Here is a 283,795-nt window from a genome sequence, read left to right on the forward strand (position 1 = left end):
GGGGGCAATAGGATATGCAGGCAGGCTGTGCCCAACCTGGAGTGACTGTTTCTATATGTTAGTGTCTTATCAGAAGACAGAGATGAGGCCAGGTGCGGTGGCTCACACCTGTAATCCCAGCACTTTGGAAGGCCACAGCGGGTGGATCACTTGAGGTCAGGAGTTCGAGACCAGTCTGGTCAATATGGTGAAACCCCGTCTCTACTAAAAATACACACACACACACACACACACACACACACACACACACACACACACACAAATTAGCCGGGCATGGCGCCATGCACCTGTAATCCCAGCTACTCCGCGGGCTGAGGCAGGAAAATCACTTGAACCTGGGAGACGGAGGTTGCAGTGAGCCGAGATTGCGCCACTGCATTCCAGCCTGGGCGACAGAATGAGACTCCGTCTCAAAAAAAAAAAAAAAAAAAAAAAAAAAGGAAGGAGAAAGAAGAAGACGCCTACGACGACAGAGATGAGGACAGGTGACTCCAACAATCCTCCGGCATCTGGAGGCAGTGTTTTACCCATAGCCAACTGTCTCCAAGCTTATTCCTTGGCAGTAACTATTTTGATCTCCATTATTTCCATGGAGGGTGTAAATTAGTTCCTTAGAATACTGAAGGATCTGGTTGTAAATGACTGTGTAGAAAGAGTATTAGGAGGGATCAGGAGCTGGGGAATCAGGGTGGAGACTGAAGGCTCGAACTTATCCTGGAGCAAGGTCAAAGGGCCCTTTAGGGGATCGCAGAGACAGAAACCAAATGTCCAGGCTCCCAACTTCCTGCCAACCCAGTTTTCCAAACCCAAGAATTTGGGGTCTCCTCCCTCTTGCCCTCTCCTACACTGATGTCTCCAGCCCCAGGCACTCAGCCAGGAATTCCTGAATTTACTCCTATGTGGATAACCCTGAAGAGCTCTCAGTGTAGGTCAGGAAGTGAAGAGCGGAAGAAAGGAAGGGGTGTAACCCCTCCCGCAACCCCACCGTGCTCAGATCTCCTAGCACCATTTGGGCAGGACCCCCTGCTCCCACACTTCAGGGGCAGGAGGAGCCGCAGAAGGAAGCTGAGGCACTACGTTTGTGTCCAGCCTCTCACCCCCGATCTGCGTCCCAGGAAGGGTGAGGATTGGGCGTGAAGGGCAGAGCGACGTGGGGACGCGGATCTCTGGCCCCCATCTCCCCCCACCCCAGCCCCAACTCAGGCTGCAGTCTCTCCTCGTTGTAGCAGCGCGAGAGCAAAGGGACGGGCAGTAAAGATGAGTGATGGCGCGGAGACAAGCAGAAATACACCATCATGAAAATGCTAATGACTCCTTGCTCTCTTTCTTTATGGTTGGAGTAATACAGACTTCAATCATAAAAACAATCTCCCAACATTTTAATGGGCTCCATCATGCCCGCACTTGTCGGTATATTTGAAGAATAAATCACCCTCCCCGCTCGGAATGAATTCGCTGTCAAACTCGGCTCCCTCGGAGAAAACGGATGGGGAGAGAGGATGGAGGGGTTTTTTTTGGGGGGGGGCGGGGGTCCTCTCCCCCTCTAACTCCCTCCTAGACTGGATTGTTGTGCGAGATGCCTGGATCTTGAAATGGAGGAGGGGGCGGTCGGGAATTGAGGAAGCTGAGCCGGAAGGGAGGGTTTTGGCAAACCCGGGGCAGGGACGCAGGAACTTCACACGGAGAGAAGCCGCCCCTTAAATGGACGTGGAAGAAAGGGGCATTGGCGGCATTGGAAGGAAGGGGCAAAATCTTGACCTTGAACCTAGAGAATGCAAATAAGATGTAGAAAGCGTGCAAATCTACATTATTTCTGACTATTTGGTCAGATTTCTTTCAGACTAGGCCTTAGGCAGGGGCGCAGAGGGAAAAGGGAATGTTCAAGAGATCTCCTTTGAGGAAGAGAAGACAGGACAAGCAAACCCAGGAGTTTCGGCTCCGACCTTGCAGGTTTCAGCGCACCAAGCCACAGGTTCGCACGGCTGAGAAGGGCCTGAGAGTGCGGGGTATTCTCATTTCCATACAGGTGGCCGTCAGCCAATGAAAACTTGGGATACGCATACAGCGAGTAGCCAATGCCAGTTAAGGATGAGCCGAACTGACAGGTTTAATTGCATCTTGATTGGTTGTGATGTTGCTAGGCAGAAATCGGTTCCTGGAGATTGATGCTGACAAGAAGGAACAGACAGGTGAATAGGAAAATATCTGGAAACCTGGAGTCCTGGATTGACATGTTTCCTCCTGAGCTCCTTCATTCTCAAAGGATTGATGGGGTCAGGGGAATGATTCTCCCTTTTCTCCTTCTCTTGAGTGGCACAGAGCCCAATAGTTATATATGTCCCCCCAAAAGCCTTCCAAAAAATCTGGCTATTTCGAGGGCCTTCTAGTCTGAAAGTCCCCCGGGGGCCGGAGCGGGGGGGGGGGGGGTATTTCATCCTCACCCCAGGTCTTCCAGAAGACTATCTTCAAGCCTTCTGGCTGTGGTTTAAGACCAATTTTCACTAATATTCTCAGGAAATGGAGAAATCTTGCTCCACACTCTTCCTTCACAATCGCATGACTCAAGGAGCAAGAGATTTCCCTACCTCCTGGCCTCTCCACCCAAGGGTGCCCTCCAGATCCAGCGAGGGGTCAAAATCCCAAACCCAAAGGTCTGTGTAGTGGCATTCCCAAACTCGCTCATTCTGAGCCTTCATTTGCACCTAATTTGCAGAGAGCGGGTCCTCCCCTCCTAATCCCCAACCCCGACCAAATCCACCTGTCTCTCTGCAGCCCCAGCCCCTCTCCTGCCATCCGGCATCTGCGGTTCCTCTCCCTCTGCCCAACTCGCCCCACACTCGACCCCTCTCTGCAGCCCGCCCGCCCCCGCCCCAGCGCGCCCTCGCCTGCAGCCCCCTGCTGGAGACAGGGCCTGGAGCCTCCTGCGGCTCCTGAGTCACAGCCTCCCGGGAGGCCGCAGGGTCCTGTGGGGGCAGAGGCGGGGCCCGCCGCGGGAGCTGCGAGCGCGCGGGTCTGAACTAGACCGTCCGCTAACAATATGCCACCATTTAAATCTGAACGCGCGCCAGCCGCCGATTGTGATGTTAATTCGGAGATGATTTAGGGGGGCGGGACGAAGTGGGGGGCTGGCCGCCTCTCTGTCAAAGTGCTGTCCGGGGCCTTAATATTTGTAATTGAAGCTGATGAGGACTCCGTCTCTGTTTCCACTGATAAAAAAAAGGCAGGGAGGGAAAAAGAGCAACTAAATTATGGGGCCGGCACAAAAACATGATTAATCAAAGGTTTGAACTGTCGCCGTGTTCGAGGCCCAGTAAATCTCGTCTGGCCGGGCCCTGCGGAGGCCGGAGGATAAATCTGAGCCGCCCGGTGTTTGCCGCCCCTTTCTGTTTGCCTCTGGGTTCGCACGTCAATTAATTCAATAATTGGATTTGAAGAGATGTCAGGAGATTATAGAGGGAGAACCGGGAGGAGTGGGTGTGGAGAAAGGAGTCTGCGAGAGCCGGCGGGGTCAGGTGATGGAGGGACACGGAGAGCCCGGCCTGCCCAGGGAGCGCTTCATCCAGCTCGCCTCGGCTTGGGGTTTGCGAGGAGAAGACGCCGGGAAAGGCGGCTGACCTGTGCCTTGTTCTCAGCGACGGTTCCCAACCCACCTCTCCAGGCATCGCTCTCATCGAGAAGCTTGACCAAACTCTCCTCTCTCACTTCTGCCTACTCCTTTCCCAATTCCGCTCTCCTTTTGAAGCTGATGAATGTCCCTGCGTGAATTCATTTGCAAGTGTTTATATGTTGGTTTGTGAAGAAGTGCATTGTTCCCTCTGTTTCACCCCATCTGACCCGGAATTTTCCCCCATAAAGACTGAGGTTTCCCCGAAAAGCAAGGACCAAGACTTCTCTTGGAATCCCCATCCGCAAAGGTCAGAACAGGCCTTTTTTTCCTCACCCCGCAACTTCCCCTCCCACTCGCGCTTAGAATTCTAACCTACAATCAAAGCTACCTTCTGCTTAAGGAAAATACCTTTACAAAAACATGACATACACATGCACACTGACGCCAAACATTTGGTCCCCAGGCCCTCAGCTGCAGCCTAACATGGAAGTAGATGCTTCAGAATTTCTGCCCTTCAGCAACCTGGGGTGAATCCACCAAAAGGATGGACCCCTCTCCTAAAAGGGGAGTGATCTTGATTTGCTATTTGGGAGCATGGCAAGGTTAGGGGAGAGATGAAGTCTGCCTGCTACTGTGTGTGCGTGTGACAGAGAGAAAGGGGTTAGTGGGGAGAGAGAGAAAGATAGTGGATTTCCCTCCCTGGTCTCTATAGAATTTTATGCAGGAATGGAGAAGGTTAAAAAAAAAAAAAAAAAAAAAGCATACAGGAGAACCTTGTAAATGATTCTGAAAAATGACAAGATGAAATTGGAAGCCAGGGAAGGTGATGAGGGCAGAGAAACAAAGGACGTCCTGCCAGGCTGCCTGGTGGTAAAGAAGCCCTACAGAAGGACACCGGCAGGCACCTCAGTGGAGGCTGCAGCCAGTCTGCCCTAGGCCAAAATTCTGAAGCACCTACTTCTATGTCAGGCTGCAGCTGAGGGCCTGGGGACCAGCGGTTTGGGATCAGTGTGCATGAGTATGTAATATATTTGTAAAGGTATTTTCCTTAAATACATGGCGAGAACAAAACACACAGCTACCCTTGACACACAGGCAAGGGAAACCAAGGAGGGAGACCTAAGTCAAATAACAACATGAGTAGTATAGCAAACCCGTTTTTATTTGAGCACAATTTTTTTTTTTTTTTTTTTTGAGACTGAGTCTCGCTGTCGCCCAGGCTGGAGTGCAGTGGCGCAATCTCGGCTCACTGCAAGCTCTGCCTCCCGGGTTCAAGTGATTCTCCTGCCTCAGCCTCCCGAGTAGCTGGGATTACAGGCGCCTGCCACCACATCCGGCTAATTTTTCTATTTTTAGTAGAGACGGGGTTTCGCCATTTTGGCCAGGCTGGTCTCAAATTCCTGACTTCAAGTGATCCACCTGCCTTGGCCTCCCAAAGTGCTGGGACTACAGGCATGAGCCACCGCGCCTGGCCTAAGCACAACAATTTAAAACACTGGCTGAAGCCAGTCAAACATGCTCACTTGTTCAGATAATTATCATCCTGGCCAGGCACGGTAGCTCACGCCTATAATCCCAGCACTTTGGGAGGCTGAGACAGGCAGATCAAAAGGTCAGGAGTTAAAGACCAAACTGGCCAACATGTTGAAACCATGTCTCTACTAAAAATACAAAAAGTAACTGGGCATGGTGGTGCGTGCCTGTAGTCCCAGCTACTTGGGAGGCTAAGGCAGGAGAATCGCTTGAACCCAGGAGGCAGAGGTTGCAGTGAGTCGAGATCACGCCTTTGTACTCCAGCCTGAGTGACAGGGTGAGACTCTGTCTAAAAAATAAATAAATAAATAAAATTATCATGCTTTGTCTTCATATGTGGAAGGCAAAATCCCATCTATGAAAGGACAAAATGGAATATTTAAGCAGCTTTGGTTTCTATGTGGAGGCTCCTCAAAGAAGTCAGCCTTTGCATGTTCTTTCTTGTTACTTGGTCTCAGTCTGTTAATGGCATTGATCCAACTATCCATTCAAAAAGGAATTGGGGACTGGGCATGGTGGCTCACACCTGTAATCCCAGTACTTTGGGAAAACAAGGCAGGAGGATCACTTGAGGCCAGGAGTTCAAGACCAGCCTGGGCAACATAGCAAGATCCTGTCTCTATAAAATAAAACAATTAGCTGGGCATGATGGCACACACCTGTAGTCCCTGCTGCTTGGAAGGCTAAGGTGGAAGGATCACTTGAGCCCAGTAGGTCAAGGCTACAATGAGTCATGATTGTGCCACTGTACTCCAGCCTGGGTAACAGAAGGAGACCTATAGAGGAGATGATAGAGGGAGAGCTGGGAAGAGTGCCTGTGGAGGAAGGGGTCTGTGGATAGCAGACACCTCACAATAAAAATAAAAATAATAAAAAATAAAAGCCAGGCACAGTGGCTCACACTTATAATCCCCGCACTTTGGGAGACCAAATCCAGAAGATGGTTTGAGGCCATGAGTTTGAGACCAGCCTGGGCAACACAGTTAGACCCCCATCTCTAGTAGTTCTAGCTACTAGGGAGCTGAGGTAGGAAGATAGCTTGAGCCCAGGAATTCAAGGTTGCAGTGATCTTTGATTGTGCTACTACACTCCAGTCTGGGCAACAGAGTGAAACCAAGTCTCTGGAAAAAAAAAAAAAATGGACCCACCCCCTACCTTTTAGTCATAGCCTGGTTTTGGTTATATGCTCTGTGAATGAACTCTTGATAGCAAGCATTCTGTATACTGGGAAATGGTCTCATTTAAACCTAGAAATTGTGCTGACATACCTTTAGAACCATGAAAGTATATATACAAACCTAGAAATGGGACAGGTACAGTGGCTCCCGCCTATAATTCCAGCAGTTTGGGAAGCTAAGGCAGGAGGATCATTTGAGCCTAGGAATTTGAGACAAGCCTGGACAATATAGCAAGACCCTTTACTAAAATAAAAAATTAACCATGCATGGTTGTTGTATTAGTCCATTTTCACACTGATGTAAAGAAGTACCTGAGACTGGGTAATTTATAAACAGAAGAGGTTTGACTCACAGTTCTGCATTGCTGGGGAGGCCTCAGGAAACTTATAATCATGGTGGAAGGTGAAGAGGAAGCAAGGCATGTCTTACACAGCAGCAGGAGATAGAGAGAGTGAAGAAAGCCACACATTTTAAATCATCACATCTTGTGAGAACTCACTATCACAAGAACGACATGGGGGAAACTGCCCCCACCATAATCCAATCACCTTCCACCAGGTCCCTCCATGGGGATTACAATGAAATTTGAGTGGAGACACAGAGCCAAACCATATCAGTGGTGCATGCCTGTGTTCCTAGCTATTTGGGAAGCTGAGGTGGGAGGATGGCTTGAGCTCAGGAGGTAGAGGCTGCAGTAAGTTATGATGGCACCACTGCACTTCAGCCTAGGCAACAGAACGAGAGCCTGTCTCTATAATAATAATAATAATAATAATTAATAAACCTAGGAATTGAGGAATGGTGTCATAGGAAGAAATTAGCATCAGGGGTCCTTCTTCTGTAGCTCTCTCTATACTCCCCATCAGCCAAGCCTTTCATGAAGCCATAGAAGTCTTCATACTTAATCTCTCAAAACAAGGACATCTGGCCAGGTGCGGTGGCTCACGCCTGTAATCCCAATACTTTGAGAGGCTGAAGTGGGCAGATCACTTGAGGTCAGAAGTTCAAGACCAGCCTGGCCAACATGATGAAACCCCTTCTCCACTAAATATATAAAAATTAGCCAGGCATGGTGGCATATCCCTGTAGTCCCAGCTACTCAGCAGGCTGACACAGAAGAACCACTTGAACCTGGGAGGTGAAGGTTGCAGTGAGCTGAGATCGCACCACTGCACTCCAGCCTGGGCAACAGAGCAAGACTCCATCTCAAAGAAAAACGATATCCATCTTGTAAATGGCAATGCTACAGACTGCCCCTGATACCACAGAGAGATGAAAGATGAGATTTTTCTGCAGTATAATTGTTCATGTAAAAAAAAAAAAAAAGAAAGAAAAGAGAAAAGAAAGACGACATTTAAACGATCATCACCACCAGATTAAGGCAGCTGGGACTGGTGGAAAGAGCACTGGCCTTGAATCCAGAAGAATTAACTTTAGGTCTGGGGCTGTCCCTATGTGATCAGAAGGGGCTGAAGACCTGAGAGCTGAAATGACTTCTGCAGCTCACACAGTGAGTGAATGGCAGGGCCACCTCAAAAACTCACTTCTCCACTCTCCCAGTTTCTTGTATAGACAGCATAGTATGGAATCACACTTCCTGGGTTCAAATACAGCTTCTCCTACTTACTAGCTGTGTCTTAGTTCCCGCTTCTGTAAAGTAGGGATGGTAATCGTTTCCACTTCACAGGGTTATGATTAGGATTTAGATAATTAATGCAAATAAATCAGGCCAGGCTCAGTGGCTCACACCTGTAATCCCAGCACTTTGAGAGGCCAAGGCAGGAAGATCACCTGAGGTCAGGAGTCTAAGACCAGCCTGGCCAACATGATAAAACCCTGTCTCTACTAAAAATACAAAAATTAGCCAAGTGTGGTAGCGCACACCTGTAATCCCAGCTTCTCAGGAGGCTGAGGTAGGAGAATCACTTGAACCCGGAGGCAGAGGTTGCAGTGAGCTGAGATGGCACCACTGCACTCCAGCCTGGGTGACAGAGCGAGACTCCATCAAAAAGAAAGAGAGAGAGAGAGAGAAGAGGAGAAGAGAGAGAGAGAGACAAGAAAGACAGATGAAAGAAAGAAAGAAAGGAAAACAGAAAAAGAGAGAAAGAAAGAAAGAAAGAAAGAAAGAAAGAAAGAAGAAAGAAAGAAAGAAAAAGGAAAGAAAGAAAGAAGAAAAGAAAAAGAAAGAGAAAGAAAAAGAAAAGAAGACAAGAAAGAAAAAAGAAGATGGAGGGAGGGAGGGAGGAGGGAGGGAGGGAGGGAGGGAGGGAGGGAAGGAAGGAAGGAAGGAAGGAAGGAAGGAAGGAAGGAAGGAAGGAAGGAAGGAAGGAAGGAAGGAAGGAAAGAAAAAAGAAAAGAAAAGAAAGAAAGTGAGAAAGAAAGAGAAAAGGGAGGGAGGGGAGGGAGGGAAAAGAAATCAGCACAATGTCTAACAATGTCTACTATTAAGCTATAAGTATTCAATCATAGCTGTTTTTATTATGATGATGAACATAGTTCTCATAATCGACCAACCTGAATGACACAATTGGCAAAAGGTATTCACCATGCCTGTAAAATGCTTCTGATTTAATCACGAGGCCCTAAAGAAAGGAGTTAGCACTGCCTTGAAAAGACAGTAGACTCTCTGCTTTGGTGACTCTAAAGACCACTTCTCCTCTCAAATCATTCTTACACCGTTAAGACAGCTACGTCTAGGTTCATACAGGAGAGGTACACCTGGAACAGCCATATTAGTAGCTTGTAATTCAGTTGTCTCATTAATTAATTTCCATTCATTGAATGCCTATTGGAAAAGCAGCATGAGTTGTCAATCCATCAAACCTGTAGTGAAATACCATTATGTGCTCAATACTTTTATAGGCAGTTATCAAACCATGAGTCCATTACATTATTAGCTACTCCAGTGACATATATATATATATATATTTTAACTTTTAATTTAAATTATTTTAAAAATAGAGACAGGGTCTTACTATGTTGTCCAGGTTGGTCTCAAACTCTTGGGCTCAAGTAATCCTCCCACCTTGGCCTCCCAAAGTGCTGGGATTACAGGCATGAGCCACCATGCCCTGCCCCATTAAAACCTTCATATCCCTAGCACCTAGCACAGTTCAAGCACACAATTTTTTTTTTAATATAATAGAGACAGGATCCTGCTATGTTGTGCGGGCTGGTCTCAAACTCCTGGCCTCAAGTGATCCTCTTGCCTCAGCCTCCCAAAGTGCTAGGATTACATGCATGAGCCACTATGCCTGGCTGCACATGAGAACTTAATACACGTATGTTGAACGAATACACAGAAACCATGGGAAATTTTAGAGAATAAGAATTATAGTTCCTGCCCTTCATAAGCTAAAATTCTAGCTGGGGAGGCAAGACTTGCACACATGTAAGAGAAACAGAACAATACAAGAGAGTGAACATACTAACACATAAGTAAGTTCTAGGTGACATAGATTAGGAAGAGCTCAAGGTAAGGGTGGAGGGCAGGCAGAATGCTAACATGGAAGGAGTGGGCCTCAAATAAAGAGTAGAATTTGGGGTTGGGTGGCCGGGTGCAGTGGCTCACACCTGTAATCCCAGCACTTTGGGAGGCCGAGGCAGGTGGATCACCTAAGGTCAGGAGTTAGAGACCAGCCTGACCAACATGGAGAAACCCCATCTCTACTAAAAATACAAAAATTAGCCAGGCATGGTGGCCTGTGCCTGTAATCCCAGCTACTCAGGAGGCTGAGGCAGGAGAACCTCTTGAACCTGCGAGACGGAGGTTGCAGTGAGCCGAGAACACGCCATTGCACTCCAGCTTGGGAAACAAGAGCGAAACTCCATCTCAAAGAAAAAGAAAAAAAAAAAGAATTTGGGGTTGGGTACGGTGGCTCATGCCTGTAATCCCAGCACTTTGGAAGGCTAAGGCAGGTGGATCACCTGAGGTCAGGAGTTCAAGACCAGCCTGGCCAATATGGCGAAACCCCATCTCTATTAAAAATACAAAAATTAGCCGGGCATTGTGGCATGCGCCTGTAATCCCAGCTACTAGGGAGGCTGAGGCAGGATAATTGCTTGAACCCAGAAGTGGAGGTTGCAGTGAGCAGAGATTGCACCACTGCACTCCAGCCTGGGCAACACAGCAAGACTTCATCTCAAAACAACAACAAGAAGAAGAAGAATAGAATTTGGAGTGACTGAGAAGAAGGGAGAAGACATCCAGCTGCAAGCTGAGCAAGAGTGACAGCATGTGGTAAGAATCTATACATGTTCAGGGGCAGTGATTAAACCAACTTAATCAGAGGTTCAGTGCCTGTGTTTAAAAGACAGAATACAGGCTGGACACAGTGGCTCATGCCTGTAATCCCAACACTTTGGGAGGCCAAGGCAGGCCGATCGTTTGAGTCCAGGAGTTCAAAACCAGCCTGGGCAACATGGTGAAACCCTGTCTCTACAAAAAACTCTAAAAATTAGTCAGGCATGGTGATGCAGCTACTTGGGAGGCTGAGGTGGGAGGATCGCTTGAGCCCAGATGGCGAAGGTTACAGTGAGCTGAGATCGTGTCACTACACTCCAGCCAGGATGACAGAGTGAGACCCTGTCTTTAAATAAATAAGGGCCGGGCATGGTGGCTCACACGTGTAATTCCAGCACTTTGGGAGGCCGGGGCAGGTGGATCACCTGAGGTCAGGAGTTCAAGACAAGCCTGACCAATACAGTGAAACTCTACTAAAAATACAAAAATTAGCCAGGCATGGTGCCATGCTTCTGTAGTCCCAAATACTTGGGAGACTAAGACAGGAGAATTGCGTGAACCCAGGAGACAGAGGTTGCAGTGAGCCAAGATCGCGCCACTGCACTCCAGCCTGGGTGACAGAGTGAGACTCCATCTCAAAAATAAATAAATAAAATAAAAGACAGAATACATATGTGTTTGCAACCATGTGTTTCTCTGATTGTGTTCCTAGTCACCAAGGAACGGTGTTTGGATTTTCTTTTATTTTGGATTATTCACATCTTTTCTCCCTCTGTCTTAACATGAAAACCAAGAATCAAAACAGTAACCAGCTGCTACCCTCAGCAAAACAAACAGATTGTAAAAGCAATTACACCATTACCACTTCTCATTTATCTGCATGCAAAATAACTTACTCTCCCTCTTTCTCCCACATGATTCCAGGCTGGGCTGGGATTATTACTGCCTAGATTATTACTGTCTTCTTTATAAATTCCTTTTTCTTAGACTCATTTCTGTCAGATAGCCTTACCAAAAAAAAAAAAAAATCATAATTTTTTTCCCCAGCCTCCATGGTTACTTTAATGGAAGCATGGCAGTGAGTGGGAAGAAAAACAATGTGAACTGAGTAGTGGTTATTAAATATCAAGTGCTTTGCATACTATTGGCTTAATTCTCACAATAAGCCTGTAAGGTAGTTATTATTATCCCCATTTTACAAGTAAGAAAACGGAGCCTCAAAGAGCCTCCTCAGGTTCAAAGAAGAATAAAGAAATATTACAATAGGGATTTGAACTAGCTGTATATGATTTCGGAGTCCATGCCTTTAGACTTGGCCTGAGGGATTTTATCTTTGGTGCCTGTATTTTTAAAGACGGCCTCATCCTCCTCCAGAAGGAGGATAACTTAAGGTCAAGTGGATGTGTCTACCCAGAGCTCATTTCTCCCCATTCCTAGACCATGCTTCAGTTACCAGAATCCCCTGTTGAGCAGAGCAGCCCCTTGGAAGGCCACAGCCCACAACCTCTTCCTGGGGGCTGATCTCTTGAGAGCACAGACTGAGCTACTGGGGACACATTCTTAGTCCTGTTGGCCTGTAGTGCAGATGGAGTTTAGATGTATGGCCTTACTGAGCACACAGTTTTGTGTGAGGCCCCTTCGGCAGTGGGACAAAGCCATGAATGGAAAGAGAACATGAAGCAGACAGGGGCTTGAAGGAATTCCAGAATTCTAAATATAAACCTTCCAGTTGATATTGATACATTTGTCAAGATAAGAGGGTAGGACATGTTTACTTAATGGTTTCTTAGCTTTGATTTATAACTTTTACATATTTAGATATTCAGTATTGGGGCCTAAATTTTTCTCTTGCCATGAGCCCCACAAATACTAGAGGTGGGTTCACTCATCTCACTACAGCACTCTGATTCTTCCTTCTGCCCTTCCCATTCTGTTCTTCATGGCTAGAAAGCCCCCAGACTTGCCCACCAGCAATTCCCCTCTTCATTCTCACAGCTTGCCAAATTCACCTTTTCATCGGAAACTTTTCAGCTTATTATAAAAGGGGGTGCTGATTTCTCACCCTTGCCCTTCCATGGTTGCTGTGACTTCTCCTGCTATTCCCCACCTAAAGAGGATGTAACTAACTTACAGTGCATACTTGTAGTCATTTTTTCTTTTTTCTTCTTGAGACAGGGTCTCATCTGTCACCCAGACTGGAGTGCAATGGCGCAATCTCAGCTCACTGCAACCTCCACCTCCCGGGTTCAAGTAATTCTCCTGCCTCATCCTCCTGAGTAGCTGGGCCACCAGCTACTCCAGGCACGCGCCACCACGCCCAGCTCATTTTTGTACTTTTAGTAGAGACAGAATTTCATCACGTTGGCCAGGCTGGTCTCGAACTCCCGGCCTCAAGTGATCCACCCATCTTGGCCTTCCAAAGTGATGGGATTACAGGCGTGAGCCACTGTACCCGGCCACCTGTAGTCATTTTACTGTCTGTCCTGCCACTCTTCTGTCCTGTATGTCTAGGAGTCTTCAGGCTGCTTATGGTACTCAACAGTGGCTCCCTTGAGCTACAACCCTGTTTTAGCCTCTATGGAGAGATATTGTGGAAGATTCTTGCTCTTTCATGAGCTTTAATCAAATACATGAGGGCCTAGTGATTCAGGTAAGGTTGGAAAAATAAGAACAGAACCAAAGGTATCTAGAGAGAAGTTTCTATTTCATTTAGTGGGAAGAAAATAGAGGGAATAGAGCCCAAAGAAAAGGTTAAACGAATGCAGGGTAATTGGGTACAAGACCAAGTTTAGAGGAAGGTTAGCCTTAGGGGTAGGCTCCTAGGTTGTGAAGCCTGGGGAGGTGGTTCCTCGAATGTGAAGATGGATTAGGCTTGGAAGAGAGTCACAGAATGGCACCACTCGGTGACCCAGGCCAGAAAACTGAGCGCCATCTTCACCTCTCCCTTCTCCTTTATCTCCTATACCAGTCAATCACTGAGGCCTGTCAGGTCTTCCTTTGAAAGCTCCGGAGCTACGCCTACTTCTCACCATTCCCACTATCACCCCCAAGCTCAAGCCATCCCCATCTCCCACCTGGATTTTGACAACAGTCTCCTTTTTCTCTCTGTGCTGCCAGCCCTGCCCTTTCTCATCAGTCCTCCACACTAGAGCTAGAATGATCTTTTTAAAATGCAAACCTGAGCCTCTCACTCTCCTGCTTAAATGACTCCTTGTTGCTTTCTGGATAAAATCCAAATGGCTTAGCTTGATGCTCAAGATCCTTCAGGATCTACCCACCAACAACTAGTCTCATCTGTCTGCATCCTGCCACACCACAACTGTTCATTCTGGCCACACTGAATTACTTGCCCTCTGTTGAAGAGACACTTAATCCCTCACTTCCAAGCCTCTGTACTTATTGCCGCTACTCCATGGAACATCCTTCCATTTCCTCCCTATACAGTTTTTTTAGGCATCTCAGAAATGTCACCTCCTTCTGGAAGGCTTCCTTGACTACTCCTTCTCACCACTGTGATGCATATCCATCCTATGTATTTCCATGGCACCCACTGCTTACCCTTTTTATAATACTATTGTTCTGTGTTGAAATTATTTGCCTTTTATTTAATAATCCTATGTATCACCTGTTAGACTATAAAGTTGTTAAGGGCAAGGACTCTATCTTATTCACTGTTCAATCATTCACAAAATTTCTGTTGGGGCCGGGCGCGGTGGCTCAAGCCTGTAATCCCAGCACTTTGGGAGGCCGAGACGGGCGGATCATGAGGTCAGGAGATCGAGACCATCCTGGCTAACACGGTGAAACCCCGTCTCTACTAAAAAATACAAAAAACTAGCTGGGCGAGGTGGCGGGCGCCTGTAGTTCCAGCTACTCGGGAGGCTGAGTCAGGAGAATGGCGGGAACCCGGGAGGCGGAGCTTGCAGTGAGCTGAGATCCGGCCATTGCACTCCAGCCTGGGCCACAGAGCCAGACTCCGTCTCAAAAAAAAAAAAAAAAAAAAAAAATTTCTGTTGAGAGCCTAGTATGTGCCAGGTACTATTCTAAATGCTGGGGATACAGCTGGGGATACAATGTCCCTGCCTTAGGGAAGCTTATCTTCTAGTGGGGTAAAAGCGATAAAAAGTAAAAATAGGCCAGTGGAGTGGCTCAAGCCTGTAATCCCAGCACTTTGGGAGGCCAAGGCGGGCAGATCACCTAAGGTCAGGAGTTTGAGACCCGCCTGGCTAACATGGTGAAACCCCATCTCTACTAAAAACACAAAATTAGCCGGGCATGGTGGTGCATGCCTGTAATCCCAGCTTCTCGGCTGAGGCTTGAGAATTGTTTGACCCTGGGAGGCGGAAGTTGCAGTGAGCCGAGATCATGCCATTGCACTCGAGCCTGGGCAACAAGAGCAAAACTCCATCTCAAAACTAACTAACTAACTAACTAACTAACTAAATAAATAAATAAATAAATAAATAAACAAATAAATAAAATTTTTAAAAAATAAAAATAAAACTACATATGATAAGTGCTAAAAAGAAAAATAAGGAAGTATAAAGGGATAAAGAAGACAGGGTGATGGCTATTTAGAGAGTGTGGTCAGGTAATTCCTCTCTGAGGAGAAGATATCAGAGATGAGGCCTAAATGAAATGAGAGAGTCAGCCAAGGCATAATCTGGGGGAAGAAGGTTCCGGGCAGAGGTAATAGCAAGGGTCCTGAGTGAGAAAATCTTTGCTGTATCTGAAGTTCAGTAACAGCCTATTGTAGCTGGACCCTTGAATTTTTTCTACAAGTACTATAAAACTATTAGAAGGTTTTAAGTAGCAAGATCCAATCTATATTTTCCTCTAATTTTTATTTTTTAGAAGCAGAGTCTTGCTTTGTTACCCAGGCTGTAGTGCAGTAGTGCAATCATAGCTCACCACAGCCTCAAACTCATGGGCTCGAGCTGATCCATCTTTTAAAAGACCAGTTTAGCTACTCACTCTGTGGAGTGTAGACTGTGGCCAGGCCAAATCGGAATCAAGGAGATCAGCTAGGAAGTATTGTAGTGGCCCAGCAAGAGATGTCAGTGGTTTGGACCAAATTAGATTTTGGAAGTGGTAAGGAATACGCAAATGTGGGAGATATTTGTATTCTCAGTATTTAGCATGATGTCTGCCTAGACATTCAATAAATATTTGATGAATGAATTAAGAATTAATTAATCCAACTCAATAAAGACTGAGCTAGAACTGAAATCATCCATCCTTAGATCTTCTACTAAAATCCCAACCCCTCCACAAACTGCCACTAACAAAGGATCAGTACCAGGACATATATTTGTTAATTCCTAAAAATCAATAGGAAGATAACAAATAACCCAATAGGCAAATGGGCAAAAGACATACATGACTAGGCATTTTGCAGAAGTCAGAACACGAATGGCCAGTAAATATGTGAAAAGATTCTCAACCACTTAATCTCATCAACAATGGGGGAAATATAAATTCAAATCGCCACGAAATTCCTTTTTTTTTTGATATGGAGTCTCGATCTGTCACCAGGCTGCAGTGCAGTGGCGTGTTCTTACAGGTGTGTGCCACCACATCCAGCTAATTAGTGTATTTGTAGTAGAGACGGGGTTTCACCATATTGGCCAGGATGGTCTTGATCTCCTGACCTCGTGATCCTCCTGCCTCAGCCTCCCAAAGTGCTGGGATGACAGGCATGAGACACCGCGCCCGGCCATAAAATTCCATTTTATACCCAACAAACTGACTAAATACAGTGTTGGCAAGGATAGGGTAGCAATTGAAACTCTTATATACTTTGGTGCACTTAAGTATTAGAAAACAAATTGAGCCAGGCACAGTGGCTCACGCCTGTAATCCCAACACTTTGGGAGGCCAAGGTGGGCAGATCACAAGGTCAGGAGATTGAGACCATCCTGACTAACACAGTGAAACCCTGTCTCTACTAAAAACACACACACAAAAAAAAAATTAGCCATGCGTGGTGGCGGGCGCCTATAGTCCCAGCTACTCCGGAGGCTGAGGCAGGAGAATGGCATGAACCCAGGAGGCGGAGATTGCAGTGAGCCAAGATTGCACCACAGCACTCTAGCCTGGGTGACAGAGCGAGACTCCAGCTCAAAAAAAAAAGAAAACCAACTGAGATCTGAGATTTTCTAGAAAAGTTGAAGATATTCATATCTTAAAACCCAGAAATTTCCTTTTTTGAATTTTTCTTTTTTTATTTCCTGTCTTACCAGAAATAATTCCCTTTTATACATATACCCTGAAGAAATTCTTCCCCACATGTACAGAGACATGTTCATAAATGTTCCAGGCAGCATTGTCTGTAATAGCAAAAAGATGAAAACAAGCCCAAATATTCATTAAGAGGAGAATTAGTCAATAAATTGGTGGGTTACTATACATCAATGAAAATGAATAAACTACAACTATATACATCAACATAGATGAAACATAATGTTGAATAATGTCGAACAAAACATAATGTTGAATGAAAAGGGCAAGTCAAAGATATCTACAAACAGTATTATATCACTCTTAGAATGTTTTTTTAAAAAGAAGGAAAGACAAAATAAATAATACAAGTTAAAAAAAGAAAAAGAAAAAACAGGAAATGGTAAATACAAGATTCAGGGATTAGCACAGAAGAGAAGCCACATGGGGCCCTTCAGTAGTATTGGGAATTTTTTTTTTTTTTTGAGATGGAGTCTTGCTCTGTCACCTAGGCTGGAATGCAATGACACAGTCTGTGCTCACTGTAACCTCCGCTTCCCAGGCTCAAACAATCCTCCTGCCTCAGCCTCCTGAGTAGCTGGAATTACAGGTGCCCACCACCACGCCCGGCTAATTTTTGTATATTTAATAGAGATGGGGTTTCACTACGTGGGCCAGGCTGATTTTGAACTCCTGACTTCAAATGATACGGCTGTCTTGGCCTGCCAAAGTGCTGGGATTACAGACATGAGCTACCGTGCCTGGCCTTTTTTCTTTTTCTTTTCTTAAATTAGGGCATGCTGCTGCATACAGTGGCTCATGCCTGTAATCCCAGCACTTTGGGAGGCCAAGACTGGTGGATCACCTAAGGTCAGGAATTTGAGACCAGCCTGACAAACATGGTGAAACTCCGTCTCTTCTAAAAATAGAAAATTAGCCAGCTGTGGTGGTGCACACCTGTAATCCCAGCTACTTGGGAGGCTGAGGCAGGAGAATTGCTTGAACCCAGAAGGTGGAGGTTGCAGTGAGCCAAGATCATGCCACTGCACTCCAGCATGGGCAACATGAGCAAAACTCCATCCCCCCTCAAAAAAAAATTAGGGTGTGGTCTAATGGGTGTTCCTTTTATTACTAAGCTTCATAGTTTATATAAAATGTCAGTTCTGGAAAAGTTGTCTTGCTTTGTTCACGCCTGTGTCCCCAACACCAAAAACAGTGCCTAGCACATAGTAGATACTCAAAATACATGTGTTGAATAAGTGGATATACATTACTTGCATTATTTTGTATGAATCAAATATTTCATAATTTTCTTTTTTCAAACGTTTTGTTTTTATTTTTTGTAGCAATTGGGTCTCGCTATGTTGCCCAGGCTGGTCTCAAACTCCTGGGCTCATGCAATCTCCCTGCCTCGGCTTCCCAAAGTGCTGGGATTGCAGGCATGAGCCACCACGCCCAGCTAATTTTCTTAAAAGGAAAAAACCTACTTTAATTATGTTGCCCTCTTGATTATTCTAGCTGGAAGTTATACTGCTTCCACAACTCCTATTACTCATATAGCCTATTAAATCCTGCTGCATATTATAGTTATATGTGTACATGTCTCTCTTACTGATTTTAAATTTATGAAGACAAAGGAGTATGTTTTCTCCTTTTTAATACCCATTCACAATACGTAGCACAATACTTTGCACATAGTAGATGCTCAATAAATATTGGTTGTGGCCGGGCATGGTGGCTCACGCCTGTAATCCCAGAACTTTGGGAGGTTGAGGTAGGCAGATCACTTGAGCTCAGGAGTTCAAGGCCAGCCTGGGCAACATAGTGAAACCCCATCTCTACAAAAAATACAGAAATTAGCTGGCATGGTGGCGCATGCCTGTAGTCCCAGCTACTTGCGAGGCTGAGGCAGGCGGATCAATTGAGCCCAGGAGGTCGAGGCTACAGTGAACCACGATCGTGTCACTGTACCCCAGCCTGGGCAACAGAACAAGACCCTGTCTCCAAAAAATAAAATAAAATAAAAATAAATTAAAAATAAACAAATTCAAAGGAAGCTGAAGTTCTTCCCCAGCAAAAACTTTTTGGCCATCCCTCTGCCACCATCTCTCCCACTGATTCCTCCCTCAGAAGCCTGGATACCAGTGATCCTTTCCCTTCCTTTATCTACTGTTTTCTTTCTCTAGAAGTAGGGAGGTTTGCCGGTGTCTCACAGTCCTGATGTCTTAGGGAACTGATTTAGCAAGGAAAAGTAGAAAATCTGTCAGTCAGTTCCCACCAGCCCATCGCAGCCCAGGAGCTTGAAATTAACAATCACAAATAAATAGAGAAGCTGAATATGTAAGAAGTATTGGCAGTGCAAAGGCTCCACTTTAACTTGCAAGAAAGTGCCTGTTTAGCAGAAAGAAAGAGAATCCTGGGAAGTTAACACCGGATGGAATCTTAGAGATCATCTACTTCTCTCCCTGATCCTTCCAAATGAGGAAACTGAAGCTTCGAGAGATGAAGTAACTTGCACAGCTATTCAACTATTTAGTAGCAGGGCTGGGACTAGACTCCCAGTCTCCTGCCTGGAAGACAGCTGTTCTATCCATGCCACTTGGTGGCAACATGTACATCTAGCAAAACACATCATAAAGTATCCTCATCTTAAGCCATCAGGAATGGAAATCAAACCATTTAAACCCTTCCTCTTCTCTCTAGCAATATCTTTCTTTTCTTTGCATTTCTCTGTGCCCTGGTGTCTGTCTCTCTCCCTCTCTCTCTCCCGTTTTTAAAATCACTACTGTTTCTTTCTGTGGCTCTTTCTCATTGTGGCATGACTGCACGATTATCTTGATTTTTCTGCTCTAAGCTATGGCTTCTTGTCCAAAGAAACATATATAAACCAATCAAAACCCTTCCTTGGTGACCTTTGTAGAAAAGGACACTTGGACTTTCGATAAGAGAGAAGCTGAACCTCTCTCCTAGCCTATCCAGTCAATTAAAATGAGTCTCTGGCCTCCCCTGAGGGTTGTTAACCAATCCTAAGAAAGAAAAGATCAATCTCATTTCTTCGTCACCACTGTGCAGGGAGGCTGCCAACCAGTCAGAATCTGCCACTCACAGTCATTAAAAAAAACTGGCCAATCAGGCCAACCTTGTTATATGGTCTGGTGCGAAAAGAAAGGGACTGATTGGAAAGGATAGTTCTCTCTCCACACCCTTTCCTTCCTGGACCCCAGTTTTCCCTTTGTGAAGTGAAAGAGGGACCCTTCCCCAAGCCCATAGTTAAGAAGATCACCCGACCTTCAGCTAAGCTTCTCTTGGATCTTTTGTTGTCTTCAAATTCACCCCTCCCCTTACAAACCTCCTTTTTGTAGCCTCACTGCTCCCTTGCGGATTTGATTTCTTGCTTCAAGTCTCGTAGTAATAGTCCCAGGATTCTCAGCCTCCCCTCAGATCTCCACTCACCAGCAAGTAAAATAACTTGTTTTGTATGATTTATGCAGGTGAAACCGTTTTTAAAGTGTAGTTGAGTCTCTTTCAGGAGATATTATCTCAAGGACCTTGCAATAAACAGTTATATAGGTAGCAGTGCAGAATTGAGTTGCAATACCCTTAACTATAGAAGCAGTGATGATGGTGGTGGTGATGGTAATGGTGGTGGTGGTGATGGTGGTGCTGACGATGATGATTTTGATTCTAGCAATTACTGAACTCTTACTGGGTACCAAGTACCTTGCTAAAAGCTTTGTATGTATTATCCCAATATTGACTGTGTGGTAAGTACTATTATTCTTCCCAATTTACACAGGAGGAAATAGATTTAAACGGGGTTAAACAGCTAGCTCAAGGTCACACAGCGATTTGGGAACCCAGATTTGTCTGAACGCAGAACCCATTATTCTATGAGGGTAAGGGAGTGTTAAACATCGCAGGCTGTAACTTTTGGAAAGAGCCAGCTTTAGCTTTCTCTCAGGCCCCTTCTCTGATCCTCCTCTGGGATTGTTAGCCATATCTGAGTGTCCAAATTGTCGCAACAGCTGCAACAGCCGTTTGGGGGTGGTGGCCCCTAAGAACGGTGGACTTTCTCTGCCACTGAGGATGTGAAGCCGACAGCTTAAAAGAATTCCGTTTTGGTGGGAGTGGAGATGTCTGGAGACCTCAGGGGATAAACTTGTGTCTTTGCTAGCCTGTCTTTCTCCTAACAGCATCTCCACAGTGCCTGGCACCACTTGGTACTTGATAAATACCTGTTGATTGATTCCCAAGGATCCCAGTTCCATTTCCCACCTACCTACCCGCTCGGGGCGCAATCAACAACTAGAACTGGAGATTTGGGGATTTCAGAAGAACCTGTGAGAATCCTAATAGAGCTGGAAACGTGAATTTAGGAAAGATGGGCAGCCCACAACCCTCCTCTTCTCGCCTGCTTCTCCTATTTCTCCCCACTCTTTACCCTCCCTTTCAGGAGCTCAGGGCCATAAAAATGCAGATGGAGGATCGGTGTGAAATAACGGGCCCATATAAATCCCTCTGCCGCCCGCCTGCAAGATGGATTGGCCGCATTGAAATTCCTCCGCGAGGATAATTAAACTCGGGGCCTCATCCGGGCAAAATTACATTCCTGTAATGGCGTCGCTCGGGGTCCCGGGAAATTGCTCCGTGGGCTTTCAGCGGCGGTTTTTATCGCCGACCGGGGTGTGCCTGGCTGCGGCTCGCCTCTCCTCCGGGACCGTAAAGCTGCTGCCGTGATTTATCCTCCCCTTCTCCCAAATCCGATTAAATGGAGGAGCTCGGGGCCGGGGCGCCGCGGGGCCCGGGAGCCGGGAGGGGGCGGCGGGAAGGACGGGGCCAAGGAGGGGAGGACAAACGGCCCCTCAGAGGGTGGCGGATTTGCCTTTATTTACGACCGCGGCTTTCTTTTTATTTTTTATTTTTTATGGGGTTTGGTGAGTTTTTCCCGTCTTTCTCGTGCTGCGTTCAAGCACGACGCAGGGACGGCAGGAGTTTGGAACTGGATAGGCCTTGTCGCCCTGTTCCAAAGGGCAAGGCAGGTCCTGTCTGGGAGACAAGGAGGCTTAGGAAAGATGAGGGCCAGGAAGCCCCCCACCTCCTTCCATCAGGGGAAGGGCGAGCGAAAGGGTAGAGAAGACGGGCGTTCAGGAGAGCATGGGGGCGGGGGAGTGGGGCGCTGCTTATCCCAACTCGCGTAGTTGAAACCTGGGCAGAGGTTCGGGTAAGCCTGGAGTGACCTCGCAACATTACAGCGGGTCGCGGGTGCCCGTTATTCCTAGACTGTCCCAGGAGCCAGGAAAGAGAGATTCGGATCATATTTAGCCCTATCTTCTGGCTCGCTGTTGCTGCTTTTCTCATGGTTTATCACCGGAGTGGAAACGAGGAAACGGGAAGCGGGGGGGAAAGGGCGAAGTCACCAGAAGCAGCTGCGGCATTTTGCTGACTATTCGCCCATTGAGCCAGTTTGCCATCCAGTGATGCCAGGGCCCCGGCGCGACAGAAAGCAGGACTCCCAAGATCTTCCTCCTGCTGCATTTTAGGCACTGAACCCCATTCCTGACTGTATGTTAACACTGAATTGTGAGTAGGAGTTTTGTTTTGGCAGTGTGACTGCGCATGCTCGGAAAGGGGACGCAAGTCCGCGATCCCAAACGTGGTACCGACCGAACCGCCGGCCACGTTACGGATCCGCTTACTCTGAGGAGTTGGCCTCATTTCTGCACTGTCGGCACTCGCTGTAGTTTCTCCTCTCGAACGCCAGGTGGAGCAACTGGCCGGATACCGCCACAGCCCTGGCAGGCGGCGCTGTGATGCCTGAGCTGATCCTCTGTGTTGCAATCACTCTATCCGTGGTGGAGCGACTCTTTGGGCCAGGTCACGCATGCGCTGAGCCTTCCTTTCGCTATTCCCGCTGCTCCGCCCCTCTCTGTCTTCTCTGCGCTGGGAGAAGGTAAGGCCTTGGGACCTAGTGCCCTCTGTGCGCCGCGCACGCGCGCGGGACACCCCACCTCGCACGGATGCTTTGAGGCTTTTACCTTGCTTGCTCCCACCCTTGTCCTCGCTTCCTCCCTGGCTCCCGCTACCCCTGCGCCTTAGAACTGCGTCTTCCGCGTGCTGGTGACCTCCAACCGCGCGGGCCTGGCGCCATCTTGGATGTCTTGTTGGGGGAGGGTGCCTTGGAGCTGGCCAAAGTTAGATCCTGGAGTGCTGCTTTTCACCTGTTCCACCCAGCCCCTACAGACACGCTTTTCTCGGCCTCTGGCCGTTTCAGATTGTCACAGCCCCCAGGCCCTCCCCTCTTATCTCTGCTTTCTCTTCTCATCCTGACTTGTGCCTTCTTTATTCTGAAGTCTCCAGACTTTCGGCCCCAGGACCTCAGGTGCTCCGAGCAATGGAGATAGTGGATCGTCTAAAGTCACCAATCCCTCTAGTCAGCACCCCTCAATTTAAAAAGTAAACCTTGAACATGTTAGAAGTGGGGGTGAAAAAAAAAAGCCAAAACATCGCCTCCCGTCAGGTTGTGGCTTGGAATAGCTAAGGCCGAAGAGAGAGGCTGGTTGCTTTGGAATCACTAGTTATTTACCAGTACGTTTCTCGCATCCTAGTACGCTGGTGAAGTTGGAAAAGTCACAAGTGGTGGGCTAGAGATGAGGGTTTCTGTTGAGGCAGCAGGCCCGGAAAGGTGGGGTAAGGCCAAGCTAGTGGGGCCAGCATGAGTCCCTGCCTGCCAGCCTTCCTGTCAAGGATTAATTAACCTCCGCAGATTCTGCTGTTAAAGGGAAAAGATGGTTTAAGGAAAGGAATAGTTAAGTCACCACCCCTGTGACTCATCTACACTGAGCAAAAAGCCCGTGATGATTTAGGAGTTCTGATTCCGGATAGTACCTTTGCCCAAGTTGTAGGCTAACAATTGCAGACTTGCCATGATTAGATAGCCAATGGTGGGATCACTTAATTGCCACCCTTTGTTGTGGGTTTGTTACATGCTAGCACCACATTAAACTCTGTGTATGTTAATTTGTAAATGAACATACTTAATCTCCCTAAGAGTTGCATTTTACAAAGATGATAATATGGTATAATTCCCTTAGAAAAAACCACCCCTTCTTTTTCTAAAAGCCTTAAAGAACTATTGGATTTTTACCCAAGAAAACGTGAATAGTACAGCAGCAAAATTGGGTTAGAGTTACCTATAGGCAAAAATCAGAGTTCTAGATAGGACAAGAGTTGAAGACATCCATTAACCTAAAAGTAATTAAGGCTGGGTGTGGTGGCTCATACCTGTAATCCCAACATTGGGAGGCCAAGGTGGGAAGATCGTTTGATCCCGGGAGTTCCACACCAGCCTGGGCAACAAAATTTTTTATATAATGACACTGTCACTACAAAAGCAATTAAGATCTTGGATTCAGAAGTGTTTTAACCTGGGACAATCTGAGTTCAGTTCATTTAAGGAAGTGGCATTTGATAGGCCTAAGCATTCACTGAGTATTTCAGCCTGTGACATTAGAAAGCATGTAACTTAAAAGATCCAAGTTCAAGTCTATCCTCTACCAGTACTGCAGTTTCAAGACTGGGTTTAAGGTCACGCTCTTGCATTAAGTATATATAATAATCATCTGGGAAACTTGTTTGGAATACAGGCACTTGAGCCTTATTCCAAGAGATCATTTTTGTTTGTTTATAGACGGAGTTTCACGTTGTTGCCCATACTGAAGTACAGTGGCATGATCATAGCTCACTGAACCCTCCAACTCCTGGGCTGAAGCAGTCCTCCTGCCTCAGCTTCTGGAGTAGCTGGAACTACAGGTGCACTTCCACCTCACCTGACTACTTTTATTTTTTGTAGAGCCGAGGTCTTGCTATTTGCTCAGGCTGGTCTTAAACTCCTGACTTCAAGTTACCTTTCCGCCCCAGCTTCTTCAAAGTGTTGGGATTACAGGATTGAGCCACTGAACCTAGCTCCCCCAGATCTTGACCAGGAAGGTCCAAGTTGGACCCAAGAATATGCATTTTTTAATACATACACCACCCAGATAATTCTGGTTCAGATGGGCTTCTCACTTCTCTTGGAGAAACCCTGCCTTTAGGTTTTTAACGCACCTTCTGTTTCAGGTAAGTTCACTTCTACCAACTTAGTTACCTATAGGGTGTCAGGACTTCTTTAGATCTTGGGGAGACACAATTTAATACTTTTTTTTTTTTTTTTTTTTTTGAGACGGAGTTTCCCTCTTGTTGCCCAGGCTGGAGTGCAATGGCGCAATTTTGGCTCTCCGCAGCCTCTGCCACCCGGATTCAAGCGATTCGCCTGCCTCAGCCTCCTGAGTAGCTGGGATTACAGGCATGCACCACCACACCCGACTAATTTTGTATTTTTAGTAGAGACGGGGTTTCTCCATGTTGGTCAGGCTGGTCTCCAACTCCTGACCTCGTGATCTGCCGGCCTTAGCCTCCCAAAGTGCTGGGATTACAGGTGTGAACCACCACACCTGGCCACTAATACCCTTTAGATAGACTAATAGCAGAGTTCCTCCTTGATCTTCCTCATCTTATTAATACAGGAAATTGAAGTATTTTGAGGAATCTGATAATTCCAGGGATCAGCAAAGAGATTGTTGGAGACCTTCCAGTGTCTTGGCCTTCAACTAATATCTCCCAAAACTACAAAGACGAAAGGGCAACTTTTTTGTTTGTCTTTTTGAGACTCATGCTCTGTCACCCAGGCTGGAGTGCAGTGGTGTGGTCTCTGCTCACTGCGGCCTCCGCCTCCTGGATTCAAGCAATTCTCCTGCTTCAGCCTCCTGAGTAGCTGGGATTATAGGCAGGCACCACCACACCTGGCTAATTTTTGTATTTTTAGTAGAGATGGGGTTTCACTGTGTTGGTCAGGCTGGTCTTGAACTCCTGACCTCATGATCCGCCCACCTTGGCCTCCCAAAGTGCTAGGATTACAGGCGTGAACCACGTGCCTACCCTAAAGGGCCACTTTTAAAGATCCAGATGATGAAGTCTTGAGAAGGGTTCGTTTTGCATAAAAACTAAGGAAAACTTAGGCAAAAGACACTCTGGGAAAATTCGTGTAGCAACTGCAAATCCCAAGTGATCACTTGTTGAGACCAGGGGAAGTCACTTGCTTATAAGAAAATCTTGGGAGCTGTGTGGGGTTTCTGGAAGAAGTCATGACTTCAGGGTTTTAATTCTATTTCTCCCGATGACTTAAGGTCAGTCACTGTTTTCTGGGCCAGTTAAGCTTTCTAGGGCCCCTTTTCTGCTAATAAGGATATAGTTTAGTGAATGAGGAGAGTGTTTACAATACTGCTTCTATAATTCCAGCTCTCCTGCCACAGCCCCTCACCCCCTGAAAATGTTCGCCTGCTCCAAGTTCGTCTCCACTCCCTCTTTGGTGAGTACCTGTTTTTCTGGGAGAGTTTTAAAGGAGAGACATCTTGTCTCACTTGCCATTAGATCTTGTTCTTCACAGCAAGGCTGGGGGAGAGGAGGTCCAGGCGGGCATATCACTTGAGGCCAGGAGTTCAAAACCAGCCTGGCCAACATGGTGAAACCCCATCTCTACTAAAAATACGAAAACCAGTTGGGCGTGGTGGCGGGTGCCTGTAATCCCAGCTACTCAGGAGGCTGAGGCAAGAGAATAGCTTGAACCCAGGAAGTGGAGGTTGCAATGAGCCAAGATTGCACCACTGCACTCCAGCCTGGGCGACAGAGCAAGACTCTGTCTCAAAAAATAAATAAGTAAATAAGTAAGAAAGATTCTTGGTGAGGGAAGGCCCTTTGCTATGATTGCCTAACAGGAGAGAGTGAATGCTTGCTAGATACTCTCCTGCCCCATATCCCTTGGTGGCCAGTTAATTCTTTTTTCTTTCTTTTTTTTTTTTTTTTTTTTTTTTTTTTTTTTTTTTTTTTTTTTTTTTGAGACGGAGTTTCGTTCTTGTTGCCCAGGTTGCAATGGTGCGATCCACCACAACCTCCACCTCCCAGGTTCAAGCGATTCTCCTGCCTCTGACTTCCAAGTAGCTGGGATTACAGGCACCTGCCACCACACCCAGCTAATTTTTGTATTTTTAGTAGAGATGGGGTTTCGCCATGTTGGCCAGGCTGGTCTCAAACTCCTGACCTCGTGATTTGAGTAGAGACGGTCTCTCCATGTTGGTCAGGCTGGTCCTGAACTCCCAACCTCAGGTGATCCGCCCTCCTCAGCCTCCTAAATTGCTGGTATTACAGGCATGAACCACCGTGCCTGGCTGTGGCCAGTTAATTATTACCCAGCCATCTTAGGAGAAGAATAGAGATGAGAATCTAGACCAAGATCAAGTTATTCCTACTCCTGAAACTATATGTCATGTAAACTGGCCATCCAGATTGGTAAACATAAGTAGATTACATAACTTGGACTGAGTATGCGCTGTGTGGAGGATCTTGTCCTGAGTGAGCCAGAGCTAAAGAGTTCATTCTGGGACTTAAATTTGGATAGGAAGCTAAAATTTACATAAATACACATTGGAAAAGTATTTGACTGAGAAACAACAGTATGGAAGAAATATTTTAAATAGTAGTTAGAGGAGGCGGTTGGTTCATTCACAAATAAAAAGGAGTACCATTTATTTAGCATTTATCATGTGCCTTCGCACTGAGTTAGTTTACTGATTGGTATACATAATCTCATTTACTCTTCAAATCAACCCTTAGAGATGATATTTTGATTTCATAAATGAGAATACAGGCTTAGAAAGGTTTAAGCGACTTATCCTGAGAGTACACTGCTGATAATAGAGTTAAGATTTGAATCTCACTTTATCTGATGCCTAAAGCCCTGGCCGTTAATCACCATGTGTCTGTTTTGGTGTCACTGGGTTGGGGTTAGTCAGAAAAGGCTACCAGAAGGAGATAAATTTTGAGCATGAATCTTTGTTCCTATTTTCCAAAAGGATGTGTTCAGGGAAAGTTACTGGCTTCTTTCTTGTGAGCTGACCATTACCCATACAGATGGCCCCCAACTTTAGATGATTTGACTTAAGTTTTTTTTTTTAACTTTATGATGATGCAAAAATGATATGTATTCATTAGAAACCATACTTTAGGGTGGGTGTGGTGGCTCATGCCTATAATCCCAGCACCTTGGGAGGCCGAGGTGGGTGGATCACCTGAGGTCAGGAATTCAAAACCAGCCTGGCCAATATGGTGAAAACCTGTCTCTACTAAAAATACAAAAATTAGCTGGGTGTGGTTGGGGGGTGCCTGTAGTCCCAGCTACTCAGGAGGCTGAGGTGGGAGAATTGCTTGAACCTGGGAGGTGGAGGTTGCAGTGAGCCAAGCTGAGATCATGCCACTGCATTCCAGCCTGGTGATAGAACAAGACTCTGTCTCAAAACAAAACAAAAAAACCATACTTAGAATTATTCATCTTTATCTTTTCCCAAGCTCGCAATGTGTGGTACAACACTCTGTTGCAATACTCAGCAGCAAGCCACAGCTCCCAGTCACCTGCCCAATCACAAGGGTAAACAACCAGCACTCTACAGTGTACTGTGTTGCTAGGTGATTTCACCTAACTATAAGCTAATGTAAGCTTTTTGAGCACATTGAAGGCTAGGCTAGGCCAGACTATGGTGTTTGGTAGGTTAGCAGTATTAAATGGTTTTTCAATGTGTGATGGATTTATTGGCACATAAACCTATGGTAAGTTGAGGAGCATCTGTGTATATCTCCCTTGTTGAGTGAGGCAAATGCTTCTGAGGCTTAAATTTCTTCTCATTCTCAAGAGCTATAAAAGGATACAGCAAGGGTGGATGTTCCCTTGTAGCCCAAAAGGAAGTAGACTTTCTTTCCTTAAAGCGAAGTCTGAGAAGCAAGAGAAATGGTGTGGTTCTTTAATTTAGACTTTGCTAAAAGGAAGAATGATCCAGAATTCTAACGTATGTATGAAGATGGGAAGGCCATCAGAGGAAAGAAAATCCTATCTGATGATATAACAACGTGGCATAGTTCTGAAACTCCTCTCCAGTCTTCCTTGACCTTCTTGCCCCTGTATATCATTCCTGCTAGGTCAAGAGCACCTCACAGCTGCTGAGCCGTCCGCTATCTGCAGTGGTGCTGAAACGACCGGAGATACTGACTGATGAGGTACCTTACTGGTGGAGTTGGGACTGTGGTTTGGGGGGTGATGGGTGGGGAAGGTTACCTGCCAGAACCAGGAGGTAGAATGCTGAGGATAGTCATCACAGGCTAAAATTCATGAATGGCCAAGGCCATGGGCTTTAGTTGGAGATGGAGAATGTTAATACGCTGTATGCTATAGTGCTCCAGCTGTTGCCACTGGTAGCACATGCCCTTGTGCACTGCTGCTAACTGCTATTACTTGGCCTAGTCAACTGACTTCAGTTGGAAGCATTTAGTCCTGGGAAGATGATCTCCTTGGGGCAGCAAGAATAGACTAGGGCCTCAGTCTTACACTTCTTGACCACACCTGAATCTTAAAGGCATTTGAAGTCTATATCCTACATTATAAGGTTCTGCTTGCCAGCATTTTAGGGGGTTAAACAGTTTTCCGTTTGGGGAAGAAACAATGGGATTTGGCAGCATAAAGGTTTTAAATGGTAAAAAACTTACTAGAGCAAAAAACTTTACCTTCTATCTGCCTCTTTTTCACAGAGCCTCAGCAGCTTGGCAGTCTCACGTCCCCTTACCTCACTTCTCTCTAGCCGCAGCTTCCAAACCAGCACCATTTCAAGGGACATCGACACAGCAGCCAAGTTCATTGGAGCTGGGGCTGCCACAGTTGGGGTGGCTGGCTCTGGGGCTGGGATTGGGACTGTGTTTGGGAGCCTCATCATTGGTTATGCCAGGTAAGATAAATTGGGCCCTCCACTGGTTGTCTGATATGCTTTCCAAAGGTCAGAAAATATTTGGGGGTCTAGAACTATACTATCCCACTCTGTAGCCACTAGCTACATGTTGTTTGTTTTGAGACAGTCACACTCTGTCACCCAGGCTGGAGTGCAGTGGCGTAATCTCAACTCACTGCCACCTCTGCCTCTGGGTTCAAGCGATTCTTATGCCTCAGGCTCCCAAGTAGCTGGGATTATAGGCGCGCACAATGATGCCCAGCTAATTTTTGTGTTTTTAGTAGAGATAGGGTTTCACCATGCTGTTCTCGAACTCCTGACCTCAAGTGATCCACCCACCTCAGCCTCCCAAACTTGCCAGGTTTACAGGCGTGAGCCACTGTGCTTGGCCTGAATTTTAGTTTTAATTAATTAAAAATACATAGTTTAGGTTTTCAGTTCTTCAGTCACAGTAACCATATTTCAAGTGCTCAATAGCCAGATGTGGCTAGAGGCTACCATATTCAACAATGCAAATATAGAATGTTTGACTGGGCACAGTGGCTCACTAATCCCAGCACTTTGGGAAGCTGGGGCAGGCGGATCACTTGAGGTCTGGAGTTCAAGACCAGCCTGGCCAACATGACGAAACCCCATCTCTACTAAAAATACAAAAATTACCTGGGCATGGAGGCATGCACCTGTAATCCCAGCTATTCCGGAGGCTGCGGCAGGAGAATCGTTTGAACCCTGGGAGGTGGAGGTTGCAGTGAGCTGTGAGCCAAGATCATGCCACTATACTCCAGCCTAGGTGACAGAGTGAGACTTTGGGGGGGAAGAAAAAAAGCAGAAAGAAAAACAAATATAGGCTGGGCGAGGTGGTTCATGCCTGTAATCCTGCACTTTGGGAGATCAAGGTGAGTGGATCACCTGACATCAGGAGTTTGAGACCAACCTGGTCAATATGGTGAAACCCTGTCTCTACTAAAAATACAAAAATTATCCAGGCGTTGTGATGGGCACCTGTAGTCCCAGCTACTTGGGGGGCTGGACAGGAGAATTGCTTGAACCCAGGAGGTGGAGGTTGCCGTGAGCCAAGATGTTGCCACTGCATTCCAGTCTGGGCAACAGAGTGAGACTGTATCTCAAAAAAACAAACAAAAAAATGCATATATATATATATAAAAGAATATTTATATCATTGTGTCATTGAAGAAAGTTTTATGAACAGCTTTGTTCTAGAGCATGTGTTGGCAAACTAAGGCCTAAGGGCCAAATCTGGGCCTTATCCTGTTTTTGTATGATTGAGCTAAAAATAATTTCATGGCCGGGTGTGGTGCCTTACGCCTGTAATCCCAGCACTTTGGGAGGCTGAGGCGGGCAGATTATGAGGTCAGGAGTTCGAGACCAGCCTGGCCAACATGGTGAAACCCCTTCTCTACTAAAAATACAAAAATTAGCCGGGCGTGGTGGCAGATGCCTGTGTTCCCAGCTACTCAGGAGGCTGAGGCAGGAAAATCACTTGAACCCAGGAGGCAGAGGTTGCAGTGAGTAGCAATCACGCCACTGCATTCCAGCCTGGGCGAAAGAGTGAAACTCTTTTTTTTTTTTTTCTCAAAAAAAAATAGTTTCACATTTTTAAAAGGTTTCATTTTTTTTTTTAAAGGAAAAGAGACTATGTGGCCTGCAAAACCTAAAATTATTTACAATGTGGCCCTTTACAGAAAACGTTTACCTTCTCTGTTCTGGAGACTCAGTGAACATAGTGACTTTACTGCTGTTTTTCCCCATCTCTGGGAATTTCCCTGTGCCACTCCTGGGAAAACTGGCACTGCAGCCAGCCCCTGGTTTCTGACGCCTGGGACTGTTTAGTACTCCCAGCTCTGGATAACTCAAAGTTAAAACCAAATTAGTCCTCTAGAGACCAGCAAGTTATCTTAATGTGTTTGGGAAATAGAGTTCTTTTTACGAATTTGTATTAAGAAGTCTGACTGCTGCTTTATTCACTATTCTGTTAAATGTTGGTGTTGATTTACCTTACCCATTAAGACTTCTGGAGGTATCAGAGTAAGGGAAATACAGGTTATATATGGGCCTTCAACATTGAGAGTCCTTTATCCATACTACTTCAATTTATAAACCCCATAAACCATTTGTAACTTTTTTTTTTTTTTTTTTTTTGAGATGGAGTCTCACTGTTTCTCAGACTGAAGTGCAGTGGCACAATCCCAGCCCACTGCAATCTCTGCTTCCCGGGTTCAAATGATTCTCCTGTCTCAACCTCCCAAGTAGCTGGGATTACAGGTGCCCACCACCAGCCTGACTAATTATTATTATTATTATTATTTTTGAGACAGAATCTGGCTCTGTCACCCAGGCTGGAGTGCAACTGTGCAGTCTTGGCTCACTACAACCTCCGCCTCCCGGGTTCAGGCGATTCTTCTGCCTCAGCCTCCCAAGTAACTGGGATTACAGGCATGCACCGCTACTCCCAGCTAATCTTTGGTTTCTGTGTGTGTGTGTGTGTGTGTGTTTTGAGACGGGTCTCACTCTGTCACCCAGGCTGGAGTACAACTGTGCAGTCTTGGCTCACTGCATCCTCCGCCTCCCGGGTTCACGCCATTCTCCTGCCTCAGCCTCCTGAGTAGCTGGGACTACAAGTACCTGCCACCATGCCCGACTAATTTTTTGTATTTTTAGTAGAGACGGGGTTTCACCGTGTTAGCTAGGATGGTCTCGATCTCCTGACCTTGTGATCCACCCATCTCGGCCTCCCAAAGTGCTGGGATTACAGGCGTGAGCCACTGCGCCCGGCAAGTTTTGTATTTTTATTTTTATTTTTATTATTTTTTTTGAGACAGAGTCTCGCTCTGTCGCCCAGGCTGGAGTGCAGTGGCCGGATCTCAGCTCACTGCAAGCTCTGCCTCCCAGGTTCACGCCATTCTCCTGCCTCAGCCTCCCGAGTAGCTGGGACTACAGGCGCCCGCCACCACGCCTGGCTAATTTTTTGTATTTTTAGTAGAGACGGGGTTTCACCGTGCCAGCCAGGATGGTCTCGATCTCCTGACGTGATCCGCCCGTCTCGGCCTCCCAAAGTGCTGGGATTACAGGCTTGAGCCACCGCGCCCGGCCTAAGTTTTGTATTTTTAGTAGAGACAGGGTTTCACCGTGTTGGCCAGGCTGATCTCGAACTCCTGATCTCAAGCGATCTACTTGTCTTGGCCTCCCAAAGTGCTGGGATTACAGGCGTGAGCCACCGCACCCAGCCTAATTTTTGTACTTTTAGTAGAGACGGGGTTTCACCATGTTGGCCAGGCTGGTCTCCAACTTCTGGCTTCAGGTGATCTGCCTGCCTTGGCCTCCCAAAGTGGTGGGATTACAGGGGTGAGCCACTGCACCCAGCCCATTTGTGGCTTCTTAAAGCCCCAAATGTTTTGACTATTTGAAATGAGAGAACATAATCTGTCTTTCTTACTCTCTTGTCTTCTAGAAGAGTGGTGTTCTAATTGTGTTCCATAAATCCCTAGGATTCTGAGGATGTGCCCCAGAGACTGAATGTCTTAGTGAATAAAGGGGAGACCAAGCCGTTAAAATTTCCCCTACTTTTGTACCATTGCAGTTTGACTTTTGGATGTTTACTATATTGGAGTTCTGCTTTAAGTTTGAAAACACTGCTCTAGATAGACCCTTCTACTCTGGATGCCTCTTCCATCCTATTTGGACCCTGGATATTAAGTGTCTAGGCCAAGAGGTCTTAATTTGTGGTAATGAGATGGGTGAACCATTAGAGAAGGTCATGATTATACCTGGGCCATGTTACAGGATTTTAGATTGTCTGCTCCCCCTTCATTCAGTTCTTATAGAGCCTTTGGGGAATCAGGGCAAGAATTTGGGCTTGATGGTGTTACCCTAAAAGCTTCCTTATGTAAGATAAAGAGGAGAATTCTCCCTGAGCCCATCTTAGATATTTGTCGTTTTCTTTGTGTGAACTAGAATTTCAGTCTTTTCTCCTCTCCTTCTCCAGGAACCCTTCTCTGAAGCAACAGCTCTTCTCCTACGCCATTCTGGGCTTTGCCCTCTCAGAGGCCATGGGGCTCTTTTGCCTGATGGTGGCCTTTCTCATCCTTTTCGCCATGTGAAGGAGCCATCTCCACCTCCCATAGTTCTTTCTCCAGTGTCTGGTCAGCCCTGTGTGTTCCTTTTCCTATACCTCCCAGGCAGCCTGGGGAACGTGGTTGGCTCAGGGTTTGACAGAGAAAAGACAAATAAATACTGTATTAATAATATGTTTCTTGAGTCTCCTGTGTATATTTCTTTTCCACAGTTGGCTGAGTGCCTTGGTGAGAGCACAAGGCCCGAAGGGTAGTGATGGTGCTAAATTCAACATGGATTTGGCTGAGCTTGCTTTTTCTTAATTCTGTTTCAGGAAAGCTTTATTTGAAATACCATAACATTTTAAATGATTTTCACCTGGCATGGCTTGCTACTTGCCTGGGAAGATTGGGGTCGTTGGCAACTTCAAGTTTTAACTTAAAATGTTGGCTAATAGTCTTTCTGTTTCTACTGTCACTCTCCTGGCTCAGGCCCTCATTGTCATCCTCCTTGTCTATTGCAAGAACCTCTTAACTGACCTTCTGCCTCCAGTCTCCTACCTACAGCATTTACTTCTGCCTACCATTGCCAGGTGAATCATCCTGAAGCATAAGACTGGTTTTATCAGTTACTGGTTCAAAAAGTCACCTCAGCTTTCTCTGCTTTATCTGTTATTAGTCCCATACACTACCTAAAGTGACTTGTCATTTTTCAGATGTTTTCCTGTCTTTACCGTATCTTCCTGCCTTTTACTTTCTCAGCTTATTTCTGCTTTCTTTCCCTGAATCTTTGCTCACTTTCCTCTTTTTCGAACTCTGTTATCCCTAAAGACTTAAATTTAACCTCCATGAAGCTATTTTCTCGTTTCCATCCACCCTCAGCCAAAAGAGATCGCACCACTGCACTCCAGCCTGGGCAACAGAGCAAGACTGTCTCAAAAAATGTATTCCAAATCCTTCACTGAAATCTATTTATTTGTTTTTGAGATAGGCTCACTCTGCTGTGGTACAATCTCAGATCACTGCAACCTCTGCCTCCCAGGTTCAAGCAATTCTCCTGCCTTAGCCTCCTGAGTAGCTGGGATTACAGGCGTGCACCACCATTCCCAGCTAGGTTTTTGTTTTTTTTTTTTTAATTTATTTATTTTTATTTTTAGTAAAGAGGTTTACCCATGTTGGCCAGGCTGGTCTCAAACTCCTGGTCTCAAGTAATGCACCTGCCTCCCCTCCCAAAGTGCTGGGATCGCAGGCATGAGTTACCACGCCTGGCCTGGAATCAAAATTTTTAAAAGTCTGGGCCAGGGGCGGTGACACACCTGTAATCCCAGCACCGTGGGAGCCCGAGGCAGGCAGAGCACCTGAGGTCGGGAGTTTGAGACCAGCCTGACCAACATAGAGAAACCCCATCTCTGCTAAAAATACAAAAGTAGCCAGGTGTGGTGACACATGCCTGTAATCCCAGCTACTTGGGAGGCTGAAGCAGGAGAATTGCTTGAACCCGGGAGGTTGAGGTTGTGGGAAACTGAGATCACGCCATTGGACTTCAGCCTGGGTAACGAGAGAAACTCCATCTCAAAAATAAAAAAAAGGCCGGGCGCGGTGGCTCAAGCCTGTAATCCCAGCACTTTGGGAGGCCGAGACGGGCGGATCACGAGGTCAGGAGATAGAGACCATCCTGGCTAATACGGTGAAACCCCGTCTCTACTAAAAAAAAATACGAAAACATAGCCGGGCGACGAGGCGGGCGCCTGTAGTCCCAGCTACTCGGGAGGCTGAGACAGGAGAATGGCGTGAACCCGGGAGGCGGAGCTTGCAGTGAGCTGAGAGCCGGCCACTGCACTCCAGCCCGGGCGGCAGAGCAAGACTCCGTCTCAAAAAATAAAATAAAATAAAATAAAATAAAAATAAAAAAAAGTCTGGCCAGAAGACATCTAGAGAGAAAACTCAAGGATGCTGAAGGCAGCAAGACCTGCTTCCCTCTTCTCAGTTTCTTTTTTTTTTTTTTTTTTTTTTGAGACGGAGTCTTGCTCTGTCGCCCAGGCTGGAGTGCAGTGGCCGGATCTCAGCTCACTGCAAGCTCCGCCTCCCAGGTTTACGCCATTCTCCTGCCTCAGCCTCCCGAGTTGCTGGGACTACAGGCGCCCGCCACCTCGCCCGGCTAGTTTTTTGTATTTTTTAGTAGAGACGGGGTTTCACCGTGTTAGCCAGGATGGTCTCGATCTCCTGACCTCGTGATCCGCCCGTCTCGGCCTCCCAAAGTGCTGGGATTACAGGCGTGAGCCACCGCGCCCGGCCTCTTCTCAGTTTCTTACAAGAGTCAGTTGTGTTTCTTCAGCACCACAGGAGGAACATCAGTAAGTTTGCGCCATCCTAAAATTAGAAGCAAATGGTGCCCTTTGAAAATCACCTCAATGCTAAAAAACAGTAATGAAGAACCATGCTCCAGCCTCCTTTTCAAGATGGATTTAATAGTTTGAGGCCTTCTAAGAGCATCAGGATGAGAAAGCTGACCAGGGACAACACTGGTAATTTGGCTTGAGTTGGTGTCTGGGAACCTAGGGCAGCTCTGTGTCTCCTCACAGATGAGATGAAGGAGTATTCATGTATAATTCAGGAATAGAAAAAGTAAGCAGTAGTATCACAGTAGTGAGTAGAGAATATTGTCCTAGTCCCTCAAGTTCTGAGCAATTAAACTTTTTTTTTTTTTTTTTGAGACAGAGTTGCATTCTGTTGCCCAGGCTGGAGTGTACTGGCACAATCTTGGCTCACTGCAACCTCCACCACCTGGGTTCAAGCGATCCTCCTGCCTCAGCCTCCCCAGTAGCTGGGATTACAGGCATGTGCCACCATGCTCAGCTAATTTTTTGTATTTTTAGAGAGAGGGTTTTGCCATGTTGGCCAGGCTAGTCTTGAACTCCTGGCCTCAGGTGATCTACCTGCCTTGGCCTCCCAAGGTGCTGGGATTACAGGCGTGAGCCACTGTGCCCAGCCAAAACTTTGTCTTTATTGGGCCATATCAAAATAGCATGCATTTTCCAACATGTATTCTTAGGAGACATTCTTGGATATCTTGGTGTTCTCACCATTTAATGAGGAAAAAGTAAAACACAGGAAGATCTTTTTGTCCTCAGCCATCCTTAAAATTTATTTTTGGCTGGGCATAGTGGCTCATGCCTGTAATCAGCACTTTGGAAGGCTGAGGCAGATGGATCACGAGGTCAGGAGACGGAGACCATCCTGGCCAACATGGTGAAACCCCATCTCTACTGAAAATGTAAAAATTAACTTGGTATGGTGGTGCGCGCCTGTAGTCCCAGCTACTCGGGAGGCTGAGGCAGGAGAAACGCTTGAACCCAGGAGAGAGAGGTTGCCGTGAGCCAAGATCACACCACAGCACTCCAGCCTGAGCAACAGAGCAAGACTCTGTCTCAAAAAATACATATATATTTTTAAGCATTTATCTCAAGGCACTGTGAATATTAGCATATTGTAATCAAAGTAGCCACTTTAGAAATGGCAGAAGACAAGGATAGAATACCAGGCATGAGGTTAGTCCTCTCATCCCAAATGCTTGGCTTCTCTTATTAGTGTAAATGGTTAGTTAGAGATAATTTATTCCTGCTTCTTCCCCCAACCACCAAAGATAATTTCTTCTCATCTTTTGAATAAGTGCTACGGTGGGCAGAATTTTTTAAGCGACCCCTTAAGAATGTCCTACCCAAAACCAAAACAAAACAAAACAAAAAACAAAAAGAATGTCCTACCCTGGCCGGATGCAGTGGCTCATGCCTGTAATCCCAGCACTTTGGGAGGCCGAGTTGGGTGGATCACTTGATGTCAAGAGTTTGAGAGCAGCCTGGCTAGCATGGCAAAACCCTATCTCTACTAAAAGTACAAAAACGAGCTTGGTGTGGTGGTATGTGCCTGTAATCCTGGCTACTCAGGAGGCTAAGGTGGGAGAATCGCTCAAACCCAGGAGGCAGAGGTTGCAGTGAGCCAAGACCATGCCACTGCACTCCAGCCTGGGCGACAGAGTGAAACTGTCTCAAAAAAAAAGTATTTTTTTTTAAGTTTATGCCATACTGTTACTATATGTTTTGTTTATGTGAAATAGATGTGTGGTTTTTTGTTTTTTGTTGTTTTGTTTTGTTTTCTTGGTGTTTTAAAAGATGAGAAAACTGAGACTCAGGTTCAAGAATCATGATTGGGCCTGACAGAGTGACATGTACCTATAATCTCAGCTACTTGGGAGGCTGAGGCAGAAGGATCTCTTGAGTACAAGATTTCAAGACCAGCCTGGGCAACATCACAAGACCTTGTCTGTTTTTTTAAAAAAATGAATGAGGCCAGGCGTGGTAGCTCACACCTGTAATCCCAGCACTTTGGGAGGCCAGGGCAGGTGGATCACAAGATAAGGAGTTTGAGAGCAGCCTGACCAACATGGTGAAACCCCATCTCTATTAAAAATACAAAAATTAGCTGGGCATGGTGGCACACGCCTGTAATTCCAGCTACTCAGGAGGCTGAGGCAGGAGAATCGCTTTAACCCTGGACTCAGAGGTTGCAGTGAGCTGAGATTGCACCACTGCACTCCAACCTGGGCGACAGAGCAATTCTCTGTCTCAAAAAAAAATAAAAGAATGAAAGAGGGCTGGGCGCGGTGCCTCATGCCTGTAATCCCACCACTTCTCAAGGCCGAGACGAGTGGATCACCTGAGGTCAGGAGTTCAAGACCAGACTGGCCAACACAGTGATAACCCATCTCTACTAAAAATACAAAAACTAGCTGGGTGTAGTGGCGTGCACCTATAATCCCAGCTACTCAGGGGGCTGAGACAGGAGAATCGCTTGAACCTAGGAGGGAGAGGTTGCAGTGAGCCAAGATTACGCCACTGCAGTCCAGTCTGGGTGACAGAGTAGGACTCCGTCTCAGAAAAAAACAAGAATGAAAGAGAAAAGAATCATGACTTAATTTTCTAGGTTATCTAGGTAGGAAGTGATAGAACAGTATAAGAACCCTTGTCCAAAGCTCCTTCCATTATACTATACTGCTTCCTGGGGTCAGGATACCATTGGAGGAGAGGGAAAGACAAAATCTGGACAATTTCTGAAATTTCTCAGTGAAAGTGATTGATCTGGTTTTTGTTTTTGGGGGGTTTTTTTTGTTGTTTTTTGTTTTTGTTTTTGTTTTGAGATGGAGTCTCACTCTGTTGCCCAGGCTGGAGTGCAGTGGTGCGAACTCAGCTCACTATAACCTCCGCCTCCTGGGTTCAAGCGATTCTCCTGTCTCAGCCTCCCGAGTAGCTGGGATTATAGCCACACATCATGCCACCACGCCCAGCTAATTTTTGTATTTTTAGTAGAGACAGGGTTTCACCATATTGGTCAGGCTGGTCTCGAACTCCTGACCTCAGGTGATCCACCCGCCTCGGCCTCCCAAAGTGGTGGGATTACAGGTGTGAGCCATCGCACCCAGCCTTGATCTGTTTTTCTTATTATTACTATCTCTGCTCTTATCTTGTAGATAGGTAGCATTTTGCCTACCACTGGGTTCATTTTACCCCACTGCTTATTTTCCGAGTTTATGGGAAGGCTGTTTGGTTGGCTCGACTCTGTCCCCAAGATAGATATTTTTAACCATAGTGGATTACAGCCTTCCAGGAACTGTGTGGCTGCTTTTACAGAAATGAACTATGCATATCTTGCTGGGAGATGGTTGGGGTGTGTGTGTGTGTGTGTGTGTGTGTGTGTGTGTGTGTGTGTGTGTGTCAGGATGGTATCTGAGCCTAAACAGACTTGCAACCCCTCTGTATCCCTGTGACTTTTCCACTCCCATCTCCCAACATCTGGAGTAGGGACTTCAAGTTTCCAAAACATAGCTGCAAAGGGTAACAAACAGCTAGCCCATAGCTCGCTTAGCAACAGAATAGTCAGTAGGGATTTAAGATAGGGAGAACATGTAGCTCAGGGAAAATGTGTGCAGTACAAAAGACCCATAAATTTTTCAGAAAACAGCTTGGCCCTGTGAAGTTGACCAGATTGAAAGTCCCAGAATCCTGGGTTCCAGTCACTCAGGAATGGCTTTTGGTTAATTCTTCCTGTGCTTCAATTCCTTCTCTTGTGTGAAATGGGTGACACCTTATCTGCCTCCCTGAGATGTCATGGAAATAAGCAAAATTAGGTCTTAAAACTACTTGGAAACCTACATTGTGAAAATTATCTTTATCTCTGTTGTTTCTTAGTTACCAGTTTACCAGAAGTAACTTAACACTAGGATTCTCTGCCAGTACTAAAATTAGACCCTACCACTCTGGGCTTTTCTTTTCTCCCTCTTGCTTTTGTTTTCGCGGCATGGGGGAGACATCTGTGCTGCTGGAGTTAATAATAAACTAAAGACTAAAGAACAACTTCTCCCACTAGAAAATACTATTTTCATCCTACCCACCTGATCAGACTTTAAAAGAAGAAGCCCAAATCTGCCCTGGATTTTGATTATTTGATTCACTTTTGGAAATGTGAGAAAGCCTAGGGAATGAGAGAGTGGAATACATGGAATTGGAATGTAGAGAAACCAAGCTCCTGATATTTCCAGCCTCCCTTTCCCGGCCAGATAGACTTTCTGCCACTAAAATCAAGGTTCTGTGTCACATCACAAAAGGGCATGAAGTTACTGTTAAGTATGCTGACATCTCTGGAGGTGGGAGGTTTGGGTATTGGACACTTTTCCTGCCCAGGGACATGGGAAAAACGAATAGGCAAGGAGGGAATCAATCTTTTCCAGCTGCAACCTAGAGAGAAAAGGAACAAATTCTTCACCAGGGAAGATTGTGTAAACAGCGCCTTTGGCTGGAGCCATAGGGTTGGGGAAGCAAAGAAAGGGATCTTTGTTCTCTCCTACTCCAGCCAGAGCACAATCGTAGAGCTGGGATTGTTTGCTTTGGCAAAAGCCTCCCTGCCTGAAAGGGCTAGGCGTTCCAGAGACTGGTGAGGCCTCTGTTGGGTTTCCCTTATGGAGCTGAAGAGAGGACAACTCCCAGCCTAAATCCTTTACCTAAGGAAGTGAGCTGGGGACTCAGGAGGCCTGAGGCATCTGGGTTATACTTCTGGACCTTGGTTTGCCTCCTTCTCTTCCTACATTCACTTCATTACAGTTGTTAGTTTAATTGAACTCAGTCCTCCTGCCTTTAAGGGTGCTTTCTGTTCTTGTACCAGTGTTCTATCAAAAAAAAAAAAAAAAACATTTTCACACATAGCAAGACAATGCCAGAGCTCCTGTCTAAGGAACCCAACAGGAAAAGGGGATTCTGAGATCATCTTATCCAGCCTGTGACTTTAGGTGGCATTGCACACGACCCTGACAATTGCAGTCAATCTTTTCAAAAATCTCCGGAAATGTACTACTTTTCTTGGATAACATTAGTGTCTCACAAAGGCAAGGTAATCTTTATGTGGTCCGCTTATGCCAGGTGCTTTACAAATGCCATTTTATTTAATCCTCAAAGCCACCCTATGACGTAGATAGAATGACCCCTGCTTTACAGATTAGGACACTAGGGATTTGGCCAAGGTCACATAGATGATATAGTAGTTTGCAAGGACTGCTATAATAAAGTACCACAAACTGAGTGCCTTTAACAATAGAAAGTTGCCGGCCGCAGTGGGTCATCCCTGTAATCCCAGCACTTTGGGTGGCTGAGACGGGCAGATCACCTGAGGTCAGGAGTTCGAGACCAGCCTGACCAACATGGTGAAACCTCGTCTCTACTAAAAATACAAAATTAGCTGGGTGTGGTGGCACATGCCTGTAATAGCTGCTCAGGAGGCTGAAGCAGGAGAATTGCTTGAACCCGGGGGACGCAGGTTGCAGTGATCCAAGATCACACCATTGCACTCCAGCTTGGGCAACAAGAGGGAAACTCCATCTCAAAAAAATATTTTTTTTTTTTTTTTTTTTGAGACGGAGTCTCGCTCTGTCACCCAGGCTGGAGTGCTGTGGCCGGATCTCAGCTCACTGCAAGCTCCGCCTCCCGGGTTCACGCCATTCTCCTGCCTCAGCCTCCCGGGTAGCTGGGACTACAGGCGCTGCCACCTCGCCCGGCTAGTTTTTGTAGTTTTTAGTAGAGACGGGGTTTCACAGTGTTAGCCAGGATGGTCTTGATCTCCTGACCTCGTGATCCGCCCGTCTCGGCCTCCCAAAGTACTGGGATTACAGGCTTGAGCCACCGCGCCCGGCCTTCAAAAAAATATTTAAAAAAAAATAGAAAGTTACTAAAATTAGCTGGTATGGTCGTGTGCACCTGTAGTCCCAGCTACTTGAGAGACTGAGACAGAAAGATCTCCTGAGCTAGTTTTATGCTGTAGTAGCGATGATTGTGCCACTACACTCCAGCCTGGGTAGCAGAGTCAGATCTTGCCTCTGTAAATAAATAAATAAATAAATAAATAAATAAATAAATAAATAAATAAATAAAACCATAGAAAGTTACTATCTCACAGTTCTGGAGGCTAGAAGTTCAAGACAAAGGTGTTGGCAGGGTTGGTTTCTTCTGAGGGCTGTGAGGAAAAATATGTTCCATGTTTCTCCCCTAGCTTTCTAGTGGTTTGCTGCCAATCTTTAGCATTTTTTAGCTTGTAAGTCTAGGCTTTCATCTTCGCATGGCATTGTCCCTGTGTCCAAATTTCCACTTTTTTTTTTTTTTTTTGAGACAAGGTTTTGCTCTGTCACCCAGGCTAGAGTGCAGTGGCGTGATCTCAGCTCACTGCAAACTCTGCCTCCGGTTCAAGCAATTCTCATGCCTCAGCCTTCCGAGTAGCTGGGACTACAGGCACGCACCACCACCATGCCCAGCTAATTTTTGTATTTTTAGTAGAAATGAGGTTTCACGACGTTGGCCAGGCTGATCTCAAATGCCTGACCTCAAGTGATCCGCCCCCCTCAGCCTCCCAAAGTGCTGGGATTACAGGCGTGAACCACCACGCCAGACCCTCTGTTTTTGTTTTTGTTTTTGTTTTGTTTTGAGAAGGAGTCTCGCTCTGTCACCCAGGCTGGAGTGCAGTGGCCAGATCTCAGCTCACTGCAAACTCCGCCTCCCGGGTTTACGCCATTCTCCTGCCTCAGCCTCCCCAGTAGCTGGGACTACAGGCGCCCGCCACCTCGCCCGGCTAGTTTTTTGTATTTTTTTAGTAGAGACGGGGTTTCACCGTGTTAGCCAGGATGGTCTCGATCTCCTGACCTCGTGATCCGCCCGCCTCGGCCTCCCAAAGTGCTGGGATTACAGGCTTGAGCCACCGCGCCCGGCCTTGTTTTTGTTGTTATTGTTGTTGTTTTCTTTCAGACCTCCACTTTTTATAAAGACACCAGTCATATTGAATTAGGGGCCACCCCTACTGAGTATGACCTCTTCTTAACTAATGACATCTGTAATGATCCTATTTCCAAATAAGGTCACATTCCAAAATACAAGAGGTTAGGACTTCAACATATGTATTTGAGGGGGACACAATTCAACCCCATAACAGGTAGTTGAATCCATCTTGGGTCCATCTGACTCCAAAGCCATTTCATGCTCTTTCCACTACACTGTGCTGCCTCCTAAAAACTCAGGAAATTATTCAAAATGCCTTCTGGTTTCCGGTATCTTCCTTCTTCAATCCAAACTCTATATTGCTGCTAGAGTTATCTTTCCAACATGTGGGTTTCATCAATCACCCTCTTTCTTAATATCTTTTAGTGACTTCCAGTGGCTAAATAGACTTTGAATAAAATCCAGACATCTTGTGGTGGTAAACAGAGCCTTTCTTTCTTTTTTTTTTCTTTTTCTTGAGACGGAGTCTTGCTCTGTTGCCCAGGCTGGAGTGCGATGGCATGGTCTCAGCTTACTGCAACCTCCGCCTCCCAGGTTCAAGCAATTCTCCTGCCACAGCCTCCCGAGTAACTGGGATTACAGGCATACGCCACCATGCCTGGCTAATTTTTTTTTGTATTTTTAGTAGAGACGGTGTTTCACCATACCGACGAGGCTGATCTCGAACTCCTGACCTTGTGATCCGCCTGCCTCGGCCTCCCAAAGTGCTGGGATTACAGGAGTGAGTCGCCGCGCCCGGCCAACAAGGCCTGTCTTTCATGCCTATATTTTCAGTCCACTTGCACTCTTTCCTCCCATCCAGTCACCATAAACTCCAACCATACTGGCCTATTTGCAGTTTCTCAAACACATTATGGTTACATACTCCTTTGGGCCTTGCTTTCCTCCAACACTTCTCTCAATCTCTTCCTTTTACAGTTATCCTAATTTTAACTACTCATAACAACCTAAGGCTGAGCTGGGTGAGGTGGCCTGTGTCTATAGTCCCAACTACTCAAGAGACTGAGGCAGGGGGAGCACTTGAGCCCAGGGTTCAAGACCAGCCTGGGCAACAAAGTGAGACCCTGTCTCTATTAAAAAATGGAAATATTAGCCAAGAGTGGTGGCATGTACCTGTGGTCCCAACTACCTGAGAGGCTGAGGCACGAGGATGGCTTGAGCCCGGCAGTTTGAGGCTGCAGTGACCACTGGTCACACCACTACACTCCAACCTTTATTTTAAAGACCCTGTCTCTAAAAATAAATAAAAACCCGAGGCTCATCCTGGATTCCTCTACTTCCTTGACTCCATACATCTACCTCCACTGTCACCACCCTAATCTCAGCCACCATAATATCTCACTTGTACTGCTATAACAACCTCCTAACTGGTCTCCCTGCTTTCATTCTTGTTCACTTCCTAGTAAAGTAATAAAGCAAAATTATAATTGTTTTTTTTTTTTTTTTTTTGAGACGGAGTCTTGCTCTGCCGCCCAGGCTGGAGTGCAGTGGCCGGCTCTCAGCTCACTGCAAGCTCCGCCTCCTGGGTTCACGCCATTCTCCTGTCTCAGCCTCCCGAGTAGCTGGGACTACAGGCGCCCGCCTCGTCGCCCGGCTAGTTTTTTGTATTTTTTAGTAGAGACGGGGTTTCACCGTATTAGCCAGGATGGTCTCGATCTCCTGACCTCGTGATCCGCCCGTCTCGGCCTCCCAAAGTGCTGGGATTACAGGCTTGAGCCACCGCGCCCGGCGCAAAATTATAATTGTTATTCTTCTGAATAAAACCATCAATGGCTTCCCATTGGACTTAGAATAAAATCTGAAGTCTTCACAACATCTATATGTATACATATAATTGCATTATCTATCACTATATAACATTACCCCAGACTTAGTGGCTTAAAACAACAAATATTTATGTCACAGTTTCTGTGGGTCAGGAACTCAGAAATGACTTAGGTAGTTGGTTTTGGCTCAAGATTTCTCAAGAGGTTGCAGGTAAGATGTCAGCCAGAGCAGCAGCCCCAGATGACTCAAGGAATGGGGCTCAAGAATCCAGTTCCAAGATGTCTCATTCATCACTGTGGGCAAAAGGACTGTACTTTACCACATAGGCTTCTCCATAAGGCTAGGTGAGTGACTTCACAGTGTGGTACCTGGCTTCCCCGAAGTGTGTGATGCCAGAAAGGAAACGGAGAAAGCTGCAATGTCTATTATGGCCTAGTCTCAGAAATCAAACACCAATTCTGCTGAATTCTGTTTGTTAGAAGCGTGTCACTACATAAGAACACCCCACGCTCAACTGGAGTGGAATTAGGCTCCACCTGTTGAAGAGAGGAGCGTTAAAGAATTTGTGGACTGGGCCAGGCATGGTGGCTCACACCTGTAGTCCCAGCACTTTGGGAGGCCGAGTTTGGTGGATGGCTTCAGCCCAGGAGTTTGAAATCAGCCTAGGCAACATGGTGAAACCCAGTCTCTACCAAAAACACAAAAATTAGCCAGGCATGGTGGCCTGCACCTGTGATCCCAATGAATCAGGAGGCTGAGGCATGAGAATCACTTGAATCTGGGAGGTGGAGTTTACAGTGAGACAAGATTGAGCCACTGCACTCCAGCCTGAGTGACAGAGTGAGACCCTGTCTTGGCGGGGGAAAAAAGGATTTGAGTACACATTTTAAAACCATACTCTGGCCAGGTGAGGTGGTTCACACCTGTAATCCCAGCACTTTGGGAGGGCAAGGTGGGTGGATCACCTGAGGTCAGGAATTCGAAACCAGCCTGGCCAACATGGTGAAACCCTGTCTCTACTAAAAATACAAAAATTAGCCGGGTGTGGTGGCTCGTGCCAGCGCGTGCCTGTAGTCCTAGCTACTTGGGAGGCTGAGGAAGGAGAATTGCTTCAACCCAGGAGGCGGAGGCTGCAGTGAGCTGAGATCGCACCACTGCACTCCAGTCTGGGCGACAGAGTGAGACTCTCAAAAATAAAATAAAATGAATAAAAAATAGAAACCACACTCTTGGCTGGGCAGGGTGGCGCACACCTGTAATCCCAGCTACTCCAGAGGCTGAGGCAGGAGAATCGCTTAAACCCAGGAGGCAGAGGTTGCAGTTAAGCCTAGATTGCGCTACTGTACTTCATCCTGGGTGCAGTACAGTACTGGGTGACAGAGTGAGACTCCATCTCAAAAAAAAAAAAAAAAAATACTCTTCAAGCTCATTCTTGTTGGTTAAAAAAACAAAAACAAGGCCGGGCGCGGTGGCTCAAGCCTGTAATCCCAGCACTTTGGGAGGCCGAGACGGGCGGTTCACGAGGTCAGGAGATCGAGACCATCCTGGCTAACACGGTGAAACCCCGTCTCTACTAAAAATACAAAAACTAGCCGGGCGAGGTGGCGGGCGCCTGTAGTCCCAGCTACTCCGGAGGCTGAGGCAGGAGAATGGCGTGAGCCCGGGAGGCGGAGCTTGCAGTGAGCTGAGATCCGGCCACTGCACTCCAGTCTGGGCGACAGAGCGAGACTCCGCCTCAAAAAACAAAAACAAAAACAAAAACAAGGCCAGGTGTGGTGACTCACACCTGTAATCCCAGCACTTTGAGAGGCCAAGGCGGGTGGATCATAAGGTCAGGAGATGAAGACCATCCTGGCTAACATGGTGAAACCCCTTCTCTACTAAAAAATATACAAAAAAATTAGCCAGGTGTGGTGGTGGGCGCCTGTAGTCCCAGCTACTCCAGAGGCTGAGGCAGGAGAATGGCGTGAACCCAGGAGGCAGAGCTTGCCGTGAGCAGAGATCCGGCCACTGCACTCCAGCCCAGGAAACAGAGCTAGACTCCGTCTCAAAATAAATAAATAAATAAACAAGCAAACCTCATACTGGGTGGTGGTTCCTTTAAAATTCAGGTTTATTGGGGAATAATTTACATAAAGTAAAATTCACTTGTTAAATAATGCGCTACCCACAGACGGGGGAAAGGCAACAGGCCCAGAGGCAGCATGAGAAGAGTGGTCCCAGTCGCCATGAATGTCCTTCCCTTGCATGGTTTAGGCCTGGCCCTGCAGAGCATGATATCACATATTGATCAAAATTCACTATTTTTTAAAAATCAGATTCATGTGGGCTAGGCATGGTGGCTCACGCCCCTAATCCCAGCATTTTGGGAGGCCTAGGTGGGTAGATCACTTGAGGTCAGGAGCTCGAGACCAGCCTGACCAATACGGTGAAATCTCCTCTCTACTAAAAATACAAAAATTAGGTCCAGGCGCGGTGGCTCACGCCTGTAATCCCAACACTTTGGGAGGCTGAGGTGGGCAGATCACAAGGTCAGGAGATCAAGACCATCCTGGCTAACACAGTGGAACTCGTCTCTACTAAAAATACAAAAAAAATTAGCCGGGCGTGGTGGGCACCTGTAGTCCCAGCTACTCAGGAGGCTGAGGGCAGGAGAATGGCATGAACCCAGGAGGTAGAACTTGCAGTGAGCGGAGATCGCGCCACTGCACTCCAGCCTGGGCGACAGAGCGAGACTCTGTCAAAAAATAAATAAATAAATAAATAAATAAATAAATAAATAAATAAAATGTCTTTTTAAATTTTTTTATATATAAAAACAGAAAACATGGGAAGTGGTCTCCCTATGTTGCCCAGGCTGGTCTCCAACTCATAGGCTCAAGTGATCCTCCCACCTCAGTCTCCCAAAGTGTTGGGATTACAGGTGTGAGCCTCTACACCCAGCCTGTATATATATATATATATACACACATATATATATATACACATATATATATATACACACATATATATATATACACATATATATATACACACACATATATATATATATACACATATATATATATACACACACATATATATATATATACACATATATATATTTTGAAGCCGAGCATGGTGGCTCATGCCTGTAATCCCAGCAGTTTGGGAGGCCGAGGCAGGCAGATCAGCTGAGGTCAGGAGTTCAAGACCAGCCTGGGCAACATAGTGAAAACCCATCTCTACTAAAAATACAAAAATTAGCCAGGCATGGTGGTGGGCGCCTGTAATCCCAGCTACTTGAGAGGCTTAGGCAGGAGAATCGCTTGAACCCAGGAAGCGGAGGTTGCAGTGAACCGAGATAACGTCACCGGACTCCAGCCTGGGCAACAGAACAAGACTCCGTTTCAAAATAAAAAATAAAAATAATAATTATGAGCCTGTCTGCCAGTCTTCCTCTGTTTCTTCCTTCCTTTCTTCCTAAAAAATTCCGTCTAAAAGCTATTAGGTGGGGAACATAGGAGTCCAATGAGATGATGAGCAACAGTGGCCCATGTCAGGGTGTTGGAGCTTAAGGAGGACAAAGAAGGTTCTGATTCTAGGTGGGGCAGCTTCAGTGGGAGAGGCTTTGTGGGTAGAGCTCAAGTAGGGTAAGGAAAGGCATCCATGACAGCAGGGAGGGGCAGGCATTAATAGCAACAGAGATTGTTTACATATTAGGGGGGATTGATTACATCAATAAATATATTGAGGATAAAGGAACCCAGATTTCTTGCTGCCAGACAAGGGTCTCAACTGTAGAACAGGAAAAAATTAGAATTAACTCTGTAACATTAGGTTAGAATTGGAAATAACCAAAGTGAAATACATATGAATTATATATTATATATATTTATATATAAATTATATATTACCCCCAGTTCTGTTCACTGAGAATCGTGACACCACAATAACGTTGATTAGATATATGTATATATATATATATACATATACATTTCCACAAATTCTGTTCACTGAAGGAATCACAGTACCCCAGTAGCACTGATCACACCTGGTATTGGTTTCCAAATACCATTCTCCTTTTAAAAGAACCATTGCTCCTTGGAGAAAGGGCTGATTCTAGGGCTGGGGAGGGAAAGTACAAGATGAACCTGAAATATATGGTTGTGCCAGAAGGTATGGAAGAGCTCAAAGAATGATGGAGACATATCAAAGGCTTTAGGAGCCCCCTTGAAGGGACTCCCGTTGGCCAAATCTGGAACAATTTGAACATCAAACTAAATCCTGACAGTAAAATATTAAAATCCATTGAATAAAATAGTAATCCATGAGTCACTCCAAAAGAAATAAATATTAAATGAGAAGAAAATAACTTTTCTGTCTAAAATGACAGTAAATATAGCAGGAATGATGGAATTAGAATACCTGCATATTATTTAGTAACCATCATAGTAATAACTAAGCTGGCCAGGCACGGTGGCTCATGCCTGTAATCCCAGCACTTTGGGAAGTCAAAGCGGGCAAATCACCTGAGGTCGGGAGTTGGAGACCAGCCTGACCAACATGGAGAAACTGTCTCTACTAAAAGTACAAAAAATTAGCTGGGCGTGGTGGCACATGCCTATAATCCCAGCTCCTTGGGAGGCTGAGGCAGGAGAATCACTTGAACCTGCGAGGTGGAGGTTGCAGTGAGCCAAGACTGAGCCACTGCACTCCAGCCTGGGCAACAAGAGTGAAACTCTGTCTCAAAAATAAATAAATAAATTAGTAAATAAGCCACAAAACATCAACAAATCCTAAACCTAGTGGGTGATTTGATGAGGAATATGGTATTTCCGTAGTCTCAAAGTACTTTCTCATAAAATACTCATTAATTACAAAGGGAAAAAGAATAATTTTTGTAGTGGAGACATAGCAAACATTGCCATAATCCAGAAATCAATGTTAACATTACCGGAAATGAGACAAATCAAAGTTATGTGTAGCCTTAGAGTATGCAACTAGAACACCATTTTTGTTGTAATTTTTGACAAAAATGCATAACCTGAAACTAAACATGAGGAAATATTGGACACACCCAATTGCGGAACATTCTACAAAATAACTGGCCTGTAATCTTTAAAAGTGTCAAGGTCATAAAAGTCAAGGAAAGATCAAGGAACTGTTCCATATTGAAGGAAGCTAAAGTGACATGACCACTAAATTCAACATGTGATTCGGGGCTGGGTCTTTTTGCTCTGAAGGATACTTTGGAGGCAACTGGCAAAACTTAAATGAGGTCCATGGATTACATGGTAGTAATGTATCAAATATTAATTTTCTGATTATGGTGGCTCTAGTGTAGCTTTCTAAGAGAATGACCTACTTGGTAAGAATCATGCGTAAAAGTAGAGTTGATGAGGCACCATATCATCACCTCACCGGCAAATGGTTCAGGGGAAAAGAGTTACTTGGTACTATCCTTGCATCTTTTCCTTAAGTTTGACATGAATTAAAAATTTAAAAAAATACATGAAGGCCGGGCGCGGTGGCTCCAGCCTGTAATCCCAGCACTTTGGGAGGCCGAGGCGGGCGGATCACAAGGTCAGGAGATCGAGACCATCCTGGCTAACACGGTGAAACCCCGTCTCTACTAAAAAATACAAAAAACTAGCCGGGCGAGGTGGCGGGCGCCTGTAGTCCCAGCTACTCGGGAGGCTGAGGCAGGAGAATGGCGTGAACCCGGGAGGCGGAGCTTGCAGTGAGCTGAGATCTGGCCAGTGCACTCCAGCTTGGGTGACAGAGCGAGACTCCGTCTCAAAAAAAATAAATAAATAAAAATAAATAAATAAATAAATAAATAAAAAATAAAAATAAAAAAATACATGAATGATTTGAAACATTTAAAAAGCACTAAAACTAAGGTGATAGATACCTAGGCATCTGCCCCAAGATTAAAAGATACTAACATTTTGACCTTATTTGCCTCAGATCAACTGCCTGTGCACATTTGCCCTCTCTTTCTGTTTGCTTCAAGAAATAGAACACTAACTGGGCTCAGTGGTTCACGCCTGTAATCCCAACACTTTGGGAAGCCGAGGCAGGTGGATCACTTGAGCCCAGGAGTTCAAGACCAGCCTGGGCAACATGGTGAAATGCCGTCCCGGCAAAAAACACAAAAATTAGCTGAGTGTGGTGGCATAAGCCTGTAGTCTCATCTACTCAGGAGGCTGAGGTGGAAGGATGGCTTGAGCCTCGAAGGCAGAGGTTGCAGTGAGTCAAGATAATGCCACTGTACTCTAGCCTGGACAATACAGCAAGACTCTGTCTCAAATAAATAAATAAATAAAATGCTACAGAAATGTCTGCTCTGCCGGGCGCGGTGGCTCATGCCTATAATCCCAGCACTTTGGGAGGCCGAGGCGGGCAGATCACAAGGTCAGGAGATCGAGACCACAGTGAAACCCCGTCTTTACTAAAAATGCAAAAAATTAGCCGGGCGTGGTGGTGGACGCCTATAGTCCCAGCTACTCAGGAGGCTGAGGCAGGAGAATGGCGTGAACCCAGGAGGCAGAGCTTGCAGTGAGCCGAGATCGCGTCACTGCACTCCAGCCTGGGGAACAGAGCAAGACTCCGTCTCAAAAAAAAAAAAAGAAATGTCTGCTCTTATCACTTATATTCAGCATTATAGTTGAGATTAGTTGGTGCAATAAGGAAAGAAAATGAAATTAAAAGTACAAAGCCAGGCATGGTAGCTCATGCCTATAATCCCAACATTTTGAGATGTTGAGGCGGGAGGATCACTTGAGCCCAGGAGTTTGAGACCAGCCTACACACCATAGCAAGACCCAATCTCTACAAAAAAAAATTTCTGTTTTAATTAGTCAGGTATGGTGATGTGTGCCTGCAGTCCCAGCTGCTTGGCAGCTGAGGTAGGAGGATTGCTTGAACCCAGGAGGTCAAGGCTGCAGTGAGCTGTGATTATGCCACTGCACCCTAGCCTGGGTGACAGAATGAGACCCTGTCTCAAAAACAAACAAACAAACAAAAAAAAAAAACAGAAAAAGTATACATTTTAGGAAGAAATTAAAGTGTTTTTTCATAGATAACATGATCATTTATGTAGAAAATCCTATGAAGTCCACATACAAAAAAAATACTAGAATTAATAAGTGAATTTAGCAAGGTTGCAGGATACAAGATCAACATACAAAAATCAATTATAAGCTAGGCATGGTGGTGCATACCTGTGGTCTCAGCTACCCAAGAGGCTGAGGCAGGAGGAGCCCAGGAGGTCAAGGCTCTGATTGCACCACTGCACTCTAGCCTGCATGGCAGAATGAGATCGTGTCTCCAAAAACAACAACAACAAAACCAATTATATGTTTATATACTAGCAAAAAAAAAAAAAATCAGAAATTGAAGTTTTATAAAACAATATTTACAATAACATCAAAACTATTAAGTACATAGGGGTGAATTTGACAAAAGATATGAAAAACCTGTACACAGAAAACTAAAGAGAGAAATTAAAGGCCTTAAATACATGGAGAGACATACCACGTTAATGGATCAGAAGACTCAATAATGTTAACAGTCATGTCTCCCCAAATTGTTTTTGATTTTTGTTTTGTTTTTCTTTTGAGACAGGGTCTCACCTGTTACCCAGGCTGGAGTGCTGTGGCACAAAAATGGCTCACTGCAGCCTCGACCTCCCAGGATCAAGCAATCCTCCCACCTCAAACCCCCAAGTAGCTGGACCTATAGGCATGTGTCACCATGCCTGGCAATTTTTTCTATTTTTTTCTAGATATGGGTCTCACTACATTGTCCAGAACGGATTTCTCCCCATATTGATGTGTAGATTTAACACAGTCCCAGTCAATGAGTCAAAATCCATACAGGCTATTTTCTTTTTTTAGAATATGACAAGGCTGGGCACAGTGGCTCACACCTGTGCCAGCACTTTGGGAGGCAGAGGCAGGAGGATAGCTTAAGCCCTGGGGTTTGAGTCCAGCCTGGGCAACATAGCAAGACCTCATTTCTCAGAAAAAAAGAAAAGAAAATGACAAGCTGATTATAAAATGTCCTTGGAAATGCAAAGAACCCAGGATAACCAGAACAGCTTTGAAAAAGAACAAAGTAGGCTGGGCGCAGTGGCTCATGCCTGTAATCCCAGCACTTTGGGAGGCCAAGGCGAGTGGATCACCTGAGGTCAGGCATTCGAGACCAGCCTGGCCAACAGGGTGAAACCCCGTCTCTACTAAAAATACAAAAATTAGCTGGGTATGGTGACAGGTGCCTGTAATCCCAACTACTTGGGAGGCTGAGGCAGGAGAATCGCTCAAATCAGGGTTTCACCATGTTGGCCAGGCTGGTCTCGGCCTCCTGACCTCAAATGATCCACCCACTTCAGCCTCCCAAAGTGCTGGGATTATAGGTGTGAGCCACCATGCCTGGCCTCTTGCTGAGTCTTCTGGCTGTCTCTCTCTTCCCATGTTGGACACTTGCTTCCCCTCCTCCTGCCCTTGGACATCAGACTCCAGGTTATTTGGCCTTTGAACCCTGGGACTTGCACCAGCGGCCTCCCAGGGGCTCTTGGGCCTTTGGCCTCAGACTGAGGGCTGCACTGTTGGCTTCCCTGGTTTTGAGGCTTTCAGACTTGGACTGAGCCACACTACTGCCTTCTCTTTCCCCAGCTGGCAAATGGCCCATTGTGGGACTTCGCCTTGTAATCATGTGAGCCAATTCTCCCTAATAAACTTCTTTTTTTTTTTTGAGACAAAGTGTCACTCTGTTGCCCAGGCTGGAGTGCAGTGGCACGATCTCAGCTCACTGCAACCTGTGCCTCCCAGATCTCAGCTCACTGCAACCTCCACTCCCAGGTTCAAGCAACTCTCCTGCCTCAGCCTCCCAGGTAGCTGGGATTACAGGCGCCCACCATCACACCTGTCTAATTTTTTGTATTTTTAGTAGAGACAGGGTTTCACAATGTTGTCCAGGCTGGTTTCAAACTCCTCACCTCAAGTGATCCTCCCACTTCGGCCTCCCAAAGTGCTAGGATTACAGGTGTGAGCCACCGTGCCCAGCCAATAAACTTCTTTTATATATACATATGGCTTATTGGTTCTATCCCTCTGGAGAACCCTAATATAATACATATACATATATATTGGAGATGTGTGTTTGTGTGTGTGTGTGTGTATACATATACAAGCATATGTATAACAAAATAAAGAGGAATACACATAACATTATTACAGTCCTCATTTCTGTAACTGGTTACGTGGTTGTAGCTGTTATTTATAACTACCTTCTTCAACTACCCATTCCTTTTGACTTCAGCAAGCACCTCAGCTGGTCATGTTTCTTTACCTGATAGAAGGACCTCAGCCTTCATACCTGAATGGTCTGGACCATTAGTAGTCCTTCCTGGACTGGGTTGTTGTAGTTTGCCATTGACCTTAATTACAAGGCATGATAATACTAAGAGACACTTTGAGGGATCTCTTGTATTCTAAATATACTATTCCTTAACTCCAAGGTTCAGTAACAGTCCAGTGGCCCCTCGGTAGTTGGGATCAATCACCCCAACCAGCACAGTGATTTCGTTCTTTGGCTGTTGATGCAGAGGCATGAGGAGTCCATGTGGCAGGTGTCCTGTGAACAGGTAGCAGTCTTAACTTTTATTTCAGTAGAATCATTGTTGTGTCTCCTAGCAAAAGCATTCTTTCCTTTGGAAATAAGACCTCTAGGCCAGCAAACCATAAGGTTGCAGGAACTGGAAGCAAAAATTTTGCTAGGGTGGCCGGGTTTGGTGGCTTACATCTGTAATCCCAGCACTTTGAGAGGCTGAGACGGGTAGATCACCTGAGGTCAGGAGTTCAAAATTAGCCTGGCCAACATGGTGAAAATACAAAAATTAGTCAGGCATGGTGTCATCCACCTGTAATCCCAGCTCCTCAGGAGGCTGAGACAGAAGAATCACTTCTTCTGAGAATCACTTGAACCCAGGAGGCAGAGGTTTCAGTGAGCCGAGATCATGCCACTGCACTCCAGCCTGGGCAACAGAGAAAGACTCTGTCAAAAAAAAAAAAAATTTTTTTTTTTTGCTAAGGGGTTACTAGAGGTAACAATGAGTGGTGTCACTCCCATTTCTACCCCTTGACTCCTGGACCTGTGAATCTTGTCTATGGAAAAAATAACATCATATATTGGACGCTGATTCAACTCATATCTCCTCCTAGAGAACCTTGCCCCAGCTCTTAATTATATATTACCATCTAGCTGGAGCTGTAACTGAGTTTCCAAAAGGTCATTCCACCATTCTATCAAACCAGCTATTGCAGGATGGTGGGGAATATGGTAAAACTAGTGAATTCCATGAGCACAGATCCATTGGTGTGCTTATTTTGCTGTGAGGTGAGTTCCTTGATCAAAAGCAAAGCTGTGTGAAATACCACGATGGTGGATAAGGCATTCTATAAGCCTACTGACGGTAGTTTTGTCAGAAGCATTGCATTCAGGGTAGGCAAATCTGTATCTATAGTGTCTGTTCCAGTAAGAATAAACGCCACTCCTTCCATGATGGAAGCTGTCCAGTGTAATCAGTCTGCCTCCAGGGAGCTGGCTTATCACCCTAGGAAACTGGCCACAGTGGGGACTTAGTGTTGGTCTCTGCTGCTGGCAGATTGGGCACTCAGCAGCGGTGGTAACCAGGTTGTCCCTGCTGAGTGGAAGTCTATGTTAAAGAGCCCATGCATAGGTTCCATTCCTGCCACCATGGCCATTTTGTTTATTAGCCCATTGGACAATGACAGGGGTGGCTGGGAAAGAGGGCTGACTGGCATCCATAAAATGGGTCACCATATCCACCTTTTTTTCTTTTTTTTTGTTTATTATATTTGTATTATACTTTAAGTTCTAGGGTACATGTGCACAACGGGCAGGTTTGTTACATAGGTATACATGTGCCATGTTGGTTTGCTGCACCTATCAACTCGTCATTTACATTAGGTATTTCTCCTATTGTAATCCCTCCCCCAGCCCCTCAGCCCCCCACCCCCCGACAGGCCCCTGTGTGTGATGTTCCCCCCACTGTGTCCAAGTGATCTCATTGTTCAATTCCCACCTATGAGTGAGAATATGCAGTGTTTGGTCCTCTGTCTTTGTGGTAGTTTGCTGAGAATGATGGTTTCCAGCTTCATCCGTGTCCCTGCAAAGGACATGAACTCATCCTTTTTTATGGCTGCATAGTATTCCATGGTGTATATGTGTCACATTTTCTTAATCCAGTCTATCATTGATGGACATTTGGATTGGTTCCAAGCCCTTGCTACTGTGAATAGGCTGCAACAAACATACGTGTGCATGTGTCTTTATAGTAGCAAGATTTATAATCCTTTGGGTGTATACCCAGTAATGGGTCAAATGGTATTTCTAGTTCTAGATCCTTGAGGAATTGCCACATTGTCTTCCACAATGGTTGAACTAATTTACACTCCCACCAACAGTGTAAAAGCGTTCCTGTTTCTCCACATCCTCTCCAGCATCTGTTGTTTCCTGACTTTTTAATGATCGCCATTCTAACTGGCGTGAGATGGTATCTCATTGTGGTTTTGATTTGCATTTCTCTGATGACCAGTGATAATGAGCATTTTTTCATGTGTCTGTTGGCTGCATAAATGTCTTCTTTTGAGAAATGTCTGTTCATATACTTTGCCCACTTTTTGATGGGGTTGTTTTTTTCTTGTAAATCTGCTTGAGTTCTTTGTAGATTCTGGATATTAGCCCCTTTGTCAGATAGGTAGATTGCAAAATTTTTCACCCATTCTGTAGGTTACCTGTTCACTCTGATGGTAGTTTCCTTTGCCGTGCAGAAGCTCCTTAGTTTAATTAGATCCCATTTGTCTATTTTGGCTTTTGTTGCCATTGCTTTTGGTGTTTCAGTTATGAAGTCCTTGCCCATGCCTATGTCCTGAATGGTATTGCCTAGGTTTTCTTCTAGGGTGTTTATGGTCTCAGGTCCAACATTCAAGTCTTCAATCCACCTTGAATCAATCCTTGTATAAGGTGTAAGGAAGGGATCCAGTTTCAGCTTTCTACATATGGCTAGCCAATCTTCCCAGCACCATTCATTAAATAGGGAATCCTTTCCCCGTTTCTTTTTTTTTTTGTCAGGTTTGTCAAAGATCAGATGGTTGTAGATGTGTGGTGTTATTTCTGAGACCTCTGTTCTGCTCCACTAGTAGTTCTAATTTTAGTTCTTTGGGTAATCTCCATACTGTTTCCCATAAAGGTTGTACTGAAATTCCCACCAATAGTATGTAAGCATTCCCTTTTCTGCTGCACCTTTGCCAACATCTGTTGTTTTTAGCCCTTTTTTTTTTTTTTTTTTTTTTTTTGTGAGACAAGATCTCTCTCAGGCTGGAGCGTGGTGGAGTGATCTCAGCTCACTGCAACCTCCACCTCTCAGGTTGAAGCAATTCTTGTGCCTCAGCCACCTGAACAGCCAGGATTACAGTGTTTTTAGACTTTGTAATAGTGATTCTGACTGGCGTGAGACAGTATCTCATTGTGGGTTTGATTTGCATTTCTTTGATGAGTAGCGATGTTGAGCATTTTTTTTGTGTGTTTGTTGGCTGCTTGCATGACTTTCGGAAAACGTTTATTCCTTTGGTCACTTTTTAATGGGGTTATGATTTTTTTTCTTGTAGAGTTGAGTTCCTTAGAGATTCTGGATATTAGTCGTTTGTCAAATGCATAGTTTGCAAATATTTTTCCCATTCTATAGACTGTCTATTTACTCTGTTGATTGTTCCACTTAACTACTAAAATCCTGTGCTACCGAGGTCATGCTTTGGTGAGCTTTCATATGGGACACAAATATCTTTTCATTTTTTTTGCCCAAAGAAGTCTATCCATATACCTCTTTTTTGATTTGTCACCAATTTTCTTTTTTTTTTTAAATGATCCAATTTTTTTTTTTTTTTTTTTTTATTATACTTTAAGTTCTAGGGTACATGTTCATAACGTGCAGGTTTGTTACATATGTATACTTATGCCATGTTGGTGTGCTGCACCCATCAACTCGTCAGCACCCATCAATTCATCATTTATATCATGTATAACTCCCCAATGCAATCCCTCCCTCCTCCCCACTCCCCCCTCCCCATGATAGACCCCAGTGTGTGATGTTCCCCTTCCCGAGTCCAAGTGATCTCATTGTTCAGTTCCCACCTATGAGTGAGAACATGCGGTGTTTGGTTTTCTCTTCTTGTGATAGTTTGCTAAGAATGATGGTTTCCAGCTGCATCCATGTCCCTACAAAGGACGCAAACTCATCCTTTTTTATGGCTGCATAGTATTCCATGGTGTATATGTGCCACATTTTCTTAATCCAGTCTGTCACAGATGGACATTTGGGTTGATTCCAAGTCTTTGCTATTGTGAATAGTGCCGCAATAAACATACGTGTACATGTGTCTTTGTAGTAGACTAATTTATAATCCTTTGGGTATATACCCAGTAGTGGGATGGCTGGGTCATATGGTACATCTAGTTCTAGATCCTTGAGGAATTGCCATACTCTTTTCCATAATGTCACCAATTTTCTAATCATGTTCATTCCAAGTCCATGACTAGCCAGCCAAACTATTGGCCACAGACCATGAATCAATATATAATAGAATGTTTGACCATTTCTCCTTCCAAGCAAAGTGAACTACCTGGTGTAATGCTTGAAGTTCTGCCCCACTGGGAGGATTTCCCTTCACCACTGTCCTTTGGGGTGTCCCAGAAAGGGACTCTTGTGTGCAGCTGTCCACTTTTGGGTGGTGCCTGTGTAATGTACAGAACCATCTGTAAATCCAGCCTGAGTCTTTTTTTCTCTGTCAACGGATCATAGGCAACATTCCATGAGGCCATAGGTGCAGGCTGGGAGAGAGAATGCAAAGTAACAGCAATGGGGGCTAGAGGTATTTGGATCACTTCTTCATGTAACTTACCTGTGCCTTCAGGGGCTATTCAAGCCCAATCATGTACACACCACTTCCATTTGATGATGGAATGCTGCTGTGCACGCCCAATGTTGTGACTTGGTGGGGCAGATAACACCAAGTTCATGATAAGCAGCTCAGGTTTCATGGTAATTAGGTGACCTGAGGTTAAGTATTGAGTCTCTATTAACACCCAGTAGCAGGCCAAAGAGTTACTTCTCAAAAGGAGAGTATTTCTGGCCGGGCACGGTGGCTCATGCATATAATCCCACACTTTGGGAGGCCAAGGCGGGCGGATCACCTGAGGTCAGGAGTTCAAGACCACCCTGGCCAAAATGGCAAGACCCTGTCTCTATTAAAAATACAAAAATTAGCCAGGTATGGTGGCAGGCGCCTGTAATCCCAGCTACTTGGGAGGCTGAGACAGGCAGAATCGCTTGAACCCAGGAGGTGGAGGTTGCAGTGGGCCGAGATCGCACCATTGCCCCCCTCCAACCTGGGTGATAAGAGCAAGGCTCTGTCTAAAAAAAAAAAAAAAAGAAAAGAAAAAAAAAAGAGTACTTCTTTGCAGAGGATTGAAGACCTTTGAGAGTGTCCGTATCTGCCCCTGATACTTCAAGCACCACTAGATCTGCTGGATCACATGGCTCAAGCAGCAGAGCTGCTTGCACAGCACCCTGGACCTGTTACAGAGACTTCTGTTCTGGGCTCCACTCAAAACTGGAAACTTTTCAGGTCATTTGGTAAATGGGCTGGAGTAACATACCCAAATGGAGAATATATTGATCCTAGAAGTTTGAGGTTATAGTGAGCTATGATCGCACCCCTGCACTCCAACCTGGGTAACAGAGTGAGATCCTGTTTCTAAAATAATACAATAATAATAATAATATCAATGTAATGGGCCAGCATAATATCTCATGGAAGAAAAAAGCAATCAAGATCTTTGTGAACTAAATTATGACAGTGGACTGGAGAGTTGATATAGCTCTGAGATAGCATAGTGAAAGTGTATTGCTGGCCTTGCCAGCTAAAAGCAAACTGCTTCTGGTGGTCCTTATTAGATACCCCTGTGATTTCATCTCCAGCCAGTCAATTGTTTCAGTTCCCCAGGCCTCTGACTGTCAGAGTACCCTTAAAAACCCTACCCTAACCTCTGAATTCTTGGAGAGGTGAATTTGAGAAATTTCTCCCATCCATCCTCTTGGCTGGATCTGCAATAATTAAACTCTTTATTTGTGGCAATTCTCAGTGCATTGGTATTTTTTGTTTGTTTTTGTTTTCTTTTTTTAGACAGGGTCTCACTCTGTTGCCCAGTCTAGTGTTCAGTGGTGCGATCATGGCAAACTGCAGCCTAGACCTCCTGGGGTCAGATGATCCTCCCACCTCAGCCTCCTGGGTAACTGGGACTGCAGGTGAGTGCCACCATACCCAGCTAATTTTTTTGTATTTTTTGTAGACATGAGGTTTTGTGATGTCGCCCAGGCTGGTCTCAAACTCCTGGGCTCAAGCGAGCTACACACCTTGGCCTCTCAAACTGCTAGGATTACAGGTGTCAGCCACCACACCCAGTCTAGTGCATTGGATTTTTTCAGGGCAGTGGGCAAAAAGAACCAGTCAGGCTATAACTTGACCTACAGAGGAGAGGGATCACAGAGCTCTTTGAGGATGCTGGGGCCCTCTCACAAATTTATTTCTCACAGAACGGTAAGTCATCTGGACCCTCCCAGTGTAGGTAAGTAGGTCTTAAATGACAAATGCACTCTAACATTCCAATTCCCTAAGCCTTTGAATCCCTTCCTCTGCATTAAACCAAGACAGGTCGAGCAATTTCAATTCACTCAACTATGGGACATCTTTGGAATATGTTTTAGCCAACCACTCAAACTGTTAGAGCACTTTCTAACTCCTCAAGCAGCAACATTCAATGCAGTAAGCCCATATCAATAAACTGGGCCAAATCCAATTTTGTGTTGCTTACACTATTATCCCAACCCTTAGTATCTATTCCCATACATGTTCCCCAAATTTTAATTTGTATAAATTGGAAAACTCAAGCAGTCTTTTGGAGTGTAGCCCACCTCCTCCTGGGTCACACTTTATACCTCACCTTTAGACACCTACTAGGACTCTTTTATTTATTTTGAGGCAGAGTCTTACTCTGTTTCCCAGGCTGTAGTGCAGTGGCACCATCTCAGTTCATTGCAACCTCCACCTCCTGGGTTCAAGCAATTTTACTGCCTCAGTCTCCCAAGTAGCTGGGATTACAGGTGTGCACCACCGTGCTCGGCTAATTTTGATATTTTTAGTAGAGATGGGGTTTTACCATGTTGGCCAGACTGGTGTCCAACTTCTGGCCTCAAGTAATCTACCCTCCTCGGCCTCCCTAAGTGCTGGGATTACAGGTGTGAGCAACTATGCCCGGCCAATATATGATTTTAATCGTCCAGTTTTCAACAAAAAATTATGACACATGCAGAGAAAATCTGAATCACACAGAAAAAAAAGCAGTCAATATCAATTATCCTTGAGAAAACCCAGATGTTGCACATACTAGATAAATACTTTCATTTGTTTATGTTTGAAAGAGGGTCACGCTGCTCTGTTGCTCAGGCTGGAGTGTGGTGGCACAATCATAGTTCCCTGCAGCCTCGACCTCCTGGGCCCTTGCAATCCTCCTACCTCAGCCTCCCAAGTTAGACAGGACCCCACAGGTGTGCACCACCATGCGTAGATAATTTTTCAAATTTTTTGTAGAGACAGCGTCTCTCTATGTTGCCCAGGCTGGACTCGAACTCCTGAGCTGAAGTGATCCTCCCACCTCGGTCTCCCAAAGTGCTGGGATTACAGGCATAAGCACTGCCTGTTCAAACAATTAAGGAAACCATGTCTAAAGAATGAAAAAGAAGTGGCTTTGTTTTCTGTTTCTTATAATGGAATACCTGAAACTGGGTTATCTATTTATTTACTTACTTGTTTATTTATTTTGGAGATGAAGTCTCACTCTGTTGCCCAGGCTGGAGAGCAGTGGTGTGACCTTGACTCACTGCAACCTCCGCCACCCAGGTTCCAGTGATTCTCCTGTCTCAGCCTCCCCAGCAGCTGGGATTACAGGCGCACGCCCCCATGCCCAGCTAATTTTTTGTATTTTAGTAGAGACGGAGTTTTACCGTGTTGCCCAGGCTGGTCTCCAACTGCTGAGCTCAGGCAATCTGCCCACCTTGGCCTCCCAAAGTGCTGGGATTACAGGCGTGAGCCACCATGCCCGGCCAGCAATTTATTTTTAAAAAGAAATTTATTTATTTGTATTCCTTCTTATTTAATTCAAACAGTCATTGAAGGAATTTGTTTCTTATAGTTATGGAGGCTGAAAAGTCCAAGGTCAGGGAGCTGCTTCTGGTGAGAGCCTTCTTGTTGGCAGGCACTACAGAATTTTGAGGTGATACAGGGCATCACATGGTGAGGGGGCTGAGCATGTTAACTCAGGTCTGTCTCCCTCTTGTTACACTGTTTCCACTCTCACAATAACCTGTTAATCCTTTAACCCATTTTTCCATGAATGGATTAACCCATCCATCACGTCAGAACTCTCATGACCCAGTCGCCTCTTAAAGGTCCCACCTCTCAATACTGCCACATTCAGGGTTAAATTTCCACATGAGGCTGGGCGCGGTGGCTCACGCCTCTAATCCCAGCATTTTGGGAGGCTGAGGCAGGTGGATCACTTGAGATCAGGAGTTCCAGACCAGCCTGTCCAACATGGTGAAACCCCACCTCTATTAATATACAAAAATTAGCCAGGCATGGTAGTGCATGCCTGTAATCCCAGCTACTCAGGAGGCTGAGGCAGAAGAATCGCTTGAACTCGGGAGGTGGAGGTTGCAGTGAGCAGAGATCGCGCCACTGCATTTCAGCCTGGGCGACAGAGCAAGCCTCCGTTTCAAAAAAAAAAAATTTCCACAAGTTCTGGAGGGGATAAATATTCAAACCATAGCAGAAAGTGTGAGAAATGTGTCACCAAATAGAGAATATCAATAAAGAGATAGAAATTATGACTGGGTGTGGTGGTTCACATCTATAATCCCAACACTTTAGGAGGCCAAAGGGGGAGGATTACTTGAGGCCAGGAATTTGAGACCAGCCTGGTCAACACCCCACCTCAATTAAAAGAAACAAAAAGAAAAAAGATGAAAACAAATTATTTTGAAAGAACCAGTCCAGACGTGGTGGCTCACGTCTGTAATCCCAACACTTTGGGAGGCCAAGGCAGGCGGATCACCTGAAGTTGGGAGTTTGAGACCAGCCTGATCAACATGGAGAAACCCTGTCTCTACTAAAAATACAAGATTAGCTCGGCATGGTGGCATATGCCTGTAATCCTGGCTACTCCAGAGGCTGAGGCTAGAGAATTGCTTGAACCTGGGAGGTGGAGGTTGCGGTGAGCTGAGATCACGACATTGCACTCCAGCCTGGGCAACAAGAGCAAAACTCCGTCTCAGAAAAAAAAAAAAAAAAAAGAACCAAATAGGCCAGGTGTGGTGACTCATACCTGCAATCCCAGCACTTTGGGAGGCCAAGGCAGTCAGATTGCTTGAGTCTCTGCCTACCCTGTCTGTACGAAAAATACAAAAAATTAACTGGGCATAGTGATGTGTGCCTGTAGTCCTAGCTACTTGGAGGGCTGAGGCAGGAGGATTGTATGAGCCCAGGAGGTCAGGGATGCAGTGAGCCAAGATTGCACCACTACACTACAGCCTGGGTAATACAGTGAGACCCTGTCTCAAAGGAAAAAAAAAAAGAAAGAAAGAAACCTTGGTGTTGAAGAGTACAATAACAGATGAAAACTTCACTACAAGGTCTTAACAGCAGATTCAAGCAGACATAATGAGAAAGACTGAACTGGAGGCAGGTCAATTGAGATTATCCAATCTGAGAGAAAACAATCAAAAGGAATGACGAAAAACGAACAGAGCCTCAGAGACTTGTCATATGTCATCAAATAAACTAAGGTGAGGAGAGAAGAGAAAGGGACAGAAAGAATATTTGAAGAAATGGCTGAAAACTTCCCAATTTGATGAAAAGCATTAATTTACAAATCCAAGAAGTCCAACCAACTCCAAGTAGGAAAAATTCAAACAGATCCACCACTACACACTACACACATCATAACCACACCATCAAAAGACAAAGATTAAGAAAGAATGTTGAAAGCAGCAAGAGAAAAGTTACTCATGTGTACAAGGAATCCTCAATATGATTTATCAACAGAAACCTTGGAAGCCAGAGGCAGTGGAATGACATCCAAGAACTAAAAGAAAAAGACTGTCAGCCAGGTGCCATGGCTCATACCTGTAATCCCAACACTTTGGGAGGCCGAGACAGGCAGATCACTTGAGGTCAGGAGTTCGAGACCAGCCTGGCCAACATGATGAAACCCTGTCTCTACTAAAAACACAAAAATTAGCCTGGTGTGGTGGCACATCCCTGTAATCCCAGCTACTCAGGTGGCTGAGGCAGGAGAATGACTTGAACCTTGGAGGCGGAGGTTACAGTGAGGCAAGATTGCACCACTGCACTCCAGCCTGGGTGACACAGCAAGACTCCATCTCAAAAAAAAAAATAAAAATAGAAAAAGACTGTCGACCAAGACACTACATCCAGCAAAGGTATCCCTCAAAAACTAAGAAGGCAGGTGCAAAGGGTCATGCCTGCAATCCTAACTACTCAGGAGACTGAGGCAGGATGATCACTTGAGGCCAGGAGTTTGACACTAGCTAGAACAACATAGCAAGACCCCATCTCTAAAACAAAAATGAAGAAGAAATTAAGACATTCTCAGATGAACAAAAACTGAAAGAATTTGTCACTAACAAATCTGTCCTCTAAGAAATACTAAAGGAAGTCCTTCAGGCTTAAATGAAAGCATACTAGATAGCAACTCTAATCCATATGAGAAAATAAAGAGCTTTAGTGAAGATAATTGTATAAGGTAAATATAAAGACAATATGAATATAATTTTTGCTTGTAAATTTCCTTTTCTCTTGTCATATTTAAAAGACAATTATATTTTAAAATTATAAATCTATGTTGATGGGGCTGGGCATGGTGGCTCACACCTGTAATCTCAGCCCTTTTGGGAGGTAGAGGCGGGTGGATCACTTGAAGTCAGGAGTTCGAGACCAACCTGGCTAATATAGTGAAACCCTGTCTCTACTAAAAATACAAAAATTAGCCGGGTGTAGTGACTTACATCTGTAATCTCAGTTATGCAGGAAGCTGAGGCACGAGAATTGCTTGAACCCCAGAAGCAGAGGTTGTAGTGAGCTGAGATTGCCCCACTGCACTCCAGCCTGAGTGTCAGAGTGAGACTCTGTCTCAAAAAAAAAAAAAAATCTATGTTGATGGGCATACAATGTAGAAACATGTAATTTGTATGACAATAACTGCACAAAGGAGTAAGGTGAAAATAAAGCTATACAGAAACAAAGCTTTTATTTACTGTTAAAATTAAGTTGATATTAATTCAGATTAGATTGTTATAAATAAAGATACTAATTGTAATCCCCAGGGCAACCACTAAGAAAATATTTCAAAAGATTATTAAAGGAAATAACAAAGGAATTAAAATGGGACACTATTTAATACAAAAGATAGCAGGAATGCTGGAATGGGAGGGGAAACACAAGACATATAGAAACAAATAGCAAAATGGCGGATATAAGTTCTGTCTTATAGGAATTACACTAAATGTAAAAGGCAGAAATTTGCATAATGAGCAAAAAAATGTGATTCAACTATAAGCTGTCTACAAAAAACACATTATAGATTCAAAGACACTTATAGGTTGATACCTGATGTGGTCACTCATGCCTGTAATCCCAGAACTTTGGAAGGCTGAGGTGGGAGGACTGCTCGAGGCCAGAACGTTCAGGCCAGCCTAGACAACACAGTAAGACCCTGTCTTGCTAATTAAATAATAACCTCACTTTTTTTTTTAACAGCAAAAAAAAAAAAAAAGAAAGAAAGAAAGAAAAAAAGACATTTATAGGCTGAAAGTAAAAGGAAGAAAAAAGATACATGATGCAAACAATAACCAAGTAATCTCAATTGGCTTGTATGAATACAAGACAAAAAAGCACTGAAAGTCAAAAATTGTTACTAGAAGCAAAGAAGGACATTTAAAAATTATTAAATAGTCTTTTTTTTTCTTTCTTTTTTTTTTTTTTTTTTTTTTTTTTTTTTATCCTGAATCTTGCTCTGTCCCCAGGCTGGAGTGCAGTTGTGCAATCTCAGCTCACGGCAACCTTCGCCTCCCAGGTTCAAGCGATTCCCCTGCCTCAGCCTCCTGAGTGGCTGGGACTACAGCACATGCAACCACGCCCAGCTAATTTTTTGTATTTTAGTAGAGACAAGGTTTCCCCATGTTGGCCAGGATGGTCTCGATCTCCTGACCTCGTGATCTGCCTGCCTCGTCCTCCCAAAGAGCTGGGATTACAGCCATGAGCCACCATGCCCAGCCCTTTTTCTCCTTTTTTGAGACAAGGTCTCACTTTGTCACCCAGGCTGGAAAGTAGTGGTGTGACCATGGATCACTATAGCCTCAAACTCCAGGGCTCAAGCAATCCTCCCACCTCAGCCCCCCAAGTAGCTGGGACTATGGGCACACACTATCATGTCCCACTAATTTTTAATTTTTTTTGTCAAGATGGGGTCTCACTATGTTGCCCAGGCTGGTCTCAAACTCCTGGGCTCAAGTGATCTTCCCACCTTGGCCTCCCAAAGTCCTGGGATAACAGGTGTGAGTCACTGCACCCAGGCAAAAGGTCAATTTTATCAATCAAGAAGATGGACAAGAAAAGAGAAAAGAAAAAGATGTAGCAATTATCAACATAAATGCACCTAACAACAGAGCTTCCCAAAACATGAAGCAATAATTGACAGACTTGAAAGAAGAAACAGGCAATTCAGGCTGGGCATGGTGACTCATGCCTGTAATCCCAGCACTTCTGGGAGGCCAAGGTGGGTGGATCACTTGAGGTCAGGAGTTTGAGACCAGCTTGGCCAACATTGTGAAACCCCATCTCTACTAAAAATATAAAAATTAGCCAGGCGTGGTGGCACGTGCCTGTAATCCCAGCTACTTGGGAGACTAAGGCAGGAGAATTGCTTGAATCCAAGAGGCAGAGGTTGCAGTGAGCAGAGATTGTGCCACTGCACTCCAGCCTGGGCAACAGAGTGAGACTCCACCTCAAAAACAAAAACAAAAACAAAATGGAATAAGCAATTCAATGATAATCATTGAGGACTTCAATACCTCCACTTTCAATAATGGATACAACATCTAGACAAAAGATCAACAAGGAAAGGGATGATTTGAACAATACTATTAACCTACTAGACTTAACAGATATCTATAAAACACTCCACCTAACAATAGCAGAATATATCCTTCTTAGGTTCACATGAGGGCCAGGGGCAGTGGCTCACACCTGTAATCCCAGCACTTTGGGAGGCTGAGCTTGGTGGATCTTTTGAAGCCAGGAGATCGAGACCAGCCTGGCCAACATGGCTAAACCCCATCTCTACTAAAACTATAAGCATTAGCCAGGTGTGGTGGTGCACGCCTGTAATCCCAGCTACTGGGGTGGCTGAGGCATGAGAATCACTTGAACCTGGGAGGCAGCGGTTGCAGTGAGCCAAGATTGCACCCTGTACTACAGCCTGAGTGACAGAGTGAGACTCTGTCTAAAAAAACAAAGGAAAATAAAGTGCACATGAAAAAATTTTCAGTATAAAACATATTTTAGGCCAAAAAATAACTCATAAATTTTAAAGTATTATAATAATGCAAAGTATGTTTTGTAATCATAATGGAATAAAATTAGAAATTAATCACAGAAGAAAATGAGAAATTCCCAAATATGCAGAAAATAAAAAACATATTCCTAAATAAACAATGAGTCAAAGAAGAAATTACAGGGATGTTAGATGACCCTTTGAAATAAATAAAAATAAAAACAAAACCTATTAAAATTTTATCGAATGCAGCTAAACCAGTGCTTAGAAGGAATTTTATAGCTGTAAATGAATGAATTTAAAAAAGAAAAAAGACCTCAAATTCAATAGCCTAAACCAAAGGAAAAAAACATCTAGGTGCTATGGCTCATGCCTATTATCACAACATTTTGGAAGGCTAAGGTAGGAAGATCACTTGAGGCCAGGTATTTGAGACCCACCTGGTCAACATAGTAAGACCCATCTCTACAAAAAAAAAAAAAAAAAAAAAAATTAGCCAGGCATGGTGACACTTGCCTATAGTCCTAACTACTTGGAAGCCTGAGATGGGAACATCACTTGAGGCCAGGAATTTGAGGCCAACCTGGTTAACAAAAGTAAGACCCATCTCTACACCACCCCCCCAAAAAAATTAGCCAGGCATAGTGACACTTTCCTGTAGTCCCAGTTACTTGGAAGGCTGAGATGGGAGCATCACTTGAGCCCAGGAGCTTGAGGCTGCAGTGAGCTATGATAGGGGTACTGCACTCCAGCATGGGTGACAGAGTGAAACCTTGTGTCTTTAAAAAAAAAAAAAATTGTAATTAAAAAAAAGAAAACTAAACCCAAAGCAAGTAGGAGGAAAGAAATAATAGAGATATAGGGATTAGACTGGAAATAAATGAACTAAGGAATGAAAAAATAATAGATAAAATCAATGAAACCAAAAATTGATTCTTTGAAAAGACGAACAAAATTGACAAAACTTTAGCTAGAGTGACTAAGATAAAAAGAGAGAAGACTCAGCTGGGCCTGCTGGCTCATGCCTGTAATCCCAACACTTTGGGAGGCTGAGGCAGGAGGATCATTTGAAGTCAGGACTTTTTGGGGGGATTTTTTGGCTTTTCTTTGAGACAGTGTCTCACTCTGTTGCCCAGGCTGGAGTGCAGTGACACGCCATTCACTACAATCTCGAACTCCTGGGCTTAAGCGGTCCTCCCAACTCAGCCTCCCTAGTAGCTGGGACTACAGGTGTGAGCCACCATGCCTGGCTAATTTTTGTATTTTTTGTAGACAGGGATTTCGCCCTGTTACTCAGGCTGGTCTTGTACTCCTGGACTCAAGCAATCCACCTGCCTCAGCCTTCCAAAGTGCTAGGATTACAGGTGTGAGCCACCACGCCTGGCCAAAGTTAGGAGTTTGAGACCAGGCTGGGCAACAAAAGTGAGATCGTGTCTACACAAAACAAAATTCAAAAAATTAGCTGGGCTGGCATGGTGGCATGTACCTGTAGTCCTAGCTACTCAGTAGGCTGAGGCAGAAGGATCGCTTGAGCCTGGGAGCTCAAGGCTGCAGTGAGCTATGCACATACTTCACTTCAGGCTGGGCAACAGAGCAAGACCCTGTCTGAAAGAAAGAAAGAGAAAAAGCGGAAAGAAAGAAAGAAAGAAAGAGAGAGAGAGAGAGAGAGAGAGAGAGAGAGAGAGAGAGGGAGGGAGGGAGGGAGGGAGGGAGGGGAAGGAGGAAGGAAGGAAGGAAAGAAGGAAGAAAAGAAGGAGGGAAGGAAGGAAGGAAGGAAGGAAGGAAGGAAGGAAGGAAGGAAGGAAGGAAAAGAAAAAGAAAGCTTTCCAACTTGGGCCCAGAATGGCCTGCAAAGAAGGGTGGTGAGAAGAAAAAGGGCTGTTCTGCCATCAATGAGGTGGTGACCGAGAATACACCATCAACCTTCACAAGTGCATCCATGGAGTGGGCTTCAAGAAGTGTTCCCCTTGGGCACTCAAAGAGATCTGGAAATTTGCCACGAAGGAGATGGGAACTCCACATGTGCGCATTGATACCAGACTCAACAAGGCTGTCTGGGCCAAAGGAATAAGGAATGTCCCAGATCACATCCGTGTGCAGTTGTCCAGAAAACATAATGAGGACGAAGATTTACCAAATAAGCTCTATACTTTGGTTAACAATGTACCTGTTACTGCTTTCAAAAATCTGTAGGCAATGTGGATAAGAACTGCTGATCATCATATACATCAAATAGTTATAAAATTGCTTTCAAAAATAAAAATAAAACGAGAGAGAGAGAGAAGACTTAAATTGCTAAAATCAGGAATAAAATAAAGAATGTTATCATCAGCCTCACAGAAATAAAAATTATTCTAAGGGAATATTATGAAAATTGCATGCCAATAATTAGATAATCTAGATGAAATGTAAGAATTCCTAGAACGACACAAGCTACCGAAACTGACTCAAGAGGAAATTTTAAAAAATTAAATAGGCCGGGCGCGGTGGCTCAAGCCTGTAATCCCAGCACTTTGGGAGGCCGAGACGGGCGGATCACGAGGTCAGGAGATCGAGACCATCCTGCCTAACACGGTGAAACCCCGTCTCTACTAAAAAATACAAAAAACTAGCCAGGCAAGGTGGCGGCGCCTGTAGTCCCAGCTACTCGGGAGGCTGAGGCGGGAGAATGGCTTAAACCCGGGAGGCGGAGCTTGCAGTGAGCTGAGATCCGGCCACTGCACTCCAGCCTGGGCCACAGAGTGAGACTCCGTCTCAAAAAAAAAAAAAAAAAAAAAAATTAAATAAACGCATAACAAGAAAAGAGACTGAATTACTCATTAAAAATAAAAAATTTCCACAAAGAAAATCCCAGGACCATATTGTTTCACTGGTGAATTCAGTCAAATGTTTAAAGAAGACTTAACACCCTTCCTTCCTTCCTTCCTTCCTTCCTTCCTTCCTTCCTTCCTTCCTTCCTTCCTTCCTTCCTTCCTTCCCCCTCCCTCCCTCCCTCTTTTCTCTCCCTCCCTCCCTCCCTTCCTTCCTTCCTTCTTTCTTTCGCCAGGGTCTTGCCTTGCCTTGCCTTGCCTTGCCTTGCCTTGCCCTGCCTTGCCCTGCCCTGCCCTCCCCTGCCCTGCCTTGCCCTGCCCTGCCTTGCCCTGCCCTGCCCTGCCCTGCCTTGCCTTGCCTTTTTTCTTTTATTTCTTTCGACACAGTCTTGCTCTATTGCCCAGTGCAGTAGCATGATCATAGCTCACTGCAACTTCCAACTCTTGGGCTCAAGCAATCCTCCTGCCTCAGCCTCCTGAGGTAGCTAAGACTACAAGCATGTGCCACCATGATGCCTGGTTATATATATATGTATTTTTGTAATTTTTGTTGAGATGGGATCTCACTATGTTGTCCAGGTTGAACTAACCTCAAGCAATCCTCCTACCTCTGCCTCTCAAAGTGCTGGGATTACAGACATGAGCCACTGCACCTGGCCATACCACCATTTTTTCACAAACTCTTCCAAAAAAATGGAAGAGGAGTTTGGCTGTGGTGGCTCATACTTGTAATCCCAGCACTTTGGGAGGCCGAGGTGTGGGGATCACTTGAGCCCAGGAATTAGAGACCAGCCTGGGCAATGTGGCAAGACCCTGTCTCTACTAAAAATACAAAATATTAGCCGGGCATGGTGGCACGCACCTGTAGTCCCAGTTATTTGGGAGGCTGAGGTGGAAGAATTGTCTGAGGCCAGGAAGTGAAGGCTGCTGCAGTAAGCTGAGATCGCACCACTGCACTCCAGCCTGGGTGATGGGAGTGAGACCCTGTCTCCAAAAGAAAAAAAAGAAGAGGAGGCAACATATCTCAATTCATTCTATGAGGTCAGTATTACCCTGATTTGTAATCAAACCAGATAAAGACATCACAAGAAGAAAATTACAGACTAATATATCTTATAAACATAGACACAAAAATCTTCAATAAAGTACTAGCAAACTTAAATCCAGCAACATGTAAAAAATTATGCCCTATGACCAACTGAGATTTATCCCAGAAATGCAAGGTTGGTTTAACAAATGAAAATCAATGTTATACACTATATTAACAGAATAGGAGACAAAAACCACGTGATCATCTAAATAGACAAAATATTTGATAAAAATCAAACACTCTTTCATGATAAAAACACTCAACAATCTAGGAATAGAAGGTAACTTCCTCACTTTGATTAAAGTACAGCTACCAAAAAAACAACAGCTAACAACACACTTAATAATGAAAGACTTGCCAGGTATAGTGGCTTATACATGCAAACCCAGCACTTTGGGAGGCTAGGTAGGAGGATCCCTTGAGGCCAGGAGTTTCAGACCAGCCTGGTCAACATAGCAAGACCCCATCTCTAACTGAAAAAAGAAAGAGGCCAGGCATGGTGGCTTATACCTGTAATCCTAGCACCTTGGGAGGCCAAGGCAAGAGAGAAAAAAAAAAAAATTAGCCAGGCATGGTGGCACCCACCTGTAGTCCTAGCTACTCAGGAGGCTGAGGTGGGGGGATCATTTGAGCCTAGAAGTTGGAGGTTATAGTGAGCTATGATTGCACCACTCCAGCCTAAGTGACAAAGGGAGACCCTGTCTCAAAAAAGAAAATAAAAAGTATGAGTAAGTTTAATAAGAGAAATGCAAGATTTGTACAATGAAAACCACAAAACACAGCTTGGCACAGTGGCTCATGCCTGTAATCCTATCACTTTGGGAGGCCAAGGTGGGAGGACTGCTTGAGACCAAGAGTTTGACACCAGCCTGGGCAACATAGTGGGACCCTGTCTCTAACTTAAAAAACAAAATAAGGCCAGGCGAGGTGGCTCACACCTGTAATCCCAGCACTTTGGCAGGCCAGGGTGGGTGGATCTAACCCCATTAGAGACGGGGTTTCACCTTGTTGCCCAGGAGTTTGAGACCAGCCTGGGCAACATGGTGAAATCCTGTGTCTAAAAAAGTAAAATAATAAAATAAAAATACAAAATAAAAAACAAAGTAAACCTACAAAAAATACAGTTGAAAGACATTAAGAAGCTCTAAATAAATGTTAAGACGTTCGATGTCCATAGATTGGAATACGATATTGTTAAGATGGCAATACTCCCTAACCTACAGATTCAAGGGAATTCCTATGAAAATCCTAGATGGAAATTGACAAGCTGACCCTAAAATTCAGGTGGCAATGCAAGGGACCCAGTATATCCAAAGCAATCTTGAAAAAAGAGAACGAAATTGGAGGATTCATACTTCCCAGTTTCAAAACTTACTACAAAGCTAAAATTATCAAGCCTTTTGATACTGGCATAAGGACAGACATATAGAAGAATGAAATAACATTGAAAGTCCAGAAATAAACCAATATATTTAAGGTCCAATGAGTTCTGGCAAGGGTGCCAAGAGGACTGAATGAGGGAAATAATATTTTTTCCAACAAATGGTGCTGTGACAACTGTGCGTGAAAAAGAACGAAATTGGACCTCTACCTCATACCATATACAAAAGTATCTCATAATGAATCAAATTGCTAAAAACAACAAAATTCTTAGAAGAAAGCACAGGTGTAAATCTTTATGATGCTGTATTAGGCAATGGTTTGTTAGATATGACACCAACAGCACAAACAAGATAAATTGGACTTTATCAAAATTTAAAACTTTTGAGCTTCAGGCTGGGCGTGGTGGCTCACGCCTGTAATCCCAGCTCTTTGGGAGGCTGAGGCAGGTGGATCACGTGGTCAGGAGATCGAGACCATCCCGGCTAACACGGTGAAACCCTGTCTCTACTGAAAATACAAAAATTAGCCAGGCGTGGTGGCGTGTGCCCGTAGTCCCAGCAACTCAGGAGGCTGAGGCAGGAGAATGGCGTGAACTCGGGAGGCGGAGCTTGCAGTGAACCGAGATTGCACCACTGCACTCTAGCCTGGGTGACAGAGCAAGACTCTGTCTCAAAAAAAAAAAAAAAAAAAAAAACACACTTTTGAGCTTCAAAGGACACTATTAGAAAGTGAAAAGACAACTAACCTGCAGAATGAGATAAAATATTTGCAAATCATATATCTGATAAGCATCTAGAATCCAGAATATATAAAGAATTCTTACAACTCAACAATAAAAAGACCGGGCACAGTGGCTCAAGCCTGTAATCCCAACACTTTGGGAGGCCTAGGTGGGAGGATCATTTGAGTCCAGGAGTTCAAGGCCAGCCTGACCTAGTCTCTACAGAATTTTTTTTTTTTTTTTTTGAGTCAGCGTCTTGCTCTTGCTCTGTCACCCAGGCTGGAGTACAATAGCGTGATCTCAGCTCACTGCAACCTCCGCCTCCTGGGTTCAAGCAATTCTCCTGCCTCAGCCTCCCGAGTAGCTGGGATTACAGGTGCCCACCATCACGCCCAGCTAATTTTTGTATTTTTAGTAGAGACAGATTTCGCCATGTTGGCCAGGCTGGTCTTGAACTCCTGACCTCATGGTCCTCCCGCCTCGACCTCCCAAAGTGCTGGGATTACAGGCATGAGCCACCGCACCTGACGCGGAAAAATTTAAAAAATCATCTGGACATGGTGGCATGTACCTGTAGTCCTGGCTACTTGGGATGCTGAGTTGGAAGGATTGCTTGAATCTGGGAGGTCGAGGATGCAGTAAGCAATGATCATGCCACTGCACTCCAACCTGGGCAACAGAGGGAGACCCTGTCAAAAAAAAAAAAAAAAAGGCCGGGGGTGGTGGCTCATGCCTGTCATCCCAGCACTTTGGGAGGCCAAGGCGGGCAGATCACAAGGTCAAGAGATTGAGACTATCCTGGCCAACATGGTGAAACCCAGTCTCTACTAAAAATAAAAAAATTTGCTGGGCGTGGTGGCGTGCGCCTGTAGTTCCAGCTACTTGGGAGACTGAGGCAGGGGAATCGCTTGAACCCAGGAGGTGGAGGTTGCAGTGAGCTGAGATCGTGCCACTGCACTCCAGCTGGTGACAGATCAAGACTCCGCCTCAAAAAACGAAAACAAACCAACAAAAACCCCCACCAATTTAGAATAGTACCTGGAACATAGTAAAATCTATAAATATTAGCTATTGCATGTATACAGTTAGAGCCAATTGTTCCAGCATGATTTGTAGAATCCTTTTTCCTCTGATTTTTAAAAATTTATTCGTTTTATTTATTTATTTATTTATTTATTTTTTGAGACGGAGTTTCGCTCTTGTCGCCCAGGCTGGAGTGCAATGGGGCAATCTTGGCTCACTGCAATCTCCGCTTTCGGAGTTCAAATGATTCTTTTGCCTCAGCCTCCTGAGTAGCTGGGATTACAGGCGTGAGCCACTGCGCCTGGCCAATATACAAATTTTTCTTTTTTCTTTTTTTTTTTTTTGAGACGGAGTCTCGCTCTGTCGCCCAGGCTGGAGTGCAGGGGCCGGATCTCAGCTCACTGCAAGCTCCGCCCCCCGGGTTTACGCCATTCTCCTGCCACAGCCTCCCCAGTAGCTGGGACTACAGGCGCCCGCCACCTCGCCCGGCTAGTTTTTTGTGTATTTTAGTAGAGGCGGGGTTTCACCGTGTTAGCCAGGATGGTCTCGATCTCCTGACCTCGTGATCTGCCCTTCTCGGCCTCCCAAAGTGCTGGGATTACAGGCTTGAGCCACCGCGCCCGGCCATCATTGTATTCTTTTAGGTAGGAATTGTTTTAGGGGAGAGTAGTTTGGAAGCCAAGACACCTCCCAACTTTTCTCAATTCACTACATACGAAAGAAAGTGATTCTACACCTGTTTCACCTTAGATATCTAGGGAGAAATCACCTAGATTCTTCCTACCTCTCAGAGGGTGCTGTGAGGATAGATGAGATGTTAGACAGAAAGTTCAGAAAGCTGAGTAACATAAAGCTGCAAAAGGAGAGAACAGAGATTCCATAGATAATATTTTAAGTCAACTACAATTTGTTAAATTTTAAGATGATTATTTAATTAATTAATTTATTTATTTATAGAGACAGGATCTCCCTCTGTTGCCCAGGCTGGAGTGCAGTGGCCTGATCTGGGCTCACTGTAACCTCAACCTCCTGGGCTCAAGTGATCTTCCCACTTAGTCCCCTGAATAGCTACTACAAGTGCAGGCCACCATGCCCGGCTAATTTTGTATTTTTTGTAGAGCTGAGTTTTCGCCATGTTGCCCAGGGTGGTCTCAAATTCCTGGATTCAGGCAATCCTCTTGCCTCGGCTTAGCAACGTTGGGATTACAGGCGTGAGTCACTGCAACCAGCCTGTTTTTGTTTTTCTTTTTTCTTTTCCTGGTTTGTCTTGAACAAGACCTATAAATTTTTGAATATAGACTTTGCATTTGATAATTCCCCTGAAATCTTCCCAAGTCATAATTCAACTCCTGGTGTGTTACTTCCTCAAAGAGGTCTTCTTTCAAACACTAGGAGTAAAGCTTCTTCCCCACTCCTGGTCACTTTGTCTCACTATCCTGAAGCACTTTTCACTATTTGAAATATTTGTGTTTATTGGCATTTTAACTGTCTCCCCTTCCTCACTCAAATATAAATCCTACCTGGGTTGATAACTCCTTAACCCCATGTTTAGAACAATGCTTTGCATGTAGTATGCCCTACGTTTTGTGAAAATATTTGCTGAATAATATAGTGATTTTAAAAAATCCTCAATTTCATGTACCTCATTTGATCATTACAACAATTTGAATAAAATGAGATTGTTAGTCCCATTGTACAGAGACTCAGAGAAGATTTTCACCCAAGGCAATAGGACTAGTAAAATGGTAGTGTTAGAATTGCTGTGCAGGTGGATTGCTTTGTCCACACATGGACTTAATTTCTAGGGCTAAGGGTATTTTACTTTGCAGTTAAGGAAGCGATGACTCTGAAAGATAGTAGTAACCACCACTACAGGCATCTGTAAAGATCTTCTCTCCTTTTTCCTTTCTCCCGCTAGATTCTGCAGCCGAACACGTGTGACTTATGTGGACAGTACTCGCTCAGTCTCCCTCCCCAGTCCTGCCCACAGTAAGCCCGACACCTTCTTTTCCCGGAGGCCCGCCTCTCGGCCGCTTTCCAACTCAGCCCCCACGGATCTCGCCCTTCCCCCGCGGCCTCACGACTTCTCGCGAGAGTTGAGCGCGCCTGGCCGGACGGGAGGAAAGTATCCGTTCCGCCGAGGGGGGAAAGGAGGAGCTGGAGAGAGATTGTAGGACCGAGCGCGGGCAGGCGGAAAGCAACGGAGCTACCAGCCGGTAAGTCCTTTTAACATTAGCTAGCCCATGATCTGACGGAACTCTCCCTTTCAACTCTGGCCAGTCCCAGCGTTCCGGGCTGGGGTCTCCCCTCCCAGTCTGTATTGGACGGGGGCGCTGAGGCGGTGGCCGGGCCCTGTCTGAGGAAGAGGGTGGGGGCATAGGCCAAAGCCGGCCAATAGGAGAGAAGGAAGCCTCGATTGGCGGCGATGAGCGCTAATGGGAGATCGCTTTTTCCTTGCCGAGTGCCGCCCCTCTTCTCTCCGTACTCCCGCCTCCTTCCTTTGGGGGGAAGGCGGGGCCAGAGGCTTGAAGTGTGGGGAGAACTTGGGGTAAGTAGCCCCAGGGGGCACAGGGCGTGGCAAGGAGAGGGGAATTGAATCCTGAGGGAAGGGTAGTCTAGTGGAGCCTAATGGAAGGATCATGGGATGGGGTGGAATGGGAGAAAGAGGAGGGATACTAAACTAGGTTAGAAACCCAGGGCTTCCCAAAGAGTGGGATTAGGAGCTTGGAATTGGAAAAGGGTAGTAGGCAGGAGGTAGGATGAGTAGATGAGAACAAAGATCTTGATCTGGTGACACAACACCCCGCTGGGTTTGTCAGGAAAGATAGATAGGGGTGGATTATAGGAAATGAGGGTCGTGGCATTTCGATTGAATTAATAAAAATAACATCAGGGACATGATATCAGAGAGAAAGTATGGATTTGGAGAAAATTAAGTGAATGAATTTAAGAGGACAGTATGGGTGAGCTGAGTCGCCATAAGGCATGGCTTCTGGAAGGATATGAGCCTTGACAGCGATAAGAGAAGTGTTTGGGAAGGAGATGGCTGATATACACGTCTTTTGCCTAGGTATCAGGTGGTTGGGATATTGATTTAGGGCTTCTCGTGGTTATGGCACCCAGACTGGTGACCAGCCTCCAAGATGCTAGGATGGGAGTTGAGAAGGAGAAAAATAGAACACTTTCATCGCTTCTCTGATTTTCCTTCTCCCTCTCTTCTATTTCCCAAACTCTTCCGAAACACCGAGATGTGGGCTTTGGACTTAAAGCAGTCCAAGTTGGAGCCCCATAGGGACTTATATGTTGCTCTGAATTGCTTGTTATGTTCTCTGACTGGGGTGTTTATAAGCCAGGGCACCTCCTACCCAGATTCCCGCGTTGCTGCTTTCCTAACTTTAAAAGTTGGTTTTCTACTTAACAGAGGGTGTTTTAGTATCTCTGAGGGTCATGTCATATTAAGTACAGGTGTGTGGGGGGTGTGCAGAGTTTTCTCAGCAAGCTCACATGAGTCCTGTGTTTAAAAATTTTGCAGTAGTGTAATTCTTGTAGAGATACCAGTCTTTATGGGCATTCTAAGCAGAAATACTAAAATGAAGTTTGTTTTGTTAAATGTGGCTTCCCAGTCACTCTCAAAGAGTTGTCGAATGGGTGGTTACAGTTTTAGTTAACTTATATGTTTTTAAATGGTGTAAATGAAATAGACATGTTATTTCAGGAAAGTGAAAAATGTTCAGTTTTTTCCTTTGTGTCCAGACTCAGAAACTAAAGCTATGTCATAATGTCTTAGGCCAAGGGCTGGGGAAATCAAACACAATTTGTACCTACACATGGAAGTTGTAAGGTAAGTGGAGGCTCTTGCGAAATTTATCATGTCTGTAAGAAAAGAAGCTAAAGAAAAGTTTGGCAGCTCTACTAAGTAGTCTTACCAGTTCTTAATTCTGTACAGAAAAGGGTCAGGGCTTTGCCCTTTGTTTGATAGTTGTGTATCATTTAATAACGAATTGGACTAATATAGCCAATTAATAACTTCTTTGCTCTTGCGTAGATTTTGCTTTTACATTCCTTCTCTTCTCCTTTTATTTTTGAGAAGTGAAATAATGTCTGAAATATCAGTAAAGTTATTATATGAAGAGAAACCAGAGTATGTAGTTGTATTAACCTTTGGTTTTCTGCAATCAGTTGAAACTTTTCTCACTGGCCAAGAAGTTGCCCCTATAGCACATTGAGACCAATTCATTGCTGACCCTTTAGCATTAACTACTGAGTTGGGTTCTAGTATTTCACTAGAGCATTGCTATTGGACATTCAGAAAATTTCCAGTTTGCCTGGCAGCAGCACAAAAAAATACCCAGTGAGAGAAGCAGAGTCCCTTGTTTTGGTCTTCTGTCCTAGAATTGGTGATTGGCTTTGACTAGGGCACTATTAAACCCAAGATTATTTTTTCTCACTAGTGTTACCACCTAGCAGAAAGCTAGAGTGATAACACTGCTCATCTTTCAACTTGTGGATCAAAGTTTACACCCTGTGGTAGTTGCAGTGTTGTAATTTTTAAACACGTTTGTTTACCACGGTTTTAAAATGTTAATAGCTCCACTTACTGTATCTTGTTCTCTTTCCTTTCCTCATTTTCAACCCTCAATGAAAATTGTTTTTTCAGCCAACTCTTAAACTACTTCTTTGCCTGGAGTAAAGTTGCTGGCTCTGTCTGAACACAGCTGCTCTGAAGCTCTCAGAAGTTATTGTTTTGTGCATGTCAAGACTGAGTTTTTCCTAGGCTACAGTGGGAGGGAGTTAGTATTACCGTAGCCTCCTATCCACGTCTGATAAGGAGGAGCCTTCTCCTTGCAAGGAAGTTTTAGGTGGAACAGATAGAACTCCATGTAAATATCTGACAAAACTAGCTCTCTTCTTGAGACTAGTTGGCATACTGGTATGTAATTGTCCTTTATCCCTTGATAAAAGTACTAAAGTTAAGGTACAGATGTTTCTTTGAGAAAGACAAATGCAGCATTCGTTTAAAAGGAAAAAGCATTCATTTCTTTTGTTGTTGGTTTCTCAGAAAATGGTCCTATGGTTTTGGAGTTCATGAAAAAGTCTGCTGTCTCTTTAAAAATATGTCAAAGAAAATAATTTTTAAGCTTCTCTGACATTTACTCATTTTGACATGTTGCCTTCCTCTAAGAGGTTTTTTTTTAGGGGAGATCAAATAAATTCATGATATGTGAAAACACATCATAGCTGTTATCGCTGACGGTTGGTCTTTTAACCTCTGAATGCTCTAAGGAGAAAGTGTCCACTTCACAGATACCCTGTTCCATTACTGAAGCTTTACTTTTAGAACATTTTTTACGTTGTGCTGAAGCTCTTTAGTTCTGTTATCTGACGCCACAATAAATAAATCTAGTTCCTTGTTAACATGGTAGTCTTCAAGTAGTTCATGACACTTATGGCTTTCATTCTTTTAGAGATAGGGTCTTGCTATGTTGCCCAGGTTGGAGTGCAAGTGACGTGATCACAGATCATTGTAACCTCAAACTCCTGAACTAAAGATCTTCTAGTCCTAGCTTCCTGAGTAGCTAGGACTCTCGGCCTCAAGCAGTCCTCCCAGCCTCCAAGTGGCTGGGACCGCAGGTGCACGCCACCATGCCTGGCTAATTTTTAAATATTTTGTAGAGATGGGGTCTCCCGACATTGCCCATTCTCTTCTTGAATTCCTGGGCTTGAGCCATCTCCCCACCTTGGCCTCTAAAAGTGCTGGGATTACAGGAGGCATCTCTTTGGGGGTAAATACCCCAAGTTCTTTAAGCTTTTTTTTTTTTTTTGAGACGGAGTCTCGTACTTTTGCCCTGGCTGGAGTGCAGTGGCACGATCTTGGCTTAATGCAAACTCTGCCTCCTGGGTTCACACCATTCTCCTGCCTCAGCCTCCCGAGTAACTGGGACTAGCAGGTGCCCGCTACCATGCCTGACTAATTTTTTGTATTTTTAGTAGAGATGGAGTTGCACCCTGTTAGTCAGGATGGTGTCGATATCCTGACCTCGTGATCTGCCCACCTCAGCCTCCCAAAGTGCTGGGATTACAGGCGTGAGCCACTGCTCGCGGCCAGCTATTTCTATTATTATTATTATTATTATTATTATTATTTATGAGACGGAGTCTTGCTGTGTTTCCCAGGCCAGAGTGCAGTGGTGCGATCTCAGCTCACTGCAACCTCCACCTTCCTGGTTCATACGATTCTTGTCCCTCAGCCTCCCGAGTAGCTGGGAGTACAGGTGTCCACCATCCTTGCCCAGCTAATTTCTGTATTTTTAGTAGAGATGGAATTTCACCATTTTGGTCAGGCTGGTTTTGAACTCTTGACCTCAAGTGATCTGCCTACCTCAGCCTCCCAAAGTGCTGGAATTACAGGCATGAGCCGCTGAGTCCAGCCCGTACAATTTCTTAAGTGACATTTTTAATGAAAGTTCAGGCTCTTCATCAAGTAGTTATCTGAGTGGTTTATGGTTCCTTATGTAGGTCTGAACATCTCAGATATAATCTAATAAATACAAACTACGGGGGGAAGCACAACTTCTATTTTATTGCACTCTATGCCTCTGTTCTTAAAGCCTAAGATCACGTTAGTTTGTGTAGTTGATTTTTTTTTTTTTTTTTTTTTTTTTTTTTTTTGAGACAGAGTCTTGCTCTGTCACCCAGGCTGGAGTACTGTGGCTCGATCTTGTCTCACTGCAACCTCTACCCCCCGGGTTCAGGCGATTCTCCTGCCTCAGCCACCCGAGTAGTTAGGATTACAGGCCTACACCACCACACCCAGCTAATTTTTTAAAAATATTTTTAGAAGAGACGGGGTTTCACCAGGCTGGTCCCGAACTCCTGACCTCAAGTGATCCACCCACCTTGGCCTCCCAAAGTGCTGGGATGATAGGCGTGAGCCACCGCGCCCAGCCATGTAGTTGATTTTTTAATGTAATTGACAATTTTACATAAGTTTATCCCTGTAATTATCATCTTGTTAATTTGGTTTGTTGTTTTAGCTTGATAATGTCATTTCACCTCTTGATCATTTCTCATGTTTGTATTATTGATAAATTTGATAAACATGATATGTGTGTTTTTGTTTTCGGTCACTGGTAAACATGTATAAGGATAGAGCAATGCTATACAACATGAATAGACTATCATTATGTTAACTTTTTTTTTTTTTTTTTTTGAGGCGGAGTCTCGCTCTGTGGCCCAGGCTGGAGTGCAGTGGCCGGATCTCAGCTCACTGCAAGCTCTGCCTCCCGGGTTTACACCATTCTCCTGCCTCAGCCTCCTGAGTAGCTGGGACTACAGGCGCCCGCCACCTCGCCTGGCTAGTTTTTTTTGTATTTTTTCAGTAGAGACGGGGTTTCACAGGGTTAGCCAGGATGGTCTCAATCTCCTGACCTCGTGATCCACCCGTCTCGGCCTCCCAAAGTGCTGGGATTATAGGCTTGAGCCACCGTGCCCGGCCATTATGTTAACATTAATCTGTTAGCCTTTTGGATAAAATTCAGTTGTGAATCCCACCTGCTGTTTTATATCATCTAACCTTTATTTTCTATGAAATAGCAAGAGATATTCTGTTGAAATCCAAATACAGTATATTCTGCCTCTGACATCTCTGAACTCCTAGGCTAGTGACCCTATCAAAAAAGAAAACGAAGTTGCATATTAGTTGCTGTTTGGGTATCTTATGCTACTGTTTATAGATCACTGTATAACTTACCAGTGGTTCATAAGTGATCTGTTTAATAATTCATTTAGAAAGCCTGTAATCCCAGCACTTTGGGAGGCCAAGACAGGCGGATCACGAGGTCAGGAGATCGAGACCATCCTGGCTAACACGGTGAAATCCCGTCTCTACTAAAAAATACAAAAAAAACTAGCCGGGCGAGGTGGCGGGCGCCTGTAGTCCCAGCTACTCGGGAGGCTGAGGCAGGAGAATGGCGTAAACCCGGGAGGCGAAGCTTGCAGTGAGCTGAGATCCGGCCACTGCACTCCAGCCCGGGTGACAGAGCGAGACTCCATCTCAAAATAAATAAATAAATAAATAATAATAATAATAATAATAATAATAATAATAATTCATTTAGAATCTTTCTGAGAAATAATAATTCACCAGTCTACAGTTTCTGTACTCGACCTCTCTTGCCTCACATTTTAAAAAATTAGAATTTTCCCATTTCCAAGACTTCTAGTCCTGTTTTTTTTTTTCATTTTCAAATAATTATAGAAAATTAACCATATTTCTTCATAGTTGCAGGGATTTTTTTGTTGTTATTTCGTTATTGTCTTTTGGTTGTGGTTTCTTTCTTTGTTTGGTTTTTTTTTTTTTTTTTTTTTGAGATGAAGTCTCGCTCTGTTGCCCAGGCTGGAGTGCAGTGGCACGCTCACTGCAACCTCTGCCACCCGGGTTTAAGCGATTCTCTGGCCTTAGCTTCCCAAGTAGCTGGGATTACAGGCATGTGTCACCACACCTGGCTAATTTTTGTATTTTTTTAGTAGATAGGGAGTTTTCTCCATGTTGGCCAGGCTGGTCTTGAACTCCTGACCTCAAGTGATCCGCCCACCTTGGCCTCCCAAAGTGCTGGGATTACAGACATGAGCCACTGCACTCGACCATGGTTGTTTTTTTGAAACAGGGTCTCACTCTATTGTCCAGACGGGAGCACAGTGGCACAATCATGGCTCACACTGCAGCCTCAGTCTTCCAGGCTCAAGCAATCCTCCTACCTCAGCCTCCTGAGTAGCTGAGACTAAAGGCTCATGACACTATGCCTGGCTAATTTTATTTTTTGTAGAGGTCTCATCATGTTTCCTGGGCTGGTCTCGAACTCCTGGGCTCAAGCAATCCTCCTGCCTTAGCCTCCCAAAGTGCTGAGATTACACGTGTACCTGGCCAGATTTTTTGACATTAAATGAAATTCTGTTTTGGAAACTTTTTTTTTTTCTCTAGACAGGGTCTCCCTTTGTCTCCCAGGCTGGAGTGCAATGGCGCCATCTTGGCTCACTGCAGTCTCTGCTCCTGGGCTCAAGCGATTCTCCTGCCTCAGCCTCCTGAGTAGCTAGGACTACAGGTGTGTACCACCGTGCCCATCTAATTTTTATATTTTTTGTAGAGATGGGGTTTCCCATGTTGCCTAGGCTGGTCTTGAATTCCTAAGCTCAGGTGATCTGCCTGCTTTGGCCTCCCAAAGTGCTGGAATTACAGGCGTGGGCCACCACGCCCAGCTTGTTTTGGAAACAACTTCTTTTTTTTTTTTTTTTTTTTGACACAGAGTCTCGCTCTGTCTCCCAGGATGCAGTGCAGTGGCGTAATCTCAGCTCACTGCAACCTCTGCCTCCTGGGTTCAAGCAGTTCTCCCTCTCAGCCTCCCAAGTAGCTGGGACTACAGGCACATGCCACCACGCATGGCTAATGTTTGTATTTTCAGTAGAGAGCTGGTTTCACCATATTGCAGGCTGGTCTCAAACTCCTGGCCTGAGGTGATGCGCCTGCCTGGGCCTCCTGAAGTGCTGGGATTACAGCGTGAGCCACTGCACCCGTCCTGGAAACTCTTTTAGAAAAAAACTTTATTCCCTGGACATTTTAACTTAGAAATAAAAGAATTAAACTACTCTCTGAAGAACAGTTGTATGTAGCTTCCCCATAATATTGACATCTCCAATTTAGACCTAACTTCTCATTTTCTGTTTTTTTTTCTTTTGGAGACAGAGTCTTGCTGTGTCACCCAGGCTGGAGTGCAGTGGTGCAATCTTGGCTCACTGCAACCTCTGCCTCCCAGGTTCAAGCAATTCTCGTGCCTCAGCCTTCCAAGTAGCTGGGACTACAGGTGCCCACCACTGTGCCCAGCTAACTTTTTGTGTTTTAGTAGAGATGGGGTTTCACCATGTTGCTCAGGGTGGTCTCGAATGCCTGAGCTCAGGCAATCCGCCTCCTTTGGCATCCCAAAGTGCTGAGATTACGGGCGAGAACCATCGCGGCCCTAACTTTTCATTTTCTGTTTGGAATGAAATCCTATACCAACTATAAACACACAGACACACACACACACACACACACACACACACACACACACACTTGCCATTTATAATTGTAGTTGATTAGCGAGGATGGTCTAAGTTTACCAGGCTATGTGTTGTAGGTGAAGGGTGCTACAAACGAGATAGAACTTCAGAAGACATCTCTAGGGACTAAAGACTTTACATTGGCAGCCAGCAACTTTTCCTGCTTGTTAATTTTAGACCTGACAGTTGAATTTATGTTTGAGCAATTTTAGCAGATAAATGCATTTTTAAAGTACCTTCCTCTTTTGGCATTTTAATTTTTACTTTCATTTTTAAAAAATTGCAAATTGTGAATGAATGTGCATATTAAATTAGCATGCTACTAGTCAGGGAAGCAATGCATTTTCTTTTGATACTTTCTCATTCATCTGATAGTATTAGTTATGAATTCTCCTGGAAAGCAGAAGGATGGATTTGATAACCCCTCAAGGTCCTTTTCGGGCCAGACATTCATAAATAGAAGTTAAGATTGGCCGGGCGCGGTGGCTCAAGCCTGTAATCCCAGCACTTTGGGAGGCCAAGACGGGCGGATCACGAGGTCAGGAGATCGAGACCATCCTGGCTAATGCGGTGAAACCCCACCTCTACTAAAAATACGAAGAAAAACTAGCCGGGCGAGGTGGCAGGCGCCTGTTGTCCCAGCTACACGGGAGGCTGAGGCAGGAGAATGGCATAAACCCGGGAGGCGGAGCTTGCAGTGAGCTGAGATCCGGTCACTGCACTCCAGCCTGGGCGACAGAGCGAGACTCCGTCTCAAAAAAAAAAAAAAAAAGAAGTTAAGATCAAGGAATTTACTCTTGAAGAATCAGGAAGAAAAATAGACTGTAAAGAAAATGAAATTGAAATGTTTCTATTGACTTGGTGGGAATGGATAAACACAAGTAAGGAACATAAATGACGAGAAATAATAACTCCTTTGAGCTAAAAAAAAACAAAAACCAACAACAACAAATATTTTGCACTGGGGTCATTTTATATCTTAAAAATATTTTATCATGACATTTTCTCTTCGACATTTCCCTTGTGGACACTTTGTGTTGAAAGAATGTTGGGTTTTGTTCCTGTTAAATCATAGTATTTTGTTTCCTTCCTTTCTCTTGTTTGTCCTTTTGTTTAAAAACTTTTTTTTTTTTTTTTGGTCTTCTGTATAATGTACTGACTGCCTGTATACAATGAGGCAAGATTCAATTCCATTTTGAAAGTATTTGCTATATCACTTCCTCAGAAATGAAGGATGAGTGTTCCAATTCAGGAAAGGTTGTATGAAAAGATAAACTTGTGTAAAAAGATAAGCTTTTAAATTTTTGTAGGCCAACATTTAAGAAAGGTTCCCAACCAAAGCAAAGGTGAGTTAGTATATTAGTCTTTTTTTTTTCTTTTTAATTTTTTTTTTGAGACGTAGTCTTGCTCTGTCACCCAGGCTGGAGTGCAGTGGCACGATCTTGGCTCACTGCAGCCTCCGGCTCCTGATTACAAGCAATTCTTCTGCCTCAGCCTCCCGAGTAGCTGGGATTACAGGTGCCTACCACCATGCCTGGCTAATTTTTGTATTTTTAGTAGAGACGGGGTTTCAACCATGTTGGCCTGACTGGTCTCGCACCCCTGACCTCAAGTGATCCACCCACCTTGATCTCCCAAAGTGCTGGAATTACAGGTGTGAGCTGCTGTGCCTGGCCTAGTATAGTAGTTTTAAGAAGAACATAATATGTAAGCATTGGCTGGGCACAGTGGTTCACACCTATAATCCTAGCACTTTGGGAGGCTTGGGTCCAGGAGTTTGAGACCAGCCTGGGCAACATGACGAAACCTTGTCTCTACAAAAAATACAAAAATTAGCCGAGTGTGGTGACGTGCGTCTGTAGCCCCAGCTACTTGGGAGGCTGAAGTGGGAGGATTGCTTCAACCCAGGAAGCAGAGGTTGCAGCCAGCCGAGGTTGCAGCACTGCACTCCAGCCTGGGCAACAAAGTGATACCCTGTCTCAAAGAAAGAAAGAATACATAAGTTTACAGTAAAACTCATTACAAACTCTTGACGTCAGGTTGTTAGCTTTTTCTCATCTCTTTTTTTTTTTTTTTGGAGACGGTGTCTCGTTCTGTTGCCCAGGCTGGAGTGCAGTGGCACAGGCTCGGCTCACTGCAGTCTGCCTCCCAGGTTCAAGCAGTTCTCCTGGCTTAGCATCCTGAGTAGCTGGGATTACAGGCACACACTGCTACTCCTGGCCAATTTATTTTTTTTGTATTTTATTTTATTTATTTATTTATTTATTTTTTGAGACGGAGCTCGCTCTGTCGCCCAGGCTGGAGTGCAGTGGCTGGATCTCAGCTCACTGCAAGCTCCGCCTCCCAGGTTTACACCATTCTCCTGCCTCAGCCTCCCAAGTAGCTGGGACTATAGGCGCTCGCCACCTTGCCCGGCTAGTTTTTTGTATTTTTTTTTTTTTTTTTTTTTTTTTTTGGTAGAGACGGGGTTTCACTGTGTTAGCCAGGATGGTCTCGATCTCCTGACCTCGTGATCCACCCGCCTCGGCCTCCCAGAGTGCTGGGATTACAGGCGTGAGCCACCGCGCCCGGCCTTTTTTTTTGTATTTTAGTAGAGATGGGGTCTCACTGTGTTTCCCAGGCTGGTCTCAAACTCCTGAACTCAGGCAGTCCGCCCACCTCAGCCTTCCAAAGTGCTGGGATTACAGGCATGAGCCACCGCGCGCGGCCACACTTTTTCTCATCTGTTGGCAATTTTAATCCTCAGTGTTCCCATACATTTGAAACCAGAATGTGCATAAAGTTTCTTTTTTTCTGTTCAATACTGCATCTCTTCTTTTTTTTTTTTTTTTTGCATCTCTTCTTAATAAATATCGTGAAAGTCTATGAAAGTGTAGGTTGGGTGAGGTGGCCCACACATGTAATCCCAACACTTTGGGAGGCTGAGGCAGGTAGATTGCTTGGGCTTGGAGTTTGAGACCAGCCTAAGCAACACAGGGAGACCCCATCTCTACAAAAAATTTAAAAATTAGCTGGGCTTGGTGGTGCACGCCTTTAGTCCTAGCTACTTGGGAGGCCAAGGAGGGAGGATTACTTGAGCCTGGGAGGCGGAGGTTTCAGTGGGCTGAGATCACACCACTGCACTCTAGCCTGGGTGACAGAGTGAGACCCTGGCTCAAAAAAACCAAAAACTAAACTAATGGGAGCCAAGATTTAGCTAAAAAAGTCATTTCATGAGCTTGTGGCATGGACATCTGCGGTAACATGTTTTGCCACAGCCCCACCTTCTCACAAAACCCAACTTGCTTCCTTCTAATGGAATTACTTACTGTTTTCTCCTGATCTGATAGATTGCTTCTTTTTGCTGTAGTAGACAGGGAATGTTTGTGTGCTAAACCGGTCAATTTTTGGGGGGCCTTAAAAATTACCATGCAGTAAGAAAAAAACATTGTCAGATTGAAAAATAGGGCACAACCATTCTTTTTGAAACAAGAGTATGGTCGACTCATTATTATTATTATTATTTTTAGAGATGGCTCTGGGCCTGTCACCCAGGCTGCAGTGCAGTGGCGTGATCATAGCTCACTGGCAGCCTTGAACTCCTGTGCTCAAGTGATCCTCCACTCCTCCTGCCTCAGCCTCCCAAGTAGCTGGGACTGCAGACACACACCGCCTCGCTTCCGATCCAGCCAATCTTTAATTATTTTGCAGAGAAAGGATTTCACTTTCTTGCCGAGGGGTCTAAAACTCCTGGCCTCAAGCGATCCTTCTGCCTCAGCTTCCCAAAATATTGGGATTACTGGTGTGAGCCACTGCTTCCAGCCCCTAACTGTATTATAAAATCAGGATGATTTGTTGAATGTGACATAATTAATTACTGTAAATGATTCATGTTGGTACCAAGTTTCTTGCCAGTAATAGTTATTTAAGTTGTATCAAACTTGAATGACACCTTATTGGTTTTATTTAACATCATGTTTGTGGTACCAACATGACTCCTGTAGCACCATTTTCTTTTTCTTTTTTTTTTTTCTTTTTCTTTTCTTTTGAGATGGAGTCTTGCCCTGTTGCTTAGGCTGGAGTGCAATGGCACGATTTCTGCGTACTACAACCTCTGCCTCCTGGGTTCAAGCGATTCTCCTGCCTCAGCTTCCCAAGTAGCTGAGATTATAGGCGCCTGCCACCACGCCCAGCTAATTTTGTATTTTTAGTAGAGGCAGGGTTTCACCATGCTGGCCAGGCTGGTCTTGAACTCCCTACCTCAGGCAATCTGCCTGCCTCGGCCTCCCAAAGTACTAGGATTATGGCATGAGCCACCGCGCCCAGCCAGCACCATTTTCTTCAACTTATTTTTAAAAGTTTTGGTTAACAGTAGTTTGCTAATACTTTACACATACATGTTTGGGACTGGTGAGAGTGAACTGGTGAGCATTGGAATAACCCCAAATAGATCACTGTTGAAAATGTGTGGACAGACTTAGGAAATAAATATTTTTTCCTGAGAACTTCTAAGTGTCTCAGTGATTGTCGTTGTGGGATAGTGCAGCTGTTTCCTACCCAGAACCAATCTTATACTTTAATATTAAAGCCTGTCAGGTTTTTTTTTTTTTTTTTTTTTTGAGACGGAGTCTCGCTCTGCCCCCAGACTGGAGTGCAGTGGCGCGATCTCGGCTCACTGCAAACTCCGCCTCCCGGGTTCACGCCATTCTCCTGCCTCAGCCTCCCAAGTAGCTGGGACTACAGGCGCCCGCCGCTACGCCCGGCTAATTTTTTTGTATTTTTAGTAGAGATGGGGTTTCACTGTGTTAGCCAGGATGGTCTGGATCTCCTGACCTCGTGATCCACCCACCTCGGCCTCCCAAAGTGCTGGGATTACAGGCGTGAGCCACCGCGCCCGGCCGCCTGTCAGGTTTTTTGTTCTTTGCAGCCTGTTTAAGATTTTAAATTGGTCCTTTAAATTAAAAGATAATTTTAAAAGATCAGTGTTTTGGGGTTGATTACTTTTGGCTTATTGTTTTGAGGATCATACTTTATCTGAAAATGAGCAGGAAAAAAACAGAATTTTTTGTTTAGTTTTTGTTCAGCATCCTATCAGTTTCCAGGAGTTTTTTAACTTCTAAAATGCACAGTGAGGCCAAACATAGATAAATATAATGTTCTCCAGTTATTTCTAACTTTGCTTCCTTTGCTTCCTGCTGTCACTTTAGCAAGTTGTTGCTTCTTTGTTTTTGCTTTATTAACCTTTCTGGGGATAGCTCAAAATAGTCCTGGAATCCTCTGAAAGCCTAGAGAGCCTTAAAAAAAACTTCAAGTAGTTGCCTGTATAAAGCTGCTTCCAGATAGGTTCTAAGCTTTGGCTATGTGTTGCCTAACATGATTCAGCCTAATTCTCACTCTCATCTGTCTTCAGTCATTTGCTGCAAAACTATTTGGTCTATTTAAGCTGGCTCCTTTCTTTGAAGCCAGTTTCTGCATGTCTGAGCTTGAAATCCAGAAATTAATTTCAGCCTTCTGATTGATCAATCTAGGGCCCTCTACTGCTTGTGTATTTCTTGAAGAAGTGGATCTCAAACTTTTTGGTCTCAGAATTCACCCCATAATACTCTTAAAAATTACTGACGGGCAGGCCTAGTGGCTCACACCTGTAATTCCAGCACTTTGGGGGGTTGAGGTGGGCGTGGAGGGATTGCTTGAGTCCAGGAGTTTGAGACTAGCCTAGGTAATATAGTGAGACCTCGTCTCTACAAAAATTTAAAAAATTACCCGAGTTTGTTGGTGCACTCCTGTAGTCCCAGCTACTTAGGAGGCTTAGGTAGGAGGATCACTTGAGCCAAGGAGACAGAGGTTGTAGTGAGCTGAGATTGTGCCACTGCACTCCAGCTTGGGCAACAGAGTGAGACCCTGTCTCAAAAAAAAATAAAATAGGCTGGGCGCGGTGGCTCAAGCCTGTAATCCTGGCACTTTGGGAGGCCGAGACGGACGGGCGGATCACGAGGTCAGGAGATCGAGACCATCCTGGCTAACATGGTGAAACCCCGTCTCTACTAAAAAATACAGAAAAACAAAACAAAACAAAACAAAAACTAGCCGGGTCCGGTGGTGGGCGCCTGTAGTCCTAGCTACTTGGGAGGCTGAGGCAGGAGAATGGCGTAAACCTGGGAGGCGGAGCTTGCAGTGAGCTGAGATCTGGCCACTGCACTCCAGCCTGGGCGACAGAGCTAGACTCCGTCTCAAAAAAATAAAATAAGGCCGGGCACGGTGGCTCAAGCCTGTAATCCCAGCACTTTGGGAGGCCGAGATGGGCGGATCACGAGGTCAGGAGATCGAGACCATCCTGGCTAACACGGTGAAACCCCGTCTCTACCAAAAAATACAAAAATCTAGCCGGGCGAGGTGGCGGGCGCCTGTAGTCCCAGCTACTCGGGAGGCTGAGGCAGGAGAATGGCGGGAACCCGGGAGGCGGAGCTTGCAGTGAGCTGAGATCCGGCCACTGCACTCCAGCCTGGGTGACAGAGCGAGACTCCGTCTCAAAAAATAAAATAAAATAAAATAAAATAAAATAAAATAAAATAAATAAAGTAAAATTATTGAGGACTCCAAAGAGTATTTGTTTATCTGGGTTATATCTGTCGATACTTAACATATTAGCAATTATGAGATAAGTTTTTAAAATATTTATTAATTTACTTTAAAATAAGAGCAAACCCATTACATGTTAACATAAATATATAGTTTAAAAAGAATTTGGGGGAAGAACTTCAGATCTCTTTAATGTCTGGCTAAATAGAACACAGCTGGATTCTCATATCTGCTTCTGCATTCAATCTGTTAAGATATGTCGTTTTGGTTTAAGTATATGAAGAAAACGATGTAATGGGAAAAGAAAGGATTATTTTCAGGTAATTGTATATAGGCTTTGATACTACAGCAAAATCTGAAAAGTGATAGTTTCATAAAGGTTAGCTGTGGTATAGAATTTGAAACCACATCTGTGAACTTTTTAGTACTGCTATGTTAAAATGCATTGGCTCAGGATAAACAGCTATCATTGGGAAATTTTTAAAAAATGCATTGGCCTCACTTGCCTTTTTTTTTTTTTTTTTTTTTTTGAGACAGAGTCTCGCTGTGTCGCCCAGGCTGGAATGCAGTGCCGTGATATTGGCTCAGTGCAACATCTGCCTCCCAGGTTCAAGCAATTTTTGTGCCTCAGCCTCCCGAGTAGCAGGGACTACAGGCGCACACCACCATGCCCTACTAATTTTTGTGTTTTTAGTAGAGACAGGGTTTCACAATGATGGCTAAGCTGGTCTCGAACTCCTGGCTGCAGGTGATCTGCCCACCTCAGCCTCCCAAAGTGCTGGGATTACAGGCGAGAGCTACTGCACCTGGCCAGCCACCTCGCCCAGTCTAGCTTGCTCTTTAAATAGATCTTTTACTCACAAATGATTTTAACCTTCATGAACCCCCTGCAAGAACTGTAGGGATCCCTGGAGCCCACTTTGAGAACAGTGGTCTTACAGCACCAACCTCGAAAAATTCAGCTGTTGGGCACGGTGGCTCACTCCTGTAATCCCAGCACTTTGGGAGGCTGAGGTGGGTGGATCACAAGGTCAGGAGATCAAAGCCATTCTGGCCAATATGGTGAAACCCTGTCTCTACCAAAAATACAAAAATTAGCCAGGTGTGATGACACGTGCCTGTAGTCCCAGCTACTCAGAAGGCTGAGGCAGGAGAATCGCTTGAACCCAGGAGGCAGAAGTTGCAGTGAGACGAGATCAAGCCACTACACTCCAGCTTGGTGACAGCAAAAGACTCCCTCTAAAAAAAAAAAGAAAAAGAAAAATGCAGCTGCCGGGCACAGTGGCTCACGCCTGTAATTCCAGCACTTTAGGAGGCCAAGGCAGGAGGATCACTTGAGGTCAGGAGTTCGAGACCAGCCTGGCCACTATGGTGAAACCCCGTCTCTACTAAAAATACAAAAATTAACTGGGTGTGGTGGTGCGTGCCTGTAGCCCCAGGTCCTTGGGAGGCTGAGGTGGGAGAGTTGCTGGAACCCAGGAGGTGGAGTTTGCAGTGAGCTGAGATGGTGCCACCTCACTCCAGCCTGGGTGACAGAGCAAGACTCCTTCTCAGAAAAAAAGAAAAGAAAAAGAAGTGCAGCTGTTTTCCTATAATTTTCACATGTCACAACATATTTTTTCCAATTTTTATCAACCATTGAAAAATGTAAAAACCGGCTGGACGTGGTGGCTCATGTCTGTAATACCAGCACTTTAGGAGGCTGAGGCGGGCAGATCACTTGAGGCCAGGAGTTTGAGACCAGTCTGGCTAACACAGTGAAAACCTGTCTACTAAAAACTGAAAAAATTAGCTGGATGTGGTGGCACATGCCTGTAATCCCAGCTACTCGGGAGGCTGAGGAATGAGAATTGCTTGAACCCGGGAGGCAGAGGTTGCAGTGAACCAAGATCACGTTACTGCACTCTAGCATGGGCAACACAGTAAGACTCTGTCTCAAAAAGAAAAGAAAAGAAAAATTTTAAAACTATTCTTAGTTTGTGGGCCATATAAAAATAGGTAATAGGCTAGATTTGGCCCATGAGTTGAAGTTTGCTAACCCTTCATGTATGCTATTACGGGATTAATAATTTTTTTGTTTGTTTGGAGATGGAATCTTGCTCTGTCACCAGGCTGGAGTGCAGTGGCGTGATCTCGGCTCACTGCAACTTCCAACTCCCTGGTTTGAGCGATTCTCCTGCCTCAGCCTCCCGAGCACATGCCACCATGTGCCTCCCGAGCACATGCCACCATGCCCAGCTAATTTTTGTATTTTTAGTAGAGACAGGGTTTCACCATGTTGGCCAGGAGGGTCTCAATCTCCTGACCTCGTAATCCACCCTCCTTGGCCTCCCAAAGTGCTGGGATTACAGATGTGAGCCAGCACATCCAGCCTGGATTATGAATTTTAAAATAATTATAATAAAACATGCTTAATGTTAAAAATGTGAATATTAGCTGAGCACAATGGCCCACCCCTGTAATCCCAGAACCTTGGGAGGCCAAGGCAGGAGGATCGCTTGAGCCCAGGAGTTCTGAGACCAGCCTGGGCTACATGGCGAGACCCACTGTCTCTACAAAAAAACAAAAAAAAAAGACCTGGGCATGGTAGTGTGCAACTGTAGTCCCAGCTACTCAAGAGGCTGAGGCAGGAGGATCACTTGAGCCCAGGAGGTCGAGGCTGCAGTGAACTGTGATCATGCCACTGTACTCCAGCCTGGGTGACAGCGAGACCTTTTCTCAAAACAAACAAAAAAAACCCACCAAAAAAACCAAACTATGAGCATCACTTAATTTTCCTAAATAAAATGATACCCCAGAACATGTAACCCCTCAAATTCATGTTTCAGGACATTTATTTATATAATAAGCATATGTAACATGTTTATATATAATAAGCAGATATAACAGTACCTGTTGTGCTCTGAAGTGTTGGTAAAACATGATTCAGTTGTAACTAGTTTTAGGGTTTATAAAAAGATGCGGTGTCCACTCTTGTATCTTTTTTTTTTTTTTTTTTTTTTTTTTTTTTTTTTTTTGGAGACAGAGTCTCACTCTATTGCCCAGGCTGGAGTGCAGTGGTGCGATCTCAGCTCACTGCAACCTCTGCCTTCGGGGTTCAAGCGATTCTCCCACCTCACCCTCACAAGTAGCTGGGATTACAGGTGCCCGCGATGACACCTGGCTAATTTTTGTATTTTTAGTAGAGATAGGGTTTCACCATGTTAATCAGGCTGGTCTCCACCTTCTCACCTGAGGTAATCCACCTGCCTCGTCGTCCCAAAGTGCTAGGATTACAGGTATGAGCCACTGCACCCAGTCCATTTTTGTATCTTGTTTGGAATGTATGAGAACAGCTAACGAGGATCAGACCTACCTTAACCCCTTGCCTTTTTTTGCCTATATATATTTTTTGTAACTCTTTGCCTCAGTTTTCCAGTCTGTTAGCAAGTGCTTTACAAAACACCGATATAAAACAATAAGGCTACAGTCCAGGTATAATACCAGCACTTTGGGAGGCCGAGGTGGGCAGATCATTTGAGGTCAGGAGTTCGAAACCAGCTTGGCTAACATGGTGAAACCCCATCTCTACTAAAAGTACAAAAATTAGCCGGGCATGGTGGCGCATGCCTATAGTCCCAGCTACTCAGGAGGCTGAGGCATGAGAATCTGTTGAACCCAGGAGGCAAAGGTTGCAGTTAGCCGAGATCACACCACTGCACTCCAGCCTGCGTGACAGAGCAAGACCCTGTCTAAAAAAAAAAAAAGGCCGGGCGCGGTGGCTCAAGCCTGTAATCCCAGCACTTTGGGAGGCCGAGACGGGCGGATCACGAGGTCAGGAGATCGAGACCATCCTGGCTAACACAGTGAAACCCCGTCTCTACTAAAAAAAATACAAAAAACTAGCTGGGCGAGGTGGCGGGCGCCTGTAGTCCCAGCTACTCGGGAGGCTGAGGCAGGAAAAGGGCGTAAGCCCAGGAGGTGGAGCTTGCAGTGAGCCGAGATCCGGCCACTGCACTCCAGCCTGGGCGACAGAGCCAGACTCCGTCTCAAAAAAAAAAAAAAAGCGTAAGATTTAAAATAATAAGGCTAGTTTAAGATTATAGTGGTACATATATGCTTTCAGCATATCCTTTTGGGACATTTGATTTAGTAATAAAATAATATATGCTAAACTATTATTATGCTAAATAAATCAATGGAAAATTAGTCCAGAATTTATGAACTTTTTTTTTTTTTTTTTTTGAGACAGAATCCCAGTCTGTCACCCAGGCTGGAGTGCTGTGCTGTGATCATAGCTCACTACAACCTGAACTCCTGGGCTCAAGGGATTCTCTCATCTTGGTCTCCCAAGCTCCCGAGTAGCTGGGACTACAGGCACACACCACTGTGGGTTGGGTGGCTAATTTTTTTTTTTTTTTTTTTTTTTTTTTTTTTGAGACGGAGTCTTGCTCTGCCGCCCAGGCTGGAGTGAAGTGGCCGGCTCTCAGCTCACTGCAAGCTCCGCCTCCCGGGTTCACGCCATTCTCCTGTCTCAGCCTCCCGAGTAGCTGGGACTACAGGCGCCCGCCTCGTCGCCCGGCTAGTTTTTTGTATTTTTTAGTAGAGACGGGGTTTCACCGTATTAGCCAGGATGGTCTCGATCTCCTGACCTCATGATCCGCCCGTCTCGGCCTCCCAAAGTGCTGGGATTACAGGCTTGAGCCACCGCGCCCGGCCTAATTTTTTTTTTTTTTAAGAAACAGGGTCTCTGGCCGGGCGCGGTGGCTCATGCCTATAATCCCAGCACTTTGGGAGGCTGAGGCGGACAGATTACCTGAGGTCGGGAGTTCAAGACCAGCCTGACCAACATGGAGAAACCCCATTTCTACTAAAAATACAAAATTAGCCACTCGTGGTGGTGCATGCCGGTAATCCCAGCTACTTGGGAGGCTGAGGCAGGAGAATTGCTTAAACCTGGGAGGCAGAGGTTGTGGTGAGCTGAGAACACGCCATTGCACTCTAGCCTGGGCAACAAGAGCGAAACTCTGTCTCAAAAAAGAAGAAAGAAAAGGAAAAAAAAGAAAAAGAAAAGAAACAGGGTCTTGCTTTGTTGCCTAGACTGGTCTTGAACTCCTGACCTCAAGCTGTCCTCTGACCTCAGCCTCCCAAAGTGTTGGGATTACAGGTGTGAGCCATGGCACCTGGCCTATGAACAGAAATTTTAATACCTAAATAATCTACTGCCTAGTAAAACTTGAGTAGTCTACTTTGTTTTCTGGGGTTCCCATAACCTGCATTATAGTCTCACAGTTCATGTGTTAACTGGAATCTTAAGTCAGTTTGCTAGATGTAATGGAAATCAGAGCAGCACTGAGTATCCTGTGGAGAATATAAAATGTTGAGACTGCTGTGGCGAAGAACTTGTATTTGTACTCTTTGCTTAATGGCAGCTAAATTATCTTACAGTCTGAAACGTGGTAACTGAAGTTGTGTGTTTAGAAGAGAGCTGTTTGCATATAATTTCTTTATATTATCATAAAGAAATGGAGCCCATAGAGTTCTGTTTGGGTACCTTTCTAAGTTTTTCAGCTTGTTTATACTGAGTTGAAAGGTATTCAGTACCTGCTAAACTTGGTTTCAGCTCTATATTCCCTTTGTGATGCATGGTTGGGGCAATTTCTAATTGTCTGGTATAAGCATAATTGTTAGGGAACATTCATGGGATTGTGAAAATGGGTCCTGGAAGGTAACAAAAGGAGGAGCTATTTTGAATTGTCTGTTTTGCCTTGTGTGTTGGTAAACAAGTTTCCACCGTGTTTGTTTCTATATGAAATGGTTTGTAATTTTAGAATTTTTTTATGGCCCTTTTTGAACTTAATTTGTCACTTGGTTCTGTTGCTTTGTAGTTAGAAAATGAGTAGTTTTGTATAATTTTTAAATATACTGTTTAGTGCTTTAGAATAGTCAGACAGATATGGACTTTTTTTTTTTTTTTTTTTTTAAGAAAAAAAGTCTTATTATTTATTACACTGAACAATTCTGACCACCAATAACCAATGCGGTCCAGGAGAGAAGAACATCTTGCTTCTCAACAAACTTTCCTCCCTTGCTTTAACATTTTTGAAGATCCTTTCCCAAACCTATTACATCTGTATTATGATGGTTACAAATTTTCCAACTCTGCCACTCCTTCCAGTGCATTATTTTTAGTATCTTCATTAAAGGGGCAAAGTAAAATAAATTAATAAAGATTCCATACTTGTAATAATAAAACAATGTTGGAAACTGTCATTAAATCAGGACAAGTGAAAAACAGATCTGTTCCCAGACTCACAGGACTATAAATTTAGGAAGTACACAAAAAAATTAGAAATTAAGTACACTCAATAGGAGACATTAAAAATGTACAGTTTTTGTATGTCAATCATACCTAAGTAGTTTTAAAAACAAATGATCCAACCCATACCGCCAGCTAATAAAGAACAAACAAATGAGTCATACAAAAGAAAAATCACACATTTTGGTTTACTCCTACTTTTGAGTTAAGAACACTAACAATAAAATTTGTATGCAACGAATATGGTTCCCTAAATACAACAGATGAATTATTTTATATACACGTCTTATTTTTATTTATGGAGAATCGGTTAATAAACACATTTTAAGTTCAATATATTATATATTTATGAGTGGGAAGCAACCTTAGACATTTTAAACACCAGAAATATACAAAACAATTATAAGTGAAAGAATACAGACAAAGTCCCTTGTGTTTTGATCCTGGAGTCAAACCATAGAAATCTCAGGTTATTAAGAGAACTTTGAAAAATATTTTTTCGAATATTAAAAATCATGTGTTTGAGGGAGGGAGAGAATTAACAGCCTTTCTTTGCCTTAAAATACTCTACGTTTTATGAAATTGCAATTGGAATGCAGCAGCTCCTAAAGTAGTCAGTGTTCGGAGGAAGAGAAAATTGAGCACAAGAGCCAACTACCGTTTTACTCAACTCCTTCACAATGCTCAGCTGAAGAACTTCTCACTTAAAAGACCTGTTGAAGGTCAGGCACAGTGGCTTATGCCCATAATCCCAGCATTTTGGGAGGCCAAGGCGGGTAGATACTTGAGTCCAGGAATGTGAGACCAGCCTGGCCAACATGGGGAAACCCCATCTCTACTAAAAAAAAAAAAAAAAAAAAAAAAAGCTGGGTGTGGTAACAGGTGCCTGTAATCCCAGCTACTCAGGAGGCTGAGGCAGGAGAATCACTTGAACTCAGGAGGCGGAGATTGCCCTGAACTGAGATTGCACAAGTGCACTCCTGCCTGGGCAACAGAGTGAGACACTGTCTCAGAAGACAAAACAAAACAAAAAAGAGCTGCTGCTGGAGTCATGTCTATTTTAGAAAAGTAGTATGAATGAGTTTTTCTACATATTCACTACAATTTATGGTAATTTGCGAAATGTTTTTCTGTTTTTAAATCTGAGAGTCTCTATCTCCACTCACAAAGCAACAGGCACTGCTAGGGCTCTTAGGCTAACATCTGCCACCCCACCAGTCAGCATGGCCCATAAACAGGTGTGCAGAGGACCAGAGTTCACCCCACGGTGATCGGACTCTTGTATTTGTACTCTTTGCTTAATGGCAGCCCCACGGAATCGGACTCTCCAGACTTTCTGCCATTAATTATCATAGATGTGGCCTTTTTCCTGATATTCTATTCCCATTGGAGGCTTTTTATTAAGACCTTGTTACACAGGTCTCTTGTGGAGATTCCACTGCCTCTGGCGTCCTCGCCTTGGCCGAAATTCTCGCCCAGGAGGCCAGCAAAGCCTCTGGGGCAGAAATTGTCACCACAACTGTATTAACTCCCTCAAGGAGAGCAGTGGAATCTTCCAGGGCAGGCGGCCCCTCCGCAGGGGGAAGGGCCACTTCAGGAGGATGATGTGTCTCAGAACTTTGCAGGGACATTTCCCCTTTTTCCACCTTTAATTTTTTTTGCGATGATTTCCGGATTTTGGCCTCTTTTGCTGTGCTAGGAAAATCCTTTTGATTTGGGTAGGCAAAGGCACACAGACGCTTATATGCATCCAATTTCTGGCCTTTGGAGCTCAGCTTCAATTGTTGGCACCAGGCCCGCAGAATGTCGCAGTGAATCAGATTAACAGGTGGCAGTTTAGAGGGTAATGGAGGGATTTGGTATCTTCTCTGAAGTCTGGGGTTGTTAGTGTACTCTGCCTTCTTCTTAGGACAGAGCACTTTATTGCCTTTGACAGACATTTTTTCTTTGGTTCCCTTTGCTGATGTTCCTCTTTGCCTTTTGCCTTCTCCATACTTGTGGAAGAAGCCAGACCTCTTTTTTTAAACTCAGACTTCTTTCTTTTTTTATTTTGAGATGGGGTCTTGTTCTGTCGCCAGGCTGGAGTGCAGTGGCGCAATCTCGGCTCACTGCAACCTCTGCCTCCTGGATTCAATGATTCTCCTGCCTCAGCCTCCTGGGTAGCTGGGACTACAGGCGTGCACCACCACGCCCAGCTAATTTTTTTGTATTTTTAGTAGAGGCAGGGTTTCACCATGTTGGCCAGGATGGTCTCAATCTCTTGACCTCATGATCCACCCACCTAGGCCTCCCAGACTGCTGGGATTACAGGAGTGAGCCACTGCACCCCACCAACTCAGACTTTTTTCAATCATGCATATCTGCATTCTTTTTTCTTATTAGATTACATTATAATTTTTTGACTTATTAAGACCAATCTGTGATTATTGTAGAGACTTCGAAAAATACTAAAAGTACAAAGAAGAAAATAGAATCACCTAGGATACCATTATCCAGAGATAACTATTATTAACATCTTGATGTTAATTCCCTTATCTTTTCTATGCTTATTATTTTGTTTGCTTTTTTATAGATTTACAATTATGGTGCATGTACAATTTTATATTTTTTTTCTGTTTAACATACAACATTTTCTCATATTTTTAGTTTTCAAAATGTTATTTATAACTTAAATATAGTTTATTATAAGGCAGTACCTTAATTTATATTTATCCATTCTTATTTAATTCCTGTTCTTTTTTGGTTGTAAAGATGACTGTGGTTAAACACTCAATGCAAAAATGGTCCACATGTCTGGTTTTATCTTTAGAATAGAGAGTCTGAAAGAAGAATGAACTGTTCAAAGGATATAAAACATTTTAAGACATTTAATGTAAATATTGCCAAATTGACTTCCAGAAAGATCATCAAAATATGTACTGCCGAAAGTACTATATAAAAGTGCCAGGCCAGGCACAGTGGCTCATGTCTGTAATCCCAACACTTTGGGAGACTGAGGCAGGCAGATCACTTGAGGTCAGGAGTTGGAGACCAGCCTGACGAACATGGAGAAACCCCGTGTCTACTAAAAATACAAAATTAGTCAGGTGTGGTGGTGCATGCCTGTAATCTCAGCTACTTGGGAGGCTGAGGTAGGAGAATCGCTTGAATCCGGGAGGTGAAGGTTGCAGTGAGCCGAGATCATGCCATTGCACTCACTCTAGCCTGGGCAGCAAGAGCGAAACTCCATCTCAAAAAAAAAAAAAAAAAAAGTGCCCTTTCTGCTGCATACTCTATTGGCATTATCTTGTACTTGAACATGTATCTTAATAGCTCTAGGTGAGGTTTTCAAGGTTTGATTGGGGTTAACTTGACAAATTTCTCCCTTCTTTTCATTTTTAGCACTGTAACCAAAAACTACAGAGCTTCATGTTATTTGGGTGATAAAAGCATAGACTTGGTTGACTGTGGTCATAAAAAGTGCGTTAGACACAAGATAGTCATAAATATGGATTTAAAATATGTGTAGCCTTAAATACATAAATACCTGCATAGCAAATATTTTGTGGATCCAGCAGCTTTCTGCAGAAACCTGAAGTGTGAACTTAAATATAGACTTTAAATATTTATTAAATATTAAATCAATAAATATTTATTGAATATCTACTGTGTTGTGAGAAGAAAGGCTTCCTGAAGTTTTAACCTAAATCTCTATATTCTACCGCATTCCCCTTTTGATTACAGATAATGCAGCCATTCCCTTTTTAGTCAGAAAACCAAAATAGCCCTCATCAGTCACTAACACATCACCTTTTCATTTTCCTTTAATAGCAGTTATCTGCTGTTAATCTAAAATTATTTTGCTTACTTGCTTATTACTTGCTTCTTCCTTTTAGAATATAAGTAAGCTCTGTGAGGGCAGAAATCATGTCTGTCTCATTTGCTCTTGAATTACTTGGGTCTAGGGCATATGGCACTGGTGCATAGGCACTGAGTAAAATATTTGGTGAATTAATGAATTTTAAAACTCATTAAATGTGTATAATCCAAAAAGCAAATTATGGTTATTAATTTCAGTCTTCTTCCTTGTTAAATCTTTTTTTTTTTTTTTTTTTTTTGAGACAGAGTTTCACTCTTGTTGCCCAGGCTAGAGTGCAATGGTACAATCTCGGCTCACTGCAAACTCTGCCTCCCAGGTTCAAGCGATTCTCCTGCCTCAGCCTCCCAAGTAGCTGGAATTACAGGCATGTGCCACCATGCCTGGCTAATTTTTGTATTTTTAGTAGAGACAGGGTTTCACCATGTTGGTCAGGCTGATCTCAAACTCCTGACCTCAGGTGATCTGCCCGCCTTGGCCTCCCAAAGTGCTGGGATTACAGGCATGAACCACCGTGCCTGGCTCCTTGTTAAATCTTTTACTAAGACTGTTAACTCCTCTTTTTTATAATCTGGAGTTGCTAGCAAAATAATTTGATAAATGACCATATACAGTAGCATCTAAATGATATGTATACTGATCAACCTCTGACTAATTGAACTTGTAAATTAAGCCATCATTCTTTTATTTTTTTTATTTTTTTATTTATTTTTATTTTTTTTTTATTTTGAGATGGAGTCTCGCTCTGTCGCCCAGGCTGGAGTGCAGTGGCCAGATCTCAGCTCACTGCAAGCTCCACCTCCCGGGTTTACGCATTCTCCTGCCTCAGCCTCCCGAGTAGCTGGGACTACAGACGCCCGCCACCTCGCCTGGCTAGCTTTTTGTATTTTTTAGTAGAGACGGGGTTTCACCGTGTTAGCCAGGATGGTCTCGATCTCCTGACCTCGTGATCTGCCCGTCTCGGCCTCCCAAAGTGCTGGGATTACAGGCTTGAGCCACCGCACCCGGCCTAAGCCATCATTCTTAATGAGGATGATTTCTTCCGTGACAGATGAGTAAAAAATTATTTTTGTGTTAAGGCCTATTGTGTTTTTGTTTTTATATCCGCTTTGCCTAGCACTTGATATTAGTGGTTTCTGAATGAATGAATGAAAGCTAGTCTTAACATCTTCTAAATTTTTATGATGCTGTTACTTACAGTACATTATCCTTCTATTTTTTTTGTACCTAGCAGTGTCTGCTTTTTGTCATTAGGAACCTGACAACAGGTCCCTGGATGTGTTTGTGTGTGGCTTTTATTCCTTGCTTAGAGTTGGGCCATCTTATTACCAACAATTTCTCTAGTTGGTTACTAGAGAAATGATCACAATACACCTTGTCTGCATTCTTTTTTCTTATTAAATTATATTGTAATGGTAATATCACACCAGGTTTAGAGAATTTACTTTGTAGTCTTCAGTGACAGACTCTATACTTAGTAGATTAAAATATATAGATATAGACATATATCTAGATACACATAAATCTGTTTTCTTGCACAATGACCATTTTAGGATCTACCTCTGTCTCTAACAAAACTAACATAGGTTTTATGAAATTATTTCAGTTATTAAAAATCATTCTCTAAACCTTGGGTTTTCTTCAGTTCTCTCCCAGCATTTACATAACTTTCTCTTTTGAGTAAATATTAATTTTTTTAATCATTTAAAAAATTCTGGTGACTGAGTACCTGAGCCTTTTCTGCAGATGTTGGCCTCTAGGACAGTTTTTTTTATGCTTTTTTGTCTTCCCTGTTCTAAGATCTTTGCTGAAAGCAGCCCACTTCCCCTTGTCAGTGCTTCTTAATGTGTGTATCCCTCTTCTGTCATTTATTGTTTAGTTCTATAAAATGCTTATGTTTCATCCTGAAGAATAGATTGGGAAGGAGATGACACACTGTGAGTGCCATGCCCAGACACATGATCTGCTTGTCAAGCAGAATAGTTATAAATGAGCTGTGAGTTAAATTCTAGTGAGTGCCAGTATTATTTTTCAAGATTTCACTTTATGTCTCAGTCTGTTTACACTACAGAAATGTGCTGCTTTTTGTTTTTGAGATGGCATCAGTGAGACCTCACTGATAATTAAAGATTTGTTTTAAGTGTTAGATTGAAATCAGCAAAATGATATTCTTTATATGTAGCAATTGATGCAGCAGACTAGGAGTGAAGGAGAAATTTTTTTAAAAAAAGATGTTAGCTGGATTTTTTTTTTTAATGGGGAGACAGATCATTCTTATTTTTGTTAAATACTTAAATTTTTAAAATCACTGTACAGTGAAAAAATTTTTAAACAAGAATAATGGAAACGACAAGAGGCAAGAGATTGAGGGAATGATTTAAGAATAATTGTGGGTGTTTAAGAAGAGAGGCTTCTTCCTCTCATTGTGATCTTCCTTTGGTAAAAATGGTAAAACAAAGGCCAGCAAATTTAGAAGGAAGAAGGAAATCCTAGTTAGTGGCTGTCAGTTGAATATTTAAGAACAATGAAAATACTTCTGTTAGATTTTCATGCTTTTTCCCCCCAATTTTTTTTGTTTTTGCTTTATTTCTTTCAGAAAGTAATGATTTTTCATCTCTCTTTTCTAGTAAGTGTGCCACTAAATAAAATTGGGAAGCTATATATTGTGATGTGATTGTGCAAAGCGAAGTTACATTTTGAATTTTGTGGTTTGAGGGAAGCCATTCCAGAATTTATTTCACCACTTCCTATGCCAGTACTGTCCCACTTCTCAGCCAGAACTCTTTCCCTCCTCTAAATAGGTAGAAAAATGAGAAAATTTAGCATCAAATAACAGAACCAAGATAAAAGTAAGGAATCCTGCCTGATCCTTGTTTTATGTCTACTCTAGCCCTTGTAGTTTACTTCCTGGTTGAAAATATATTAGAGGACCTTGTTGAAATAAAATTCTCATTTTGTGATTATATTAGGGAAGCAGATTCTGGGACATTCAGTGAAATTATCTCTAGCACAGGAGTTACGAATTTTTCCGGAAATGAATTGCTTTCTAGACGTGCTCTGAGTTTTCAGCCTTAATGGCCCTGGTCATTGCATTTATTTACTTTTGTTTACTCGTATTTTGTATCATGTTGTAGTTCCCGAAAGTGCTAAAAAATCATCATGTATTTAAAACCAACCAACCAACCAGAAAACCCCCCTCATCTTGGGGCTGTGTGAAGAAGAATGAAGCTCTCATTTCCCAGTACCCAATCATCAGCTTGAGCTGGCCTCTCCTAGGAACAGAATTTATTGAAGCAATTTATCCTGGCTAAATGTGATATAAATCTGTGTACATGTATGCATGTACAGGCTCTGTTCCATTACAGCAGTGCTGTAGCATCAGTTTCCTTCCTAGTTAGACCGTGTTTCTATCACACTGAAAGATGACCAAGAAATCCCTTCTATTTTATGGGGCACCCCACAATTTTAAACACTGATTAGTTGTGGAATTACTGATTGGATACTAGAAATACTGGTTTCTAACCCCGGAGTGAGTCCTAAGAGAGTAGGAGAGATGTTACCTAGCTACCCTCTGCGTTTTAAGCATGGTTTTCCGATTACCAGATTCAGTCTAGCACATTAACATTTTATTTCAATGCGAGCCTGACAGATTGTCCTAACATTTCAGTTTATTTCCAAGATAAAAATTTGAAATTTGGTTACAGTTCTGAAGTCATTTGCAGGCATATTCAAATTGTAGTTCCTCTCTCATCTTCCCTTGTTCATATTCTTTTGTATACCTTTTTCTTTTATGGAAGGATGTTTGAAAATATCCTTTAGGAGTTTATAAGACTACTTTTACCCCCCACTTCATTTTTCTCTTCCACCTTCCAAAATACTGTTTATCTTTTAGGAATTGTTTTTACTATGATTTGCATTTCTAATCTTTATCCATCTCCACTTCTATTTTTATTCCTAGTTGGAATATGAGAAATTTCTCCCACACATTCAGATTGGAATTACTGTTCTTCAACAAAGAATTTCAATAAACACTTTGAGAGTTTAGCTTCAATAATTTAAAAACCAGTATAAACCCTGTTAAAGTCTTCAGAGGAATAGAAGGGATAGATGGTGATGCCTTTTAGTGCCATTTCTTTTATCCCCTGCAGCAGCACACATCTGTTGGCTGCAACAGAGCAGCCCAAGAACACTGGTCGAGAGCAGCACAAACAGCCGGAACATATTCTCCCAGTAAACCCCCAAAGAGTCGACATTTGTTTTATTGCTGCTTTTAAAAACCTAGCCGTAAATAGAATCAGAGGGGGGAAGGGCATCGATATTTCTCCATTTGCCACAGACGATTGGTGGGGGGAGGAGGAGGCTCCTGGTTTTTATTTTTATTTTTTTATTAATGAAAACCATTTCCCATGTATCCCAATAGGATGGGTGCTTTGTTTTCTTTGGCAATAATATGGGATAAACAGCCCTTGCCAACAGTCTCATAGTTTATACACCAGGGAGCCAGATTATGGCCCTGTAAAATGGAGCACCCCTCCTATAATCCCTTAATTAATTAAATGACAAATTTTGGTCTTCTCTAGTTCAGAAATATGGCTTCCGCATCGAGCGTTCAGTGAATTTATTGACATAAGGAACTGCACTAGTTGTAATTCAGCAGGTTGGAGGAGTGTGTTATATACTGTAGTAGAAAGAGGGAAAATCTAGCAAAGGTTTGAAACTCCTTGACTATTTAGATCTCAATCTTTCTAATTAAAAGTTTCAATTGAGACACAGTAGATCATATGCCACCTGTCTAATGGGTCTCCCCAAAGTAGCCTGTGTTTACAACTTTGATAGATGCATTTGTGGAACACCTGTTTCTGGGGTTGATATTTTTGAAGCACTTTTTTTTTTGCTCCAGCATATTTAACATAACTTTTTCCCCCACCTCCCCCTCCTCAGCTCCGCTTTGCTATATGAAATATGGGAGACGACAGACCGTTTGTGTGCAATGCCCCGGGCTGTGGACAGGTACGTTTACAATATACTTTATTGTGAATGTCTCGTTGTGAATCAAAGTGGCTGTTTTATCACTAAGGCAAAGAGTTTAAAGCCGGTATTTTACGTGATCACTGGAGGTAATAAGATCAGAGGATTTGCAGTGTGTAAATCCAAGTTATGAGGAAGTGTAGGCACTCTACTGTAATGAAATCTGCCTTGCTGTCTTCCATATTGTTATTCTACTGGTGTTTGTTTCCCACCACACAGTGTGGAAGAATACATGTTGCTCTCTCCTCTTTTCTAAAGCTGTCCATCTAAATACAAAGCAGGTTTAGAAATGTTTTCTCTTCATGCCAGGCGCGGTGGCTCACGCCTGTAATCCCAGCACTTTGGGAGGCCGAGATGGGCAGATCACCTGAGGTCAGGAGTTTGAGACCAGCCTGACTAAAACCCCATCTCTACGAAAAATACAAAATTAGCTGGGTGTGATGGTGCATGCCTGTAATCCCAGCCACTCAGGAGGCTGAGGCAGAAGATGGCTTGAGCCCGAGAGACGGAGGTTCTGGTGAGCCAAAATTGTGCCACTGCACTCCAGCCTGGGTGACAAGAGTGAAACTCAAAAAAAAAAAAAAAAAAAAAAAGGTTTTCTCTTCAACCTACATGGATATAAAAGTCTGCTTAACATATTTGGAGAGGCAGCTGATAATATACCCACTCATTGTGAACCCCAATCTGCCAGAATCTATTTGGATTTTTTTAAATAAGGAAAAAAAAAAACGTTTCTTTTGACTGTTGGTCCAGGAAATCATTGTTAGCAGCTACGGCAGATATCTATCTAGAAAAGACAAATCCAATATAGAACTTGAGATCTCACAGCATTATATAAACATTTTCTCTAATGCCATAAATGCATTGTTCTGTATGTCAGCTCTCACGTAATTATATTCATATGTGTATATTGTATGTTATTTTTCATCATATGCTTTTTTAATAAAGTACTTTTGTTGAAATTGCCTTTTTTTTCATTTTGCATCTTCTTAACTCTTCTTCCTAGACCTTCCCCTATTGCCATGTTCCACAAAGTATGAAGAAAGGAATACAAAGGAAGTTTTATTTGCCTTCATTAATTCGCTTTATAGAACTCAAAGGGTTGAATTTCTGTTCACTTAGGAATATGTCATGTGACTGTCCACTGACACTTACTGGTGGTATGTGAGATTACAGAGTAATTATATTAAACATTGTAAATATGGACAAAAAGAAGAGCTTAACTTCAGAGATTCCTATAAATTTGAGAGGTAGATAAAATGGGGGTGGTGACAAGGAATGAACAGAAGGAAGATTCCAAATTCCAGTAAATGCTAAAATTTTCAAAAAAGACCAACAAAGGCATTGTATTCTGCAGTATTTGGCATCCTAGGGTGTATTTCCTTTCATGTCAAAGTTTTCAACTTTATTATTTACTACGTTTCCCCATGTGATTTCTTTTTTTTTTTTTTTTTTTTTTTTTTTTTTTTTTTTTTTTTTGAGACGGAGTCTCGCTCTGCCGCCCAGGCTGGAGTGCAGTGGCCAGATCTCAGCTCATTGCAAGCTCCGCCTCCCGGGTTTACGCCATTCTCCTGCCTCAGCCTCCTGAGTAGCTGGGACTACAGGTGCCCACCACGTCGCCCGGCTAGTTTTTTGTATTTTTTAGTAGAGACGGGGTTTCACCGTGTTAGCCAGGATGGTCTCGATCTCCTGACCTTGTGATCCGCCCGTCTCGGCCTCCCAAAGTGCTGGGATTACAGGCTTGAGCCACCGCGCCCGGCCTGATTTCTTTAATATATATATCCATTTATATATGGATGTATATAAATATTTGAAGTAAAAGCCAGTTGGGAAAATAGAATACATTTGTTTCACTTTTCAGACAGCTTTATTGAAATACATTTCTAAAAATGATCTCTCCTAGGCTGGTGTGGCTCATTCCTGTAATCCCAGCACTTTCAGAGTCCAAGGCAGGGTGATCGTTTCAGCTCAGGAGTTTGAGACCAGCCTGAACAATATAGCGAGACCCTGTCTCTACAAAAAAAAAATAAAAATAAAAATTAGCCAGCATGGTGGCACACGCCTGTAATCCCAACTACTCGGGAGGCTGATGCAGGAGGATCACTTGAGTCCAGGTGTTTGAGGCTACAGTGGGCCATGATCATGCCACTGCACTCCAGCCTGGGCAGCAGAGCGAGACACTGTCTCAAAATAAATAAATTTAAAAATGATCTCTCCAAACTTTTACATGTGAATTAGATAATACTATTTACTATGATGCTATGACCAATACCTCATCCCTTTTTTTTTTTTTGAGACGGAGTCTCGCTCTGTCACCCAGGCTGGAGTGCAGTGGGGTGATCTCGGCTTACTGCAAGCTCCGCCTCCCGGGTTCACGCCATTCTCCTGCCTCAGCCTCCTAAGTAGCTAGGACTACAGGCGCCCGCCGCCACGCCCAGCTAATTTTTTGCATTTTTAGTAGAGACGGGGTTTCACCATGTTAGCCAGGATGGTCTCGATCTCCTGACCTCATGATCCACCTGCCTCGGCCTCCCAAAGTGCTGGGATTATGGGCGTGAGCCACCGTGCCCGGCCCTCATCCCTTTTTTACTTCTTGCTTTTAGTTGAAAAATAGGCATTTTTGGTGAAAAGATTTATTTTTCTAATACTTACCATTATTTTTCTTCACTTATTGTTTAAGTTACTCCTGAACTCCTCTTATATGTTATATGCTTAAACCACCCAGACAAGGACTTCACAAAGAAGTAAAAATAGATGATAAAAATAAGGAATATGGCCGGGCGCGGTGGCTCAAGCCTGTAATCCCAGCACTTTGGGAGGCCGAGACGGGCGGATCACGAGGTCAGGAGATCGTAGACCACCCTGGCTAACACGGTGAAACCCCGTCTCTACTAAAAATACAAAAAACTAGCCGGGCGAGGTGGCGGCGCCTGTAGTCCCAGCTACTCGGGAGGCTGAGGCAGGAGAATGGCGTGAACCCGGGAGGTGGAGCTTGCAGTGAGCTGAGATCTGGCCACTGCACTCCAGCCTGGGTGACAGAGCGAGACTCCGTCTCAAAAAAAAAAAAAAAAAAAAGGAATATATTAGAAAAGCTTCTCTTAAGCTCTCTGAGGAAGAAAGATATAAATAACACCTCTTCAGGCTGTCTCATCAGAAAATAGTAGTATCCACTGAAATTTGTGCAATGTCACAGATTTGTGAAATTTGTTTTTGTTTTGCTGTGTTTTGGACTGGAGTTAGGAAAATATAGGGACTTTTGACTTTGGTTCCTTCTCGTAAAGTTGCGTTCCACTTACCATAAGCCATTTCCTTCCCCTACTTCTCTCTCCTGTTTCTGAATTATTTGTTGGTATTTTGGTGATTAGGATTCATTATAACCTCTGGGTTAGGTTCTAAAAGCTTTTTCCCCTCAGTAGGAAGGTAAGTGTGGAACATTGCTACCTTTTTCTTTTGGATTCAAGATACTGATTTCATTGAAAAAGGACACAAAGGTACAACCTAAGGCTTTGAAGGTAGCATGATTCATCCCTTTACCTCCTTTGCATATCAAAACTTTGTGGTCAGGTGAGATTATAGTTCTTCAGTTATATTTAGTCTCTTCCAAGTTTCTCCGACTATCTGGTAATAAATAACTCTAGATTGGAATCTCTACAAGATTTACTGTGATTGCTTTATGTTATATGAAATAGTGAAAATCTGGCAGACAAGATAAATTTGGTAAAGTGAACTACCCTTGGCCTGTCATCCAACTCCTTAATATCCCTTGAGAATGGTTTCATTCTGGAGCCACCTTGAGCCTTTCAAGCTATTTATAATCCATTTGTCATAGATTCAAGTTCTTTCTTCCAGAAATGGTATAATAACAAAAAGGCTATGTAAATCCCAGAATGGGTAATAAGAACCATGATAATTTTTGCAAGACATGGTTTAGAACCTGCTACCATAGAAGTCTCAAAAAGCAGTGGCTTCTACCGGGTAGAGGAAGTAGGAATGAAAACAGTTATAACTCAGGATACTATTTCTTGTTTTCTATTTTTTATTTATTATTATTTTTTTTGATACAGAGCCTTGCTCTATCGCCCAGACTGGAGTGCCGTGTCGCGATCTCGGCTCACTGCAAGCTCCGCCTCCTGGATTCACGCCATTCTTCTGCATCAGCCTCCCGAGTAGCTGGGACTGCAGGCTCCTGCCACCATGCCCGGCTAATTTTTTGTATTTTTAGTAGAGACAGGGTTCCACCGTGTTAGCCAGGATGGTCTCGGTCTCTTGACCTCCTGATCTGCCCACCTGAGCCTCTCAAAGTGCTAGGATTACAGGTGTGAGCCACCACGCCCAGCCACTATTTCTTAAAAAACAAACAAAACTATAGGAACCTTACATTATGTCAATATCTGCTCCTTCACCAGACTTTACCCTGTGCATTCCTAAACTCAGAAATTGTCCTGTGCCTTAATATTAAGGGAAGGTGAAAGGAAAATTCACCTAAAATAGACTAGTGGATTATGCTCTCCACTATATAATCAAAACCACTAGGCTTTCAATGGATACGTAAACATGTTTTGGTTGCTAGGTCTTTAATGGCTGTTATTTTTGGATTCTGTTCATGATCCACTTCCCAACAGTAAGTCTGATGTGACACAGCTGAGTTCTAAATATGCTGCATGTACTTAAAAAAAAAAACGCTGCTGAAGATTGTGCTGTCTGCATTCTTATCAGAAAAGACAGGTGACAGGGTTTTTTAGCCCTGTTATTTCTATTCTCTTGTTGAGTTTTTTTTGTTTCTCCTGAGGCCTCATCAACCTCATGAAGAGGAACTCAGGGAAAGCAATATCCCTGCTAATGCCTCTCTGTGGAATGTGGTAGCAGGAGTAGTTAATAGAGCTGCCTCCTGAGAATGGGGTTAGTGTTGTTAAGGCAACAATGCCCCAGATACCCTCTTGGCAGAGGACTGGTTGAATTTGAGTTGTGTGGGTTTTTGAAATGTTTATAAGATAGCATCTATTTAAAGACATTGTGACTATAAAACAGCTTCGTGTTGTTAAAATAATAGAAATATAGTTTGGTACTGAATCTATTAATAGGAAGTCTTATAAGTTTTTAATACTTTTGGAGGACACTTTTACTGGAATATGGATTATAAAGTTGTTCCATTGTATGTGGAAGCAGGAATAAATACCATGTCTCTGTCAGTAATCTTGAATTTTAGATGTTATTTCATGCGTATGCAGTTAGATAACTTACCTTTTGGATGTTTTTGCCCAGTTTTTTATTACTGGGATCAACAAATTCCATATTCCTATGCCTCCGTCTCAGGCATATGACACACGTTTGCAGTATAAATTATGCAGATTTAAGTAGTCTTTCTGGTTACCATAATCAAGTGTTTGAACAGAAGATGGTCATATCAGCTTATTAGAATGTCAATTTCCTTAAAAACAGGAACACATTTCCTCTGAGGAGATACTACTCATGGAGAGTTAGTATCATCCTGTTCTTAGCCAGTGAGAAAGGTTTCTGTCATATCCTATTCTGTATCACTTCTGTCCTTTTTTTGTTTTGTTTTGTTTTTCTGAGACGAAGTTTTGCTCTTATCGCCCAGGCTGGAGTACAGTGGTGTGATCTCGGCTCACTGCAACCTCCACCTCCTGGGTTCAAGTGATTCACCTGCCTTAGCCTCCCAAGTAGCTGGGATTACAGGTGCCCACTAACTCTCCCAGCTAATTTTTTTGTATTTTTAGTAGAGGCAGAGTTTCGCCTTGTTGGTCAGGCTGGTCTCAAACTCCTGACCGGAGGTGATCTACCCCTCTTGGTCTCCCAAAGTGCTGGGATTTCAGTCATGAGCCACCACACCCGGCCCACCTTTGTCCTTTTAAGGAAAAAAATTCCTTTGATTATTTCTCTGTCCAGTGTGACCCTGAGGGGCTATTACGCTTTTTTTGCCTGAAGAGATCTACTATCAGATCTTCTTCTCTTCTCCCAGAGGACATTTAGGTACAGGTTGAAATTATCTTCATATCTTTCTGACTGAGATACAAAACATATAACTAACTCATAGACCTCTGGGGCCTGCTTTTCCTTTCTAAGGCCAAGAATAGTGATGGAGCCCTAGTTGTGATGGGATTGAGGGCAGCTTCTTGTACCTCCTTATCTTGTCATATAATAGGAATAATGTTTATGGTGTTGTAGTCCTGGCTTCACTTGGCATTTAACCAACCTCCAAAGCTGTTTATTGCTTCGTATCCTCTGCCTCCATGAACATTATCCCTTAAATCTCTATTGCTCTGTAATATATGAGGCAACAAATAGCTCCTATGATTGGTTAAATGCTGGCATGCTGCAAAGGTATATGTTTTATTGCCTATATAACACAAATCTATAGAGATTATTCCTGTTATCCCAGCCCTCCCATTAAATGGGCCATACTGGTACTGTGGGACTCTGGATCTTTAATTCTGTCCCTTTGGCAAGTTGCCCTATTATCTGGCATAAGCACAAAAGAAAAGCAGGAAAGAATGAGTTGGTGGTGATTACTAATTCTTTATGTTAGGGAAGCATCTTGAATTGGAGAATTACAAGGGGAAGCAATGGCTCTGGTAGGTAAATGCCATTTGTGGTAGTATATGCTATGTTTACATGTTTCGACAGGTGAAGGCAATTTCAGGCAAACAAATAAGCCTTTTTTCCCTACCGTCTGCCAAGAGTTTTTGAAAATTCTAATTTTTATTTAATAATTCATATTTCATTCAATAATTCATCTAGTTCCCATCTGGTAAGAGTGCCTGCATGCTGTCAGGCAGCTGAAAATACATGGCATTATACACAAATTAGGCCAAATGCTAACCTTATTTTTTGTAATATGTTGACTTTGCAATAACTTTCAGTTCACTCTCTGGATGCTGCACTAACCTTTGGTGGAAGTAGGCCACTCTTATGTATCATATAGACAAAATTGGGACTGGGATTTTTTTTTTTTTTTTTTTTGAGACAGAGTCTCATTCTGTCATCCAAGCTGAAGTGCAGTGGTGCGATCTTGGCTCACTGTAGCCTCCGCCTCCCGGGTTCAAGTGATTCTCCTGCCTCAGTCTCCCCAGTAGCTGGGACTACAAGCGCCTGCCTCAGTCTCCCCAGTAGCTGGGACTACAAGCGCCCACCACCATACATGACTAATTTTTGTATTTTTTAGTAGAAATGGGGTGTCGTCATGTTGACCAGGCTGGTCTCGAACTCCTGACCTCAGGTGATCTGTCCGCCTCGGCCTCCCAAAGTGCTGGGATTACAGGCGTGAGCCACCGCACTTGGCCTGGGACTGGAATTTTTAAATAGAGATGTTAAGAGCAGGAATTAAACTCAAGTTTTGTTTTGTTTTTTTTTGTTGTTGTTGTTGTTGTTTTTTGAGACGGAGTCTTGCTCTGTCGCCCAGGCTGGGGTGCAGTGGCCAGATCTTAGCTCACTGCGAGCTCCGCCTCCTGGGTTTACACCATTCTCCTGCCTCAGCCTCCTGAGTAGCTGGGACTACAGGTGCCCGCCACCTCGCCCGGCTAGTTTTTTGTATTTTTTAGTAGAGACGGGGTTTCACCGTGTTAGCCAGGATGGTCTCGATCTCCTGACCTCGTCGTGGTCTGCCCGTCTCGGCCTCCCAAAGTGCTGGGATTACAGGCTTGAGCCACCGCGCCCGGCCAAACTCAAGTTTTTTAATGTCGGATCTGATACTCTTGATACTTGCCCTTAGAAACATGTAGTTGGTTATTTTTGTTTTTCATGTTATATCTAAACAAATATATGTATGTTGCTAGAGCACAGTAGATTAAAAGCATCCTTGCTCTGATCTGCCCCTCCCAAAAAAGGCTGCATGAATCTAATTGGTACTACATCCAGGAAATTAGGGTGACATTTTTCAGTTATTCACTCTTGTTTTCCTTAGATATAACTTAATGTTTGAAACGGGAACCCAGAAACTGTTTTCAGAGCATTCCTGTTAGAAAAAAAATAAAATCTGTCTTTCCATCTCAGCTCTTCCTAAGTTAAAAGGCGTCTTTCCTACTCCCTTCTTTTGCAAACTGCTGAGTTTACAAAGTGCCTTCTAAATCTTAAAGTCTGTCTTTCATATATCCTTCTTTTGCCACTCTGGCAAAACTACATGTAGCATATAGCTAGGTTGTTGACTTACAAGATACTGTCATTATATAGAATTCTTCATTCTTTTATCAAATAGTCTTCCAGCGAATGCAGCAGGTTAAAAAGCAGCCGGCCTGTAGTCCCTCTCTCTGGTTAGCCTATTTCTTTAATGCAGATTGACTTGCTCAGCAGTCACATTCTGTCTGCAGCCCTTGTTAGGGCCTCTCTGTATGTGGATTCATAACACATCTGTGTGTACATCTACAGTGCTGTATAAATAATAATAAGTAATCACCAGATGGCCTATAACTGCTCCTCTGGATCCTCTGGGTCTCTTGAAGCTGTTAGTAAAGTCGTCTGGCATTTTGCTGGGGAAAACTTGTCGTAGATTTATTTCTAAAAAAATTCAAACTCACAACTGGGTGTTTAGGACTAGATATTGCTGTCTGTGTTGTAAATATTTAACAGGCTTTGTACAATGACAAGTACAAAGCGCCATTACTAACCACATACAGTGGCTGTGGAGCTCTTCTTCCCTCCTGGCCATTTAGAAAGGAAAAGAAATGCCAATAAATTGTACATTATGAACAAGGTACAAGAGATGCTCTCTGGAAGATTTTTTCTGAAGAGAAAAAGAATTTCAACATTCTGCTCAGAGTCATGACTGGGCAAACTTAAGCTTTTTAACTATGTGCCAGTGACTTAAACACAATGCCACTTTTATTTTTTTTTTAGAGATAGGGTCTTGTTCTGTCATCCAGGCTGGAATACAGTGGTGCAATCATAACTCACTGAAGCCTCAAACTCCTGGGCTCAGGCAGTCCTCCTGCTTCAGCCTCCTGAGTAGCTGGGACTACAGGTGCACACCACCATGCTTGGCTAATTTTGTGTTTTTATTTTTAGAGACAGTGTCTTGCTGTGCTGCCCAGGCTGGTCTCGAACTCCCAGCCTAAAGCAGTCCTCTCACCTGAGGCTCCCAAGTGCTTGGGATTACAGTCATTAGCAACCGCACCTGGCACAAAGTCCCTTTTAAAGTGGACGTTGTAATATTTTAAGAAAAGCCCCATGCCCTGGAGTTTAGTCATACTGAGATTTTGATCTTAATAGAGTCTTTATAACCAAATGATAAATCTTTCTGAAAGAGTTACAGTGCAAGTTGACATTTGGTTAAATGTCAGGCCTTTGGTTATGTCTAAAAACACATAAAGTATAGTGTTTGCCAATATTATTTATAAAACAAAACATCTTTATTTTTGTCCTCTTTCCATTAATTTTTGTGAAAAGGTTATGTATTTTGTTTGGGGAAAATGTTATTCTGATTTTCTGCTTATAATTTTCTGTGCTGTTTTGCTATTACTAATCCCTTTGCTTCAGTACCTATTGTACTAGTGTACTTAGTACACTAGTACATGTTTTTTAAAATCACAATAGAACTCATCACCCCTAAATTTGAGGGTTTTTTTCTTTGTTTGCTTATCATAAGATAACACATATTTTAAACAGAAATTGGGTATCTTAACTGTCAAGCCTAGTTTTCTTTTGTCTGTTGGGGGTTGAATCTATTTAACCACAGAGAGCTTGTCCTTTAAATCATAGTACATGGATGTTACTTTTGAGGTAGAATGCGTAGAATGGTTTTCTGTTTCAAAATCTCATCTCGCAGAATTGACATACAAATTGTGAAGAAGAAATAGTTTTAATAGTTTATTGTGGGGAGATGTTGCTTTTTAAAGTTTTGTGTCACAAAATTATCATGTTAAGGGTAGGATTTCAAGAAGGAAAGCATCATGGAGAAAAGATGGAAGCTTTGAGGTTTATCTCTTTGTAACAGTGCCTTTGTGTTTTTACTTCGAAATTTCTTTGTGCAGTGAAATATGCTACCTTTGTATTTGTGCTTTGGTAAGAATGTGGACTGTTTGCAATTGTCATGTGAAAGTACAAAGAGAATGAGAATGAATTTTGTGAAATTAGCTCATTCCCAGTCTGGCACACCATGTGCCCTGTGTGACTGCTGATTCTGCTGGCAGATTGAAGTGCCGAACCAACTTCTGCTCTAACTACTAAAATTGCCAGCCATCATTCCAAGCTTTTAAATCTTGTTGTTCACATCCGTGATGTCAGATTTTGAGCAAACATAGCTCTGTCTTTAAATCCCAGTGGAATTTGCAATTCCCTGGATTGAAAGGAAAGAGTTCTTCCTTTTTGCCTTTGAAAAACTTGAGTGGCTGTGCAGGGAAAGTCAGCAGAATAAATCTGCAGCCTTGCCGTATCCTTTGACTCATTGTAGAAAGCTGAGTGCTCTGTTCGACATTCAGCAGATTGGCTGTCAGAGTTGCACTGCTGCTTATCAAAGACATGGTCTCTCAAAGAGCCATTTATGTTATTCCAGAGAGAATCATCCTGTGGCAAAAGGAACACCTCCTTTCTCCTCCCAAGGGTCAGATCTTCTTTTGCTACTGGGCAATTATCCCTTGCTTTTCCTGAAAAATAGCTCAATCCACTATAAAGATTGGCACCAGCACAGGTTGCTGACTTGGTTACAATGACAAGCTCTGATTCCTTAGCCACAGGGAGAGGCATCAGGGTGATACTCGTAAGTATGCCAGAGGCTTAATGGTGGTGATTTTTCTGCTGAGAAACTCAGTGTCCCTTATAAGTGTCTTGGCTTCTGTTCTTTTTCTCTAAGGGAAATAAATTTGTTTTTAGTTGTTTGCACACCAGTCACTATAAAATGCCACTATGAGGTTATCTTTCTTTCCTTCACTTCCTCAAGCTTCTTTCCTGTCTTTAGTTACTGTCCTTTAGTTACTGTTTGAGATCAAGCCCTATAGTCTAATTTTTTACATTTTTATGTCGTTTTTATACAGCTTATCTTGGCTCTTATTAGCCTGTGTACCTGGTGGGGATTATTCACCAGTGTTTCCTCTATTTAAAAAAATGAATAGATTTTATTTTTTAGAGCAGTGGTAAGCATATAGAAAAATTGAGTGGAGAGTACAGAGAGTTCCCATATACCTCCTCACTCCACCCCCTACTCACAATTTCCTTTATTGTTAACATCTTGCATGCGTGTGCTATATTTGTTAGAATTGTTGAACCAAACATTAATACATTATTATTAACTGAAGGCCATAGTTTTCATTAGTGTTCACTGCCTATACATTCTGTGGGGTTTCACAAAAGTATAATAATATGTGTCTGCTATAACAATACCATATGGAATAGTCTCACTGCCATAAAAATCTCTCGTGCTCCACCTATTCATCCCACCCTCCTGAACCTCCGGTAACCACTGATCTTTTTACTGTCTCGTAGTTTCACTTTTTCTAGAATGTTGTGTAGTAGGAATCATATAGCCCTCTAATTTTTTAAAGTTGTGAGTAGAATAAGCATGTGATTGGAAATTGTTGGAAAAAAGGGGGAGGGAAAGACGTGGGAGGCTCCACAGCTCCAAGTTCTATCTAAAACTCCAAGCATTTATCCAGGGAGATTTAGGTGGCCAACCTTTCTTCTTCTTTGCTGGGAGTCTCTCTGATGTTATAGGAATTAGCTTGCCTAGTGACAGTTTTATTAGTTCTAGGTGTTAGGAGCAAGGACGAGATGAACACTGAATGGGCTGTATCTGGGGAATCAAGGTATTAGGGTTGAGCAAAAGCAAAAGGAAGTAGAGCATTTCATCTCTTTTCCATTGAATAGGTTGAGGACAATAAAGTCTCATTCTCTTTCTTCTTCCCATGGGCAGTCATATATGATTAAAGAAGATTAGTGCAAAGATTCCTCATCCAGAAATAAACTCTTGTACTTCTATACTAATTAAAGATTCATGTAAATTACTAAGTACTTGCAAAACTATGGAGAACTCTATGGGGGCTGTCATTCACACTTTAGTATGAATTGGTTTAATGACAACTGTGATATTGGCTACATAAAGAAATGAACGTTTTTATTTGGGGTTAGGGGATCACAGATGTGGACTGGCTTAGGTAAAATGGTCCCTGAGCAAAGGAGATATTGATGTTTATGAGGATATGCAAGATAAGCAGATTTACTTTTGCATTTTATTTTGGGCTATCTCAGCTTCTTTTGCTAGAAGCTCATACCTGTAATCCCAGCACCTTGGGAGGCCAAGGCAGGAGGATTGCTTAAAGCCAGGGGTTTGAGATCAGCTTGGGCAACAAAGCAAGACCCTGAATCTACCAAAAAATAAAAATAAAAAAAGAAGCTACTTGAGGAGTGTAAATGTTAAGAATAGCCCAAATAAACACTGGAACCAACTTAATTTAGAAAGAAAGAACCATTTCCTCCTTTTGCTACTCTGGAAAATTTAGATTGATAAAATATGGGGGAAGGGAAATACTGATTTCTTTAGTTCTAGGACTCATGGTTCCTGTCTGCTTAGAATTCTAGCTTGTTGGTAGGGAGTAGGATCTTTTTCATAGAGATATTGTCTCTTTATCCTCTCGATTTGACTAAATATGAGAATCTCCCAGTCTTGGGTCAGTACTACTTTCCTAACCTGTCAGACTGAACTGACTCTGTGGTAAAGTGAACATTAGCCTAGGGAAAGTTCTTAGCATGATTGTCAGGGTTACCATCAATTAGTGCATACTAACAGGTCATGTATGCATACATGCATATACAATTTAGAGGAAGTATGTTTATATGAGGTACAGGAAAATGATCTTTCCATCCAGAAAGCATACAGGGAAGGGAGAGAATAAAATACAATGAAAATTGTTTGATTCTATTGATATAACAGAAGCAACAGCAACAATAATTATAGCTCACTGAGTTTTTATCATGTACTGTGCCAAAGTACTTTACAGGGATATTTTATTTAATCCTAGCAACCTCTGAGGGAGAATTACCAATGAGAAAACTAAGGCTCAGAGAACTAACTTGTACAGGGTTACTCAGTATTTTGTGATGGAGTTGTAACACAAACCCAGATGATTAGACTCCAGACCAGCACTCTTAACCACTCTGCTAAATTGCTTCCTTGTTATTTTCCATACGCACATCAGTATCCACATCTAGCCTAGAAGAAAATGAGTAAGTAGTGTTTTTTGGTAAATGGTCCAAATCAGTCAGCTAAGTCTTTTGTATAGTTTATTACTGATCTATATATCTAGCTGCCATACCAGAGAGAGCTAAATCTGTAGCTGAGCTCTGTCTGAGGGGAAAAAAAGGTGTAAATTCTTATGAAAATGAAGAAATCTTTCTGCAACTGCCTCAGCCTTAATCTACAATGTTTTTTATCTGCCTGGTAATGATGCTGAAATGTGTCTACACTCTGAGGTAAACCACCATCATTTTGCAGCAAGGACGTGATTCTAAAGAGGAAAGAAAATTAATTTTTGACCAACCAGAAACGTAGACAGAACTAGAAAACTGGGACCTAAAATCATGGCTTCAGCATCCTCTACTAATAGGCCCAGAGAAGCATTGTGGGTGTCATCTTTGTGCATTCTAGGCTAGGTTACTTCCTGATCCATATTTTCTTCTTTCTCGCCTTAAGTTTTATGCCCATAAGCTCCCACATACAAAGGATGGGTATTTTGTTCTGGTGGCTGCCATACTTATTGGTAAGAGGAAATATGACTAAGGTGGAATTAGGGTATGATTACGACAGCACTATAGTGAGATGTATAATCTGCTCAGTGATTGCTAACTTGCTTATTCTCTGACATTTTTGGCATATGGCTACATAGAGGATCTTGCCTGTTGAATAATACAATTCTCCACTCAGGTCTCACATCCTGTCTTTATTTGACTTCATAGCACCTCTACACATCTGCTTTTTCCTTTTCCCTTAGAAACTGTGTTGTGTTAATGCAATGGAGATTTCATTTATCATCGCAAGTGAAAATATCTAGCTATGTAGAGTCACGGAAATATTTATGTGAAATAATTTAAGTGATAAAAATATGTAGCAGTGGCCAGGCGCGGGTGGCTCACACCTGATATCCCAGCACTTTGGGAGGCCGAGACGGGCGGATCACCTGAGGTCAGGAGTTGGAGACCAGCCTGGCCAACATGGTGAAACCTGTCTCTACTAAAACTACAAAAATTAGCTGGGGGTGGTGGCAGTCGCCTGTAATCTTAGTTACTTGGAAGGCTGAGGCAGGAGAATCACTTGAACCTGGGAGGCGGAGGTTGCAGTGAGCTTAGATCGTGCCATTGCACTCCAGCCTGGGTGACAGAGCAAGACTTCGTGTCCAAACGAAAAAAACAAATACATATATATATATATATATATATATATATATATATATGTAGAAGTATACATAGAGGATCAAAAGCGAGCAGAGCATCTAATAGTTGATATTTACAGTAAAGGGATTCTTTGTATATATTGTCTGAATGTCTTTATCTTTCACTGGAAAGTTGCTTAAAACATACATTTTCCTTTTTTTTTTTTTTTTTTTTTTTTTTGATCGCTCTATCACTCAGGCTGGAGTGCAGTGGTCCAATCTCAGCTCACTCACTGCAACCCCTGCCTCCCACTTTCAGGCAAGTGTCATGCCTCAGCCTCCCAAGTAGCTGAGACTACAGGTGTGAACCAGCTAGTTTTAGTATTTTTTTGGTAGAGGTGGGGTTTCACCATATTAGCCAGGCTGGTCTCGAATACCTGACTTCAAGTGATCCGCCCACCTCAGCCTCTGAAAGTGCTGGGATTATAAGCGCGTGCCACATTTTCCTTTTTTTCTTTTGAGATGGAGTCTCCCTCTGTCGCCCACGCTGGACCGTAGTGGCGCAAACTCGGCTCACTGCAACCTCCACTTCCCAGGTTCAAGGGATTCTCTTGCCTCAGCCTCCCAAGTAGCTGGGACTACAGATGTGCACCACCACACCCAGCTCATTTTTGTATTTTCAGTAGAGCCCGGGTTTCACTATGTTGGCCAGGCTGGTCTCAAACTCTTGACCTCAAGTGATCCGCCTGCCTCAGCCTCCCAAAGTGCTGGGATTAGAGGCATGAGCCACCACACCCAGCACATTTTCCTTCTTGATTCTGATAATGATTCATTGTATATCTGTGAACCATGTGCAATTAACTGTGTATTCAGCTGCAGGAAATACCTGACTAGAGTCTTGTCTTTTCTACCTCTTACCACGAACCCAAGTTCTTGGCTTCAGAACTGAGAATGCCTCATTGGGTAAGGTTGTAACTGACCAAAATGATCACTCGTGGTATCCAAAGATCTCATTTGTTTATTTTGCTGGGTGCCTCTGATAGAACAGTTAGTTGCGTGTGAGCATGCATGTTGTGTGCGTGTGTGTGTGAGTGACGACAGGAGTTCCTATAAAAAAGTAAATGCAAAGAAAAAGTGGTTCAGGGCAGCAGCCTATAGAACTGAGCTAAAAGCGTGGCTCCTGGGAAGTTATCAGAGAGACAATGACAGTTTAACAGGATGGATGAAGACTACATTTTAATGCTAAGCTTTCATTACCTCCATTTTATGTCTCTGTTCTCAAGCTCACTGACAATAACAAGTCTTTCATTGGCATAGTTATTTGAATCAAGTGAAAAAAGGTGTTCAGATAGTTTTAAAGATCTCAGTTGTAGTATATACCTGGAGTTTGTATAATACCGGAATGGGTAAATAGTATTATAGATATCTGTCACTTCAGTGAACATCTTTTTTTTTACATGGTGGCAATCTATGCACATTGATTTTTAAAATTATATTATGTTCATAACTTCAGACATTTGTCATTTTACTTCAGTTTCAGGTATTTTTTAGGACTAAGGGGGAGACTAGTCTCAGGTTGTATGTATTGTGAGGGAACAATAAAAGTGGTTACTCTAAAAATTTCAAGGGTCTAGATGTCTGTGTATATTTTATAAAATATCACATTATATTCAACACTTTAGCATTCCCTCTTCAGTCTTTCCTGTTCTTTCCTTCTAGGCTTTACCTAGATAATTGCAGTAGTGGAAAGGGGAGACTTTACTTCAGCCTTCTTTCACTTTCTATGCAGTTGAAGCTATAACTAGACAGGGCCTTATGGAGGCTTGTACTTTCAGTTACGCATATTTGACTGCCCAGATGAGGGGATTGTATTCACATACATAGCAGCTCTTGGCAGAGTCATGGTTAAAGGTTTAAACTTATTGTACCTTGTTGGCTATTCCCATAGTCCTAAGGGAGGCATTTTGCTTCTCCATAGACAGTAATCGGCTTGTCAGAGTGGAGTGGCTTTTTGTTTTTCCTTTATCTAGTAGAATGCAGTGGGCTAAGCCTTTCTGGGAAGCAATTTCTTCCTCCACCGCATGAACGGAAGGTCGTGGATATTCTGTCTGAAACAAAGGGGAGGTGGTGATGGAAAGTTAGTGACTAGGGCATAATTGGATTGAAGCTTTGTCAAGGAGACAACAGTTCCTGCTTGGAAGCTGGACTTTCTGCTATGCTTTGGTTTTCTGTCTTAACATTAGAATAATGAGCAATGGATACTCCAAGATTAAAATCTTAGACTCTTTTCTGAGCACTCTATGAGAATGAATATACAATAAGCAATTCACATTTACTTAGTGGTCTTCAGTCTTTTCTTTTTTTCATTTATGCTCTTCCTTTGCTTTTTTTAAATTAAGAAACTATCTTTGTTAGAGCAGTTTTAGATTCACAGCAAAACTGAGTGAAAAGTGCAGAGGATTCTCATATACCTCCTGTCCTCACACATACTAGCCTTCCCCCACTATCAACATACTGAACCACAATGGTACATTTGTTACATTCAGTGAACCTACATTGACATATTATCACCCGAGTCCGTACTTTATATTAGGATTCACTCTTGGTATTGCACATTCTGTAGGTTTTAACAAATATATAATGAGGCTGGGCACAGTGGCTCATGCCTGTAATCTCAACATTTTGGGAAGCCGAGGCAGGAGGATTGCTGGAGTCCAGGAGTTCAAGACCAGCCTAAGCAACATAGTGAGACCCCGTCCCTACAAAAAAATAAAAATAAAAATTAGCCAGGTGTGGTAATGTTCACCTGTAGTCCCAGCTATTCAGGAGGCTGAGGTGGGAGGATTGCTGTAGCCCGGGAGGTCAAGGCTGCAGTGAGCCATGATTGTGCTACTGCACACCAGCCTGGGCAACGGAGTGAACTCCTGTCAAATCAGTCAATCCATCAACATAAAATGACATGTATCCACCATTGTAGTGTCATACAGAATCATTTCAGTGCCCTAAATATCCTTTGTGCTCTGCCTGTTTATCCCTCACTTCCCACTGACCCCTGGCAAGCACTGATATTTTTACTGTCTCTGTAGTTTTGCCATCTTCAGAATGTCGTTTAGTTGGAATCATACAATATAAGGCCACTTCATACTAGCTTTTTTTTTTTTTTTTTTTTTTTTTTTTGAGATGGAGTCTCGCTCTGTCGCCCGGGCTGGAGTGCAGTGGCCGGTTCTCAGCTCACTGCAAGCTCCGCCTCCCGGGTTTATGCCATTCTCCTGCCTCAGCCTCCGAGTAGCTGGGACTACAGGCGCCCGCCACCTCACCCGGCTAGTTTTTTGTATTTTTTAGTAGAGACGGGGTTTCACCATGTTAACCAGGATGGTCTCGATCTCCTGACCTCGTGATCCGCCCGTCTCGGCCTCCCAAAGTGCTGGAATTACAGGCTTGAGCCACCGTGCCCGGCCGCTTCTTTCATTTAGTAATATGCATTTAAGTTTCCTCCTTATCTTTTCATAGCTTGATACCTTATTTCTTTGTAGTGCTGAGTAATATTCCATTGTCTGAATGTACCACAATTTATCCATTCACCTGCTGAAGGACATCTTAATTGCTTCTGAGACTTGGCAGTTATGAGTAAAGAAAGCTGGTATATAAATATCCATGTGCAGGCTTTTGTGTGGACATAAGTTTTCTGTTCATCTGGGTAAATATCAATGAGTGTGATTGCTAGATAATATGGTAATACTATGTTTATGGTAAGACTATGTTTAATTTTGTAAGAAACTGTCAAACTGTCTTCCAAAGTGGCCATATTATTTAGCATTCCCACCAAAAATGAATGAGAGTTCTTGTTGCTCCACATCCTTACCAACATTTAATGTTGTCAGTGTTTTGGATTTTGGCCACTCTAATTAAGGTGTGTAATGGATTTCGTTGTTTTAATTTGCATTTCCCTGCCGGGCATGGTGGCTCACACCTGTAATCCCTGCACTTTGGGAGGCCAAGGCAGGTGGATCACCTGAGGTCAGGAGTTTGAGATGAGCCTGGCCAATATGATGAGACCCCCGTCTGTACTAAAAATACAAAAATTAGCTGGGCGTGGTGGTGAGTGCCTGTAGTCCCAGCTACTCAGGAGGCTGAAGCCGGGAGAATCACTTGAACTCGGGAGGTGGAAGTTGCAGTGAGTCGAGATCGTGCCACTGCACTCCAGCCTGGGTGACAGAGTGAGAGTCTGCCTCAGAAAATAACAACAACAGGCCGGGTGTGGTGGCTCACGCCTGTAATCCCAGCACTTTGTGAGGCCGAGACAGGCGGATCACGAGATCAGGAGATCGAGACCATCCTGGCTAACACGGTGAAACCCCGTCTCTACTAAAAATACAAAAAAAAAAAAATTAGCTGGGCATGGTGGCAGGCACCTATAGTCCCAGCTACTCAGGAGGCTGAGGCAGGAGAATGGCATGAACCCGGGAGGCGGAACTTGCAGTGAGCCGAGATCGCGCCACTGCACTCCAGCCTGGGTGACAGAGCGAGACTCCGTCTCAAAAAAATAAAAAGATGAAAAAATAATAATAATAATAATAATAATAATAATAATAATAACAGTCATTTGTATTTCCCTGATGGCTTGATGTTGAGCACCTTTGCATATGCTTATTTGCCATCTGTATTTTTCTTTGGTGAAGTGTCTGACTAAAGTCTGTTGCCCATTTTTTAATCAGGTTGTTCATTTTCTTGCTGTTCAGTTTTAAGAGTTCTTTCTGTATTTTGCATAACAGTCCTTTATCAGGTGTAACTTTTACATTCTTTCCCATTCTGTAGCTTGTCTTTACATTCTCTTGACATTGTCTTTCACAGAGCAGAAGTTTCTAATTTTACCCGAGTCCAGCTTATCAATTACTTAGTTCATGGATCATGTCTTTGGTGTTGTATTTAAAAAGTCATCACCATAGTCATCTAGGTCAGTGGTCTCCCACCTTTTTGACACCAGGGACTGGTTTCCTGGAAGACATTTTTTCGTGAACTGGGGATGGAGGGGATTCAAGCACATTACATTTATTGTGTGCTTTATTTATAGTATTATTAAATTGTAACATAATAGTGAAATAATTATACAGCTCACCATAATGTAGAATCAGTGGGAGCCCTGAGCTTGTTTTCCTGCAACTAGATGGTCTCATCTGGGAGTGATGGGAGACAGTGACAGATCATCAGGCATTAGATTCTCATAAGGGATGTGCAACCTAGATCCTTCACATACACAGTTCACAGTAGGATTGGGACTCCTTTGAGAATCTAATGCTACGATTGATCTGACAGGAGGCAGAGCTCTGGCTGTAATGCAAGCGATGGGGAGTGGCTGTAAATACAGATGAAGCTTCCCTCACTTGCCCGCTGCTCACTGCCTGCTGTGTGGCCCCTGGTGTAGGTGTTCCCGTATATTATCTTCTAGAGGTTTTATAGTTTTGCATTTTACATTTAGGTCTGTGATCCATTTTAAGTTTTGTGAAGGCTATAAAGCATGTGTCTAGATTCATTTTTTTGCATGTGGTTATCCAGTTGTTCCAGCACCATTTGTTGAAAAGATTATCTTTGCTTCATTGTGTTGCCTTTGCTCCTTTGTCAAAGATCAATGACTATATTTATGTGGGTCTATTTCTGGGCCCTCTATTTATTCACATAAATATAGTAATTGATGGCCGGGCATGGTGGTTCACGCTGTAATCCCAGCGCTTTGGGAGGCCGAGGCAGGTGGATCACGAGGTCAGGAGATGGAGACCATCTGGCTAACATGGTGAAATCCCATCTCTACTAAAGATACAAAAAATTAGCTGGGCGTGGTGGCAGGTGCCTGTAGTTCTAGCTACTTGGGAGGCTGAGGCAGGAGAATGGCATGAACCCGGGAGGCGGAACTTGCAGTGAGCTGAGATCTCGCCACTGCACTCCAGCCAGGGTGACAAAGCGAGACTCTATCTCAAAAAATACATATATATAGTAATTGATGTGTCTATTCTTTTTCTGGTACCACACTGTGTTTATTACTGTAGCTTTATAGTCGATTTTTTCTTTTTTTGGCAGGGGGTGTTGGTAGAGACAGGGTCACATTATGTTCCCCAGGCTGGTCTCAAACTCCTGGTCTCAAGCGATCCTCCCACTTTGACCTTCCATAGTGCTGGGATTACAGGCATAAGGCACTATGCCCAGTCTATAGTAGGTCTTTTTTTTTTTTTTTTTTTTTTTTTTTTTGAGACGTAGTCTCACTCTGTTGCCAGGCTGGAGTGTAGTGGTGCAATCTCGGCTCACTGCAACCTATACCTCCCGGGTTCAAGAGATCCCCCTGCCTCAGCCTCCTAAGTAGCTGGGATTGCAGGCGTGTGCCACCACGCTCAGCTATTTTTTGTGTGTGTGTATTTAGTAGAGACAGGATTTCACCATGTTGGCCACTCTTTCTTTGTTCATTCATTCATTTGACATGGTGTCACTTTGTTGCCCAGGCTGTAGTGCAGTGGTGTGATCTTAGCTCACTGTAGCCTCCAACTCTTGTGCTCAAATGATCTTCCTGCCTCAGCCTCCTGAGCACCACAACACCTGGCTAATTTTTTTTATTTTTTATAGAGACATGGTCTTGCAATGTTGCCCAGGCTGGTCTCAAACTCCCGGCTTCAAGCAGTCCTCCTGCTTTAGCCTCCCAAAGTGCTGGGATTATAGGCATGAGGCATCACCCCTGGCCTACACTAATTTTTATTATTTCTTTTCTTCTGCTTACTTTAGATTTAATTTGCTCTTTTTTCCCCCTAGTTTTCTAAGGTGGAAGCTTAGATTATTGATTTTAGATCTTTTTCTTTTCTAGTATGTTTATTCACTGCTATCAATTTCCCACTAATCACTGTTTCTGCTGCATCCCACAAATTTTTATAAGTTGCATTTTCGTTTAGTTCAAAATACTTTTTAATTTCTCTGGAGATTTCTTTTTTGCTTCTTGTATTATTAGAAGTATATTATTTAATCTCTAAGTCTTTTCATATTTTCCAGCTATCTTTCTGTCACTGATTTCTACTTTAATTCTATTGCAGTTAGAAGGCAGACATTGTGTGATTTATTTTAAACCTGTTAAGGTGTGTTATATGGCCCAAAATGTGGTCAATCTTGGTAAATGTTCCATGTGAATTAAGAAGAATGTATAATCTGTTGTTGTTGTTGTTATTGGATGAATTAATCTATAGATGTTAATTATGTCCAGTTGATTGATGGTGGTGTTGAGTTCAACTATGTCCTTACTGATTTTCTGCCTGCTGGATATGTCCATTTCTGATTAGAGGGGTGTTAAAGTCTCCAACTGTTAATATAAGAGCAGATTCATCTATCTGTCTCTTTGCAGTTCTGTCAGTTTTTCCTTCATATATTTTGATGTTCTGTTGTTAGCTACATACACATTAATTATTTTTGGTTTTATTTTTTATCTATTTTTTTTTTTTTTTTTGAGATGAAGTCTTGCTCTGTCGCCCAGGCTGGAGTGCAGTGGCGCAATCTTGGCTCACTGCAAGCTCCACCTCCCAGGTTCAAATGGTTCTGCCTTAGCCTCCTGAGTAGCTGGGATTATAGGCGTGTGCCACCACGCCTGGCTAATTTTTGTATTTTTGGTAGAGACAGGGTTTCACCATGTTGACAGGCTGGACTCGAACTCCTGACCTCAAGTGATCCACCCACCTCAACCTCCCAAAGTGCTGGGATTACAGGTGTGAGCCACCATGCCCGGCCTACATTAAGAATTTGTATGTCATCTTGGAGTATTGACCATTTTGTCATTATGTAATACTCGTCTTTATTCCTGATATCTTTCTTTCTAAAATTAATACAGCTACTCTCAACTTTTTTGGATTAGGGTATATCCGTCTCTATCTTTTTACTTTTTTTTTTTTTTTGAGATGGAGTCTTGCTCTGTCGCCCAGGCTGGAGTGCAGTGGCCGGATCTCAGCTCACTGCAAGCTCCGCCTCCCGGGTTTACGCCATTCTCCTGCCTCAGCCTCCCGAGTAGCTGGGACTACAGGCGCCCTCCACCACACCTGGCTAATTGTTTGTATTTTTAGTAGAGACGGGGTTTCACTGTGTTAACCAGGATGGTCTAGATCTCCTGACCTTGTGATCCGCCCGCCTTGGCCTCCCAAAGTGCTGGGATTACAGGTGTGAGCCACCGCGCCCAGCCTTTTTACTTTTAATCTATATGTGTTTTTGTATTAAAGGGGGTTTCTTATATACAATATACAGTTAGGTCTTGTTTTTTGATCGACTCTAACATTGTCTCTTTTTTTTCTTTTTTTGGCAGTAATTTTGTTTTATTAGATAAAACGTTTGTGAGGCCGGGTGTGGTGGCTCACACTTGTAATTCCAGCACTTTGGGAGGCCGAGGCAGGTGGATCACCTGAGGTCAGGAGTTTGAGACCAGCCTGGCCAATATGGTGAAACCTCATCTCTACTAAAAATACAAAAATTAGCCAGGTGTGGCAGTGTGTGCCTGTAGTCTCAACTACTCAGGAGGCTGAGGCAGGAGGATCGCTTGAACCTAGGTGGTGGAGGTTGCAGTGAGCTGAAATTGTGCCACTCCAGCCTGGCCGACAAAATGAGACTCCGTCTCAAAAAAAAAAAAACATAAAGGGTTTGTGAGAGTAGAAGGAAATATTTAAGGTTTCCTCCTACTGTCCAAGGCTAGTTAAGTGCAAACAGAAAAAACCCCGTTTGACTGTGCTGAGGCATTGCGCATAATTTGTCATGTGCATCTCAGTGCTGACCAAAACACACATGCTGGCAGGCTTCACAAGCAAGAGAAGTGCCTCTGTTTCCTCAGGACAGGACCTTTCTATTGAAGATCCTGCAGAGGGAGAAGGTTCAGAGTTCTTGCTAAACCTGCAGACTGCTTTGTCATAATTCCCCAGGATCCAGGCACAGATAGTTCCCTAAAGACACTACCACAGAGACAGTGACTATCTCTTCCTCAAACACAATTACGCACACTCCATGGTATTTATTTTTTATTTTTTATTTTTATTTTTTTTGAGATGGAGTCTCACACTGTCGCCTAGGCTGGAGTGCAGTGGCAAGATCTCAGCTCACAACAGCCTCTGCCTCCCGGGTTCAAGCAATTCTCCTGCCTCAGCCTCCCGAGTAGCTGGGATTACAGGTGTATACCACCATGCCTGGCTAATTTTTGTATTTTTAGTAGAGACGGCGTTTCACTGTGTTGGCCAGGCTGGTCTTGAACTCCTGACCTTGTGAGCTGCCCGCCTTGGCCTCCCAAAGTGCTGGGCTTACAGGTGTGAGCCACTGTGCCCGGCCCTTTTTATTTAGATGGAGTCTTGCTCTGTCTCCCAGGCTGGAGTGCAATGGCAGCATCTCGGCTCACTGTAACCATCTGCCTCCCAGGTTCAAGCAGTTCTTGTGCCTCAGCCTCCCAAGTAGCTGGAACTACAGGCACCACCATGCCTGGCTAATTTTTTTGTATTTTTAGTAGAGACAGGGTTTCGCCATGTTGGTCAGGCTGGTCTCGAACTCCTGACCTCAGGTGATCTGCCTGCCTCAGCCTCCCAAAGTGCTGAGATTATAGGCGTGAGGCACCACGTCTGGCATCCACACTGTTTTCTTACTGAGAAACCACCAGATGCCTTCATAAGCTCCCATGCTTGGCTGCAGATCCCAACACACAGCATGGGCAGAAGCCAACAGCAACCTCCAGCCGCAGAGATCCCAGTGTGCTTGGAGTTGGAGAGGGCTGATTCGAATCCCAGATTTTTTTTTTGTTTTTTTTTTTTTTTGAGACCGTATCTCACTTTGTCATGTAGGCTGGGGTGCAGTGGCACGGTTGTAGCTCACTGCAGCTTCAACATCCCTGGCTCCAGCAATCCTCCCACCTCAGCCACTGGAGTAGCTGGAACAGCAGATAAGCACCACCATGCCCAGCTAATTTATTTTTATTTTTGTTAGAAATAGGGTCTCCTGATATTGCCCAGGCTGGTCTCAAACTCCTGGGCTCAAGCAGTCCTCCTGCCTCAGCCTCCCAGAGCCTTGGGATTACAGGCATGAGCCACCATGCCTAGCTCATTTTCCTTCTCTCTAAAGAACTTATTTTAAGATTTCTGGCAAGGCAAGTCTTTGGGCAACAGTTTCTCTGTATTTTTGTTTGCTTGAGAACGTCTTTATTTTTCCTTCACTTTTTTTTTTTTTTTTTTGAGAGAGGATCTCACTGTGTTGCCCAGGCTAGAGTGCAGTGGCATGATCTCAGCTCACTGTAACCTCAACCTTCTGGGCTTAAACGATCCTCCCACCTCAGCCTCTCAACTAGGACTATAGGCACACACCACAACACTTGGCTAATTTTGTTTATTTTTCATTGAGATGACGTCTCACTATGTTGCCCAGGCTAGTCTCAAACTCCTGGACTCAAGCAGTCCATCCGCCGTGCTGGGATTGTAGACGTGAGCCACACTGCACATGGCCTTTCTTACTTCTGAAGAATTTTGCAGGGTACAGAATTCTAGGGTGATGGGGTTTTCTCTTTCACTCTACTCTCTGCTTGCATGGTTTCTGAGACGTTAGATGTAATTCTTGTTTTTGCTCCTCTGTAGGTAAGGTGATTTTCCCTCTGCCTTCTTTCAAGATGTTTCTCTTTCTCTTTGATGTTCTGAAGTTTGAATATGATATATCTAGGTGTAGGTTTTTGTTTTTTTTTTGGCATATAGCCTGCTTAATGTTCTTATGGTGTGGTATCTGACATCGATTTGTAGGGGCCATTTTTAGTTATCACTTTAGTTATTGTTTAGCAACACCAGATACTGTGTTTGTTTCTTTCCTTCTCCTATTATCCACATATTATACCTTTTATATTTGTCCCACAGTTCTTGGATATTTTGTTGTTGTTGTTGTTGTTTTTAGTTCTTCTTTTCTTAGCTTTTCAGTTTTGGAAGTTTCTGTTGTCATATCCTCAAGTTCAGAGATTCTTTGTTTTTAGAGACAGGGTCTCACTATGTCACTATGTTGCCTAGGCTGGTCTCAAACTCCTGGGCTCAGGTGATCCTCTGGTTTCAGCCTCCCAAGTAGCCGGAGCTACAGACACATGCTACCACGCCCAGCTCGAGTTCAAAGACTGTTTGCTCAGCTGTGTCCAGTCTACTATTGAGCCCGTCATAGGCATTCTTCATTTCTTTTCTTTTTTTTTGTTTTTTTTTTTTTTTTGTTTTTTTGAGACAAATTCTCATTTTTTTTGAGACAAATTCTCATTTGGTCGCCCAGGCTGGAGTGCAGTGGCACGATCTCAGGTCCCTACAACCTCCACCTCCTGAGTAGCTGGGACTACAGGCGTGCACCACCACACCCAACTAACTTTTATATTTTTAGTAGATATGGGGGTTTCACCATGTTGGCCAGACTGGTCTTGAACTCCTGACCTCAAGTGATTCGCCCACCTCCCTCCCAAAATGCTGGGGTTACAGGCATGAGCCACCGTGCCTGGCCGGGATTCTTCATTTCTGTTACAGTATTTTTTATCTATAGCGTTTCTTATTTATTTATTTATTTAATAAAGAACAGAAATTTATTTTCTCATAGTTATGGAAGCTGGGAAGTTCAAGATCAAGGCGCCAACAGATTTGGTTGTCTGACAAGGTCTGCTCTCTGCTTCCAAGATGGTGTCTTGACACAACATCCTCCAGAGGAGAGGAACTCTGTGTCCTCACATGGCAGTTGGAGGAAAGGGTAAAGTGATGCCAAGTCCTTTGCCAAATCCTTTTATAAGGGTACCCAATGCCATTCATGAAGGTTCCATCCTCATGACTTAACCACGTCCTAAACATTCTATCTCTCAATAACGTTACATTGGTGATTAGGTTTCAACATGAATTTTGTAAGGGACAACATTGTTCAAACCATAGCACTAAGGAAAGTTGGGAGAGCTGCCAGAGGGAAGAACAAAGGTAGGGAAAGGTTGGTGGAGGGGTCCTAGACTGCTGGGCCATCTAAGGAGGTTAGTGAGGCTCTCAGCGCCACGCCCACAGCCACTGGCTAAGAACATTCCCTGGGAAGTATGGCATGGCACAGATACAACACTGGGAATAAGACCACATTTCCCCAAGAGTCCAGGTAATCCCCTCCCCTTACCTGGTATCTTTGTTTCCCAAATCTTGACCTCTTTTCTCAGAATCTCTGGGAATAAGTTGGGCCAAGTTCAGGTTCTCTTAGCCCTCTGGATCCCTTCTGCCTTCATGATATATCCATAAACAAGGTGTACAGTCTTGGCTACAGCTTTTTAAAGAAGCAGAGTTACTTCCCTGAGTGTGTCCTCTGGTGTCTGGTAAGAGATGTCTTCAAGCTGAAGTCTTGCCCATACTCCCTCCCCAAAAATCCTTCTCCCCTGAGTGTGCCTTCCAGTGCTTATCGTAAGATGATTTATACCTAATCCTTTTTCCACACTCCTGGCAACTATAAGGCTTCTCTGCCAAGTATGTTCTCTCATGCACAGTTGACTTTTGGGTAAAGTCTTGCCCACACTCCTTGCATACAAAAGACTTCTCCCCTGAGTGGGTTTTCTGATACACAGTGAGAACTGCCTTCTGTGAGAAGCCTTGCCCACACTCCTTTCACAAGAAAGCCTTCTTCCCTGAGTGTGTCTTCTGGTATGTGAAGTGTGACTTATTTCTAAAGCCCCACCCTCACTTATTACACACATAGGACTTCCCTCCTGCATGTGTATTCTGGTGCAAGAGTAATGCTGACTCATCACTCCCTGCGTATAAAAAACTAATGCTTGGCGTATGCTTTTTTGTGTATTAGTAGTTTTTTTTTTTTTTTTTTTTTTTTTTTTTTGAGACTGCATCTTGCTGTTGCCTAGGCTGGAGTACAGTGGTGCCGTCTTGGCTCACTGCAACTTCCACCTCGCAGGTTCAAGTGATTCTCCTGCCTTGGCCTCCCGAGTAGCTGGGATTACAGGCATGCACCACCACCCCGGCTAATTTTTTTTTTTTTTTTATTCTGTGAGAGGGAGTTTTGCTCTTGTTGCCCAGACTGGAGTGCAGTGGTGCAATCTCGGCTCACCGCAACCTTTGCCTCCCAGGTTCAAGCGATTCTTCTGCCTCAGCCTCCTGAGGAGCTGGGATGACAGGCGTGCACCACCACACCCGACTAATTTGGGGCTGGTCTTGAACTCTCAACCTCAGGTGATTAGCCCTCCTCGGCCTCCCAAAGTGCTGGGATTACAGGCGTTAGCCACCACGCCCAGCCTAATTATTGTATTTTTTAGTAGAGACAGGGTTTCACTTGTTGGCCAGGCTGGTCTTGAACTCCTGACCTCAGGTTATCCACCTGCCTCGGCCTCCCAAAGTACTGGGATTACAGGCATGAGCCACCATGCCCAGCCAAGTAGCTTTCTTTTCTTTAATTTTTTTTTTTTTTTTTTTTTGGCTTAAGCTCAGTGGCAAGAAAGAGTAATTTTATTTTCTAACTAAAGTCTTGCTTACCCTCTGCACATTTGAATGCTCTCCATCTTGAATTTACTATTTCTTTTAATATTTGTCTATTTCTTTAAAATTTTCCATTTGGGCCTGGCTAGGCTCTTTTTTCACCACTCTGAAGCTTACTGGTTATAAGCTTCCCCTTGAGCTTACTTGTTGTCTTAGGAGACAACCCTTGAAGTCTGCCGCTCTCTTATAAACCAGGGTTTAGTGCTTTTTTCTGTCTCTTGACCTTCTGCTGTATCACTCTGGCTGCTTTGATGAGAATATTGTTGCTACTGTGATCCTGGGCCACAGGTCCTTTTCTGCATATAAGCCAGGAGACCTCTGAGCAGCACGGCTATGCGGCATGTATTTGCTGACAAAGTGTTGACTGGAAAAGACCAGTGGGCAGTAGGGACAGAGATGGATTTCTGGCTTTGATCTTGCTCTCTGAGGTCGTAGGACATTGTCTTGCTCTCCATGGAGAGAGAAAGCCTGTGGATGGCTGATGTTTACCAGTTTATTATAAAGGATATTAAGAAGGATACGGATGAAAGCCAGATAAGGAGATGCATTGGTGGGAAGGGGCGCAACGCTTCTATGCCCTTCCTGGGCCTGTCACACTCCTGCACCTCCATGTGTTCAGGAGCCTAAAAGTTTCTCTTTTTCATTCTTTCTTAGAATTTCCATTTATCTTCTTATATTATCCATCTGTTGTTACATGTTGTTGATATTAATCATAGTGTTTGAAATTCCTGAACTGTTAATTCTGACAGTTCTGCCATATCTCACTGGGTCTGAGGCTTATTCAGTTTCTTCAAAGTGTACTTTTGCCTTTCAATATGACTTACAATTTTCTGTTGAAAGGTGGACATGGCCGGGCGCCGTGGCTCAAGCCTGTAATCCCAGCACTTTGGGAGGCCGAGACGGGCGGATCACAAGGTCAGGAGTTCGAGACCATCCTGGCTAACACAGTGAAACCCCGTCTCTACTAAAAAAATACAAAAAGATAGCCGGGCGAGGTGGCTGGCCCCTGTAGTCCCAGCTACTCGGGAGGCTGAGGCAGGAGAATGGCGTAAACCTGGGAGGCGGAGCTTGCAGTGAGCTGAGATCCGGCCACTGCACTCCAGCCCGGGCAACAGAGCGAGACTCCGTCTCAAAAAAAAAAAAAAAGAAAGGTGGACATGATATACTGGGTAAAAGGAATTGGTAAATGCATCCTTAGTAAAGTTGTGATGAGGTATGACAGGGAGGGGAACTGGAAGTGTTCTATTGTCCTGTAATTAGATCTCAATATTTTGGTGAGCCTATGCCCTGGACTATAAACTTCACCAGTGCTTCTCAGTTTTGTTTTATTTTCCCCACTTGGATGGGACAGGATGGATAGACTAGGATAGAATTGGGTATTATCCTTCTCCCAGGTTAGTTAGTCTGTGATAAAACTGCAGTAGGTTAGGCTCTGGTAAAGTATTTTCTCCTGAGGGCAGGCCTTGTAAAGAAGAACAGAATGCTCTGGGGTATTTCAAAATGGTTCCAGTAGTCCCCCCTTATTCACAAGGATACATTCCAAGATTCCTAGTGGATGCATGAAACCAGATAGTACCAAACCCTATATACAGTCAGCCCTCTGTATCCATGGGTTTCTCATCCATGGATTAAAACCATCATAGATCAAAAATATTCAGAAAAAAAATTCCGCAGAATTCAAAAAAGCAAAACTTGAATTTGCTGCCTGCCAAGCACTACATTGAATCTACATGAATGAAGTGATATGTAGGCATTGTATTAGGTATTATAAGTAATCTAGAGATGATTTAAAGTATGTAGGAGGATGTGCACATTTTGTATGCAAATACTACACCTTTTTTTTTTTTTGAGACACCATTTTATATCAGGGACTACAGTATCTGTGGATTTTGGTGTCCTCAGGGATCTTGAAACCAGTCCCCCATGGATATGGAGGGATGACTATACTATGTTTCCCTATATGTACATACCTGTGATAAAGTTTAATTTATAAATTCAGCACAGTAAGAGATTCACAATAACTAATAATAAAATAGAACAGTTATAACAATATACTGTAATAAAAGTTATATAAATGTGTTCCCTCTCTCAAAATATCTTATTATACTGTACTCATCTTTGTTTTTTGTTTTTTTTTGGCCGGGTACAGTGGCTCACACCTGTGATCTCAACACTTTGGAAAGCTGAGGCAGGCAGATCACTTGAGGCCAGGAGTTTGAGACCAGCCCGGCCAACATGGTGAAACCCCGTCTCTACTAAAAATACAAAATTAGCTGGCTGTGGTGGTGCATGCCTGTAATCCCAGCTACTCAGAGGCTGAGGCACAAAAATCGCTTGAACCCAGGAGGCGGAGGTTGCAGTGAGCTGAGATCGCGCCACTGCACTCCAGCCTGGGCAACAGAGTGAGACTTTTGTCTCAAAAAAAAAAAAAAAAAAAATTTAAATAGAGGCAGGGTCTCACTCTGTCACCCAGGCTAGTCTCGAACTCCTGGACTCAAGCGGTCCTCCCACCTCAACCTCCCAAAGTGCTGGAATTACAGGCATGAACCACCTTACTCGACCAGTACTCATCTATTTTTGAACTGCAGTTGACCATGGGTATCTGAAACCATGGAAAGTGAAACCATGGGTAAGGGGAGATTACTGTACTTTTCCCTTTCCCCCTGCCAAAAGCACAAGAAATTTCCCCTGATATTCACCGTAGAACCTAGTAGAGCCGGGAGAACCTGGAGGTGAAACTCACAACAGTGTGGGGGCTCCTGTGTGACTGGGTCTCCCTGGCGTTTTTAACTCTCAGACTTGTCCACACTTAGCCTCTAGCTTCATCAATTATAGTTCAGGTTTTCCTCCCCTGGCACTTGATTGTCATGCAGGTTCAGCTCATGGCTTTCTGCTCCTTTAGGTTGTGATGCTCTGTATCTGCCAATTTGGGGAACAGCAGTTTGCCCTGTGAACTCACTTCTCTGATAGATCTATGAATAGTTGTTTAGATTTTTCAGTTCAGCTTTTTATTTGTTGTTAGGATAGATTGACAACTGTTATTCTAAGCTCTTTATATGCCAGGCCAAAAACCAGAAGTCTCAATCCTTTTGGTTTATGAATCAGAGTAAGAAATGCATTTTACATTGCAACTTAAAACACTTTTTTTTTTTGAAATGGAGTCTTGCTCTGTATTCCAGGCTAGAGTACAGAGTGGCACTATCTTAGCTCACTGCAACCTCCGTCTGCCGGGTTCAAGTGATTCTCCTGCCTCAGCCTGCTGAGTAGCTGGGATTACAGGCATGCGCCACCACACCTATCTAATTTTTGTATATTTAGTGGAGACTGGGTTTCTCCATGTTGGCCAGGCTGGTTTTGAACTCCTGACCTCAGGTGATCTGGCTGCCTTGGCCTCCCAAAGTTCTGGGATTACAGGTGTGAGCCACCGTGCCTGACCAAAACACATTTTTTATGTAAAAAAAATTAGAGAGCCATGTAATAGTATTCACCCTTACCTAATGTGACGTACTCTGTAGTTTCTTTTGATGTGATGGTGATATTTCAGTGTGGATTTGTCTCCCTGCTTTTTTTTTTTTCTTTTTAAAGAGATGGAGTCTCACTGTGTTGCCCAGGCTGGACTCAAACTTCTGGGCTCAAATGATCCTCCATCCTCGGTCTTCTGAGTAGCTGGGACTACAGGCCCACACCACTGTGCCTGGCTTTCCCTTTTAAAATGATGGTAACAGGGGTTTGTGGATATGGGTATAATTGCTTGGAATTTGTCACCTATTGTCTGTTATCTGCCTGCTCCTCTGCTGCTCTTAGAATGGAAATAATGATGTTTAAATTATGAAAAGATAATATGTATATTAGTTTCCAGTAGGTGTTATAACAAATTACCACAAACTAGGTGGCTTGAAAGAAAGAAATTTTTTTTATCTCACAGTTTGGGAGGTCAAAAGCCCACAACCAAGGTATTGAAGAGGACCGTATCCTCCTGAGAAGGCTTTCCAGGAGAATCCTTTCCTTGCCTCTTCCAGCTTCTGGTTGCTGCCAGCATTTCTTGACTTGTGGTTACATCACTTTAATCTCTATGTCTTTCTTCACATTGCCTTCTCCTCTCTGTGTGTGTATAATCTCCCTTTGCTGCTGTCTTATAAGGACACTTGTGATGGCTTTGAGGGCCCGTCTGGATAATCCCCTAATCTCAAAGACCTTAATTTAATCACCATATAAGGTAACATTCACGGCTTCTAAGAATTCGGACATTGATATATCTTTGTGAGCTGTTATGGATTGAACTGAATTTTTATCATGAAGTCTTAACCCCAGGTACCTTAAAATGTGACCTTATTTGTAAACAGGGTCATTGCAGATGGCATTAGTTATTATGAGATCATACTGAAGTAAGATGGGGCCCTACTCCACTGGTGTCCTATAAAAAGAGGAAATTGGACATAGACACACAAACACACAGGGAGAACACTGTGTGAAGATTGGATTTATGCTCCACAAGTCAAAGAATGCCAAAGACTGCCAGCAAGCCACCAGAAGCTAGAAGAGGCATGAAACACATTCTCGCTGACATCCTTCAGAAGAAACCAACCCTGGTAACACCTCTGGCCTCCAGAACTGAGAAATAATAAAGTTCTGTTTAAGCCACCTGGTATGTTGTATTTTGGCAGGACAGGTCTATACTGGAGGCATTATCGGCCTACCATACTGTGCTTGAAATCTACAATTGCTATATTGTAGTGAGTTGTTACCTAGAGATGAGGACTGGAAGTTCCAACCTCTTAGCTCCTGCCTGACACCCATCAGTGTGTTTAATGGCCTTTGTATTTATCCTTTCTCTCCTGTCTTCCCCTAGGCTGTTGCAATGTGATATGAAGGTTAATAGGATCCCATTAGCACTTCCTGGTTTGTCTACATTATGATATAATAGAGTGGCAGGTTCTATATAATTGGAACAATTTGTTATCGTTTTAGACCATAATCAAAAATTGAACATGGGTTTTCCCAAATGTCTCTCATGAGAGACTTAGTGCACACAAATCCCTTGTAAAAATAAAATCAAGGTATTTTATTTGATTTGATTATTTATGTATTCTGCCTGGTATCTCTAACCTTGAGGAAGCCTGGGTTCAGGTTTCCAGAAACTAGGCCATGAATAATTTTCTCAATTCAGTCTCAGACCTTCATAAGCCTTTGTGGGTTCAGTTCAATAAAAAATATTTGAACGGCCAGGCGGTTCAGTTCAATAAAAAATATTTGACCGGCCAGGCACGATGGCTCACAGCTGTAATCCCTTGTACTTTGGGAGGCCGAGGCAGGCAGATCACAAGGTCAGGAGTTGGAGGCCAGCCTGGCAAATATGGTGAAACCCTGTCTCTACTAAAAATACAAAAGTTAGCCGAGCATGGTGGCACGCACTTGTAGTCCCAGCTGCTGAGGTGGCTGAGGCAGGAGAATCCCTTGAACCTGGAAGGCGGAGGTAGGTTGCAGTGAGCCGAGATCGCACCACTGCACTCCAGCCTGGACAACAGAGCGAGACTCCGTCTCAAAAAAAAAAAAAATGTTGAACATCTACAATGTACCAAACACCATGCTAGGTACTAGTGACAGAGAGATGTGTAAGACATGAAAGTATTCACTGCCTTATAGGGGAGACAGACACATGAAAATGTAATTACATTCTAATATGATAAGTATAACAATATACGTATTTGCAAGTACTGAGAATTCTGGTAAACATCAGAGAAGGCTTCCTGGAGGAAATGATGCTTTAACAGGTTTTGAAAGGTAAATAGAAGTTTCCCAGAGAAAGTAGAGAAAAACATTCAATGCATAAGAGAATAGCAGATGCAAGAGAATGAAACAGCATGATATGTTCAGAAAAAATTCAAGTAGTTTAATACTGTGATGGAGAGCAGCAGGAGATGAGACAGGAACAAGACAATTTCCCCAGCTGCTGATGTTCTTCTGTGTTGGATCACTATGACTGTTTAGAAGTATGTGGATAAGTGTTACTGTTAGGCAGTGTAGATTCCTTTTCTTTTTTTTCTTTTTTAGAGACATGGAGACCTGCTCTGTTGCCCAGGCCAGAGTGCAGTGGCACAATCATAGCTTACTGCAGCCTCAAACACCTGGGCTCAAGGGATCCTCCTTTCTCTCTCTCTCTTTCTCAGCCTCCCAAGTAGCTGGGACTACAAGCATGTGCAACCATGCTTGGCTACTCTTTAAATTTTTTAAGCGACAGGATTTCAATATATATTGCCCAGGCTTGTCTCAAATTCCTCAAGTGATCCTCCTGCCTCAGCCTTCCAAGTAGCTGGGATTACCAGCATGAGCCACAGTGCTTAGCTGCAGTTTCTTTCTTTTCCCCTGCCTGCCCACCTTCTTTTAGTGTAGACCTCTAGTCTGTGGCCAGCATTCTAAAAAATATCACTTATGGGCCGGGCGCGGTGGCTCAAGCCTGTAATCCTAGCACTTTGGGAGGCCGAGGCGGGCGGATCACAAGGTCAGGAGATCGAGACCATCCTGGCTAACACGGTGAAACCCCGTCTCTACTACAAAATACAAAAAACTAGCCGGGTGAGGTGGTGGGCACCTGTAGTCCCAGCTACTCGGGAGGCTGAGGCAGGAGAATGGCGTGAACCCGGGAGGTGGAGCTTGCAGTGAGCTGAGATCTGGCCAGTGCACTCCAGCTTGGGTGACAGAGCGAGACTCCGTCTCAAAAAAAAAAAAAAAAAAAATCACTTATGGTTAAAAAGCAGACATCCAAAATGGAAGTTTTCCTTTTGCCTAACTATGTCAAAATAAAGATAGCTTATCAGAACTTTCCTGGTTAGACACAAAGATAATCAGATGAATATGTCAACAAATTATGCTAAGAATTCTTTGCTGCATTAAATTAAGATGGCAGGGCAGAATTAGAGCACTCGACCAGTTTATGGTTTATATAAAAGACCTGCCAAACTATTTGAGTCTTTATCGTTGCCGATTTCTTTACCAGGCTGCAACCTCTTCTGTGGTTTCTGAGTCCCTGGGCCCTTAAGCTTTGAAAACTTGTTTAAAACAAAAGCTTAATACTGTATTTTGCAATTTTTTTAAAGTGAGAAAGGGAGAGAGAGAAGAGAGAGAGTGTGTGTATGCGTAATCTCCTTGTAAACTTGGACCAAGTTTAGAGACGAGTTTAGAGACAGTTTTAGAACCGTGCTTTCTTTCTCTCCCCCTCCTCACCTTCCAGTTATATATTTTCTTTTGGCTTGACTATTACAGTACTAAATTGCATAAAGCCTTAAATATCAGGGCAGAGTTTTCGTTATTGTGGTTTGGTACTGACTTGTATGTGCTCTACTCTGAATGCATTGTAAGCATTCAAAATTTTAAAACTCCTGTATTATCAGGAAGTATTTACAGTATTGTTTTTCCACGGTGAAATTTTCAGCAGCTCAAGCCAAACCACAATGTAGTAGGTTCATACTTTTCACTCTGTAACTTTGTCCTTCCCACCCATTTTTGAGATCCAGGGATTGTAACACTTAATGTGTAGCAAATTAGAAGATAAAAGTATTTGATATATTTTTCAAGGATTTTGTACCTCATAACATCCTAATAAGAATTTAGGAAGAGAGATGAGATTGAAAAATAGAAATGTATAATGTCAACAAGAACTTAATAGGGCTGTGTGATAATTATTTTGTTTTAAAAAGAACCTTTTCTTGCTTTGTTAAGAACTAAAGTTATCCCTTTGGGGACTTTAATGTTACCCCAGCTAAGTGGCTACATCTGGAAAGTAGAATACTAAAAGGTCTACCATTAGGCAAGAGCAGTGGAGAAAGCAATTAGCCATGTAACTGACACAGGACCAGGCCTGGCTGAATTGCTGCTGGGATTTCTCTGCCTGCTAGGCACTGGTCCTTTAAAGTTTGTTGAGCATTTAATCCATCCAAGTAAGTAGCTGCCATCTAAGGAAATATCATGGATCTGTCCTTGTTAATTCTTAAGCATAGTTCCCGAGAGTGCCCTGGAGTTTGATAAAAAGCCAAACAGGCCGGGTGCAGTGGCTCACGCCTGTAATCCTAGCACTTTGGGAGGCTGAGGCAGGGGGATCACCTGAGGTCAGGAGTTCAAGACCGGCCTGGCCAAGATGGAGAAACCCCATCTCTAATAAAAATACAAAATTAGCCGGGCGTGGTGGTACATGCCTGTAATCCCAGCTACTCGGGAGGCTGAGGTAGGAGAATCGCTTGAACCCAGGAGGTAGAGGTTGCTGTGAGCCGAGATCCTGCCATTGCACTCCACTCTGGGCAACAAGAGTGAAACTCTGTCTCAAAAAAAAAAAAAAAAAAAAAAAAGCCAAACATTAGGTATTGAAGAAGAGGAGCAGTGAGGAATAAGAAAGTATGTTATTCCAGGCCAAGGCGTGGTGGCTCGTGCCTGTAATCCCAGCACTTAGCGAGGCAGAGGTGGGTGGATCACCTGAGGTCAGGAATTTGAGACCAGCCTGACCAACATGGTGAAACCCCGTCTCTGCTAAAAATACAAAAATTCACTGGGTGTGGTGGCGCGCACCTGTAGTCCCAACTACTTGGGAGGCTGAGGCAGAGAATTGCTTGAACCCGGGAGGCGGAGGTTGCGGCAAGCCAAGGTCATGCCACTGCACTCCAGCCTGGGCAACAGAACGAGACTCCGTCTCAAAAAAAAAAAAAAAAAAAAAAAAAAGAAAATGTTACTCCAATCTAAAGCTCCATTCTTTAGTGAGGAGTGATCTTTAACTGCCTCAGTTTCCAAAGCAGCATTATAAGGTGCCACTGTCTTACCATCTTGTTCTTCCCAGAAGCCCAGTGTATAGCCATTGTTTCTAAGGAAACTTGGGGCAATAGGTGATGATGAGATAGAATTTATTTGGTATATTATGTGAAAAAGAAAACAGAATTCTGCACTAGGATGCAACTGGTAAATATTCATGAAGATGTAGAATAAAATACTTTCTTATATATTCCATTTCTAAGTGCCTTAGATAGAAAATGAAGCAGAATCTATACATACTGAAAATCATATATTGGTTAGGAATGGTTTCAGATGCAAATACCTAACAGTGGCTTAAAACTTTGTGAACACAGGCCAGGCACAATGGCTCACACCTGTAATCCCAGCACTCAGGGAGGCAAAGGTGGGTGGATCACGAGGTCAGGAGTTGGAGACTAGCCTGACCAACATGGTGAAACCCCGTCTCTACTAAAAATACAAAAATTAGCTGGGCATGGTGGCACGTGCCTGTAATCCCAGCTACTCAGGAAGTTGAGGCAGGAGAATCGCTTGAACCAGGGAGGCGGAGGTTGCAGTGAGCCGAGATCATGCCATTGCACTCTAGCCTGGGCAACAGAGCAAGACTCAAAACAAACAAAACAAAACAAAACTGTGTCAACACTTATAACACAAGGTGTCCAGAATTAGGACTATTTCAGCAGCTAAGCAAGTTTATCAAGGACCTAGGTTCTTTCTCTCTGCTGTACCATTTTTAGCTTTTACCTTTTAATCCTCATGCCTGTTGCCTCACTATCAGAGGATGGTAAAGAAATAAGGGGCAGGTAGCATCAGGAACTCTCTTGTTCTGGCTTTCCCTTTTATAAGGAGACAAAAGCCTTACTCAGAAGTGCCATCCTCCACCCACCCCACGGTGGATTTCATTGTCTTATTGGCCTGAACTGTGTGACAGGTTTAATACCAGCTGCATAGTAAAAAGGAATATCTCGCTTTTCAGCCTTTATAGTGAGAGGCAAGCAAGAGAAAATGGTTGAAAAATGGGGGTTGGGTTAAGAAACCAATAATGTCTTCCTCAAACCTATTGCCCCCTCCCTTTCACTGCCTTACTCTCCCTTCTCCTAAGCAATCCAGTTATACAAGGCATTAATTGACAACAGTCTTCTCAGGACTGATTGTTTATAGTTTATAGCTAATATACTTTGGCTGTATCCCCACCTAAATCTCACCTTGAATTGTAATAATCCCCATGTGTTGTGGGAGGGACCTAGTGGGAAGTAAATGAATCATGGGGAGCAGGTTTTTCCCATGCTGCTCTCGTAATAGTGAATAAATCTCACTAGATCTGATGCTTTTATAAAGGGGAGTTCCCCTGCACATACACTTCTTGCCTACCGCCATGTAAGATGTGACTCTGCTTCTCCTTTGCCTTCTGCCATGATTGTGAGACCTCCCCAGCCATGTGGAACTGCGAGTCCATTAAACCTCTTTCCTCTGTAAATTACCCAGTCTTGGGTATGTCATTATAAGCAGCGTGAGAACAGGCTAATACAATAACCTTATTGAAATAAGTCATAAGAGTACTATTAAAAAGAGAAGGGGACCAGACACAGGGCCTCACGCCTGTAATCCCAGCACTTTGGGAAGCTGAGGCAGGTGGATCACTTGAGGTCAGGAGTTCAAGATCACCCTGGCAACATGGTGAAACCCCATCTCTACTAAAACTATAAAAATTATCCGGGTGTGGTGGCATACACCTGTAATCCCAGCTGCTCAGGAGGCTGAAACACGAGAATCACTTCAACCTGGGAGGCAGAGGTTGCAGTGAGCCAAGATCATGCCACTATACTCCAGTCTGGGTGATGAGGTAAGACTCTGTCCCCCCTCTGCCCCCAAAAAAAGAGCACTGAGAGAAGAGCGAGCAAAGAATTATACTTTGGCTTGACTGTGGTGTTTAGGAATCTCATAGCAGAAACTGAGACGACCAAGACTTTGGCTAAGTGTATCTATACCTATGATGAGGTTATATTTCTCAGTCCCATCAAATAATAAGTAACATTTGAAAACAAACAAAACTAATCTTTTTTAACCCAAACTGATAAGAAATTCTGTTTACTACCCTCTTTCCTACATTGCCCAGTCCCTGATGGAGTTGGCCTAAATGACCTTTGGAGCTCAGTTTCCTTTTTGCTGTGATTTATTGGGCACCTGCAACTTACTTGGCAAAAGATGTGACCCATGGGGCTCATGAATTTTCACATTTGTCAGGAGGAAGGAACAAGGAACCAAAATAGAAGCAAGTGTTGCAGTATGGCTGAGTACTTAAAACTTAGGCTACTTAGAGTAATAGTTATACCATTGGTCTGTATAATGTAAAACAGAGGTGTACAATCTTTTGGCTTTCCTGGGCCACATTGGAAGAAGACTTGTCTTGGGCCACACGTAAAAATATACTAACACTAATGATAGCTGATGAACTAAACAAAAACAAAATTGCCAAAAAATCTGATAATGTTTTAAGAAAGCTTACAGATTTGTGTTGGGCCATGTTGAGAGCCATTCTGGGCTGCATGTGGTCTGCAGGCCGAAGGTTGGACAAGTTTGATGTAGAATAATAATGCATTGATATGAAACCCAGATCATAACGATGAAGATCCAACAACTCAGTGTTGACTATGGGTTTAATATTCTTGTTCTGTTCCCCTCTAACTAATTTGTTGATTGGATTGTAATATACTTTTCCTTTTGTCAGATACTGGAGTGTACAGTTTTTTAAAGGAGGAATCCAGTGCTTGACACTGTTTGGCACCTATGAGATGCTTATATTCTCCCTGTAAAATTCAAATAATAGGGACCTTAAAAGAAAATGCTCAGAAAGATGGGGTTACAATTACCACTAGTGGTTTGGGGAGTGAAGAAGGAACTTAAAAGGGAATGGCTTGTAAATTCACATTTTTTTGCACGGGGTATTTTATTTTAGTTTAGTTTATATTTTGAAACAGAGTCTTGCTCTGTCGCCCAGGCTGGAATATAGTTGTGCAATCTCAGCTCACTGCAACCTCCACCTCCTGGGTTCAAGTGGTTCTTGTGCCTCAGCCACCCAAGTAACTGGGATTATCAGGCATGCACCACCACGTCCAGCTAATTTTTATATTTTTAGTAGAGACAGGGTTTTGCCATGTTGGCCAGACTGATCTCAAACTCCTAGCCTCAAGTGATCTGCCCACCTCAGCCTCCCAAAGTGCTGGATTACAGGTGTGAGCCACCGCATCTGGCCACACAGGGCATTTTAATTGGTAATAAAATTCAGAGCTGGAATCAGATACCCTAAGAAAGTGAATTAACCCACAAAGACCATGGCACCAGTGTCCTTTCGTACACCAGCGATATAACTCTAACATACTGTAATTGTCTTAGGTACCTTTCTATAAGAAAGGGAATCAAAGGTACCAAAAAAAGTAGGGAAGAGGATACACTAATTCTCACTGATTTGAAAAGTGAAATTTACTTTGCAAATGGAGTTGCAAAGCCATCAGATCTTTCTGAAAGTGTGCCATGTTAAGGTCTGAAAATAAAAGAGTGATAAAGCTTCTCAATAGTTACTCTCATGTCACTATATAAAAATTTGCCCAATCAATGAAGCAGGAATTTATTGAGTACCAAACTGGGTAAGCCCAGAGGTGGGGCAGGTGAGAAGGATAAAAAATAAGTGTGAAACATGTTTTTAACCCTCTAGTAGTTTACAGTCTACTTTGTTTGAGACAGCCTTGTTCTATTGCCCAGGCTGGAGTGCGATGGTGCAGTCTTGGCTCACTGAAACGTCTACCTCCAGTTCAAGTGATCCTCCCACCTCAGCCTTCCTAGTTGGGACTACAGGCACACACCACCACACCTGGCTAATTTTTTAAAAATTTTATTTATTTATTTATTTTGGTAGAGCTGGGGTTTCACCTTGTTGCCCAGACTGGTCTCAAACTCTTGGGGTCAAGCAGTTCTCCTGTTTCAGCCTCCCAGAGCGCTGGGATTACAAGTATGAGCCACTGCGCCTGCCCATACTGTCTACTTTAAAAAGATAAAAACTGTGAGACCGGCCGGGCGCGGTGGCTCAAGCCTGTAATCCCAGCACTTTGGGAGGCCGAGACGGGCGGATCACAAGGTCAGGAGATCGAGACCATCCTGGCTAATACGGTGAAACCCCGTCTCTACTAAAGAATACAAAAAACTAGCCGGGCGACCAGGCGGGCGCCTGTAGTCCCAGCTACTTGGGAGGCGGAGGCAGGAGAATGGCGTGAACCTGGGAGGCGGAGCTTGCAGTGAGCTGAGATCTGGCCACTGCACTCCAGCCTGGGCGACAGAGCCAGACTCAGTCTCAAAAAAAAAAAAAAAAAAAAAAAACTGTGAGACCGTATAGCCTAAAATTCTATATATAATTATATAAATAAATTTCCATTTGAATACTATACAAGTTCAAGAAAGATCAATCACTGAAGATTGGAATCATTAGAGAAGCTTTCAAAAAGCTATTGGATTTCAGCTGTGTCTAGAAAAATGGTAGGATTCCAATAAACGATGGAGAGAGGAATGCATGTCAAGGAATATGGGAATGTGCATGGAGGCACAAAATTGAAAACAAATAGACTTTGCAGATCAGTAAGAGACTGACCCCGGTAGAAGGTGTTAGTAGAAGAATAGGAGAAAATAAAATCATAAACAAGGACAAGAGGACAGAAAGGTAATGTATTTTACATTCCTTTAAAATCTCCTTTGGGAATGATTTCAAACCCACCCCACCGCCAGAGTCAAATCCTTCCTAATGATTTAAATCCGCATTGCTGCCATTTTGTCTTTTTCCTGTTGTTACAATTTTTGAAATTCTATTTGTTTCTTACTCTGATCTTCTTGCATCCTTGCATTAGGGTATTCTTGGTCCTGACTGGGCCCAGCCTCTGGTTCCATAGGAAAAAGTTGGTGTTTAAGATAGATACCAGCTGTCCTTTTGGATATGGACAGTGAGATTTGTCCCACCATTGCACACATGGGCGAAAGTTTTTTTTGTTGTTGTTGTTGAGATGAAGTCTCACTCTTGTCCCCCAGGCTGGAGTGCAGTGGCACAATCTCGGCTCACTGCAACATCCGCTTCCCGGGTTCAAGCAATTCTCCTGCCTTAGCCTCCCAAGTAGCTGGGATTACAGGTGTGTACCACCACACCCAGCTAATTTTTTTGTTTTTTAAGTAGAGACGGGGTTTCACCTTGTTGGCCAGGCTGGTCTCGAATTCCTGACCTCAGGTGATCCACCCACCTCGGCCTCTCAAAGTGCTGGGATTACAGGCGTGAGGCACTGCACCCGGCCCACATGGGCAAAAGTTTCGTAGGTTGGGGTTTCTTTGTAACTAGTTGGCATTTATTCAACAAATATTAAGCACCTACTGTGTACAGATACTGTTCTAGGTGCTTGGGATTTGTCCATAAACAAGCAAATGGAGAGATCCTTGTTCTTGAGGAGCTTACATTCTAGTAGCAGCATGGCAGCTAGACCAACTATCAAATAATATCTCTGCTTTCAAAATTCCTTTTCTTTATACAGTGGACTTATTTGTTAAGCTGTCAGAATCTTTAAGATATTCCAACAGCCTTCCCAAAATAGAAAATTCCTCAATCCATAGACAAATGAATTTACCTTAGGTACAGTTTGGTGGGTTGTCCCCGCCCCTCTGTTCAGTTTGTCCTCCTTCATTCCCCTGACAACATTTTATCTTTGAGTATTTTGGGGGAAAGTTTTCTGTTCTTGTTTTTCCTCTATAAATTATCTTGCTCACACATGCAGCATATGAGCTACTGTTGCTGTGGTTGTATTTATTTGTTGAACAATCCCGTACTTTGAAATGATTCATTTAAGAGCCATGAAACATTCAAAGTAGGATGTGTGACTCACTTAGCAAACAGCAGCATCTTTCTTTTTCCTATTTATTTATTTATTGCCCATCACTGGCTAAACATCTTGAAGTAGAGAGCAGGAGCCTAGGACTGACCAAGGTAGAAATGAAAGTTATGTTTAGGCCGAGCACGGTGGCTCAAGCCTGTAATCCCAGCACTTTGGGAGGCCGAGACGGGTGAATCAAGAGGTCAGGAGATCGAGACCATCCTGGCTAACACGGTGAAACCCCGTCTCTACTAAAAAATACAAAAAAACTAACCGGGCGAGGTGGCGGGCGCCTGTAGTCCCAGCTACTCCAGAGGCTGAGGCAGGAGAAGGGCGTGAACCCGGGAGGCGGAGCTTGCAGTGAGCTGAGATCCGGCCACTGCACTCCAGCCTGGGCGACAGAGCAAGACTCCGTCTCAAAAAAAAAAAAAAAGAAAGAAAGTTATGTTTAGTTTGAAGTATGTGTGTATTTAATCTCTTCCTTCTTCTCCCTTTCCCTGCTTTTCCAAACTTAAGTGATGTCTGACATTGGGAACAGAAGCATGGAAGTGAGGGTGAGAAGCTTTGTTAGAACTTTTACACATCTTCCAGTTTCTTCTTTCAGAATATGTGATCAATTGAAGTGACTAATTAAACAGTGTTCAAAAAGAAGATCAGTTATTTCTTCCTTCACCTGCTTGGCACCAGTATCACTATATTCTAGAACTTACTCTTCATAATTTTTCTCAAGTTTTCTATGACTTTTTTTTTTTTTTTTTTTTTTTTTTTAAGAGACAGAGTCTCACTCTGTTGACCAGGCTAGAGTGCAGTGGTGCTGTCTTCTATGACTTTTTCATACTATTTTCTTTCATCAAAATATGCCCAAGTATATGGGCCAGATAAACCCAGTTCTTTGGAAGGCTGAGGTGGAATGATTGCTTGAGGTCAAAGTTTGCAATCAGCCTGGGCAACACAGCAACACCCTATCTCTGAAGTAAACAAAACAATAGCCCGTGGTGGTGCCAATCTGTAGTCCCAGCTACTTGGTAGGCTGAGGTGGGAAGATTGCTTGAGCCCAAGAATTTGAAGTTACAGTGATGTATGATCACATCACTGCACTCCAGCCTGAGCTACAGAGCTACAGAGTGAGACCCTATCTTAAAAAAAAAAAAAAAAAAAAAAAAGGCCGGGCGCAGTGGCTCACGCCTGTAATCCCAGCACTTTGGGAGGCCGAGGCGGGCGGATGACAAGGTCAGGAGATTGAGACCATCCTGGCTAACTTGATGAAACCCCGTCTCTACTAAAAATACAAAAAATTAGCCGGGCGTGGTGGCGGGCGCCTGTAGTCCTACCTACTCGGGAGGCTGAGGCAGGAGAATGGCATGAACCCGGGAAGCGGAGCTTGCAGTGAGCCGAGTTCCGGCCACTGCACTCCAGCCTGGGCGACAGAGCGAGACTCCGTCTCAAAAAAAAAAAAAGCCCAAGTATAGATACTGAACTAAAAGAAGCACTGCCAAACCCAGAAACTTTGGAGAAAAGGCGTAGTTAAGTTTCAGCATAAATTACTTTTCAGACTATCACAAATGTAAACTCGGTTCCTTGTATTATTTCTTGATAGTTTAGGCACTCAGGGCTCATTTCCTAATAACTAAAGAGTTCTGATTGTCTCCTTCACCCAGTCTAGTCTTCTAAAACAAGGAAAGGGACATGAATTCATCATAAGTCAGGATATTAAGAGCGTTTTTAAATGTGAGGCAAATCCTCATGAAAATGGGTGCTGTGGTGGCCAAAAGCAACATTTCAGGAATGTATCTGGCTAGGAGTTGAGTGCATATTTCAGAGAAATTTCATTGGTCACAATGCTTTACCAAGGATTTAGCTTGAAACTGTTACATTCCTAATCCCCCTATGCTTGTGCCTGGCTCAGAGTCAAAAGGCAAAAATTTAATTTTAGTTTGGCCTTGTGTCTCATTTGCCCTGAGCCTTCTTTTCAGGTCTGTTCAGTGCTGCTATTTCAAAATACGTCTAGAGAATAGGTTAAATGAGATTAGGAAAAGAACTGCAGTATGTCTAGGCATTTACTTGTTTAGAATTATCCTGGAAAAAAAAAAAAGTTACTTTTTTACTATAATACCCGTCTCTCTTGAAATTTAAAAAAGTAAAGAGGAGGCTGGGTGCAGTGGCTCATGCCTGTAATCCCAGCACTTTGGGAGACCAAGGCAGGTGGATCACGAGGTCAGGAGTCCAAGACCAGCCTGGCCAACATGGTGAAACCCCATCTCTACTAAAAATACAAAAAATTAGCCAGGCGTTTTGGCAGGTGCCTGCAATTCCAGCTACTCGGGAGGCTGAGGCAGAAGAATCACTTGAACCTGGGAGGCGGAGGTTGCCGTGAGCCAAGATCACACCATTGCACTCCAGCCTGGGCAACAAGAGCGAAACTCCATCTCAATAAATAGATATATAAATAAAATTTTTAAAAAGTAAAGAGGAAGGAACTAGTTGAATATGTGCTGTGTGTCCAAGGTACTGTACTGTTTTATATAATTATTTCATTTAAAAGCTTAAGAAAACAGGGATACATGGGAGGCTTCTGTGATATCTGAAATGTTTCATGTGTTGAACTGCGTAGTGATTACACAGGTATATGCAAATATAAAAATTAAACATTCATTGAGATGTACACTAAGGATTTTTGCATTTTTTTTCTTTCTTTCTTTTTTTTTTTTTTTGAGACGGAGTCTCACTCTGTCGCCCAGTCTGGAGCACAGTGGCATGATCTTGGCTCACTGCAACCTCTGCCTCCCAGGTTCAAGCGATTCTCGTGCCTCAGCCTCCCGAGTAGCTGGGACTACAGGCACGTGCCTCCACACCGAGCTAATTTTTGTATTTCTCGTAGAGACAGGGTTTCACTGTGTTGGCCAGGCTCGTCTCGATCTCCTGACCTCCTCAAGTGATCTGCCCACCTCTGCCTTCCTAAGTGCTGAGATTAAGGGTGTGAGCCCCTGCACCCAGCCCATTTTCTGTATTTTATACCTCAGTGTTAAAAGGGCCAGGCATGGTGGCTCATGCCTATAATCCCAGCACTTTGGGAGGCTGAGGCAGGAGGACTGCTTTTGAGCCCAGGAATTTGAGATCAGCCTGGGCAACGTAATGGGACTCCCGTCTCTAAAAAAAGGGAAAAGAAAGAAAAAGGAAAAAGTAAAAAGAAATCCTAAGACTTTATTCATTGAGATCTATTCCTTATTTACAGTTTCCACCATCTGTGTTCTTCAGGCCATTCCTTTTTTTTTTTTTTTTTTTTTTTTAAATAGAGACAAGGTCTGACGATGTTGCCCAGGCTGGTCTTGAACTCTTGGGCTCAAGCCATCCTCCCGCCTCAGCCTCCCAGAGTGTTGGGATAACAGGTGTGAGCCACTGCGCCCAGCCTATCCTAACTTTTTACTTAGCTCTATTCATTTAGTAAGTTTGTGAGGAGGAAGGATTCTAGATTCTCCTATTACAGAAGGATAGGTGAGAGTAAAACTTACTAAAAATGGAAAGAGTTTTTACTAAAGATGTCCCATGGAAAGTTAACTGTTAATAGGAAACTACTTTCCATGTCCATTCTGGAGGTAGTATCAGTTTTCAGATTGACTTCCTCATAGTCCTGACATTCTATTTTATGCTTCTTAGTATTTCTTTTTTTTTTTTTTTTTTTTTTTTTTTGAGACGGAGTCTCGCTCTGTCGCCCAGGCTGGAGTGCAGTGGCGCGATCTCGGTTCACTGCAAGCTCCGCCTCCCGGGTTTACGCCATTCTCCTGCCTCAGCCTCCCGAGTAGCTGGGACTACAGGCGCTCACCACCTCTCCCGGCTAGTTTTTTGTATTTTTTTAGTACAGACGGGGTTTCACCGTGTTCTCCAGGATGGTCTCTGTCTCCTGACCTCGTGATCCGCCCGTCTCGGCCTCCCAAAGTGCTGGGATTACAGGCTTGAGCCACCGCGCCTGGCCCAGTATTTCTTAAATGAAAAGAATCTTCTTTCTCGCTTTTTTTCTTCATAAGGGAGTAAAAATCAAAAGTACCTAAAATTATTTTGATTAGCTTCTTCTATATTATCTCTTTGTTACTAACAAGGCAGTGCATGAGAATTCATTCAGTCTGTTCTCCCAAATACAGTGCCTTCTGTCTCCATCTTCCTAATTTCCCTATCCTAAATACTTGCAGATCTGGAGTCCATCAGCCATTTTATAAAATGAGGCTGGAAGTTTTTTGCCTGTGCTTTTTTTCTTCCAAGTTTCAGATCTAAAAACATGTGTTGGCAGTTTGGAAAAGGAAACTAAAAAGCAGCTTTTTTTCTTATTTCTTTTTCTCTTCCCCTGTTACTCTGTAGCAGGTTTCTCAACAAACACAACTGATATTTTGAGTTATGCAATTCTTTGTTTTGGGAGGCTGTCCTGTGCACCATACAATATTTATGAGCATCTCAGGCCTCTACCTTCTAGAGGCAAGTAGCATCCTCCCAGTTGTGACAAACAAAAATATCTCCAGACATTGTCAGATGTCCCATGGGGGACAGAGTTGCCTCTGGTTGAGAACCACTGCCACATACTATAAACTGCATTTAAAGAAAATGGATTTAGGAGGAAGATTGAAGATTGGTACGTGATTAAAATTCCCGTGGGATCTTGGAGCATATTATCTAGATTAGAGCTGTCCAAAAGAAATATAATGCAAACCACAAATGTGAGCCACATATGTAAGTTTTAATTTTCTAGTAGCTACATTAAAAAGTGTAAGTAAACAAGTGAAACTAATTGTAATAATATATTTTATTTAACTTAGTATATCCAAAATAGTATCATTTTGACACGTAATCAACGTAAAAATTAACAAGATATTTTACTAAGCCTTTAAAATCCAGTGTGTGTTTTGATTTTCAGTACATTTCAATTCAGACTAGCCACATTGCAAGTACTCAATAGCTATTTGTGACTACCATATCGGATAGTGCAGATCTAGATGATCTTAGTCTCCAGATGGGGGTGCAAATTAGTCTTGGCATAAAGGAGAGGAGAGATACTGTCCTGATTTTGTATTAAGCCTTCTTCTGCCTTGGAGATGGTTATTATATTTACCCTACAGTGAGGGCAAGTGTGTTCCCTGAGTGAGTGGCTATTTGCCAAAACCTTAGACATAGGTAATGCCAAAGAACAAAGAAAGATCCTTTAAGGGTATTAACAAATGAGGGGCTGGGCATGGTGGCTCACACCTGTAAATCCCCACACTTTGAGAAGCCAAGGCTGGCAGATCACTTGGGCTCAGGAGTTCAAGACCAGCCTGGGCAACATGGTGAAACCCCGTCTCTACAAAAAATACAAACATTGCCCGAACATGGTGGTGCATGCCTGTAGTCCCAGCTACTTGGTAGGCTGGGGTGGGAGGATTGCTTAAGTCTGGAGGGCGGAGGTTGAAGTGAGCCAAGATTGTGCCACTGCACTCCAACCTGGGCAACAGAGCAAGACCCTGTCTCAAACAAACAGGAAAACAAACAAATGAGGGAACTAGATTTTTTAATGGGGAGTAATTTAAAAAGGAAATATTTTGGGGAGTCCCTTCACCCATTTTAATTCAAAAGAATATATTTTTACTTAGGTCAAGATTTTTATCACTTAATAACACTTTAGCTATTTTTAGCCAGGCACAATGTTGTGTGCCTATAGTTCCAGCTACTCAGGAAGCAGAGGCAGGAGACTCATTTGAGCCTAGGAGTTCAGGAACAGCCTGGGCAACATAATGAGATCCCATCTTACTAAAAAATACTATGATAATAATTTTAGCTATTTTAATTGAGAAATTGCTTTCAGAAGGATGGTTTCCTAAGCATTAAGTGTATGACTAATCTAGAGAATTTCTTTTTTTCTTATGGGGGTCCATCCCACCCTTCCCTTGCCATGAGTGAGGGTGCACCAAGCACCCACAGCCCCCTGGCTTAGGCCCACTCACCCCAGCTGTGGCCAAGGACAGGAGAACTGGGACTCAGTATTCTAGAGAATTTCTGAAGTGTTAACTCTTAATAAATGAGAGAAAATATAAGGACTATGTAAACATAGCCAGATTAGCAATCACTTTGGAGTTTTTTTGTTTTTTTGAGACACAGTCTTGCCCTTGTTGCCCAGACTGGAGTGCAATGGCATGACCTTTGTTCACTGCAACCTCCACCTCCTGGGTTCAAGCCATTCTGCACCTGGCCTGGCGATCACTTTGACAGAAAGCATCAGTAAACTTTTATTCTCCCTTCTAGGCATTTAAGATAAGAATTGCATTAGAGGCCAGGCGCGGTAGCTCAAGCCTGTAATCCCAGCACTTTGGGAGGCCGAGACGGGCGGATCACGAGGTCAAGGAGATCGAGACCATCCTGGCTAACACGGTGAAACCCCGTCTCTACTAAAAAATACAAAAAAACTAGCCGGGCGAGGTGGCGGGCGCCTGTAGTCCCAGCTACTCCGGAGGCTGAGGCAGGAGAATAGTGTGAACCCGGGAGGCGGAGCTTGCAGTGAGCTGAGATCCGGCCACTGCACTCCAGCCTGGGCGACAGAGCAAGACTCCGTCTCAAAAAAAAAAAAAAAAAAAAAAAAAAGAATTGTATTAGAAATAGGTTTCACCATGTTGCCCTGGCTGGTCTCGAACTCCTGCACTCAAGCGATCCACCTGCCTTGGCCTCCCAATGTGCTAGGGTTACAGGCATGCGCCACCATGCCCAGCCTAGAGTAATATTTTTAAATTCATGAAATACATAGGATTACAAAGGAAACTAATGATATTATAATACGGTTTTCAAAAATATATGAAAAAAAGGCCGGGCCACTGTGCCGGCCAACATAAGTACATTTTGAAAACTTACAGCCCTGCATAATCTACTACTTGTCGTATCTCCTTAAAATTATATTTTTTGACTGGGTACAGTGGCTCACACCTGTAATTCCAGCATTTTGGGAGGCCGAGGTGGGCAGATCACCTGAGGTCGGGAGTTCAAGACCAGCCTGGCCAACATGGTGAAACCCCATCTCTACTAAAAATACAAAAATTAGCCAAGTGTGGTAGCAGGCACCTGTAATCCCAACTATGCAGGAGGCTGAGACAGGAGAATCACCTAAACCTGGGAGGTGGAGGTTGCAGTGAGCCGAGATTGTGCCATTGGACTCCAGCCTGGGCAACAAGAGCGAAACTCTGTCTCAAAAAAAAAAAAAAAAAAAGGGGGTGCGCTGTGGCTCACATCTATAATCCCTGCACTTTGGGAGGCCAAGGCAGGCGGATCACCTGAGGGTCGGGAGTTCGAGACCAGCCTGACCAATATGTAGAAACCCCTTCTCTATCAAAAATACAAAATTAGCCAGGCATGGTGGCGCATGCCTGGAATCCCAGCTACTCAGGATGCTGAAGCAGGAGAATCACTTGAACTCGGGAGACGGAGGTTGCTGTGAGCTGAGATCGTGCCATTGCACTACTGCACTGCAGCCTGGGCAACTGAACAAGACTCCGTCTCACACACACACACACACACAATATATATATACATATGTATATGTGTGTGTGTATATATATGTGTATGTACATGTATATATACATACACTATTCTCTCCTTCCCCTAAACCCTCACTCTTTTTTTTTTGAAATGGAGTTTCACTGTTGTTGCCCAGGCTGGAGTGCAGTGGCGTAGTCTCGGCTCACTGCAACCTCCTCCTCCCTGTTTCAAGCAATTCTCCTGCCTCAGCCCCAGTCCCCTACGTAGCTAGGAGTATAGGCACGTGCCACCATGCCCGACTAATTCTGTATTTTTAGTAGAGATGGGGTTTTACCATGTTGGCCAGTCTGGTCTTGAACTCCTGACCTCAGGTGATCCGCCTGCCTCAGCCTCCCAAAGTGCTGGGATTACAAGCATGAGTCACCGCACCCGGCCACTTTTTTCTTACGGAAACATCTGTAACTGAAAAAGATGGTGCCTGGAGTTTACCAACAATAGAGAAAACTAAAGTTCTTGGCTAAATTTTACCACATTTTATTCAGTTTTGCCCTAGATCAATCAGAAACCCACTGAGGCTTTTTTTTTTTTTTAAGACAGGGTCTTGCTCTGTCGCCCAGGCTGGAGCTCAGTGGTGGGATCTTGGCTCACTGCAAACTCCACCTCCCGGGTTCAAGCAATTCTCATGCCTCAGTCTCCCAAGTAGCTGGGATTACAGGCACCCACCACCATGCCCAGCTAATTTTTGTGTTTTTTGTAGAGATGGGGTTTCGCCATGTTGGTCATGCTGGTCTTGAACTCCTTACCTCAAGTGATCCACCCGCCTAGACCTCCCAAAGTGCTGGGATTACAGGAGTGAGCCACCACTCCTTTTTTGAGAAAGGGTCTCACTGGAGTACGGTGATGTAACCACGGCTCGCTACAGCCTCGACCTCCTGGGCTCAAGTGATTTCCCCCACCTCAGCCTCCTGAGTAGCTGGAACACAGGTGAGCATCACCACACCCAGCTAATTTAAAAATTCTCTGTGGCGGGCATGGTGGCTCATGCCTGTAATCCCAGCACTTTGGAAGTCCGAGGTGAGTGTATCACCTGAGGTCAGGAGTTCAAGACCAGCCTGACCAATATGGTGAAACCCCATCTCTACTGAAAATACAAAAATTGGCCAGGTGCAGTGGCTCATGCCTGTAATCCCAGCACTTTGGGAGGCCAAGGCGGGCGGATCACGAGGTCAGGAGATTGAGACCATCTTGGCTAACACGGTGAAACCCCGTCTCTAGTAAAAATACAAAAAAATTAGCCCGGCGTGGTGGCAGGCACCTGTAGTCCCAGCTACTCGGGAGGCTGAGGCAGGAGAATGGCGTGAACCCGGGAGGTGGAGCTTGCAGTGAGCCAAGATCACGCCACTGCACTCCAACCTGGGCAACAGAGCAAGACTCTGTCTCAAAAAAAAACAAAAAAAAAAAACAAAAAAAAACTACAAAAATTAGCCGGGAATGGTGGCATGCGCCTGTAGTCCCAGCTACTCAGGAGGCTGAGACAGGAGAATTGCTTACACCTAGGCGGCAGAGGTTGCAGTGAGCGGAGATTGCGCCACTGCACTCCAGCCTGGGCAACAGAGCAAGACTCCCATCTCAAAAATAAATAAATAAATAAAAATAAAAAATGTTTGTATAGAAATGGGATTTTGCCAGATTACCCAGTCTGGTGTTGAACTCCTGGGCTCAAGCAATCTGTCCACCTCAGCCTTCCAAAGTGCTGCAATTAAAGGCATGAGCCATCGCGCCCAGCCTAGGATTTTGGATCTTAAATTGGCTTTAGTTGTAAATTCAGGTAAATAAAGTAGTAGAAACAGTTTGGTGTTGCTTTCCTGACAGGTAGAAGCTGGATGAGGCCAACTCCTGTGTATTTTGTTTGCAGTCAAGAAGAGCTGTGGAAAAGGAGGCTAAACGTATAGTATTTGGTGAGGAGTATACACGTGATGAAGAAAGTAAAAAGAGAGGACTAACCAGTCACCATTTTTAGAAGCAAAAAGGCAAATAGAACCATGTTTCAGAGCCTCACTGTGAAGGAGCTGTGGAAAACTGCAGCATCCAGGCTGTAACTGTGTTGCGGGCATGTTTTAATGAAGGAGTATGGCCAGGAGCCTCTAAGGGACTTTTGAGAATATTATTTTTTTGAATTACGGCTGTTCATCTGTTCCCTTCACTCTCCCCCTTTTAAGAAGGGGTTGGAGCATAAATTATTGTCCAGTAACTCTATTTTACTTAGTCATAAACTGGATAGACTTACCCCACTTTTCTTTATTGTCCTTTCACCCAAATCCCAAACAAATAAAATCTCTATACCATCTCCCTTTCTCTTCCCTCATCCTACCTACAGGCTCCTCCCTACCCCTAAAAAAATATTTTTTGCTGGCATTTTTATTCTACCATTATATAGTCATCAGCATTGTGCTGGCCCTTTTATGGCTGATAGAGCCCAGGCGGGCTGCCCGATGAGGGGAGACAGCATTTGGCCGATGGGGCTGGTATGTGCCATTACTGGCCATTGGGCCTTGGTCCTCTACAGCTCCATCCTGGCTCATTAAAACTCTAAGCCAAATAGCCATGCAGGCGCCTGCTGCAGCACTGTAGGGGCCAAGAAGTTAAATGGTTCTCCTAATCCTGCATAATTTATCTCCCTGTTAGCCCCCTCATAAAAGAATCCAATTCAGCCCTACCATGGAGGGCTTCATTCTCAATTTCCTGTTTTTGTGATGGCCAACTAGTGCCCAGCCCTTCCCTTTTCTCTTTATTATTATTATTAAAAATTGTTTCCCTTTGTTCAATACGAGTTTGCCTTAATGTTTTTTTCATTTGGAGCCTCCTATTTGGACCCCACTTCACCAACAATCTGTCCACTTCTGTTGTTTGGACCTGATATTACAGAGCAGTTGGTGGTGTGGTCTTCCCCTTCTCCTCTTCTCCCTGCCCTCCAGCACCCTTTTTTCTCCAACTTTTCTCCTCTTCCAGTGTTTTCTCCCTCTCCAGTTCTTCTTTCCAGGGACCAATCTCATTGCAAGATGTTTGGTAGGACATTTTAAAAGGGCACTGAAGCAGGTTTTTGTTTTTTCACATCTCCATTTCTGTTTTGTTTCAGAGATTTACAAACGAGGACCACCTGGCAGTTCATAAACACAAGCATGAGATGACATTGAAATTTGGCCCAGCCCGAACTGACTCAGTCATCATTGCAGGTATTTGCTGCCCCAAAAGCCATGTGCCTTGATACCACCAGGCAGTTAAGATTAATACCAGAGACCAGATGTACTGGGAGCTGTACTCCCTTTCTCCCATTAAGAGCCCTTATGTGATCTGCATTTAATCAGGAAAAAGGAACACTTAAAGCTCCCAAGTTTCTATTGTACCCTCCACTCTGTTTTTAATAACAAGATTGTGTTCTGTGGTTTTTGAGGGTAGGTGTGTTGAGGTTTCCTCTCAGTTTTTTTCAGTCTATTACCGTCTTACTTTCTGTTTATTAAGACTTTGAAAGATTTACAGACAAAAGATGCCTTTGACATTTTCCCTACCCACAGCAAAGGGGTGAACAAAAGAATGCAAAAAAAAGCCAACCTAGCCTGGTTGCTTCTCTTCCACTGGGTGTCAGCTTTCCTCCAGCAGGCAGACTGTCAGTTCATAAATTCAACTTCCCTTAACCCAGACACCATTGAGGGCACATTTCCAAAGCTCAAACAAGACATTTAGTCAGTGGGACTTTTCTAAGCCAATTTGGGTGATCTGGAACCTCTCAGCAGTTGTTTTAGATACTGTCTTGCTTGTATATGCCATTCTCAAGGGAGCCCTCTTAGCAACTGCTCTCAAACCAGGCAGCAATTCTGCTGTACCATTTTCAGCCAGACAGACATACAAACCAAAGTGAGCTTTTTCTTTTGATCCATGAGAGGTTCTGATTTACCTCAATCTAAGCAAGCTTAACTCAATATTTAATTCCTAGGGTATTTAGTTGGTGGTTATTACATTAGCTATAATAACTCAGATAAAACAGAGTTTCTCTAAGTATTACTGGCCAAAATGCTACCATAGACATGGAGAAGGAGAGACAGAACCCTCATCATACTTCTATACATGATGAAAGGGACTTGCCACTTGCCTTTACAGGCCTCTTATTCCTCATTAATTCAGCAGATATTTATTTCATGTCTACTATATACACCAGGCACGTTTGCTAGGAGCTTGTAGATTTGTAATCCTTAGGAAAAGGACATAAATGGGAACACTGTCATCAATGATCCATAAGAAAACCTGGGGGGAAGTCAGGTGTGGTGGCTCATGCTTATAATCCCAATGCTTTGGGAGGCCAAGGCAGGAGGATTGCCTGAGACTGGGAGTTCGAGACCAGCCTGAGCAACATAGAGAGACCTTGTCTCTACAAAACATGTTTAAAAATTAGCTAAATGTGATGATGCATGGCTATAGTCCTATATACTTGGGAGGCTGAGGTGGGAAGATTGCTTGAGCCCAGGAGTTTGAGGTTATAGTGTGCTATGACCATGCTACTGCACTCTAGCCTAGACCACAAAGCAAGACCCTGTCTCTAAAAGCAAAAGGGAAACCTGGGAGAGATCTTAGGGAATAGTGGATAGGGTATACATATAGGTAAGACATAATTAATTCAGGGAATATATTCATAAAAAAAATTGTATTTACAGACAAGTATAAGTGAATACTATAAACAATATGAATACTAAATGAGCTAATGTTAAGTAGAATTAATCAGAAGAAGTTTATTTGAGAGGTAAATTTGGGGCAAGGTTATAAAGTTGGAGAGGTTATTCCAAATGGGTGGAAGGGTCTACACCAAGTCTCCAGGGGTGGTAAGAGAAGTCGCTCCAGGATGGTCTCAAGGAGAAAACGTGTTCTCCTGTTACTATTTGCTTTCAGTTCTGGAATGCTCATCTTGTTGCACATGACTTCAGCTATCATATATCTATGCTGGTAATTCTCACATCTCCACTTAAGACCTGGTGTGTCATATGTATCCCAACCCCTTATGTGAACATTTTTACTTGGCTGTCTTTCAAGTCTTTATGTCAGTGACTGAACTTAACCTCCTTGTCTCCTAAACCAGCTCCTTCTCCTTTGTTATTCATTAGTATCTCAAAATCTTGAGTTGTTTTATTCTTCAAATTCTTTCTATTCTATTCCTTCCTATTCTCCCTACCATCACCTTCTTTATGCTTGGATTCCTCTAAAGTCTCCTAGCTGGCCTCCTTGATTAGTCTCTCATTCTAATCCATGTTGCATACATACTATTGAAAAGCCAGTCTTCCTTAAATTCTACTCTTCTAGTCAAGTCAAAAATCTATCATTATTTTCCTATTTTCTCTTTATTTATATTTATTTATTTATTTTTTGAGACGGGGTCTCACTCTGTTGCCCAGACTGGGGTACAGTGGCGTGATCCCGGCTCACTGCAACCTCCCCTTCCCAGGCTCAAGCAATTCTCCTGCCTCTGTCTCCTGAGTAGCTGGGATTATAAGCGCATGCCACTACCGCTCGGCTAATTTTTGTATTTTTAGTAGAGACAGGGTTTCACCATGTTGGCCAGGCTGGTCTTGAACTCCTGACCTCAAATGATCCACCTGCCTCGGCCTCCCAAAGTGCTGGGATAACAGGCGTGAGCTACTGCCCTGGGCCCTTTTCTCTTTAAAGCTACTTAAGCCTGGACGTGGTGGTTCACACCTGTAATTTCAGCACTTTAGAAGGCTGACGCAAGTGGATCACCTGAGGTCAGGAGTTCGAGACCAGTCTGACTAACATGGTGAAACCCCATCTCTACTAAAAATATAAAATTAGCTGGGCATGGTGGATCACGCCCATAATTCCAGCACTTTGGGAGGCTGAGGCAGGCAGATCACAAGATCAGGAGTTCGAGACAAGCCTGGCCAACATAGTGAAACCCCGTCTCTACTAAAAATACAAAAATTAGCCAGGCGTGGTGGCAGGCACCTGTAGTCCCAGCTACTCAGCAGGCTGAAGCAGGAGTATCGCTTGAACTCAGGAGGCAAAGGTTGCAGTAAGCTGAGATCACACCACTGCACTCCAGCCTGGACAACAGAGCAAGACTCCATCTCAAAAAAACAAAAACAAAAAAATACAAAATTAGCCGGGCATGATGGTGCACACCTGTTGTAATCCCAGATACTTGGGAGGCTGAAGAAGGAGAATCACTTGAACTCAGGAGGCAGAGGTTGCAGTGAGCTAAGATTGTGCCATTGCACTCCAGCCTGGGCAACAAGAGCAAAACTCTGTCTCAAAAAAAAAAAAGAAAAGAAAGAAAGAAAGGGCTATTTATACCTGGATTTTCAGGCTCTTCATAACCTAGCACCATGGCATTCACCCAAGTTTTAATTTTTTTGTGTGTTTTGGGGGGTATTTTTTTTTTCTTTTTTTTTTTTTTGAGACGGAGTCTCGCTCTGTCGCCCAGGCTCAAGTGCAGTGGTGTGGTCTCGGCTCACTGCAAGCTCCACTTCCCAGATTCACGCCATTCTTCTGCCTCAGCCTCCCGAGTAGCTGGGACTACAGGTGCCCACCACCCCTCCCAGCTAATTTTTCTGTATTTTTAGTAGAGACGGGGTTTCACTGTGTTAGCCAGGATGGTCTTGATCTTCTGACCTCATGATCTGCCCGCCTCAGCCTCCCAAAGTGCTGGGATTACAGGCGTGAGCCACCGTGCCCGGCCATTTTGGTGGGTATTTTTTGGAGACAGAGACTCTGTTGCTCAGGCTGGAGTGCAGTGGCACAATCACAGCTTACTGCAGCCTCAAACTCTTGGACTCAAGCCATCTTCCCACCTCACCCTCCCCAGTAGCTGGGACTACAGATGTGCACCACCACACCCAGCTAATTATTTTATTTTTTGTAAAGATGGGTTCTAGCTTTGTTCCCCAAGTTAGTCTTGAACTCCTCGCCTCAGGCAGCCCTCTCGTCTCAGCCTTCCAAAGTGCAGGGAGGCGTGAGCCACCATGCCCAGCCAAGTACTTATTTTTGTACACTATGATGCTTTCCACATATATTAGTTTTATTTCCTCAACTAGAAAGCACTCTCAACTGAGCACTGTGGCTGACACCTATAATCCCAGTACTTTGAGAGGCCCAGGTGGGAGGATCACTTGAGCCCAGGAGTTAGAGGCCAGCCTGGGCAACATAGCAAGATCCCATCTCTAGAAAAAAATTTAAAATTAGCCAGGTGTGGTGGCACATGCATGTAGTCCCAGCTACTTGGGAGTCTAAGGCAGGAGAATCACTTGAACCCAGAAGTTCAAGGTTATAGTGAGCTATGAACATGCCACTGCATTCCAACCTGGGTGACAAATGGAGACCTTGTTTCTAAAAAAGAATAAAGAAAGAAGAAAAAAGAAAACGTTCTCTGGGGCCTAGCGACACAGTGGCTCACACAGTGGCAGGAGGATTGCTTGAGGCCAGGAGTCCGAGAGCATCCTGGGCCACACAATGAGGCCCCCTCTCTACCAAAAAAACTTAGCTAGGCATGGTGGCACTTGCCTGTACTCCCAGCTACTCAGGAGGCTGAGGTAGGAGATCATTGCATTCAGGAGTTCAAGGCTGCAGTGAGCTATGATTGTGCCACTGCCTTCAGCCTGGGTGACGACAGAGTGAGACCCTGTATTTAAAAATACATATATACATACATAGCTATCATCATACCACTGCACTCCAGCCTGGGTAACAGAGTGAGACTTTGTATCTAAAAATAAATACATCATATATACATACATAAAATTAGCCGAGCATGGTGGTGCACACCTGTAGTCCTAGCTACTTGGGAGGCTGAGATAGAAAGATTGCTTGAGCCCAGGAGTTCAAGGTTTCAGTGAGCTATGATCATGCCATTGCACTCCTGGATGACAGAGCAAGACTGTCTCTTAAAAGAAAAAAAGAAAATGGGCAAGTGTGGTGGCTCACACCTGTAATCCCAGCACTTTGGGAGGCTGAGGTGGGCGGATCACTTGAGGTCAGGAGTTCAAGACCATCCTGGTCAACATGCTAAAACCCCATCTCTACTAAAAATACAAAAATTAGCTGGGCCTGGTGGTGCACACCTGTAATCCCAGATACTTGGGAGGCTGAGACAGGGGAATCACTTGATCCCGGGAGGCGGAGGTTGCAGTGAGCCAAAATTGTACCACTGCATCCAGACTAGGTGACAGTCTGAGACTCTGTCTCCAAAAAAAAAAAGAAGGCTGGGTGCGGTGGCTCACGCCTGTAATCCCAGCACTGTGGGAGGCCGAGGCAGGTGGATCATGAGGTCAGGAGATTGAGACCATCATGGCTAACACAGTGAAATCCTGTCTCTACTAAAAATACAAAAAATCAGCCAGGCATGGGGCAGGTCCCTATAGTCCCAGCTACTCAGGAGGCTGAGGCAGGAGAATGGCGTGAACCTGGGAGGCGGAGCTTGCAGTGAACGGAGATCACACCACTGCACTCCAGCCTGGGCGACAGAGCAAGACTCTGTCTCAAAAAAAAAAAAAAAAGAAAGAAAAAGCCAGCCTGGGCAACATAGTGAAACCCCATCTCTACAAAAAATACAAACATTAGTTAGGCATGGCGCCTACCTGTAGTCCCAGCTACTCAGGAGGCTGTGGTGGGAGGATCACTTGAGCCTGGGAGGTGGAGGTTGCAGTGAGCCGAGATCGTGCCACTGCTCTCCAACCTGGGTGGCAAAGTGAGATCTTGTCTCAAAAAAAGAAAAAGAGGCCAGGTGCGGTGGCTCATGCCTGTAATCCCAGCACTGTGGGAGGCCAAGGCAGGTGGATCACTTGAGGTCAGGAGTTTGAGACCAGCCTGGCCAACGTGGTGAAACCCTGTCTCTACTAAAAGTACAAAAAATTGGCTGGGCATGGTGGCATGCACCTGTAATCCCAGCTACTTGGGAGGCTGAGGCAGGAGAATCACATGAACCTGGGAGGTAGAGGTTGCAGTGAGCCAGGATCACACCACTGCACTCCAGCCTGGGAAAGAAAAGAAAACATCATCTTAATTTTCTTTTTTTTTTTTCTGAGACAGAGTCTCGCTCTGTCGCCCGGGCTGGAGTGCAGTGGCCGGATCTCAGCTCACTGCAAGCTCCGCCTCCTGGGTTCCCGCCATTCTCCCGCCTCAGCCTCCAAGTAGCTGGGACTACAGGCGCCCGCCAACGCGCCCGGCTAGTTTTTTTTTGTATTTTTAGTAGAGACGGGGTTTCACCGTGTTAGCCAGGAGGGTCTCGATCTCCTGACCTCGTGATCCGCCCGCCTCGGCCTCCCAAAGTGCTGGGATTACAGGCTTGAGCCACCGCGCCCAGCCTATCATCTTAATTTTCTACAGCCAAAAGCCATGTTTTCTTTTTTCTCCTGTTTTTGTTTTTGTTTTTGTTTTTGTTTTTTTAAGACAGGTTCTGGTTCTCTCACTAGGGTGGACTGCAGTGGCGCAATCTTGGCTTACTGCAACCTCTGCCTCCCAGGCTTAAGCCAGTCTCTGAAAAAACTAGGATCACAGGCATGTACCACCACACTGGTTAATTTTTGTTGTGTTTTTTTTTTCTTTTTTCTTTTTTTTTGTTTTGAGACGGAGTTTCGCTCGTTGCCCAAGCTGGAGTTCAATGGTGCAATCTCGGCTCACCGCAACATCTGCCTCCCAGGTTTAAGCAATTCTCCTGCCTCACCCTCCCAAGTAGCTGGGATTATAGGCATGCACCACCATGCCTGGCTAATTTTGTATTTTTAGTAGAGACAGGGTTTCTCCATGTCAGTCAGGTTGGTCTCAAACTCCCAACCTCAGGTGATCCACTCGCCTTGGCCTCCCATAGCGTTGGGATTACAGGTGTGAGCCACTGCACCAAGCCAATTTTTGTATTTTTTGTAGAGATGGAGTTTCACCATGTTGCCCAGGCTGGTCTTGAACTCCTGAGCTCAAGAGGGGATCTACCTGCCTTGGCCTTCCAAAGTGCCGGGATTGCAGGCCTTAGCTACTACCCCCAGCCTAAGAGCCATGTCTTAAATCTGGGCAATACTCCTATATTCCTATCCCTCCCCTCCCCCAAACATATACACAAGTGTGTGCATGTAGCACCAAAACATATAGAGAGTATTCAGTAAAAACTTACTGATTTTTTTGGCTAGGCGCGGTGGCTCACGCCTGTAATCCCAGCACTTTGGGAGGCCGAGGCAAGTGGATCACCTGAGGTCGAGAGTTCGAGACCAGCCTGACCAACATGGAGAAACCCCGTCTCTACTAAAAATATAAAATTAGCTGGGCATAGTGGTGCATGCCTGTAATCCCAGCTACTCGGGAGGCTGGGTCAGGAGAATCCCTTGAACCCGGGAGGCAGAGGTTGCGGTGAGGCGGAGGTTGTGGTGAGCTGAGAGTAGCTATCCATTGCACTCCAGCCTAGGCAGCAAGAGGGAAACTCTGTGTCAAAACAAAACAAAACAAAAACTTACTGATTTTTTTTTTAGGATTCGTTAGAGCAGGTTCAGGGTTCTCTGATATATTTTCAGTCTGTTTGTTCACAAACCAGAGCCATTTGAAAGTTAGAGGCCACCTGCAAAGTGAGGAATTAGGTTTAACACTGGGGAGCCTTTAAAAAACCAGAAATGAGCTTGAACAGCAGGGCGCAGAAGTTTGTTTGAGCCTCATATCAAAGGTCTGAAAGTCCCTCCTCTGCCATAGCCATGCCCTTAGCTGCCCCCTCCTGTTCCACTTGAGTTGTGATTTTGGGTATGCCCTTATTAAAGTACTCTCTAAGCATAAAGGATGATATTACTTCTACTCACCCAGGGAAGGAGGGAAAGTGGCTTTATCGTTAGCCAACCAAAGCTGCCAGAGAACCTTTTAAAACTATTTTGAGAAGTAGTGGTAACTTTTCCAAACACTCTGATTCAGAAGAGGTTTTGTTTAAATTTTTTATAAAAATCGTGCTGTTTCCATGGAAAGTCCCACTGTACTATTTTCAACTGATCAGGCTAGAAGGGGTATGGGTTTTTTTTTTTTTTCTATTTTGTTTGTTTGTTTGTTTTGAGACAGAGTCTCACTCTGTTGCCCAGGCTGGAGTGCAGTGGCAGTAATCTCGGCTCACTGCAGCCTCCACCTCCTGGGTTCAAGGGATTCTCCTGCCTCAGCCTCCTGAGTAGCTGGGACTACAGGCGCCTGCCACCATGCCCACCTAATTTTTGTATTTTTTGTAGAGACGGAGTTTCACCACGTTGGCCAGGGTGGTCTCAAACACCTGACCTCAAGTGATACACCCGTCTCAGCCTCCTAAAGTACTGGGATTATAGGCGTGAGCCACTGCGCCCAGCCAAGAAGGGGTGATTTTAACCCCAGGTCTCACTCCTTAAAATATCATTTAAACATTGTTCTCTATTTTTGTCATTCATTCTAGTGGTTTGGGGTATGAGATGAATCCCTGAAGTAGCATGCCAAGGAAAGCTATCATAATAGAGTTAGGATCTGTGAACAAGATTCAGGTCTAAAGAAGCAGGATTGGGAGGGAGAAGCTCAAATGTAAAATTCAGGTTGCTTAAAAAGTTCCAATGGTGGGCCGGGCGTGGTGGCTCAAGCCTGTAATCCCAGCACTTTGGGAGGCCGAGACGGGCGGATCACGAGGTCAGGAGATCGAGACCATCCTGGCTAACCCGGTGAAACCCCGTCTCTACTAAAAATACAAAAAAAAAAAACTAGCCGGGCGAGGTGGCGGCGCCTGTAGTCCCAGCTACTCGGGAGGCTGAGGCAGGAGAATGGCGTGAACCCAGGAGGCGGAGCTTGCAGTGAGCTGAGATCTGGCCACTGCACTCCAGCCTGGGTGACAGAGCGAGACTCCGTCTCAAAAAAAAAAAGTTCCAATGGTTTACCAAGAGCCTTTCTCTTCCCAAGGGCAGAGGCATAGTGTTGAGGAGATTCGTGCAGCCCCTGTGGGCATATTTGGGCTGGCAAAACTAAATCCAAATATCCTGGTTTCGGGAACTTGCTCTGGGCCTAGGTCTCTGTGAAATTAGGTCTATTGTTTGCAGTTTCCTTTTCCAGCTCATGATCTTGCTGTCTTACTCCTCAGCCCCTAGATTTGCCTGGAATCCTTCAGAAGGTAACAGACCATTATTACCTTAGTGACCACTGAAAGACAAGGCACTATTTCTTACTTGGTAGCTTTAGTCAGCAAACTCAACCATCTGATCCTCAGTTTCTTCTCATCAGATTTTGACATCCATCTGCTTTTTCTGCTCACTTCAGACCTAGCTAGCAGGGAGTAAGTTTACAAAATAAAACATTGCTTAACTATACTTGGTTTTCAAATCTGTGTCACCTGTGTGGGTAGTTTGGTTTGGTTGGAGGTAAACGTGGTAAAACTAGCACTGAGAGAAAAGTGGGTACATGGATAGTCACACAACAAAACGCTGTTCTGTCTTCCCCCTGCTGGCTTTGAGGCAACACAACACAGACACCCTCTGGTGGCCTAGCACCAGCCTTCACCTACTAGAGCTCCATTAAAGCAAATTTGCCCTAACACAAAGACTCTATCTCCCAATCAAAAAGTACAAATGCATTATCTATATACTATTTAATATCAAGTTTTAATTTCAGATCAAAACTAAAACAGTTTCCTTTTCTTTCACATCTACAGATCAAACTCCTACTCCAACTAGATTCCTGAAGAACTGTGAGGAGGTGGGACTCTTCAATGAACTAGCTAGCTCCTTTGAACATGAATTCAAGAAAGCTGCAGATGAGGATGAGAAAAAGGCAAGAAGCAGGACTGTTGCCAAAAAACTGGTGGTATTCAGACCTAGGCTATTTTCATTGTGCTTTGGGATAATGTTCTTAATTGGTTAAAACACAAAATCATGGGCTTAGTAGAGTAAAACCAGATAGTAGTCACTAATCCCAGTCAGCCATTCAGGTCTTTAGGAGTTCCAGATGATGGATCAGCACAAGTCTGTTGTCACTGAAAATTAGTCCTCTTGTTCTTCCAGGGGAGTATTAGTTTAATAATCTGTTTTTTAAAAAATATTTATATTATAAATATGTTGAAGATGTTAAAAGGTGACAAATTACTCAGATTTTGTTAGATAACATATTCGTTGCCAAATCCCACTCTTTCCTGAGCTGATCAGACTTCTCAGCTGCACTGTTTTTTTGAATCAGCAAGTCAATAAACATTTATCAAATTTCCACTCTTCTTTGTTTCAGTATATGTGGTTTTTGCGTTTAAGTAGCTTTCTACTTTTATTCAAAGTATTAAAGATAAGGATGTTCTTACTATCTTTCAAAGGAGATCAACCAGGACGGTGAAAGAACTAGAAACTATGTTACTTCAGGAACTTTTAAAGAAATCGAGTGGCCAATCACATTGGCTCATGCCTGTAATCCCAGCACTTTGGGAGGCCAGCGTTTCAGGAGTTCAAGACCAGCCTTGGCAATAGCAGGACCTCCATGTTTACAAAAACAGTTTTAAAGATTCATCAGGCATGGTGGTGCATGCCTGTAGTCCTAGCTACTCGGGAGACTGAAGCAGGAAGACTGCTTGAACCCAGGAGATCAAGGCTGCAGTGAGCGATGATTGCACTACTGCGCTCCAGCCTGGGTGACAGAGTGAGACCATATATATATATATATATATATATATATATATTTTTTTTTTTTAGACAGATTCTTGCTCTGTCGCCCAGGCTGGAGTGCAGTGGCGCGATCTCAGCTCACTGCAAGCTCCACCTCCCAGGTTCACGCCATTCTCCTGCCTCACCCTCTCGAGTAGCTGGGACTATAGGAACCCACCACCACACCCGGATAATTTTTTTGTATTTTTAGTAGAGACGGGGTTTCACCGTGTTAGCCAGGATGGTCTTGATCTCCTGACCTCATGATCTGCCCATCTCGGCCTCCCAAAGGGCTGGGATTACAGGTGTGAGCCACTGCACCTGGCCCGGAGACACTATCTCTTAAAAAAAAAAAAAAAAAAAAAAAAAAAAGGGCCAGGCACAGTGACTCATGGCCATAATCCCAGCACTTTGGAAGGCCAAGGCAAGCGGATCACAAGGTCAGGAGTTCGAGACCAGCCTGACCAACGTGGTGAAACCCCGTCTCTACTAAAAATACAAAATTTAGCCAGGCATGGTGGCATACGCCTGTAATCATAGGTACTCAGGGGGCTGAGACAGGAGAATCGCTTGAACCCGGGAGGCGGAGGTTGCAGTGAGTCGAGATCGTGCCACTGCACTCCAGCCTGGGCAACAGAGTGAGACTTTGTCTCAAAAAAAAGAAAGAAAGAAATTGAGGAAATTTTGGTTGGAAAAGAGATTTAGTGTGAACAAATTGCAGTCTTCAAAAGTATTCATTAAAAGAGGGGTTGCATTTATTCCATGTGGCCCAAAGGTAGAAGTAGGACCACTGGGTGGAAGCTCTCACAAAACATGTTCAATTATATGTAGGCCACTTAGTAGAGGTATTGTAGAGGGGATTAAAATGCCAGAATCCCTTCTAATCCTGAGGCGCTATGATTCTCTGATTTTAGCCTTTATATAGTCCAGATCCCTAGAGAATCCCTTAGTTTGGAAGACCAGAGGAAATACTCGAAGAAGCAGAGTTAAAGGGAGATAGTTCCCATGGAATAAGGGGCTTGGGGGAAAAAGAAAAATGCAAAGATCAAATTTTACTTTAGAATTAGAATTCTAGGTTATTGGTCACTATTTTTTTTTTTTTTTGAGACGGAGTCTCGCTCTGTCGCCCAGGCTGGAGTGCAGTGGCGCAATCTCGGCTTACTGCAAGCTCGGCCTCCTGGGTTCACACCATTCTCCTGCCTCAGACTCCCGAGTAGCTGGGACTACAGGCGCCCGCCACCATGCCCGGCTAATTTTTTGTATTTTCGGTAGAGACGGGGTTTCACTGTGTTAGCCAGGATGGTCTCGATCTCCTGACCTCGTGATCCGCCCGCCTCGGCCTCCCAAAGTGCTGGGATTACAGGCATGAGCCACCGCGCCCGGCAATCACTATTTTTTTTTTTTTTTTTTTTTTTTTTTTTTTTTTTTTTTTTTTTTTTGAGGCGGAGTCTCGCTGTGTCGCCGGGACTGGAGTGCAGTGGCCAGATCTCAGCTCACTGCAAGCTCCGCCTCCCGGGTTTACGCCATTCTCCTGCCTCAGCCTCCCGAGTAGCTGGGACTACAGGCGCCCGCCACCTCGCCTGGCTAGTTTTTGTATTTTTAGTAGAGACGGGGTTTCACCGTGTTAGCCAGGATGGTCTCAATCTCCTGACCTCGTGATCCACCCGTCTCGGCCTCCCAAAGTGCTGGGATTACAGGCTTGAGCCACCACGCCCGGCCACTATTTTTAAAATCAAGTCTGTGTTCCTGATTTTCTGGAATCATAAAAGATTCCAATATCTCTATCCCAAAACGTATATATATAAACACATTAACCTCACAATTGCATGGTATAGTGAGTCATGGGATCCTATCAGAATATAGAATAGCTGGAACCACTTCTATTTTTCCCTATATTTAAGAAGAAGTTCCCTGGGGGCTCTTTCCTTCTAAGAGGGCGTAACAGGTAAATCCAGATAGTTATATATGACTTTTCCATCCAGTTTAAGTGGTAAGAAAGCAAGATAGTGTCTTTATCACTGGAGTTATTTCCAAGTTCCATAGATTTCTGAGTTTCTTTTTATGCTATCTCCCTCAAACTAACAGAAAGTGGACTGCACAAGGCATGGTGGTTCATACCTGTGATCCCAGTGCTTAGGGAGGCCACAATGGGAGGATTGCTGGAACTCAGGAGTTCAACACCAGCCTTGGGCAGCATGGTGAGACTTATCTCTACAAAAAATTTAAAAACCAGCTGAGTGTGGTAGCACACGCCTATGATCCTGGCTACTTGGGAGGCTGAGCCTAGGAGGTCAAGGCTGCAGTTAGCCATGATTGAACCACTGCACTCCAGCCTGGGCAGTGGAACAACACCCTGTCTTTATTTTATTTTATTTTATTTTATTTTTTTATTTTTTGAAACAGAGTCTCCCTCTGTTACCCCAGCTGGAGTGTGGTGGCGCAATCTCGGCTCTGCAACTTCCACCTCACAGGTTCAAGCAATTCTCCTGCCTCAGCCTCCTGAGTACCTGGGATTACAGATGCATGCCACTACGCCTGGCTAATTTTTTTGTATTTTTAGTAGAGTCAGGGTTTTGCCATGTTGCCCAGGCTGGTCTCCAACTCCTGAGCTCAAGCAATCTGTCCACCTCAGCCTCCTAAAGTGCTGGGATTACAGGCATGAGCCACTGCGCCTGGCCCAGACCGTGTCTTTAAATAAATTAATGCAGCGGGGAAACTCAGTAGCATATATTTGTAGTTCTACTTTTTCTTTCTTTTTTTCTTCTTTTTGAGACGGAGTCTCCCTCTGTCATCCAGGTAGAGTGCAGTGGCGCAATCGTGATGGCTCACTGCAACCTCCGCCTCCTGAGTTCAAGTGATTATCCTGCCTCAGCCTCCCAAGTAGCTGGGACTACGGGTCCGTGCCACCATACCTGGCTAATTTTTGTATTTTTAGTAGAGACAGGGTTTCACCATGTTGGCTTGGCTGGTCTTGAACTCTTGACCTCATGATCCACCCACCTCAGCCTCCCAAAGTGCTGGGATTACAAACATGAGCCACTGCACCCGGCCTCTTTTTTCTTTTTTTTTTTTTGAGACGGAGTCTCGCTCTGTCGCCCAGGCTGGACTGCAGTGGCCGGATCTCAGCTCACTGCAAGCTCCGCCTCCCGGGTTCACGCCATTTCCTGCCTCAGCCTCCCGAGTAGCTGGGACTACAGGTGCCCGCCACCTCGCCCGGCTAGTTTTTTGTATTTTTTTAGTAGAGACGGGGTTTCACCGTGTTAGCCAGGATAGTCTTGATCTCCTGACCTCGTGATCTGCCCGTCTCAGCCTCCCAAAGTGCTGGAATTACAGGCTTGAGCCACCGCGCCCGGCCTTTTTTTTTTTTTTGAGACAGAGCCTCACTCTGTTGCCCAGGTCAGAGTGCAGTGGTGCTTGCAACCTCAAACTCCCAGGCTCAAGTGATCCTCCCACTTCAGTCCCTGGAGTAATGGACTATGGGCATCACCACACCCAGCTAATTTTTGTATTTATTTTTAGAGACAAAGTTTTGCGTTGTTGCCCACACTGGTCTTGAACTCCAGGGCTCAAGAGATCCACCAGTCTCAGCTTCCCAAGGTGCTGAGATCACAAGCGTGAGCCACCATACCTGGTCTTGTAGTTCTACTTTCCAATGGCAGAAGTAGCCACAGTCTTCTCATCATTCTTTTTCATTCATTCATTGACAGGATCTTGCTCCGTCTCCTAGACTACAGTGCAGTGGTAGAATCATGGCTCACTGCAGCCTCCACCTCTTGAGCTTAAGCAGTTCTCTCACCTCAGCCTCCCAAGTAGGTGGGACTACAGGCACATACCACCATGCCTGACTAATTTATTTTCATAGAAACAGGGTTTCACTATGTTGCCCAGGCTGATCTCAAACTCCTGGGCTCAAGCTATCCTCCCACCTCGAATTCCCAAAGTGCTGAGATTACAGGCGTGAGCCACCACACCTGGCAAGAGGGTTTTGCTATGTTGCCCAGGCTGGTCTAGAATTTCTGGCCTCAGGTGATCCTCCCACCTTGACCTCCCAAAGTGTTGACATTACAGGCAAGAGTCACCACGCTTGGCCTATGAGGGATTTTATACCCAATTTACTATAGGCAAATTCAAGAAAATTAGCATCCCATAAAAAGCTTCAAGTCTTTTTCATTGCCATTTTAGCTCAGTTGACACTTCCAGGAGACTAGTTCATAGTTAGTCAGCCCTTTCCTCACTGGGCATTCCTTGGTGTTTCCTCCTGCCTGTACAGGAGTGGTCTTTACTTCCCTTTAATGAGAAGTACAGGCTTAGTGGAAGAGTCTCCAGAAGCGGAACTTGCCTGAACCACAGCTTTGCTAGGAGATGCCCTAGAGGATTTCAAATCTATCGTTGTATTTACTTAGAGCCTTCTCCTTCCCACTAATCTCTGACTTAAGAGATCTCAGAATTAGCTAAATTGGACCTGACAGCAATGTAGAAAAAATGAGGCAGAAATGAAGCCACCTTTGCTGTTACTCACCCTCCTCAGATTGGGGAAAAAGAACCACTACTACCTTCTCTAATGTAGTAGATACCACATTATCTTTAATTTACTCAGCTAGCTATCAAGAAGGTTTCTGAGAATTAAGGTAGCAAGGGAAGATCTTGAAACAAGCAGTTGCTTCACCAAGAAGCCTGGGATATGGGATAGATAGAACAAAGGATCCACTTTGTTATGAAACAACTGCAATGCCAACGCTCCTGTCAAGGAGTGTCAAGGCCATTATCTCAGATGGTTTATTGTTCCCTACAAGGCCATTTACAGCTCCACAGTTCTGTGAGGTGATTGCATCACTGCCAGGAAAGTGCTCTCTTTCCTTTCTGGTTTTCTCCAGTCTTGCTCCCAAGACTCATTTATTTCACCAATCAGAAGATCAGCCTTTCTTTTCTTTGTTACCCCAAAACCCTTATCTACCTGATACATCCAGTAGCAGATTTTGGGATGAGATCACCATCAAGCATGGTGAGTTCCCCAGAAAATACCTTTCCTATCTGGTTTGCAGTACTTGAATAGCCAGTTTGTCTTTGTTTGCCTTTGGTAATTGGGTAATCTAGTCATCCTTGTTGGCAGAGAAAGTGTTCACAGCTCTCCAGTGGCCAGCAGATTCAGGAATCATTTTGATTTCCTGAAAAATATTATAATATTTGCATGGATTTAAATGACATCTTTTTTTTCAGGTCTTTATTATATATGTGCTGCCGAAGCGAGCACTTTTTCAGGTCTTTATAAATATTTGCTTACCATTGGTGAAGTAGGTATTATCTTCATCTTATGGTTGGGGAAACAGAAGCCCTGAGAATTACTGACAAAATGATTTGGCCAGAATTGTACATAAAATATAAGGGGCCCACATTTCTTGGCCAGGTGTGGTAGCTCACGCCTGTAATCCCAGCTACTCGGGAGGCTGAGGTGGGAGAATCGCTTGAACTCGGGAGGTGGAGGTTGCAGTGAGCTAAGATCATGCCATTGCACTCTAGCCTGGGCAACAAGATCGAAACTACAGGCCAGGCATGGTGGCTCACGCCTGTAATCCCAGCACTTTGGGAGGCCGAGGCAGGCGGATCACCTGAGGTTGGGAGTTCGAGACCAGCCTGACCATCATGGAAAAACCCCGCCTCTACTAAAAATACAAAATTAGCCGGGCATGGTGGCATGTGGCTGTAATCCCAGCTGCTGGGGAGGCTGAGGCAGGAGAATCGCTTGAACCCAGGAGGCGGAGGTTGTGGTGAGCTGAGATCGTGCCATTGCACTCCAGCCTGGACAACAAGAGCGAAACTCCATCTCAAAAAAAAAAAAAGATCGAAACAACGCCTCAAAAAACAAAACAAAACAAACATAAAGGGCCCACATTTCTTTGATATGCAGTTCAGTGCTTTGAACAAGAGCTGAACTTCTTAGAAGCATATTCCCTTGTCTTGGAAATGGGAAGATATAGATTCAACCTGAAAGGAATCATAGGGTTAAACTCTGTTCATTTTTCTTTCACAACAGGTTGCTGCTGGGCCCCTTGACATGTCTCTACCTTCCACACCAGACATCAAAATCAAAGAAGAAGAGCCCGTGGAGGTAGACTCATCCCCACCTGATAGCCCTTCCTCTAGTCCCTGTTCCCCACCACTGAAGGAGAAGGTAAATTCTCTACCAAAGGTCATCTCAAATGTTAATTGATAAAGCTTTGATTCATTAATTATATAAATAGTGTGTCCTAACTATTCAGGAGACCAAGATGGTAGAATCACTTGAGCTCAGAAATTCAAGACCAGCCTGGGCAACATGGATAAAGAAACCCCATCTCCACTTAAAATCCATAAATTACCTGGGCGTGGTGGAGCATTCCTGTAGTTCCAACTACTCGAGAGGATGAGGTGGGAGGATCACTTAAGCCCTGGAAGTCGAGGCTGCAGTGAGCTGTGATTGCTCCACTGCACCCCAGCCTGGGCAACAGAGTGAGACTGTCTCAAGAAAAAAAAAAAGTATGTGTTATAGGAGGACTGACTGTATTTAAAGGAATGTTATTTAGAAGATTTCTATGAATTATACCTATTCTCTTTCCCAGCAATTCCATTTATAAGTCTATATAGAAGAGAAATTAGTGCATATGTCTACCAAAAGAAGTATGTTAGAATGTTCCTAGCAATTGTATTCTTTTTTATTTATTTTATTTATTTTATTTTATTTTTATTTTTTTGAGACAGAGTCTTGCTCTGTTGCCCAGGCTGGAGTGCAATGGCCTGATCTTGGCTCACTGCAACCTCTGCCTCCTGGGTTTGAGCGATTCTCTGCCTTAGCCTCCCAAGTAGCTGGGACTACAGGTGCATGCCACCATGCCCGGCTAATTTTGTACTTTTAGTAGAGATGGGGTTTCACCACGTTTGTCTTGAACTCCTGACCTCAGGTGATCTGCCCGCCTCGGCCTCCCAAAGTGCTGGGGTTATAGGAGTGAGCTACCGCGTCCCGGCCAGCAATTGTATTCTTAATAGCCAAAAATCAGCTGGGCACGGTGGCTCATGCCTGTAATCCCAGCACTTTGGGAGGCCGAGGCGGTGGAATCACTTGAGGCCAGGAGTTCGAGACCAGCCTGGCTAACATGGTGAAACCCCGTCTTTACCAAAAATACAAAAATTAGCTAGGTGTGGTGGCGTGTGCCTGTAATCCGAGCTACTCGGGAGGCTGAGATAGGAGAATTGCTTGAACCCAGGAGGCTGAGGTTTCAGTGAGCCAAGATTGCACCATCGCACTCCAGCCTGAGTGACAGAGCAAGAGTCTGTCTCAAAAAAAAAAAAAAAAGTAAACTGATAATTACATAGCAATGTGAGGGAATCCCACAAACATATCCAACAACAACAAAAAAGTCATACACAAAAGTACATACTGTATAATTCAAGAAGAGGCAAAACTGTTTGACGATGATAGAACTCAGGATAGAGTTTACCTCCTGTGAAGGAATGGTGTGGATTGGAAAGGGACATAGAACTTTATGGGGTGCTGGAAATGGTCTGTATCCTGATTTTACATCTGTAATAAGTCATCTTGTTTTTTTTTTCTTTTGAGACATAGTCTCGCTCTGATGCCCAGGCTGGAATGCAGTGGTGCAATCTCAGCTCACTGCAATGTCTGCCTCCCAGGCTCAAGCAATTCTCTTGCTTCAGCCTCCCAAAGTGCTGGGATTACAGATGTGAGCACCGCACCCAGCCTAAAAGTCATTTTGTTGTTATGACTTTAATGCACATCACTGTATGTTATACTTCAATTAATAAGTGAGAAAGAAAAATTCACATAGGCCGGGCGCGGTGGCTCAAGCCTGTAATCCCAGCACTTTGGGAGGCCGAGACCAGCGGATCACGAGGTCAGGAGATCAAGACCATCCTGGCTAACACAGTGAAACCCTGTCTACTAAAAAATACAAAAAACTAGCCGGGCGAGGTGGCGGGCGCCTGTAGTCCCAGCTACTCGGGAGGCTGAGGCAGGAGAATGGCGTGAACCTGGGAGGCGGAGCCTGCAGTGAGCTGAGATCCGGCCACTGCACTCCAGCCTGGGCGGCAGAGCGAGACTCTGTCTCAAAAAAAAAAAGAAAAATTCACATAATTCATAAATTGGACATCAAACAGTTTAGAAAAAAATGTAATCCTACAGGGAAGTGATTTAAAGAAAGTATCTACTAGGCGTCCTACTATTCTTTTTAAAGGAAGTACTTTCATGTACTATTTCTAATACATTTATTGAAATATAGTACATGTACAGAAAAGTATATAAATTGTAATTATATAACTTACTGAATTTTCACGAAGTCAGTAGCCTGTATAACCAGCACCTAGATCAAAAATATTTTATTAGAACCTCAGAAACCCCCTCATACTTCCTCCTCCTTTCAATCTCTACTACTCTGCCAGTGGTTATTAATTTTAACATCCACTATGGATAGAGCGTCTGTACCTCATGTTACTTCCCTCCAAATTTGGCTTGATAACTTCACAAATCTGTCCTCTCATAAACATTACAACCATCCCATCTCCTCCCCTTTTCTTTTTATCTTTTTTTTGTTTTTGAGACGGAGTCTTTCTCTGTCACCAGGCTGGAGTGCAATGGCACCATCTCAGCTCACTGCAACCTCCTCCGCCTCTCTCCTCCCTTTTTCATCAGCAACAAAGTCCTAGAGACTGTCTAGAGATGCTCTCAAGGCCATTATGACCACTGGCAGTCTGACATCTTAAGAAGTTAACAGTGAGGCCGGGTGCGGTGGCTCACGCCTGTAATCCCAGCACTTTGGTAGGCCAAGGCAGGTGGATCATGAGGCCAGGAGTTCAAGACCAGCCTGGCCAAGATGGTGAAACCCCATCTCTACTGAAACTACAAAAATTAACTGGGCATAGTAGTAGGTGCTTATAATTCCAGCTACTCGGGAGGCTGAGGCAGGAGAATCACCTGAACCCGGGAGGCAGAGGTTGCAGTGAGCCAAGATTGTGCCACTGCACTCCAGCCTGGGCGACAGAGCGAGACTCTTATCTCAAAAAAAAAAAAAAAAAAAAAAAAAAAAGTTAAAGAAGTTAACAATGAGAGCAGTTTGTTTTATTACAGTATGATCATTATCCAAACTTCTATAGCCCTTTTTTAAGAGGTATATTAGGCCGGGCGCGGTGGCTCAAGCCTGTAATCCCAGCACTTTGGGAGGCCGAGACGGGCGGATCACGAGGTCAGGAGATCGAGACCATCCTGGCTAACACGGTGAAACCCCATCTCTACTAAAAATACAAAAAACTAGCCGGGCGTGGTGGCGGCACCTGTAGTCCCAGCTACTCGGGAGGCTGAGGCAGGAGAATGGCGTAAACCCGGGAGGCGGAGCTTGCAGTGAGCTGAGATCCGGCCACTGCACTCCAGTCTGGGCGACAGAGCGAGACTCCATCTCAAAAAAAAAAAAAAAAAAAAAAAAAAAAGAGGTATATTGGCGATATTGGGTTGCCTTGTCACCAGTATACCTGCCTTTTCCCATTGAAGTTCAGAGGACACTTGGCATCGAGTTTGGAATGAGAGTATCTAGATTGTGAAAAATTGTAACAGTCTCTAGAATTTATATGGTACTACAGTGCTGCTTCAAAGATTTCAAGTGATATTCCAGCTGTCATCTTATTTATGTAGCCATTGTCTCTGAAGGGGGAGATGGCCAAGAGATCTTAATACACCATTTCTCCTGAATGGATGAGTGAGTTATGGGTCCCTGATCCTGATGGAATCAGATCATGATTTAATGAATGGCTCTAATGCTCTTTCCAATAAATTTGTACTAGATGTTACCATCTATATATTTCCCTATAAGCACACCTTAAAGCATTTTGTGATCTGTTGGTTTCTTCTCCCCAGGAGGTTGCCCCAAAGCCTGTTCTGATCTCTACCCCCACACCCACCATTGTACGTCCTGGCTCTCTGCCTCTCCACTTGGGCTATGATCCACTTCATCCAACCCTTCCCTCCCCAACCTCTGTCATCACACAGGCTCCACCATCCAACAGGCAAATGGGGTAAGTACAGAGAGCAGGGAGAAATAGTGAAGGCTGCATTTCTTTCCATTACATGAAACTAGTTGATAAAACTGAGACAGTTTTTCAGTACTCAAGGAAAATAAGTCACTGAGATTATCTCTCAAAATTTTCCCCCATAAACAGAATCTTCTTTACCTTTTTAATAGACAAGCAAAATATTTATTTGGGGGTAATACTTCTTTAATCTAAAAAGAGGAGCTCTTAAAACATTAGAAGTTCATTATGGTGTGGAAACCACACCCTATAGAAGTCTGTTGGGGTACTGCTGAATGAAACACTGAAACCCATTAAGTCTCCTCAGTTCCAGTTAGGGTTCTTGGTCTTTGCCATCTCTAATTTTATTTGTCTTGTTTGTTTTCACTCCTGGCATGGTACCCATGGGTTAAGAGGCTGTTGTCAGGATTCAGATTCTTAGAGCTTATTGTTCTCTGGACCCACTAGGAAAAATAAAAAGAGACAGCTTCTTTTTGAGGCAGGGTAGAGCAAGTCATGGAAAGGAACAAGAGAAACGTTCAGATTTGGCCATCATGTGACCTAATTCAGTTTTGCAAAATGACGACTTTGATCCAACTCCCCCTTTCCCAAGGCTAGCCAGTGGTAGGGATATTTAATTGTTCTAAACCCTTTAATAGGATTAGCTTTCTACGATTTGAGTTTGCTTAATTTGCAAAGTATAAAGATGTTGCCATTTTTCTCCATCTGTAAGGTAAGTTGAATAGGATTCCCTGCCTTCCCACATGAGGGTGTCAAGATTTTTACCATGCTGCCTTATACCTTCGCTAACTAGAGAAGACTGGAAAATCTTCTGTAATTATAGGAGGTAGGATCCATGGACAAAAGGTCCGTGTTTGAGCATTTCACTTCATGTCTCCTCTAGGTCTCCCACTGGCTCCCTCCCTCTTGTCATGCATCTTGCTAATGGACAGACCATGCCTGTGCTGCCAGGGCCTCCAGTACAGATGCCGTCTGTTATATCGGTGAGCTCTGTAGTTGGGGCAGCCAACCCTACCAACATGGTAATCCTTCCCTTCCACCTGAATGGTCATAAAACACACGCGAGCCCCAGGGAAATGTGGGCTCTGATCTATATTAGTTGAGCATGGCAGCCTGCCTAAACTCTTCACTAACCTCTGCCAATCCAGCACTATGGAACACTAGATAAAGACTCATCTGGACAATTGGCTCCTAGTCTAGGAATTGATCTTGCCAGCCCACTGATTAGTTGCTTTCACTTGGCACGTAGCACCTCCCAAATTGCCCAACATTTTCCTCAAGATAACAGCCCCAACCCTTCCCACAGAAATTGTCCCAACACTGAAGGATTAAATTCCCTACTCTGTGGTGCTCCATGGAGAAAGTATTTCCCAGGCTGTCCCTGCATGCCCTATGGGCACATTGCACACAACAGGCCCTGATGTGCCAATCTCAAAAGCACTTCATTTTAGGGAAACTGTTGCCCCACCGATACTATTATGTTCCCTTCTGTTTTTTTTTTTTTTTCCCCTTCTCTCAATCCAGCTGGCCAGACCTGTGTCCATGGTGCCGAACATTCCTGGTATCCCTGGCCCACCAGTTAACAGCAGTGGCTCCATTTCTCCGTCTGGCCACCCTATACCATCAGAAGCCAAGATGGTGAGTACATCTCAGCCTGGGGCAATGTTGGCCTTTCTGAAAGAAGTGGGTGATCTCAGCCTAGGTCTTTCAAGTGAGCCAAGCAAAGGAACCTTCTGGGACTTGCAAAGCTAAGGACTCCCTGCTGTGGAGTCTGGAAAAGAAAAGACTCTGATTCATAGCTCCCATCTCCTCTCCTCACCTTTAGAGCCTGGTACGTAGACCATGGCAGTGAAAAGAGGCAGCACAGATTGTTTGGAATGGAACACTTGCCGTTTTAGTTTTAGGGGTGACAGATGGAGGGTGGGTGAGTGGGCAGGGGAGCTGGCCAAGAGGTGAATAGCTGCGTAACCAGCATTTGGCCAGGCTCCAGAGGAGAGCTTTCATCTGGACACTATTGTTTTAACAACCCCTAGCCCCCAACTGTGCCCAGGATGATAGCCAGGGAACAGAGTAGGCATTTTAGGGATCCAGGTGCACATTTTCTCTGCCTGTCATTTTCTCTTAATTCCTCTGTTAAGAGAGAACTAGAGTGGAAATTTTAGCTATCTATAAGGTCAGTAATAAAATCTAAGGCCACTCTTCTCATCCTTGATAGAATCTCATCCTTAACAAGCGTTTTTTCTTATCTTTGCCCACAGAGACTGAAAGCCACCCTAACTCACCAAGTCTCCTCAATCAATGGTGGTTGTGGAATGGTGGTGGGTACTGCCAGCACCATGGTGACAGCCCGCCCAGAGCAGAGCCAGATCCTCATCCAGCACCCTGATGCCCCATCCCCTGCCCAACCACAGGTCAGTGGCTCTTACTCTTTATATCATATCTTTATGACACATCTTTATGTCATACCTATTTTTCAGGGAGCAGAAGATTAGAGAAGAATGGACTTCAGCTTTCTGGGTTTCTTCCTGCTTACTTTGGTTCTTGATGGCAGTTTGACTACAGCAAAACGTACCATTCTTTTTATTATTTATTTATTTTTATTTTAACTGAGACCATCATTTAATAGCAAAAACACACCGTTCTTTATTCACCCTTGTGTTAGACTATCATACAAACAGACTGAGTAATGCAGGACTGTTGCAGCAGCAGCCTCACCTTTTTTTTTTTTTTGAGACGGAGACTGGCTCTGTCTCCCAGGCTGGAGTGCAGTGGCACGATCTCAGCTCACTGCAAGCTCCACCTCCCAGGTTCACGCCATTCCCCTGCCTCAGCCTCCCGAGTAGCTGGGACTACAGGTGCCCGCCATGACGTCTGGCTAATTCTTTTTTGTATTTTTAGTAGAGACGGAGTTTCACCGTGTTAGCCAGGATGGTCTCGATCTCCTGACCTCGTGATCCGCTCGCCTTTGCCTCCCAAAGTGCTGAGATTTCAGGCGTGAGCCACTGCGCCCAGCCGCTTTTTGTTTTTTGTTTTTTTTTTTTTTTTGAGACAGGGTTTTGCTCTTGTTGCCTAGGCTGGAGTGCAGTGGCACAATCTCAGTTCACTGCAACCTCTGGCTCCCAGGTTCAAGCGATTCTCCTGCCTCAGCCTCCTGAGTAGCCGGGATTACAAGCACCCACCACCATGCCCGGCTAATTTTTTGTATTTTTAGTAGAGTCGGGGTGTCACCATGTTGGCCATGCCGATCTCGAACTCCTGACCTGAAGTGATCCACCTGCCTCAGCCTCCCAGAGTGCTGGGATTCCAGGCGTGAGCCACTATGCCCAGCCCCGTTTTTTCCATATGTGAGTCATGGTTTAGTGTATCTGCAGAATCCTCTAAAATATGACAAAGCCTTACTTCAAGCCACACACTAAACAAAAGAGGCTCCCCTAGTCTCTTTCCCGTCTATTAAGTCTTAAAAAGTAGTAACTTACCTGATAAGATTTTACAACAAAAACCATAACAATTTATTAATGAAATGTGATGTTATAGTACTAAGATACCTCAATAAAAAATAGGCCGGGTGAAATGGCTCACACCTGTAATCCCAGCACTTTGGGAGGCTGAGGCAGGTGGATCTCCTGAGGTCAGGAGATCGAGACCAGCCTGGCCAACATGGCAAAACCTCGTCTCTACTAGATATACAAAAAATTAGCTGGGCATGGCGACGCACGCCTGTAGTCCCAGCTACTCAGGAGGCTGAGGCAGGAGAATCGCTTGAACCTGGGAGCCAGAGGTTGCAGCGAGCGGAGATCGTGCGCTCCAGCCTGGGCGATAGAGTGAGGCTTTGTCTGGAAAGAAACAAACTAACGACAACAACAGCAACAAAAAAAAACGAGACACCAAAAAACACCTCATTACCAATTAAATCCCTTTTTATCACAGAGAAACTAAAATGCTAAAAAAGGCAGAGGGGGTCCCATTTAGTTACCCATTTCTCTTCTCAAGGAGGTCTCAGTTTTAACAAGATTCTTTGGAAACTGAATAGTCCTCAGTTTTCATATCGTCTGCACTGGACAGGTGACAGCACCTGAGATTGGTTTCTAGAATTATACCCTTTGCCTGGCCCCTCTTTTCCTGATGTCACCACCTGCTTCATCAGTTACTGCCACATGTCCAAACATTTCATGGCCATATGCTACGGTAAAGCTTGGCCAACAACAAAAGCTTTCATTTGAGTTTTTCTGTTGGAAGCTAAGCCTGCCTACCCTCCTGTAACCCCACTGAAGCCAATCCTGAAGATGGCAAAGCAATAGCCCCCTTGCCTGAGTTATGCTGCCTTCTTTCTTGGGGAAATGACATAGCTTCCTTTTTAGTGTTATTTGTTTGTTTTTAAAATTTTTATTATAAATAGGCCAGGCACGGTGGCTCACGCCTGTAATACCAGCACTTTGGGAGGCCGAGGTGGGCGGATCACAAGGTCAGGATTCGAGACCAGCCTGACCAACAAGGTGAAACCCATCTCTACTAAAAAAAATACAAAACTTAGCCAGGCCTGGTGGCGCACACCTGTAATCCCAGCTACTCAGGAGGCTGAGGCAGAAGAATCGCTTGAGCCTGGGAGGTGGAGGCTGCAGTGAGCCAAGATCATGCCACTGCACTCCAGCCTGGGCTACAGAGCAAGACTCCGTCTCAAAAATATATATATATATATTTTATAAATAATAGTAGCAGGCTAGGCACTGTGGCTCACACCTGTAATCCCAGCACTTTGGGAGGCCAAGGTGGGTGGATCACCTGAAGTCAGGAGTTCTAAACCAGCCTGACCAACATGGGGAAACCTGCCTCTACTAAAAATACAAAAAAAAAATTAGCCAGGCATGGTGGCACATGCCTGTAATCCCAGCTACTCAGGAGGCCGAGGCATGAGAATCACTTGAACTCAGGAGGTGGAGGTTGCGGTGAGCCCAGATCACACCGCTGCACTCCAGCCTGGGCAACAAGAGCGAAACTACATCTCAATAAATAAATAAATAAATAAATAAATAATAGTAGAAACAGTGTCTTATTATGTTGCCCAGGCTGGTCATGAGCTACTGTACCTGAAGCCAGTCCTGAACATGGTAAAGCATTTCCAGCTTCCTCTTTTTTTTTTTTTTTTAATAATTTTAAAAGAGATGGAGTCTCGCCATGTTGCCCAGGCTGGTCTCATACTCCTCAAGCAGTCCTCCTGCCTCAGCCTCCCAAAGTGCCAGGATTATAGGCCCTAGCCACCACGCTCAGCCCCAGTTTCCTTTTTAATCAACACTGATTCCTTTCCTTGTCATTCTTCCCCTCTTTCTCTTGGCCTAGTCTTTCACCTCCATTCCCTGCATGACTTACTGAATTGTCTATGACAGAATAGGAACCTTTCCTTTCCCCTGTCCTAAAGAGCTAATTTTTTCTTTTTTTTTCTTCAAGATGGAGTCTCGCTCTGTCGCCCAGGCTGGAGTGCAGTGGCATGATCTCGGCTCACCACAACCTCCGCCTCCCTGGTTCAAGTGATTTTCCTGCCTCAGCCTCCTGAGTAGCTGGGATTACAGGCACCTGCCATCATGCCCTGCTAATTTTTATATTTTCAGTAGAGATGGGGTTTCACCATGTTGGCCAGGCTGGTCTCAAATTCCTGACATCAGGTGATCCACCCGCCTTGGCCTCCCAAAGTGCTGAGATTACAGGCATGAGCCACCGCACCTGGCCAATTTTTTGTATTTTAGTAGAGATGGGGTTTCACCGTGTCGCCCAGGCTGGTCTCAAACTCTTGAACTCAGGCTATCTGCCCGCCTTGGCCTCCCAAAGTGCTGGGATTACAGGCATGAGCTACTGTACCCGGCCATAAAGGGCTAATCTTTACATATGCTCCAGTCAGCTAAAGATAAAGAGGAAGCCGAAATTCTCAGGAGAACTATTACAAATTTCTTATACCAAGAGAAGCAGTGACCCAAGGCCTCTAGTTCATTAAATTGAGTTGGAAATTTCCTCTCCATTTTTTTATTTTGGGAGAGATAATATTAGTCTGAATTTTAAAAAATTATTTCTTGGCCGGGCAGGTGGCTCACGCCTGTAATCCCAGCACTTTGGGAGGCTGAGGTGGGTGGATCACGAGGTCAGGAGATCGAGACCATCCTGGCTGACACAGTGAAACCCTGTCTCTACTAAAAATACAAGAAATGAGGCCGGGCGCGGTGGCTCAAGCCTGTAATCCCAGCACTTTGGGAGGCCGAGACGGGTGGATTGCGAGGTCAGGAGATCGAGACCAACCTAGCTAACACGGCGAAACCCCGTCTCTACTAAAAAATACAAAAAACTAGCCGGGCGAGTTGGCGGGCGCCTGTAGTCCCAGCTACTTGGGAGGCTGAGGCAGGAGAATGGCGTGAACCCGGGAGGCGGAGCTTGCAGTGAGCTGAGATCCGGCCACTGCACTCCAGCCTGGGTGACAGAGCGAGACTCCGTCTCAAAAAAAAAAAAAAAAAAAAAATACAAGAAATGAGCCGGGCATGGTGGCAGGCGCCTGTAGTCCCAGTTACTCAGGAGACTGAGGCAGGAGAATTGCTTGAACCTGGGAGGTGGAGGTTACAGTGAGCCGAGATCACACCACTGCACTCCAGCCTGAGCGACACTGCAAGTCTCCATCTCAAAAAAAAAAAAAATCATTTCTTAATTATCTATATTAATGGAGAACATAATTCAGTAGGGCCTAGAGTAGAGTACGAGATTCTTTTTTTTTTTTGACAGAGTCTCACCTTGTCACTGTGGCTGGAGTGCAGTGGTGTGATCTTGGCTCACTGCAACCTCCATCCTAGTCTAAGCCATGCCTCAGCCTCCCAAGTAGCTGGGATTACAGGTGCGCACAACCACTCTCAGCTGATTTTTATATTTTTAATAGAGGTGGGATTTCACCATGTTGGCCAGGCTAGTCTTGAACTCATGGCCTCAAGTGACCACCTGCCTTGGCCTCCCAAAGTGCTGGGATTACAGGTGTGAACCACCATGCCCAGCATCTTTTTTTTGTTTTTGAGTCAGGTTCTTGCTCTGTTGCACAGGCTGGAGTGCAATGAGACAATCATGGCTCACTTGCAGCCTCAGTCTTCTGTGCTCAAATGATCTTCCCACTTCAGCCTCGTAAGAAGCTGGAATGACAGGAATGCGTCACCATGCCCAGCTGATTTTATTTATTTGTAGAAATGGATCTCACTGTGTTGCCCAGGCTGGTCTCAAACTGCTGGGCTCCAGTGATCCTCCCAACCTCGGCCTCCCAAAGTTCTGGGATTACAGGCATAAGCCACTGCACCTGGCCTCACATATAACTTTTTTATTTTTTACATTTTTGAAACGGAGTCTTGCTCTGTTGCCCAGGCTGGAGTGCAGTGGCACAATCTCAGCTCACTGCAACCTCCGCATCCCGGGTTCAAGCGATTCTTCTGTCTCAGCCTCCCGAGTAGCTGGGATTACAGGCGCCTGCCACCACACCTGGCTAATTTTTGTATTTTTAGTAGAGACGGAGTTTTGCCATGTTGGCCAGGCTGGTCTCGAACTCCTGACCTCAGGTGATCCACCTGCCTCAGCCTCCCAAAGTATTGGGATTACAGTCATGAGCCACTGCATCTGGCCACGTATAACTTTTGACTCCCCAAAAACTATACTAATAGTCTACTGTTGACCAGAAGCCATCCCAATAACATAGAGTTGTTTTAACACACATTTTGTATGTTATATGTATTATCTACTGTATTCCTACAATAAAGGATGCTAGAGAAAAGAAAATATTAAGAAAATCATAAGGAAGAGACAATATATTTACTATTCATTAAAGCAGAAATGGAGTACCATATAAGTCGTCATCCTCATCATCTTCGCTTTGAGGAGGAGGAGGAGGAAGGCTTGGTCTTGCTGTCTCAGTGAAAGCAGAGGCAGAAGAGGTGAAGAAGTTGGAAGGGGGGTCGGAGAAACAGGCACACTTGGTATAACTTTTTTTTTTTTTGAAATGGAGTTTCACTCTTGTTACCCAGGCTGGAGTGCAATGGCTCGATCTTGGCTCACTGCAGCCTCCGCCACCCAGGTTCAGGCAATTCTCCTGCCTCAGCCTCCCGAGTAGCTGGGATTACAGGCATGTGCCACCACGCCTGGCTAATTTTGTATTTTTAGTAGAGATGGGGTTTCTCCATGTTGGTCAGGCTGGTCTCGAACTCCCGACCTCAAGTGATCCGCCTGCCTCGGCCTCCCAAAGTGCTGGGATTACAGGCATGAGCCACCGTGCCCAGCTGGTCGGTATAACTTATTTTTTTAAATCTGCATTTAAGTGGGCCTTTGCAGCTCAAGCCTGTGTTCAAGGGTGAACTTTTTTCTACAGATGGTTGACCTTTCTACATTTTAAAAAATTTTTGGCTTCTGTTATAAAATTGGCCTTTCTTCTCCAAGTGCATCACAACTAACAGAAAGGGATGATCCAAAAGTGCTTTAGTGACAAGGGACTTCAGCCCGAACTTTAAAAACAAAAGACAGTCCTGTATCACCAATTTGCAAAGTGATTAAACATTTTTTGTTTGTAAACAAAAGTGGGGGGTTGTTCTTGAGGATGATTAATAACTGATTATAAATAAAAATAATATGCTTATCTATATCTCCCCATAATAACTCACATGTCACTAGTAATGAAATGGATGAGAACATTTGTCTCCATTTCTGAAACCTGTAATAGTATGCAGTTGTTTTTACATGTCACTTGTCCAAATCAGTGATTCTCAAACTTTTTTATTTCACAGTCTTCTAAAAGTTCCCCTAATATCTTCCCCCAATTCTGATTTCCCTGCCTATAAGATTCCCTTTTGTTTTGTTTTGTTTTGTTTTTTGAGATGGAGTTTCACTCTTGTTGCCCAGGCTGGAGTGCAATGGCATGATCTCAGCTCACTGCAACCTCCGCCTCCTGGGCTCAAGCAATTCTCCTGCCTCAGCCTCCCAAGTAGCTGGGATTACAGGCATATGCCACCATGCCCGGCTAATTTTGTATTTTTAGTAGAGATGAGGTTTCACCATGTTAGCCAGGCTGATCTTGAATTCCTGACCTCAGGTGATCTGCCTCCCTTGGCCTCCGAAAGTGCTGGGATTACAGGTGTGAGCCAACCGTGCCAGTCAAGATTCCCTATTGTTAAGAAACATAAAGTAACCGTAGTTTCATTTGTCTGTCTGTCTGAGAAATAATCAGTTTCCAAATGAACTGTAGTTTGTCTAAGTATGAGACTGAGAAGACTGGAAGGAAATAGGAGGCAAAATTGAGGACTCCTACATAAGAGAAGCTCGGGGACATAGTAATGAGACTTGCTGTGGTTACCAGAGGCTGGTACATCCTTTTACCAGATCTTACTAATCTACCTAACATCAGGTGTGATTTGGAAAGGATTAATGTTCTCATCAGGTAACCTCTCTTCCTTCCTGGGCACCAGGTCTCACCAGCCCAGCCCACCCCTAGTACTGGGGGGCGACGGCGGCGCACAGTAGATGAAGATCCAGATGAGCGACGGCAGCGCTTTCTGGAGCGCAACCGGGCTGCGGCCTCCCGTTGCCGCCAAAAGCGAAAGCTGTGGGTGTCCTCCCTAGAGAAGAAGGCCGAAGAACTCACTTCTCAGAACATTCAGCTGAGTGTGAGTGGATGCTTACTGGAATTGTTGAAAATCCAGAAAGTGGAATGGAATCAGAAAAAGTGGTACAATTTGATAAAAGATGGTAATTCTCTAATTAGGACAGATCTAGAAGTTGTTCCAGGAAGAATCTCTTAACAGTCAGAGTTGAAATCTCTTTCATAGGGATTGGTGAAGACACTCATCATCTACCCCCAAATCTCCTGCTAGAGTCATCCATAAACGCGTTTGGATGAAGGAATTAGATTAAGCACCCCAGGGTGCTCTTTTAAATCATCTGTAGAATCTGACTGGGGTCATGAAAACCCAACGGGAAATGTGTTTGCCGTAGATGATGCAGCTTAGTAAAAGAGAAAAAAAGTGCTACAAGAACAAATATAATAACTATAATCTATAAACCATACATTCTCTTGAATGTTATTTTTCCTTCTGATTATTAAAATATTTAATTTAAAAAGCAATATATAAATACATTTGTATTATAAAATATACACACAAATGTATAGAATAGAAGCAAAGTCCCTCTTTAATCTGCCTTTTCTAGTCCCGTTCTCTTTCCTATAGATACATTTAGTATGTACCTTCCAGACAGATTCACATTCCTAAATATTTTTTATTTATAGTTTTTATGTAGGGCTGGAAGGGTTGTGTGCTTGTTTTTAAGATAAACAGGTTAACAGTATTTCCCGGAGATCTAGCCATGGGTATGGGAGATCTACCTCATTCTTTTTAATAGCTGTATAGTAGTATATTCTGTTGTGTAGTGATGTTATAAGGTATGGATATTGATACTGCTCTAATTTTTTGCTAGAACAACGTTGCAGTGAACATTGCATGCACCTGAGTAAACAGTTCTGTTACGTAGATTCCTAGAAGTAGGCCTTCTTAGTCAAAGAGCATGTGTATTATTAATTTCAGTATAATCATATTTATCTTAAATAGGAGTAATTTTTCCATTATAAATCCTGACTTTTCACTGTCAGCAACTCCTGTCATTGAATTCATGACTATACTGGCCCTGGGCCCTGTGAAAACTTGCTGGATGAGGAGTCTTGTCCCAATTCAGGGGAGAAAATCGAGGCAATATTCCCTCCTTCCTTTGGGAACAGCCACTAAGGGTGCAAGAATAGAGGATGAATTTTCTTGATACTCTTTTCTTCCCTCCCTCCTCAGAATGAAGTCACATTACTACGCAATGAGGTGGCCCAGTTGAAACAGCTACTATTAGCTCATAAAGACTGCCCAGTCACTGCACTACAGAAAAAGACTCAAGGCTATTTAGGTGAGTGGCACACAACCTAAGTTCAGTCAGTCAGTAAACTGCATGTCCTGAGTGTCTCAACTGCTTATAATTTTGTAACTCCATTCTGAATGTTCTAGGGACCCCACACTGATGAGTGAGTAGCCCCTGTGGAGCAACCAGACCTAGAAAAAACTGTTTTTGACAACAATATAGAGTTATCCTAATTATCTGTTATAGTTGGGGGTTGAAGGATAGCAGTATTTACTGGGTGCATATTTTGTGTTAGGCATGCTACAGTGTTCCCAAATCTCTCATGAATTGGATATTACCTACATTTATATGTGAGAAAACTGCACTTAGATTAGGTCATTTAGCTGAAGTTACCAAGCTGGGAAAGTGGTGAAGCCAAGATTTACATCTATGTTTTTTTGCTTTGTTTTGTTTCGTTTTGTTTGAGGCCGAGTCTCGCTCTGTCCCCCAGGCTGGAGTGCAGTGGCGCGATCTCAGCTCACTGCAAGCTCCGCCTCTCAGGTTCACGCCATTCTCCTGCCTCAGCCTCCCAAGTAGCTGGGACTACAGGCGCCCGCCACCAAGCCCAGCTAATTTTTTATATTTTTAGTAGAGACAGGGTTTCACCATGTTAGCCAGGATGGTCTCGATCTCCTGATCTCATGATCCGCCCGCCTCAGCCTCTCAAAGTGCTGGGATTAAGGCGTGAGCCACCTCGCCCGGCACATCTATTTTTTTTTTTTTTGAGACGGAGCCTTGTTGTGTCGCCCACGCTGGAGTGCAATGGCATGATCTCGGCTCACTGCCACCTCTGCCTCCCAGGTTCAAGCAATTCTGGAGTAGCTGGGACCACAAGCTCCAGCCACCATGCCTGGCTAATTTTTGTATTTTGAGTGGAGACAGGGTTTCACCATATTGGTCAGGCTGGTCTCGAACTCTTGACCTCAGGTGATCCATCTGCCTCAGCCTCCCAAAGTGCTGGGATTACAGGTGTGAGCCACCACTGCCTGGCACATCTAGGTATTTCTTACTCCAAAAATAATGTCTTGGCCTAGAAAAGACATAAACCACAGATGATACATTGGGATATAGGGTATATTTTATCTGATGATAGGCTGATATTGGTTTCAGTTTGTAATCTATGAGCACACATAAAATACTGCTAGAAGGCAATGGCCACAGAGTTGTGCTCAGGACATACAATTCTGAAGTTAAAATTACTGTGAATAATTTGCTTATGGGCAATAAAAGCTAATAAATGCTAGTTTTCTTTTTGCAAATTAAATTCATAGAACTATTGCTATCAAATTTTGATATATTGAATTATTTTTTCTGCTGTCTTTATTATTTCAGAGATGTGTTCCCATAGAAAAGGAGTAACCATATCACCAATTTTAAACATCTCTATTTAAATTTTAATTTTAATATATACTTCAAGGTGCATTCATTCATTAAGCAGATATTGATGGAATGTCTATTCTGTGCCAGGCACTGTTTTTCATGCTGGGGATATAATAAGGAACCAAATAAATTAGATTAAATCCCTGCCCTTGAGGAGCTTGTATTTTAGTGGGTGAGACAGACAATAAACAAGATAAATAGGTAAAATATATGACATGTTAGATAACAGTAAATGTTAGAAGAAAAACAAAACAGGGAAGGGTAATATGAAATGTTAGCAGCAGGACAGAAATTTTAGATTAGGTGGCTTTTGAATAAAGACCTGAAGGAAGTGAAGGAGCTATATGCATTTATATGGAAGAAAAGTACTATAGGGAGGAGGTTCAGCAACTGCAAAGATGCAAAGTCACAAAGTACCTGGTACATCTAGGAACATCAAGGAGGCTCAGCTGGAGTTGGGTGTGGAGAGTAGGTGGAGACCAAGTAGGAGAGGTAATAGCAGCATTTCATGTAGGGTCTCATCAGTCATGGTGAGGATTTCAGCTTTTACTCTACACTGGGAGCCATTAGAGGGTTTTCAGCAGAAAAGTGATATAATTGATCTGACTAGGCTGGGCGCCGTGGCTCACGCCTTTAATCCCAGCACTTTGGGAGGCCGAGGCAGGCAGATCGCCTGAGGTCGGGAGTTTGAGACCAGCCTGGCTAACATGGTGAAACCGTTTCTACTAAAAATACAAAAAATTAGCCGGGCGTGGTGGCACATGCCTGTAATCCCAGCTACTTGGGAGGCTGAAGCAAGAGAATCACTTGATCCTGTGAAGCGGAGGTTGCAGTGAGCTGAGATCGTGCCATTGCACTCCAGCCTGGGTAACAAGAGCGAAATTCTGTCTCAAAAAAACAAACAAAAAAAACTGATCTGACTTACATTTGTACAGGATTCCTCTGTTAGAGACATCAGGGGTACAAGGGCAGAAGCAGACAGTCCACTTAGGAGGCTATTACAGTAATACAAGCAAGGGATGATGGTAGTGAAAGCGATGAGAACAGGTTGAATCCAGGATATATTTTGAAGTTAAGAGTGATGAGAGCAGATGGGGTGGTATATACGACAAAAAGAATAAAAAATTGCACTAAAGTTTTTGGCTTAAGCAACTGCAAGAATGAAGTTGTCATTAATTGAGATAGGGTAAAGTGTAGGGGAAATGGTTTGGGAGATCTGTCAGGAACTCAGTTTTGGACAAACTGAGTTTAAGGAGCCTATTAGGCTTATAGGTGGAGATGTCAAGCAGTCGGTTGGTTATATGGATTTGTAATTCAGAGGAAAGGCTGAAGATAAAACTTCGGGAGTCGGCAGCATATAGCTAGTTTTGGTTTTATTTGGTTTGGGGTTTTTTGGAGGCAGGGTCCACCTCTGTCTCCTAGGCTCTCAAGTGATCCTGCCCCCTCAGCCTAAGTAACTGGGACCACAGGGATGCACCACCATGACCAGTTAATTTTTTTGTTATTTTAGAGATGAGGTTTTGCCATGTTGGCCAGGCTGGTCTCAAACTCCAGGACTCAAGGGATCTGCCCGCCTTGGCCTCCCAAAGTGCTGAGATTACATGTGTGAGCCACCACACCTGGCTATAGTTTTTAAAGCATTGAAACTAGATGAAGTTCCCAAGGGAGATAGCAGAGATGGAAAAAGAGAAGTCCCAGGAATGAACAATGGGGTACTCCAGCATTTACAGTTCATAGAAATGAGAAAGAAGCCACAAGAGACTGAGAAGAAACAACCAGGAAGTGAGGAGGAAAACCAGCTACAGAGCTGAATGTGGTATTCTGTAAATCAAAATAAAAAAGTGTTTCAAGAAGTTCAGTGATTTTAAATCCTGTTGCTGGGCACGGTGGCTCACGCCTGTAATCCCAACACTTTGGGAGGCCGAGGCGGGTGGATCACAAGGTCAGGAGATCGAGACCATCCTGGCTAACACGGTGAAACCCCGTCTCTATTAAAATTTAAAAAATCAGCCGGGCGTGATGATGTGCATCTGTAGTCCCACCTACTTGGGAAGCTGAGGCAGGAGAATAGCTTGAACCCGGGAGGCAGAGGTTGCAGTGAGCCAAGATAGTGCGACTGCACTCCAGCCTGGGTGACAGAGTGAGACTCTGTCTAAAAAAACAAACAAACAAAAAAACCAAATCCTGTTGATGGGCTTAAGAGGATAAGGACTGTTTATCAGTATATAATCTATATAGGGTCAGTTTTCCACTTAGTCCTTGCAAGAACTCTGATATGTAGTTAGTCCATTAAACTACTTATTCTTTTTTTTTTCTCCTGCCCCAGCCTCCCGAGTAGCTGGGACTACAGGCGGGCGCCACCAGGCCCAGCTCGTTTTTGTATTTTTAGTAGAGACAGGGTTTTGCCATGTTCCCCAGGCTAGTCTCAAACTCCTGGCTTCATGTGATCTGCCCACCTCCGCCTCCCAAAGTGCTGGGATTACAGGTGTGAGCCACCACACCCGGCCTTACTTATTCATTATAGCAAAGATGTATTTAGTTCCTGCTGTGTGGTATAGACATTATGTAAGTACTTGACACATGATGAATAAGACATTGTCGCTACCTCTGAAAGAATCATAGGGTCATATAAACCTGTGGATGAGGTAAGGATGGATATTCTAGTCAAGGAGCCCCTGAACTGGGAGCTTCCTAAGGGCAGTGTTCCCGTTTTCTTCTCTGTGTACCCATGCCTGGTACATGGATGATGCTCAGTAAATGTTTGATGAATATACGCTGTGAAAACACAAAGAATAAAGCAGTTAATGTACTGAGGGTAACAAAGATGGCTTCACAGAGGAGGCAATATTTGAATTTTTTTTTTTTTTTTTTTTGAGACAGAGTTTTCGCTGTGTCGCCCAGGCTGGAGTGTAGTGGTGTGATCTCGGCTCACTGAAAGCTCCACCTCCCAGGTTCACACCATTCTCCTGCCTCGGTCTCCCAAAGTGCTGGGATTACAGGCGTGAACCACCGTGCCCGGCCATATTTGAATCTTAAAAGAAAACTCAGGCATTCATCAGGGTGTCAGAAATACAACTGACTATGGAAAGTTTGCCTTTTTTCCACATACCTCTGTTTAAGCAGCTATAGAGGCTATCTGATGTTTAATAAAACTCCTTGACTTGCTGAGTGTGATGACTCATACCTGTAATCCCAGCAATTTGGGAGTCTGAAGCAGGAGGATGGCTTGAGGCCAGGAGTAGAAGGCTGCTGTGAGCTGTAATTGTGCCATGGCACCTCCAGCCTGGATGACAGAATGAGACCCTCTAAAAAAATTTAAAAAATATTTGACTGATGAGCAACATGGAGTTACCATTGTATGTAGCTCAGGTAGTTGTGTTTGGTAGTCAAATGTTAATGTCACTTTAGGTGGAGTGGCATAGGTCATAATGTTTTATAATCATTAATGCCTAGCTAATTTTTAGTCAGGAGGGTCTTAAGATTTCTTTGTAGTTTTACATGTTGACTGAACCTGGGCCAGGGACTGGCCATTCATAATATCATTTGATTATAACTCGATATTTATCAGACTTACCTATGGTACAACTACATGGCAAAGGAACATTAAAAATAATGGAATAGGCCTGGCACAGTGACTCACGCCTATAATCCCAGCACTTTGGGAGGCCGAGGCAGGCCGATCACTTGAGGTCAGGAGTTTGAGACCAGCTTAGCCAACATGGTGAAACCCTGTCTCTACTAAAAATACGAAAATGAGCTGGGTGTGGCAGTGTGCACCTGTAGTCCCAGCTACTGGGGAGGCTGAGGCGCGAGAATCGCTTGAACCTGGATGGCGGACGTTGCAGTGAGCTGAGATCGTACCACTGCACTCCAGCCTGAGCAACAGAGCAAGACTCAGTCTCAGGAAAAAAAAATAATTAAATAAAATAATGGAATAATTCAGTTCCTCTGATAATTAATCAAAGAGGATGGCTAAAAAGAGATCTGTTTTAAATCACCTTTGAAGAAATGAAGGCCAGGCACAGTGGCTTATGCCTATAATCCCAGCACTTTGAGAGGCCAAGGCAGGAGGATCACTTGAGACCCTATCTCTTAAAAACAAGAAAGAATGGAAGTAATGAATAATAAGAAGAGTTGGGTAATGAACTATGCAAAGACCTAGAAACCAGACAGTGTAATTAACATGTTGGAGATTCATTTTATTGGGATAGATAGGTTAATTTTGGCCTAGTTCTTCCCTTCTTACACCTTCCCATTTCCTAGCCCATTTATGACTTAGAAGCCAGGATTCTGGGAAGTGTTTCCCAAAAAAAGATGGGTTTCATTTCCCTTTTGGTCTCCTTTAGAATTATGGCAAAAGGTAGTCCTGCCTCTTTCCCCATTCTGTTTTCTAACCAATTGCTCTCTGCTCTTTGCCCTCCTTCCTGGCAGAAAGCCCCAAGGAAAGCTCAGAGCCAACGGGTTCTCCAGCCCCTGTGATTCAGCACAGCTCAGCAACAGCCCCTACCAATGGCCTCAGTGTTCGCTCTGCAGCTGAAGCTGTGGCCACCTCAGTCCTCACTCAGATGGCCAGCCAAAGGACAGAACTGAACATGCCAATACAATCGCATGTAATCATGACCCCACAGTCCCAGTCTGCAGGTAGATGATGCCTCCTCTGGTGGAGAGGTCCTCAGCCAGAGCTCGCCCGCCCAAGAGCCAAGAGAGATGTCATCTTATCTCCTCCCATCTGCCTTGGACATGGCAATATGGGTCGGTGGGAACTGTGTGTTGTGAGTAATGGACAGATATGGGGCGTTTTAGCCACATGGTCATGTACGTTTGACACCTGTGCTGGGGGCCTCCCAGCCCCAGAGCCTCACAGATCATCCCCCAAGGGTGGGGTTTCTGATGCACCCACAGCCAAAGGCCTATCCAGATGGTCCGAACAATCACCCCTGCCCCATGCACGTGTATCTGTCTCTTTTAACACTAACCCTTGGCACTTCTAGGTTTGGGGTTTCTCAGTTCCCTCTCTTCCCACTAAGCTGTGGCTGTTACCTTTTTGTTCCTTACCAGCATGCCACTTCCTGCCAGATAGAGGGAGGCTAGATTTGATTTCATATCACCCACTGACCCAGCCCCAGCCACCCCATGGACTCAGGACTCTGTCTCCCATAGCTGCTTATTTACCCCTGGTTCCTTTTTCCCCTTCCTTAATTCTAGTTAAAACATTCACTTACAGAGAATATAAGGTTACCTTTGATGTATGAAGTAGCAGTATTTTCCAGTTCTTCCATAAGCTTTATTCCTTCTCCCTACCTGCCACCAAAAAAAAAAAAAAAAGCAAAAGAAAGAGACCCTCAAGAGTTCTAATTCTTTCTCATCTATTTCCAGAGCTATTTGGGTACCTCATTTTGTTGCTTGACTTTATCTAGTGTAGTGGTGGGGTCTTTCCCACCACCCCACTAGGCCTTGGCAACCTCGTTTTGTGGCCTTATTATTAAAGATTGCTTGGTAGTGGAAAGGGAAGGGCCCAGAATCTGACTGGCTGATTCTGTCTCCTCCCCTCCCTCCTTCTTCAGTTTTAATCATCAGGGCAGACAGGAACAAAATATTTCAAAGCTTGGTCCATCAGGTTAGGAATCAGTTGATTCCTTTATGTTTTATAAGAGTTTACTGGCCAAAGCGTACATATTGTCATCTTTGGTCATCTTTCTGCTCCTGCCTCTCCCTCTTCATTTCCCTGTCAACATTACCCCCCCGTCTCTCTTCTGTAACTACTTCAGACACAGCCCTCCTGGAGGCTGTCACGTAGGGGACTCTCGAGTTCCCTTGCTGTACCCCATCTCTCCCCCCTTGCTCTACCCCATCTCTCCCCCTCACACATCTGTCTGCTTTTCTGAGCTAGAGTCTTCTGTTCACAAGTGCCCATCACCATCTGGACTATCCTCTTTGTCTTTCACCAGGTTCCTAGCTTAGCCACTAGGTCTTCCAGGTCCTCCAGAGTTTCTTCAACCCATTTCTGCTCTCTTCCCCTTACATGCAGTGCTCCAGGATCTTGAAGCATCATAGCCAAGGTCCTGAGTGGGTTTATTGAGTATAAGATTGAAAGGAGGGAAGAAGGGAAGAGGGAAAGTACAGAACTGGCCCCCAGCAAAGGACCCCAGGGTCTGGCCTGGGAAATTGGTGACTATTGCTCTCAACCATTCTTTGAAGAGTTGGGTTGCAGAGGGAGCAGTTCATCTCTCTTGTCCCTGTTTCTTCCACATTAAGGCTTCTCATCTCCCCTGGGCTCTGAACTATGCAGTTTCTACCAGGACCATAGGAAGCAATTCAGAGCCAGAGGCCTGTGGATAGATAGGTCAGCTTTAATTGCCTTTCCGTATGAAACCCTTCCAGTTGTCCCAGAGCCACTTTCTGCCATCTGTGCAAGCCAAGAATGTCCTCTCCATCTTTCCTACCTCCATCTTAAACATACAAAATAACTGCCAGCTTCCTTTCTTATTTTGTCTCCAAAATTCACTGTCACAGGGGAATGAGAAAATATTTTAAGCTACAAGATTCCCATTTCCTTAAAGTGATATCCTATCCTAGTGAACCAGTCAGGTAGCAGGTTCTGCTGCATTTGTTTAAAATTTCCCCTCCTGCTTTTCAGAGCTGGTGCTAAACAGGCCACACCCCTAAAGACAAAGGAGAGAAAACATGGTTTTCTCATCCTCTACCACCAGGTACCCAACAGGAATAGGCCCTGAAGTGATTCAGACTAGCAAATGTTATGGCAGATGGTCAGGATGCAGGTTACCACATCCAGGGACTTCACTTTTGCCTTTAAAAATTCACAGCCATAACTTGTGCTCAGGACTTCCCCTTTAGCCGGCTGCTCCTTGGGATTTTCTCCTGCTTTTGTTTCGTTTTTTATTATCTTGATTTCCCAGTAGCAGCCTTGCCCTAAAGCTTGACTGAGTTTATGGCTCCTAAGGAGCTTTCCTAAGACTCTTGACTATTTTTCTTCCGCCCTCAGTCAAGTGTTTTTATAGTTAAGAATTAATTTGTCACTGCATACACGTCCTGCCAGTCTGTCCCTGTGTTGGGTGACTATGTAGAGGGTCTTTTTTATTTCTTAGCCCCCATGACTAATTATCTAGTCCTAACTTCATTTTTATCAGTGGGAAGATGTATACGGGACCTCAATGAGGAGCACTGCCAGAACCACAGTAACAAAATGGCACTGAATTAAGGAAGTAGCAGGTCAGAACCCCCTAGATAGTTCTTGAGTTGGTTCTCAGTCTCACTAAGGAGGCAGAACAATTGCCTACCCTGAAACTTCTCTAATAGTCAAAGGTAACATCACTTACCTTATTACTGCTACCAGCCAGACCCATCTGGACCAGAACCAAACATCATGGAAGGTGTCACTTGGTCCTTCCTAAAGTCCATGACCTTTCTAGAGGCCTAAGGGAGGACACTTTCAGAAAGGAGCTGAGTGTATGGTGGGTGTCCTGAATTCATTCACGTGAATACAGGACTCAGACTTCCCACCCCACTCCAATGTGAGTGCTCAATACACAGGCACTCTAGCTAGCTGCCACGTACCCAAGGCCACAGAGGAAGGGGACAGAACCAGGTCTTCTGGTCTGCTCACTTTCTGCCCCATTCCCCTAACAGAAAGCTTGCTTAGAGTTGAAAAGTCTGAGAAAGGCTCCCACACTGCTAGAGAGGCCACCAAAAAAAAAGTCATGCCCCCTTTACTTACTCTTTTGCTGCTGTTTATGCACCCCAAATCTGACTTCCTTAGCCTTCACCTGCCTCCTTGGCCCCAAGCATTAGACCATGTACTCTAAGTAGTGGTTAAAGAGGGACTGGGCAAACTGAACCTCCTCTCGCTCACTTCTCTATCCCTGTTCCATTGGTTTTGGCTCCTTTCTTGATTCACTGCCCTCTAGCACCACCCATCCTGGTAGATGGAGAGTGCTTAACCCCAACCATGCTCTATGTACAGCCTGAAGCACCAAGCAGACACCAAAAAAATTCTTCCTGTGGTTTCTGGGGCTCCCCTGCTCCACACTGAGAGGCTCCTTAAAGGTGCTAGCCCCTGAGACAGCTATCCCCACCAGTTTTCTCCTTTTTTCATAACTTTCTTCTCATCCCCAAATCATTAATTTTTCATTAATATTGTACATTGTATACACAGGAAGGAAATATGTTATTTTTTTTAATTTCATAACCAGTCTGTTTAGATTCCAGTCTTCCTAGCTGTATCACATATGCCTTGTTGATATGCTCTTTCTGCTTTCTTTAGACTTAATGTTTGACGGGGGTGGGAGTGTTTGGAAGAACAGGAAAGGTGGGGATCCTAAGGCAGATTGAAGGACTCCCTCCACCCCACTACAGCCTCCCACAACTCTAGTCATCCCTCTCATAGTACAGAACTGATTTCTCTGTGTCTGTTTGTACACACAAATGTGCATACAGACATAAATTCCCCCACCCCATACCAAGGTGGTTACCCAGCAGGAATGAGCATAGGTGGCCAGCAGCCACCATTACCACCCTCTGCACCAGTTGAGTTGTCTCTCTTTGGGGTAAAGTCCTACCCCAGAATGAGAAAAGGCTGGGGAGAGTAGGGCAGGTTAAAGGAGCTTATGTCCTTTGTAGATGTAGGTTTGTATCATAGCTACTAAGGTTTATTTTTTTAATGGGGGGGCCAATAGTACAGAGATATCTCACTAGCAGTAGCTACTGGTGAGTGATGTTTTAGCTGTAAGAAGTGGCTATGAGCAATAGTTTCACTGACTTTATCTTAGGGCAGTGGTTCCCAGAATATGGTCCAGGACCAGCAACATCAGTGCCACAATCGTCTGGGAACTTGTTAGAAATACACATTCTTGGCCGGGCGCGGTGGCTCAAGCCTGTAATCCCAGCACTTTGGGAAGCCGAGGTGGGTGGATCACAAGGTCAGGAGATCGAGACCATCCTGGCTAACACGGTGAAACCCCGTCTCTACTAAAAAAGTACAAAAAACTAGCCGGGCAAGGTGGCGGGCGCCTGTAGTGCCAGCTACTCGGGAGGCTGAGGCAGGAGAATGGCGTGAACCCGGGAAGCGGAGCTTGCAGTGAGCTGAGATCCGGCCACTGTACTCCAGCTTGGGCGACAGAGCGAGACTCCGTCTCAAAAAAAAAAAAAAAAAAGAAATACACATTCTCAGGCCCCATCCCAGACCTATTGAATCACAGACTCTGGGGGCAGGATTTAAAAGCACTCCAGGTGATTCTAATGCACACTAAAGGTTGAGAACCATTTCTTAGGGATAAGCTGGGAAAGTATTACAGGTGTGGAGGATATTTCAAATACATATTTTGCCTTTGCACTAACATTCTTCCATTTCTTTCAGTCTCTTCCTCCATTCCCATTAAAGTAATCCCCATCATATCACTGATCTCAAAATCTAGATTTGTCTTCTTTCTAGTCGTATCCCTAAAACCATGCATTGGTCTGGACAGGAGTTGTTCCATATTCCCTTGCAGACTGGTCACTCCATGTTCTCTGTTACAGTAAGGACCAGCCAGAGCTTCAGCTGTCCCGTTCCTCCCCGCACAACACACACACCTTTCAGGCAGGGAGGAGATGAGCCTCCAGCCCCAAGAGTGGAGGCTGCCACATCCTAACATAGTATCTATTGAAAAGGAAGCAGTGTGTATCTATGATTATATCTCTGATCATCTATATATTTTTGACATGTAGCGACACCTCTCCATCTTATCAAGGAACTCGGTCTGGGTCTCCCCAGTGCCCAGTGGTGGCCTTTGACAGGTAGGAGGATGCAGTGCTACAGGCTATTTTGTTTTTTGTTACAAAACTGTCTTTTCCCTTTTCCCCTCCACCTGATTCAGCATGATCCCTGTGAGCTGGTTCTCACAATCTCCTGGGACGGGGCTGAGGCAGGGGCTTCGCTCTATTCTCCCTAACCATACTGTCTTCCTTTCCCCCTTGCCACTTAGCAGTTATCCCCCCAGCCATGCCCTCTCCCTCCCTTCCTTGCCCTGGCATATATTGTGCCTTATTTATGCTGCAAATATAACATTAAACTATCAAGTGAACCACTGTTATGTCTGATGCTTCACTCCTCTATCCACAGGCCCCATTGTCCACTCTTCTGGGAGGTCACTGGCCTTTCGCATCTGTCATCTTCCTCACTCCCCCATTTCTTAGGACAGAAAGAACAGGGATTCTTGTCTTTTTATGCAGGGGAGACACAGCCTATAGAAGGTGGATGATTTCTATAAATTACAAAGTATGACAGAAGGCCCGGGGCAAAGCTCCTGTGGACTGCCTTGGAGACAAAGGCCCTTGGCATCCTGGCAGCAAGCACTCACCAGGAAACTTAGTATGTGCTTTATGTGGATGGTGGGTGGGAGAGTTGCTGATGGCAAATGGCCTTTTACTTTTCAGTGTTTTGTTGCCAACCCCCACCCAACCATTAAAAAAAAGTTGCCATTGTGACCAGGGAGCACACACACAGACAAAGACAGAAAGTATAGCTTTCTATGGTAAGGAGGAGGCTGGTCTGGAAATGAGGGGCAAAGTTTATTTAGAAGCAGGTAAGAAAACCAGGCATGGTGGCTCATGCCTGTAATCCCAGCACTTTGGGAGGCTGAGGCGGGTTGATCACCTGAGATCAGGAATTCAAGACCAGCCTGGCCAACATGGAGAAACCCCGTCTCTACTAAAAATACAAAAATTAGCCAGGCGTGGTGGCACATGCCTGTAGTCCCAGTTACTCAGGAGGCTGAGGCAGGAGAATCACTTGAACCTGGGAGGCAGAGGTTGCAGTAAGCTGAGATCACGCCATTGCACTCCAGCCTGGGCAACAAGAGTGAAACTCCATCTCAAAAAAAAAAACAAACAAAAAAAAAGAAGCAGGTAAGAGTTCACAAGAAAAACAGGTAATGCTCAGAGACTATGGGAATCAGGAAGACGTTTAGGGAAATCACAGATAATTTATTGCATCTGTATATTCCTTTATAATTAACATCACAAATGAGAACAATGAGCCAGGCGGAAGAATTTGACAAAAGAGATAGCAGGTGTCTCTGGAGTTTCCCAGTAGGAGAGAAGTGATTTAAGAAGCTATCTGTGGCTGGTGTTTGGTAGACAATTGACACAAATAGCCTGTGCCTCCTGAGGAGAGCAGGAAAGGCAGTGGTGGTCTTCACTGTGTTGTGGCCAAGAGCACATGGGGGTCCAGATAAGGGTAAGAAAGGAAATTGCTAAAAGCCAAATACCAAAGCCCAGATTATGAGGTTTTGGAGGTGGGAATGCACTCTGAAAACTGGGCAGTTCACCAAATTAGAGGAATCAACCCATTCCAACTTCAAAGGAGACCAGTGACCTCCATCCTGGACACAGGAAGCCCCCTAGACCAGCCTCTTTCTGAATGCAGCTCAGCCCAGAGCCACTTGTAATTGATGTTTAAGGAAATACTAGAAGCAGCAGGATGGTAAACATGGAAACATGGAATGTCTGCCCTATGCTACATGGAATGGTAGATTGCTTTACTGTTCACCTCGTGATAACAGGAATAGTCGCTTCATTTTATTGATGATGAATTGAGGTTTAGCCAAGTCACACAGTGACGTTCAAGAGCTAGGATTACAACTGAGTTCTGTCTGACCCAGAGCCACCTCTGCAGTGTCCCATCCACCCTCACACTGCTGCTTCTCTGGACCTCTGTCAGATAGGAGCAGACAAGGATTATGCTGAGATGCAGCAGCTACTGCCCACAGAAGAGCCATCTTCCCATGTCCTTGATACTCCCTTTTAAGAAGTGATAAACTGGCCGGGCGCAGTGGCTCATGCCTGTAATCTCAACACTTTGAGAGTCCCAAGCGGCGGATCACCTGAGGTCAGAAGTTCAAGACCAGCTTGACGAACATGGAGAAACCCCATCTCTACTAAAAATACAAAACTAGCTAGGCACGGTGGCACATGCCTGTAATCCCAGCTACTTGGGAGGTTAAGGCAGGAGAGTCACTTGAACCTGGGAGGCAGAGGTTGCAGTGAGGTGAGATCAAGCCATTGCACTCCAGCCTGGGCAACAAGAGCAAAACTCCGTCTCAAAAAACAAAACTACAAGATGCCATGATGATGAATGTCAGGTTCTATGCTTGGGACCAACCATGAGACAAAGCTTACAAAAAGGTTTACCCTGGCTTAGTCTGCATTAATAGAAATACAGTATCTGGAGCATCCAGATCCAAACCTGCTGTGATCTGCATATCTAAAGGATAAATTGGTTCCTAGATGCCTTGCCTTAAAGAGTGGGGTGCTTCCCCTTGAGCAAAAAAGACTATGGAGTGGGCCGGTTGCGGTGGCTCACGCCTGTAATCCCAACACTTTGGGAGGCCAAGGCAGGTGTATTGCTTGAGGTCAGGAGTTCAAGACCAGCCTGGCCAACATGGTGAAACCCCAGCTCTACTAAAAACACAAAAATTAGCCAGGCATAGTGGTGTGTGCCTATAATCCCAGCTACTTGGGAGGCTGAGGCAGGAGAATCACCTGAACCCAGGAGGCAGAGGTTGCAGTGAGCCGAGATCGCACCACTGCACTCCAGCCTGGGTGACCGAGCCAGACTCCATCTTTAAAAAAGGCTGGAGTAGAAGAATGAACTCTCTTCAAAAAATATGAAGAGCTTTTCTTTTTTTTTTTTTTTTTTTTTTTTTTTGAGACGGAGTTGCTCTGTCGCCCAGGCTGGAGTGCAGTGGCCGGATCTCAGCTCACTGCAAGCTCCTCCTCCCGGGTTTACGCCTTTCTCCTGCCTCAGCCTCCCGAGTAGCTGGGACCACAGGCGCCCGCCACCTTGCATGGCTAGTTTTTTGTATTTGTAAGTAGAGACGGGGTTTCACCGGGTTAGCCAGGATGGTCTTGATCTCCTGACCTTGTGATCCGCCTGCCTCGGCCTCCCAAAGTGCTGGGATTACAGGCTTGAGCCACCGCGCCCAGCCCATGAAGAGCTTTTACACATGAAAGAGATGAGAGACGTTCTGTTGAGACTTAATGGAGCAAACTAAGACCCCCAGTAGAAGTCACAGGAAGGCCAAAGCCCCCTGAGCACAAGGATAAATATGTCTGAAGACTGTCTGAGGAGACGGTAAGTTCCCCGACTAGGGCACGTGAGGTAATCACAGCTAACAATTTGAGGATACCTGTTCTATGCCAGCTGTTTTACTGAATGGATTACAAAAAGTATGTTAATGCACACCCTAGGAAGGAGTTCCTTGTAAAATGGGCCCATGTTTTAGGTGAGGAAACTGAAGCTCAGAGCAGGAGACAACTTGCTCAAGCAGAGGCCAAGGCCTTTATGTCTTGGCTCTTCCTCAGCACAGGCTAGAGACCCACACTGGTGGGGATTCTCAGAAATGGACTCGAGGATTAGAAGGAACCTGCACTATATGGCTTTGAAGGCCTCTCCCTGAGGATTAGTGATTCTGATTTTTCTTTTTTTTTTTTTTTTTTTTTTTTTTTTTTTTTTTTTTTTTTTTGAGACGGAGTCTCGCTCTGCCGCCCAGGCTGGAGTGCAGTGGCCGGCTCTCAGCTCACTGCAAGCTCCGCCTCCCGGGTTTACACCATTCTCCTGCCTCAGCCTCCCGAGTAGCTGGGACTACAGGCGCCCGTCTCGTCGCCCGGCTAGTTTTTGTTTTATTTTTTTTTTTTTTTTTTTTTTTTTTTTTTTTTTTGAGACGGAGTCTCGCTCTGTCACCCGGGCTGGAGTGCTGTGGCTGGATCTCAGCTCACTGCAAGCTCCGCCTCCCGGGTTTACGCCATTCTCCTGCCTCAGCCTCCCGAGTAGCTGGGACTACAGGCGCCGCTACCTCGCCCGGCTAGTTTTTTGTATTTTTTAGTAGAGACGGGGTTTCACTGTGTTAGCCAGGATGGTCTCGATCTCCTGACCTCGTGATCCGCCCGCCTCGGCCTCCCAAAGTGCTGGGATTACAGGCTTGAGCCACCGCGCCCGGCCTTTTTGTATTTTTAGTAGAGACGGGGGTTTCACCGTATTAGCCAGGATGGTCTCGATCTCCTGACCTCATGATCCGCCCGTCTCGGCCTCCCAAAGTGCTGGGATTACAGGCTTGAGCCACCGCGCCCGGCCTCTGATTTTTCTTAAGACAGGATTCGAGGCTACCCTAGCATGTGAGAGCGAGAGCCAGAGCCAGGCAGCGGCTGTGGTGACCAGAGTTGGGGGCAGAATGATAGTCCAGCCCCATAGTAGCCTGCTCCTGTCTTTCTGGGACTCCCTAGAGTCTGGACCCTAGCACCTCCACTCAGCCTCACCCTCCTCACTTCCTCTGCAGAGGTCTGTTCTAGGAAAAGGAAATGGCCGGAGCTGGCAGTGAGGAGCTGTGACCACAGGGTGGCAGCAGTGCTTCAGCTGTGGAGGGCGACTCTAGCAAGGGCAATGAGCCCAGTCCGAAAGCAGTGCTCTCTAGTGAAGATGGGGGATCTGTCTGCAAAGATTTGAAGCCACACCCATTCAGTGGGCTCCAAAACCCTGTAGCCTCCTTCTATATCTTAATGGTTTTTCTTTTTTTTTTTGAGACAGAGTGTCTCTCTCTTTGCCCAGGCTGGAGTGTAGTGGTGCCATCTCAGCTCACTGCAACCGCTGACTCCCGGGTTCAAGCGATTCTTCTGCCTCAGCCTCCTGAGTAGCTGGGATTACAGGCACCTGCCACCACCCCCAGCTAATTTTTGTATTTTTATAGAGACAGGGTTTCATCATGTTGGCCAGGCTGGTCTCGAACTCCTGACCTCAAGTGATCCACCCACCTCGGTCTCCCAAAGTGCTGGGGTTACAGGTGCAAGCCACTGCACCGGCCAAAAAAAAATGTTTTTAATTAAAAAAAAAAAAAAGATATAGGTTGGGCATGGTGGTTCACACCTGTAGTCCCAGCTATTTGGGAGGCTGAGGCAGGAGAATCGCTTGAACCCAGGAGCCAGAGGTTGCAGTGAGCCAAGACCGCACCACTGCACTCCAGCCTGGGCAAAAAGAGCGAAACTCTGTCTCAAAAAGAAAAAAAAAAGTTAAATTCTCTGCACCATCATGAAGTTGAATATATTTTTTTCTATCCACAGGCAAATCTGAGTAGCCTCCAAGAGGCACACAAGCAGAGGATAGGCTGTGTGGCCCTGTCTAGTCATCCTGACACTCTGACCCTGGCTCTTCCCACTCCTCTTCCACTCCAGGACATCCTACTTAACTACTCCTGACATGAGTTTCTTGTGCTTTAGTCTACAAGTTAGGAAAGAGGGGAAGTGATAAACTGAAGCTCTCCAACCTGTTGAGGGATTAGGGGTTCTTGTAAGTCTCCCCAGGGCCTAGCTCTGACAAAGCATCTGCAACTAATGACGCTTCTTGAGCTCTGGAGACAGGATTTATGCATCTAATAAAGTCTGTAACTCCAGGCTTAGGGGCCTGGGGCAGGAGGCTGAGAGCATGAAGTCCTGGGGGCGCCATGGGAGGAGATCCCAGGCGGCTCCTAATGAGCCCTGCATTTCCATTTGCCTGCTCTAGATTCCCCTAAGGCTACTGTGAGGCTGGGGGTGGGGGGGGACAGCAGGTATAAGAGGCTGGGGTGGCTGTAGGAGGGTGGATGGCAGCATGGATTCTAGGCAGGCTGCTGCACTGCTGGTGCTGCTGCTGTTAATAGACCAGGGCTGTGCTGAAGGGCCAGGAGGCCAGCGAGAAGACCAGCTCCCCACGGTGAGTGTGTGTCCCGTCCCCATAGCACCATTGCTTCTACCTCGGTTGAGACTTGTGCTCTAGGTTCTGATACTTTCTCTGGCTGTCAAGGTTGCCATTAGGTCCTCACATCTGAGGAAATGGTTCTGCAGCCTCCTACCCCTTGCCCCTGGAAGCCAGTCCCTTCCCCTTGTGACTTACATGTCCAGGGTATTTGCCCATCTTCCTTCCCTGATACCCCCTTGGCACAGGAGGAAGACAGTGAACGCCTCCCGCCACAGGATGCCCAGACCTCTGGGTCACTGTTGCACTACCTGCTCCAGGCAATGGAGAGACCTGGCCGGAGCCAAGCCTTCCTGTTTCAGCCCCAGAGGTGAGTCTGAAAGGGATACAAGCATGGCAGGGGTTGGGGGTAGAAAGGGCAGGAGACAGAGGACGAGGAGAAGGAAGGGGGCTAGAGAAGGGAGACTGCAGGGACCTGAGGACAAATCTTTCCTAAGGTTTGGCAGAAATACCCGGGGATCCTGGAGCAATGAACGGCTGAGTCCCCGGGCTGGAGAGGGGCTGAATTCCCAGTTCTGGAGCCTGGCTGCCCCTCAACGCTTTGGGAAGAAGTGACATGTCATCCCTTGATATGTTTGCATGCAAGGCCCACACCGAAAAGTGTCAATATTTGCCCCCCAAATAAAGTTGTCTGGCTTCTGAATCCATGTGTGTCTGTGTGAGACTTTACAGGGCTGGGTGGAAGCCCAAGAGCAAGAACCACTGCCCTTCCCTCTCCACCAAACCCAGCCCTCCAACAAGGCAGCCGACAACATTCCAGGAGGCCACTGCACCCAGCCTCCTCCCACCAGAAAGGAACACATGAGAATGGCTGGAACAGGAGCTGAAGGAAGGCACACAAAAGTAATGTGGTAACCTCCTCTGCTATCCACACTGCTCAGGAAATAAGAGAAGGGCTTAAAAATCTACAAAGCAGCATATTTATTCCAGGCTCTAGTAGACAGCCCCGATTTCATTCCCATTCATCATCAACAATAAAATGAGGACAAATCCTGGGCTGGCTGAGGCCCTGTGGTCCTTGGCTCCTTGCCCTGTGCCTTCTCAGCCTCAAGGCAGGCAGTCTGTGTCAGAGGTAGAGATGGTACCCACAGAGGGTACCACAGCTGCGCAGATACATGAGCCCAGAAGCAGAAAGAGCCCGGAGCAAAGGGTGCACATCCATGAGTCTAGCTGGGGCTTCACTTGCTGCCTGCCATGATCTTGAGGTACTGCAGGGCACGGCGGGCAGCCTCACCACGGGCTGCCTCCCTGGTGGTTGCAGAGCCATGACACACAGTGGCCGGCTGGGTGGACAGTTCCACCAGGCACTGGCAGAGTCCACTCAGGCTCAGTTCCTCTGGAGAGCAAGAGAGAGGAGGGAGGCAATGTTGGGTGGGGAGGTAGCCCTGGGGAGGGCTGTGTTCACGTCATCATCACCCCCTTCTACTTGCTCCAGTCCAGCCCCCACCATCCCCTGGCTCACTCCCCAGCTAGCCATACCAATATCCAGGTAGCTGACATGGAAGGCCTGCTCCTCAGAGAGCTCACTGAGGACACGGCAGCAGGCAGGACCCAGGGCACCCAGGGAGCCCAGGGAGCAACTGCGGAGGGACAGGATCTTCTCTCCCACTGAATTTCGTAGAGAATCCCAGGTGCAACCTGGGCCCCGGTTTCGAAGACCATCCAGGCGGGAGCCCACACCCTGTCAAGATGGAACAGTGAGAAAGATGAAGCGAGAGACTGTGGGACCCAGGCACTGAAACATTCAACGTCAAAGGAGAACAAGGAACAAACAATGCTTCCTCCACTCAATCTCTGGGTGGCCCCTTCTAACTACCAGGTCCTGGGCCAGGTGGCCAAGCATCCCTCCTCATCCCAGTAACAGAGCTACAGAGCGGGCCTACAGTCAAGGCTGTGTCGGCCCCAGGAACCCTGGGTCTGGTAGGAAAAGTGTGGCAGAAGCAGGCCTAGGACCCAGCGAGACTCACTGCTGAGTCACAGACCCAAGTCCCTGGAGCCCTGCCCTGGCATGGAGGATGGGCCACGGTGCCCAGCCCACATGAGCCACTCACAATGGAGAAGTGGTCATCATCAGGCTCCACCTCATTGCCATCCCGGGCATCCAGAGGCACCGTGTGCACTCGAAGCAGCATTTTGGCCGCCGCATTCCGCTTTGCCAATTTTTTGGAAGTGCCACTCCCTGCATGTGGAGAGAGGGCTGCTGGGTTATGATTCCCCACAGACCCAGTGCTTTCACCCAGGTCATACTTGGATTAAGGGTCCCCCCAGAATGTCAACTGGAAAAGGGAACTCAAGACCTGCCCGTGCACCTGAGAACCTGGTCGGCCAGGGAGAAGGGGACAGATAGGGTGTCAAGAAGCTAAAAGGAAGGGGCTGAGCCAGGGACTGTAAAGCTAAGAGAGCAGGGGGTGTAGCAGAGTGAGGCTAGGAGCTGCTCTGGGGCTGGGGCCAGAGTGCTGCGGGAGAGGAGCTGTGAGAACCCCCTCCTGCCCGGTTACCAATCTCAATGAAACGCTCCACTCGGCAGGTCATGGTGAATTCTTTGCGGTGGGCTGGCCCAGACTCCTGGGTCACTGTGTACTCTGGCAACCGCCAGCCTTTCTGCACCACCAGCTCCTTGGAAGGGAGACACAGGGTGCATGAGGCTAAGTGAAAAAAGGCTTCTCACACCCACGCTGGTCCCCACGCAGGAGCCTCAGACTCTAGGTGAGAGGAAGGAGAGAGGGGGGTGGAAAGGGCCTCAGCACAGGGAACTGCCCCCACCCCCAAACACACATAACCTTCCCTCATGGCCCCTGGCTCAAGGGAAGACAGGCATGCATGCGAAATGAGGATGGGGCACACCTGCAGAGCACCAACGGGATTGCACTCAGACTGCTGAGGGGAGACGGGGGGCTGCAGTTCCATGGGGGGACTCCTGAAGGAAAAAGGGCGCAGGGCCAAAGTTGAGGTGAAGGGTTCCATCTGAGCCTGCCCGTGAGCTCCAAGCCTAACCACTACTTTAGATTCCCGACTACTATCTCCTGATTCCCACCGGGCAGGCAGCTGTCTGTCCACACATCGAGCCTGCTCCCTCCTGCTCTAGCTGGCTTCTTTCCCCCTCCCACTCAAGGGAGGCCTTCTCCAGGCCCCAGCCCATTTCCAATCTGGAACACCTGTGTATCATCCAAGCCAGGACAGTGGGAGAAGAGCTGTATTTCCAGTCCCAGAAGTGCCTGATGGGCCTCAAACACAGAACTGACATGTGGTCAACCCAGAAGAAAATGGGGCCTGCGAGACCCTTAAATATGGTCGAACATCATCCATAAGGCTATCTGAAAATCACAAATGACCTTCTGACCCAAGAGCTTACCCCAGCTGCTGTGATTTCTTCAAGTTCTGGTTCCCAACTATTCCATTCTGTTTATTCTCAGACTTCCTCATGCCTGACCAGCCTGGGTCCAAAGACTGAGGAGCCAAAAACCAGAACCCCTTCCTCCACCCACCTCAGGCAGTCAGGGGACACAGATACCTGGTTAGGACAACAGCTGGAACTGGGGTAGCAGCTGCTGCAGCAGTAAAAACCGGAATGTCCTCAGGCAGTGAAGAGTCTAGGGGAGAAAAAGAACTTCCCGAGGGGAAGGGGGCCTTTGATTCACACCCATGTATAGGGGGAAGAGAGGGGTGGGGGACCCACATCCTCCTGACCTCCCGATCCCCTAAGAGAACTTCCAAATTGAGCCAAAGAATCAGGGAGGCTCAACCAACAGCTTCCTCCTGGGATCCTTTGCCACCAAACACCGGCAAAAAGACTGAGAAAAGAGGGTCTCAAAGAGGGTCTCTTTGTACCAAAGAACCAGAGGAGCAACAAACTCCAACTTGCGTGTGAAGGAAGGACATCTTGCTAGAACAAGGAAGTATGTTGGGGAGCAACTCCCTTTAGCCTCAGCCTCCACCCCTCTCCCTCCCTAACCCAGGTCCCAATCTACTGCCACAACCCCTCTATGGGGCTAACCAACCCCTCCACCCCAAGAATTCTTCATAGCAGCAGAAGCCCTGGAAGACCCTGTTCAGGTCCAGAGGGACTCTCAGGAAGAGGCCAGGTCAGGGTGGTTAAGTGTCACCTGGCCAGGCCTGGTGGCAGAGGGGGTGGTGCAGGGCCTGGGTTCCTTGAAGGGCTTCTGGGATGCCTCGGTTCCTCCCTCACCTGCTGTCCTCCAGGGCCGGCTCCAGCATGCTCCCCCCTTTGAGGTGTTTGAGGGCCACCTCAGCTGCCTTGTGCTTGGCTGCCTTCTTGCTGGGGCCCTGACCTGAGAGAGGGGGCATGGGCAATACTGGAGGTCACTGGAAGGATGGGAGAGAAACCAGCATCCTACAGCCTCTCTCCTCACAGCCAGAGGGAATCAATCAAGCCCCTTCTGACCAACCACCTCCTGCTGAAGACTGGAAGTATTTCACTAATTGCTAGAAGGAAGAGCCCTTATCTTTCCATTAGCTTCCAGAATTAAGCCATGCCAAGCAGGACTTCTGAGCTCAAACGCCTTGGGTGGACTTCTGAGCTCAAATGCTTTAATTTCCCTTGCAAAGCACTTTCTTTTCCCTCAATAAAAACAGAGAGCTGGAATAAGAGAGGGTAGGCTCTGGAGTAAAAGCCCCACTCCGCCACATACTAGGCATGTGACCATGCACCAGCCATTTACTATCTCAAATACTCAGTTTCCTCATATTCAACATGGGCGAGCGGGGAGGAGTGGGGGGGGATACTGCCACATACATCACTGGTTAGACTGAGGTTTAAAATTAAATGGGAATTTGGTTAAGCACCGGGAACAGAGCCCAGCACGCCAGGCACTCACTCCCCCAAATACTCCACTGGGATTTCAGTTATCTTCTCTTCCTTTTCCTCTAGGGTGATGTGGCAGTCCTGATCGATCCTCTAACTCTCCCACGTCCTACCCACCTTCTCACAGCCCTGTTCTCCCAATCCAGTCAGTAGCTTTTCCCCTGAAATCTCTCCTTCCCTCACTGGCCTTGGAGAAAAGGACTGTGAAGAGAGAGACTCCAAGAAACAAAGCCATGGGGACCTGCAAATGCACACCCCAGCCAGGCTGCCCAAGCCTTCCTCACCAGTGCAGCTGGTGTCGCCAACGGTGACCCGGAAGGTGAAATTAGGTTGGTGGGCTTGGCCCTCGGCTTTGAGAAGGTCGTACACAGGCGTCTTCCCTATTCTGGTCCCATACTCCTGCAGAAGGCTGATCGGGGTCTTGCCTGGGTTGGCGGCCAGCATTTGCTCTATACTGGGGGAAGGGGCACAGATCCATATCACACCTCCCCTCTCTGTACCCACCTGGCCAAGCACTTCCATACCAGACCTAGGCACATTATGGGGGACATAGGGTCCAAGGAACCCCAGGCAGTCTAGCATCCATTGGCTGGGTTCCAAGTGTAGGTGCAGGCTGGAAGAGTAGGGCCCACTACCTCAAAGCAAGGGGGGAAGAATGCACTGCTCCTGCCTCAGTTAAGGTGGGCACGATCCTGTGCCCCATGCAGGTTGAAAGTGCATACCCCCTGACACAGTGCAAGCCAGGAACTCAGTACCCACCAAATGCACTGAATGTGGGGGCATAAAGCCCAGTGTTCCAGTGCAGTCTGGGAACCGGGCCAACCCCAAACTATTTAGAGCTGGAGGCAGCAGCCACTGCCCCGGTGCACGCCGGGAACCACTGCCCACTGCCCCAGTGCTTGCCGGGAACAACCCTCAGGCCAGGTGCATGCTGGGGCCGCGCCGCTACTCCCTCCGCACGGCCCCACGCTTTTTGCCCAGAAGGAATCGGTACGAGGCGGCTCACCTAGGCAGCCCGCAGCCCGTGGTAATGCCGGAGCCTTGCTCCTCTTCACTCATTCCCTCCTCCGTCCCCGCGGGCGCCACCGTGACTGCAGCCTCCACGCGCCCCAGTACACCGCCGACGAGCTAGGGCCGGGGCCAAGCCCGGAGTCGCGGCCGGTAGGGCCCGCCGAGGGGCACGCTGGGATATGGAGTCCCCCGCCCACCCTACTTCATGAGCCTCCATCTGGAGGGGAGCTATCCGCCCCACAACCCTCCGCGTGGCTCGCCCGGGCAGGCTGCACCGCCTTCTGGGAGGAGCGGGCTCTCCGCAGTCACTTCTCGAGAAGGCCGTATTTTTTTGTTTGTAATACCGTCCCGCCTCCTTCCTTCCGCGCCCCCTCTCTCCCGGGCCCTGAGGCTGTGGACATGCGTACTAGCGGAGGGGAAGCCACTGGGTAGCGGGGCGGTAAGGACTCACTTGGGCACGGAGCCTTTTGGATCCCGAGAAACTACAGAACCCAGGAGCCCGCGCGCCATCTTTGCCGCAGCCGGAGGGGCAGGGTCAAGCACGTACGAGAAGCTTCATGTTGTCATTGGTTACTCCCATTGCGTTTACTTCCTCTAGGCACATTGGAATTGGTTACTTCGACTAAAGGGGCGGGGACAAGGAAAAGTCAGCCCCCTGACCCCGCCTCCTTGGTGAAGAAAGGTTGTGATTGGTCCGGAGAGGTTGCTGTCGGATCCGGGCTCTTTGCGGTCTGAGAGGGTGGGCTTTACCTAGACGTCGGAGGGGACCGATGTCTGTCTGCGCAGGGCTCTGGAGCTGGTGCAGGTCCAAGTCAGTCTCAGTCCCCTCAACCCACAGCCTAAGCCCCTGGCCCTTAGGCCTCCGTGACACAGAACTTGCTTCCTCTTCCTAAGTCGTCCTTCACCTCCCTTCAGGTTTTGCTTCTTTCGTAAAACCTTTTTAGAACGGCTCTAGTGAACCTCTCTAACTGGCAAGGAAACCTCTGGGGCCTGATGATCAGGCTGTAGTGTGGGGCGACAGGATTAGAAGGACTAGGCACCTGGGGGTTTCGTTCCCTCTGCCATGAGTCTTGGGTCGCTCAGCTGAAGAAAGCAAGAGTGAATTTTGGCCGCCTAAGACTAATCAACTGATCTGGGTGTTGAGCAGACGCAAATTTTTTAGTCCGAGAGCCCCATTGCCTCCTCCCCCAAAGTCGCACAACCACTGGGCTAAGGGAAATCTTGTGACCTTGGAGAAAGGGAGATATCACATTAAAATAAATAAATAAATAAAAAGGTTCTAATGAGTGTTCTGAGAAGGGGTCAAGAAAGAGATGTCTTACTCTGAGCCGGGGTTGGAGGTCCAGAGGAATCTTTAAATGATAATGAGGGGTCATCCAGGAACACTGGAGGAGGATGGGGCCTAGAGTCGAGTGAATTCCAAGTGGGTGAAATTAGAGTGAGCGGTGGCAATCAAGGGAAGGAGAGCTGGCAAGATCAGTATGATAGGGGGAGCAATGCCAGAGCGCTAGGGATCCCAACTGAGGGGCTGCTCTCTCCGATGTAGAAAGGAGTCTATAAGACGAGTTATAGGGGGTTCCTGTGGAATCAGCCTAAGGCCTGAGGTGGGACCTCCATAGGACACTGCCAGCAGGGAAGCGCGGGGCCCAGGCGGACCAGGGACGAGCGTGGAGCGCGCCGGATGGCAGCAGCGGGCTCCTTTAAGAGGCCGGCGGCTCCATCGCAGCATCCCCCGCTCAGGGCGTGTCCGTCCCGGGGGGCCAGGGGCGGGGGCCCTGGAAGGAGCGGGAGTTCAAGCCGAGCAGGGACGGGGCTAGGGGTCGGGGGGTGGGGGCAGCAAGCTGAAGCTGACACCCGTGCATCCGGACACCGCACGAGCATCGCCTGTGACAGCGCCCTGGGTCCGGTGGAGGGCAGCGGGGGGAGGAGGGAAGGAGGAGGAGAAGGAGGAGGAGGCGGGAGCAGCATCCGGAACGGAGCTGCAGCAGCGCCGCCTTTTGTGCTGCGGCCGCGGAGCCCCCGAGGTGAGAGCCTGGCCGAGTTGTGGGGGGGTGGGGGGTGGGGGGTAGGGATGGGTCCGGGTCCTGGGATCCGGGCGTGGAGGGAGGGTCGGGATGCAGATGTGGCCTGGTGCGGGGTGGTGGTGTGGGGATGCTGAAGCTGTGGGGATGGAGGAACTGGGGACCTGGACCCGACGCGTGTGGGGCTGGGAAGGAAGGGAATGGAGCGGAGAGATGCCGCGGCCCAGCTTGGAGATGAAGGGCCTCCAGAGCTGGAAAGGACCGTATTGGGGTGGGGTGGAGGGTGATTGGGGGACAGACTTAAAGGACAGAGGGCAAGAGAACATCTCCTCCCACTCATCCTCAGGAAGGGAGAGAGGGAAGGAGGAGGGAGAGTTTTGGCCCCCTCCAGGGAAGGAAAGGAAGGGCAAGGACTGATGTACCCACCATCTCCCTCCACACACACACAGACACACACAGACACACACAGACACACACACACTTAGCAGGCTGGACCTGAAGATTAGTCAGAGAGCACCTGTTCCTAGATGCCCAGGCGTTGTTCCCCTCCCCTTCCAGCTGTGATCCTCCTAATCCCCTCTAGCTGTGGCATTCACCTCCATCCAGCTGTTGCATCCTCCCCTCCCCCATTCACGTGTGGGTTTCTGCCTCTTCTTTCTCTCCATCTCCTCTGGCTCCCCTAACCCGTTTCCCCCAGTCAAACCCTCCAAAAACCTCCTCCCTTTCCCACAAACACTCCTCAAACTCATTGGCTTAAAAATAAGCAAGAGTTGAGACTTGCTGGTAACCAAGGCCTTGACTGAGAGGAGGGAAGAGTCAAGGCTGTGTAGACAGTGGGAGGAGACAGTGAGGTGTCCCTTAGAATTAAGGGAGGAGTCCTACCTTGTAGATGCTCATCTGCTGCCTTTTTCAGAGGAGCGTAGGTGAGTGGCCTCCAATCAGGAGGGAGTGCACATGAGGTCTCCTTACCCCACCCAGAGTCATCTCAAGCCACAGTCAGTGCGTCCTTCTAAACACATTTCCCTTGCAGTTCTCAAGGTGGGCTCCATCGCTCTAGGAGCTCAGAGTTTCAGCCAGAGGGTCATACCAAGCCAAGGCCAACAGAAAGGATTTAGGAAGGAAAGGACTCAAGTGCCCCCTGAGCCTTCCTGTCCAGACACTGAAGTTTCTCTGAGCTTTAGGGCCCCACTCCCTCCTATCTCACACTTACAGGTGAAAAAAATGTGTGTGTCCCCTCAAGCATACTATTCATCCACTCACTCCCATTGTCAACTGGGGTAATGTTGGGAAAACCCCAGCTCTCAACATGGAGACCACCAGCTAAATACCCATCCCTGTTACGGACAGAGGAGGCAAGAAGTTAGATGTGGCTCAGGATTTCCTAGGCTTCCTTATAGCTGAAGAGGGCAGAACCCTTCTAAAAACCAATTGGGCCGGGCGCGGTGGCTCAAGCCTGTAATCCCAGCACTTTGGGAGGCCGAGACGGGCGGATCACGAGGTCAGGAGATCGAGACCATCCTGGCTAACACGGTGAAACCCCGTCTCTACTAAAAAATACAAAAAAACTAGCCGGGCGAGGTGGCGGGCGCCTGTAGTCCCAGCTACTCGGGAGGCTGAGGCAGGAGAATGGCGTGAACCTGGGAGGCGGAGCTTGCAGTGAGCTGAGATCCGGCCACTGCACTCCAGCCCCGGCAACAGAGTGAGACTCCGTCTCAAAAAAAAAATAAAAAATAAAAAATAAAAAAATAAAAACCAATTGCTCTTCCCCTGGTGGTGACAATATGGTAGGATCAGGCTTTTCTAGGAAGAGGACCCTTGGTTCTACCACTCACTGCCCAGACTGTTGTAATCCACAGTCCTCCCTCTCCCCTGCCTAGATCTGGAGAGAAAGAAGGAATGAGAGAATCAGCCCCGTAAGAAGTCCTTGCTAGGGTGGACTGGAGATCACCCCTACATTCAGGTCCTCAGCCCTATACCAGTCAAGCCCCGGGACCCCCAGCTGCCACGCTTCTTCCAGTGAAGTGGAAATGTCTGCCCCCTCATGCCCGCCACTCATCCATTCACTCACACTGTTGACCGAGGTGATGCTGGGAAGAAGGAGGATACTGTTGAGATGATGCCAGCAGGGGACATAGGGGCTTCATGAGGGCCTGGCCACAGAGACTGGTCTGTCCAGTTCATTGGCTCCCAGAAGCACTGGGGTCATATGTGTGTGTGGGGAAGGTGAGGAGACTGCGACAGTGGACAGATTCCAGAGGAGGCTAAAGATCATTCAGGATAGAGCCCTTGTCCTTTGGTCTCTTCATTCTTTGGTCTTTTTTCCCCTCTTGTTTCTCCACCTCCCTTTCCACCTGTACCTTCCCTACTGGCACTTGCTTTGAGAAAGAACAAGGGAAAGAAGGGAAGGGAATCACATTCATAAAAAACTTACAACTGTGTGTTAGGCACTTTCCATATGGCTAATGCTTAGAGAGAGCTTCCTGTGTGCCAGGTCCTGGGCCAAGAACTTTATTTTGATTGTCTTAATCATGCCCTTAACAAGACCAAGTGAGCTAGTGTTATCATCATCTCTGATGGAGGAGAAAACTGAAACTTAAGTAATTTGTTTAAAGTAAAAAAGTTAGTATGTGGCAAGAGGTAGGATTTGAACCCAGGTCTGTGTGACCCAGAACCTGTGTTCTTACCCACCACATTATGTGCTGCATTGCCACTGTGGGACATAGGTACCACCGTCCCCAGTTAGCAATGAAGAAACTGAGGTTTGTTGAGAAGTCTCAAGCCAGGTCACCCAACTGGCCAGAAGCAGAGACAAGACCTCAGGAAGCCACTCCGAGTGTGAGGCCTGTGTTCTCTCCTCTACCACCTACCCTCTCCCTATTGCACAACTGTCCTAATAAGCTAAATGAAGGAATGCATGAGCAGTCCATCAATCTTATTTTCTGTTTTACAATTTAAAATAAATGTTATATCTTACTTTAAAAGCAATTCAAAGTTGTTACTGAAATACTAGGAATAGACGTAAACCCAAAGGAGAAAATTAAAACACTCATAATTCCAACTACCTAGAAACTGTTGTTATACTTTGGTATTTATTCTTCCAGATTTTTAAAAATGTCCATCCAGCTGAGGAACTATTTGTTAACATCCACTGAACTTCCTCTTGGTCTATCTGAGGTCCTAGGTAGGAGGGACTCCTGAGGCCCATCCTACCCTGCTCCTGCCCTCCCCTTCCCCGAGGCCTCTATGGGTAAGGCTGAGGGGTGATCCAGGGCCACATGATCAAAGGGAGGATCTTAGCAGTATAGCTGCTTAAGAGAGCAGATTCCAGAGATAACTGGTCAGGGAGTGAGGATGGGGTACAGAAAATTAGGCCTTCCCCCTTAGTCCAGAGGAGACAGAATGGCAGGATTTACAGAGGAAGGCCTGGTGATCTGGTAAAGGAATGACTGGAGACTCCAGCACAATCACTAGCACTGTGACCTGGTTCTCCTGGAACCTGAAATCACGGTTTGTCCTGGGAAAGCAGAAGGTCAGAGACCAAGTCTTCAGCCTCTCCAGGATCCACAAAGAAAGACCTGGTGTCCAGCCAACCAGGAAGACAAAGCAAGGAGGAAGCATGCTGCTCCCTGCACCCCCGCCATCACCTTACTTAACCTTCACCACCCCAGCAGGGAGGGTTGGGCACCATGGAGAGATTACATTCCTTAAACTAATTGGTGGCAAAACTGGGATTCTAGCTCTGATCTCTCCAAATCTGAAGCTGATTCTTTTTTCCTAAATAGTACTGTCCCTCCCTTCCCTGAACCCTTTCACTGTCCACCCCATTGGAAGAAGGGTGGCAGCTAGGGGTCTCAGGGCTTGATTTTCCAATCAAGGACCCGAATTTAGGGGTGATCTCCAGTTTTCCCCCAAGTTCTCAGGGGAAGTCATTTCCTCCTCATGAGGGCACTAAGAAAAGCGATAGCACTTTCCATCTTGGGACCCTGGGGCCAGGACCATGAATCCTGTAAAAAGGAAAATCAAAACAAGCTGCAGGGCAGGGCACAGTGGTTCATGCCTGTAACACCAGCATTCTGGGAGACCTAGACTGGTGGATCATTTGAGCCCAGGAGTTTGGAACCAGCCTGAGCAACAGAGTGAGATATGGTCTCTACAATTTTTTTTTTTTTTTTTTTTTGAGACGGAGTCTCGCTCTGTCGCCCAGGCTGGAGTGCAGTGGTGCCATCTCAGTTCACTGCAAGCTCCGCCTCCTGGGTTCACGCCATTCTCCTGCCTCAGCCTCCCGAGTAGCTGGGACCACAGGCGCCCGCCACCACGCCTGGCTAATTTTTTGTACTTTTAGTAGAGACGGGGTTTCACCGTGTTAGCCAGGATGGTCTCGATCTCCTGACCTTGTGATCTGCCTGCCTTGGCCTCCCAAAATGCTGGGATTACAGGTGTGAGCCACCGCACCTGGCCTCTTTTTTTTTTTTTTAATTTAGTCTGGTGTGGTGGTGAGTGCCTGTAGTCCCAGCTACTCAGAAGGCTGAAGGGGGAGGATCACTTGAGCCCAGGAGGTTGAGGCTGCAGGCAGTGAACCATGATCATGCCCCTGCACTCCAGCCTGGGCAACAAAGCGAAACCCTGTTTCAAAAACAATACAAGCTGCAGCCAAGCGGACAGGAGGCATGGCTGCGATTCATCAGAGACCTTTATCCTCTCAGGGCCTCAAAGCTTGCAGAGGTGGAATTAGGACTCCAAAGTCTTGGGTCTCCTTTCCCTTTGAAAACTCCCCTCCCTACCCCTACTCATGAGAGAAAGGGAATCATCCTTTTCCTGAGTGAAAAATGAGGTCTCAGACAGTGGAGAGCACTTAGTATGACAGCCCAAGATTTAGGCAGATGACCTGGCCTCTGAACTGAGCCCCTAAGACCACCAAACGAACAGCTTGACATTGACATTCTGCTGTTACACAAGAAGGAGCTAGAGAGAATTCAGAGTTTACGTGCCACAGGCTTCCAAAATCTCAGGCCAGAGAACCTGAAAGGTGGGATAGATGGGGGGTGACTTCCTACCCCACTCTACCCTGTAGCCTCCTTATGGAGTCACTTTGGGGCCACCAGCAAAGCACTGAATTAGGGCCTCTTGGGTATCCAAAGAGCCTCCTCCCCTGGCAGTTGTATGGCTTAGAGATCATTCTGTCCCCTCACCCAATGTGAGGCAGAACCACCATCAACACATGGTAGATATGGTTGACAGAATGACAGAGACCCACCCTCCTGTCACATTGCTGCCCTTCCCCCATGCTCTGCATAATTGATAACGGAGAGACAGCTCCCATCCCCCAGGGTGACTGACTGGGCCAGGGGCTCCTAGTCATCCTAGACGCCCCTCCAAAACTCTGGCGCCAAGGCCCTGCCAGGGGGCAGTGGGACACAGCTGGCAGGTCAGAAATAAAGGAAACAGAAAGGGGTGTGTGTGTGTGTTGGGAGAGAGGAATCGCCAGTTTACTATAGCTCCCAGGGGCAGCAGCTTTCCCTCCATTCCAGGTCAATCTGGAAGAGCTGTCATTAGCCTGAGATCTTTCCCTTGGTCCCATCTCCTACTTCTTCAGCTATCCCCACTACCCTAAAAGATAAACAGGTGAAATGGCTTCTCTCCTTCTCTCCCCAGCTGCTGGCCCTGGATACCAGAAGGGCCTCTGGGGAAGCCTGGTAAACTGGAGGGAGGCTCTGCTGGCTGCAAGTGTCTCTGAGCATGTCACCCTTTCTATGCCTAAACCACCTAGTCGTCAAACAACCAGATGACGGCTGAAAAATTCCTTTAAAAAGTCAGGTGTTGTGCCTACTCAAAGCTCGGCTTCTAGACAGAAAAGGAGATGGATGCAGTCCGTGTTTCTCACTCCCCTTTCATCTCCATTTTCTCAGGGTCCTCTGCTTTTCCAAACAGCTTTTCAAGCCATCATTCTCGGGCTTGACACCGCTTCACGCTGCTCCGGTGTCTGTATATGTCTTGGCTCCTTCCTTCTTCTCTAGCTGTGCCTCGCCTTTTCTGTGCCGTCTCCCTTTCTCTCATTTCCTGCTTTCCTTCCCCGTGGTACTGCACCCCCAATGCCAACCCCACAAGTCCCCTCCTGCCAATACCCGACGCCTCAGCCGAGGAGCTCTCTGCATGCGGGGGCAGGGGAAGGAAGGGAACACAGATGGGGCAGACCGCTGGGTGGGGGTCCGCACCTACGATCCTCGCAGCCATCCCGGCAACCAGCCACCTGGGCCGGCCCAGGTCAGGGGCGGGGCCCAGGCACAGCCCCGCCCCCACGTCGCGCTCACGTGATCTGGGGCTAATCTTGTCCTGGTGACTTCACGCGCCGCCTAGGGCCCAGTCGTCATGGTTACGCCGCAGCGCCCAGCGCTTCCCCCAGCCGGCCGTGTCCCCTCCCCTTCCCCACCCGGACCACCCCCTTCCGCCGCGGCGGCCCCCGCCCCAACCACGCGCCACGTGATGGCCGGGAAGGAAGTCGGGAAGTGGGAGAGGGCGCTGTGGCTGTAACCCCTTCCTCTCCACTTTGAGCTGCCCAGACTTGGGCTTCGGCCTTCCATTGCCGGTGACCAAGCTGTCAGCTCCTCCCCGAGCGCTCCAATCCTGCCATTCCTCCCTCCTGGCCTGCCAGGCGAGAGCGTCCCAGAGTCCTGGGCCTTGTTTCTGGGTGGTCCAGAAGCGAATCCCCTGCTTGCGGCGGAGTGGGAGGTGGTGGGGGCGCGGGGGTGCGGGGTGGCAGGCAAAATCCCTTGGGTCCTCCAGACGAAATTCTCCCATATGTTGGCATTTTACTTGGTCTGTGTTTATCTGTGATTTGCATTGCAACCTACACCTTACCTCTTGAAGCCACAAATACCGCGTGGGGTATGTTGGGGATTTGGAAGCTGAACTTTACTGTGATTTGTGCTTTCTGGGCCTCAGTTCTCTCAAGAATATAATGGGACCAGTAGTACTTCCTTCACCTGGCTCTTCTGAGGATTCAGGGAGCTAATTGGTGTGTGTGTGTGTGTGTGTGTGTGCGCGCGCGCGCGCGCGCGCATAGAGTGTGTGGTGCTTAAGGCGATCCTCCGGGGTGGGTAGAGCAGTGGTTGCACCTTACCAAGCACCTTCTGCGCGCCAGGTGATGCTGCAAACCATGGTTCCCTTGTGATGCGAAGTCGTCTCTCTAAAGGCTGTCCAGGCTCTCAAAGGAGCCAGGGGCCGGCCATATTGTACCTCCAGTATAATGGGAACCATAATAGAGGAAGCATACCGGGGCTGTGCCCGCCCAGAAGGCGCATTAACCTGGAGCGGATCAGGAAAGAAGGACGTCCAGGATAAAGTGACACCTGGAGAGAGATGAGAAGCGCCTTCCAGGCTGGGGGTGAAGCTTGAGCTTCTTTTTCTTTATTTCTTTTCTTTTTTTTTGAAACAGAGTCTTGCTCTGTCACCTAGGCTAGAGTGCCGTGGCACACTGCAACCTCCACCTCCTGGGCTCAAGCGATTCTCCCACCTTAGCCTCCCAAGTAGCTGGGACCATAGGCATGTGCCACCACGCCGGTTAATTTTTTGTATTTTTAGCAGAGACAGGCTCTCCCCATGTTGCCCAGGCCCATGTTGCGCAGGCTGGTCTCAAACTCCGGAGCTCAAGCGATCTGCCCACCTCGGCCTCCTAGAGTGCTGGGATTACAGGCGTCAGCCACCGCGCCCAGCCGAGCTTGAGCTTCTTAATAGCTATGGCATTGTGGGCAGGTTAATACCTCTATGCCTTAGTCTGTAAAACGGGGCTGATAATGCCCAGCTTACCGTTTTGAGGATTACGTACGCAAAGTGCTAATGCACCTTTACCAGAAGCTAAAATAGTAAGCCTTTTTTGTTTTGTTTTTCTTTTCTTTCTTTTTTTTTTGAGATGGAGCCTCGCTGTGTCGCCCAGGCTGGAGTGCAGTGGTGCTGGAGTGCAGTGACGCGATCTCAGCTCACTGCAACTTCCGCCTCCCGGGTTCAAGTGATTCTCCTGCTTCAGCCTCCCGAGTAGCTGGGACTACAGGCGACCGCCGCCCTGCCCGGCTAATTTTTTGTATTTTAGTAGAGACGGGGGTTTCACTGTGTTGCCCAGGCTGGTCTCGAACTCCTGAGCTTAAGCAATCCTCCTGTCTCAGCCTCCCAAAGTGCTAAATTACAGGCGTGAGCCACTGCGCCCAGCCGTAAGCCTTCCTTAAGTTAGCCATTATCATTGGGTGTCCTGGTTCAAAAACCTGACATGGCTAAGTTCCGGTGTTGGTGCAGGCAGTTGTTTTTTCTTTTGTGACAGGGTCTCACCTATGTCGCCCAGGCTGCAGTGCAGTGGTGCAATCAGTGCTCACTGCAGCTTCACCCTCCCAGGCTCAAGATATCCTCCCACCTCAGCCTCCCGAGTAGCTGGAACTAAAGGTGCACATCACCACACTCGACTAATTTTTTTTTTTTTTTTTGAGATGGAGTCTTGTTCTGTCGCCCAGGCTGGAGTGCAGTGGCGCAGTCTTGGCTCACTGCAACTTCCACCTCCCAGGTTCATGCCATTCTCCTGCCTTAGCCTCCTGAGTAGCTGGGACTACAGGCGCCCGCCACCACGCCCGACTAATTTTTTGTATTTTGTACTAGAGACAGGGTTTCACTGTGTTAGCCAGCATGGTCTCGATCTCCTGACTTCATGATCCGCCTGCCTCCGCCTCACAGAGTTTTGGGATTACAGGCATGAGCCACTGCACCTGGCTGGCTAATTTTTATATTTTTTGTAGAGATGGGGTTTCACTGTGTTGCCCAGGCTGGTCTTGAACTTACAGGCTTCAGTGATCCACTTGCCTTGGCCCCTCAAAGTGCTGGGATTAAAGGTGTGAGCCACTATGCCTGGCCCAATCTGTTTTTTTTATTGTTGTTGAGACAGAGTCTTGCTTTGTTGCCCAGGCTGGAGTACAGTGGCGTGATCTCAGCTCACTGCAACCTCCTCCTCCCAGATTCAAGCAATTCTCGTGCCTCAGCCTCCCAAGTAGCTGGGACTGCAGGTGCACACCACCATGCCTGGCTAATTTTTTTGTATTTTTAATAGAGATGGGATTTCACCATGTTGGCCAGTCTGGTCCCAAACTCCTGACCTCAGGTGGTCCGCCCGCCTCGGCCTCACAAAGTGTTGGGATTACAGGTGTGAGCCACCACACCTGGCCCCCAGTCTGTTTTAGAAAGATCCTTCTGAAGGAGCTGAGTGAAGAATTGGGGGTAGGGAGGGCACTTGGAGACCAGCTGTCCTGGGCCAGCTGAGGACAGCTAATGAGACTTGAACTAAGGCAGTAACAGTAGGACTAGAAAATAGCGTGCACTGGGTTAGAGCTTAACAAATCTAGGGTGCTTGTTAAATATGCTGATTCCAGGCCTACCACCCTCACCCCCCAGGAAAAAGTCTTCAAGGGAAAGTCCTGGTAATTAAGTATTACAAGAACTATCGAAGTTTCCCAAGCCTTCTTGTATGCCTGTGTAATCATCTACTGAACCCTTCTGCATGTGGAGATTGCTCCCACCCCTCCCCCTGTAATTCTCCACTGTAATTCAGAATGTATGGCAATAATTTCCAGACTAACCCAGGGGCTCATGGAAGGACCCTGCTAGCTATGAGGAACAATTAGAGGGATGCTTGTTCTAGGGAATCTTCAAATCTCAGGATTTGGTAACTGACAAGTGTGGAGTGAGTTGGGAGACCAGGATGGCTCCTGGTGTCAAGTTCTGGACAAATCTCGTGTAGCATTAAGGGTTTGCTGTGCCTTAGTGACAGCCAGTTTATTCCTTTCTATAGCTGGAAAAACTGAGGCTCAACTATAGCTCGCCTGAGGTCATATAGCCATTATGTGGCAGAAGCAAGTCAGGATTCAGGGTATTTTTTGTTTTTTGTTTTGAGGCGGGGTTTGGCTATGTCGCCTAGGCTGGAGTGCAGTGGCTTACTGCAACCTCCACCACCTGGGCTCAGGCAATCCTCTCACTGCAGCCTCCAGAGGATCTGGGACCACAGTCACAGGATCACCATGCCTGGCTTTTTTTTTTTTTTTTTTTTTTTTTTTTGTATTTTTGGTAGAGACAGGGTTTTGCCATGTTGCCCAGGCTGGTCTGAAACTCCTGAGCTCAAGTGATCCACCTGTCTCAGCCTCCCAAAGTGTTGCGATTACAGGCATGAGCCAACACGCCGTGCCGGATTCAGGTTTTTTAATGGTTGCGTTTTATTTATTCATTTATTTATTGAGACAGAGTTTTGCTCTTGTTGCCCAGGCTGGAGTGCAGTGGCGTGATCTCGGCTCACCACAACCTCCGCCTCCCGGGTTCAAGCAATTCTCCTGCCTCAGCCTCCCAAGTAGCTGGGATTACAGGCGTGTGCCACCACACCCTGCTAATTTTGTATTTTTAGTAGAGACGGGGTTTCTCCATGTTGGTCAGGCCGGTCTCAAACTCCTGACCTCAGGTGATCCGCCTGCCTCGGCCTCTCAAAGCGCTGAGATTACAGGCATGAGCCACCACGCCCGGCCTAATGGTTGTTTTTTAAATAGCACCCAGCTATGAACTGGGACACATCCCCATTGCCTGGAAAGTTTGAGGAGCAGGGGATAGGGCAATGAAGAGGAAAGAGGAGACAAGACCTTGTTTGACCCCTGGGAGAGCCGCTGGACTGAAGGGAGGGCTAAGGGGGACGAAGCAGTGGCCTTCTGTGACAGCGTCTGCATTCCCATTGGTTGCTTCTGCCAATGTTGGGGGGACACAGAACTCTGTGGTTACAACCTTCAGTTACCTTGGAGAGGCCCAGGAGTGTGTCTTGTCATGAGGCTCTCACCTGAGTTGTGTTCCTGAGAGGGCCTCAGTAGTACAGTGTGTAAGCACCTGGGTGGGAGGCCTAAGGGTATCACCTGTATGTAGGCAGCTCAGGAATGCTGTCCAAGGGTGCCTGAAAGGTTTACTAGCATCCTGTGTGTGCTTCAGTGTGAGGGAGGTCTAGGTGTTACTATTGTGTGCCTGAGGTTGACCCCGAGGTAAAGGTGTAAATGTGAGACCCTCCTGATACCTGTGTGTGCCTGTGAGTCTCAGGTGAAAAACATGTGCCGCAGCAATGAATGAGTCATCTTACAGGGAGAAGGGAACTCATCTGTTACCATTATACTTGAATTTGAGACATATTTTACCAGTGTGTACCCACGTGGGGCTGTTACCTGAGAATGATACCCAGGTATGATACCTATCTACCTATTACTTGTCTTACTAATATGCCTGAGAGGAAGCCCAAGTGTATCAGATTTCCTAAGATGGGTCAAGGTGCAACTTGGAGGGGCATGAGAAACGGAGCCACAAGTGTTACCTCCAGCAGGGCTTCTGTGAACCCAGAACCCCAATCTGTGCCTCTGGGGTAAGTATCCTGAGCGGGCACGCCTGGGGCTTTAACAGCCCCTCCTTCCTTCATTCCCACAGGGCCCAGCGTTCACCATCACACCAGGGGCCAGAGGCCATGGCTTGCCTCCATGAGACCCGAACACCCTCTCCTTCCTTTGGGGGCTTCGTGTCTACCCTAAGTGAGGCATCCATGCGCAAGCTGGACCCAGACACTTCTGACTGCACTCCCGAGAAGGACTTGACGCCTACCCAGTGTGTACTTCGAGATGTGGTACCCCTTGGTGGGCAGGGTGGGGGAGGGCCCAGCCCCTCCCCAGGTGGAGAGCCGCCCCCTGAGCCTTTTGCCAACAGTGTCCTGCAGCTACATGAGCAGGATGCAGGGGGCCCAGGGGGCGCAGCTGGGTCACCTGAGAGTCGGGCATCCAGAGTTCGAGCTGACGAGGTGCGACTGCAGTGCCAGAGTGGCAGTGGCTTCCTTGAGGGCCTCTTTGGCTGCCTGCGCCCTGTCTGGACCATGATTGGCAAAGCCTACTCCACTGAGCACAAGCAGCAGCAGGAAGGTAGGCCACGTCCTTGTGGGAGCCTCCTCCCTGTTTCCCTGAGCCCGAGATCTGTTGGTCAGCTCCACTAAAGTCATGCAATGGTCCCTCCCCTCCCCATGACACAGCCCTAGTCCCTTAGCCATCCATCAGCCTCTAACTTCCCACCTTCTTTTAAGGTCACCCATTCATTCCTTCCCTGTCCCCTCGAACCTTCTTCTCGGCCTGTTTTTGGCTACCTTTCTGCTTCACCCTCCTTAAGTCAATTCAGCCAACCCAATGCTATCCCGTCCCTGGCCTTGAGTGTGGCTCTTTCTGAGGCTTGTGGCACTGTGCCTCCTGCCCACAGACCTTTGGGAGGTCCCCTTTGAGGAAATCCTGGACCTGCAGTGGGTGGGCTCAGGGGCCCAGGGTGCTGTCTTCCTGGGGCGCTTCCACGGGGAGGAGGTGGCTGTGAAGAAGGTGCGAGACCTCAAAGAAACCGACATCAAGCACTTGCGAAAGCTGAAGCACCCCAACATCATCACCTTCAAGTGAGGTCCAGGGCAGGGGCTGGGTATTGGGGATACTATGCTAAGGCCTGGTACCCTCCTGGGCAGTGGGACCTACCCCATCCTTCCCAGAGGAGACCCTTAGGTGGAATGGGTGGGAATGGGGGTTCCAGGTATTAATCAGGTGAAGGCTCAGCCAGCTGAGGCCTTCATACCATTGTTTGTCTCGCAGGGGTGTGTGTACCCAGGCTCCCTGCTACTGCATCCTCATGGAGTTCTGCGCCCAGGGCCAGCTGTATGAGGTACTGCGGGCTGGCCGCCCTGTCACCCCCTCCTTACTGGTTGACTGGTCCATGGGCATCGCTGGTGGCATGAACTACCTGCACCTACACAAGATTATCCACAGGGATCTCAAGTCACCCAAGTGAGTAAGCAAGCAGGGAGCAATAAATGTGCATGCAGGTGACCCACTCAAGTCAGTGTGGCCTTCTCCGCACTTCCAAACCATGCCCTACGTCCATGTGGCCATCTCAGAAACCTCTTCCAAGTGATAATCCCATCTCAGGAGGGCTGTAGTGAGCCCCTCACCTTTGGGTGTCCCAAATGATTTAAAACTGAAAGGCAGGCCGGATGCAGTGGCTCACCCTGGTAATCCCAGCACTTTGAGAGGCCGAGGCAGGTGGATCATGAGGTCAAGAAATCGAGACCATCCTGGCCAACATGGTGAAACCTTGTCTCTACTAAAAATACAAAAAAATTAGTGGGGCATGGTGGCACATGCCTGTAGTCCCAGCTACTCAGGAGGCTGAAGCAGGAGAATCACTTGAACCCAGGAGGCGGAGGTTGCAGTGAGCTGAGATTGAACCACTGCACTCCAGCCTGAGTGACAGAGCGAGACTCCGTCTCAAAAACAAACAAACAAACAAACAAAAACCTGAAAGGCAGAGTTGCTGCAGTTAGATGAGGTGTGTGGAGGGGTGTGGACCCCAGCTGACTACACTCTTTACCAGCATGCTAATCACCTACGACGATGTGGTGAAGATCTCAGATTTTGGCACTTCCAAGGAGCTGAGTGACAAGAGCACCAAGATGTCCTTTGCAGGGACAGTAGCCTGGATGGCCCCTGAGGTGATCCGCAATGAGCCTGTGTCTGAGAAGGTCGACATCTGGTGAGGACTAGGCTGAAAGCTGAGAAGAGTGGGTGCCCAGCCCTGGGGGTATGGTGGGCAACTTCTAGGGCTTGAGCACAAGTGATGGGCCGGTAGCAACCAGGACCTCTGGAGGAACCCCCTCCCAAGTGATGTACCCTCATCCCTAGGTCCTTTGGTGTGGTGCTGTGGGAACTGCTGACTGGTGAGATCCCCTACAAAGACGTAGATTCCTCAGCCATCATCTGGGGTGTGGGAAGCAACAGTCTCCATCTGCCCGTGCCCTCCAGTTGCCCAGATGGTTTCAAGATCCTACTTCGCCAGTGCTGGTAAGGATGGGCTGAGCTGGGATACTGGGCCTGGAGAAGTTGAGAAGAACAGCAGTACTGATGGACAGCCAGTACCTAGAACCCTAGGTGGCCAAGTTCAGAATCCTTAACAGGGGGTGTCAGGGCTCCCAGATGTAGCTCCCCAGGTACTGAGGACTCAGGATATGGATCCAGGGAACTACAATCTAGAACTGAGAGGGGCTGGACTGACCAATAAATAGCAGGGGCATTTAATACAAAGGACTGACTTGCATCTGAATCAGGCTCATGTACCTTCTGAGCTGAGTCACCAGGGGCAAGTGGTATCACTCTGAAACTGTTTCCTCATCTATAAAATACAGTTAACAGTATCTGCATTCCTGGTTTGTCATGAAGTGTCAGTGAGTGCATACAAGTACAGGGAAGGAGCAGCATAACCACCAAGCATGGTTCGTTGGGCCTCAAGTAAACAACCTTAGAACACAGAAGGAAAGGGTCCCAGACCCTCATTTGGAACCTAGACCCAGGGAAGTTTGAAGATGGCTAATCTGATGATCATCTCCCAAAGTGTGGTTCCTTCAATGATGTTATTCAGAAAAGGCCTTTATTTGGGGAGACAAGTTGGAAAATATGGGATTCAACAGGTTTCCTTACTGCAGGATTTTGACACACTAATGAATAGTGTGTAATATTCCCTAGAGACCATTGACCATAAGTTCTTTTGTCACAGAGTACATTCTAGGATTGGATTCTCCAGGACACACTTTGGGAAAGGATGCTCTAGTTCCTATCTGGTCCTCCCTCAAAATTCTCCCCTCTCCTCCTAACTCCATTCCTTTCAGGAATAGCAAACCGCGAAATCGCCCATCATTCCGACAGATCCTGCTGCATCTGGACATTGCCTCAGCTGATGTACTCTCCACACCCCAGGAGACTTACTTTAAGTCCCAGGTGTGCTGTGGGTAGGAAAATGAATACCTAATTCCCCTTCTTTGCAGAGATGATGCCATTTGAGGGGGAGGCTGGGAAATGGGTTAAGTGGGACTGAAGAGATTGGCTCTTAGAGAGCGTAGTCAATCCACTCCTTTTTGCTCCAGCACACACATTGGCAGTGACGTGTGGGCAACCTGCAGAGCCTTTCACTGGGTGAAAGGATGGCTCACTCCTCGTCTGCTCTCCACCCACAGGCAGAGTGGCGGGAAGAAGTAAAACTGCACTTTGAAAAGATTAAGTCAGAAGGGACCTGTCTGCACCGCCTAGAAGAGGAACTGGTGATGAGAAGGAGGGAGGAGCTCAGGTGAGTTCCTGTGCTTGGGGAGGTGATTTTACCAACAGCAAGGACTATGCACCCAGTCAGCTCCTACCCAGCCCCAGGGAGGGTGGAAGGACTATGAAAGGACTGTGGACAGGAATTCTGAGACTGCCACTCTATTATGGCCCTAGGTGAACCCAGTTCACCTTGGGGAACCCTTCTGCCCATTGCAGACATGCCTTGGACATCAGGGAACACTATGAAAGGAAGCTGGAGAGAGCCAACAACCTGTATATGGAACTTAATGCCCTCATGTTGCAGCTGGAACTCAAGGAGAGGGAGCTGCTCAGGTAACCCTACCTGTCCTTATGCACCAAGCCCTGGAGCTGTGCCTGCCTGAGATCCTACTGAGACTGGGGTGCCCCTTCCTGGTCATTTGCCCAGCTGAGAAGGTGCCTGGATCTTTAGGCGAGAGCAAGCTTTAGAGCGGAGGTGCCCAGGCCTGCTGAAGACACACCCTTCCCGGGGCCTCCTGCATGGAAACACAATGGAGAAGCTTATCAAGAAGAGGAATGTGCCACAGAAGCTGTCACCCCATAGCAAAAGGTGGGCCATGAATGGTGATTCCAATACGGCAAGAGGGATACTTAAGTGGCAGCAAATGTTTAGCAGGGAGATGCGTACTGTAGTGTCCAAGGTTAGGGAGTGCTTTTGAGTACACAGATTTGGCAGTCTCAACCTTTGACTTTTTCTCTCCTTCCAGACCAGATATCCTCAAGACGGAGTCTTTGCTCCCTAAACTAGATGCAGCCCTAAGTGGGGTTGGGCTTCCTGGGTGTCCTAAGGGTCCCCCCTCACCAGGACGGAGTCGCCGTGGCAAGACCCGTCACCGCAAGGCCAGCGCCAAGGGGAGCTGTGGGGACCTGCCTGGGCTTCGTACACCTGTGCCACCCCATGAACCCGGAGGACCAGGAAGCCTAGGAGGGGGACCCTCAGCCTGGGAGGCCTGCCCTCCCGCCCTCCGTGGGCTTCATCATGACCTCCTGCTCCGCAAAATGTCTTCATCGTCCCCAGACCTGCTGTCAGCAGCACTAGGGTCCCGGGGCCAGGGGGCCACAAGCGGAGCTGGGGATCCTGGCTCACCACCTCCGGCCCGGGGTGACACCCCACCAAGTGAGGGATCAGCCCCTGGCTCTACCAGCCCAGATTCACCTGGGGGAGCCAAAGGGGAGCCACCTCCTCCAGTAGGGCCTGGTGAAGGTGTGGGGCTTCTGGGAACTGGAAGGGAAGGGACCTCGGGCCGGGGAGGAAGCCGGGCTGGGTCCCAGCACTTGACCCCAGCTGCACTGCTGTACAGGGCTGCCGTCACCCGAAGTCAGGTAAAGTATGGGAAGGCTCCTGAGCTCTTTCCCTTTTTCCTTATTCTCCCTGGGGTCCAAGTCTAATCCCTCACATTATGCTCAATTTTAAGCCATTCCCTACTTTACCCTTTTTAACTGTGCTCCCTTCTCCTGAATTCTTAGTGACCTCTTTCCACTTCTGACCACAGTCCCATCTCTCCTCCAGAAACGTGGCATCTCATCAGAAGAGGAGGAAGGAGAGGTGGACAGTGAAGTAGAGCTGACATCAAGCCAGAGGTAAGTGATGGAGTACAGGAGTTAATGGCATTTTTGTTTTCTGCAAGGGGCAGAACCAAGCTGTAATCCCCCTCTTCAACATGTAGGTGGCCTCAGAGCCTGAACATGCGCCAGTCACTATCTACCTTCAGCTCAGAGAATCCATCAGATGGGGAGGAAGGCACAGCTAGTGAACCTTCCCCCAGTGGCACACCTGAAGTTGGCAGCACCAACACTGATGAGCGGCCAGATGAGCGGTCTGATGACATGTGCTCCCAGGGCTCAGAAATCCCACTGGACCCACCTCCTTCAGAGGCCATCCCCAGCCCAGAACCCAGCTCCCTGCCCATTCCACACCAGGAACTTCTCAGAGGAAAGCAGGTGAGTGGCACAACAGCAACAAGCAGATAGATGCCTTATCTTTTGACAGCTTTTGGGGAGACAGCTGCACAGGCCAGAAAGTACCATAAAGAGCAAATATCCACGTGGTGGAATTTCAGAAGCCTCTTGCAGAGCATCTATTATGGTGCCTGACCAGTAGCTTGTGTGTAGCTATAAGCTGCAGCCAGGGAAGGATTCTGAAAGGAGTCTGACACCTTGGAGAATGGCCTGAGCAACTGAAATCTGGAATAAATAAATCAGTAAGCCGGTCGGGCACGGTGGCTCACACCTGGAATCCCAGCACTTTGGGAGTCCGAGGCAGGTGGATCAAGAACAGCCTGACCAATATGGTAAAATTCCATCTCTATTAATAGTACAAAAATTAGCTGGGTGTGGTGGTGCGCGCCTGTAGTCCCAGCTACTCAGGAGGCTGAGGCAGAATTGCTTGAACCTGGGAGGCGGAGGGTTGCAGTGAGCTGAGATTGCGCTATTGCACTCCAGCCTGGGCAAAAGAGCGAGACTGCCATCTCAAAAAACAAATCAGTAAGCCACTGGCTATTAAAATGACCCCAGCAAAGAACCCTAAGGAATCTCACTCCATTTCTACTCTTTCTCACAGGGCCCTCCCAATTCTGAGGACTCAGACTGTGACAGCACTGAACTGGACAACTCCAGCAGCATTGATGCCTTGCGGCCCCCAGCTTCCCTCCCTCCATGAAAGCCACTCATATTCCTTGTACATAGAGAAATATTTATATAAATTATATATATATACATATATATATATGCGCCACATAATCAACAGAAAGATGGGGCTGTCCCAGCCGTAAGTCAGGCCGAGGGAGACTGATCCCCTGACCAATTCACCTGATATTCTAGGGACACTGGCAGCTGTGGAAATGAATGAGGCACAGCCGCAGAGCTGTGCCTAAGGGCAAACTGGCCCCTTCCTGCCCCACCCCATTCCTTATATTCAGCAAGCAACAAGGCAATAGAAAAGCCAGGGTTGTCTTTATATTCTTTATCCCCAAAGAATGGGGGCGGAGGGAGGGAAGGGTGGGAGGGGCAGGAGAGAAAACCACTTAGACTGCACTTTTCTGTTCCGTTTTACTCTGTTTACACATTTTGCACTTGGGAGAAGGGAGACTAAGGCTGGGTCCTCCCCTCTGAGGTTTCTCAGGTGGCAATGTAACTCATCTTTTTGTTCCTCCATTGATCTTCTCTGCCCAAGCCCTGTCTTAGGGTCCAGGGGGAGGTTAGGAGACTGATAGCATGTGATGGCTCAGGCTGAAGAACTGGGGTGCTGTTTAAGTCCCTACTTTCTTCCTGGTGCCTGATTGGGGTGGGGACTGTCCTACTGTAACCCCTGTGAAAAACCTTGAAATATAACCACTCCATGCAGGCCCAGCTGTTGAGGGTTTTCTTGATGAATGAATGGGGTACCATACATGGTTAAGATAAAGCCTTGGGCTCCGGACTTCATCTAAGGTGCCTGGACAAGTTCTCCTGCCCCTCCACTTTTTTGCATCTATTCTCACTAAATTGAGTATAATGTCAAGCCCCAACTTTCTAAAATTACAGGAATAAATGGTAGCAGGTACATCTTTCTAACTCGTTATGGAGTTACTAAAAATACACTGAAATTTTTAGTTTAAAATATGCAAGCCTGAACAAGGGGACCAACATTCCCAAAAAACTGGAACCCAGTCAGACATATGACCAACTGCTTAATGTGTATGCCATGTATGTCATGTGTCATTCCTTTCCCCCACCCCCAAGTGGAAGTGCTTGCCTGCTTGTAGGACAGGTAAGTCCTAGGAAAGTCTAATCCTCCATCTTTTGGACACAAGTTTTATAAGGGCCAACCAAGCATGAAGTCAGGGAAAAACAGGATCAAGGGCCACAAAAAAAGATGGAAGTGGTAAAATAGAAGAAAACATCTTAACCGGAATAAAGGCTTCTATTAAAAACCCAAGAAGGGTCCTTTGAGGGATAAAAGGTACAAAAATAACAGCAAGACAAGAGGAATAAAACCCACATGAATCACTGTGGCATCCAGTTTCTATTCACAAAGAAAAAGCTCCAGTCCATCTTTTAATTTTTTTGAAAAATTCCTGACATTACAGAACTAAACTGAAATGTATTAATATTCCACTCTTACATTTCCATGACAAACAGAAAAATTCATGAGCCAAAAAAACAAAACAAAAAACCAAAAAAAAAAAAAAAAAAAAAAAAAAAAAAAAAAAAACCAGGGAGAAGCTTATAAAACTAAATATGGATCTCAGCATCAACAGCTGAACAGAGAAAGGAATTAAAACGCTTTAATTAAAAAATCACGAGTGGATGATAAAGTGTGTAGAAACTGAAAATTTACAAACTATTTAAAACCTGGAATCGCTGACTGTTCAGAAACTACACAGATGGATCATGGGTGGTGGTGAACAGCAGAAAGGGATTATGGATGAATCTGCATTGTTCTAGCTGCTCCCCATGCCACCCGTCTCCGAGGAAAGCCTGTAACACAGAAACAAGAACTCAGTTAGTTTCCCCAGTGCCCAGCTGCACTTCATCTCTACCTGGTCCATGAAATGTGAAGAGTAAATAATCAGTGCTGGAGTACCAAGGGAGACATTTTTAAGGTTTCTTAAATTTACCAGTACCATAATCCTTTAATCCTTGCAATCCAAGCATGTGGAGGTCTATTACCTCAGAACCAAGGGAAACAGCCCTTGGTTATCAAATGTCCCTCAAACTATATTCTTAGTTCCACCTCCATGGTGGGCTAACCAAGGAGCATACTTTCTGGAAACAGGCCCCTCTAAAGAGTGCTCACAATACACAGAAGCAATGTTTCTTTATTGCTGAGCTCACTGTGGCTCCTCCCAAACAGCTGACAGAATACCAGTTTAGGAAAGAAACAGTCATCTGAGAGTAGTCTCAAGGGTTTAATGCTGAGACAACTCAAGGCCTTTACTTTAAAACCCTGAAGTTCTATCAATGTGTAGGGTATGAGGTAACACAGTTTTAAAGGTAAAGAGATGTTAAAAAGAGATGTAAAAAGAATAACTATGGGTCAAGAATTATACTCAAATTTATTTATTTAAATTAATTAATTGATTTTTTTTTTGAGACAGAGTCTAGCTCTGTCACTCAGGCTAGAATGCAGTGGCGTGATCTTGGCTCACTGCAACTTCCGCCCTCAAGCAATTCTCCTGCCTTAGCCTCCACCCGATAGCTGGGATTATAGACAGCCACCACCGCTCCCAGCTAGTCGAGACCAGGCTTCAACGTGTTGCCCAGGCTGGTCTCAAACTCCTGACCTTAGGTGATCCACCTGCCTCGGCCTCCCAAAGTGTTGGGATTATTACAGGCATGAGCCACTGCGCCCGGCCTTATTGGTTTTTTTTTTTTTTTTTTTTTTAGACCAAGTTTCACTCGTCACTCAGGCTGGAGTGCAATGGCACAATCTCAACTCACTGCAACCTCCACCTCGCGTGTTCTAGCGATTCTCCTGCCTCAGTCTCCTGAGTAGCTGCGATTCCACGCAGCTGTCACCATGCCCAGCTAACTTTTGTATTTTCAGTAGAGACGGAGTTTCACCATGTTGGCCAGGCTGGTCTCAAACTTCTGATCTCAGGTGATCCACTTGTCTTGGCCTCCCAAAGTGCTAGGATTATAGGCATGAGCGACTGCGCCCGGCGGACTTAAAAGTAGCGTACAAAATAATTTGTTTTAACTCTGTAGCTCACTCTACAAGCTCCTAGATCTTGTCAAGCCATATCCTCCATCTAAACATACCTGGCTACAATGCCTTTCTGTTTCAAAGAGATGGTCATTTAAGGTCCTGGAATCCAATTTAGGGCTTTCAGGGAAAGGTATTCAAGTACTCGGTATGCTTCATTGGTAGGTAGATAGGCAGGCAGCAAGACAGGCAGGCAGCTCTCATTTTGAATAGAACCAAATGTATAAGACTTCATTTCAGTTCATGAAGTTATTTCATAAGATTTTAAATTGGCACAAAATATTTGTGATATGTCATGAAAACATGACTGGTAATTCACCATCTGTATCCCTTCCACAACAATGCAAAGCCAAAAGCTGGGTAGAAAAGCAAGGGCCAAAAAATGTTAAGTCCTTCGACTACAAACTATTTATTTTTAGTCAGAAATGGTTTCTCCACCTCAGCATTAAGGGAATATTTAGTTCTTAAAAGGGGGGTAAGACTCGTGCTATTTCAAAACACAATGATCTACGGAAAGGTAAACAATAGCCGTGAATTAAAGGGTTCAGTAAGAACTGAAGGTCTAAGAAAGCAACTGCTAGATACCATTAGACCTAGGACCTAAAAATTTAATTTTATAAAAATTGGTGGTAGCACTCTGGCCCCACCAGAGCTCTAAAAGAAATGTCCTGAATGTGTATCAAGCCCAAATAGGGATTTGCTGGAGTAGGGGAGGTGAGGCAAGGAGAAATGCTATGAAATACTGAGTCAAGTATTCTAGGATAGAAGACCACATGGGGGAGCTCTGAGCTTGAAAAAAAATTAAAACTAAGGTCTTTTGGAGGTACTGATGGTAGCTAGTCCCTTAAACATGTGGAATCCTTCCTTGGGGAATAGCCATTAGATTAAGAGGCTTTCCAATCAAGAACTACATAAACAAAACCAGGTCCCTGGGGGGAGATGGTATCAGCACAATTAAGGCCTAACTACAGGAGAGAGCTTAGCAAGGGAGAGAGCTGGACCACATGATAAAGGAGCAACTAAATAAAACTCTTAACTGGACAGGTTTGGCCATCTAATCCTTTATGCATACTTGGGACGTGTAACACTTCTTCATAGGCCCAATCTGGGATGAAGGGGCCACAATAACATCAGAGAATGAGACAATATATTGGAATACTAACAGCTTTTTTTTTTTTTTTGGTCAGCCAATGGGGATGCTAGGAAAAAGTCATCAGGGGAAGTATCTCTACACTGAGTTCTCTAATGCCCTGGGAAGAGCATTATACTTTCAGCACTGTGGCAATGTGTACTCTGGTTGAATGGAAGGCTATCAGAGGCCTTATGCCACTATGTAAGTACATTTGTGTTTTATGAGAGGCCTGTACCCATCTTAGCATAAGAAAATGAACAAGGTTTCAGGGAAGTTAGTATGATATGAGTAAAAGTAAAGCTTAAGTTGTTAGTCCTGGCTAGTCACTCATAACCTATGAATTTAAATTACCTTAGGGCCTCTATTTTTTAATCTGTAAAATGAAGGGATCAATGTGTTACAGATTAGTTGATCCTTAAGGTTCCTTCCAAATCTAAGCATGTCACTTCCTACTTGTGATAGTGTTGGTGGGGAGGAGAAAGGATACAGCAAGGAATAGAAAAAAGGGTAAAGAAACTTGGTTAACAAAGTTGGTTTAGGATGAGTGGATGGCATCATGTCAAGTTGTGGATAATGTCACGGGTTGGCTGAGATATACCCTAATGTCACAGAAAGAGGCATAATGGTAATTTAGAGGAATGCAGACAGAAGCTGCCTAATTTTATTAGACTTATCCCACTTTGCTCCTCCCCTTCATTCTGGGTAAAGAAGTACGTTCTTTTAATGTATGACTTGGAAGAGATCCCTCACGGTAACCATTCACCAGAGGAATCCTGGGATGAACACCTTGTTAGCCGCTGTGCTGGCAAGGTAAGGCCATCTGAGAAGTCAGACAAACTTCCTCATTAGTGAAGCTTGTTGCCAATTACAGAGGACCCTCAGGATCTAAACTGCCGCAGGCTTTTATCTCTTTGTGGGAATATTGACAAAGGACTATAAAATTCACTTGGGATTCAAAAAGCCCATGTCAGTTATACAGGCTTCCTAGTTGAACAGCCACAGGTCACAAGCCCCCAACCCTTTAACCCTTCACAGCACACAGTGTACTAAGGTTCTTACTGCGCCAACTTTATTACAGCTAGAAACACAAATATGGCCAAGAAGGCGTGCTGATAGCTTAACCATTAAATAATTATTAAAAAAAAAAAAAGGTTAACGAAGCAGCTTTTATTCATTAACACAGAGCCTAACACATTGTTATATTGCAAGGCAGAATAAAGCTACAAAGAAGAGTAACAAACAAGAAAGAAGAGAAAACTGTGGCTCTAGATAAAGAATTCAAGTCAGACCCTGAAACAGGCACTCAGCTGAAATGGCCTAAACCTAAACAAGGGTTACCACTCCCCCCACCCCCACCCAGTTATACCCCAAAGTAGTAAAAAGAAAGGGTAACAAGCTCACAATAGTTTCATTCTCACCAATGTTAACAAATGAAAACAAAATGAACCAAATAATACTGGAGGAGGTGCCTCAAGATATGCAATCAGTAGGGAGAGAATCTCTGTTTCTCGCCTTTCAGTTTGTTAGTTACACATGGCACGGCAGAGGTGGTGGTGGTGGTAGCTGAAGCCCCGGTACCCTTAGCAGCAGACACAACATTTAGAGCCAGGAGAGGGATGGGTTTCATGCCAAGCAGACTGGAGACACAAGGGGCGGTCGGAAGAGGGTTGGGGAGGCTGGAGGGTGCGTCGGAGGTCCCCGCTGTGGCGAGCGAGGGGGTGGTGGTGGAGGAGGAAGAAGAAGAAGGGGTGGAGGGTTGAGAGAGGTTGATGCTGAGGTGATCAGGGATCGTGACGGAGGCTGCCTGGGAGGAGGGTTTAGCGTTTTCTAAACTGTAACAGAGGAAAAAAGGAACAAAAAAAAAAGGGTGGGTGGAAGGGAAGACCACAAAAGGGAATAAGTACAGGACAAAAACTGCTTCAGTTATATCAGTAAGTGCCTCTGGTTGACAATTAGGAAGACCTAGTGTCAACTTGTGACAAGCTTTCTTTTAGCCTGTGTCCCACCCTCTAAATATGTATACTTCCATTCCACAGAGCTACTTAAAAACTGCTATGGGGAAGAAAAAGCTGACAGAGAAAAGAAAACATAGGGCACATACTTCCATGTATCTGGCACACTGACCCAACCCAGATGTTGAAGGAATGATTTCAGGTAGAAAAAAGATACTCATCAATCACCCAACAAGGAAGAAATGTTTCCTCTAATCAAATGTCAATTTCCTATTCTAACAGAAAATCAATTATCCCGTAATTACTTGTGAAGCTTTGAATATTCATAAAGCAGAATTTTTTAAAAATCCTTCCAGCTGTAGTATTAAAGTCTGCTTATATTTCCACAGCAAATAAACCAATATTAGGGTAGAAAGAGACAAGAGTCCAAAGTAGGTCACTGACTAATTTCAAATTTCAAAGAATGTAGCATTTTCAAAGAAAAATGCTGAGAACAGAAGTGTAGATAAGAACTAGGGAAGCTTTTCTGGTGGGAGGTGATATAAAAAGTTGTTTTTGACCGATCATACTTTTAATGTGGACCTTTCAGAAGTGGAAAAGAGAAACTCAAGTATCACCTAAAAATTCATACTTAAAAAGCAAAAATGCTGCTGCTTCTACTCCCAAAATAAGCTCCACAGAACAGTAAGGATATGTGTCTCCCAAATGCCTGTATGTGTCTAAGCCAGAACCACATATATTTGGGAAGTTTGCCTGGACAATTAAGCCCACAAGGCTAAGTCTTCAAGAGCAAAAAGGCTCCTCTTAAAACCTAATTTTGTTACCTATGTCCAAAGACAGCCGCAATCCATAAAGGAGAGGGAGGGATACAGAAGTCCACTAACTATATAAAAGGACCCAGACTGCCACCATGAAAAATCAAGAGACAGGAGAAAAGGCCCAAACTCCAGTGAAATCCTTCTCACCTTAAAAAAATGAAACAAAACAAAACAAAAAAACCTTTTGACTTCTACATTTAAACTGCACCAAAGAATGGAAAGAATAAGCTTTGTGCATGCAGTCTTTGCTTTGGTGTTAGATGAAACTTTGACCCTAATCCAAGGCTTCAATGATACTCGATTGCTATTCAGTAACAATGATCCTGAAAAGAGCGACTCTACCAAGAGAATTCTGCTTCCTGAAATGTAGCCACTGACCTATTGCAGGGGCTAGACAAGCAGGTCACATTTAAACAGTCACAATTTAAATTACATGAAGGGCAAGCCTACCGAAAGAACAAAACAAACTCCACCTTTCAAAAACATGATTCTTGCCACTAAAAACCAAAAAATTCTTGCCCTCCAAAATCCTAATTACAAACAAGAAAAGCCGGGCGCAGTGGCTCACAACTGTAATCCCAGCACTTAGGGAGGCCAAGGCGGGCAGATGATGAGGTCAAGAGATTGAGACCATCCTGGTCAACATGGTGAAACTCCGTCTCTACTAAAAATACAAAAACGGCCGGGCGCGGTGGCTCAAGCCTGTAATCCCAGCACTTTGGGAGGCCGAGACGGGTGGATCACGAGGTCAGGAGATCGAGACCATCCTGGCTAACACAGTGAAACCCCGTCTCTACTAAAAAATACTAAAAAACTAGCCGGGCGAGGTGGCAGGCGCCTGTAGTCCCAGCTACTCGGGAGGCTGAGGCAGGAGAATGGCGTGAACCCGGGAGGCGGAGCTTGCAGTGAGCTGAGATCCGGCCACTGCACTCCAGCCTGGGCGACAGAGCGAGACTCCGTCTCAGGAAAAAAATAAATAAATAAAATAAATAAATAAAAATACAAAAACTAGCTGGACGTGAGGGCGCGTGCCTGTAGTCCCAGTTACCTGGGAGGCTGAGGCAGGGGAATCACTTGAACCCAGGAGGTAGAGGTTGCAGTGAGCCAAGATTGAGTCATTGCAGCCTGGTGACAAGGGCAAGACTCTGTCTCAAAAAAAAAGAAAAACAATTCTTGTAATCCCAGAACTTGGGGAGGCAAATCACTTGAGGTCAGGAGTCAGAGACAAGCCTGACCAACAAGGTGAAACCCTCTCTCTAAAAAAGAAAAAGACCTCTTTGCAAACAACCTTGGTGTAAAAGTCTACTACTACCATTTCATTCTCAACATTAAGAACCTAGTGTGCTTGGTGGGTGGACAAGAAAACAAATCGAGGAATGGGAAAGCTTTTCTACACAGAGAGTAGCAGCACCTAAAGAAATGAAGAGACTTAAAGCAAAAGACTGCTACTGGGGAAATGGTATGTTCTTAGCTAGCACTAAATAACCATGGCATACAAACATGGTCAGTACAAGCACAACAATACAGACCTCATAGGAATTCCTTTCCCCTGTACTAGATTCAGGAACTCATATAAAACTTTATGACAAAGAGACCAAACACTTGTAAGAAAAGTAAATGATAACTAGACAACACTCCCCATTAAAAGAGACCTAAGGGCTTCAGGGCTAACAATGCTTTAAAAATATTAATAAGCAATTAAGGGTGTGACTTCAGCATATGAGTTGAGAAAGCAAGTAATATAAATGACTGTAGGATCCCATTTGACTGTGAACAGTGTCCTCAAATTCTCAGAGTAGTAACATTACCTAGCCATGGATAAGGGAAATAAAACCCTCAGGAAGTCATTAAGGGATGAGATTGGGGGTGGGGTGAGATAGAAAACACACTTCACACTTCCAAAACATTCCAATACCTGTGCTTCCCACATTCCCACAAGCTCTGAATAAAACACGTGCAATTTGAGAAAAATGGGTGTTTCCGGAACAAATGGTAATTGCTGCCTCCAAGAAACTGCCTTGTTGTCCTATTACTCCATTGTCCTTATTACAATTAAGGGTGCTTTGGACTCCAAATCAAATCAGTGGAAGAAACAGTAGTCTATATGCTATGTAGAACAAGAGACCCACAATTGATTTTGTGAGTGCTCTAGCCAGAGAACTCTTATTATTGAAGACATGGGCCACTCTTGCCTCTTCCCATATCATCAAGTTAAATGCGGGCAATCTGTGCTCCCTATTCTCCAACCCCTTGCAAACTTATTGCAATTTGTTTACTTTTTCTGCTACACTCAAAGTAGGGCTACCAAAAAAACAAAATTTTTGGCCATCTTTACGGATTGCCCATGTAATCCCACATTTAATAACATACTGCAGCTCTCCCTAACACACACATTACTGTGTTGGCGTAAGAAAGACAAAAGGTAGGGCAATCTTACCTGACATTGATTAGATATTGAGCCAGGCTAATACTGGCAGCAGATCCAGTGATGGTAACCTGCCTATCAGTAGATCCTTCCACTGGGTTCGCAATTTTGATCTGCGCCCCAGACATCTGACGGATCTCATTGATTTTGGCGCCTTGACGCCCGATTATGCAGCCAATCAACTTAAGGGAGAAAAACAAGGCACAACAAATTAGAGTTGCATGGCTAGGTCCAAGAATCCCACCCCCACCCTCTAGCTCCTACAACTGTGGCCAGGCTGGAGTGCAGTGGTCTGATTTCACCTCACTGCAACTTCAGTCTCCTGGAGTTGAGCAATTCTCCTGCCTCAGCAGGACTAAAGGCGCATGCCATCATGCCCAGCCTACTTTTGTATTTTTAGTAGAGATGGGGTTTCACCATGTTGGCCAGGATGGTCTCGATCTCTTGACCTTGTGATCCACCCGCCTCAGCCTCCCTAAGTGCTGGGATTACAGGTGCGAGCCACCGCGCCTGGCCTTTAAAAAAAAAAAAAAAATAGAAACAGGGTCTCGCTATGTTGCTCAGGCTAGTTTCAAACTCCATGGTTGAAGCCATCTTCGAACCTCAGCTTCTGTATCTCTGTACTCCCTGTACCTGGGATTACAGGTGTATACCGCCCTGCCCAACTTCATCCTACACCCTTTATCTGTACACTTTTGATCAAAAAACTCAACTTTTGACCCATTCTTCAGTCGTACCATGGTGAGAGCCAGTTCTGAGCCAACTCACTCTTAGGTCCAAGTATTAGCTCTTCATTATTTCTGTCCTCAGAGTATTAATTCCAAAAACAAAATAAACCAGAGCCAAAACAAGAATAAATTTAGACAGCTAGAAATAGATAAAGGTAGAAATACATTGTTTCTGGCAGCAAAGATGCTTCAAGTCATCCTGCCGTAATTACCACCTTGACAAGAATTCTGGCCAATTCCTAAGGTGTTTTTGCCTTGGGAAAAGGTGGAGGAAAAAAAAAAAAGGTCAACATTTGCACTAATACTGTAAACAATATGACCTTGGATAGCACAGATCTCAAGTTCATGAACCACTACACTGTGGTGGGGGACAGTGACTCATGTCTTTAGGCTGAGGCGGGTCAATCACTTGCGCTCAGGAGTTTCACGGTGAAACTCCATCTTTACAAAAAAATACAAAAAAAGCTACCCAGGCATAGCGGCATGCACCTGTGGTCCCAGGTACTTAGGAGGCTGAGATGGGAGGATCTCTTAAGCCTGGAATTCCAAGGCTGCAGTGAGTCAGGATCATGCCTCTCTTGCTCCAGCCTGGGCAATAGAGGGAGACCCTGTGTCAAAAGAAAGCCACCACACCTTTTTTTTCTCGTTTTTTTTTTTTTTTGATACAGAGTCTTGCTCTGTTGCCCAGGCTGGAGTACAGTGGCACGATCTCAGCTCACTACAACCTCTGCCTCCCGGGTTCAAGTGATTCTCCTGTCTCATCCTTCTGAGAAGTGGGATTACAGGTGTGTGCATGCCTGGCTAATTCTTGTATGTTTAGCAGAAACAGGGTTTCACCACGTTGGTCAGGCCTGTCTCCTGATCTCATGACCCACTTGCCTCGGCCTCCCAAAAGTGCTGGGATTATAGGCATGAGCCACTGCACCCGGCCGAAAACCACTACGTTTTCTAAGGATAAGGCTTTAGCTTCTATAAAAAACAAAGGCAGGCTGGACACAGTGGCTGACGCCTGTAATCCCAATGCTTTGGGAGGCTGAAGGGGGGATCGCTGGAGGTCAGGAGTTCAAGATCGGCCTGACCAACATGGAGAGACCCCATCTCTAATTAAAAAAATACAAAAAACAGCTGGACATGGTGGCACACGCCTGTAGTCCCAGCTACTTGGGAGGCTGAGGCAGGAGAATCACCTGAACCCAGGAGGCAGAGGTTGCAATGAGTCAAGCCTGGGACACAGAGCAAGGGCAAGACACCCGTCTTAAAAAAAAAAAAAAAAAAAAAAAAAAAAGCAGCAAATGGACAGGAATTTCTCCCCCCGCCCCTTTTTTTTTCCCCTTGAGATGGGAGTTTCACTCTTGTTGCCCAGGCTGGAGTACAATGGCACCATCTCGGCTCACTACATCCTCCCACCTCCCAGGTTAAAGCAATTCTCCTACCTTAGCCTCCCAAATAGCTGGAATTACAGAGATGTGCCACCATGCCCAGCTTTTTGTATTTTTAATACAGATGGATTTCTCCATGGTAGTCAGGCTCGTCTCGAACTTCCAAGCTCAGGTGATAAGCCCACCTCGGCCTCCCAAAGTGCTAGGATTACAGGTGTGAGCCACCGCGCCCAGCTAGGAATTTCTACTGTCAACAAAGTTACTGTTGTCTTGTCATACCTCACACAATAATTCTATCATATCTGTCATCACAATTCTACATACTATAACCAACTTATTTTTGTATCTAAAAATTCCCATTTTCCATTCTTGGGGTATGAAGAACAAAAACAAAGATAAAATTATAAAATTCCCAGTTTCTTTCCCTAGGGCTTAAAAGTAGCAGGACATGTAGGCCAAGTGCAGGGGCTCACACCTGTAATCCCAGCACTTTGGGAGGCCACAATGGGCAGATTACCTGAGCTCGGGAGTTCGAGACCAGCCTGACCAACATGGAGAAACCCCATCTCTACTAAAAATACAAAATTAGCCAGGCGTGGTGGCACATGTCTGTAATCCCAGCTACTCAGGAGGCTGAGGCAGGAGAATCAGTTGAACCCGGAGACAGAGGTTACAGCGAGCAGATCGCGCTATTGCACTCAAGCATGGGCAAGAAGAGTGAAACTCCGTCTCGGGGAAAAAAAAAAAAAAAAAGGTAGCAGGACACTGCTGAAACGACATCTATTTCTTTAAAGTCAATTTTCTCATTTTCATCCTACACAACCTAACTACACTTACATCGTTTGGAATGGTGAGTTCATGAGAAGTAGTCTGAGCAGATGCATCCAAACCTGCTAAAAGACAGAAGAGAGCAAGCAAATTCAATGCACAGCATTCAAAACCCCACTGACTTGCACATTAAACTAACAGAAGGAAATAAACTGGAAACCCAGCATCATTGGCTGTTGGGATTCATCACTAACTTGGAAGCCTCCAAAGAGGAAAGAGGGGGGAGAAGGGTGTAGAAATAATGCTCGAAAGGTTCTTCTGTACACTCAGAAGAGCTGATTTCATGCCATTTCCTGCAAAGCCCAGCCTATTAGGGACGGGGGAATGGAAGCAAGGGCAAGGGAGTGTGGTATCCTCAAAGAGGACCAATGTCTAAACAAGTCCTTCTGTACTTCTATCCCTATCCTGCTGTTGTGTTCCAAACTGTATCTCACCTGATGCTCACTAGCACCAGTGCCAATATTATGCCTGTTAATGGGTACCATGGACTTTTGGCACACATGCAGAGTTGTTTTAAATATACCTGTATCAGATTAAGGCCCTCCACCCCCTATCCTCCTAACCTAGACTGGAAGGTCAGATAGAATGAAATGGCAGTCAGGTGAGGGGACTTCATTTCTCCAGATTTAGTCCCTGTCTTTTGTTCAGTAATTTTGTTCTGGCTTTCATTTTGTTTTCCAAAGAAAAAGAAAGAAAAAAAAAATCCCATCAGCAAATACCCATACCCATCTTTAACAACACCTGGACTGAACCAGGCCAGCTGGCTAATACTCAAGCTTAGTCCTCATCTCAACTACGGCTGCTGGTCTCATCATTTTTAGAAGGGGGTTGGCCAGATCCATCAAGGGACCCTCGGGGGCACCAGGCCCACCCCTTCGCTCTCTCAGCTCCTCTCTGCCATGTGCATGTTGCTGGTATGGTTCATGGGCAGTGAAACAAGACTCCCACCAGTTTATTAATATAACAGTAGAATACTACAGATTTTTTTTTTTTTAATCATTACCCCAATAGCCTTTCACCTCTGGAGAGCTGGATTCAATGCCTGTTAAGATACAAGTGAAAATGAGTTTGGTGGTCTCATCCTAACCCTATCGGACAAGTTATTCCTTATACAGAAAAGCCCCAAAAACAGAAACAAAACAAAAACAAAAACAAAAACAAAAAAACACTACACAATTTGGCACAAATGGATGGTCTCTACCCAAGCCTGTGAATTGCTGGTGGAGAGAAAGGGGGTGCTGATCAGATCAAGGGGGCAGCAATCAGGATGGGCTCAAAGAAATATCAGCCTACCCTTTGCCTGACAAGCATCCCCAAACCTCACCCCCAATCCTTCCAGGGCTTTTTTTTTTCTTTTAGAATAACTGACCCCAAATGAAAACCACGTTAACAAACACATTACCTCCTTGGGCTTAGCCATAGTAGACAGGCAAGTTTAAACCAGCAGGATGCTGGATAACGAAGTTTGTTTTAAACAGATGTCAAGCTGAGACCTTAGGACTGGCCTCTCTCTTGCACTACACCTTACAGAAATAAACACTGAGGTATCCATACCACTGAATCCGGTGTTGCCATGCGTCATGGGAAAATGAGACTGTTGCATTGCCAACTGGTGCAGCTTGGTCAACTGCAAGGAGGAAACAGGAGGTTGGCATTAGAAGATTTAAAAAAGCCAGGGCTCAAGCACATTCAAATTTGAAAATGCAGGTCCTGATCCCCAAAATTGACTCTACTACTTAAACTACAACAGAGGGTAGGGATGGGGCTTGCATCGCAATCCTGGGGATTGGCAGAATATGAAGGGTAAGGGTTAGAAATAGAAAGGGTGCCTGGAAGAACAGAATGAATGCCTTTTGGGTGTGCGAATAGAAAAGCAACAGCACTTGCCCAACGACCATCCCCTTGGGAGCTACTTATAATGAAGGTAGTTTGCAGCCATTGCAACAGTTGCCGCAGGGACAAGCACAGACAGGCTAGGTAAACAAACTGTGCAGTGGTGCTAGGGAAAACACACCATGCAGGGTTTCATCAGTATTGGGGAGAGGGAAGGAGATGAGGGGGGCAGGGAGACTGCGAGGAGGAGAGGTGTAGAAACCATACTAGGTTTAGTCCCATCACCACCACCACTGACTACTACAGCTATTTTTATTCATCTATATAAACTGTCCTGTCATAAAATAATCCTCCTTCACATCTACTTCTCTCTCCTGGGGCCTACCACTAACCAAGACTGAAACTCAATTTCCCAAGCCTAATGCTCAGCACCTGGAAATGTTAGTAAGAATAAAAGTGCAGGAAAAAAATGCCCTTGAAGTCTCAATACCAGCACTTTTAAATAGGTTTTAGCAGCAAGAAAGGTTTGAGTTGAATTCTGAAATGTTCAGGTTCCTATCCCTCTCTGTGTAACATAAGCCCCTTCCCCATCCCTCCAAATACTTTTGATATTGTCATCTCAGATTGAGGAGTTCCCAAAGGCAAACCAAACCTCCCACTACCCTCATGGAAAAGAGAACTGCATGCAAGGAAGTACAGTCCCAATGTCAATTTAAACTGTGCCCTGAGATAACAAATCACAGTATACCACGGAACATTTCCCTTTTAGAAACAGGGTAATCTGAAACACAGGGGGAAAGGAGAAGCTAATATGCTGAATTAAATTTCAGGGGTTAAATATTAAAAGGCAAACAAGGCATTACCCTGATTAAAGGGCTGAAATATGGGATTGACCTTGTGAAGAAAACAACTTAATATTGCAAATGCTGAAGACCCAACTCACTTCTGGCTACTTGGGAGAAAGGAGTGAGACAATTTTGGATGGGAGAGGGAGCTTTTCAAAACAAGAAGTGAAAACAAAACTTACATCTGGCTGTGGAATGGCATACTGTCCTTGAATGGTATAGGCCTACAAAAGGAGGAAAACAGTTCCTATTAAAAACCAATCACGGACAGCCACCCAGTGGGGGGAAAAAGACACTTCAACTAGCCAGGAAGCCAGAGTTGAACTACAGAATGGGGGAGGCCAGAGACTGAGGCAGTAGATGGAATCTCACAAATACAGTCAGACCCAAATTGGCCTTCTTTGAAACCTAAATATGACTTTGTTCCAGGGATCCTATAAAGATAGACAAGTTCCCTGCAATCAAAGGCAAAATATACATAACTGTTTCTTAATGAAAATGTGGGAAGTGAGATTAGCAATGCCTCGATTGACCAAGCCCCACTCTTCCTCGCTGTATACAAGATAGCCTAGGAGGAATAATGATCTCTTCCCTCACCACCCCAACCCTTCTACCAATTGTGGTGATGTGGAAGATCTCTATCTGCACAAACCTACATGGCATGTTTTGAAACACTTCCCTTTCTCCAGCTTATTTTTCTATCTGCCTAAAGACCTTAAGAACACTGGGTGCTAGCTGAGTCCCTAACACTAGGGAGCTGATCACAGGTAAACAAAAACCACTGTGTTCTAATTTCTGTCTTCTCCGACCTCCCCTCCATAGGCACTTGCAGCTCCCACTATGCCCTCCTCCCCCCGCAACGTAACCTCCCAAAAAGGGAGCTGGGTCTTCAGGGCAATGGGGTAGGGAACAGGAGGAAAGGAAAAGGGAACAGGGAGGGAGGGGAAGGAAGGAGTGGCTGGTTAACAGGATGTGAAGCTTCTCACATCACAGTGGCCAGTACCCCCAAAAGTACACCCAGGTGGGGGTGGAAGGAAGGTGAAAATGGGGTGGGAGGAGTGGGAGAGGGGAAGAGGGGTTGAACAAAAAAAAATTTAAAAAAAAAAAAAAAAAAGTTGGGTGTTACCATCTGGTGGGCTACGCGGCCTGGGTGAAATGAGGTTGGGGGGGTCAGTCCAGGTCCCCGTGGACAGGTGGTGTCCACAGCACCAAAAATCACCAGCGCCACTGGCCCCCCGTGTGTTGGCAGTCTCGGCTGAGGCGGAAGGATTGAGTGAGCCTTGGAGACTGAACATCCCCTCTCACCTCTAGAGGTGGTCCCTCCAGGTCAGGGTTGAGGCACATGGACGGGGTGGTGTGGGGAAAGCTCGCACTGTCGCTGCCTGTGCTGTACCTGTCCTGTGGATAAATAGAGGATTTCAGTCTCCAGGGCTGTCAATCCGGCACCTTGTCACCAGCATGAAATTCACACAAAAAAAGTTGTTTATTTTTTTCCTTTTTCCTTTAAAAAGGAGCTCAGACACAATTTGAAACGAGCTGTAATCAGTGAATTAAAAAAAAAAAAGTTACCTAGTGGCAGATCTCACACTGCACAATTGGGCTATTTTCAGTAAGAATGAAGGGGTGGGGCAACAGAGCTGATGCCAGCTCCTGGTCAGTGTGGGATTAAGTTGAACCCCTACAGAGCCCACTTTGCCACAAAGGAACAAAAGACACAGGTCCATCTGTGGACATTGTATATTTAAAAAGGCCTGTGGGAACGATCCATGACAGGGCCACTCATAGAAGAAACTGCAAATTTTTAGACGGTGGTCCATCAACTAAATAAAGGGAAGGGAGGGAGGGAGGGAGGGTAGGGAAGCAAAGAGGTATGAAAGGGGAGGTGTGATGGGGAGGGGGAAAAAAAGGAAGTGAAGGAAGAATTTTAAGTACAGAGGATTGCTGCCACCCAGTATGGGACTCTATATTCCGAAGGGGGAGTGGGAGAATCCAGAAGAGCAGGAACCTGGAGTTCCTGGGAAGGAAAAACTCCTAAGGCTAACCCCTTCGGGCTACACTGACTCTGGGTCTTCGTTTATCCTGCCCAACTCTAACTAGACTGAGAGTCCTTTGACCAAACCAGTTTGTACTTGTCTAAAAGTAAGGTACTAAACTGACTCCAAGTTAACACTGTGACATAACCGACCTTCCTGTGAAACCTCTCGTAACTACACAACAAACTAAATCCCTAAAAACTTGTTCATTTTTATGCCAATTCAACAGAATGTGAATGAGATGGACTCCCAAGTTTATGCTTGCCCTCTAAATGGCTCCCAGATCAAAGGCAAGTAAGATGGAACTAGTTAACTAAATATGCTTATAACAGACCAACCCCAAGTGGGAGAAGGTGTTTTGAGCAATGCACTTGCTCAGGCAGCTACCAAAATCAGTCACTATTTCAACCTGAATCCCAATACAGTTGTCCCTATGTTATTGGTGGGAGATTAGTCCTAGGATCCCCCCATAGAAACAAATATCCATGGATACTCAAGTCTTTTACATAAAATGGTATAGTACTTGCATATAACCTAAGCATAGCCTCCCATATACTTTAATCATCTCTACATTACTTATAATATCTAATACAATGTAAATGTTATATAAATATTTGTTATACTGTATTGTTTAATGACAAGACAAAGCCTGTACATGTTCAGTACAGATGCAACCACCCATTTTTTTTCCCTGAATACTTTTGATCTGAGGTAGGCTGAAGGTGGAACCCACAAAGGGCCAATTCTATTTTAAAACCTGACCTACCTACCCCTCAAATACAATCAGAGCATAGGACTAAGTCCTCATCAATGCTTCTGTCATAATAATCTAACTTCAGAATCGTCCATGTGCCAAAGATCAAGAGTTTAGGTTGATGAGGAAGGAGCAGAGAGAGGCCATGGTGGTGCTTTGGTGTTCTTACTCTAACACGAAATGTCACAGCACCACAGTCCAACATGCTCACCCCCTTCTATTCTTGTACACTGAACTCTTACCCCAGCTGATTTCAGTCATGCCATGTGGGTTCAAACCAGTGTTTATGAGGTTAAGAGCCTAGGGGACAACACACTGGAGTTTGGGAGTGAAGGGGTAGGAGTAGGGGAGGTGAGGTGGAGGGAAGGGGAAGTTTGTAGGACACTCAAATTCAGGACCCCCAAATTTTGAGACCACCATCCAGAATCTCCTTCAGAGGTCCGATTCTTTGCTACCTTTTATTTATTTAGACCTCTAAATATCACCCCACACACATAAAACACGGATGGGGTGGGAACAGGGAGAGAAGTAGAAACAGTAAGGCAATTCAACTCATATTCCAACCCAACCCGCCTTAAGTAACCAAGTAAGTTACCTCTTCCGAGTGCCTACAAAACTTCCATTGCCTGCTAAAAATTAAGGCATTCAGCTTTCTCCAGTACAAAAAATAAAACTAAAAGCAGGTCAAACTATGGCCAGAGTATAGGTTTCAGCAAGCATGCAGAGTGGCTTGGTGTGATGCTGGCAAAGTTGATATTTCATATATAATCTCTGTTCATTCTAGCCCACCAAAAGAATTTTCTTACCTGACCACCTGCAAAGATGACCGGAGAGCTGGACGGCTTGGGCCGGTACGGGATGGTCACGCCCTTCGGGGGGGACTGGGAGAGAGTCAGAGGGGAAAAAAACAAAAAGAGATAAGGTTTCAAAGCTGCTTCAGCTGTGTGGCTTTAGCTCACACAGGTCAGTTAAATTAAAAACTACTTCCATCCCTTTAACTACCAAATTGTCTCTGGCTAGATCTAATCTCAAATCATCTACTAAACGTTATTTGCCTTTAATGCAGTAAGTCCAAGGACTACACAATTCAAACTAATTCTCATCAAGTGAGATGTCCATGTAATAATCTTTGGCACTATTTCCAAAATTTTAAATAAATTTAATGAACACGAAAAACTGTTCAACATATACATTTTAGTTGGTAATTTTTAGTACCTCACAATTTTTTTTGGCCTGAATAGGAAATAAAGTCAAAACTGGAAGTAAAATACTCAAGTGTTATGTCCAGAATAATATAGACACTATCTATAAATAAAGGCCCAATCAAGGTTTTTCTAATCTCTACTTGAAAATTCCAGTTTCCAGGCCGGGTGCATCGGCTCATGCTGGTAATCCCAGTACTCTGGAAGGCTGAGGCGGGTGGATGGCTTGAGCTCAGGAGTTCAAGACCAGCCTGGGCAACATGACAAAAATCCCGTCTCTACAAAAAATAAAAAAAATTAGCCAGGTGTGGTGGCGCATGCCTGTAGACCAAGCTACTGGGGAGACAGGTGAGAGAATCGCTTAAGCCTGGTAGGCAGAGTTTACAGTGAGCCAATATCGCGCCACTGCACTCCAGCCTGAGTGACAGAATGAACCCGTCACACACACACACACACACACACACACACACACACACGCACGCACACACACACAACTAAAAAAAGAAAGAAAAAATTCCAGTTTCATTTCTCACCAATGAAACCAACTCCGTATCACAAATCTGAAAAGGCTTAATTTTTCTGAATTTTGCTATTCTTTTAATAGAGTAATAGTATGTAATGAGGACCTCATTAGCCATTCGGAAACATCATCATACATACATTTTTCTACTCTTTATAAACACTTTGAATACCCTCCTACAAAGTGACAAGTTGTTAAAGAACATGTCCAATTTCCATGTAACCAAAATACAGCAATTCAAAAAGTAGTAACTCAGCTACTCGGGAACCCAAATACATCTGTGGCCCCCTCAGTCCATGCAGTGCATCTTCCCCACCGACTCTGGTACACAACTGCTGTGAACCAAAGACCATTGCTGCTTAGCAGTTTCTATTTTTGCTCACAGACCATAAGAAAAGTCAAAGCTAAGGGAAGGAAAATATGAACTCAGGGAACCTTTTACCCCCACCCCCACTGGAAGCCTTAACAGCTTCACTTAATTCTAGTCTTACTAAATATAGATCAGTCCCTCTGTCCCCAGAAAGGCCCTCCCCCCATTCTCAGCATGAGCCTGAGGGCTTACCTCCAACATGACCACGCAGATCTGTTTGACACACTCTATGATGGATTGCGGAATGCCAGCAATAGTGATGGCCCGCTCAGTTGAGTTGGGTAGCATATCCCCTGCCACCTGGACCTGAGCCCCTGTACTCTTTGGAGTAAAAAGAAATTCAAAATCAGAGAAAAACAGCTCATGCTTTTCCAATTCCTCCCAGCAGCAATTTCAGAGTCTAAAACTCTAATGGATATTTATCCATTTCCAATCTTCCCTTTTTGTTCTTTGTCCCACTCTTCCCTTATTCCAGATAGAACTGTTTAATGAATTAGAGTTAAAAATAAATTAGCCACTGAAAGACAAGAATAAGCCTCAATAACAGCCTAAATTTAACCTACTCTCAAGCAAAAGGTCCTTCTAAATAGTTTTCTCTCAACTAATGATAGTTCCTCTGGGCAAAGCAAAAGCCCCACCAAGTATCACCCACCTTTCATTATCTTACTGAATAAATATTTACATCAAGGCCATTCATGTGCCAGGTACCAGGACAAGTGCTTGGAATACAGCAATTAACAAAATGAGGATCTCTGTTGTCATGCCATGTACAATACGCTCCCAAAAACTCAAGCAGCCATTCGAGTTTCATTCCAACACATTCAGTAACATCTAAATACAATTAAAATGTTCCACAATTACAATGTAACTTCCATAGTTAAACAGGAAGTAGGGGCCATGCATGGTGGCTCACACCTGTAATCCGAGCACTTTGGGAGACCAAGGCAGTCAAATCACTAAGGCTCAGGAGTTGGAGACCAGCCTGAGCAAAACAGTGAGACCTGTCTCCATAAAAAAAAAATTAGCTGGGCATTGTGGAGCACGCCTGTGGTCACAGCTACTCAGGAAGCTTGAGGTAGGAGGGTCACATGAGACTAGGAAGTCGAGGCTATAGTAAGCCATGATCATGATTACGCCCTGCACTTCAGCCTGTGTAACAGTGAGACCCTGTCTCCAAAAAAAAAAAAAAAAAGTAGAATTACATCTATTTCCCTATACATCTTCCTATTTTTCTCCTTGCTGTTTATAAGTCTGGTCAAGAAAAATGACACTGCAGGCAAGCAGGCATGCTGGCTCAAGCCTGTAGTATCAACAATGGGAGACTGAGGTGCTGGATTGCTTGAGCTCAGGAGTTTGAAACCGGCCTGGGCAACACGGCAAAACACCATTTCTACAAAAAAATACAAAAACCTGGATGTGGTGGCAGGAGCCTGCAGTCCCAGCTCCTTGGGAGGCTGAGATGGGAGGATCACCTGAGGCTGGGGAGGTCGATGTTTTCCTGCAGTGAGCCATGACTGCACCACTGCACTCCAGCCTGGGGAGACAGAGTGAGACCGTGTAAAAAATAATAATAATAAAAATTAAAATTAAAAAATAGAAAAACTGTTGCTACTACTGCAAACTCATCCCTTGAAACATGAAAAAGAACTATGTAGCCTCATGGAAAAGTTGCCAAAAAAGAAAGAAACTTGTTATATGTAATAGTTGGAAATTCTGATTAACTTTCTCATGTTCTGTTTACTACAATTTATGAATTATGCAAAATAATTATATTGCATGATAGTTTTCAGTACAATCACATTGTAATCCTCCAGAACTGCTACTTCAACAAAAATCTTCATCTCACTGCTAACTTTTCCCAGCCATACAAAGAGCCAATCTGGAACAAATACTTAACATTTCTAAAAGGAGCACAAAAGTCACTAACCTCTCGTATTTCCTTGATCTTGCAACCACCTTTTCCAATGAGAGAGCCACACTGACTAGCAGGGACCACCAGCCTCAGGGTGACCGGGGGTCTACTGGCAGCTGTGCTATTGGTCATAGAGCTGCTTATGTCCTACAGAAAGAAAGAACACCAGGATAAGCAGATCCCTGGAAACCAGTAACTGCCATTAAAGAACCACTCACCCTTGATCTTGTAAGGACATGTGAGGTCATAACCCACCACAGACAAAAGTTCCAATACCATGCCCCTCTCAAACTATTTCTGATGTACAGATAAAAGCTCTTGAAAAAATTCCTCAGAATTAGCCATGAATATATTTTCCTTCACCCTGAAGGAATGTACTTGGGTAGGGATAAAAGTGATAATCTGTTTTGCAGTTACATTGGCCAGGCAATGGGGAAAAAAGGTGATGTCAAAATTAAATCAAATACTGCCAGGCACCGTAGTTCATGCTTGTAATCTCAGCACTTTGAGAAGCTGAAGCAAGTGGATCATTTCAGGTCAGGGAGTTCAAGACCAGCCTGGCCAACAGTGAGACCCCAGCTCTACTAAAAATACAAAAATTAGCCGAGCATGGTGGCTGGCACCTGTAATCCCAGCTACTCAGGAGGCTGACGCAGGAGAATCACTTGAACCCAGGAGGCAAAGTTGCAGTGAGCCAAGATTGTGCCACTGCACTCTAGCCTAGGCAACAGAGTGAGACTATCTCAAAAAAAAAAATTAAATCAAATCAAATATTAAGAAAAAATATAAAACAGGTCGGGCACAGTGGCCTTTGGGAGGCCGAGGTGGGCGGATCACCTGAGGTTAGCAGTTCAAGACCAGCCTGGCCAACATGGTGAATGCCCGTCTCTACAAAAATACAAAAAATTGCTGGGTGTGGTGGCATGCGCCTGTAGTCCAGGCCACTCAGGAGACTGAGGCAGGAGAATTGAATTCAGGAGGAAGAGGCTGCTGTGAGCTGAGAATACACCACTGCACTCCAGAATGGGTAACAGAATCAGACTCCATCTCAAAACAAAACAAAAAACAAAAAAGGTAGATATAAAACAATACAACCCTACTTACACCAACTCTACCCTGTTAGAAAACTAAAAACAGGCAGGACACAGTGGTTCACGCCGGTGGATCACCTGAGGTCAGGAATCCAAGAGCAGCCTGGCCAACACGGTGAAGCCCCGTCTCTACTAAAAATACAAAAATTAGCCGGGCGTAGTGGTGAGCGCCTGTAATCCCAGCTACTCGGGAGGCTGAGGCACAATTGCTTGAACCCAGGAGTCGGAGGTTGCAATGAGCCGAGAACGCGACATTGCACTCCAGCCTGGGTGACAAGGAAACTCCATCTCAACAAAACAAAACAAACTCGTAGATTTGACTGCATTGGTTCAAAGCCTATACTCTTTCCCATAAACACATGCTGCATCCAAAAAGGCATGGTTTTAATCTAGTTAAATTTAGTCTTCCGAAGATTAAGTGGTTTAAATGTCACTTATTAGCCTAATCTCTAGGCTGGTAACTAGAGATCTGGAAACTGCTTAAGCAGTTAAGACCCCTAAAGACAAGGATATGTTTATATTCTATTATAGAAATATATAGAAAACAGTTCGTATTCTAGCTTAAAATGTTTTTTTTTTTTTTTTAAATAAAATAAAGGCCTGGCCTGGTGGCTAGTGCCTGTAATCCCAGCACTTTGGGAGGCTGAGACAGGAGGATTGCTTGAGCCCAGGAGTTCAAGATGAGCCTGGGCAACACAGGAAGACTCAGTCTCTACAAAACCCACGAAAACTAGCCAGACATGGTGGTTCGTGCCTGTGGTTCCAGCTACTGGGGAGGCTTAGGTGGGATGACTACTTGACTACTGCAATGAGCCACAGTAACACAACTGTACTTCAGCCTGGGTAACAGAGCAAGACCCTGTCTCAAAAAACAAACAAAAAAAAACAGTTCATGCTGGGCATGGTGGCTCACCTCTGTAATCCCAATACTTTGGGAGGCGAGACAGGAGGACCACTTGAGGCCAGGAGTTTGAGACCAGCCTGGGAAACATAACAAGCTCCCATCTCTATAAGAAAAGGTTTTAAAAAAGTTATCCAGGCAGGGTGGCATGCACCTGTAGCCCCAGCTACTCAGGAACCTAAGGCAGAAGGATCACTTGAGTCTGGGAGGATGCAGTGAGCTACAGGTATACCACTGCACTCTAGCCTGGGTGACAAGAGCACAACCCTGCCTCAAAAGAAAAAATTAATTAAATACTATGACGTATAAAAACTATTTCAAGTTCATTCTTGAACTTGAACAAGAATAAAACGTTTTTTTTAAGCCATGAGTTCTGGACTTCTAGAACTTCTAGTTCTGGACCCTGGGGGTCAAAAGATAACATTTCTAATCTTGGCAAGGATAAGATGTCAGGCACCGTTTAAGTACCAATCACCAAGGAAGCAGCACTCCTCTGTGTTATCAATTGCACAATTAGCTGCATTACCGCAGAAGGGGGAGAGAGGGGGACTGAATACAAGACCCAGGACAATAGCTCAGCCTCTGAAGGTTGGCGGGGGAAAAACTTCCTCTTGATAAAACCTCTGCTGTTGAGTATTTTAATTCTGATAACCTAGGTCTCTTCCCAACAAGTGTAATTTTGACACAATGTTAGCAGATTGACTTTTTAACCTAAGAGCATCAGGATTGGAAGATTGTTTGTGTAAACCGTATCAGTTTGGTGTATACTCAAGCCTTTTACCAAAGCAATGGCATACTTTCCACAGATGTTTTTCATGCAAATTATTTACATTAAGCCCGTGGCAAAACTCAAACTGTTTTGATGATTCAAGTGACTTTTTTTTTTTGGAGATGGAGTCTCGCTCTGTTGCCCAGACTGGAGTGCAGTGGTGCAATCTTGGCTTACCACAACCTCCACCTCCCAGGTTCAAGCGTTTCTCCTATCTCAGCCTCCCAAGTAGCTGGGATTTCAGGCGCACGCCACCATGCCTGGCTAATTTTTGTATTTTTCAGTAGAGACGAGGTTTCACTATGTTGGTCTCTTAACTCCTGACCTGGTGATGTGCCCGCCTCAGCCTCCCAAAAGTGCTACGATTACAGGCACAAGCCACCGCGCCCAGCCTCAAGTGACTCTTTTTTACCTACAAATGGTTGAATTTTGTGGCAGGCTACAGGAAGCTAAGAACCCATTTACGGAGTCTCATGGTCCAGTTTGTCCTTAAATTTAAAAAGCTCTTAGAAAATCAACAAGCTCTCTGGAAGCACTTAAAAACGAAGAATGAGGGAGTGGGAGACAACAAACCTCTTCCAGTTTGTCAATGATCATAGCAAAGGCTTTGAAGATGGCATTAGTGGGTCCAGCCAAAGTGATAATTCTCTCAGGACAATTCCCTTCTGAGATGTTGATACGTGCACCACTCTAGATAGGAAACAAGAGCCAAACGAAGTTAAAGATACAAGTAAGATCTGAGTATGTACAGGATCTACAGTCCCTTGTAAAAGGGACAAGGAACTGCCAATGTACACGATCCTGATGCAAAGCAAAGTCAGCATCATTCCAAACACTGCTGCTCCATGTCTATCCTCAAATATAGCCTACAGCAGCTGCCTTAGATCTTGAATGAATTCTATGACTTGTCAAAACCACACTTCCCGAAGAGGGAAAAAAAAAATACACTTCCCAGATTGTCATTACAGATAACCAGGCTGGAAAAAAATACATATTTCCCTTATTGAGACTTTCCTCCCTAATTCCTGAAAAAGAATTTTCACTTGTTTTAAAGGTTTTGTTACTTCCCAAAGTTAACAATCTCAAAGTCTTTCATAACTTACCTCCTCGCGCATCTTCTTAACTGATTCTCCTTTCTGTAAAGGAAAAGTCAAGCATGAGCTCCAACTGCTATTTCAATCCACAACAACTAAATGGTAATTAAAGTTGAAGTGAAATTGTCTTACCTTTCCGATGATACTGCCAACTTCCTGCAATGCAGAAAACTAACATCAGTAAGAGGAAACCCCAAAGTATTTCTTTTTAAAAACATTTTATTTTTCCTTTCTCTACATGTTCTAATTAAGTATTCACTACGAAAATGAATTTTAACTGTCCAGCTGACAGACTGCTATCTATGCTAATTATTACCCCAAAGGAATGGAAAGATTTGAAGATTTATTGGGGGGATTGGACTTACTATAAGCAATCTCAATAAGAAAAACCCTACCATCCAGGTATGAGACAGTTTTTGGCTCCAGCCTCTAATTAAGCCTTTCCTGCTCAGTGGAGCTTCCTAGTCAAGTCTGTCCATTTTCCCACTACACTCACATCTACTCCATTAGGGAAATGTGCTAAAGCCAGATGCCCCACAGTGCTAATCTGATGAGCTCCAAGATGCATGTCTGTTCTTCCTGGCCCCTCCCCTAGCAGTTACTATGACCCAATTTCCCAAGCTGGAGCATACCTTTCCATGCATAAGTAGCCGGATGGTGAGAGTGACATTTAATCCACCTTCAATCACACCGGTGTCCATGTCGAGCAGTGTTCTGGGGAGCTGGACTTTGAGTGGTCAAGTCTTTGGTCACTGGTAGGGGGTGAAAGCCAAAAACTAAAATGCAAACATGACCAAAATCAGAGGAGAAAAACAACAGGATTATTATTTCCCAAATTATTTTCACTTTATCAATATTTTCTACTTTCCATTTTTCCTTAAATGACAGTATGTCAGACTTACAGACACACCAAGCACAACTGCATGACAAAATATACAGTTCAGGTTCTGTTACAGAGTATAGAAGACAACTTTCCAGTTCCTCTCATTAATGATAGGGTTTCCGCTGACTCTCGGGATGAAGAAGGTTCCTTCAATTGGCAATGGTTCTAAGGGAACTGCTGAACGTGCACCACTTGTCCTTCAGCAGAAAAAGCTTCAAAGAATTCAGAAACACCTGGAAATCATGAGAGCAAACTTCCAACTAACTACAGTGAGGGCAAATGACCTTTTGTCTCCCTGCTGGGGAGCAGTTTAAGTTGAAAACTAGAGAGAACACATGTAAATTTTCTTCGTAGTAGCAATTTCTAGAAAAGGAAATTTAGATGTATCCCACATTATAAATTTCAAATGCTGATGGCTAACACCAAATGATTTCTAAAAGATTTAGATCAACATCCTCACTGAAAAGACATTATCTGAGACGCCTTCCATGCAGGCTGGGGTTCCATACTCCCCTTCAGAAAATGACTCAATACGTTAAGTACACTTGAGTCCTTTTCTCCTCTTCCTCCTTCCAACCCAACTTGTTACTCAGATTTGAGATGTCTTCCTTGCTTTTGTGTCTACCATCCAGTTTTTATTTCAAGTCTGTTAAATCTTAAATTTCCTCCCAAAGAAAACAATCAAAATAAAACTGGCACTGCTAAAATTTTATTTTTGTTTTCAGGAACAACAGCAGTGTACCTTTCCTATACAGGATGGCCCTTTTCCCACCTATGAAACAATTCCTAATATTGTTCCTAACATTTCTGCTTTAGAATAACTAGTTATGTGTAGAAAGAAAATTTGGTTTTTTTGGATATGCCTTTGCCTTCAATACCTCCTTTAGCACCTAATCGTGATAGCTTTAAAAAGGACGTCTCCCAAGTTGTAGAATGTCCCCAATGACATTTTAAGTATCCATCCTTTTAAAACTCAACATGTCATCTCTCTCCTCCCACAGCTAGATTTCCTCCTTCACAAAACCAGCCACTGTGTTAACTTTCCTCTAACACAAAGCCCATACCCTAAATATCTTAGGTGCTTAAGTGGCTGTCACACCATTCTGTATATGGCAAACTGTCCTCTGGCTACTCCAAGAATGTAAGTGATTATATAAGTGCATCCCCAAAGCACATCATTTCCCCTTTTTCAGAATACAATTAATTGCTGGCAAAATCCCAGAATTCAACACTTTTCACTCATAGAAAAATAGTGCTTGGTGGGGGAAGAAGCGTTAGGTCTGTAAGAATGACTTTCTTTTTTTAATAAGGTCTGGTAAAAATCTGGCAATTTAATTCCTTATCCCCTTGCAGATGTAATAAGAAGCCCTTTACAAATATTACAATAACGCAACTTCGAAAAGGCAAAAAAAAAAAAAAAAAAACCAGGAAACCTATTTGAAGCCATTTCTTGAGGTAAAGTACAAAGATGCATTTTTAACTCCAAACCATCTAAACAATCCAAGAAATCTGTCAGATTTCCCTCCTGACTAGGTCAAGATAAATGTACCCCATTTCAGCAATCCAGCTGCTAATACTGCTGTCCAATACCCCTTCCATAAATAGCTCGGTCTGGGTTTACACCCGCAGGCATTTTGTAATTTAAAAATTCGTTACCCGGAGAAACGTCCTGATTAACTCGGCAACTGGGAGCCCGTCTACCCTTTCTTTAACTCCGCAGCCCACTCTCCCCTCGGTCATCCAAGCATTTTCCACTTAAGAAAAAAAGCCCCCCCTTCCCTCGACTAGAAAAGAAGAGGGGGGGGAAAAATAAACGGTTCGGTCGGGGGGGGGCGCTGCGATACAGGGGGAGGGGCCGGACTAGTAGCGCCTCCTCGTGTGGCTGCGCCAGCGCCTGACCCCCGCGGGGAGCCGCGCTCACCCGCCCGACCAGCAAGCCGGCCATCGCCTTCCCCAACCCCCCACAACCAACAAATCCACCGCCGCCCCCCCTACCGCGCGCGCGCCCTCCCTGACTCCTGCGCAGCCGCCACCGGGAAAAGGCGGGGGGAGGGGGAAACAGGCCTTGCGCGAGGCCTACTAGGCCGCGCCAGAGCCACGGCCTCGCGTGAATGACCGGCCAGGCACAGTGAGGTGGTAAGCGCTCACGCGAGACTACGCGAGACCGGGGCTCGTGACTACGACCCGAGCCGGCTAAGAAAGAAGACGAAAGTGGAAATGGTAGCCATAGTCGGGGACGCAGGGAAAATTTTTAGGCTTACCTGCAGGCGCGAGGCGACTGAGGGGAAAAGGGGAGCGGGCGGGAAGGGGAAGGGCGGGAGGCCGGGGGCGGAACAATAGGGGCGGGCGGGAAGGCGAGGGGGGCCCCGCGGGCGGGCGGAGGAGGAAGGGGGGGGTGGAGGAGGAGGAGGAGGAAGGGGGAAAGAGACCCCGGGGCGGGTGGAGGGCGGCGGAGGGCGGGCGGGCGGGCGGAGGGCGGGCGGGCGGGAGAGGGCGCAGGCTGCGGCTGCTCCGGCTGCTGCCTCTGCTGGTCTGGGAGGGGGACGGGGCGGAGCGGCCTGCTTTCAACCCCGCGCACCCTTCGACCCCGGAAGCGCTAACCGCCCCGGGGGCCGGCGAGGCGATTGCGTCGTCCAAACCTTCCCCACGCAATGCAGACGGCCTCCCAAAAGCCTAGAGTGGCTCGTTGGACAGCGTAAGCACCAGCGAGACAACGGCTGCTAGCAAGCGGAGAACTGCGATAGAGCGGAGGCGTGGGGGGCGGGAAGGAAACCAGTGGCCCCTAGTGGACTGACTGGAAAGTTCAGGCGTTAGTGCGGAGACGGAGCAGTCGCCATGGATCAAGAAGTGGCGAGTAGAGAGTAGAGAAAAGGATGGGTGGAAAGAGAATGAAAAAGGATGAAGAAATCCTAGTAATCTACAGGGATACTCAAAAAAGAAAAGGAAAGAAAACTAACTTTCCACGTTTGAGGTGACCATTGTATCAACTCCTTACTCTTAAAAGGGAAGAATTAAGCATTTAACTTTCCTTTTAGGAAGAACTGTGTGTAGTTCATCTGTAACTGATAAGGGAAAGCTCTTTTTTAAAGAGTTCCATGAATAAATGTAGAAGGAATGAAAGAAATAGAAGGAATGGGAGTTGAAAAGTCACCATTCTGCAACCCAGAATGAAATAATTGATTCAGGCAAGTGTATCAATCATTAAAATTTTGAGAAAGGTTGTTAGGGAACAGGATATTATCATGGCACCAAATATCACCACACAAATTTGCAAATATTTTTCTTTTTTTTTTAAAGTAATTTCAAATGGGCCAGGGGTAGTGGTTGGGAGGCTGAGGCAGGCAGATCGCTTGAGCTCAGGAGTTTAAGATACCATCTCTACTAAAAATACAAAAATTCGCTGCTGTGGTGGCACACACCTGTGGTCCTAGCTATTTGGGAGGCTGAGGTGGAAGGATTACTTAAGCCCTGCTGGTCCAGGCTACAGTGAGCAATGATGATGGCCACTGCACTGCAGCCTGTCTCAAAAATAACAAATTTTTTTTTTTTTTTTTTTTTTTTTTTTTTGAGACAGAGTTTCGCTCTTGTTGCCCAGGCTGGAGTCCAATGGCATAATCTCGGCTCACTGCAACCTCTACCTCCTGGGTTCAAGCGATTCTCCTGCCTCCTGAGTAGCAAAAATAACAACTTTTTTTTTTTTTTTTTTTTTTTTTTTTTTTTTTTTTTTTTGAGGCGGAGTCTCGCTCTGTCGCCCGGGCTGGAGTACTGTGGCCGGATCTCAGCTCACTGCAAGCTCCGCCTCCCGGGTTCACGCCATTCTCCTGCCTCAGCCTCCCGAGTAGCTGGGACTACAGGCGCCCGCCACGTCGCCTGGCTAGTTTTTTGTATCTTTTAGTAGAGACGGGGTTTCACCGTGTTAGCCAGGATGGTCTCGATCTCCTGACCTCGTGATCCGCCCGTCTCGGCCTCCCAAAGTGCTGGGATTACAGGCTTGAGCCACCGCGCCCGGCCGCAAAAATAACAAATTTTTTAAAAGCAACTTCAAATGGAGAGATCTAGCAGTTACCACCTTACCCAAGTACATAAATGATCAAACTGCATCACTCATAGTAGGACAACTTTGACACCGGGTGGTCCTTGGAAAAAATGCAACAAGAAGTACACCACATCATCTATTAAATATTCTTGCCAAAAGTGCTTAATCTTAATCTAGTCAAGCCATTAGATCTGATTTGCAATTTATAGGAAATTTAATACAACGCAAGGAGATATTTTGCAAATCCAGAACATTCCACAAGACAGCTAGCCAGTCTTGTCAAAAAAGCAATAGAATACAAAAAAAGAAAAAAATTGGCCGGGTACGGTGACTCACGCCTGTAATCCTAGGAATTTGGGAGGCCGAGGCACATGCATCACTTGAGGTCAGGAGTTCAAGACCAGCCGAACCAACATGGAGAAACCCCATCTCTACTAAAAATGCAAAATTGGCCAGGCGTGGTGGCGCATGCCTGTAATCCCAGCTACTCTGGAGGCTGAGGCAGAAAAATCACTTGAACCCAGGAGGCGGAGTTTATGTTAAGCAAAGATGGTGCCATTGCACTCCAGCCTGGGCAACAAGAGCGAAACTCCGTCTCAAAAAAAAAAAAAATTAGTTGAACATGGTAGTATGCATCTGTATAGTCCCAGCTACTCAAAAGGCTAAGGTGAGAGGATCACTTGAGCCCAGGAATTCAAAGCTGCAGTGAGTTAAGATGGCACCACTGTACTCTAGTCTGGGTGACAGAGCAAGACCCATCTCTTAATTGGTAAATAAATGAAACAAAAGCAGGAATTTTAAAATGCTTAAGGCAATAACAACCAAATATAATATGTGGCTCTTGCTTGGATCCCGGGTTTTTTTCTTTTTTTCCTTTTTTTTTTTTTTGAGACGGAGTCTCGCTTTGTTGCCCAGGCTGGAGTACAGTGGCACAGTCTCAGCTCACTGCCACCTCCGCCTTCCGAGTTCAAGTGATTCTCCTGCCTCAGCCTCCTGAGTAGCTGGGATTACAGGCACCTGCCACCAAGCCCGGCTAATTTTCTGTATTTTTAGTGGAGACAGAGTTTCACCATGTTGGCCAGGTTGGTCTCAAACTCCTGACCTCGTGATCCGCCTGCCTCAGCCTCCCAAAGTGCTGGGATTACAGGCATGAGCCACTGCGCCCAGCCTGGATCCTGGTTTAAAAAAAAAAAAAAAAAGGTGCTGCATAAGACATTTAAGGAACAAGTGAGAAAATTCAAACATTAGCTGGGCGCGGTGGCTCACGCCTATAATCCCAGCACTTTGGGAGGCCGAGGCAGGTGGATCACAAGGTCAGGAGATCAAGACCATCCTGGTCGGCCAGGCGCCCTGTAATCCCAGCACTTTGGGAGGCTGAGACGGGCGGATCACGAGGTCAGGAGATCGAGACCATCCTGGCTAACACGGTGAAACCCCGTCTCTACTAAAAAATACAGAAAACTAGCCGGGTGAGGTGGCAGGCGCCTGTAGTCCCAGCTACTCTGGAGGCTGAGGCAGGAGAATGGCGTAAACCCAGGAGGCGGAGCTTGCAGTGAGCTGAGATCCAGCCACTGCACTCCCGCCCGGGCGACAGAGCGAGACTCCGTCTCAAAAAAAAAAAAAATAGACCATCCTGGCCAACATGGAGAAACCCTATCTCTACTAAAAATACAAAAATTAGCCGGTCATGGTGACATGCGCCTGTAGTCTCAGCTACTCAGGAGGCTGAGGCGGGAGAATGGCTTGAACCTGGGAGGCAGAGGTTGCAGTGAGCTGAGATCCAGCCACTGCACTCCAGCCTGGTGACACAGTGAGACTCCGTCTCAAAAAAAAGAAAAGAAAATTCAAACATTATCTGAATGATAATATTAGGAAGTATTTTTAATTTTCTTAAGTGTAACAATGGAACCATGGTTATGTAAAGAAATGGTTTTTAGGATGTACATGATGAAATATTTAAGGGTGGCCACACGCGGTGGCTCACCCCTGTAATCCCAGCACTTTTGAGGCCGAGGCAGGTGGATCACGAGGTCAAGAAACTGCGATCATCCTGGCCAACATGGTGAAACCCCGTCTCTACTAAAAATACAGAACTTAGCTGGGAGGGGCAGTGGGCGCCTGTAATCCCAGCTACTTGGGAGGCTGAGACAGGAGAACTGCTTGAACCTGGGAAGGCGGAGGTTGCAGTGAGCTGAGATCGCGCCACTGCACTCCAGCCTGGCAACAGAGCAAGATTACATCTCAAAAATAAATAAATAAATAAGTTAGCCAGGTATGGTGGTGCACACCTGTGGTCTCAGCTACTAGGTATGCTGAGGTGGGAGGATCGCTTGAACCTGAGAGGTTGAGGCTGCAGTGAGCTGTGAGTGTGTTACTACACTCCAGCCTGGGCAACAAAGCAAGACCTTATCTCAAAGAAACAATCAAAAAAAAAAAAAAAAAAAAAAAACCGAGGGATGGCCGAGCATGGTGGCGCATGCCTGTAATCCCACACTTTTGGGGGCAGAGCAAGGTAGGAGGATCACTTGAAGCCAGGAGTTCGAGAGCAGCCTAGGCAACATAGTGAGACCCTGTCCCTATAAAAAATTAAAAATTAGCCATGTATGGTGGTACACACCTGTAGTACTAACTACTTGGGAGGCTGAGGTGGGAGGAGCACTTGAACCAGGGAGATCAAGGCTGCAGTGAGCCTTGAACATGCCACTGCATGCTAGCCCCTTGACTCTAGTCACGTTTTATTGGGCAGCCCCAAACTGATGGAGGCATCTAAAGAGAGGTAGCTTCCTGAAGTGGAAAGTTAGGCTTGAGGACTAAAATGCCTTTCCTCCCACCCCCTAAATTGTATTAGGAACAATGTGAAATAGAAAGGGCCAGGCATGGTGGCTCACTCCTGTAATCTCAACACTTTGGGAAACCGAGGCAGATGGATTGAGGTCAGGAGTTCAAGACCAGCTTGGCCAACATGGCGAAAGGCCATCTCTCCTAAAAACACAAAACTGAGCTGGGCGTGGCGGCGGCGCCTGTAGTCCCAGCTACTCGGGAGGCTGAGGCAGGAGAATCACTTGAACCCAGGAGGCAGAGGTTTCAGTGAGCCGAGATCGTGCCCCACTGCACTCCAGCCTGGGCGACAGAGTGAGACTCCGTCTCAAAAAAAAAAGAAAGAAAGAAAGAAAAAGATGACCAGGCAAGTTGGCTTATTCCTGTAATCCCAGCACTTCCGGAGGCCAAGGCAGGAGGGCTGCTTGAGGCCAGCCAAGAGTTGTAGAGACCAGCAAGAATCTCATCTCTACAAAAAAATTTTTAAACATTAGCCAGCGCCACCTCTAGCAACTCAGGAGGCTGAGGCAAGAGCATAGCTTCAGCAGCCTACTGCACTCCAGCCTCGGCAACAGTGAGACCCTGTCTCTGAAAAAAGAAGAAAAAGAAGTCTGTCATCTGGTAAGGGGCAGACCAAGTGATGAAAGGGAAGAAATGAAGTAGGAAAATGTTAGGACACCCAGGAAAAACCAAACTAAGGAGTGTACTTATGTGAAGCCCTGGCTGAAGGTCACGTTTAACCTTAAGATTTCACAGGGGCCGGGCGCGGTGGCTCAAGCCTGTAATCCCAGCACTTTGGGAGGCCGAGACGGGTGGATCACGAGGTCAGGAGATCGAGACCATCCTGGCTAACATGGTGAAACCCCGTCTCTACTAAAAATACAAAAAAACTAGCCGGGCGAGGTGGCGGGTGCCTGTAGTCCCAGCTACTTGGGAGGCTGAGGCAGGAGAATAGCGGGAACCCGGGAGGTGGAGCTTGCAGTGAGCTGAGATCCCGCCACTGCACTCCAGCCTGGGCGACAGAGCGAGACTCTGTCTCAAAAAAAAAAAAAAAAAAAAAAAAAAAAAAAGGTTTCACAGGGGACATTCATACCTCTGAGAACTGGGGTGAATCTATCCATGAAATCATCTCTAATGTTGGGGGGGCAAAACAAATATCAAATGTCCGTATTGGAACTGGCCAACAGTTGCACCCAGCTTTAAAAGAGAAAGATGAGGCCGGGCGCGGTGGCTCAAGCCTGTAATCCCAGCACTTTGGGAGGCCGAGACGGGTTGATCACGAGGTCAGGAGATCGAGACCATCCTGGCTAACACGGTGAAACCCCGTCTCTACTAAAAAATACAAAAAACTAGCCGGGCGAGGTGGCGGGCGCCTGTAGTCCCAGCTACTCGGGAGGCTGAGGCAGGAGAATGGCGTAAACCTGGGAGGCGGAGCTTGCAGTAAGCGGAGATCCGGCCACTGCACTCCAGCCTGGGCGACAGAGCGAGACTCCGTCTCAAAAAAAAAAGAGAAAGATGAGACGCCTCTGATAGCCATACCTGATAATTTTATGAATCAATAAATTCTTCCCAGAAGAGGAACCAAACTAAGTCAAGAGAATGAATCTGCCTAGGGCCATGAAGCAATCTGATATAGGGAGTTGATTCCAAAAAGGCAGCAAACTAGATAAAAGATTCATCCCATTAACTCACAGTTCCTAAACTAAAATGTCAACTTGTATTTTTAGATCCCATGGATTTCCTATCTTTCCCATTCTCGTATGAATGGAAATCTTGCTAGTTCCTAGTAAAAAAAGAATAGCCGGTAATCCCAATACTTTGGGAGACTGAGGTGAGAGGATCATTTGAGCCCAGGAGTTCAAGACCAGCCTGAACAACATAGAGAGACCTTGTCTCTACAAAAAATACAAAAAAATGGCCAGGTGCGGTGGCTCATGCCTGTAACCCCAACACTTTGGGAGACCAAGGCAGATGGATCACCGGAGGTCAGCAGTTCACGACCAGCCTGGCCGACATGGCAAAACCCCGTCTCTACTAAAAATACAAAAATTAGCCGAGCATTGTGGCACACGACTGTAATCCCAGCTACTCAGGAGGCTGAGGCAGGAGAATTGCTTGAACCCGGGAGGCAGAGGTTGCAGTAAGCCAAGATTGTTCCACTGCACTCCAGCCTGGGGGATAAAGCAAGACTCTGCCTCCAAAAAAAACAAACTAGCTAGGCATGGTGGTGGGACATGCCTGTGGTCCTAGTTACTCGGGAGGCTAAGGTGGGAGAATCACTTGAGCCTGGCCAGGTTGAGGCTGCAGTGAGCCGATATCACACCACTACATTACAGCCTGGACAACAGAGTTAAGACCACGCCTCAAAAAAAAAAAAAAAAAAGAGAGAATGACAGAATCCCAGAAGTTCTTGTATGAGATGCTGAAGGCATAAGACAAAAACATTTGTGAACCACCACCTTAGTAGATTTATACTGATGCACAAAGCAGGGACACAAACACAAAGCTCTCAAGAGCCAAGGATTAATCTAATCTGGACTACAGAAAGATAACAGGGAGTTGAAAAGACTATGGGAAGACCCATCTACATATAATTATTACTACTCATAGTCACAAATTTCTTCCTTCAGGAATGTGGGCCCACTCTTGCTAGACTTGTCAGTTTGAAATCTGAATCTTTACTGAAAATGCCTGATATTTAACATAGAGAAGGCCAGGCGCGGTGGCTTAAGCCTGTAATCCCAGCACTTTGGGAGGCCGAGACGGGTGGATCACGAGGTCAGGAGATCGAGACCATCCTGGCTAACAAGGTGAAACCCCGTCTCTACTAAAAAATACAAAAGAATAGCCGGGCGAGGTGGCAGGCGCCTGTAGTCCCAGCTACTCGGGAGGCTGAGGCAGGAGAATGGCATAAACTGGGGAGGCAGAGCTTGCAGTGAGCCGAGATCCGGCCACTGCACGCCAGCCTGGGCGACAGAGCGAGACTCCGTCTCAAAAAAAAAAAAAAAAAAAAAACATAGAGAGTGATCCCTCCAAAAAAAGTCTCAGACCCAGGTATAACATGGGCTCCCAATTTTTCAATCTTTGATAAAGATGTATGAACCAAAATGTTCACAACAGTAGTTAAGTATATATCAAAACTAGAAACAAATATAAAATTATAGTAATAAAAGATTGGTTGAATAAGTTGGAAGGCTGGGGCCAGGCACTGTAGCTCAGGCCTGAAATCCCAGCACTTTTTTTGGATGTTGAGGCAGGCGGATCACTTAAGGCTGGAGTGCAGTGGCACAATGTCGGCTTACTGTAACCTCAGCCTCCCAAGTTCAAGCAATTCTCCTGCTTCATCCTCACAAGCAGCTGGGATTACAGGCTCAAGCCACCATACCCGGCTCATTTTTTTTTAATTTTTATTTTTTGAAGAGAACAGGGTCTCGCTATGTTGCCTAGGCTGGTCTTGAACTCCTGGACTCAAGAAGTCCTCCTGCCTCAGCCTCCCAAAGTGCTGGGATTACAAGTATGAGCCACTGCACCTGGTCACCATCTATTTCTCTTCACCTCACAATCTGTCCCATGCCCACCATCTCCCTCTCCCCTCCAAAAAGGAGCTGATAAAGGAAAACAGAGTGGCTGGGGGGGAAACAATTAGAAAGTTGGGCGCGGTGGCTCATGCCCATAATCCCAGCACTTTGGGAGGCCGAGGTGGGAGGATCATCTGAGGTCGGGAGTTTGAGACCAACCTGACCAACATGGAGAAACCCCGTCTCCACTAAAAATACAAACTTAGCCAGGCGTGGTGGCACATGCCTGTAATCCCAGCTACTCGGGAGGCAGAGGCAGGAGAATTGCTTGAATCCAGGAAGCGGAGGTTGCGGTGAGCCGAGATCACGCCATTGCATTCCAGCCTGGGCAACAAGAGCAAAACTCTGTCTCAAAAAAAAAATTATAATGGCCCCCAAATCCAAGACACTGGAAAAGTGAACCTTGGCTTTGGATTTTTTTTTTTTTTTTTTTTTTTGAGACGGAGTCTCGCTCTGTCACCCAGGCTGGAGTGCAGTGGCCAGATCTCAGCTCACTGCAAGCTCCGCCTCCCGGGTTCACGCCATTCTCCTGCCTCAGCCTCCCGAGTAGCTGGGACTACAGGCGCCGCCACCTCGCCCGGCTAGTTTTTTGTATTTTTAGTAGAGACGGGGTTTCACCGTGTTAGCCAGGATGGTCTCGATCTCCTGACCTTGTGATCCGCCCGTCTCGGCCTCCCAAAGTGCTGGGATTACAGGCTTGAGCCACCGCGCCCGGCCTTTTTTTTTTTTTTGAGACAAGTCTTTCTCTGTCACCCAGGCTGGAGTGCAGTGGCAAGATCTTGGCTCACTGCAACCTCTGTCTTCTGGGTTCAAGTGATTCTCCTACCTCAGCCTCCCAAGTAGCTGGGATTATAGGCACCTGCCACCATGCCTGGCTGATTTTTATATTTTTAGTAGAAACGGGGTTTCACCATGTTGGCCAGACTGGTCTCGAACTCCTGACCTCAGGTGATCCGCTCACCTCGGCTTCCTAAAGTGCTAGGATTACAGGTGTGAGCCACTGCGCCCAGCCATGGATTTTCTAATAAAATTAGAAGCTAGCTGTAAAATATAAGAAGACCTCAGGCATTTATTTCATAGAACTCTTTCCAGGGAAGTTATGGATGCAGTATAGCCAACTCAAAACACTCCTTCTTCCCTGTTCCTCCTCAATCCCTACACTCAATGCCCACACCCATGGTTTCCACCTCAGAAACATCTATTAAGTCTACTCCTTCCTCTAGCCCCACGTCCCCAACTGCAGCCTCATTTCCTGCTTTCAGGAACTCAGGTTCAGGAGCTCCTAACTTTCATCGTACACTTTTTGCAACTTGGCACCTTTGTAAAACTGCTGCTTCTGCCTGGAATCCATTGGGTTAAGAGCAGAGACTCAGAAGCCAGGCTGTCTTAAGCTCCAATTCTGACTGAACCTCTGCCTCCCGGATTTAAGCGATTCTCCTGCCTCAGCCTCCAGAGTAGCTGGGATTACAGGCATGAGCCACCATGCCCAGCTAATTTTGTATTTTTAGTAGAGATGGGGTTTCTCCATGTTGGCCAGGCTGGTCTCGAACTCCTGGCCTCGTGCTCTGCCCACCTCGGCCTCCCAAAGTACTGGGATTACAGGCGTGAGCCACCACGCCTGGCCCACAGTTTCTTAAATATACTGATTTGTAGGGACACGTGTAAAAAGTCTTAGCCAAGCACGGTCGCTCATGCCTGTAATCCCAGCACTTTGGGAGGCTAAGGCAGGTGGATCACCTGCGGTCAGGAGTTTGAGACCAACCTGACTGACCAACATGGTGAAACCCTGTCTCTACTAAAAATACAAAAATTAGCCGGACATGGTGGCAGGTGCCTGTAGTCGCAGCTACTTGGGAGGCTGAGGCAGGAAAATCACTTGAACCTGGGGGGTGGAGGTTACAACTGCGCCACTGCGCTCCAGCCTGGGCAATCAGAGCGAAACTCCATCTCAAAATAAATAAATACATAAATAAAAATAAGAAGTTTTAGGAAAAAAATTTTTTTTTAAAATAAGTATTATTCAGTAGATTTGGGGTCAGGCCCCATATTACTCTCTCATAGCTGATGGGCAGCCAGAGTTAAGAAAACATAAGCTAAAGGCCTATATCCATTCACCCAAGGGAAGATAATAAAGATTCATGCCACTCTGCCTGACCCAATTTTGAAGGGTTCTCCCACTTAAAAAACATAGGAATCACACGGTGTCTTCCTCAGTGAAGCTCTGGCTCCCTTCTATAAAATTGATACACTTTAAAGGGTCTGTGGAAGGTTAGCAACAGCAGTAGAATGTGCCATACCCAGCCAAGGTGATAGCACAGGTGAACAGAGACCAGGAGAAATATCTTTATTTGAATAGGACCTGAGACATTATATTGGGCTAAGGAGGAAAGGTAAGGTTCCAAAATGGCGGTCAAAGCTCATCAACCAAACGGACTCTACCTCCCAGCAACTTTGCAGTTAGTGCAACCAACAAAAGGCCTGCTGGGGAATGTATTTGCCACTAAATTCCCCAAGTATGGCAACATTACAAAAAAGATAGAGGTTTTTCATCATAATTAAATTTCCGCAAACCTCCTCAATCACAAGTATTATAAGCGGAAGTAAAAAAATCACATTTTACAGATCTCAAATTTGTCTTCAACATTTAGTTCATCATTTTCAAAGAATAGCTCCCCTGCCTAATTCATTAGCTATATGATCTATCCAAGCAGCAACAAGATGGCCAGGCCATGGCAATCCTCTTCCCATTTCCCCTAGCCACTCAGGGCTCAACAGCAGGATGAGGCTCAGGTGGAAGTTGGGGGTGGGGAGTACAAGGGCTACTTTCCCCCAGTACAACATGGCATCTGAAGCTTGATGGGAGAGCAGAACTGGTGAGACTTGAGGGAAGGGTCCAGGGCCTGTATTCAGTCAGAATCACTGCTGGAAGAGGAGGAGGAAGAGGAGGAAGAATGCTGCAAGGGGAAAGGGGAAAGAGGAAAGAAGCATCAGATCCAAATGACCTTTCATCACTCCGTGGGCCATTCTTTGGTGCCCCACCCCTCCACCCAAGTATCCCTTGCTTCCCTAAGAAGGTCAGGAGTCTTGAACAGACTGTACCTAAACAAAAGCAAGGGTTTCCTTCAGCAGTGAGCACACAGGAATGGATTAAACCATCCTAAATTATCACACAGAATTTTTAAAATTTAACATATTGCCTTTGGAGCAAATTTCCAACTTTCTTTACCTGAATCGATGCCTAGGCAAGGAATAAATTACAGGCACAAGCATAGTATGATGCTAGGAAACAGCAGTTACCTTATAAATGCTTATTCATTAGCTGCATGCAAAGTCCTATGATTTTAAGAAATTGGATTCTACAAATCTAAGAAGACAGTAGAAACAGCAGTTGTGTGTGCACGTATCTCTACCTTTTCCAAAGCACAATGGGAAAAAGTGGGGAAGATGTAAGAAAAGGCTGGGAGTTCTATTCAATGTTCCTTAAGCACATACTCCCAGCAATGCTACAGTAATTAAATAAAAACGTTTTTCAGTCTCTCCAGGGTAACTTCTCCCCCTTCTTCCCCACTAAATCTCAATTCTCTTGAGACTTTTTTTTTTTTTCAGATGTAGTCTCACCCTGTCGCCCAGGCTGGAGTGCAATGGCATGATCTCGGCTCACTGCAACCTCCACCTCCTGGGTTTAAGAGATTCTCTGGGCCGGGCGCGGTGGCTCAAGCCTGTAATCCCAGCACTTTGGGAGGCCGAGACGGGCGGATCACGAGGTCAGGAGATCGAGACCATCCTGGCTAATACGGTGAAACCCCGTCTCTACTAAAAAATACAAAAAACCAGCCGGCGACGAGGGCGGGCGCCTGTAGTCCCAGCTACTCGGGAGGCTGAGACAGGAGAATGGCGTCAACCCGGGATGCGGAGCTTGCAGTGAGCTGATCTCTGCTGGGGGCGGTGGCTCACGCCTGTAATCCCAGCCCTTGTGGGAGGCCGAGGCGGGCGGATCACAAGGTCAGGAGATCGAGACCATCCTGGCTAACACTGTGAAACCCCGTCTCTACTAAAAAATACAAAAAACTAGCCGGGCGAGGTGGCAGGCGCCTGTAGTCCCAGCTACTCGGGAGGCTGAGGCAGGAGAATGGCGTGAACCCGGGAGGCGGAGCTTGCAGTGAGCTGAGATCCGGCCACTGCACTCCAGCCCGGACGACAGAGTGAGACTCCGTCTCAAAAAAAAAAAAAAAAAAAAAAAATTAGCCAGGCGCTGTAGCAGGCACCTGTAGTCCCAGCTAGTTGGGAGGCTGAGGCAGGAGAATGGCGTAAACCCGGGAGGCGGAGCTTGCAGTGAGTCGAGATCGCGCCACTGCACTCCAGCCTGGGGGACAGAGCGAGACTCCGTCTCAAAAAAAAAGAGATTCTCCCGCCTCAGTCTCCGGAGTAGCTGGGATTACAGGCACGCAGCACCATGCCCAGATAATTTTTTGTATCTTTAGTAGACATGTTTCGCCATGTTGGCTAGGCTGGTTTCGAACTCCTGACCTCGTGATCCACCTGCCCCGGCCTCCCAAAGTGCTGGGATTACAGGTGTGGACCACGGTGCCTGGCCTTCTCTTCACACTTCTATCAAATACCCAGAATCAGGAATTAGAATCCACAAGGCAAATAAATACTGGGCAGTTAAATGTAAATGGAGGCCTCATCAAGATAGAGATTGGTTTAATCCTTCCAGAGTTGTCCTCAGAGTTGCTTTCATCCTTGCACTTTTTTTTTTTTGAGATGGAGTCTTGTCTGTCACCGAGGCTGGAGTGCAGTGGTGAGATCTGGGCTCACTGCAACCTCCGCCTCCCGGGTTCAAGCAATTTGCCTGCCTCAGCCTCCTGAGTAGCTGGGATTACAGGCATGCGCCACCACACCCAGCTAATAATTCCCAAGTGCTGGGATTACAGGCATGATCCTTACTAATTTTTTTTTTTTTTTTTTTTTTTTTTTTTTTTGAGACGGAGTTTCGCTCTGTCGCCCAGGCTGGAGTGCAGTGGCCGGATCTCAGCTCACTGCAAGCTCCGCCTCCTGGGTTTACGCCATTCTCCTGCCTCAGCCTCCCGAGTAGCTGGGACTACAAGCGCCCACCACCTCGCCCGGCTAGTTTTTTATATTTTTTTAGTAGAGACGGGGTTTCACCGGGTTAGCCAGGATGGTCTCGATCTCCTGACCTTGTGATCCGCCCGTCTCGGCCTCCCAAAGTGCTGGGATTACAGGCTTGAGCCACCGCGCCCGGCAATCCTTACTAATTTTTAACAGTCCTCTAAAACAAAGATACTCAGCCTTGGGGCTTAGTATAAAACCTCCTTAGTCCTAGGCTTTGTTAGAGGCTGAGTCACTGACTGCTCTTGTCCTCACTTTTTCTGCTGGATGATAGGGCAAAGGGCCCATGTAATTAACACAAGGCCCTAAGAACACTGAAAGAGAGAAAGAACTCCAGGAACTAGGGCCATATTATTATTCTGTTAATTATTATAAGACTTTGCTTTGTCAAAGGAATGACTTTAACTGACGTTTTGACAATGTCTGTGGGGGGGTCCAACTTGCTAGAATATGCACCTGTGGGGAGGGGAGCAAAAGTTCTGGGAGAGAGTAGTGCAGAAAAGATTTGGCTTTTGATTCTAAATTCCATTTTAAGTCTCCCCTAGCTCCCCCCAGATAGGAGAAGCCTGATGTTTCTTTTCAAGATAATCAGATTCTTCCCAGTAGCAATCTTTTACAAAAAGGAAGAATCGGACGGGCGCGGTGGCTCAAGCCTGTAATCCCAGCACTTTGGGAGGCCGAGACGGGAGGATCACGAGGTCAGGAGATCGAGACCATCCTGGCTAATACGGTGAAACCCTGTCTCTACTTAAAAATACAAAAAACTAGCCGGGCGACGAGGCGGGCGCCTGTAGTCCCAGCTACTCGGGAGGCTGAGGCAGGAGAATGGCGTAAACCCGGGAGGCGGAGCTTGCAGTGAGCTGAGATCCGGCCACTGCACTCCAGCCTGGGTGGCAGAGCAAGACTCCGTCTCAAAAAAAAAAAAAAAAAAGGAAGAATCATCTACCAGAGCGACACAATCGTCATCCCCCCACGTCCACAGAATGTGAATCCCTCTCATCCAACCTCTGCCTACCTAGTCCCTCTGAGGGGGCACCCCTTCCCTAGCCAGGCTCCAGAGGGTACTGACCTTGCCATGCTTGTGGTGCTTGTGGTGCTTGTGCATCTTTTTATGAGCTTTCTTCATTTTCTTCTGCATCTTCTTGTCCACTATCACTGCTGGTCCGACCATGCCAGGAGCCAAGGGATTCACAGGAGGGATTCCAGGGGCAGGCGGGGGGTATGGAGGAGGGTAAGGACCCAAGGGTTGGCATCCTGGATACCCTGGCTGTGGCACAGGATGAGGGGGCCCACCTGGGGGGAAAGCTGGATTGCCCTGGGGAGCTCCTGGGGGAGGAGGACAGGGGCCTGAGGGAAAGAGTGGGTTAATAGGTGGTGGGTGGGCAGGATTGGAACCTCCAGGGCACCTGATGTTGGGGGTATATGGATTTGGCCCTGGCTGCCCTGGTGGAAGAAGCAGATAATAAACATTAGAATTCCCTAGAGTCTCCGACAACAAACAACAAAAAGAAAGAGATTCTTTCTCACCCAACACTTAAAGGGAAATGGAAAGGTGACAAAGGAGAATAGAGGGTAGGGGAGACAAACCTGAGTTGGGGATAAAAGGGGGAATGTCCCTGGAAGGACTGGAGAGAGGAGGGAGACAGTGAACCCTGAGGAAGACTAAAGCACTGGTCAGGCCGGGGGACGTGGTGGCTCAAGCCTGTAATCCCAGCAGTTTGGGAGGCCGAGGTGGACAGATCACATGAGGCCAGGAGTTCGAGACCAGCCTGGCCAACATGGTGAAACCCCGTCTCTACTAAAAATACAAAAAGTAGCTGGGCGTGATGGCGCACGCCTGTAATCTCAGCTACTCCAGAGGCTGAAACAGGAGAATCGCTTGAACCCAGTAGGTGGAGGTTGCAGTGAGCCGAGATCGCGCCACTGCACTCCAGCCTGGGCGACAGAGACTCCATCTCAAAAAATAAATAAATAAGGCCGGGCGCGGTGGCTCAAGCCTGTAATCCCAGCACTTTGGGAGGCCGAGACGGGTGGATCACGAGGTCAGGAGATCAAGACCATCCTGGCTAACATGGTGAAACCCCGTCTCTACTAAAAATACAAAAAACTAGCCGGGCGACCTGGCGGGCGCCTGTAGTCCCAGCTACTCGGGAGGCTGAGGCAGGAGAATGGCGTGAACCCGGGAGGCGGAGCTTGCAGTGAGCTGAGATCCGGCCACTGCACTCCAGCCCGGGCGACAGAGCAAGACTCCGTCTCAAAAAAAAATAAATAAATAAATACATAAATAAATAAAATAAAAAAGCAATGGTCAGCTGTAGACTAAGGACTTTGCTTTTGCGGGTGTGGCGGGTCGGGGGTGGGGCAGCTGATAGAGAAACTTCCTGTTATAGAGTCCATCAGAAAAAGGGTTAGGGGTGGAACAGAAACCCCCAAACACTTACCGGCATTGGGATTCCACATGTTTAGGTGTGTCCTCCAGCCTGAGGAGAAAGAAATGAGGCAAAAAAGATGACAGTCTAGAGGTAGGAAGTGGACTTAGCACCGGAGCCCAGCCCTAACGTCTTCCACCCCACAGGAGGCTCTCCCACCTGGAGAACTACCACGACTTCCACATAAGACACATCTCTTTTCTGGCTGGGCGCGGTGGCTCACGCTTGTAATCGCAGCACTTTGGGAGGCCAAGGCGGGTGGATCACGAGGTCAGGAATTCGAGACCAGCCTTGCCAACATCGTTAAACCCCGTCTCTACTAAAAATCTAAAAATTAGCCGGGCGCGGTGGCGGGCGCCTGTAATCCCAGTTACTCGGGAGGCTGAGGCAGCAGAATCGCTTGAACCCGGGAGGCGGAGGTTACAGTGAGCTGCGATCGCGCCACTGCACTCTAGCCTGGGCAACAGAGCGAGACACCGCCTCGTAAAAAAAAAAAAAAGAGAAATGTCTCTTTCCACTTGTTTCTTCGCCCTCAACACCTACTTAGTTCCTAACACAGGAATCTAGTTCCCAGGGCCCCTCCACCCAGGTGGAAGCGTCTAACTCTTCGCAAGAGGGCAGAGCCCGCGAGTCTTGGCACCCCCATTATTCATCTCCCTTTCCTGGAACTGAGTCCGGAGGCCTTTAACCACCCACAGAGTAAGAAAGGATCTCAAACAACTTTCTCTCTCCCTGGGGAGGACCCCACCTCAGGCTAAGAAAAGGATACGCCTGGAGGCGAAGAAGGAAGTTGCTCAAGAACCTCAAATACTTAAATATATGGACACAGCTCCTTTCCTCCAAAAAAGAAAAAAGGCAAATGAAGATCCTAGCCCCAAGCTGCGAAGGGGCTGTTAACCCAGGATTGGGAAAAGGAAAAAACCCATGGAATCCAGACACCACGTCACCTTTCCACCGCCGCCTGGGGTAGACGCGTTCTTCGCAGTCTCGGCTCTTACTTCCTAGTCACCCAGACCCCGTACTTCGGTACCCGTCTCTGCTACTGCCTAATTGGTAATTATGTGGCCACTCGGCTGATGATTGGACAACAAACTAATCAATCACTCTGGTCCGACAGAGGAGGAAACGGTTGCTCTAGCGGCAGAGCTGAGCCCTTTACGACTAGGCCAGTACTGAGAAGCCGGAAATCTCCTGGGGGCGGAGCTAGGCGGAGAGCGCTAGAGCGGGCGGGGCCAGCTGCTGGGCAAAGTCCCAGGGACACCGAGAAGAAACTCTGCCCTTGCTCTCTACTAGTCATGGTTCACTGGGTGCAATACCTTGTAAAGTGAATACACTATGGTAAGTGTTGTAATACAGATATAGACAGAGTTCTCGGTAAGGGCAGAGGAGCTACTGAGTCCTAGCCCCAAGCCTCAATGTTCCCGGCTCCCTCTTACACTCGCAAGGGAAGCAAACAAACATTCTTGCGGAAAATACAGAGATTTCATAATCTCTCCCAGGATTCTCTCTCTCAATTGCATAGCTCCGCCATCTGTCAAGAAGCTTAAACCAGAAACCAAGGAGGTCGTCCGTGATCCCTCTGTCTCCTTCACCTCCCTTACCCCAAATTATCAGTTTTGTCTCTCAAATACATCTGGAATCTCTCCACTTCTCTCCGTCTTTCCTGAGACGGAGTCTCGCTCTGTTGCCAGGCTGGAGTGCAGTGGTGAGACCTCGGCTCACTGCAACCTCTGCTTCCCGGGTTCAAGCGATTCTTCGCCTCAGCCTCCCGAGTAGCTGGGACTACAGGCGCGGCTAATTTTTGTACTTTTTAGTAGAGATGGGGTTTCACCATGTTGGCCAGGATGGTCTCCATCCCTTGACTTCATGATCTGCCTGCCTCGGCCTCCCAAGGTGCTGGGATTACAGGCGTGAGCCACCGCGCCCAGAATTTTTTTTTTTTTTTTTTTTTTTTTTTTTTTTTTTTTTTTTTTTTTTTTTTTTTTTTGAGGCGGAGTCTGGCTCTGTCGCCCGGACTGGAGTGCAGTAGCCGGATCTCAGCTCACTGCAAGCTCCGCCTCCTGGGTTTACGCCATTCTCCTGCCTCAGCCTCCCTAGTAGCTGGGACTACAGGCGCCCGCCACCTCGCCCGGCTAGTTTTTGTATTTTTAGTAGAGACGGGGTTTCACCGTGTTAGCCAGGATGGTCTCAATCTCCTGACCTCGTGATCCGCCCGTCTCGGCCTCCCAAAGTGCTGGGATTACAGGCTTCAGCCACCGTGCCCGGCCTTTTTTTTTTTTTTTTTTTTTTTTTTTAAAGAAAACAATACAAGTGGCCACTTTGGCTCATGTCTGTAATCCAAGCACTTTGGGAGGCCGAAGCTGTCGGATCACGAGGTCAGGAGTTCGAGACCAGCCTGGCCAATATGGTAAAACCCCGTTTCTACTAAAAATACAAAAATTAGCTGGGCGTGGTGACATGTGCCTGTGATCCCAGCCACTTGGGAGGCTGAGGCAGGAGAATCGCTGAACCCGGGAGGCGGAGGTTGCAGTGAGCCGAAATCATGCCACTGCACTCCAACCTGGGTGACAGAGTGAGACTCCGTCTCAAAAAAAAAAAAAAAAAAACCAAAAAAAACACACAATACAATTAACAAACTTGACCTAATGAACATACATTGAACCATGCTCTCAAAACTTAACGACTGCTAATTCTCCTTAAGCATGCTTACAGCATTTATAAAAATTGGTCACATTCTAAGTTAAGCATGTCTCAACTGATGCAATTCAATTTTGAAAGAACTGTTCAATACATATTCTCTGACCACGATGTAAAATATAAGCAAACATACAGCTAGATTTTCTTTTTTAGAAAAAAATTGTTTAACTGTCATCCAGGCTGGGCACAGTGGCTTATGCATGTAATCCCAGCACTTTGGGAGGCCATGGCTGGAGGATCACTTGAGGTCAGGAGTTCAGGACCAGAATGGGCAACTTCGTAAGACATCATCTCTACATCTCCACAAAAATAAAAAATTAGCCGAGGGTGGTAGTGCACGCCTGTAGTCACAGTTACTCAGGAGGGTAAGGTGGGAGGATCGCTTGAGCCTGGGAGGCAGAGGTTGCAGTGAGCCCAAATCGCACCACTGCACTCCAGCCTGGGTGACAGAGCAAGATTCAATCTCTAAATAAATAAATAAATTGTCTTAAAATAACCATGGAAAGAATAAGCCATGATGGAAATTAAATACTTAGAAATAAGTAGGCGGGCACGGTGACTCATGCCTGTAATCCCAGCACTTTGGGAGGCCGAGGCGGGTGGATCACGAGGTCAGGATTTTGAGACCATCCTGGCCAACATGGTGAAAACCTGTCTCTACTAAAAATACAAAAATTGGCTGGGTATGATGGCACACGCTGTAATCCCAACTGCTCAGGAGGCTGATACAGGAGAATCGCTTGAACCCGGGAGGCAGAGATGGCAGTGAGCTGAGATGGTGCCACTGCACTCCAGACTGGCAACAGAGCAAGACTCAGTCTAAAAAAAAAGGAAGGAAGGAAGGGAGGGAGGGAGGGAGGGAGAGAGGGAGGGAGCGGGCCGGGTGTGGTGGCTCACGCCAGTAATCAACACTTCAGGAGGCTGACGCAGACAGATTCCTTGAGTCCAGGAGTTCAAGACTAGCCTGGGCCACAGGGGAAACCCTGTCTCTAATACAAATATTAGCCGGGCATAAAAATACAAAAATTAGCCGGGTGTGGTGGCTCACACCCAGTTGTCCCGGCTACTCAGGGCTGGGGTGGGAGGATCTCTTGAGCCTGAGAGGTGGAGGTTGTAATGAGCCAAGATCATGCCACTGCACTCCAGCCTGGGCAAAAGAGCACAAAAAGAAATAAGCCATAATGAAAATATTAGATCCAAAATTTGTGGGATATAGGCAGAACATGGTGGCTCATGCCTGTAATCCCAGCACTTTGGGAGGCCGAGGCAGGTGGATCACATGAGGCCAGGAGTTCGAGATCAGCCTGGCTAGCATAGCGAAACCCTGTCTCTAATATACAAAAAAATTAGGCCAGGCAGGGTGGCTCACGCCTGTAATCCTAGCACTACGGGAGGCTGAGGCAAGTGGATCACTAGGTCAGGAATTCAAGACCAGCCTGGCCAACTATGGTGAAATCCCATCTCTACTAAAAATACAAAAAATTGGCTGGGCGCGGTGGCTCATGCCTGTAATCCCAGCACATTGGGAGGCCAAGGCGGGCGGATCACGCGGTCAGGAGATTGAGATGATCCTGGCTAACATGGTGAAACCCCATCTCTACTAAAAATACAAAAAAAATTAGACGGGCGTGGTGGCGGGCACCTGTAGTCCCAGCTACTCAGGAGGCTGACGCAGGAGAATGGCGTGAACCTGGGAGGCAGAGCTTGCAGTGAGCCGAGATCACGCCACTGCACTCTAGCCTGGGCGACAGAACGAGACTCCGTCTCAGAAAAATAAATAAATAAATATATATATATATATTGTGTGTGTGTGTGTGTGTGTGTGTGTGTGTGTGTGTGTGTTTAGTAGAAATGGGTTTCACCATGTTGGCTAGGGCAGTTTCAAACTCCTGACCTCAAGTGATTCACCCACCTTGGCCTCCCAAAGTGCTAGGATTACAGGCATGAGCCACCAGGCCTGGCCTGTTATTTCTTGACTTTTTAATGATCAGCATTCTGACTGGCATGAGATAGTATCTCATTATGGTTTTGATTTACATTTCTCTGATGTTCAGTGATGTGCTTTTTTTCATGTTTGTGGGCTGCATGTCTTCTTTTGAGAAGTGTCTGTTCATGTCCTTTGCCCACTTTTTAATGGGATTTTTTTTGCTTGTAAATTTGTTTGAGTTTCTTGTAGATTCTGGATATTAGACACTTTGTCAGATCATAAAAATTTTCTCCCATTCTGTAGGTTGGCGGTTTGTTCTGATGTTAGTTTCTTTTGCTGTACAGAAGCTGTTTAGTTTAATTAGATCACATTTGTCAATTTTTGCTTTTGTTGCGGTTGCTTTTGGTGATCTCATCAAGAAATCTTTGCCCCTGCCTATGTCCTGAGTGGTATTGCCTAGATAGTGTTCTTTTATTTTGAAATAATTTTAGACTCACAAGAAGTTGTAAAATTTACCTGGCATCCCCAGTGATAGTATCTTACATAACAAAACTGCATTTTGGCCGAGCGGGGTGACTCATGCCTGTAATCCCAGCACTTTGGGAGGCTGAGGCTAGTGGATTCCCTTGAGCTCAGGAGTTCGAGACCATCCTGGTCAACATAGTGAAATCTTGTCTCTACAAAAAATAGAAAAATTAGCTGGGCGCGGTTATGTGCACCCATAATCCCAGCTACTCAGGAGGCTGGGGTGGGAGGATCACTGGAGCCTGG

The 283,795-nt window shown here is 45.4% G+C and overlaps 7 protein-coding genes and 2 pseudogenes across 55 annotated transcripts; 5 read left to right on the forward strand and 4 right to left on the reverse strand.

Annotated features, from left to right (window-relative positions):
- The first annotated feature begins 21,419 nt into the window (after positions 1–21,419).
- Positions 21,420–33,909, forward strand: ATP5MC2 (ATP synthase membrane subunit c locus 2). Of its 2 annotated transcripts, none has more exons than XM_010373886.2 (5): positions 21,420–22,730; positions 26,114–26,183; positions 28,841–28,918; positions 29,447–29,640; positions 33,644–33,909. In XM_010373886.2, exons 1-5 carry the CDS (start codon positions 22,591–22,593, stop codon positions 33,756–33,758), a joined length of 597 nt encoding a protein of 198 aa, XP_010372188.1. In that variant the 5' UTR covers positions 21,420–22,590; the 3' UTR covers positions 33,759–33,909. The 2 variants fall into 2 exon arrangements, with proteins under 2 accessions (XP_010372188.1, XP_010372189.1); XM_010373887.2 differs by lacking the exon at positions 21,420–22,730 and adding an exon at positions 25,030–25,121.
- Positions 33,910–36,207: 2,298 nt separating this feature from the next.
- On the forward strand, positions 36,208–76,798 carry LOC104670664 (annotated as a pseudogene).
- On the forward strand, positions 76,714–207,636 carry LOC104670588 (cyclic AMP-dependent transcription factor ATF-7). 8 transcript variants are annotated; one of them, XR_004059502.1, is made up of 13 exons: positions 76,714–76,840; positions 106,370–106,438; positions 159,549–159,645; positions 169,086–169,237; positions 176,090–176,227; positions 179,954–180,111; positions 181,010–181,109; positions 181,651–181,764; positions 182,385–182,537; positions 189,588–189,785; positions 190,956–191,064; positions 196,867–197,207; positions 207,544–207,636. XR_004059502.1 is itself a non-coding variant. In XM_010373895.2 (13 exons), exons 3-13 carry the CDS (start codon positions 106,391–106,393, stop codon positions 197,082–197,084), a joined length of 1,485 nt encoding a protein of 494 aa, XP_010372197.2. In that variant the 5' UTR covers positions 77,137–77,172; positions 78,412–78,465; positions 106,370–106,390; the 3' UTR covers positions 197,085–197,136. The 8 variants fall into 8 exon arrangements, 7 of the variants coding, with proteins under 7 accessions (XP_030794287.1, XP_010372192.1, XP_010372194.1 ...); XM_010373895.2 differs by lacking the exons at positions 76,714–76,840; positions 207,544–207,636 and adding exons at positions 77,137–77,172; positions 78,412–78,465 and having other exon boundaries at positions 196,867–197,136; XM_030938427.1 differs by lacking the exon at positions 207,544–207,636 and having other exon boundaries at positions 196,867–201,398.
- LOC104670665 lies at positions 98,973–99,536 on the reverse strand (annotated as a pseudogene).
- A 267-nt stretch (positions 207,637–207,903) lies between the features above and the next one.
- Positions 207,904–208,856, forward strand: NPFF (neuropeptide FF-amide peptide precursor). 2 transcript variants are annotated; one of them, XM_010373889.1, is made up of 3 exons: positions 207,904–208,171; positions 208,402–208,523; positions 208,651–208,856. In XM_010373889.1, the coding sequence occupies exons 1-3, from the start codon at positions 208,070–208,072 to the stop codon at positions 208,766–208,768; spliced, it is 342 nt and encodes a 113-aa protein (XP_010372191.1). In that variant the 5' UTR covers positions 207,904–208,069; the 3' UTR covers positions 208,769–208,856. The 2 variants fall into 2 exon arrangements, with proteins under 2 accessions (XP_010372191.1, XP_010372190.1); XM_010373888.1 differs by having other exon boundaries at positions 208,016–208,523.
- A 254-nt stretch (positions 208,857–209,110) lies between these two features.
- On the reverse strand, positions 209,111–214,555 carry TARBP2 (TARBP2 subunit of RISC loading complex). 4 transcript variants are annotated; one of them, XM_010373898.2, is made up of 9 exons: positions 214,042–214,555; positions 213,320–213,484; positions 212,400–212,502; positions 211,725–211,820; positions 211,058–211,130; positions 210,712–210,829; positions 210,265–210,392; positions 209,693–209,894; positions 209,111–209,549 (listed from the first exon to the last, which is right to left on the reverse strand). In XM_010373898.2, exons 2-9 carry the CDS (start codon positions 213,477–213,479, stop codon positions 209,392–209,394), a joined length of 1,038 nt encoding a protein of 345 aa, XP_010372200.1. In that variant the 5' UTR covers positions 213,480–213,484; positions 214,042–214,555; the 3' UTR covers positions 209,111–209,391. The 4 variants fall into 4 exon arrangements, with proteins under 4 accessions (XP_010372200.1, XP_010372198.1, XP_010372199.1 ...); XM_010373896.2 differs by having other exon boundaries at positions 213,320–213,489; positions 214,042–214,554; XM_010373897.2 differs by lacking the exon at positions 214,042–214,555 and adding an exon at positions 213,795–213,933 and having other exon boundaries at positions 213,320–213,489.
- A 1,326-nt stretch (positions 214,556–215,881) lies between these two features.
- Positions 215,882–234,603, forward strand: MAP3K12 (mitogen-activated protein kinase kinase kinase 12). 2 transcript variants are annotated; one of them, XM_010373914.2, is made up of 15 exons: positions 215,882–216,070; positions 227,540–227,713; positions 227,813–228,021; positions 228,350–228,533; positions 228,724–228,915; positions 229,502–229,660; positions 229,810–229,968; positions 230,790–230,898; positions 231,135–231,244; positions 231,433–231,549; positions 231,668–231,805; positions 231,963–232,578; positions 232,766–232,836; positions 232,923–233,196; positions 233,816–234,603. In XM_010373914.2, exons 2-15 carry the CDS (start codon positions 227,577–227,579, stop codon positions 233,912–233,914), a joined length of 2,574 nt encoding a protein of 857 aa, XP_010372216.1. In that variant the 5' UTR covers positions 215,882–216,070; positions 227,540–227,576; the 3' UTR covers positions 233,915–234,603. The 2 variants fall into 2 exon arrangements, with proteins under 2 accessions (XP_010372216.1, XP_010372214.1); XM_010373912.2 differs by having other exon boundaries at positions 215,949–216,070; positions 227,540–228,021.
- PCBP2 (poly(rC) binding protein 2) lies at positions 234,285–262,947 on the reverse strand. Of its 35 annotated transcripts, none has more exons than XM_010373902.2 (15): positions 262,672–262,822; positions 260,160–260,303; positions 259,660–259,683; positions 259,537–259,569; positions 259,007–259,123; positions 255,688–255,819; positions 253,953–254,081; positions 252,475–252,549; positions 250,187–250,279; positions 249,064–249,105; positions 247,758–247,830; positions 247,207–247,245; positions 246,213–246,265; positions 243,281–243,450; positions 234,285–235,713 (listed from the first exon to the last, which is right to left on the reverse strand). In XM_010373902.2, exons 2-15 carry the CDS (start codon positions 260,226–260,228, stop codon positions 235,677–235,679), a joined length of 1,086 nt encoding a protein of 361 aa, XP_010372204.1. In that variant the 5' UTR covers positions 260,229–260,303; positions 262,672–262,822; the 3' UTR covers positions 234,285–235,676. The 35 variants fall into 35 exon arrangements, with proteins under 35 accessions (XP_010372204.1, XP_010372203.1, XP_010372202.1 ...); XM_010373901.2 differs by having other exon boundaries at positions 246,213–246,268; XM_010373900.2 differs by having other exon boundaries at positions 252,475–252,561.
- A 10,219-nt stretch (positions 262,948–273,166) lies between these two features.
- Positions 273,167–279,593, reverse strand: PRR13 (proline rich 13). 2 transcript variants are annotated; one of them, XM_010373915.2, is made up of 4 exons: positions 279,348–279,593; positions 278,413–278,451; positions 277,041–277,414; positions 273,167–273,795 (listed from the first exon to the last, which is right to left on the reverse strand). In XM_010373915.2, exons 2-4 carry the CDS (start codon positions 278,429–278,431, stop codon positions 273,748–273,750), a joined length of 441 nt encoding a protein of 146 aa, XP_010372217.1. In that variant the 5' UTR covers positions 278,432–278,451; positions 279,348–279,593; the 3' UTR covers positions 273,167–273,747. The 2 variants fall into 2 exon arrangements, with proteins under 2 accessions (XP_010372217.1, XP_010372219.1); XM_010373917.2 differs by lacking the exon at positions 279,348–279,593 and adding an exon at positions 278,560–278,651.
- Between the last annotated feature and the right edge of the window lie 4,202 nt (positions 279,594–283,795).

The sequence above is a fragment of the Rhinopithecus roxellana genome, chromosome 10 (genome assembly GCF_007565055.1).
Source record: "Rhinopithecus roxellana isolate Shanxi Qingling chromosome 10, ASM756505v1, whole genome shotgun sequence".
NCBI classification, from domain to species: Eukaryota; Metazoa; Chordata; class Mammalia; order Primates; family Cercopithecidae; genus Rhinopithecus; species Rhinopithecus roxellana.

Excerpts from the sequence above, each read along its gene's own strand:
- MAP3K12 (XM_010373912.2), top strand. The coding sequence starts at position 227,577 with ATGGCTTGCCTCCATGAGACCCGAACACCCTCTCCTTCCTTTGGGGGC. Across the intron at positions 230,899-231,134 it reads AGACTTACTTTAAGTCCCAG|GCAGAGTGGCGGGAAGAAGT; the intron begins GTGTGCTGTGGG and ends CTCCACCCACAG. Across the intron at positions 232,837-232,922 it reads GAGCTGACATCAAGCCAGAG|GTGGCCTCAGAGCCTGAACA; the intron begins GTAAGTGATGGA and ends TTCAACATGTAG.
- NPFF (XM_010373888.1), top strand. The coding sequence starts at position 208,291 with ATGGTTCTGCAGCCTCCTACCCCTTGCCCCTGGAAGCCAGTCCCTTCC. Across the intron at positions 208,524-208,650 it reads TTCCTGTTTCAGCCCCAGAG|GTTTGGCAGAAATACCCGGG; the intron begins GTGAGTCTGAAA and ends ATCTTTCCTAAG.
- TARBP2 (XM_010373896.2), bottom strand. The coding sequence starts at position 214,094 with ATGAGTGAAGAGGAGCAAGGCTCCGGCATTACCACGGGCTGCGGGCTG. Across the intron at positions 210,393-210,711 it reads GGAGCGTTTCATTGAGATTG|GGAGTGGCACTTCCAAAAAA; the intron begins GTAACCGGGCAG and ends CTCCACATGCAG. Across the intron at positions 209,550-209,692 it reads TGTCAGCTACCTGGATATTG|AGGAACTGAGCCTGAGTGGA; the intron begins GTATGGCTAGCT and ends CTTGCTCTCCAG.
- PRR13 (XM_010373915.2), bottom strand. Across the intron at positions 273,796-277,040 it reads AGCACCACAAGCATGGCAAG|CATTCTTCCTCCTCTTCCTC; the intron begins GTCAGTACCCTC and ends TTCCCCTTGCAG.
- PCBP2 (XM_030939290.1), bottom strand. The coding sequence starts at position 260,228 with ATGGACACCGGTGTGATTGAAGGTGGATTAAATGTCACTCTCACCATC. Across the intron at positions 252,562-253,952 it reads TCTGCGTGGTCATGTTGGAG|ACTCTCTCCCAGTCCCCCCC; the intron begins GTAAGCCCTCAG and ends TTTTCCCCTCTG. Across the intron at positions 249,106-250,186 it reads TGGAGGGACCACCTCTAGAG|GCCTATACCATTCAAGGACA; the intron begins GTGAGAGGGGAT and ends CTCCTTTTGTAG.
- LOC104670588 (XM_030938427.1), top strand. The coding sequence starts at position 106,391 with ATGGGAGACGACAGACCGTTTGTGTGCAATGCCCCGGGCTGTGGACAG. Across the intron at positions 181,765-182,384 it reads TACCATCAGAAGCCAAGATG|AGACTGAAAGCCACCCTAAC; the intron begins GTGAGTACATCT and ends CTTTGCCCACAG. Across the intron at positions 191,065-196,866 it reads AAAGACTCAAGGCTATTTAG|AAAGCCCCAAGGAAAGCTCA; the intron begins GTGAGTGGCACA and ends CCTTCCTGGCAG.
- ATP5MC2 (XM_010373886.2), top strand. The coding sequence starts at position 22,591 with ATGCCTGAGCTGATCCTCTGTGTTGCAATCACTCTATCCGTGGTGGAG. Across the intron at positions 22,731-26,113 it reads CTTCTCTGCGCTGGGAGAAG|CTCTCCTGCCACAGCCCCTC; the intron begins GTAAGGCCTTGG and ends CTATAATTCCAG. Across the intron at positions 28,919-29,446 it reads CGGAGATACTGACTGATGAG|AGCCTCAGCAGCTTGGCAGT; the intron begins GTACCTTACTGG and ends TCTTTTTCACAG.